The 288358-nt window shown below is 37.1% G+C and overlaps 2 protein-coding genes across 2 annotated transcripts; both read right to left on the reverse strand.

Moving 5' to 3' along the window:
* Window positions 1-25288: 25288 nt before the first annotated feature.
* Window positions 25289-242620, reverse strand: LOC149571718 (uncharacterized). Its single transcript, XM_089813128.1, has 10 exons — window positions 242341-242620; window positions 241782-241860; window positions 184482-184612; window positions 184313-184398; window positions 184083-184177; window positions 95336-95432; window positions 94983-95094; window positions 26402-26556; window positions 26171-26296; window positions 25289-26071 (listed from the first exon to the last, which is right to left on the reverse strand). Exons 1-10 carry the CDS (start codon window positions 242441-242443, stop codon window positions 25790-25792), a joined length of 1266 nt encoding a protein of 421 aa, XP_089669254.1. The 5' UTR covers window positions 242444-242620; the 3' UTR covers window positions 25289-25789.
* Window positions 120235-123535, reverse strand: LOC149571719 (uncharacterized). The gene is made up of 7 exons (XM_089813129.1): window positions 123151-123535; window positions 122314-122961; window positions 121959-122191; window positions 121695-121847; window positions 121209-121609; window positions 120699-121104; window positions 120235-120568 (listed from the first exon to the last, which is right to left on the reverse strand). The coding sequence occupies exons 3-7, from the start codon at window positions 122020-122022 to the stop codon at window positions 120360-120362; spliced, it is 1233 nt and encodes a 410-aa protein (XP_089669255.1). The 5' UTR covers window positions 122023-122191; window positions 122314-122961; window positions 123151-123535; the 3' UTR covers window positions 120235-120359.
* Window positions 242621-288358: the final 45738 nt, after the last annotated feature.

The raw sequence follows: 288358 nt of genomic DNA on the forward strand, positions 1-288358 counted from the left end.
CAGGAATAGTGAGCAACCACATCCCACAACAATGTGAAATCATCAATCACTTGATGGTTTCATGAGGTTTGCATAGTGATATTTTGAATGCATTTATGCTCTTGTTTATTTCATGTTGTTCATTTACATGTCTTCTTTCATATTTTGAGGTTTTGCATGATAATGTAGGAATGTACATTAGTTGCTTAGTGTTATTTCCTTTATTACATTTTTATGCAACACATTTTGGCACGCCCGGTGGGACCCACTTCATGGGTTCGAACTAACCATCTAATGTGGTTTTGAGTGTTTTATGAGTGTTCAAGCTTGTAGGTTGACGCATGCATTTGGAGGTCAAGTTTCATGAGGAGTGTCTAATCAAGCCATAAAGCCCATCATTGCATTTGGAGGACCTAAGGGAAGTTTTTTGACATAAAACACTTTATATTTTGCTTATTACTTTGTTTTCAAGTTTTATGATACATATGCATTAAATATTTGTTACTAGGAAAATTTAAAAGAAAAAAAAATACTCCCCTTTTGTTAATATATAAATTGTTAAAAAAAAAAAGAAAAAAGTGAGAGTTATTTTAATTTATTGTGGTTGTGCATTTTTTTTTTCAAAAAATCATTTAAAATCGTTGGTATTTAAAAAAAAGAGGGGCTTAGTCTTATTCATATATTTTTAATGCATTGTTAACAAAAAAAAAAAAAAACATATAAACAAAAAAAAAAATTCAAAAAATAATAATAATAAATCAAAAATTAAAAATCTTTTAAAAAAAAATAAACATTTTTAACAACTCTTTATTTTTATTTTTGCAGGAGGGCGGCACCACTCGCGGCGACGCTCGCGAGCGGCACAACCGCCATCATGGCCCTTGCTTCCCCCCTCTGTCTTGACTCGCAGCTTGGCGTCTGCCACCCTGCTACCGAAACCTACCATCATTCCCATTCAAACCCTGCAGCTCCCTGCAGCGTGGCCGAGCTACCTCCCCCATCTCTCACTACGCAAGACCCTGCGGCCGCTGCTTTCTATTTGTCCGCTGCTCGGCCGCGACTCGCAGCAACAGCCACCTCCTGCCACTTCTCTGCAACCCGCAATCTCCTGCCACCTGACATTGCCCACGCACAGTCTTCTCAACCCCACAACTCCCTGCATCACCACCCGCGGCCTTTTTCACCGCCATTCCCATTCAAACCCTACGGCTCCCTGCAGCCCGTGGCCGAGCCGCCTCCCCTACTATGATTTTGCCAGCATTTCCACTCATCCTCTAGCGGCCCTCTCCTCTTTCGCCTTCCCCTTCATCGCATCCACTGAAACTCCCACCTCAGGCTGATGCAACACCCCCTGCGCTGCTCGTCAGCCACTTCCCGCACCTGAACAGTTCTCCTCTCGATCTCAACCTAGCGCAATCTCCCAGCAACACCGCCGCTTCCTTCGTTTGTAGCGCCCACCACTCATTCCCTCCCCACGCTATCCCCTCTACCTTGCACTCACATTTCCCCCCTGCGCCCACTAAAACCTTGACGCTTCTGTGATCTCCACCACCCACTACCGTTGATACCAAACCCCTGCCCCTCCACCTCTGCTCGCGGCCTATTCCACTGCGTCGCCGTTACCTCCCCGCTTCCTCATTACACCACTATCACCTGCTACGTCGAAACCTGCAGCCAACACATATCCCGCTCTGCCACAATGCCACCTCTGTGCTCAGCCCCCTCTGCCCTAACTCCCTGCTCCTCCTCTGCCCAGCCTCTAAAACCCCTCCGGCCCCCTTCCATTTTATTTTTAATTTTTTAATTTTTTTATATTATTATTATTATTATCTTTAAAAATATACTTAGATTAAAATTTTAAGTAGTATTATTGTATGTTTTTATTAAAAACCTTTAATTTTCAAAAACATCAAAAAACAAAAAAAATTTGCTTGACGTTCTCTTAACCGTCACATTTTTGTTCGCAGGTTGCCGATGTTAGCACTGCATCAGCATTCCATGCCCCTCTAAGACCATAAGGAGCAGCCTTTGGTTTTTTGCTCATAACTTGAGCATACGAGCTTCGTTTTTGCAAAATGAAATATCGTCGAAAAGCTGATTCTGAGCTCGTTGCGTTGATGTTGGTTTTGTTAGATTTTGATCCTGTTTATGTCTCTATTTTTTCTGTCAAATTATGAACTTTGTGTTACCACTTTTCTTGCAAGGTTTTTGATGCACTAACTTGTGTTTTTGCGAGGATATTTTCTCACTAACCATCTTGCTTGAAGATTTTTGCTTTAATTTTTTTTTGGGAATGAACATGTATGCTTAAACACTTGTCTTTGAATGCATGGTTAAACACTAAAACAATCAAATTCAATCTTGAATGCCTTAAGAGAATGGACATGTATGCTTAAGCTAGCAAACATTTGGAATTGGTGCTTAAAATGAATTCACACAATCTCGAATGTCTTAAGGAAAATTGATTTCATTTTCAACATTTTGCTTATGCACATGCTTGATTTACTTTCTTGTTGACAAATCCGCATTTCATTTATGTTGGCGACATTTCAAATTGGAAAGAACATTGTATGTTATAAACACATGTGTCTTCAAGTAGATTACAAAACCTAAAGTTTCATTGGGAACGAACACGTGTCTTTTTTAACCCCGAGGCCACTTACGTATTCTCTCCCCTCGCACCTTCGGGTGATCTTGGGTGCACAAGAAATAAGTGGTCCTTTTTTTCTTTTTAGGAGGCCTGCTTGGAGATTTCATCACCCCTTGGGACAACCTCAACTCCAGCGTTCTGGTGGAGTATAAAAATTGGGAGGTGAATCGAAAGACACTTCTCTTGGAAGCAAAATATTGTCACTCTTGGCTAAGCCCCAAAGAACTTTATACCTTTGGGAAGTGAAGGAGGAGATTTGGGTTACCGTCTCCCCCCGGCTGTGTGGCAGTATTTTCTTTCATCTACAGATTTGGGCCTCACGTACCTTGCATATATCAAGGACACCCCCTAGTTGATCCTTGTACATCCTACTCAAACCTTATAGGATTGTTGGTGTGTTTGACGTTCTTGAGTGTTTGAAACACACTTTCCTTGTACATATTTCATTGTATATATTTTGCATCTTAAAATCTAAAAACCCAAAAACATCATAAAACATAAAAACCCATAAAAATCATAAAACTTCAAAAATCCAAAAAAATCAAAACAAATTTCAAAAACAACAAAAACACGTCTTGGTCTAGGTCTTCTTAGTCAAGTTGTCCATATCATTCCATGTCACTTCCTCTTTCTATCACAGTCATCACCCTCATATATTTCTTGTTTTCATCATTCAAACCATTCCTCCATGTCTTAATCATCTCCATTTGTCCAAATCATTTCCTCATCATTCAATCTACTTCCTAATATTCATCCTAGTCATGCTTCATCATCATCCAGCTTCAATTTCTTTTGCCAATCTCATAATGCATTCTTAATTCATTCCTTCACATCATCATTCTTCTACTCCAATCCCTTGTCAAATTCATTCATTTCTAATCAATTCTTAATTCAATCCATTTACATATTCCTCCATAATCCATCTTCCTAATTTCATTCGTCTTCCTCTAATTCAACTTTTCATCAAATTTTCTACTTTGGACATAGGAGCATTATCATTAACATTGGACTTTCATTCAAATCTCACATTCACTTGGTTAGGGTTTTTTTTATCAAATCAACTCAAACCCTTATCCATATCATATCAAATCAAATCAAATCAAATCAATATCAAGTCCAATCCATTTCAAATCAAATAAACACAAAGTCCAACATTTGCTCCTAGTCCTAAGTTTTTATCCCATCCATCATCAAATCTTTCATCACTCTTCTTCTAACATCTATGGATTTGAATTTGCTTAATCAAATGGTTGACAATCTTCAAAGACAATATGGAGTTATACCTCTCGTTCAACCAGCATATCAAATCCATCCTCACCACTTCATATCCAACTCTCATCCATCTCATGTCCATTATTCTTCTACCTTTGACAAGGGAAATACACCTCCTTATCCTTCACCTACATTTGATTCCATTCATAGCCCACACACTTCCTCCAACACAAATGACCTTGCCATGGAAATGGAACAATTGAAGAATTATCTTTTAGCAAGTCAACAGAAAGAGGCCGCCTTCCATGCTATGTGTCCTCTTCCCCCATGTTTCAAAGATCACAGTCCTCATGTCCCATCCAACCCCAACCCTCCATGCAATCTTCCACCCATAGTTACACCTTCCCATAATCCTCATCCTATTCCTCCAAAAACATCATCCCCACCTCGTAAGGGGTTTTTCTCATCATTATTGGCTAAGTGCAAAATACAAAATGAAGAGAGCCAATCACCCATAGTGATACCCCTGATTCCATCTCAAGACCTTCCTCCAAAGCATGACATTATAGATGCCTCTTCTCCTCTAGATCCGAGCATTTCTCCATCCCATCATTCCCCTATCCCTCAAGATCCATTTATCCCTCCTAGTCCATCTCACAATCCCCTTCCTAATCAAGATCAAGGTATTTCATGTACTGCACACATTACCAAGTCCATGCCATCTCAAGAGTTAGCCTCCATAGATCCTCCCCTTCATGTAGAAGTTCCTTCCACTCCATCCATTAATATTCCTCCATGTCAAGATCAAATCACCCTATCTCATGGCTCCATTCCCTCCTCTTCATCTCATGATCCTATTCCATCTCATGATCCATGCATTCCACTCCATGATCCTCTCCTAAGTCAAGATCAAAGCACCCCTTCATTTTCTTTTCATGATCCCACTCCATCTCACGATCCTATTAGCCCTCATAATCCCCTTCATGATCCTAATCTTCCACATGATCGTATCATGCCTATCCCATCCACTCATGAACCCCATATACCTGGACTCGCATCTTGCGTTAAAAATGATAACTATCCCATTGAAGAAATAATGGCTCAAGATGTTGGTACACCTTCCACAATTCCTCCTTCCAAACCTACAGCTTCCCATCATTCATCTTCCAAGTCCATTCTAGGTCCTTATCTTCCATCCATTCTAGGTCCCTATGTTCCAAAGCCAAACCCTTCATCCCTTCCATCCATTTTGGGTCCTTACATACATCCATCTACCATATCCATGTCTGCCATTTCATTCCCTCATGGTCCTAGTAAAGATCAACAAAGGCACACATCCTTGAATTCCTTCCAACGTTCACCATCCATAAGCTCTCCATCTCATGTACCTTCATCCATCCATACCATAGCCAATGGAAGCACATTGGATGCTAAAGAAAAAGCGAGTAAAGCCAAAAATCCACAAAAATACAAGGATCAACGTGTCCCTTCTAAACGACATGTTCAAGAAAAAAAAAATCTGATCCAAAGCAAAATAAAAAAGTCACAAAGGCTGAAAATCAAAAATGCAAAAATTTTGTGGATACCAAAGCTACTTAATGTAGCAATGAATCTCAAAGAAATATTCCAAATGACATCCAATTCTGCTAATCCAAAGGCTTCCACATCCATTTTGGGTCCTTATGCCCCAAAATCCACCATCCTAAATCCATTGTAACCTTCTTCCATTTTGGGTGCCTATATCCCAAAATCCAAACTTACATATCCTCCACAATTTCCTCCTTTCCATCACCCTTCAAGGTGTGTGTCGATGACGATCTTTTCGCCTCCTTCATCCACTCATTCACAAGCCTTCCAACCTAACATCCATCAACCATATCTTCCTCCCACCCACTCCAATCCTTTAATCCAAACCTTTTCATAAGTCCTTAGTCTCCATTCTCCACTCCACCTCATCCTTCTTTTCATTACCCTATCAACATCTATGAGAAAATAATCAAAATTCCTTGAAAATAACAAAGAAAAGAAAAAATAAATCAAGGGATACCATCCATGTAAATAGATGATTGAGTCCTCTCTTCATTTTCCTATCATGTGGCCATTGCCTTCCACTTCCACTTATCCATCCATTCACTTTTCCTCTTCCACTTGCACTCTACACTGGGGGCAAGCTCCATCCATACCAAACTTCCATACATACCTTCCATGCTTCCCTCTACCATTCATTATCCTTTTCCATCTTTGATCTTGACTTTCACTTTCCATTCATCCATCCATATGCACTTTCCATGTCCCTTTCTCGTTATCCATACATTTTCCTACATGCTTCCATCATCCTTTCATGCATTTGATCTTGACATCATATCCATATCTTCCCTTCCATAGTTCTTGACATGTTCATTTCATCCATTTTTCCATCCATACTCCTACATGCTTACATCCCCCTTTCATATGTCCTTGATCTTGGTTATTCCTACCGTTCCTCCATTTCATATCCCACATTTCATCCATACCCTTCATATCATTATCCCTTTTTCATACCCTCCCTCACATTTTCCTTATTCATTCCACTTTCATTTCCATGCTCGTGATCACTATTAGAGGCATAATACCATAAATGTTCATACATGCTTTGGAAGAACACATGCCTTCTCTTCCTCCATCCATTAGCCTTTACACTATCATTCCATTTTCACGCATCCTTTCCCACCATATTTTATTCCATTTTTCATATCCTTGGTATGGGGCATTTGGACTCCTTCGAAACATGCTCCTTGGCCCCACATTTTTTTTCCACCATATCATTTGGCCCCTCATATCCTTTCACTATTCCTTGTGTCCACCAACATCACATTGCTTTTCCTCCATTTACCATACCTTGACCCTCCCTTGTCATTGGTTCCATTCTATTCATTCTCTCTCACATTCATTCAATCCATTCATTTTATCCATTCTCTCAAACATTCATCTAATCAATTCGTTTCCATCCATTCTATTCGTTCATATCACATTCAATCTAATTCTTCCAACTCACTTCAATCAAATTCATTCATCCTCTAAGTCAATCAATTCTCAATTCTTCTAATTCTTTCACATTAATTTCTCTTCTACTCTCATCACTCTTCATCCTATCAATATCTATTCTTCCAATCTTATCCATGTTCATTCTTCTATCCACCATAAAATCAAAAAATCAAAAAAAACATATCACTTGTGCAACAATACTAATTCAATCAATCTAATCTTGTAATCTTGTACATCAATCCCTAATCAATTCATCACTTTGACCCAATCAGCTGATAATCCATTTAACCATATTTCATCATTATCATGGGATGAATCCTTCCCAATCCTTGGATGTGCATTACGCTTAGCATTAGCTTTTCCATCCTTAATCAATCATCATCAATCAGTCCATTCATGGGTTTTCAGCTTGACTAGGCGCAAAATGGTGGTTTTCTTTTGGTCTTTTGTGCATGGTTGCTTGATTACTTGTATGCATTAGCATTTTTTGCATGTATCATGGTCTTTGCATCCTATTGTCCCAAGAATCATGGTCTTCCATATCATGGTTTCATAAGGCATATGGTTGTATTAGATCCCTATTTTCACGTACTTAACACATTGTCATCTTGGTTCCTCATACCTTGGTGCATAGTGTTGAGTACAATATCAAACTTAGGTTGTTCACACCATTGCAGCATAACCCCCTTCCATGCTCTCATCCATTTTGAGAGAACATTCGCGTTCTCCTAACCCGCATGTCCTCTCGAGGGGGCATACCCTTCCACCCTCGTCATCCTTCCTCATCCTTTCATGACTGGGGCATCATGCTACTACTCTTATCCTCCTAGCCACTATATTTTATTCTTCTTTGATATAACATTACTAATGCTATATTAAAGAGGGGCAAAATGTAGACACCTAAATTTGTCCAAAACTCGTTCCTAGCCAATTAAATCAATATTCATTTAATTCCCCTACCTTAATTAAATAAATTTACATTTATTTAATTACATTTGCCTTACCTTGATTTAAATAAACTAAGGTTTATTTAAATCCTAACCAATTCCCACTTGCATCTAACCCCTTTCACTTTAATTAAGTACTTCATTTACTTAATTAATCCTTGCCTAATCCCACTAGGAATTAAATATTGCATTTAATCCTATTTGAGCACATGGCTCCTACTTTTAACCCTCACCTAACTTCACTAGCCTACCTAACCCATCATGCTAAACCTACCCACTTCCTTAATCATGCTTTCTTTTCCTAATCATCCTAGCTAATCAACTCTAATCCTAAGTGTGTTCTCACACATTTGTGAGGAATCCTCACACATGTGTGAGAGATGTTCACACTTTCCTCATCCCTCATATCTTGCATGTCTCTTGTACACTTGTCCTCTTGCATGAGAGTCAAGGTGTCTCTCACATGTGTGAGAAGCCATCCTTCTCACACCTCTTGCACACTTGTCGTCTTGCATGAGAATCAAGTTGTCTCACACATATGTGAGAAGCCATGCTTCTCACACCTCATTGATCATGTCACCATCAAAGGTTGCTCACACATGTGTGATCATATTGCCCCCTTTGAATGGTCAAAACCCTAATCCATGTGGAGTCTACTTATCTTCCACCTCATTGACATCTCATCAATCCTGAGAGATCTTAGCCCTCCATCTTTCATTCAATCTTAACCATCCATTGCATCCATTTTCCTATAAAAGGAGATCCCTCTCCTCATTTCCATGAAGCACTATCTACCTCATTGTTATGCTGCAAGAATAGTGAGCAACCACATCCCACAACAATGTGAAATCATCAATCACTTGATGGTTTCATGAGGTTTGCATAGTGATATTTTGAATGCTTTTATGCCCTTGTTTATTTCATGTTGTTCATTTACATGTCTTCTTTCATATTTTGAGGTTTTGCATGATAATGTAGGAATGTGCATTAGTTGTCTCACACATGTGTGAGAAGCCATGCTAATGTAGAATCAAGTTGTCTCACACATGTGTGAGAAGCCATGCTTCTCACACCTCATTGATCATGTCACCATCAAAGGTTGCTCACACATGTGTGATCATATTGCCCCCTTTGAATGGTCAAAACCCTAATCCATGTGGAGTCTACTTGTCTTCCACCTCATTGACATCTCAACAATCCTGAGAGATCTTAGCCCTCCATCTTTCATTCAATCTTAACCATCCATTGCATCCATTTTCCTATAAAAGGAGATCCCTCTCCTCATTTCTATGAAGCACTATCTACCTCATTGTTATGCTGCAAGAATAGTGAGCAACCACATCCCACAACAATGTGAAATCATCAATCACTTGATGGTTTCATGAGGTTTGCATAGTGATATTTTGAATGCTTTTATGCCCTTGTTTATTTCATGTTGTTCATTTACATGTCTTCTTTCATGTAGGAATGAGGTTTTGCATGATAATGTAGAATCAAGTTGTCTCACACATGTGTGAGAAGCCATGCTTCTCACACCTCATTGATCATGTCACCATCAAAGGTTGCTCACACATGTGTGATCATATTGCCCCCTTTGAATGGTCAAAACCCTAATCCATGTGGAGTCTACTTGTCTTCCACCTCATTGACATCTCATCAATCCTGAGAGATCTTAGCCCTCCATCTTTCATTCAATCTTAACCATCCATTGCATCCATTTTCCTATAAAAGGAGATCCCTCTCCTCATTTCCATGAAGCACTATCTACCTCATTGTTATGCTGCAAGAATAGTGAGCAACCACATCCCACAACAATGTGAAATCATCAATCACTTGATGGTTTCATGAGGTTTGCATAGTGATATTTTGAATGCTTTTATGCCCTTGTTTATTTCATGTTGTTCATTTACATGTCTTCTTTCATATTTTGAGGTTTTGCATGATAATGTAGGAATGTGCATTAGTTGCTTAGTGTTATTTCCTTTATTACATTTTTATGCAACACACTTATATTTCCAACAATTAGTATCAAAGAAAAACATAAACTTCACTAAAAATATTGTTACTCAAAAAACACATAGGCACTTGATGAATAATGACAATATGTTATAACTCGATAACCACTGAAATAACAATAGTAACACAACAAATGCTTAACATGAAAATCTTATGATATTATCTGTGATTAACCTTACTTAATTTAGTTGCATACACATGAAGTAACATCAAAATTTAACGTGGAAACCCAATTTGGGAAAAACCACCAATTGCAACTAATTACTAATTTTCACTCTTCTAAAGTGAGCCTTGTTAGGAGCCAACCCTATTAAAGATTACAAAACACATAGTTAGGTGTGACCCTATTACAGGATTTAATCACCCTATTAGAAGTGTCCTTCTTAGAGGCCTTAGACAGTACTTCAATAGAAATGCCACCTTGTTAGAGGATTTACAAATAGCTGCTAAGCCAACTTTGTTAAGAGATTTAGATCATTGCTACAATGGTTAGGGAGTAACAATGAGATGAACCGATTTATGATGCAACTAAATTGCTGATTACAGATCTCAATTTTTGCTTGTATACTCGATCCTTCCTAATTGAATGTATCTTTGCAGCTCCAAAAGGATATTTTGCTTATCCTTCTAATTCACTTCCTCTTAGCATCTTCTATTCTTCGATAAATTTTCACACATTCAATCCTCAAATTGACCTTATATCTTATACATTGTTAATTTGACTTGAGTATAGCTTAGAATAATTAATATTCATTTCCTCAGTCAGCTAGAATCAACAAATAAGTATATTGAACTCAATATGCCAAAATACGAAAATCGTTCATTAGCCGACCCTGCTTGGTAGACACTAAGTCTTAAATAATTGTCTTGTGTTGACCAAGTGAACTTAGTTAACACGATATCTTCACAAACTTTCTTTGGTAAGTGAGTGAGCTCAGTTAATACTGGTTCCATCCAAATTTTCTTCATTAACTGAGTGACCTCAATTAACACTCAACTTTTGCCAATTTCTCTTCCACGCCTGAGTGAACTTGGTGGTCACTATCTTTTGAACTTGGAAAACTTTGGAATGCTCGATAGACATATGAAACTGTCTTCATTACCTAAGTGAGCTCAACATACATTGACTAGCAAAGATATGACATTTTGTGTAACATCAAAGATAATACACAATTAACCAATTGTTTTCAATAGAAAGAACATTAGTATCAAATGTTGAAAAGAAGAAATATGATTAGATTATTGATAACGATTTGTTATTTTCTAAATATAGATTTAGTGTACTTATTTTAACTAAATATGAGTTGTCATTTATTTTTCAACTCACATTTGTCTATTAGTGTTTGTTGACTTTATATTTTAGCCTTTCAAATAGGATAAATTTACAAATTAGATTAGGAAAGTAATTTCATTCACTTTGTAATTTTCACAGTGATTTATTTTTACTCCCCATACAATTTCTAGAGACTTGTAGGTCTCTATAATCAATTTATTTGAATGAGGTGTTAATCTATTTTCAACTTGGAATTGAACATGTTCAATTAAGAAAATAATCATCATTTCAAAACTTTATTTCATTCTAATACAATTTACTTTGATATAATTTCATTAATGATTTCAAATCAACAAATATACCTTTCAATAAATTTCAAGCAACATGTTTTCTTCCATTTCATTTACAATCTCATATTTAACCATGATTTAGAGAAAATTCTTATACATTCCATTGTTCATTTGAAAATACATTGAAATCAAAATTTTGAAAATACATCATTTCTTTTCAATTATGTTTCTTCAATGGATTCATAGACTCCATTCACAATGAAGTTACATTTATATATTTTTTTTAAAAAAAATACATCACAAATGAATATTAGAGTACATCTTACCCTTTGCATACTTTTCTACATATAAATACAAGGATACATATCGACATGGAGATTTATCCATTACAATGAAATTGCACAATACATCATTTTCTCTTTTTTTCACAAATGCCAACATGGTGAATAATTTTAAATGATTTGTATTCAATAGAAAACCACAAATAAAAACCTACAAATAAGCAACAAGTACAACCATGAAGAGCTCACCTCCAAGCCTAGGTCTCATTCGAGACCATCTCAAGTGTGGAGAACCAAGACTAAATGAGTAACACACACACACAAACTTATAATGCAAAACATTCACAAGAACAACATTGAAATATGTTGAGTATTAGAATGGGTCACCCATGCAACTCACAAAAGAGGGCAAAGGTGTGCCAAACCCAAGAGGAGAATCCAAATACCATGAAGTGCATGCCTTCATCAAGGCTATCAAAAACATTCCTTCACAAGGTTCAAAATACATATACCATACTTCACACAGTTTCTCCTCGTATCACCCCTAAGTGTAGATTATAACATTGACACATGAAGCCCATACTTCAAGCTTTATACCTCTTCCTACTAGGGAAGAGACTCTACACTCAAGATATGGCCCAACTAACCCCTTCACTTAAAGCCCACCGCTTCCATCCCAAGGGTGAGTGATGATCTTTCACACCCTTAAACATCATAATATCAAAATCAATAGGAAAAGAAGGAAATAAAATCCAATCACACCCAACACCACAACATGAACATTTTTACAGAGCATATATGCAACAACTGCAAATTCATACTACATTCATAAAGAGAAATAAAACTATGCATAATTCTTTTCCATGGAAAAATCACCAATCTTCCTCCAAGGCTTTGGAAAATTAAACCTTGAGAAAAGCCCCTTTCCTCTCTTTCTTGTGCAAAATCCAAAATAAAAAAATTCTCTAAAATTAGAGAGGGTGAACAACCACCAAGTTTGAGAATATTCTCTAAAAATACCTTCAAACTCCTACTCCACTACTCATCATTAATGTAAGAAGCATGTTTCCTCCACCTAAGTATCTCTTCTTTACTGTCACTTCAACTAACTATGAATAATATGGGAAGTTGGTTATGACTTCTATTTTAATTTTCTCCACTCTTGGTAAATGGGTTACTTGGAGGGTCATAAAAGTGATTTAAACACTAGGGAGGTCAAAGTTAATGTCCTAACTCATAGTACTAACATATAGGTAAGTTATTTTCACTAAAAGAACACTCTAGGGATATTATTAAGCCCTCTAAAGTCACCCTAAAATATAAATTCTAATTTCATCTGATTGGAACTCTCACATAACAATACTATGACATTGGATTAAACTTAGGCATTCTAATTGGTTTAGATCAAGGTTAGGTGTCTCTTGCCAACATTATAATTTGGTATGTCACTATACACATAAACATTACAAGTATCAAGTGACACCATAAAATATATTACAAATTACAAGTGACATGTCAATTTTACAAAATGAATCTAACCTATCAACACACATTCACATTATGTTTATGAAATAAAATAAATGATAACAAGGTTCAAATATCTTCATTAGATCAAACCTTGGCATTCACAGTTTGCACATTCTCCAAAATTTTACCATGGTTATTTTCCTACACTCAACTGCATATAAGTAGTCCATATATAAAATAAAATTTACACTAAATAATTGAATTTCAACCTTTAATGTTTCTCATTCCAATTCACATAACCTTTCTATTTATAAATCAATATGCATAAACAATACTTACATAATTTAGAATCATCATGATACAACCATTTACATTATTTCTTAACTTCCAAATATAACTCGTCTAATATTTGCATCTGATCATAATTCCATATCTCTCAATAAAATCAACAACTGAATGCATGTATAAATAATCATCAAACATGATAAGTAGGTCCTAATAATCATAGCTAAAATCACCATAAAATAAATCTTCAAACAGTATTGAATTTAAATCATCACGTAGTATCAAATGGTATGAATCACTATCAAAATAAGTCTAAAGTGTAACAAAGTCTCAAAATATAAAGGATCCAAAATGCAAATAAACAACTATATCATGATGGGTTGGGTTGAGGCCTCACAATTACTGAGTGTACCTTGACACTGGTTAGGTTAAGCATACATTAAGGAAGTCTTAACAAGCCAACCTAATTTTATTTTTGTAAATTGTATAAAGATATGTAATTTTTCTTTTCTATGTAATGTATAGGATATAGATAATATAGCTGCAATCCTTGATATTGGATATCAAATAAAATATATAGACTGGTCAAATTCTTTGATACAGCTATGAGTGGAATCTATGATTATTCCTTAAGCACTTCATTGGAACTATAAAGGAAATTGAATTATCCTTTAGTCAATTTATCAAATGTGGACTTAACCTTTCACTCTTCAAAAAATGAGTCCTGATGAAGGTTTCTTTGACCTTCACCCTTTGAGCATTGTACTTAGGAAGTGATCCTTTTGTCCTCCATTAACTCCGAGCAGGGTTGTAAAACTTTTAAAACAGGTTATCTCCTTTAGCAAGTACATTTCCATTAACAAGGAGTGATGTAATAAATGATTTGTATAGACTCCTATCCATATAAGGTCTCCTAACATGGAAATTTTAATTTACTATATGATTGTGTGGGTATCATCCCCTCTAAATTATGTCATAGGGATTATTATTCCTAATAATAGGTATCAAAGCTTGTGATCCTCTTCGAGAAGAAAGATTAACAACTTGAGGAGATCTAGAAAGTGGAGTTACATGAAAGAAAATTCTAAATTTGATGGCATGAAGTATAACAAACATGAAAATAAGATGAGGAATCATTTGATCTGTTTAGGGATTAGATACTTATTGATTACAAAGAACAAACAAGACGTTAATATTGAAGATGAATTGGAATCTAATACTAAGTTAGATAGGAAGAAATTTAATTACAATATGGTTGCTAGAGAAGCCTTAATAAGTGATTTATTAGAGGTAGAGTTTACAAATGTCAAGGAACTTGATTTTACACATAAGATTTCGGAAAAGTTGGAAGCATTATATGAAGGAGACAAATACAAAAATAAATATAAGTTGCAAAGTTGGAAAATGAATGTGCAACTAGACCATATGCTTTGAGGACAAAAAATTCTTTTACTAGAATCAAGAATTGAGGAGGAGTAATAATTGAAGGAAAAATAAATGCAAAGATATTAAAACCCTTGCTACTATCATATGAGAACAAAACATTGAAAATTAAAGAGATCCTACCACTTACAAAGAATTTCAAAAAGGAAACTTTAATTGGTAAGTTATATGTATTTGAAACTTGTAGATGACATGATGATTTACCTAAAGTTGAATATGTATTTAAGGCTACTATTCATAAGGATAAAAGGGTACTAATAAAGAGTGTGATCATCAATATAATTAGTATTCATATATATCTTGGAGATTATGTTGAGGATCGGGAAAAGATAGAGGAATAAGAAAGGAAATTAGATGAATTTGAAGCATAAGTTACTAATTACAAAGAACAAAAAATGATATTTAGATTGAAGATGAATTGGAATCTAATACTAAGGTAGATATGAATAAATTTAATTATAATATGGTTTCAAGAGAAACCTTTAATATGTGATTTATTTGAGGCATAGTTTACAAAGGTCAGGGAAATTGATTATGCACATAAGATTTGTGAAAAATTAGAAGAAATATATGAAGGAGACAAATACACCAAGAAAGCTAAGTTGCAAAGCTGTAAAGTGAAGTTGCAAAACATGAAGATGTAAGAGAATGAGGCAACCATACCATTTGTTTAGAGGATAACAAAGTTTTTTTACTAGAAACAAGAATTCAAGAAAAGTAATCACTAAAGAAGAGATCAATGCAAATGTATTAAGACTCTTAACACCATCATATGAGAAAAAATTATTGGAAATTAAAGAGATCCTACTGCTCACAAAGAATTTAAAAAGTTAAAATTTAATTGGCAAGTTATATGCATTTGAAACTTCTAGATGACAAGATTATTTACCTAAAGTTGAATATGTATTTAAGACTACTATTCATAAGGATAAGAAGGGTACTAACAAAGATGCAAGCACTAGTATAATTAGTATTCTAACATATTTTATATTTTATTGAGGATTGGGAAAAGATAAAAGGAAGAAGAAAGGAAATTGGATGAAATTGAAGCATTAGTTGCTAAGAAATAACATAGAGAATGGAAATATGAAGGCAAGTCACCTTAGATATATTTTTTATCTAATAGGACATGTCAATTTGCTTCTATATTTTGCACTACATTTCCTAACTATGACACCAAGACATACAAGTGAAAATACCCTAAGGAATTTAATTATACCAATGAAGATGGATTTGATAATGAATCTGAGAAAAGTGAAGAATAAATTAGTTTTGCTGCTACTAAATATGAAAATCTTGTGAATGAAGAAAGAGATTTGGTTTCACATTTAAAATAGAAATTAGGATGGACTATATATAGTGGATGTTCTCATAATATTACATGCAACTAAGATAAGTTCCTACAACTTAATAAGTACAATGGTGGTGTTGACAAATTTGGGACAACACACCTTGTTTGATTAAAGGAAGAGGGTCCATAAATCTTGACGGTACAACTAATATTGATGATGTTTTGTTTGTTGATGGGATAAAGCATAACTTGTTGAGTATTGGGTAGTTTTTTGATAATGAATACCATCTTCAATTAAAAGATGACAAATGAAGAATCAAATACTCAATCCAAAAACATGATTGCACCATGTACAAAAACAAGATGTAATGTATTTCAGTTGAATCCATCAGAAGTGAGTTGTTTTATTGTGAATATAGATGAAATTGGTTATGACATAAGAGGTTTTTTCTTGTGAATTTTTATAACATGGTGAAGATTAATAATTCTAATGTAATCAAAGAATTACCTAAGATAATGAATCCTACTAACATGATGTGTAACAAATGTGTCATGGGAAAGAAGAAAAGGAATAGTTTTCAGAGAAAGACTTACCCTTCTAAAGGAGGGTTGGCTATGGTTAATACAAATATTTGTGCTCCAAAGAAAAATGTCATACTATTATAAGAAATACTTCACAATCTTTGTTTATGATTATTCTAGGATGATGTGGGTTGCATTTCTTAAAGAAAAGGTTGGGGCATTTAATAATTTCATGATCTACAAATAAAAAGTTGAGAATAAATCATGTTTGAAGATAAAATGTTTAAGATCAAATAGAGGAGGTGAATTTACATCAAATAGACTTAATGCATTTTGTAAAGAGCATGAGATTTATAGTCAAACTTTTTCACCTAGGACTTCACAACAAAAAAAGGTAGCAAAGTGAAGGAACATAATTATTTTTGATACTACAAGGACACTAATTCTAGAGGGAAAGGTTCCACATGTACATTAGAGAGAAGAAATAACTACAATAGTCTATACTTTGAATAGAGTTAAGATCAGGCATGACACTAGTAAGACTTGCTATGAATTATGGTTTGGTTATGTAACTTCTATCAAATATTTTAGGATATTTGGTCATAAATACTATATCATGAGAGATGATGAGATAGGAAAATTTTATCCTAGAAGTGCTGAAGGGATATTTCTTGGTTACTCTACTAAGAGTAACACATATAGATGTTATAATTTCAGATTGAGAAAGATAGTTGGAAGTGCTAATAAGAAGGTTGATGAGACATTCAGATATAGAAAATAGTTTATGTTTATAACTCATATAATGAAGGGAATCCGATATATACAAGTCAAAGTCAAAATTAGAATCGAGAATAAGAACCAAAATAATTCTTTGAGATTGATAATTGGATTTAACTATGTGTTAAACACCTAAGAGAAACTCCTAGAACTCCAAGGAATGCATCATTGAATAGTTCTAAATAACAAATTATTGGTGATGAAATAAAATGTGTGACTAGAAGGGCCAAGATGAAAAATGAATTATATTTTATTTCACAAGTAGAACCTAAGACTACTAATGAAGCATGAAAAGATGAATCTTGGATTTAGGACATGCACGAGGGTTGGATCAAATTGAGAAGAATACCACTTAGAAATTGGTTCCTAGGCCTAAGGACAAGAATGTTATAGGAACCAAATGGTTGTTCAAGAATAATATGAATGAGAAACATGAAGTTGTAAGGAATAAATAAAGATTATTTTGTAAAGGTTATTCGAAATAGGAAAGTATTGACTTTGAAGAAACATTTTCTCCTTTGGGTACACTTGAAATAGATAAAAAAAATTATGCTTACGCAACTCATAAAGACATTAAGATTTACCAAATGGACATGAAATCTACATTCTTGAATGGAGAGTTTGAAGAGGAGGTTTACATAGAACAACTAGATATTTTTCCATTAACTAATCAAGAAGATGTGGTATGTAAATTGTAGAAAAAATTGCATGGATCAAAATAAACACCAAGTGCATGGTATGCTAGATTGGATAGGTATCTTTTACATCTTGGTTTCAAGAAAGCTAGCACAAACAATAATTTGTACTTAAGGACTAATGGTATCTTGATTATTGAAGTTTTTATTGGTCATATCATATTTGGTTGCAATGATGAAATTAATAAAACAATTTCTAATGAAATGAAAGGTGGATTTGAAATGTCAATGATTAGGGAAATGAAATACATCCTACATTTGCAGACCACTCAAAATTAGAACCTAAAAATAAGTACCTTAAGGATTTGTTGAAAAAGTTTACCATGGAGAATTACAAGCTACTATGAACACCTGTGATTACAACATGGAAGTTATCTTCTATATATGGTCTTGTGCAAGTTAGACATTGTAATCTGCCAACCATTAACTTATACCTTGTCTAAAATATAGGGAGGTAGTCATCAATGGAAAATAATCTCCAACTTGTAATCATAGGTGTTCCTAGTAGCTTATAATTATCCATTGAATTCTTTTTCAAAAAATCCTTAAGGTACTTATTTTGGAGTATAAAAATTCCATGCTTATTTTGAGTGATCTGCAAACCTAGGAAATATTTCATTTCCATGATCATTGTGTTATGGGAAGTTCAGTAGGACAATACAAGCGGTGTATGATACTAGTGAGTATGAGAGCTTGGATGTATGTTGCAAAATGAATGAAGATATTTTATATGCAATCATATTGATTTATGTTCTGATCTGAGAGAGTTACAATTGATTTGGTGAAGACTAGTTGTAGACTAATGCAAGAAAATTATGCCTAAGGTAGTTACTTGTTTTGAGTATAAGTCATTGGAAAGAAGGAATCATTGTATGCAAGCATAAGGAATGGTAGAAGAATTGGTTTAGTGCATGCTTTAGGATTTGTGGTTCATTAAGTTCATGTTGTGTTGGTTTCTTTCATGTAGAATTTGGATAATTTATTATGGGAGCTTACTAAAAGGTTATTTATTGGTTACTATACTAAGAGCAAGGGATATAGATGTTATAATTTTAGATTGAGAAAGATAGTTGTATGTACAAATGAATGGGTTGATGAGAGATTCGGATACAAGAAATATTTTATGATTATGACTCATATAATGAAGGGAATCTGACATCTACAAGTCAAAGTCAAAATCAAAATTAGGAATAAGAACCAGAACAATTATTTGAGATTAATAACGGGATTTAGGTATGTGTTGAAGACCCAAGGGAAACTCCTAGAACTCAAAGGTATGCATCATTGAATAATTCTAAATAAAAAACTATTGGTGATGAAAGAAAATATGTGATGAAAGGGGCCAAGATAAACAATGAATTATATTTGATTTCACAAGTAGAACCTAAGACTACTAATGAAGCTTGCAAAGATGAATCTTGGATTCAGGAAATGCAGGAAGAATTGGATCAGATTGAGAAGAATAATGCTTAGACTTTGCTTCCTAGGCCTAAGAATAAGAATGTTATAGGAACCAAATGATTGTTCAAGAATAATATGAATGAGAAACATGAAGTTGTAAGGAATAAATAAATATTATTTTGTAAAGGTTATTTACAATAGGAAAGTATTGACTTTGATGAAACATTTTCTCCTTTGGATGCACTTGAAACAGATATATTGTTTAATGCTTATGTAGCTCATAAGGACTTAAGATTTATCAAATGGATGTGAAATATGCATTCTTGAATGGAGAGCTTGAAGAGGAGGTTTACATAGAACAGTTAGATGGTTCTCCATTAACTGATCAAGAAGACATGACATGAAAGTTATATACACAATTGTATGGATCAAAATAGACACCAAGGGCTTGGTATGCTAGATTAGATAGGTATCTTTTACGTCTTGGTTTCAAGAAAGCTAGCGCAGACAATAATTTGTACGTAGGGACCAACTCTAATGGTATCTTGATTATTGAAGTTTTTGTTGGTCATATCATATTTGACTGTAATGATGAAATTACTAACAAATTTTCTAATGGAATGAAAGGTGATTTTGAAATTTCAATGGTTAGGGAAATGAAATATTTCCTAGGTTCACAGCCCACTCAAAATTCAAACCTAAAAATAAGTATCTTAAGGATTTGTTGAGAAAGTTTACAATGGAGAATTATGAGCTACTATGAACACCTATGATATATGTAGGTAGCTTAGCTTATATTCTCTATTGTAAACTTTTTCAACAAATCCTTAAGGTGCTTATTTTGAGGTATAAAAATTCCATCGTTATTTTGAGTGATCTACAAATCTAGGAAATATTTCATTTCCCTAATCATTGACATTTTGAGTTCACCTTTCATTTCATTAGTAAAATTGTTAGTAATTTTGTCACATACATACATACATACATACATAGTTGTTGGAAGTGTTACAATAATTCAAGCAAAACCTAAAGAGACTCATTTAGCAGTCAAATAAATAATCTTTAGATATTTGAAAGGAATATTGGATTATGGTTTATGGTATGATAGATCTAATGATTTCACCTTGTTTTCTTTTACTAAAGTTGATTGGGAAAGAAGTGTAGATGACAAGAAAAATGCAAGTGGAGAAGCCTTATTTTGTGGAAGGAGATTGGTTTCTTGGTTATGCAAGAAGCGTGATTTCATATCTTAATCTATTGGTGAATCAAATTATGTTGTTGCAATTAATTATACTTAGTTGGGAAGGATGAAATAGATGTTGAATAATATTGTTATTATAATTGATGAATATACTTTTATTCATTGTAATAACACGAGTACTATTAACATGTCAAAGAATCTAGTGTTGCATTAAAAAACTAAGCATATATCAATCAAGTATCACTTTTGATGGAGAAAGTTGTAGAGAAATAAGTGAAGTTGGAATATTTAAGTGCACAAGAATAGAGAGAAAATATTTTCACTAAGCCTTTACCTAAAGAAACCTTTAAGTATCTTAGAGGTATGCTTGGGGTGATGACCCTGCCTTGTGACAACTAAATGATGCATAAATGCATCAATATAGAGGTTATCAGAGCATTATCATAAGTTTGGATGTGATGCTTGGATGTTGCTCCTCAAGGGGAGTAGTTGTTGTGGTGAGCACTAAGCTAACAAAGTTCTTTGGATTTATATAAGGGAAGAATTTGGTGATCAATGTGCTTGGTATATTTTATGGCACTTAATTTGTCTTTGATGCTTGGATTAGAGGAGTTGTCAAAAGGGGAGATTTCTTTAGAATTGACATCATATGACACCATTTCCTATTGATGTAAAAGGGGGAGATTATGTGAAAATTCTCCACTTGAGGAAGCTATTCCTAATGGGGCAGCACAATGTCTAAGGGAGACATTATTGAGGATATTCAATACTTTTTGATTGATGATTTTTCACACATATGTTGTCATCAACACCAAAGGGGGAGATTATTGGGTAATGAGGAGATTGTTGATAATAAAAGATATTGTTGAGTTAGAATTGTTGTTAAATGCATATTGACACACATGTTTTTTCATTGATGTCAACATATGTTCATATGTTGATGTAATGAGTTTGATAGACTATGATACTATGTGTTACATGCAATTGAGTAGGACAACACAAGCAATGTGTGAGACTAGTGAGTATGCAAGCTTGGATTTATGTTGCAAAATGAATGAAGACATTATATATGCAGTCATATTGGTTTATGTGTTGATATGAGAGAGTTACAATTGATTTGGTGAAGACTAGTTGCAGGGAAATACAAAAAAATTATGCCAAAGGTAGTTATTGTGTTTTGAGTATAAGTTATTATCAAGAAGGAATCATTGTATGCGAGCATAAGGCATGGTAGAAGACTTGGTTTAGTGCATGCCTTAGGATTTGTGGTTCATTTGGTTAATGTTGTGTTAGTTGTTTTCATGTAGCATTTGGATAATTTCTTATGGGAGTTGACTGAAAGGTGTAGTGTATATTATGGATTGGCAAGCATTATTCATGGACCTTGATGCATTTTGATATTTGTAAATATAATATACCTGGGTATTGTGTGTATGTTAGTAGTGGTTAGTGTAATTATTTGCACATTACGAAAGTCCCAATAGGCTAACTTAATTGCTTGTTAATGTGTATTATTGATTGGTGAGCATTATCTAGGATCTTGGTACATTTTTTGATATTTCTAATTATAATATACTTGTAATGGGTAATGTGTGTACATTAGCATTGGTTAGTGTAGTTATTGTGTATTGTAGAAGTTCTAATGGGCCGACCTAACTGCTTATTTATAACTTGTAGAAAGGTAACGAATTCTTTTGTTGTATGTCATGTATGGAATGTGGATAATATCGATGTGGCCCTTCATGCTGGATATCATGGTAGATCTAAAGGTTGGTTAGATGCTTTGATAGAGGTATGAGTGGAACCCATGATCATTTCTTAAGCACTTCATTATAAATGTGTAGGAAATTAAGTTGTCATTCAATCAGTTCATCAAAAGTGGATTTAACCTTTCATTATTCAGACAATGAATCCTCTTGAAGGCAGCTTTAACCTTCACCCTTGCAGTAGTGTGTTCAAACAATGAGCCTTTTTTCTCCATCAACTGCTAACAAGATTATGAACCTTTTAACATAGGTTCTATCCTTTAACAAGGACTTATGTAGTAAAAGCTTTGTATTGACTCCTAAGAGGGTCAAGTTTCCCAATAGGGACATCTTCATTTTAGTGCATGATCGTGTGGGTATCATCCATACCAAGGTTTTTCCCTTAATAGGGTTTTCTTTCAAAGCAAAAATCTTGTGTCGTATAGTGTTGCATTTTATATTGTTTATCTTACTATGCACTATTATATCTTTTATTGGTGAATTGGTTGAGAAGTACAAGAATTATAAATATAGCACATGACTAATTCACCCCTCCCCCTCCCTCACTCTTAGCTATGTTGTAGGGATCACTATTGCTAATAGACCCTCAACACACACACCCACAAATGTAATGACACATGCACACACATACACCCACACACACATGTACAAACACACCCACAAGCATGTACACAATAAAAAAGCATGGACGCACACACACGTGTACATATACACATGCACTCACACATTCCCAAGAAACAATCAAACAATTCTTAAAATGAGGGAGGCTGAAACCCTAAATTAGACATCAATAATGACTCACAATCTAAACTATAACAAATTAATGGATCTATCATTTAGTTCTTTATACAATTCATAAAACAATTTTCAAGTATTTATACATCACTTCAACATTGCAAAGTTGGGATTAAATCTTCCCTCCCTCACAACGAGTACTCTTCTTTATATCTCTCCATTTATCTCAACATAAAGCTCATGAAACAATCAAACAATTCTTAGAATGGGGGAGAATAAAACCTTGAATTAGGCGTAAACAATGTCTCACAATATAAACTTTGAAAAATTAATGAGTCTAGCATTCATCCCTTTATACAATTCATAATACAACTTGTAATTATCTACACATCATTCCAAAATTACAATGTTGAAGAGATTGAATATTTCCTCCTTCCCTAAAGTACTATTTTCCACATACCTCCCTCTATCTCAATTTAAAGCTCATGTTGACACTCAATGTTTGTTTCATGTAATTCCATTTTTCATCAAGTGGTTACAACTTTGAGGAGCAAAATTTCCATATCCCTCCCTCTTTTAAAGCGTTTATTCCACTCTTTTATATTATCATGCAAACACCAAGCAAAAATCTCTTATCTTTTGTCAAAATGCTCTTGAGTGCCTATTGCATTCTTCCCCTACTCGTGGTCTACTTTGGGTCCTTCACCTTCTCATGCATCTCTTATGTCCAAATTCTCCTATTAGATGTTTTGGCCATTCATGATTTCACCTTTCTATTTTTAAATTTTTTTAAACCCCTCCCTTTATGGTTGACACTTTTCCTTATTGTTTGCCCTCACTACTAAAGGAGATACACATGTTTCTAGAGCATTGTTTCTAGATCCCACTTAGCTCTATTATTATTACACTCCATCCTCAAAAACTCTTTACAAACACACAATCTTTCTAAGTAACACATTCTAGATTCTTCTCCTATGGTGTAAGGGTTCCAAAATAGTGTCAAAACCCTTTTCTATTTACCAAAATGGATGCATTAATTGATAAAAGTGATCTAGGTAGAATTGAAACTCATTTATGTTAGAACTTGTTATACTAGGTTTTGTTGGAACTAATAGTTGGTTGAATGATTGCTAAAACATGAAGCAAAATTAAAGATTGCAAGTTGTAGCAAAGAAGGGGTCATTGTCCCTACATCAATTGAACAAGAATTTTATTGTACTGTTCAACTAAAACAATGGTTTATAACTAACATATTTGTATAAAGTGTTTGCAAGACAATTATCCTCTTTTGACATCAAAGAAATTTTTATCACACTTTCTATATGAAGTATTTCACATGGTTAAAGGCTTTATCCTAGAACATGAAAAGTCAGATTTTTGTAACAATTTTTTAATCAACTTCCATAAAGACAAATCTCTTTCCCTTCTCCCTTTAATTTTATCAAGATGCTTGTTCTTTAAAGCAAGCTTTATTCAATCGTTATTTTTAAATATGAACAAAACTACTTATTGCATACATGATCTACTTAACATTTTCAAAAAGCACTAATTGCACGAAGAATTGAAGACTAATTTCAATACTCTACCTAGAACTATACCCTTTCAATGTAAAAAATAACCAATTTACATGTTGGCTATTTTTAAAAATCTGAAATGCATTCAGTTTACGTGCATATCAACATGGAGGCAAAATGCAATCATGAAAATATAACATCTTTTAAGTCAACAAGTATTCATGTGGCATATAATCAGTCATTCTGAAAGTTTATCATGATTTGTAAAAAAAATTATTAATCATGTAAATCAGATTTACATGCGTGAGTCTGATCCACACATTTTCATAGGTGCAAATCCAAACATTAAAACTTAAAATTCAAAATTCAAATTACATACTAGCATTACTCATCTTGTCAATACAACTTATGCACATTTATGCTGATTTATGTACCACATTGTATTTAAAAACATTCATTCATTTATTTGAAATTATTAAGAATGCTGTCATAATCAAAATGTATGAGGACAATCAAGAAAGCATTGAAGAGCATTTATGAGATTATCAAAGCAACGTTATCAAAATATAACATAAAAATCATTATATGTCCACGCAAGCTTGTATGATACCACAATGACTGTTCCGAAGGAAGTACATCAGTCCGAGTAGTCTAACTCAAAGAGACACGACCTTCAAAGGTATTTGGAAGCATTTAATCCTCACGTACATATAGATGTCACAAGAAGATCAAGGCTAGATAATTTCAACAATCAATCTGTGTCTACTCATCCCGCAACTTAAAAGTTGAAATTCACAAACGAGGTTCAAATTCCTCACATATATCAACCAAAGCAATGGTCGAACAATTCGGAAGTTTTGAGACATTCATCAAGTTGGAAGGTTAAAAAAAGCTACGTGACAATTTCAAGCGAAATCTATCTACAGCTTAAAGTAGAATTGTGCAATTTCAACTATTTGTTTAGACGGACACAGAAACTAAAAGCATCAAAACTTGATTTCTTTCCTTCATAGACCCATACTATATTGCCCCACCAAACTTCTTGTTGTACTTATGGAGCTTATCTGCGGCAGCCAGAAGAGTGCATTTGCTTTTACAATAGGCAAATCTGATATACCTGTTCCTATAGTTCTTCGTTGTGTGTAAGATTTCAGAGTTTTCAAAAGACTCTGGTCTTTGAATTGAACCTAAGGCCGATTGAGAAAGATCTTGCTTTTTAAACTGTCCTTTATCATGAAAGAAGCCGCATCCAGGCACAGCAGCTACACCTGCGACCTTGATCATTTCGGCAACATATTCTACCTGTCAAACAGAAACCAACTTTGTAACATAGAGATAATATACACCATTAAATGAACAAATGGCCAAAACAAATGTAAGTACAGGTAGAAAAAGAAATACATCGCTTATTGTACAGGTCTCAGGCAATTCTGCAAAAACAAAGACAGCTCCCTGAGGCTTAAAATGAACTTTAAACCCAACCTCAGCCAGCAAATCCACAATGAAGTCCCTCCGTTCCTTGTACTCCTACAAGGGCTTCAACAGTATAATGAGAAAACAAGCGTACAAGGTGCAAAAGGGAAATGTAGAGCCGTAGCAAAAATTTGAATTAGATCATTGTATTGCACTTACCGTTCTCAACTTTTTCAAGTATTCCGGACTACTTTTAAGAGCAATTAAAGCAGCCTCCTGAAATGGTGCTGGGGCTGAATCTGTCAGTTTTACATGAATATTCCGTATTGAAGATGCAATCTCAAAAGGTGCAACTGCCCAACCAACTCTCCAACCTGTATATGGATGTAGAAAGCTATTTAAAACACGGAAGTCCAACATCATGTCTGTTTTATTTTCCAGTTTGTAATATATGAGGAATTGAATATGCTTAAAAGAAGACTGACATAATTAATAGTACATTTATAACTATCTATGTAATGAATGCTGATTATCAAACCCAACGGTCTCTTTTTCCCTCCAATTATTCTGGCTGTTCAACTCCTTCGTTCTAAGACATATGGATATTGGAGTTTGTGTATAAACTAGTTGGATGCTGTAGTAGATGTTATTGTATAAAGAACGGTAATTAATGAGAGATTCCCCTGTTTTGAACGTAGATGTAGCTGTCGTGGTGAATCATTATAAAATTCTGTATTTGTGCCTCTGTTGCCTTTCATTTTAGGATTTCTGATTCTGCATATTAGTTTTATTTGCTCTTTGTTATTCATAAATGGGTATTAAAGCTCAATGGTGAAGCTGGTTGGAATCAGTGAAGAATTTCCAAAAAAAATGGAGGACATGGACAAATGGAAAATAGAGAAATTCTCCAGGTAGAACCTGTCTATGGAAGGTGCACGTTGAGTCACCATTGATTAAGAAAGATCTCTCACTCATGATAGAAGGGAAAGTGAAGACACCGGATTCGATGACAGATGAAGAGTGCTAGAAATTAAGATGAAAAGGCAAGAGCTACAGTTTTGCTTTTTCTGTGCAGAAAAGTTCTCTTCAATGTCTCAACCGAGAAGACATCAAAAGAATTATGCGACAAGCTTTTAGCCATGTATTAGATGATTTCAGCTTCCAGTAAAGCTTTCATCGTGAAGAAGCTATACCATTTTAAATTTGAGGGATCATGGTGAATCACCTCAACAAATTCAACATTCCAACTAATATCAGTAAGCATAAATTTAGAAGATGAAAACTAAAGCAATTTTGATAGTGTTCTTTGCTAGACAATTGGGATGTTGTTGTAATGGCGATCAGCACTTCAGTATCAAGCAAAGGAAAACTAACTTTTGATGATGTAGTTTTTACTCTTTGCAGCAAAAAGATATAGGAAGAATCAAGGGTTTTCATCAAGTGATGTCTTCTTTATAGGGTATAGGAAAAGGCCTCAAGAGAGAGGCAAAAACAATAATAGAAAAAGGTCCAAATCTGTAAGAAGATCAAAGTCAAGGGGCAGAAACAGAGATTGTTTGTTTTGTGGGAAAGCTGGTCACATAAAGAAAAATTGCTAGTCTTACGAGAAGGCACAAGAAAATTAAAGGACAAAAAATCCAACATCACATGATAAATATGGCATCCTATCTTGTCAACAAGTGATACTAGACCGGATTCATGTGTGTTGGATTTTGGTGCCTCTTTTCAATTGCTTTCTTATGAGGTGGCATTCAAAGACTATGAAGGTCATCTTGGGAGAGTTTAGCTTGGTGACGACAAAGCATGTGACATACTTGACAAATGGGACATGATGTTGCAATTCCAAAAGGAATAAGTGGCTCTTCAAAGATGTTCAACATGTTCCTTAGCTGAAAAGAAATTTAATATCCATAGGACAACTTTCTACTCAACATTATAACATCAATTCCTCTCAAAGAGATCAAATTTCCACAATCCATTACCATTATAGTTATTGGCTTTTGGATCGATTGTGTTAAAAAAAATTTACCATCAACGTTTCGAATCACACTATGTAATTCATTATCTGCAACTCATTTTGTTTCGCATCTCTAGCTCTCTTTCATTCTGATGATGGATGACGTAGTGTGATTCGAAACGTTGATGGTATGTTTTTCTTAACACAATCTAATCTAGAAGCCAATCAATATAATCAATTTCTCTTCCAATGCTTGGAAGGTGACCAAGAGAGCCATGGTGATTGAAAAAGGAAGTAAATTACACACAATCTATATATGTTAGAGAGCAATGGTAAAGTGGGAGCTGCATTGGCGATGGCGGACAGTGGGTCAGCTCCATGGTGATTGAAAAAGGAAGTAAATTACACGCAATCTATATATGTTAGAGAGCAATGGTGAAGTGGGAGCTGCATTGGTGATGGCAGACAGTGGGTCAGCTCTTTGGCATAAGAAACTTGGTCACGTGAGCAAAAAGGGCCTTGAAGTTATGCTCAACAAGGATCACCTTCTAGGCCTAAATATGTTGATTTGGAGCTGTGTGAGCATTACCTTTATAACATAAAAAGGTGGATCAGCTTCTTTAAGACCTGTTATGGCAAAAAGACAACACCATTGAGGTTTATTCACTCGAATCTCTTTGGTCCTATGGAATTAACATCCAATGGAGAAGCAAACTATTCAGTTACCTTTCTTGATGATTGTGTTTTATTGTGCAAGAAACAAGAATTAAGAAAAGATCTGATTTTGGTCGTAGATCACATGCAACTCCAAGTAAGAAACGATCGAAGATTAAAATAACTGAATGAAGACAAATCTAAAATGAGAGGAAAATAGAGACACAAAAAAGGATTTAAAGAGAATTCAATACTCTCAAGAAGCTATCGCTTAACTAGTGAAGGTATGAAAAACCCGCCTGGTTATAGCTTCAAATCTTCCTTTACTAATCCAAAATTTGGCATTTAATCAAATATTTGGAAAACAAACTCCCCCAGCAGTGTAATGCAAAAAGAATTTAATGTTTCTTTGATAAAGGCAAATGAATGTCCTGCTTGTATATTAATCTGTGTGGAATTTTGAAAATTAACAATGATAATGGAAATCTAGTCAATTTCAGTTCTGCCAACTTAGTTGATATAGAGAAAATACAATTCTATGATGAACTTGTTCCAAATTCAGATTGCATACAAGAACCTGTTCCAGAATTATTTTGCATGTTGTTCAGCTCCAGGATGAAATGTTCAGACTGTGAGCACCTTAAACTCCAGCTGCAATGCTCTTATTTGTGTTTGCCACCATCCTATAGTCCATGCTGATCTCTATGGTGCAAGGAACAAAGCCCAATAGTGCACTACAGACCCCCAACACTCAAACGCAAAGCAGGAGAGTAAATAGCAGGCCTGTAATAAATCACAGCTACCTAAATAAGAGTTGCAGACCCTAAAACGCACTCACCCAACCTCCAATTGTTGACATCTGGACCATGTATGGGTTGCAGAAGCCACTGGATATCCAAACTCAAGCTTTGGTATGTAATGTGCAGGTTAATTCCTTCCAATCGGTTTCTATAGAAAGCCACCACAATCAAGATAGAAATAAATAATGCTTTCCAACAACAGTAAGCATAGTAGGAAGACAAAACAAATTCTCAGAAATCCACAATACTTCAGCTATAGAAAAATGATCAACTTCAAACCCTTATACTTCAACAAGAGCACAAAATCACAGACTCAAAATTGTCACAGAAACAACAAGCAAAGAGATGAACAAATAATTGGATGCTTTTCTCATCAAATGTCTTCACGTTTAAAATCTCCAAATGGCACTAGTTTCCCAAAATAACTCCACTTAAGAAGCTTTCTCTACACAACATTAAAATATAATAGTGTCATTAGTATAATTGTTAGTGTAAATAATTAATTATTGTTACACTTTACTTAAGTTTACTTAAGAATATGCAGTCATATGAGTTGTCTTGTTGACAACACATGAGTTAGCAACTTACTTATGCACATGGTTTCTACAACATCTCTTTATGAGATACATCTATGTAAACTTATCCTCTCATCATCGCACAAACTTCTATGCTCAATGGAGGATAATCCACCTTTGGTGGACATGTGCTGAGTTGTAATTCTTATCTCTTGTGTGACTTCTAGACATATCGGTTCCCCTAATATACAGGCACCCTCTATGATGTATTAATTCAATTATCCAATTATTTGATATCCATTATCATTTTATCATCATTAGTCTCTCTTGTGCTATCTATAGAGCTTCTTGATCTTGGCATCATTTTGCCCTAAAGAAAATTCTTACATGGTATCAGAGCTATAGCAAATTCTTACATGATATCAGAGCCATATGAGATCTCTTTACATAGCCATTGGAGAGATTATTTTGTAGGTCAAGATTGGAGCTTTCTAGTGCAAATCAGATATTGGTATCACATTCAAAAGGTCAAAAAACCTCCAAATCGACTTTTGTTTTATCAAAATCGAACAGCTGAGGTGAAATTTAGAGCCATTTGATTTTTGAAGGTGCGATGTCGGCGATTCAGGAAAAATAATTACAGAGGTGATTTTCAAACAGCGATATCTCCCTTATACGGACTCCTTTTTTCGAGCAATTTTTTTTTTAGTTTTGGGGTAGAATTTCATGATCTACACATTAGTGCAGGTTGTTTGAGATCTCTATTCCTGAATTTTCTTGCAAATCACAAATCTCGATTTTTGCAACTTCAAAGGCTTAGTTTGGACTCATCTAGACACATATTCAGGTGTTATTTTTTTTGAGAGCATGATTTTTTGTCTACTTTCCAGATCTGGTATCAGTTTGGAGCAATTTTGGATAGACATAATACTTTCAAATTTTGGTCTCATTTTGGCCTATTGGCACTTGTAATTAATTACATCCTTGAGAGGTCTTGTGTCTTATCTTGTTGAGTCTAATATAGCTTCATATTTGTTGTTGTAACCCTCAAAATCAAAAGTCCACTTAGGCCCTAAATTGGTAAGTGGCCATTGTAATCGCACTAAATATAAAGTACCAAATCATACATTATGGGGGGTTCTTTGATTTTTTTTTGCATTTTGGGGGTGCATACATTATTTGATCTCATGGAGTCATGTCACAAGTGTCAATTTGGTTTAAGATTTAAATTGACAAAAAAGAACTAGAGTGCTTTGATGATTGATCATCTAAGAGAACATAAGGAAGTATTTCCTTATCTATGTTCCAAAGAACTGCCTTCTACTAATTAGACGGTTCTTGGAATGATTTTTCAAGCTATTTTTATAAATATTAGTATGGATTGTTTTGCTGTCCTTAGAAAGGCAAGTAATCCTTATGAACTTTGGATGTGTCTTTGGAAAGCATATGAAGATCCAAAAGTCCCTCCATTCCTAGAGAACATTCTCCCTCCAATCACACCAATTATGGTACCTACAACTCCAGTTGAGATCATACTCCCTGATACTCCTATTGCTTCTACTGATCCAGTTCCAACCACAGATGCTCCTGATTCAGTGCAGCAGGAAACACCATGTCTTCCTATTTCAGCTTCATGGGATGACTTCCTTCCAGACATTGCAGTGTTGTTTGTGGAGTCTTACATTGAAGATGTGGGAGACATTATTGATGACATCCATCTTCTCTTTGTTGAGGAGAGTTCTTCTTCACTTGTTGCGAGGGAGCACTCTGACCCTCAACCACTTGATCTTTCTTTTGAGATTGACATGATTGTGGACACTTCTTTTCAGCAGTTGGAGGAGGACTCTTTTATTTTAGAGGAGACATATCAGTCTTTGGAGATTGTATTCCAATTTCCTCAGACATCATATCTTTTGAGGATTCTTCCTACTAGTTGGGGAGCATTCTCTACTACACCTATGGTACCACTTCTTCCTACGAGGAGGAACATCATTCATTTTTCATGGTGCAACTCTTCAGTCATCATTGAGGGGAAGTTACATTGCTTCTCTTCCCATATCTTCCTATAAGGATGATTCCTTGTCTTTGGAGTTTGATTCACTTACATACATGGACATGTTATCTTGTTTGCCACCTTCTTTTGGGCATCCACCAGATTGGCTTGTGGTATCTACATTCATCAAGAACTTGTCAATATATGAGCAGACTTCAGAGGCAACATCCATAGCATACTACATATGGATTCCTCATCCATCTTCCTATCCACAATAGGAAGTATACTTACACCTATACTTGGTGTATCTTCTTCCTAAAGGGAGAAATGCCATTTGTAGGCATTGGATACTTTTTTGTCTTCATGACATCCTTGCAGGAGATTATTCAATATGGGGGGGATACCATCATGTATTTTTTCTTATGGGGGATATATGCTTGTACATGCATGATGTATGTCATACTAGGGGGGTCTTGATTACTCCATCCTTGCATGCATCTTGTCTTTCTTCATCTCTTTTTTTGGAGGAGGTTTTTCCCATGAGGTTTTCCCTCTTTCTTTGTTTTCAGAGATATTGCATTGCATTGGATTGCATCACATTGTATGTAGAGCAGTGCATTTGTACATGGGTACCTAAAATGTCCTAGTAGCCGGGACCCACATTGTATCTTGCATTTAGCTTTGTGAGCTTAAGTGCATTCCACTAAGTTGCACTTAAGGGGGAATATGCATAGTCATATGAGTTGTCTTGTTGACAACATAGGAGCTAGCAACTTATTTGAGCACATGGTGTCTAGAACATCTCTTTATGAGATACACCTATGTAAACCTATCTTCTCATCATCAAACAAAATTCTATGCTCAATGGAGGATAATCCACCTTTGGTGGACATGTGCTGAGTTGTAATCTTTATCTCTTGTGTGACTTCTAGACATATTGGTTGCCCTTGTATATAAGCACCCTCTATGATGTATTAATCCAATTATCCAATTATCCGATATCCATTATCATTTGATCATCATTAGTCTCTCTTATGCTATCTATTGAGCCTCTTGATCTTGGTGTTATTTTTCTCCAAGGCAAATTCTTACATGGTATCAGAGCTATAACAAATTCTTACAATAATTTATTAATTGCTTTTGGCTCCAAAAATGACCTTTTCCACTATAACTTAATATTATGACATGCAAGGCCACTATTTCTTGTTCCCACGATTTAAAACTTTTCGTCCTGATTCTAATGAGCTATGAAACTGAGGTGACCAACTAACAATCCCAACAAAAGTAGCAACCTCAGCGTATTTAGAAGAATAATAATAATAACAATTCACCCGTCTTGCAAAATAACCGAAGAAGCATCAAAATCAAAATCTAACAACACCAAAGTGATTCTGATGATGAAAGACGATGAATGAACCTGACGGGGTGAATTACTATAAATAGATGCTCCCTCTAAGATTCTTGGAGCCCAAACCGAAAGCTTGAAATAAAAATTGAGAGCATCACCCAACTCCTCTAAGTCAACAGAGCTCATCGAAACCAACAGTTTGACTTACTATAAATAGAAAGTCCCTCAATTAGAGCCAAAACACAACATAAGCTGTTGAAAAGCCTATAACCCCACAACTGAGACCCTCAAATCCCACTGTCAGCTCATGAGGGTCGCAATGGTGAACTAACCAAGCCAACTGCAAAAACTTGCTAAATATGGGGACATTACAGTTCTCCCCCCCTAAAATTGCTTCTCCCCAAGCAATCTTGGAGCAAAAAGAACATCACAGTCCACCTTGAACCCAAAGGTAGAACTATGTACTATCCCTGTCGTGTACAAGCAACTCCTCTAACACCAACACCTAAATAATGGGCATCAACATCAGAATCATTTGAAAACTAACCCTAGGCGCCGATAAAGGCAACAACTCATTGGAATTCAACCCAATTGAAATATCAACTTTGTGCACACCTGAGTTCCCATCAAATTGATACACCCAATTGCACTGTGGAGATGGTAACAACCATAGGTACCTAAATCGCTACCACCAACTCCAACCTCTGCCAAAATATCCTGGGTGTGTAGATACTGCAAGGGGTCTAACTTGCAGCTATCAATCCCATTTGCAAAAGATGGTGCTAACCCATCCCATAATGGATGGTATGAAACTAGAGCCAACCCACACCGACGTGAAACCAAATCCTCTACTTGTGGGTCAAAAGAAAAATGATGAGCACTCCTCATAATGTATTGCCAATAAAGACTCCCAATTTCTATCAAGGGCTCATCATCATCAAACTGGGAATCATAAGATGGCTGCAATATCTGACTCCAAACTATTGGTCGTGCAAGATCCTAGGCAACCCTCTCAGCAAACCCAACCTCAAAATCCCTATAGGGAAGCACAGTAGATAGAGTCTCTATAATCTTTCCCACCAACCTCTGAATAGCACGAGAGCCTCGGATGAGAGCACACTTAGACACTTTGTATGAATCCTCCCTCACATCCAAACTCTCCAATAGACACTTCATGAAGGACTCTGTGCAGCAAAAATTATACATGGAAGCATCAACTTGCTCCCCTGTGACCCAAAACTGATCCCCTTGAAAATGTAGCACTACCAACTATCCAATGGTACCAGCTATATGAAATGAAGAAATAGATTTGTTTCCAATAGAAGGAAGCAAATGAACATGAGAGCTTGCCTCAACTAATGCTCTCACCTCCTCTGTACCTACTGCACCCATATGCTGGACAGATGTGTCAGCCACATTATTACATCCATCATCCCCAACTGTAGAAACAAACTCACCACCAACCACAATATACAACTGAACTAGATTTGGGGCTGGTGTGGTTAAAAAATGCTCTAACTCCACGACCACCTCATCCAATTGTGACTGTGACTCCGGAAGAGCCAACTGAGTACACTAAAGAGAGTCCATAGTCACCTCAAGCTCTTGGGTGCGCTCAACCACCTCCTCCTCTTTCCCTAGCAACATCTCATAACAAGTGCTACCCCACTCCAAAAGGTAATCCCTATCAGCAACTAAGAGTAACTATGCTTCAAGATTTTGACAACCTCTTGAAGTGCATTAACCTCTGCCAGGGAAAGACTACTATCATTATGCTCATCTAACATAGGAGCACCCTAACTAGATGTAGCTAGCATCTGATGGATAGCATCATAATGCTCAAGAGCTGAAGAAATATCATTGGCATTCGCTTTCAGCTGATAAGTCACATGATGCCTCTGTAACTCCTAACTCCTATGCAAGCTCCCTGTCCCACTAACTGCACTGCGATAGGAAACTGAATCAAAACAACCCACCACAAGATCACTCACTGCATGTGTGTTCTCAACCTCGCAGCATTCGAGATACAACTACTATGTACCTCAATCAATTCCTCATCTAAAGAAATAGAAGCCCTCACAATAACAATATCACCACGTCTCAACTTCCACTTCAAAAGGTAGATCCTATAAACATTGATCCTAGGACCCATCCAAAACCTCCTCGAAGTCATCAACTGATACCTGATGCAACTCATAGCATCATCAAATGTATCATCAGATGTGTCCATACTATCTGCATCCACATCTCCTAATAAAACCTCAACTACTGACACCTAACACTGTACACATGATTCAACATCAAGTTGTGAATCAATAACGCTAGAGCATGAAACCACATCTACCGACTCCGCTATAACACAAATCACCAACATCACAACTGGGTGACTCCATACATGCATCGGTCCGGCTTGAGGAAGCAATTGCCTCTTATAGTGGAGCAACACTATGATAACTCACATATAAATCTCCAATAATTGTCCCTCCTCAAGAGACCTAGAGGTGTTAGTAATAACAACTGCATCAACTGTTTCTACACTAACTGCAATAACTCTGGAAGCCTCAACCTGTTGAAGCTCAATGCAACTATCCACCAAAGGTACTGACACATCTACTGATCTCTTTGAAATGAGTCCATCATCAACACTGCAACTAAGACTAGCAGGTGCCATACTAAATATAGGTACATCTGCATCATGGACTCCTGTCGGAGAAAACTAAAGCTTCCTTCCCTATAACCTTGATGCCAACCTTCTAAAGGCTAAAACCATATACCTTGTGTCATGTCCCCACTCTAGCTTAGTCTAATAGAGACATGTGAGTTAACTTATTATGGGGTCTTATAGGCTAACAGGGTTGGATAGAGACCCAGTATGGTTATTCAGTGTTTGGGACTTGGTTTTCTGGTGGGTATTGATCAGTTGGGTGACGTTCCTTGTTTTTAGGAGGCAGTTCCTACATTTATGGGGTTCATTCCTACTTTTTAGGAGGTATGATCATGCCCAGGTTGGGTTTCCATGAGATGACCCTTTGGCTTCAGTTTTAGAGGGATAGGGCTTGTTTCCTAAATTTTAGGAGCATCCCTAGATTTTAGGGATGAGACTGCCAGTGGATCCTTGATTTTCGACTTCAGTCACAGGCAGGTGATAGGATGATTTTATCGTTTGTGATGTCAGTTGGGCAGTTTATGGCTATTTGGGTTATATTTTTAATATTTCCTAAGTTAGCATTTAATATTTAAATAAGGCTAAGTTAATAGCCATTTTGGAGTAATAAGGGAATTTTGGCCTCATTTGGATGCGTATCCCATGTTATGATAGCTCGTTGGAAAGGTCTTGAAATTCTCTAAATCTTCCTCTTTGGTCTCAGGGCAATTTGGTGAGTGGATTTATTACTATGGTGGAAAAGGTCATTTTCTAGTGACATGGTCACTTTAAAATAAGATTTAATTCATTTTTATAGCCAATGCCAATTGGGGGTCACTTTAGGGTTTGAATTGCTTTGCAAGGGGTTATAAGGAGATGGGCGCCATTTCTCATGATTATTCATATTTTTCAAACACTTCTTTTCAGATTTGCTCTGCTTGAGCGATTTGCATTCTGGGACGCAAACCCCAGGGTAATTGCTGGCTGGGACGTAACCCTCAGCAGCATTGGGTATTGGTTTGTCAGTAGTTTCAACAATATTCAAGAGGAAGGTAGACGCCACTTCAACTTGGGCCTACAGTTTGTTTTGTTGGGCATGTTCTTTGGCGTATGGGAGGTGAATTCTAGCAGCCGTACACTGCCATTTCTTGCAGCCGTACTTTGTCATTTGCAGCACTTGGATACATAGAAAAATCGGTTACTCAGCAGCAGAATCTTGCATCTTATCAGCTCGTTTTCATCAGCCAGTTGTGGCGTCATTGTTAGAGGAAATGTACTGGATCTTTTATTTGGCTCTTTAATTCAGAGATTTGCCTGGTACGATTTGTATCAACTCTGACTTTACTGCATATTGTTATTTATTTTCAAACTCTTTTCTTGCCATTTGTTACTTCTCATTTCTATGTGGAATAATCATCAAAAACACAAAAAAAAACAAACTCTTTTGCATTTTCGTCTAGTTCTACAAGAAAACATTAATAAATAGGAAAAAACAAAAATAAAATAAATCTACAGCAGATAACAGCAGAGATCCATCAGGGATCTTTCACCTTGCTGCCCTGTCAACTATCTCTGGATTTGACAAGCTCTCTACCATCCTTTGTTGATGAAGCTTAAGTTTTTCTATACTCTCTCAAAGAATTTAATTTCCATCTTCCTCACTACTTCGCCAGCTCCTAGAACTACTAGGCCTCTTGAATTTGTCCATAGGTGGAAACAACAAGAGTGCCGACCACTCCAATCACAACAAAAGATCTGAAATAATTAATATTTTCCTACCCCACTGGATGGCAAGAAACCACTCTGATATCATAGTAAAACCCGTGCCTAGTTATAGCTTCAAATCTTCCTTTACTAATCCAAAATTTGGCATTTAATCGAACGTTTGGCAAATAAAATCCTCCAATAGTGTAATGCAAAACAAATTTAATGTTTCTTTGATAAAGGAAAATAAATGTCCTACTTGTATATTAATCTCTCTTTGCAATTTTGAAAATTAACAATGATAATGAAAATCTAATCAATTTCAATTCTGCCAATTTAGTCGATATAGAGAAAATACAATTTTATGATGAACTTATTCCAAATTCAGATTGCATACAAGAACCTATTCCAAAACTATTTTGCATATTGTTCAGCTCTAGGATGAAATGTTCTGATTGTGAGCACCTTAAACTCTAGTTGCAATGCTCTTGTTTGTGTTTGCCACCCTCTTATTGATGCAAGGAACAAAGCCCAATAGTGCACTATAGACCCCCAACAATCGAATGCAAAGTAGAAGAGTAAATCACAAGCCTATAATAAATCGCAACTCCCTAAATAAGAGTCGCAGACCCTAAAATGCATTCACCTAGCCTCCAATTGTTGACGTCTAGACCATGTATGAGTTGCAAAAACCACTAGATATCCAAACGCAAGCTTTGGTATGCAATGTGTAGGTTAATTCCTTCCAATCGATTTCTATAGAAAGCGACCAAAAAAACTCCTCAGCAACAAATTGCAACAATACTCAGAGTGATCCTCGAAACTTTACCAAAACGCTTTGCTAGACAATCAAGGTAGAATTTAATAATGCCTTCCAAGAACAATAAGCATAGTAAGAAGACAAAACAAATTCTCAGAAATCCACAATACTTCAGCTGTGGAAGAATGATCAACTTCAAACCCTTATACTTCAACAAAGACACAAAACCACAGACTCAGAATTGTCATGGAGACAACAAGCAAAGAGATAGACAAATAATCAGATGCTTTTCTCATCAAATGTCCTCACATTTATAATCTCCAAATGGCACCAGTTTCCCAAAAGAATTCCACTTAAGAAGCTTTCTCCACACAACATGAAGATATAATAAAGTGCCATTAATATAATTTATTAATTGCTTTTGGCTTCAATAATGACCTTTTCCTCTATAACTTAATATTCTGACATGCAAGACCATTGTTTCTTGTTCCCACAATTTAAAACTTTTTATTCTCATTCCAACGAGCTATGATATTGAGGTGACTGACCAACAATACCAACCTCAACGTATTTAGATGAATAATAATAATTCACTCATCTTGCGAAAACAACTTAAGTAGCATCAAAATTGAAATTTGACAACACCAAAGTGATTTTGATGATGAAAGATGATGATGAACCTGACGGGGTGACTTACTATAAATAGACGCTCCCTCCAAGATTCTTGGAGCCCAAATTAGAAGCTCGTAATAAAAATTGAGAGCATCACCCAACTCCTCTAACTCAACCGAGCTTATCAAAACCAATAGCTTGACTTATTATAAATAGTAAGTCCCTCAATTGGAGTCAAAACACAATAGAGGATGCTGAAAGGCCTATATCGCCACAATAGAGACCCTTAAATCCCACTGTCAGCTCTCGAGGGTTGCAATGGTGAGCTGACCAAGCCAACTATAGGAACCTGCTAAAAATGGGGACATTATAGAAGGTGAGTCTAAAGTTCTTATTATGTAGAAAAATAAATCCATCTACATCAAGAGATGTCTTTAATCTCATTGCCCATTACAAGTGGGAGGTTGGGAGGTTCTACCTACTTGGTAAACACCAAAACAGAGGGTGAGAGACCCAACTACTGCATAATCCACTTGGGAAATGAAAAAATAGTAGTTATGAAAGGTGGCACTCTTATCAACTGAAATTGCACCCTTGCCAAATTTAACAATAAGGTGGCACTCTTATCCACTGACATTTCAAGATAACAATGGAATCACTCCTAAGTTGTGGGTGACCTAAAAATGGAGTGAGTCTCCGGATAAGGCCGGCTCCTAATTGGCTCATAGTTAAACTACTAATATTTCCAGGAAAAAGGGAGAGAGAAAAACTTAACTGAGATACTAAAGACTGTGAATAACATCAAAAAACTTAAAACTTGAACTACACCTAAACTAGAGAGATATCAACCTTAACAAAGATGAACAATTATGAATGATATTTAATCTCAAATGCAAAGAGAAAAGAATATCACAACTTATTATGGACCCCAATGCATAAATATTTCGATAACTCGTCATGATATAAACACTAACAAGGAAAGATAACTTTCACGAATTAGTACTTGAACATTTGTATGACACAGCTAACAACCTGCACAAGAGAGCCACTTGCAGAAAGATGAAGAGATGTGAGACAGAGGCTACAAACCAAAATGTTCTATAAACACTTCATATTAGCTTGATCAATCATGTGACACATTGAACTGCAACAACAATTAGGATGGAAAACTTTGCAAATAAGATCAGAGCTGCAAAATATATTCAATCTTCTAATGAAAATGAGTTACAAATAAAAATGATGCCAAAAAGACCAAGGATAGATGATAACCACTAAGTCTCTCCAAATTACTAATCAGAACTGAATACAACCATGAGTGAAAACTCACTAAATACAGCCCAAAACCTCTTGGGTCGAATGCCGGAAAATAGCTTGAAGAAGAGTGCCTAGAAACTTCCAAAATAAAGTCTTACCCCTGAAAAAACTCCACTAAGTCATAAACGCCCCTATGACTCACTCAAAATTATCCATAAAATACTCAAAAATGTCATAAAGACCCCTCTAGCTGCTAAAGCCAAGTCAAATTTGACTAACGAGCTCCTATATTCTCTTCATATGGCTTCAACTGATTCAAGCACTTGGTCAAAGTCTAATAACTCAACCTTTACTCCTCGGACAAGTGTCAATTTTGACTTAACAATTATCCAAACTTGTAGGCATAAAGTTGAATATTTAAAATAAGGCTTGGAAGAAGTCTAAATATTTGCACTTAAATTAATAAGAATAGAAAATGGTTTTTAAAAAGACCATTTGATAATCCCTTTACAACATAAAATGCAAATACTTCAATATTAGCTAAAGCAAATGTTAAAATACCTAAAACATATGCCATACTTAACACCCATGAAACCTTTCAATATGGACTTGGTAAATGGATGAAAATCTTAAATCTTTGGATTTCAAAAGTCAATGAAATTCAGTATTGGGGCAATATAGATTGGCATTTTGTCTTGGAAACATTTCATTCTTATCGTGAGGGTTTTCTGGAAAATTCAAGAGCTGCTGCTAAGGTTTGAGGTAGCTGCCATGACTAAACTTTGGACATTTTCTCCTGTGTGTTCTGAAGCTCGACATCATAGATGGACATATTTGCGTTCGTTAATGCATTTTCCTCTGCCATTTGACTCAAAGGTGAAGTTTTGTTATGTTTTTTAAGCATGTTTTCATGATATTGAAGCTGCCATGAAGGTTTTTTTTGTGCATTTCCAAGGTAGATTATAGTTTGTCTTTAAGACAATGATTTTTTCCCTTAAATCTTCAAACCGTCTGTTTTCTGCTAATCTTATCAGCTATCTTCATGGCATTTATGGGTGGAGCTTTGCCATTTCTAGGTCAATCTGGACAATACTGCAATCGCTTGGATTCAGGCAGTCTTTTAAGAATCTTTGAGCCGCCATGAAGGTTTCGCATGTAGTTTGCTGCTCACCCTGAAGTCTGATGCCACGGTTAATAACTGATTTTCTTTTGCTGTGAGTTTTGGATGTGTTTACTTGATGCTTGGGTAGCCATATTTGCATCTCATGCATTAGCTTCTTTGCCGCTTTTACTGATCCTTATATTGTTCGAAAAACAAGCCATAACATCTGAGGTGGTGTTTGTCTTGCATTATCAAGTTTACTGAATGATTTTTTTCCACCATTCATGGCAACTTGCAGCGGTTTTATTTTATATGACTTTCATGCTTGCTGGAACTCTTGTTTGGAAGGTAAGATACTGTTTTTAATAGCATAGCGTTTCTTCTTTTATAATCCAACAATCTTTTCCCTGTGTTAAGCATCTTAAACTGGAGCTCGTTTGACGTTTTTCTCTCTAAATGTTTGTATAACACCAAATATGAGCACAACCCGTGGCTTCTCCTAGATGCAAACATTTTTATCTTTCTTCCCTACTGGTTCAATTTTCCCTTTCTGAGCATTTACATAGTTGAGAAATGGGAATAGATTACTTCAGTTTGAAGCAATCTATCCTGAATAACAATATTTCTGTATCTGCTTGTGAAATGGTGACATTTACGGGTTGTATACTTTATCTTTGTGCAATGATTAAGCTTGATGTAACAGATCCATCCAGATTTTGTTAGATTCCCACTATCTCATGGCCACGGCTGCAGTTTTGAGGGTTTTCTACTGTGATCTCCCTTTTGAGGCAGCCCGCACATCTTTCTAGAGCATGGGTGTTAGCAGAAACTTGTGTGTTTTCTACCAATAATGTCATTTTCCTTTCCCACGAACTCCATTTCGTACATGTTCGGCTGTAGTTTTATTTTCTCAGATTTGCACAATGTGTACTGCTACAGGATGATACTGTTATGACTCTTTTGAAGATAGGATACATCAGCATAGGAACATATGTCCTTGACACATTTCAAAGCTCGAATTTCTTTGATTCTTTTGAACATTACTACTGTGAAAACATTTATTTGGTAAATCTGAAACTTTTCTTCTGCTGGTTAGTTATTTCAAATGATAGCAAATTTATTTCTACTCACTTGCATTATTAGTCCAAGCTGCAATACCATGTTCATAATATTATTGTGCATTTCCACATTCATATTCCCAATATATAGTTCCATTACATGGTATTTCTTACATGAGTATGTCTCAATTCGGTCGCTTGTTTTAATGCTTTCATTCTCAGCACTACTTGATTAGAATGAATGCACTTCTATGTTTTCCTTGGTATGCTCTTCCATTCACTGAAATATATTTGAACTTAGAAAACTTTCAATTCATTTCTTAAAATGAATTTTAGTTGACATTTCTCCTACAACTCTTCCTGTAGCATTCCAAATTTTGCTTGTTGACCACTTTTAGAGACTAAATCTTCATAAATTCGCTCAGCCACCTGTAAGGTTCCAAGCTAATAATAGTTGTCCCTTAAACAATTATTTTCCTGATTTATCTTTCTTTGTCATCTGTTATGTGATAATAAAAGGTTTCATGTATAATAGACACGTCCCTTTGATATTAAGCTTTTCCTTTCCATAGCTGATATAAACCTGTTGATCAATGATACGTTGGGCTCAGCCTCAAACCCTTGTGGGAGCCACATATTACGTCCACGTGACATTGATCTTTTCCTGTACATGACAAAACCAGTTAGAAAAATAAATCATGGTTTAGGATTTTGGATGTAGATACATATGTATGGTAGGATGGTGAGTTTGTTGGCCTTTGCTTAGATGGTTTCGATCTAACTCAATTTTTTTTATAGTTGTAGGACTTGGAGCGGGAGCGTGGAAAGTGGGATAGGGAGGGCAAGCGCGTGGACAAGCAACAACAGGGCCAATCATTCCAGGGAATGGTTGGCACCCACGACCCTTCTTGCTTTTTCCTTTTGCATTTGTATTTATGTTTCAAAATCAAGCTTTGGTTTGTTTTTTCTTTTACTGGTCAATTTTGCCGCTTGTGTGGAACATTATGGACATTTGATGAATAAAATTACATTTTCTGAAAAATTATAACACTTGTTTTACTTTGAAAGATATTACTCTATTTTTCATCATAAAATGCAATTTATAGCCATAAATGATCAAGTGTTTGCATAATGTTATGCTTTGAGTATAAACACTTAGATAATCAATCATTTCAAGCAGTATAGATCTTTCTGTTTGAGCTGGTAGGTCAAATAGATAACAAGCACAATAGGCCAAAAGATGTTTGACTCAATAACCCATGTTTGGGAGTGAGTGACACATGTAGCTTAAGTATTTCACCAAGAGTTGTGTTTACTCTCATTCCCCATTACAACTAGGAGGTTTTACTTGGTAAACACCAAAACAGAGGGTGAGACACCCAACTACTGCATAGCCCTCTTGGGAAACAAAAACAAAGTAGTTAAGAGAGGTGGCACAATAAGCCAAAAGATGTTTGACTCAACAACCCATGTTTGGGAGTGAGTGACACTTGTAGCTTAAGTATTTCACCACATGTAATCACTTAATCAATCTCAGTATGTAATGTCCCTGCAAATGGTGTGGAAGTCTAACTGGCATTGAAAACAATCCTATGATGTAGAACGATTAAAATCCAAGGCCATACAACCAAACTAGTCAAAACTGATGACCGAGGTTATGGGCATACAATAAAGTGAGGGGAGTATGGTCAACGGAATGCTTGTATGCCATATAATAGACAGTGTGGGTTTATATGCCGTCCTATTGTGAGGATGAGCTAGCGTCATGCAATGGTAAGGGCCCATTGTGGGGGTTGGAGGATGAGATAGGGTCGTATGGTGGAAAGGGTCCATTGTGGGTATTGGAAGATGGAGGAGTTGTACGTAGGGAGAACAGGTTGTATGTAATGACCCTTACCAATAGGCCACTAATAACCACTATTACTGAACTGTGGAATTTCGTCAAACACTTGGCATGCAAACTAAATATACAACTGAAAATAAAATGCTGAATAAAGGAAATTAGTGTGTAATAAATCTACTCAAATAACTGATGTAAAATAGTGTCAATATATTCATTCAATGATATCCAAATGCTTTTACATATGTTATGCGATTTTCAACTCAAGGTATTACAACATGGCACATTACAAACAAACCCTTACTAGCTGAATACAACTGAGAATTTCTTGCAATACAAACTGAAATGAAAAAAAAAAACCTGGATTGAGCAAATGCTGGAGACGAAATGATAAAAATGCAACTCCAAACTGCCCTCCAATTTGCTAACTGTACGGCTTGCAAGTACAGCCGTACTTGTACGAACTAGTACGGCTCCTGGCAAAAATAAATGTTGGGCTGAAAGGTGCTGAAAATGATATAGAAATAATCACCAAGCTCCAAGGAAAATTTTCCGAGAGAATAAAAATCAAACTCCCAGCCAATAGTGAGATATGAGTAAAAATGTATGTCCAGGCTGAAAATCGAACCCTGCTGAAAATGCCCAAATAAGCTCAACTTGAAGTAGCTGAATACCACTTCCAAAGTACAACCCTTCAAAGGATATTTCACCTCCTCAGTTATGCAAATCCTTAGGAGATTCTGTTCCCAAAGATCAAATGACAATCTGCGGACCAAGATGGTGCCACAAATACTCAAAGAGAAATGTAGTGTATACTCAAAACTCAGGGATGTCCAAATGAGAGGCCAAGCACTCTATTCATGCACTTTTCTAAGAAGCCTCTAAGAACTTCAAGAAGTATCCATAAGATATTTTTTTATGAAATCCCTTTATAATGCACTTTTATATTAAAGTAACTTAATAAAATAAAAAGTGCAGCTCAATTCAAAATTATAACATTTTGGCCCCGCATAACACATAAAAATAAAAAAATGATAAACCCCATCTCTCCAAGAACAAATAAGACCATCCAATCCCCAAATAATCATTAGAATGACTCTCACAAAAACCATTTGCCTACGAGAGTAGGCAAATTCACTGAAAAATAACATGACATTGCACGCATGAGGAAGCCCAACGTTATTGCTTGTAAGGTGGAGGCTACAGGCATACACTAGAGGGAAGCTAAATTTATTGAAAGGGTGGCCTTCGATAGTGGTTACCATTCGGACATTTGTTACATCCCAAAATTTTGACCTAATTTTAAACTTGTTCATAACCGTTGGATTTAACGGATTATTCTTTCATGATCATGTGAAATAGGTAGTTATTTATATACATTGTATTAATTGTTAATGAAGATGGTTGATAACCATTAATTGTTATTAGATGATTAGTAGTTGCTTGATTTAAGATAATGATTATTATGTTTATATGAAATTATTATAGAATTATTATTATGGCGAAAGTGTTTTCATGGGTGATTGCAGGAGAAGATGAAAAGGGGAGAAGCATTGCTAAACGAGATCATCGGAACAGGATGTTCGCCTAGTTCAGTCATCAGAATTGGCAGGTATGACCTTAAACTTCTTTGGAAACGACACAATGACTTGATCACAGGATACATTTATGGGACCCGCATGAGCTATTAAGAAAATAATCTAAACATAAAATAATCAAATTAAAATATAAAACATGCCTCAAAGGTTTTTAGTTGATCTTTCATCATATTATTATTATTATTATATTTATAGACAAACATATAAATATGAAAATGAAATGGCACCATTATATTAAAATAACTTAATAAAATGATGTCACCCCATTGATATACTTACATGAACGTATGTAAATATATATATTATAATAATATTTGAAGTTATAATCTTTCCACCTCTTTCTTCCAACCTTATTATTATCCTTTCTCATACAGTCGATTTAAATATTTGGCAATTTCAATTGTCATATAATCTTGAAACTAGCGAAAGCCAAGCAGGCATGGCTTTTCTTTTAACTAGAGCCATGTATGAAGTCCAGTAGCCTTTTATATATATGTTCGTCTGCCTTGCCAGGGGACACAATCAACAATAGCATTCTGCACAACCGACTTCTTTCTTTATTTCTAAGTTTCCTTATTCACTCTGTCACCTTCAGCACTGATATCACACAATCCCGTGAGCTGAAGCCCCTCCTTCCAATCCAAACGTCCATTCAAGAAGCAACTCTGTCATATGAACCCGGCCTCTGAGAAATAAGTATACTACATAGTTATGTCTGCAACAACTAAAGGAGAGTAGATTGTCAATTCAGATTGCAGGGATTCAACATATTCAGTATATACATCAGGTCATGTGATTACCATTTCAATATGTCCATTTTCTATAGCAGTTGAACCTCTTTTCTTTGTCTATGATCATGTTATTTTTAACTTGCTGAATAATCACTCCAATTCATAATGAACTGTCTTTTTACTTTCAATGTAACCAAAATCATCATAAAAGGTTGATTTGTACCCCTTTAAGAAAAGTTCTTAAATGTATCAGGAACCTATATGATTGATACTAATCTCAAGAACAAGTTTTATAATGTTGAAATTCCTGATAAAAGATATCAAGAGTAGAATGCTCATCAACTACCAATACATCTGGGATTCACCGACAAAGAAACCATGGAATGGTGAAGAGGTGTAAAAAGAGCAGAATGCTCATAAACTTTTAATAAACCTAATACTAACCGGCAAGGTAGCCATGTATGGTGAAGAGGTGGAATAATCTGCAAGAAAGCAAAAGAGAAATCAGATATGATTAACTTAAATGATAATATACTTAATAGCTCATGCTCATCCCTGTAATGAAACTTGTTGTCAAGTCGAGCGGTGGTGATCGGGTCGTTGAACCCATCGGAAATCCTTGGCCAAGGTAGTTTATAGGCATGTTTGTCATCTAATGATCACTTGATGTCAGAAGCGCCAGTTATGTAGGCATGGCCATTTCATAACTGAGTGGACATTCAAAACACCAAGATGCTCGGGTGGTTGGACTAAAGAAGATCCCAAGCCCAATCCTGAGGTAGGGAGGGCCATCCTAATTTTAATAGAATGTGTGGGGATAAGTATGGTCCGAGGTTCGAAAGTTAAGCCTATGTCAATGCTTCTCCTCTAGCCAATGCCAAGGCTTGCACAACCAGCTAGAGATCCTCCGATGATACTCGCATGTTCTATTCCTTCTTTTCTTATTAAGCATTTACTTTACTTGTCTGTTTCGTTAATCAGTTGATCATGTATATAGTTATGCTAGTTAGTCGTTAATCTAGTTATTTTAGCTGATCATAAATATAGTTGTGAATAGTTAATCATTAATCTAGTTATTATAGTTGGTCATGAATGCAATAACGCTAGTTAATAGTTAATCTAGTTATTTCAGCTGATTATGAATACAATTGTGAATAGTTAATTGTAGATCTAGTTATTTCAATTCATCATGAATATAGTTATTTTCTGTTAATTGTTAAAAGCAGTTAATGTCATGCGAAAAGGATTTAGTTATCTATTTATGAATGTTAGGAGTTCTTAGTTTAAACTGTCTTTGTTTTAGATATGAAAATCCGTTTGTTACATATGGTATCAGAGCGTTTGATACACTACCTTCCATGTAAACCTAAAAAATTCATTGAATGGTTGTACAGGATGCAAGTATGTGAAACACCCCTCAAGAAGGCTCTACATCCCATCTTCTCTTAATTAAAAACATGCCTAAATTCGATTATACTTGCTGCTCCATGCCCCAAGATAACGAAGCTCTGAACTAGGCATTGCAACAAATGAAGAAAGAAAGAGTCAAGTGGACTCCTACTAGTAAAGCAACATATAGCAACAAATTAGTTCAAAACTGGAACGCTCGTCTAGGCAACTCTCTTCTACATTTCCACAAATCCTGGATGGTGAGGGATATGTACAGGTCTGTGTCAAAATTGAATGTTGAAAAGCAAGAGTAGATTTTATGATGTAAACATCCTCAATAGAGGAAATTTTTGTAAATAAGGCTGCCATGAATGTAGCAGCAAATTATGAAGTTAATTAAATAAATTGGGTTAATTTATGTGTTTCATGCCTATGCAAAACTCTTTTGTTATAGGTACACTTAAAAGAAATATAGATTCAATAAATTGACACAAATTTTGTAAATTCTTATCAAGTTAAAACAGTAAACAAACAAAATGAACAACAATGAGAATGTTGTAGAACATGGCATGGTCCGTGAAAACACTCAATCATCCAATGACTTGTTACTTCAGATTTTGCAAAAAACGCAACTAAAATTGGATAACATGGAAAGAATGGATGAGACGGTAGCCCAGATGGGGCATAACCATGAGGAAACACAATCATAACCTCCTCTTAGAACAAAGACAAAAGTCTCTGGATATAACAAGAGAACCTCTTCACCCATACAAACTGAAAAACAAGAGAAACAAGAAATAGTGGTTGATCTATCAGCAGATATTAAGAAAATCAAACCACCCAAGTTTGTCGGTTCTAAGTCCGGAGAGGAAGTAGAGGCTTAGCTAACTGAAATGGAATAGTATTTTGATATCAAGAACTTTTCAAAAACCTCAAAAGCAGTTTGGGGAATACACCACTTTACTGGAGAAGTTGCAACCTGGTGGGGAAACACCAAAGTTGAGCAAAACATTAAAACCACTGAGATTACTTAGGAAAAGTTTGTAACCATTTTTAGAAATCTTTGGCTGCCCCAAACCTTTTAGACCATAAACTTCTAGACTTTCAAAACTTGAAGCAAGGAGATATGACTGTACATAAGTATCGGGAGAAATTTACCCGACTATTGAAGTATGTACCACCATATCAGCATGATAAAAATCTGAAGGTGAGGAAATTCATTATGTGTCTAAATGACCGAATAGGAGGAGCAGTTGACGTTCTCACTCCTGGAACTATGGAGGAAGCTCTAGAGAAGGCTGTTCGGCAAGAATACAAAATCAAGAAGGATTACTCCATCTGAGATAATAAAAGGAAAACAAACTGGAATACGAAGGGTGTTGATTCTGGATCTCAGAAAAGATAGTTTAAGGATTTCAAGTACAGCAAGCCAAAAATCAAAAGGAAACAGAGTCAAGGATGTTAAAAGTAATTTTAGTACAAGTAAGAATTATAAGAGTAATGAAAGGAAGGGGCCACCTTCAGGATGCTTTACTTGTGGAGGAGATCATTATGCTAATAAATGCCCCATCAAACCCAACACCAATCAGCTGCAACAACCATCTGTTCTGCAGCAACAAGTTTATCAGCAAAGGATCTATGCAGCTTTGGACAATAGACAAGCAAAACAACAAATAGGCCTGATTGAAACTCCAAGTAAGATCTACGGGAACCTTGTCTCCATTTTAATTGATACTAAAGCTTTTGAATGTTTTATATCGCCTAAACTATTAAGCAGATTTTCAAAGAGATCTAGTTTTATAGCAAAACCGTGGACAGTCGAATATGCAAACTAGTCAAGGGCTAAGGTAGAGCAGCATCTATTTGAGGCTCATGTTGTTTTTTCAAATTTCTCAACAAAATTGAATTTGTATGTAGCACCTCTTGGGTCTTACAAGATTATCATAGGCATTAATTGGCTCAATGAGCATAAGGCCAAGGTGGATTGTCTTGCCAAAATTGTAAATTGTCTGGATGATCAAGTTAGGCCTACAAGCATTATAGGGATTAAACATGAAATTAAATCAAAATAGATATCTGCCATGCAACTTAAGAAATATTGAAGAAAAGGTTGTGAGATCTTTGCAATTAGAGTTGAGGACATGAGAGAACCTAAAAATATCACATATGGAGATGACTACATTTTTGAAGATGGGGAAATCAGAGAAAAGTTAAAGGAATCTTTCAAAGAAAAATATCCCTATGTAAAGAATTATCATGATGTGTTTCCAGAAGAACTTCTCGGTCTACCACCTTCCCAAGCTTTTGATTTTACCATAGATTTGATACCAGGAGTAGAACCCATTTCTCGAACACCATATCTAATAACTACCACAATATTAATGGAGTTGCAAATACAATTACAGGATATGTTAAATAAGAAACTGATCCATCCCAATGTTTCACCACGGGGAGCTCCAATGTTGTTTGTTAGGAAGAAGGACGAAACCATGAGATTATGCATAGATTACAGAATGCTCAATAAGGTTAACATCAAGAACTGGTATCCACTTCCTAGAATAGATGATCTTTTTGATCAAATGAAGGGTGCAACAATGTTTTCAAAAATTGATTTGAGGTCAGGATATCACCAACTTCATATTAAGGATGACGATATTCACAAAACTACATTGAGAACTAGATATGGACATTACGAATTTACAGTGTTGTCGTTTGGGCTAACCAATGCCCTAGCAACTTTTATGAACTTAATAAATAGCATATTTCAAGATTGCCTAGATAACTTTGTGTTGGTCTTTATAAATGATACTCTAATCTATTCAAAGAACGAGGAAGAACACCAAAAACATCTGAAAATAGTTTTGCAAAGGTTAAGAGAGCATAAATTATATGGAAAGTTGTCTAAATGCGCCTTCTATCAAAAGGAAATTCAGTATTTAGGGCATATTATATCAGCTCAGGGCATAGCCGTAGATTTGTCAAAAATTAAAGAAATTAAAGAATGGCCCATACCTAAAAACGTGACAAAAGTTAGAAGTTTTATGGGATTGGCAAGGTTTTATAGGAAATTTGTCAGAAACTTCTCCAAGATAGCTTATCTGATTACATAACTTCAGAGAAAAGGAAAGAAATTTGTTTAGACAAAAAAATGTCAATCAACCTTTGAATACTTGAAAGAAAAGCTAACTACAACACCCATACTAAAAGTACCCGATCCACAAAAGCAATTCATAGTTATAACAGATACATCAGGAGAAGGTTTAGGAGGTGTGCTAATGTAGGATGAAAAAGTAATTGCATATGAATCTAGGAAATTGAAAAATTATAAGCAGAATTACGCACCTCATGATCTGGAATTAGCAACTATTATACATGCTCTTTAGATGTGGAGACATTATTTGATTGGAAAACCTTTTGAACTTCAATCCGATCATCACGGTCTAAAATACATCTTTACTCAACCAAATCTAAATGCTAGACAAAGAAGATGGCTGGAATTTTTAGCAGATCATGAATTCGACATAATTTTTATTAAAGGCAAGGAAAACAAAGTGGCAGAGGCCCTAAGTAGGAGAAGACACATTTCTGCAATGGCTACTATAAACTTCAGATTAAAGGACCAGATTTTACAACATCTAGAACATGATGAATTTTATGCAGAAATCAGCTTAACTCTTATCAAGGACCCACATGATTCTAAGTATTCAGAATTTAGTTTAAAAGAGGATGGATTGTTAAAATATCATAACAGGATTTATGTACCCAACAACTCTGAATTCCGAAGAATGATTCTGGAGACACCCTAGGGTAACTAAAATGTTGTCTGATATAAAATATCTATATTTTTGGAAAGGAATGAAAAGGGAGATAACAAAATTTGTCGTAGGTTGTTTAGAATGTCAGAGTCAAGGCAAAACATTGATACCCATCAGGGCTTTTGCACCTTAATGAAGTACTAGAGTGGAAATGGCAGATAATTTCCATGGACTTTGTACAAGGATTACCTATGACAGGAAATCGACACAATACCATTCTGGTAGTAGTTGATAGACTGACAAAAGTTGTTCATTTTATACTAGGGAATCTAACTGATGGAGCACCATAAATTGCTCATAAATTCATAAAAGTAATTTTCAAATTGCATGGAATTCCAGATAAAATTATTTCAGATAGGGATGGTAGGATAACTTTCAGATTTTGGCAAACATTATTTTCAGCATTGGGTACTAAACCAAACATCAATTCAGCTTATCATCCTCAGACAGATCGTCAAACAGAAAGAGTAAACCAAGTATTAAAAGATCTTTTGGGAGTATACTGTATGGATCGGCAATACCAGTTGGAAACATATTTACGTTTGGTGGAATTTGCATATAACAATTCCTATCAATCCACCATTAAAATGGCTCTCTTTGAGGCTCTATATGGCCACAAATGTAGAAATCCTATGAGTTGAAATTGCTTGGAAGACAGAATCATTGTTGGACCTAAAATGCCCAAGGAAATGGAAGAACAAATAATTCAGATTTGTCAAAGATTGAAGGAAGCTAATGGCAGACAGAAAAGTTATGCAGATGGAAAAATAACACCTAGAGAATTTTCAATGGGAGAAAAAGTACTATTAAGGGTAAAACCTCAAAAGAGTACTATCAAGTTTGGTAAGAATGCGAAGTTAGCCCCAAGGTATGTGGTACCTTTTGAAATATTGGAATTTGTGAACCCAGTAGCTTACAGAATTGCTTTACCACTAGCCCTTGCCAGGATGCATGACATCTTCCATGTGTCATACCCTAAGAAATACATTACCCATCATGATCATATAATTGATTGGAAACTATTACAAGTGCGAGAACCAACGGTGGTAGAAATAGAATCACTCAGAATACTCGAGGTGCGTAAGCTACACTTACGAAATCGAGAGGTGACACAATGCAAAGTTGTTGTGAGGTTTTCACACATCGCCCCAAAATCTTGGGGACCCCCTTTTTAATCGCCTTTAGGGCCAGTGGAGAAGGTTAGATGTATTTTTCACCCGGTTTCAACTTGATTTTCCAGAGCTATCAGTTTTATCCTTAGGCCGAATAAGTTCAAAATTGATTTCAACTTGGCAGGATAAGATTGTGAATTTTGTACTTAGACGATTTCTTTTGAAAATTTGGATTTAATTGTAAATTTGAATGATTTTCAAATAAGGAAATTTTTCGTTAGACTTAGGTTCTTGGAAAATCTTATTTTTTTTTGGTGAAATAGAATTTAATTTTGTAAGATGAAGTTAAAATACAAAATCGATTTTACTCTAGAGGCAATTTTTTTTTTTTTTTTTGTCATAAAATTTTAATTATTTAGCAAAATCGATTTAAAGGAAAATTGCAAAAATTGGCTTTAATAGATTAAATTTGCCTTGAAAGCTTTTGGTATTTAATGAAATTGGTAAATTAATATTAAGAAATGGCTTTTGGGTTAGCCAAAATTCAACTTCAAGGATGTATTAATTAGCAAACCCTCATTAAATAGAAATTTTTAGCATCCCCAAGGCACCATTCAATTTCGTTTTGCAATTTGTGGTTAATTAGTAAATTAAAAGTGCAGTTTTCATTTTAGAAAATTAAAATTTTGGCAAAGTATTTAAAGTGGGCCACTAACTTAGCTTTAATTTTGGTTTTTTTTTCCTCTATAGGACCAAGTCGGCCAGCCTGGGAGGAAGGTGAAAGCTGCTATAAAGGGAGTCCCCTCCCATTTCATTTTCATCAATTCATTTGCTCCTCATGCTTGGGTGAATTTGAAGCAAGGGCAGATTTCCAGACTTGGCCGAAATTGGTGGAAGGCAGTTTTTTGGCGATTTTTGGGCAATTTCTCCATTGCCATTGTTGGGCGATTTGTCTAAGGGCCAGATTTTTTGCGTTTTTGGGGATTTTTGCTCCACTTTGTGGGCTGCGATTTGTGCCCTAGGTGGCAGATTTTACAGATTTTGCTCCTTCTTTGTTTGGGCGAATTTTGTGGAAGGGCAGATTTTTTTTCATGCTTAGCCGAATTTTGTGGGAGCCGAATTTTGTGGGGGGCGAAATTTGTGGAAGACAAAATTCTGATTTTCTAGAGGGGCTGCAATTTTTATATCAGATTTGGGCAATTTTGTTGGGAGAAGAGATACATAGGAAAGTTTGATTTTTGCATAGAAGGCAAGTGTTGGATAAGCTTAGAGGCTTTGTTTTCTAATTTGCAAAGGGATTTGTAATTCTTTGATGTCATATCCCGGGTTCCGAAAAGTTGTTGTAAGATTATTAGTTAAGGTGAAAGTCATCATCTAGAGTTGCAAGGAGTGCTTAAGCTGACCTCCATTCTTTCGCTCTTTTCTAAGAATTGCACTACTTGGTTCTTCTTGCCTTTTGGTCCACCACTCTACCATCCCGTAATAGGGCAACGAGCATGGAGGATGATAGTGCAAGTAAGAATCCCAAACGGGCAAACGCTAAGAAAGACAAAGAGGATATGACGCCCAAAACTTCCTTCTTCTCGAAAATGAAGAAAATAACCGATACTAATATCGCTACAGTGGACATGATACGGATGAGGGACAGACTAAAGGAAGGACAATCCCCCTTGGCAAAGAGGATATACAAGAGCGGAATTGTACATGCAGCAGCTTTTCCTCCTACTTTGCCTTGTCCGGAATTGATTATGGAGTGTGCATCTAGATTTGATCTAGACAGTAAATCCATCATTTTTGGCGAAGGGAAGAGAGTGTTGGCCAACATTGGCGAACAAGCAATTGAAGAGACATTTAATATTCTCCAGAGCAAGGGCATGATAGTTGTAATGGTGGATCAGGCGGCCAAATCATTTCAAGGTAACCAAGAGGCCTACTTCTCACATCTAAAGCGGAATTGGATACATGAAGGAAGGAAAGGAGTTAACAAATCAACAAGGCTTACAGTGGCAGATTTCAAGCCGGAATATGGCGATCTCATTGTTCTTCTCAGCCGGATCATGGGCCTAGCTCAAGCTATGCAATTCGAAAACTGGATGTACTTCTTCATTGATGAAATTGAAAAGGGAAAAGGAAAATTTGATTGGGCTAGGATCATAAGTGAAAATTTAGAGTTGCAACTTAGAACAGTTCAAAACCAAAGGCAATTCTACATGGTATCCTATCTGTTTTACTTAATTGCTAGATTGTATGAGAGTCAAAGGCCTTAGGAGAGATTGGTAATGGGCCGGGGCAATATTTGGTGCATGAATGCTATCCGCAGCTTCATTTGCACAATAACAAGGATTACAAGATGTTTTGCGATGCATTCGCCATGAAGACAGTAAGGGTATTACAAGGGGCGCCTGCTAAGAGACTTTCATCGGAAGCAGAAGCAAGGATTAAGAAGTTTGGAAGTTGGTTCATCCAATTCCCGCAATTCACATACATTAGAGTGGCAGGAAGTACAGTTTGTCCCAAGAGGCTTCCAAGATACCCGCCCGACAAGGTAGTTTTGATGGAATTGGCTAGGCAGCTTGAACACTATGATAGAGTAATGAGGAATGAGGGGAAAACAGGCGTTTCCTTCTCAATTATAATTGGCAATGATAGTTGCCCAAATCGGGCCGCCTTTGAGGCTGCGGAAAAGGAATTGGAGTGGTATCATCTAGGATGGTACAGAGCAAGGCAAGGATTCGACCCTGTTGGTCTTATCAAGGCATCTCATGAAAGCGAATTTAAGCATGTTCCCACTATAGAGGACTTTTGGGCCAATGCAAAGGATGATTTTCACGTGAGAAAGCTAGCTTTCTCGAGATTGTCGGTGAACATGATGAGCGACGTTGGGGTGGCGCTTGATTTTGAGGGTATTAGAGGGGAGGATGTCAGTGAGACAGGATTTGGATTGAGATTGGATGAGTTAGGAAAGGCTGCCGTCAAAAGGAAACATCTGAACACCTTTTCCTCACTCAATGCTTTTATTGGGTTTGCAAAGGAATATGAGAAGGATCACGAAAGGATACTACAAGCAGCAAACAGCGTGGCAAAGTCAGCAGAACTCCGAGCGAAGCACACACCTTGTCCTCCTATGGAAGAAGTTAACGAAAGGCTAGCTAAGTTCATTGCCTTAGCTAAAAGAACAAAAGAAAAAGGAAGAATTATATTAGAAGATCATCTTATGTAAGCCCAAGTGGCAACTTTCTCTTTCTTCTAGAATAGGACAAGTGTTTGTTTCTGATTGGCCACCATTTTGGTGCCTTCTCATTGGTTGCCACTTTTGCACTTTTTTCATTGGTCCATTGATGAGGTGGCATCTTCTCATTGGCCGATGGGGTGGCAACCCTAATTAGGGTTTTTGGATCCAATCTGGATCGTCGATCTTGTTTTGATCTCTACCGTCCATTGTATTTTGGACCTCTATATAAGGCCATTGGCTCTCATTTGTAAAAGGGAGGGTTGGAGAAATTGTTGCGAAAATAATACCAAAGTGCTCTCTTTTTCATTGCATGTTGACTAAGAACATTGGGTGTTATTGCATGTTTTCTACTTCCACATAGTTAAATTTTCTTTTCAAGTTGAAGCAATTTCATTTCAAGTTGTTAGAGTAAGAGTAAAATAAAATGGATAGTTGCATGGTAGCTTTGGTAGATGTTTGATAGGGGTCAACACTAGGCCACTAGCATCCTAGCGGCTGGTTGGGAGGCTTTGTGTGGTGATCTAGTTTACTTTCCTTTGAAGCGTTGCATCTATGGAGGTAGGGCCGCTGGTTAGCCTTCATTAGATTCGATCCCCGTCCATCTGCTAACCTTCCATTCTTAGGAGCAGGAGTAGTTGAGCAGCCAAATTTCATGCTTAGAAGAGGTTAGTTAGAGAAGTAAACCAAAACATCAGCATTCTCACCTTCCATCGCCATTCACCCTACATTGCCATCATCGCGCCATCAACATCATCTAGCATTCACACCGAACCACCATCTCCATTTTCTCACCAAGATCCAAATTTTTCTCAAACAAGAAAACGTAAGGCCGCCTACGTGATTACCAGCAAATCACATCGATAAAACTGAGCGAGTATCCAAGGGTGTAAGGAACATTGGAGTTATACTCATGTCCCATGAGAGAACTTTTCAAGAGAGGAATTGTGTATTTGATATTCTGTATCAAGCATCCAATTACTAATATGTTATGTAGTGACACAAAACTCGCATCAACAAAAGTCCAGTGGGATCAATATGCAGAGGATGATGCCAGTTGGGAGGATTATCATGAAATTCTCCAAAAATACCCTCATCTTTTCTCTATGGCTGGAAACTAAACATTTCTTTCTTTTCTTAAATTAACTGATTTAGTATTGTTTAAAGTTTTATCGTGATATTCATCAAGGACGATGAAAAATTTAAGGGGGAGGGTATGTTACATCCCAAAATTTTTACCTAATTTTAAACTTGTTCATAACCGTTGGATTTAACGGATTATTCTTTCATAATCATGTGAACTAGGTAGTTATTTATATACGTTGTATTAACTATTAATGAAGATGGTCGTTAACCATTAACTATTATTAGATGATTAGCAGTTGCTTGATTTAAAATAATGAATATTATATTTATATGAAATTATTATAGAATTATTATTATGGTGAAAGTGTTTTCATGGGTGATTGCAGAAGAAGATGAAGAGAGAAGCATTGCTAAATAGGATCATCGAAATAGAATGTTCACTTAGTTCATTCATTAGGATCGACAGGTATGACCTTAAACTTCTTTGGAAAGGACGCAACAACTTGATCACAGGATACATTAATGGGACCCGCATGAGCTATTAAGAAAATAATCTAAACATAAAATAATCAAATTAAAATATAAAACATACCTCAAAGGTTTTTAGTTGATCTTTCATCATATTATTATTATATATATTTAAATACGAACATATAAATATAAAAATGAAATGACACAATTATATTAAAACAACTTAATAAAATGATGTCACCCCATTGATATACTTACATGAACCTATGTAAATATATAGAAGATGGTCGTTAACCATTAGCTATTATTAGATGATTAGCAGTTGCTTGATTTAAAATAATGATTATTATGTTTCTATGAAATTATTATAGAATTATTATTATGGCGAACGTGTTTTCATGGGTGATTGCAGAAGAAGATGAAAAGGGGAGAAGCATTGCTAAACGGCATCATCGAATAGAATGTTCGCTTCGTTCATTCATCAAGATCGATAGGTATGACCTTAAACTTGTTTGGAAAGGACACAACAACTTGATCACAGGATATATTTATGGGACTCGCATGAGCTATTAAGAAAATAATCTAAACATAAAATAATCAAATTAAAATATAAAACATACCTCGAAGGTTTTTAGTTGATCTTTCATCATATTATTATTATTTTATTTAAATACGAACATATAAATATAAAAATGAAATGACAATTATATTAAAATAACTTAATAAAATGATGTCACCCCACTGATATACTTACATGAACCTATGTAAATATATATATTATAATAATATTTGAAATTATAATCTTTACAACTCTTTCTTCCAACCTTTTTATTTTATTTTCTCATACAATCGATTTAAATATTTGGCAATTTGAATTGTCATATAATCTTGAAACTAGCCGAAGCCAAGAAGGCACGTCTTTTCTTTTAACTGGAGCCGTGTATGAACTCCGCCACCCTTTTATATATATGTTCGTCTACCTTGCCGAGGGACACAATCAACAATAGCATTTCGCACACTCGACTTCTTTCTTTATTTCTACGTTTCCTTATTCACTCTATCACCTTCAACACTAATATGACACAATCTCGTGAGTCAAAGCCCCTCTTTCCAGTCTAGATGTCCATTCAAGGAGCAACTCTGTCGTATGAACTCAGCCTCTAAGAAATAAGTATACTGCATAGTTACGTCTGCAACATCTAAAGGAGAGTAGATTGTCAATTCGGATTGCAGGGATTCAACATATTCAGTATATAGATCAGGTCATGTGATTACCATTTCAATATGTTCATTTTCTATAGCAGCCAAACCTCTTTTCTTTGTCTATGATCATGTTATTTTTAACTTGCTGAATAATCACTGCAATTCATAATGTACTGTCTTTTTACTTTCAATGTAACCAAAATCATCATAAAAGAAGTTGATTTGTGCCCCTTTAAGAAAAGTTTTTAAATGTATCAAGAACCTGTATGATTGATACTAATCTCAAGAACAAGTTTTATAATGTTGAAATTCATGATAAAAGATATCAAGAGCAAAATGGCCATAAACTTTTAATACACCTGGACTCACCAGCAAGGTAGCCATGTATGGTGAAGAGGTGGAATAACCTGCAAGAAAGCAAAAGAGGAATCAAACATGACTAACTTAAATGATAATACACTTAATAGCTCATGCTCATCCCTATAATGAAACCTGTTGTCAAGTTAAGTGGTGGTGATCGAGTCGTTGGACCCATCGGAAATCCTTGGCCAAGGTAGTTTATAGGCATGTTTGTCATCTAATGATCACTTGATGTCAGTAGTGCCAGTTATGTAAGCATGTCCATTTCATAACTAAGCGAACGTTCAAAACACCAGGATGCTCAGGTGGCTAGATTGAAGAACATCCCAAGCCCGATCCCAAGGTAGGGAGGGCCATTCTAATTTAATAAAATGTGTAGGGATAATTATGGTCCGAGGTTGGGAGGTTAAGCCTATGTCAATGCTTCTCCTCTGACCAATGCTGAGGCTTGCACAACCAGCTAAAGATCCTCCGATGATACTTGTATATTCCATTCCTTCTTTTTTTATTAAGCATTTACTTTACTTGTCTGTTTCATTAATCAGTTGATCATGAATATAGTTATGCTAGTTAGTCATTAATCTAATTATTTCAGCTGATCATGGATATAGTTGTGAATAGTTAATCGTTAATCTAGTTATTATAGTTGATTATGAATACAGTTATGCTAGTTAATCATTAATCTAGTTATTTCAGCTGATCATGAATACAGTTGTGAATAGTTAATCGTAGATCTAGTTATTTCAATTGATCATGAATACAGTTATTTTCTGTTAATTGTTAAAAGCAGTTAATGTCATGTGAAAAGGATTCAGTTATCTATTTATGAATGTTGGGAGTTTTTAGTTTAAACTGTCTTTGTTTTAGATATGAAAATCCATTTTTTACAACAATCGTCCTTCGCTAGATGGTAAGATGATCCCAATTTCAAATGGATGATGTTGTGGTAATGAGGTATTTGCTAGATAAGCCTATGAAAGTGGCTAAGTCCTCTAGCTGCCCACTCTTAGAGTTTATACAAAAAAATCTAGCATAGGAATATGCAATAGGAAATTGGAATTAAGATTAATAAATTCAAATGCATACAATGGTGGCACTTCAGAATTCCCAGACTGAACGAGAAGCAGAGCAAAATCGGGTGAGGGATGAGTCCCACTAAAACTGAAATAAGCCAAATATGGAAGATTTTTCACTTTTGAAATGAAAACAGAGAAAAACTCCAACTAGAATTTGCAATACAATAAACAATTCAAGTTGCGTACCAAAAACGTCTTATACATCGGTTATAAATACCCCATCGGAGAAAAAATCTAGAGGTGCACAACAAGTGTTGACACAACAGCAAATGCCTATAACTGAAAAATAAAAGATGGGTCCGAGATATACATAAATCAACAGGGAAACCAAAATAAAAATTATTATTGTTAATCTTATTTAATGACAAGCACATTATAGTCCACAAGTCTCAAGCAATCACAAACTAGGGTGTTCTAACATTTGTTCGCCCTCCCAGGTGGCATCTTCTATTGATAGTTCCAACACACAAGAAGCTCCTTGACAATGTGTATCAACTTCTTCTCCCAGGTGTCAATGATCTTGGTCGGCTCCAAAACTAACTTTCCCTCTTCCTCAATGGGCAATAGATATTTTGACATAGTGACTTTCTGTCCCACAACTTTCTTTACGCAAGATACATGGAATACATTGTGGATTTGACTTTCTTTGGGTAGGTTTGATTCGTAGGCAGCTTCAGTCCCCTTCCAAACCATATGATAGGGCCTGTAGAACTGTGGCCTCAATTTTTCTTTCCCACATGCCTTTAGAAATCATTGTCTATAAGGCTAAAGTCATAGGTACACCAAATCACCAACTTCAAAACTTCTCTCGACTCAGTGCTTGTCATCATACATCTTATGTTAGTTTTAGGCCCTCTAAAGACTTTCCTTGAGAGATCTCAAAATATTGTAGGCAATCCTTGGCTTGTGGCACACAATTGTCACCCAATGTAATATCCATGAATGATGGAGATTCATAACTGTACAATACTTTAAATGATGTCATTCCGATTCACATGTGTTACATAGAATTATAACAGTGCTCATCCAAATGGAGTCACTTAACACACATATTCTGTTGTGTTGAGATGTAGTCCCGAAGTAACCTTCCAGCCACTTATTCACAATATTTGTTTTTCCATCAATTTGCAGATGATAACCGGTACTTGATGACAGCTCTGTTCATGTAAGCTAAAACAATTTTGTCCAAAACATGTTGAGGAAGTGGCTATCCCTCTCACTAACAATGTTTCGTGGGAGACCATAAAGACATAATACTTTACAAAAAGAATAAATTTGCCACTTACACGGCTTAATACCTAGCGGAAATAGTCCACAAAGACATAGTCCTTTCCTTGCACCTTGGAAGGCCTGAAAATGAAGTCCATCAAGATGCTATCCACTTTTTCTTAGAGATTGGCAACAGAGAAAGAAGCCCAATTGAACTCGTACATTCTTTAGCTTGTCAAACATTTGTTGTACCTCTTCATTCCACAGGAAAGATCCATTCTTTGTCAAATCTGTCAACAGTGCATTGAGTTGTGAGAATCCCTTTACGAAACTTCTATAGTAAAAGCATAACCCAAAGAATCCATGCAGATCCAACTGCTTTTAGAGATGGATAGTACAAAATAGCTAGTCTTTTGTTAATACCAGAAACTTTTGACTACTAACAATGTGTCCTAGATATAATATCTTCATCATTCCAAATCCACATTTAGATCTTTTTGCGAGCAACAATTGCAACTCCATAATTCTGAGTACTTCATCCAAAATGCCTCAAGTGCTCCTCCCATGTCTTACCATAGATGAATATGTCATCAAAAAATACAAATAGGAACTTGCACAATTGATTGTTGAAGATGTGGTTCATACAAGATTGGAATGTGATCAGAGAATTGGTCAACACAAATAGCATGACTAGGAACTTGTAATTTCCATACTGGCAGAAAAAGGTTGTTTTCTCTATTACTTGCTTCCTTGCGTAGATTTGGTGATATTTGGAATGGAGGTCTATCTTAGAAAAATAGATTGCGTCCAATAGCTCAAACATGGGAATCAAGTACCTGTTCTTGATGACCTTCTTATTCAACACACAGTAGTCCACACACATTCATAGGGTTCCATCATTCTTCAGCAACACTACGGATGATGTGAAATGGCTCGAACTGGGCCTGATCCATCCCTTGTCAAGAAGCTCCTGGATTATGTTTTCAATCTCATCCTTAAACTTCTTAGGATGGCAATATGTTGTGGTAAAACAGGCTTGGCACTAACCTCCAACTCTATAGTACGCTCAAACCTGTGGTATAGGGGTACACTAAGAGGTATGTTAACATAAACCAGGTGGTGCTTATCTGGAGCCGCTTAAAGTTCTTCATTATGGTTGCAAGATTGGTGTTCAGGTATAGGTCCTGATGAGATGAAGGAATGTGCGGCCCATACCATATCATGTCTGATAATTGCCTCCATTTGTTGTGTTGAGATCTCTCTCGGATAGTCATTTGACATACCCCGTAGGATGACCTTTTTGCCATTGACATTGAAAAACAATTCCATTCTTTTGAAACTTCGTGTGTATTCGTCGAGGGTCTCCACCCATTGAATTCCCAATATTACTTCCATGTCATCCAAATCCACCATGAAGTTGTCATTCTTTACCATGTGATTTCCCATGGTAATGCGTAGCTGCAGAACTAGATGGGTGCATGACAAAAAGTTTCCATTTTCCCCCATGAGCTAAAATCCTTCATGTGTCTCCATATAGAATCGACTATGGTTTACTAGAGATGAATTGATAAAATTAAGTGTGGCCCCATTGTCAAGCTTGACTACCATCTATTTTCCTATTGTCCCGAGCACCCAAAAAATCATACAACTTAGAGAGTTACTAAGTGCAGTAAGGGCACTTCCTCGTTGTACAAACGTAGCAATCCTCTCGGCATGGGGCTGGTTGTGACCTAATGAAATTTGTTGTCCATTGGGCTCAGTGCCTTTAGGTTTATCTTCGCCATTAGACATAACCTTAACGTAGTGTATCTCTCCCTTTCCTAAATATTTGTTTTCGAGTTCCCACAATCTCTTTGCAAATATAGCAGAGCCTCCTCCTCCTCAACTTCTGCATTGTAACTTATGGCTTCTTTAAAAGGAAATTTGTGATCTTTAATGATTTATTTAAAGGAAAGTTGGGATCTTTCTCTTTTAGAACTAGGTGTGGCTTGGAATGTGAAAAACTTTGAGATGAGGATGTGATCATGCCTGTACCTTCCTAATTGCCTCGGAGAGAGTGTTAGGGTTGAACCCTTTCACCCACCCCTTAAATGGCTCCATGAGACCTGTAAAATCTGCCATCTCTCCAAAATGTCTGTTACCAACACAAACAATCTTTGAAGCTCAATATTGTATTGCTTTAGTTATGCCAACTCTTCAAAATTAAGCTCTAAAGCCTCTCCGTTGAAACGATCTATAAGCCTTTTCATAAACTTAGTGTAAGAGGTTACTTGATCATGGCCAAGAGTAACCAAGCAGTGATGCCACCATTCATGAGTCACTCCTTCCAAGTGAATTGTAGCAAAGTTGATTGCTTCTTTAGGTATCAAATTGAGCTGGAAATATGTATCTACCTTTAGCATCCATGGTTGTACAAAGATTTATCCAGATCCATCAAATGAAAACAAATTGACCTGGCCTATCTTTCTTTTGAGGTCATCGTTAAAGAAGCCATGGTTGCCACCTTGGAGTACATCATTCTTAGATCAACACAATCTTTGTAAGATATATTCCCTTCCTTATTAGCATTCCTCCAATCTTCCTATAGTTTTTCTTGCATATCTTGAAAGGTAGCTTCCCATTCTTTGTGTGGGGTTTCAGTCCTTGGAGGTAAAGTTGGCATAGAATTGCATCTCACTTGGCATAGAAAGGAGGCTATTGGCGTACAGTGGAAGCGAGATGGAATGTTGGCAGATGAATAATAGGGAGGGTGGTCATTGTGGTGATTGTACAGATAGTTTTTCTTCTCTAGATAATGTACGATGATTCTAGTTTTGATGAATGACATTGTGGTAATGAGGTCTTCATTAGACAAGCCCATGAAAGTGGTTAAGTCCTCCAACTGCCTACCCTCAGAGTTCATACAGAATAATCCAAAATTGGAATATGCAATAGGAAATTGGGCTTATAATAACTTCAAATTTGTACAAGGATGGCATTTAAGACTTGTTAGATCTAAAGCAAAGCAGAATAGGGTGAGGGATGAGTCCCACCTAAACTGTAATTAGCCAAATAGGGAAGACCTTTCACTTTTAAAATGTTAATAGAGTCAAACTTCAACTAGAATTTGCAATACAACAAGCAATTCAAATTGCATACCAAAAACATTCTACATGATGGTCATAAATATCCCATTGGAGGAAAAATCCAGAGGTGCACAAGTCCCGACACGACAACAAACAACACTATCAAAAATAAAAGATGGGCCCAAGATATACATAAATCAATTGGTACCCCAAAATATAAATAATATCATTTATTTTATTCAATGACAAACAGATTAATAATATAATATCTCCTAACATAGGAAAATTGGGATCCTACACTAGCAGATTGTACTAGAAAACTATAAATCTATATGCTGAATAGAGAATTAGAGGTATTTAGAAAATTCAAATCTTTTAGAGCCAATGTTGAGAACCAAATTGGGCACAAAATAAAATGTTTAAAAATGGATAATGGAGGAGAGTTTTATTCTTCAAAATTTGATAGCTCTTGTGCAAACAATGGTATTCAAAGGATTAAAGTTGTTTCATTCACATCTTAGAAAAATGGTGCAGCCAAGAGGTTGAATTGAACAATTTTGGAAAGAGCTGCATGTATTCTTTCTAATGCCGGTTTGGGAAAATAATTTTGGGCAAAGGCGAGTAAGAAAACGACTTATTTGATTAATCAAGAATCTTCATCTCAATTAATTTTTTGACATTCCAAAGAAGAGATGGCTTGGGAAACAAATCCCTTACAATATACATGTGCTCGGATGTGAAGTGTTTGCTAATGTCCCCAAAGAAAAGTGATACACACTACATATTTATTGATTATGGTGAAGAACAATATTGTTTCAGAATTTGGGATCTAACTGCGAAGAAGATTATTCCAAGTAGGAATGTGGTCTTCAATGAGAACCCAATGTCATTTTCCTACCCCACATTGCAAAAATTGAAGGAGAAATTGATGAGTTCGATTTCCCAACAATTTGCTACCTTCCCTATTTTCTGAAGCTTCCTCACAATCTACAAACTTTGACCATATCTCTCAAGACAACAATGGTCTATTTTCTTCTCCTAAGCTAAAAGAGAGAATTATTAATGATCGATCTTCCTTAGCTCTAACACAAGCCTATCTACTACCAACATTCTCTTTGGAGACAACATTAACAATCCAGGAAGACTTCTTAGGTCCCTAGCACAACCACGAGATGTGGAAAGGAAGATTTGTGTTGTAATTATACACGCCCCATTGCAAATGGGAACCCCTTCTTTTTGGCTTATTTAGCTTAGTTTGACGTAGGTGTTTGTTACTTTTCCTTAGCTTTGGTATTTTGATCTCCTAAGAAATCGAGAAGGCTTTGGGGAATCTTAGGTAGTTGAAGTGGAATTTGATCATTTGTGAGAGAAGTACGATGTCCAAAAATTGTGAATATTTCACTAGGTGTAAAAGTTGCCAAAATCTTATGAAAATTATCAAAGTTTCAAAGCAATGTTCAAATATTGTCAGAATTAGTAATACCCAAGGTCTTCAGGATGTTAAGTTTTGGTAGGACAAGACAAGTTGTGAAGGTGGTGAATCAAGTCAAGATTATGAACAATATGGGAAAGTAACAAAAATTCTTAAGGTTGCAAGTCAAGTGGGCTAGAATGAAGATGAACTCAAAGGTAAAAAGTGCATGAGAATCCTAGATGAAATGGGAAAATCCTTAAGTGACTCTTGTGAAGTCAATTGGAAATCAAATAAAGCACTTCACACTTGCATTGCCTTAGACAAAAATGTGTTCATTTCCTACTCCTAGCGTGAAGTTCCAACCCCCTTCTCTTTTAACATCTTGATTGTGAAATTTTGACTGCTTTTGTTATGCATTTCCAGCTTCATAATGAGATTTTGCCCAAGATGGAAGTCACAAGTTTAAAGAGGTTTGCAATTAAAATGAAAGAATCTTTCCAATTGAGATGAAATTTTGGTTTATAGAATGAATTTCAAAGAGTGGAAAAGGAGATTTTTCATGCAAGTGAGGATGTTTTGAACAAGTGCAATAAGAGAATGTGAAAAAAATTGAGTAAACTTTCTTTCTCATTTCCAGCTCCTAGTTGGAAATCTAAGCTCCTTAAGGAGCATTTCTAGTTCCTTGTTAGAATCCCACCCTTGATAAAATAAAGACACTTGAGGTAAAATATTGCCAAGTCAAGTTGTAGTTTGATCCAAGAAGATAGAGGCTCCTCATAGTCCTCCATAAACAACCCATAGAGGGAACTAGTTTCATCTTTGGAATAATTTCCCAATTCCAATATCCCTTCGTCATTAGGTTCCATTCCCCCTCCTTCCACGTCAAATCTCCCGCCTTCTGACACTGAGTTTGAGGCTAGTTCTTGGCTGACTGCCTAGTTTTGTAAGTCAGTTATGTACTTCATTTTGTTACTCTCAATAAAGAGTGTATTCACCCTCTAGTCGTGGTTTGCCTTCGCTGATATCAACAAAATCCTTCCAAGGAGGGCATCATACACCATCTTCTTTAATGGGATAAATAAAAAGCTCAAGAAAATTTTTTGGGTACTAATGATCACCTTCTAGGCCATGAATGTTCTAATTGGCTTAATGTTGTGTTGGTCAACATCTACCAAATGGAGGGTCAGCAATCATACTATCATCTCGTTGAGGGCTTTCTATGTCTCCTTTGATAGTACATTTATGCTAGATCCTTTGTCCACGATAGTGTCAACTAGTCTTCATCTCATTATTTCTATTTCTACCATAGTCGATGTCCTTATGACACTAAATGCCAGCAACATCAAATCTATGGTGGGATCATCTCTTTATTTTTCCGTCAGCTTTCCACTGTCCTAGTCACTTGTTTTGTTACCAACTAGGTTGGTAATGGCCACCTCCGATTGTGGCATGGCCTCCAGAAGTTTGACACCCATAGAGGTATGGTAGCTTGCAATATCTAGCACATAATGTTCGACTCCAACCACAAGGGAGTGCTAGCAATGTCATTTGACATTCTTCATTCCTCCATTTCTTGTCTTATATCAATCTTTACCTCCTTTAGTTTTTCCTTCTCCGTACGAGGATCAATATATGTTGCTTTCTTGGCCTATAGCCTAGTGATTGCTAGCGCCTCCTCCTTTGGGTTTCATATGTCTAGCATGTTTGCCTCCTTTCTCTAGGATAAGTCGATGTCCGTGTGGTTGCTTGGACCATAGTATTTGCAAAAAAAACTTCCGCATCTTTCCTGCTCTGACAATCTCATGCCAAGTGGCCCTATTCATTACATCTCTAGCATTGGATCATGGGTCAATTCTTTGCATCATACTTAATCCAACTTCAAGGTATATTATTACTTTTACTAGTGTTGCTTTTGTTTCCTTGCTAGTTGTTATGATATCCACCTACTAAGGCATTAGAGTTTGTCGTTGACATGGGTGGGGTAGCTGGTGGGGTTACTTGCTCTCCTTAGATGAAGAGCACTAGTGTACTCCTGACTTTTAAATTGTACAGAAACTCTTTGATGGAGTGTTCTAGTCCTTGGTAGATGTTGCAAAAGGACTTCTTCAAGAAATTCACCTTTGTGCGTCCTTTGAACTCGCAATTAGTACAAAACAACTCCTTGGCATCCTTCATAGCTTATTTTTCTCAATTCACAACTCCATTATTCACATCATATCTCTCAAGCGCTTGTATGGTCTTGGGCTCTCAATCAATGCAATTGTCCATACTATTGTAATAGTTGATGGCCTTTTCTTCCCTTGGGCTGTCTTGCTCTCACATTTGATGTCCATTACTTGATTTATACCTCTTGTTTTAACCCATCAACTGGTTGGTTTTCCAGTTTACTAAGTAGTTTTCTCAGCCTAAGATTGTAGGCTCGTATAGTCTCATTCTTTCCTTGACTCATGTTATAGATTTATGCTACTATCCTGTTGACATATCGTAGTAGTTTAAATTCTTCTTTGAATGCCCTCTTCGATTCATTCCATGCTGTTCTATAGACCCTCTGTAAGTCTATGTGCCAGTCAATGGCAGCTACCCGTAAGGTGGCACAAAATGCCTTCAACCAATAGTCCTCATCATCCTTGTCATTGACCTCCCATATGGTCACACAAGTTTTACATTGGTGGTTAGGGTTCTCTAATCCATCCCTTAGGTCGTTCACCATCTTTCTAAATTAGTCAGCACCGGGCATGTTGTACCCACATGGAACTGCTTGCAATGCATTACCTGCCCCCAAAATTGGTTTTTGATGACTTCTGACTTTTGCAAGTAATTCTGATTTTTTTTTTGGAAATTTGAGTTTTGTTTTGTTTTTTGTGTATTTGTGATTTTATACTTTTGTGTTTTTTTAAAGATAACTTGCAAGGCAAAATAAACTAGAAAACTAAATACTGAAAAGAAATGCAATTACTACTTCTAAATGTCGACCTTGAAACTTGCCATAGTTTATTTTCAATTCCTTCAGGTCCATACATCAAGGAGCAATACCAGGGAAGTAAACTGAGGTTATGTGCTATCATTTGCAAATCAACTCTATATCACATCTCAGAATTTTTTGGTAAATGGAAGGTGTTGTAACTGCCAAACAGACTTTCTTTCACACTAATATATGGCTGACTGATCTCCTACATCAGGGCTGGGACTATACAGATCGGTGATATGTTGGAAACTTGCAAATTTCTCTGTTTCTTACCACCAAGTCTTCTCTAATGACCTGGTCAGCTGCAACTATTCAGGAGTAAGCAAAATCTGCTTGGAGGATCAGACTACACTCACGTCCAGCAGCAAAATTCACTTTCTAAGCTTCTAGATTAATGGTTCAGCTGCCAAAGGTCAATGGATCTGCAAGTCTAAAGCAATACTGATGTCTGCAACTGAATGCCAAAACCACGAATTCTGAAACCATATAATATCCTTGCTGTTTGCATATGGTTTCACATTCCAAAAACCCGTTTTGGGGGTTTTCACCATAAAAAACACATGTTTTTGAGCTCAAACATTTGAATCTATTTTCTCTCCCAATGACTTCTAGCCCTACCTCTCATGCAAAAGCTCCACACTTCAAGCTTAAATGCTCAAACAAACACAACAGATCCTCCTCTTGAAGATGTTCTTATGTTGCAGAGTTTTCATGTCGCAGTTGCTTTTGTGTACACACTTGTCATGATAGACGATGTCACTCCAAGCAGATGTAAAGAGAAATAAAAAATAAAGTACCATTATGATCAGTATCACAACTCAATGCCTCCTTCACAAGTCCCTTCGTATTGTGAAAACATCAAGGTTATTGATATCTCACACTTGATATAGAAGACTTTTTGAAGAAAGTGGATGTGGCTGCTACAACTGATGTATATAGATCAGAGTGGCATTCATCTGGTCTCTACTTTTCCTTTGTTCTTTGGTTTATGCAAGTCTTTTCATTTCAATTGTCAGATTTGCATAATGTTATGATGGTCTTCTATTTTTCGTATAAATTCTCCAAACTGCATGTGCAAATACTTCACCTTACTTGTATGCTTAGTTACTGATTCTCTGCTGAAAAGGCCGGATGCTGGTTCTATGTAATGTCCCCATTTTAGCAGTTGACCAAGTGTGTGTGCGTTAGCCTTGTTCTACATGGTCCCGAGGGCTAACGAAGGGTTTAATGGGATCTTGGAGTGTTTTGGCCTAGTCATTTCCAGTTTGGGCCAAAACGAAGTTGATTTACTCAGTTTCAGGCATACTTACTATTTTAGTAAGTCGGCAGGACACAGTGCAGGTCAATTTTGGTGATTGGATTCGATACTCCTTGGCGAGAGCTTTCCGATGAGCTATCACTCGCATTATTCGGAGTCCGATTGCTAATACATTTTAATGCCTGAAGTTTTATTAAAGTAACGTCTAATTTAATTGTAAAATATTAAAGTGTTACTTTAATATTTATTTTATGGTGATGTGTACTTAAGGGAGACATAAGGTGTATTTTAATATATGTTTTATATTACACATCTTTTATCCCACATTGCCCATATGAGTTGAGCGGACCCGTGGGAATAGAATAAAAGGAAGCATTTGTGGCTTCATTAGACAGGTTGAATATGAGAAGAAATTGGTGTGTGAGTTGCAGCTCTGTTCTTGGCATTTGAGGACATCTATCCTCTCTTGTAACATTCTAGACGTCATTTCCTTGGGGTTTGGCCTTTGGAATTCTTTCTTATTGGCTTCATTATCAGGCAGTTTAGTTGCATTTCTGGCTACAGGGGGATTTGATATTTTGCTCATATCTTCTTCACTACTTGTCCGACGCTTATGCCACTTGGAGGGAATGGTATTATGAAGGTAGTGGACTGATTGGAGGACAAAGTATTTTAGCAGCAAGTTCGTAAGCATGGGCTGGAGTATTATGACAATATTGCTGAAGTAATTAGTGAGTTGATAAATCTGCCATGTATTTGGTTTTATGAATTCTGAAAATAACATTTTATTAGCAGCAGTTCATTTCCACTTTGCATATTATTGTAGTTTCTTTCTTGTTTATGTTGTATGATACCAATTCCATGCACGAAACACAACAAACAAATAAACGTTTGATTTCCGGAGTTATAAGGGGTTTTAAGAAGTTGAATGCAAACTGTTTGACATAATTCCTTTCAGCAATTCGGTTTAGTTTTTATGGGACATCCAGGGGTGCCCATTACATTCTAATGCGTCCGGATGCTTGGGTGCATTAGGATGTTGCATGGACTCTCCCTGAAAGCATATCTTGGGACTGTGGGTTCTTGGTAGATGCACTGCAGCGCATCCAACAATAATCCACAAGTCCAGGATGTGATTCCTAGGAGAATCTAGGAAGCATCCAAGCCCATCTAGAAAGCACCCACAGCCCAAATGCCTTTTGGATGTCAATTTTAGCATGTATTTAACTGATGATGATGAAAATGTGGAATTTTTTGAGAATCCTTATGATTCTAAATGACTGAATTTGATTAGTGAATTTGAAGTTGAACTATCAATGGTGAAGCATCATGCTATGGAATGGTTTATTTTTGTATATTTCTTGCATTTCTTTGCATACATAAATTTTAGTACATATATATTATTATTATATATATTTATGGATGCACCCAAACGCATTCAAATCCCCCCAAAAAAAATCCGCGCATCAGCACCCCGCACTCGCATCAGCATTAGAAGCATCAGTAACTTAGCTTTTATGTGCAATCGGGATTAGAAAAACGTTCTTGAAAGGCATTTTCATAAAGTGGGCTCATTTTCCACATGTCTTTGCATCCAAAAATCTTTACATGTACTTCATTTTGTTAGTGTAAATTATTATTATTTACACTTTACTTAAGTTTACTTAGGATAAATGCATTATTTATTAGTTGTCACCTAGGAGTTAGCATACCTTTACATGTTGACTTATTGACAACACAAAAGCTTGTGTACATGTTGGCAACACCTTGTCATACTTATCCTCTCACCTTCTTGAAAGGTAATCCAATTTTCATGAACGTATGCTTAGCTGTCATACTTATCTCCTAGTGCTTTCTAGCTTATTCTAGAATCTTTCTAAAAGCCTTTATAAACAGGCTCTCCTAGTGTATTTGCATATCATATTGTATAGTAATTTCATTTTTCATTGTTGGAATATAATTTCTCTCACACCACTGAGATTCTCCAAGTCCTACCTTTCCTTCTTCGGTTTCTCTTAAGTAGGTTATTTGCATGCAGGTAATCTTGACAAACTGTGAACTTGGCTTTCACAACTTCTACATGGTATTAGAGCCTCCCTGCTGCTTCTTGGTTATTCGAAGACAAAAACCTTAGTTTGTTTGTGATTTTTTTCTTCAATCAGGAGGAAGTGCATTTTTTCGGACCACTTTTGGCTCTTGCGTCCAGCTCCTGCAATCGGCTTTGGCTTTTGCATCCGACTCCTACGATCAGCTTTGGCTTCTGCATCTAACTTCTGCGATCGACTTTGGCTTCTGCATTCAGCTCCCACATCTGGCTTCTACATCTGGCTTTCGCTCCCACGTACGGCTTTTGTGTCTGGCTTCGGCTCCTGCATTTGGCTCCGACTCGTGCATCCAGCTTCGGCTCCTGCATCCAACTTCCGAGTCACTCCACGGTTGTTGACATCATTTTCTGGTAGCCGGATTTTTTTCCAGCGACAAGCAGTTGACGACTGTACGGGCGTCAAATTTTTTGACATGATTGTAATTTTCCAGTGAGCTGGATTTTGGAGCAGTAGTTCATTTTTTGGCCCACTACCACATGGCAGTCTCTTTTTTGCTGCAACGGCCTCCAAGCCGTCAATTTTAGGACAGCAGCATGACATCAGCATTGCATCAGCCTTCCTGCAAGATCTTTAGGTCCTCTTTTGACCTACTCTTGGTTTTTTAGCCATAACTTGAGCTTACTGAAGTCTTTTTCCGATCCGAAAGAAGCACTAGAAAGCTGGTTCCGAGAAGGAGACATTAGTGCAGGTATTTTTTGGTTTCAATGTTGTTTTGTTGCCTGTTTTTGCAGTCAAAGTCGGATGTTTTGTTTTTCACTCCGGCGAGCATATCTTGTGCATCCTATCTCCGTTTTTTGAAAACGTTATATTTTTGGAAAGATGGTTCTATCATCTTTTTTAAAATGTTGTAATTTCCTTCAAATTCTTCCCCATGCTCTTTCTATCATGTTTTTTGCTTTTCTGCACTATGGTGGATATCTTGGGTGTCCTAGGTCCGAGGATCGTTTTCATGGCATGGTATCTTTTCTTTTAGGCTGTACAATCTGTTGTTTTAGCTTTTTTTCCCTTTCTAATCATTGTTGATATCATTTGTAAGAATCTTTATGCAAACGCACTGAGATAAAGTGCCACTTGCATTTCGGGATCCTAAACATTGTTTTGAGTCAGTTTTACTCTTCAATATATTATAAAGTGCCATGGGGGGTATAGTTGTATGCCATTTTGTGCCCTCTTCATTTGTCAAGTGAGTGTCCCTTCCACGACATTAGCCCCATGATGTGTCGGTGACACATGCCTTTATAGGTGTTTGTACCTCTTCCTCACTCTCATTGTTTCTTGGTTCTTTCTGCAAAGGTCTTTTGCCCCACTTTCTCAGTTGCCTGTCACCTCACCCTGTTTGCAATAAGGGGGGGTTCTTTTGTTGTTTCTAATGCTTCCTTGGTTCGATAGTTCGTTGGAGTGAGCTATGTATTCAATATTTGACCCTATATACTAGGCAATTGCAGTGGCTAGCTACCTATGCATTCCGGTGAGATGGATCATCTACCATATAGACATTTTTCTTGTTCATTCCTACTTTGGTTGCAGCCTTCTATTTCAGTGGAGGTTCTTCAGATCAGTAGTTTCTTTTTGACAGAGTTTGCGGCTTCTTCATGCTTCGGTGATGTTCTTCATGATCTTCTCTTTGTTCCTATTTTTTGGGACATTCCTCTAGTTGGAGGCTTCTTTAGTCCTTCACTAGGTTTTCTGCTATCTCTTTTTGGAGAAGAGTTTTTCCAACTAGGTTTTCTCCTTTGTCTCCGGTTTATAGAGATTGCATTGCATTTTATTGCATTTGTACATAGGTACCTAACATGGCCTCGTCGTCAAGACCCATTTTGCATTTCATCTTAGCTTTTTGTAAGCTTAAGTGCATTCCCCTAAGTTGCACTTAAGGGGGGGTGTTAGTGTAAATTATTATTATTTACACTTTACTTTAAGTTTACTTAGGATAAATGCATTATTTATTAGTTGTCACCTAGGAGTTAACATACCTTTATGTATTGACTTGTTGACAACATAGAAGTTTGTGTACGCATTGTCAACACCTTGTCATACTTATCCTCGCACCTTCTTGAAGGGTAATTCACTTTTCTTAGACATATGCTTAGTTGTCATACTTATCTCCTAGCGCTTTCTAGCTCATTCTAGAAGCTTCCTAGAGGCCTTTATAAACAGGCTTTCCTAGTGTATTTGCATATCATATTGTACAACAATTTCATTTTTCATTGTTGGAATATAATTTCTCTCACACCATTGAGATTCTCCAAGCCTTATCTTTCCTTGTTCGGTTTCTCTTCAGCAGGTTATTTGCATGCAAGTGATCTTAGCGAACTGTGAAGTCGGCTTTCACAACTTCTACACATTTTACTTTAGGTGCCGTTGTCAAATGACTTAAAAGCTCGTGAAGGTGGTCACTTACATGTCCTTGAATATTTACTTATGATGGAAACACAAAATCTTATTATAATTAGACATCTTTCCATCCATTTCCATGCATTTTCCATATTATATCCTTTCTGTCCATATTTGTTTAAGCATTCCAAACGCTTGCTTTGGGGTTTTTCACCATAAAAATTCATGTTTTTGAGCTCAAAACATTCACATCCATTTGATGTCCCAATAACTTCCAGCCTTACCTTTCATGCAAAAGCTCTATACTTCATGCTTGAACGCTCAAAAACACACAAGGAATCCTCCTTTTGAAGATGTAGTTATGTTGTGGAATTTTTATCTCACGGTTGCTTTGAAATAACCCCTACTATATGGATTAAAAATAATAATAATAATGAAATAGGAAAATTCATTAAACACTTGTCATGTAACCTTCAGTTTGTATTATTTCCAATAGGATTCACCAAGTAATGTAGATTCAACAAATATCATCGATATTCAAGGAAGAATTTTTTTTTTACAATTAAAATTTTTCAATGTCTAATCACAGACCTGGACTGGACAAGAACAATATCATAACCCGGTTGGTGAAGGAAAAACCGATGTAGCTAATTCATCACCACCCTCTGTTCAGACCTGAGCACGATTTCTTCAATATCGATGCCGATTCTGGCCGGTTCTGTATTCAGCCGGGTTCTGTAGTCATTCTTGCTTAATGTAAATCAAACTGTATGTTGGCTTTCCACCAAGTCTGATCAAAATCGTTTTGCAATGAACTATATTTCACCCGACGAATTAATACTTTGACCTACGATTTGTATGATTGGAACCCGTGATGGATTTCCGGACTGGTTTCCGACTGTGATTATTTTTAAAACAAATCGCGACTTGCAAAGGTGCCCGAACTGTTGGAAGTCGAGTCTGCTGGTTGCAAGGGAAATTGAAGCCGATATGAGAAACCAAAAGCACCTCCGCCCTCTGTAATCCTGATCCCGAAATTGGGTGACCCAGACAAATTCGCAATAAATCTAACCCTTGTACGATTACTGATTCCGTTAGCTCCTTCGGTCTGTCTCTCGAAATAATGCGTCCAATCTTTAATGCAAATCGTTGACCATATATACTCTTAACTGCTGTTTTCGGGCTGAAATGGGGGTTTTCCGTTCTCAATCCTGGCTATTGAAGAACGTAGGCAAATCCTATACTGCGGCAATCTCCTTATAGCGTCTTCTTTTTTTTGTAACTGGCCTTAGGCCCGAATTTTGCCCTGATGAAATGACTGTAATGTCACCTCCAGATTTGCAATAATTCAGGTGATATCTCACACCCTCAAAATTGCTTATCGATGGGGGTTTTCGTTCCCAAAGATAACTCGAGAATTTGCAGACCAAATGACTACAAATTGCTCCAACTATAATAGAAGTCGAATCCACAAAACTGCTTGTCTTCAATGGGTGCCCCTTGCCCTCTATTTATTTACTTTTTGAGAAACCACTGGAAATTTCCAGAACAACTTATTATAATGTATTTTATTATTAATTAACTTTATAAAATTAAATAAATAACTTTATAAAGTTAAAGTATAAGAATGTAATCATCTGTCAATAGAATGACTCTTTCCAAATCACTTGCCTACGAGAGTCAATGATAGGCAAATCCCCGGTAAAAATTATGTCACTAGAAAGGGGACATGACAGTCCGCCCTTCCTGAAATTGCTTGTCCTCAAGCAATCTCAAAGCTGGATGCTGCAAAACTGTTTCATTTTCCCAAGTGGCATCTTTAACTGGTAGATCTTTCCATTTAACCAAATATTCTCTGATTACCCTTCTGCGGAGCTGTTTTTCCCTACTTTCCAAAATGAATTCTGGCACTAAGATCAATTTCCCTTCATCATCCAAAGGAGGTAATACTGTAGAAGGTACCACATTCTGTCCCAGCGCCTTTTTGAGGCGCGACACATGGAACACATTATACACTTTGCTATCTGCTGGAAGCTCAAGCTAATAAGCTAATTCCCCTATTCGTCTAGTGATCCTGAAAGACCCATAATATCTAGGCTTAAGCTTTTCTGACCCACTCCGTTTAAGAGTAGATTGCTGAAAGGGCTGAAGCATGAGGTAAACCATGTCACCTACCTCAAAGCTTCTCTCAGTTCTCTTTTGATCTGCATATTGCTTATATTGATTCTATGCTCGAGCGATATTATCCCGAAGAGTTCTAATAATGTCTTTACTTTCTTGAATCAAATCCTCGGCACGTGGAACCCGGACATCCCCCATCAGCAAGTCAACAAAGCTCGGTGCATCATACCCATATAATGCTCGGAAAAGTGTCATCTGAATTGACATGTGAAAAGTGGTATTGTAACAATATTCACACAGATAAATCCATCTTACCCATGCCTTCTGCTGATCAGCCATGTAGTTCCTCAAGTAGCCTTCCACCCACTTGTTTACTATCTCCATCTGTCCATCAGTCTGTGGGTGATAACTAGTATTGGGTGTGAGCTCAGTGCCACATAATCGAAACACCTCCTTCCAGAAATGACTCAAGAATCTGCTATCCCTGTCACTGACAATACTACGGGGTATCCCATGTAACCTGAGAACTTCTCTGAAGAATACCTAAGCTACCTGTACTGTTGTATAAGTCGTGGTGATGGGAAAAAAGTGAGCATATTTCGTTAGTCTATCCACCACTACATAAATGTAATCGTGTCCCTGAGCCTTGGGCAATCCTGTAATGAAATCCATGGATATGCATTCCCACTTCTATCTCGGAATGGGAAGTGGCTGTAAGAGTCCTGCTGGGAAGGTGTGCTCCTGTTTATTCTGTTGACAAACAGAACACTCACGAACATACTGCAGTACATCCTTCTTGAGTCCTTTCCATGTAAACCGTTCCCGCACCTGTCTATATGTTTTAAAGTACCCGGGATGACCAGCTATGGGTGAATCATGAAGAGCCCTCATAATAGACCGTTTCACCTTCGATCCTGGGACTAAAAAGATCCTGCTCTTGTAAATGATCAAGTCATCTACAAGTGAATACCTAGTGTCAACAATTGTCCCATCAACTATCCCAGATGCCCAAGAGTCCCTAACATATTCTGCAATAATCAAGTGCTTCCAATCTTCAGAGATCTCAATCATCGTACTAAGATGCGGCCTTCGTGACAAGTCATCTGCTACCACATTTTGAGTGCCCTTAACATATGATATATCAAAGTCGTATGCCTGTAGCTTACTCACCCATTTCTACTGTCTATCATTGAGATCTCTTTGCCCAAGGAAATATCTCAAACTGTTGTGGTCAGTTTTTATACAAAACTTCCCACCTACTAAATATTGCCTGAACTTAGCTAATGCATGCATGATAGCTAACATCTCCTTGTCGTAAATGCTGAATGTTCTCTCTGGCCCACGGAGTTTCCTGCTTTCATATGCAATAGGGTGTTTGTCCTGCATCAAAATAGCCCCAATACCATCTCCTGAGGCATCACACTGAAGTTCAAATGGATTCGAGAAATCGGGCAATGCTAGTACCGGGCATGAAGTCATGATCTCCTTAAATCTGTCAAAACAAGCCTGTGCCTTTGTTGTCCAAACAAAAGCTCCCTTCTTAAGCAAGTCTGTCATAGGAGCTGCATGTCGTGAATATCCGCAAACAAATCTTCGATAGAAGCCACATAAACCAAGGAATCCTCTTAGCTGAGTTAGGTTCTCAGGAATAGGCCACTCCACAATAGCACGAATCTTATCAGGATCCATCCGTACTCCTCCTCTACTAATAATATGACCCAAGTATAACAACTCAGTCATGCCCAAATCACATTTGGACTCTTTGGCGTACAAGGATTCTGCCTGCAAGGTATTCAATACTGTCTCTAATTGCTCCATATGCTCATGCCATGTCCGACTGTAAACCAAGATATCATCAAAGAAAACCAACACAAATTTCCTCAGCTGATGATGGAAGACCTTATTCATGGTGGACTGGAAAGTAGCTGGTGCATTGGTCAACCCGATTGGCATCACTACAAACTCAAAGTGTCCACAATGACATCTGAATGTAGTCTTCTCTATGTCCTGTTCTCTGACTCTAATCTGGTGGTAACTGGATCTCAAGTCTATCTTACTGAAGTAGCATGCCCCATGTAGTTCATCTATCAGCTCATCAATCCGTGGAATAGGATATCTATTCTTAATGGTCTTCTTATTCAACATTCTGTAATCAATGCACATCCGTAGAGAACCATCTTTCTTTTTTACGAAAACTACTGAAGAAGCAAAAGGAGACTTACTAGGTCTAATGTGTCCCATTGCAAGAAGCTCCTTGATGGTTTTTTCTATTTCGTCTTTGAGCCTCTTTGGATGCCTATATGGAGTGATCATAACTGGTTTAGCTCCTTCTTCTAATTCGATGATGTGCTCAATCCCTCTATCAGGTGGTGTTCCAGGTGGAATATCGCTGAATACCTTACTATACTTTTCCCTCAATATCTGGATGTCTGGATGATATTCCGTCTTTTGTTGTTCCTCCTTTGTAGGCATGAGAGTACACACAGTTGCCCATTCAATATTGTTATGTCTCACCAACCTTTCCAATCTTCTGAGAGAAATAGTTCGGATATCACTATTCCTGATAGCTCTCAACACATGCTGCTTCCCATCTACCTCAAACTTGATCTCCATGTCCTTGAGACGGAAAGTGACTTCGCCCAATAAACGTAACCATGCCATACCCAAAACTATATCCAAGTCGCCCATATTGACCACATGGTAATCTGTTTTAAACTCATAATTATTCAGACGTAAAGGCATGTCTCTGACCATTCTATTGCACTTAAGAGTGTATCCATCGGCAACCTGTACTCGGAGACCCTCAAACTCCTCCGTCTTGATTCCACGACGCTCAACCAATCGTGCATCAATGAAATTGTGTGTGGCACCTGTATCAACCAATGTGATCACTTTCTGTCCTGCTAGAACACCACATAACCTAAAAGATCCCTCTTGCTGAATACTAGTCAAACGCCCCTGCTGTAGATGTAACTCAATTTCTTCCTTTTGTTCTAAATTTCCTGTTTCTCCTTCTGGTTCTGAACTACTGTGGTCATCCTCATTTGCTGCACTGTCGAAATCTAACCCTTCGTAATATGCCCACATAACTCTGTTGGCTTTTCCTTTAGGTCTTAGAGGGCAAACATGGTCCCTGTCATATGGGCCTTTGCAATAGAAGCATAGTTTCTTTCTGCGCAAATCGTTTAATGCTTCTGCATCCAAAGGTGATTTTCCTTTGGTTTCAATATTCTTCCCTTTACTCTTATCAAACTTCTTATTGTCTCTAAAAGAAGAAGTACTCTTGGGAGTGAACTTACTAGAAAATGTTGTTAGCTCCATACTCCGCGCTTTCCTCATGGCCTCCTGAAGTGTTGGTGGATCAAATGCCTTAATCCACCCCTTAAGCGGTTCAGACAATCCTTCTATGAATAGGATAACCAACCGTCTCTCAGACACATCCTGTATCATAACTGACAACCTCTGAAATTCACTAATATAAACCTCCAAATTGCCTGACTGTCTTATCTGAGCGAGGTCACGGAAATAAATCTCTGGATCCTTCTTATCAAAATGCTCAACCAATCTATCCACAAAGTCCTGGTAAGATGTTACTTGGTTGTGTTGTAACGTAACCATCCCGTGTGACCACCAATCATGAGCTGCTTCCTCCAAATGCAAAGTGGCATATCTGATGGCATCTAACTCTGACATTGGCCTCAATGCCAGGAATGTATCCAACTTATGAACCCAAGCCTGTGCTGTCATCTGACCACTGCCATCAAAAGTTGGTAAAGTAAGTTTGCTAACAACTCGCTGCAATTCACTATCATGACCTCCTCTTGACCTCCTATTCTGTCGGTTGCTCCTCATATGCTCTCTCCTTTGGTTCAGATAGCGATCAAAGTTCAATAGTTCACGCACATGCGGGGGTAATGCTTGCCATTCAGTAGTAGCAGCTCTGAGATCATCCTGAAAATCATCTGGCAATTCGTCTTCCCCTATCTCCTGAGCTTCCTCCCTTAGGAAAGTGGGCCGAGTAGGCCTATTTTTTGTCCATGATCTGCGCCTAGGAGCACCCTGTGAGCCTGCCACACTTCTATTATCATGATTAGGTGTACCTCTTCCTTGTTCCTGAAGCCTAGGCTGAACAACTCTCTCCATTATGGTAGTCAAAGCTTGTAGTGACTGAGCTATTTCCTGCTGTCCGGTAGTCATGATTCTGTAAAATTCTCTGGTTTCATCGTCATCAACTCTGGGAAATCTAGGTGGACTCTGTGACTGTCTTTCACCCATATCTCTGCCCCTAAGTAATTTTTCCCTGCGAATATAATATCTGGAATATGGTTGCATAAAAATATTCTACCCAACAGGATGGCAGGAACACTGCTCTGATACCACTGAAATAACCCCTACTATATGGATTAAAAAAAATAATAATGAACTAGGACAATTCATTAAACACTTGTCATGTAACCTTCAGTTTGTATTATTTCCAATAGGATTCACCAAGTAATGTAGATTCAACAAATATCATCGATATTCAAGGAAGAATTTTTTTTTTACAATTAAAATTTTTCAATGTCTAATCACAGACCTGGACTGGACAGGAACAATATCATAACCCGGTTGGTGAAGGAAAAACCGATGCCGCTAATTCATCACCACCCTCTGTTCAGACCTGAGCACGATTTCTTCAATTTCGGTGCCAATTCTGGCCGGTTCTATATTGAGCCGGGTTCTGTAGTCGTTCTTGCTTAATGTAAATCGAACTATATGTTGGCTTTCCACCAAGTCTGATCAAAATCATTTTGCAATGAACTATATTTCACCCGGCGAATTAATACTTTGACCTACGATTTGTATGATTGGAACCCGTGATGGATTTCCGGACTAGTTTCCGACTGTGATTATTTTTAAAACAAATCACGACTTGCAAAGGTGCCCGAACTGTTGGAATTCGAGTCTGCTAGTTGCAAGGGAAATTGAAGCTGATATGAGAAACCAAAAGCGCCTCCGCCCTCTGTAATCCTGATCCCGAAATCGGGTGACCCAGACAAATTCGCGATAAATCTAACCCTTGTGCGATTACTGATTCTGTTAGCTCCTTCGGTCTGTCTCTCGAAATAATGCGTCCAATCTTTAATGCAAATCGTTGACCATATATACTCTGAACTGCTGTTTTCGGGCTGAAATGGGAGTTTTCCGTTCTCAATCCTGGCTATTGAAGAACGCAGGCAAATCCTATACTACGGCAATCTCCTTATAGCGTCTTCTTTTTTTTGTAACTGGCCTTAGGCCCGAATTTTGCCCTGATGAAATGACTGTAATGTCACCTCCAGATTTGCAATAATTCGGGTGATATCTCACACCCTCAAAATTGCTTATTGATGGGAGTTTTCGTTCCCAAAGATAACTCGAGAATTTGCAAACCAAATGACTACAAATTGCTCCAACTGTAATAGAAGTCGAATCCACAAAACTGCTTGTCTTCAATGGGTGCCCCCTACCCTCTATTTATTTACTTTTTGAGAAACCGCTGGAAATTTCCAGAACAATTTATTATAATAACTTATTATAATGTATTTTATTATTAATTAACTTTATAAAATTAAATAAATAACTTTATAAAGTTAAAGTACAAGAATGTAATCATCTGTCAACAGAATGACTCTCTTTCCAAATCACTTGCCTACGAGAGTCAATGATAGGCAAATCCCTGGTAAAAATTATGTCACTAGAAAGGGGACATGACATGCTTGTATGTACACAATTGTAATGATAGAGGATATCACTCCAAGTAAAGTTAAAGAGAAACTAAAAATGAAGTACCAGTATGATCGGTATAACAACTCCATGCCTCCTTCACAAGTCACTTTGTATTATCAAAACATGAAAGATACCAATATCTCACACGTAGATATACAGGAGTTTCTGAAGAGTGTGGAAGTGGCTACTTAATGCAGCGAGAATCCGAGAGTACCCCTACTGGATGTAATTCGGATCCTTGCAAATAACCACACAGCAGAAACACAAGATACATAATACAAGATCTAATACCCAATGCAACTCCTTACTCATAAAACAATTGTTTACATGCAATGTGCCTGACTGTAAGGCCTTCCAGGTTAGGGCCAAATACAGAAAAAACAAATACAAAACAGTTCTGCAAGATTTCTCAAAATCCAACTCCACACTACACTTCTCAACTTGTGCTCACATGTCATATCCCCTTAATTAGCCAAAATGTAATTATAAATTCTTTAAACTCATTTAATATTGATACAAAATATATTGATCATTTTATCATTTAATATTGATACAAAAATATATTAATCATTTTTCTCTAATAATTATATTACAAATATTTTGCATTTAATAATTAACCCAAAATATAATTCAACTCACAAATAAATTACAAATACTTTTTCAATTAAATATAACTCTTATAAATTACATTACAAGTATCCTTACTATATACAAATCCAATATATATTTAACATACATAACTAATGCAATAAATAACACATTCAATAAAACAAATCGACAAAACATAAACCATGGCATAGGACACGTCCACTCCATCTCATTGTCAACAGTATTTATGAGGGTGAGAAAGGATTGTGAAGGACATTGCGGATTGGCACCAAAGCACAGAACGAAGAATCAACACCAAACATGTACAAGGATCTCTATTGGATTCCACGTCAGTATAGGAAGGTACGACCGCAGTGCACCAGTGACATAAGACGCCAACATTCATACACAAGGATTGAGGTTTCACATCGATAACCATAATAATAATAAAAAGACATTGACCAAATTACATGGACATAAAGGCATAAAGTTGGACATGGGAAGTGCGAAGTTGGGTGCATTAACATCCATTAACCTAGAAACCGTGGGATGTACTGAACGTGGCCCTAACATCGAAATTGGTAAAGGCAAGTAAGTGCAGTATTATGCCATCAAATACCGATGCTAAGGAAACCAAGCGAATTAATATAAGAAGTATATAACATTAATAATCAAAGGTCATTATTATAAGAGGATATTAATAAGTTGCAAGCTTAGTTTACTTAAGGTAGAAGGGGTATAAACCTATAATAAAGAGTAGTACAAACTAATATATAATTAGGAAAGATTCCTAATTATATATATTATATATGAAGTTATCATTCCCTATATGTGTATAGATCATCAAGAATTTGGAAACTCTTGAGAATAAATACTAATTCTACATATTCCCAAGTATAGAACACATACTTGAAGTTATTTATAAGATCTTCAATTGGAAACTAAGAGCGATTTGAAGTACATACAAAAAAGAGACATTACATCACAAGCCTACCAAGCAATCTCCTGGTTTACCAAGCCTCAGTTACTAGCCCTTCTCAAAATTCGCTCCTACACTTCATCCTCTTCTCCAAGCTGGATGACTCATGACTAAAGACTCCACAAGACTGCTTACTTATACCCAACTAAGCCACAGGTCGGCCTAGCCCATTACAAATTAAAATAAAGCCTTACATTAAATGTTTGCATAAGCCACAAGTTGGCTACAACACAAATTAAATACCCATACACAAATTAAATGCTAAGAGTCAACTCACAGACAATTCAGGCATTCCACCAGACCTAATTGAGTTCCTTCATTGACCCAGCACCAATATGTATCGAGTCCTCTAGAAGCAACCGAGCCCCTTCATTGACCGAGTTGACTCAAGAAACACTATTGTCGAGATGCCAATATCTTCCGAGTGCCCCAAGCTTCACCGAACGTCCTCATTAACCGAGTTACTCGGTTAACACAACAACCAAACCAACTCAGTATCGACCAAATCACACTTCATCCTTTGATCGAGTCCTCCAACTCCAAGGTCAAACCATACCATCATAAAAGATTGCTAGCCAACCAAGGATGCTCCTACATCAGACACCCCATGTTCAAAAAGATGTTCTTAGTAGCTAGAAGAACATCTTCTGGGATTCAACACATAAATCCCAAATTGATTCTTCACATACATATCCTCCAAGTCTTCAACTTGTACGCTCTTTCACTTGACCTTTTGCTTCTTCACATCCATCCTTGGTGTGCTACAAGTCTACTTTCCATGTTGATCTCCAACCACCTCAAAATCGTTCAATTCAACTTGCCTGTCAATACTCAGGTTCCTCCTACTGAGCTCTTCATTCTGCAAAGGAATTAGGGAATGCTTCCTTCCACCTTTCACAATTGAAAACACGTTCTTGACACAATCATGGACAACCCTGCAATCATACTGGCAAGGTCAACCAAGCAATATATGACAATTGTTCATGTCCACAATATCACAAAACACTTGATCCTTATACTACCCAATTTGGAAATCAACAAGGCATTGCTCCCTCACTTCCAAAGCATGCTTACCTTGCAACTAACCAATCCTATATGGATAACGATGTCTCATTCTCTTCAAACCAAGTTTCTGAACCATCTCCTTAATAACAATTTTATTAGTACTACCACCATCCACAATCACATCGCAGACTTTACCACCAGACTTACAACGAGTCTTGAACAAACTAGTCCTCTGACAAGAGTCCAATGTCCTCTGACCAACTAGTTTCGCCGAGCTAGCAAACTCTCTCCTTGCTCAGGTTGACTATCATGATCTTCAACCTCATTCACAACAGCAATTCTTCTATCACTAGCTTTAGGACATTCATAAAATCTATGGCTTACTTCTCCACATTTGTAGCAAGTACCCTTAAACTCACCTCTACTTGTTGTTCTCTTCTAGTCAATAGGTTTTGGTCCATCTTCATCACTTGGTTTAGCTTTTGCCGAGCTATCCTACTTCTCCTTCCCTCTAGCATTACCTTGACTTTTCCTCTTTAATTTAATCTTTGGCCTTCAGGGCATACTGATAAGCATCTTCAAGTGAATCAATCTTCCACAAACCAACCTCATCTTGGATAATGAATCTCAAACCATTAATGTACCGAGCTACCTTCTCCTTCAGACCGAATAGTCAACTTGTAGAACTTCTCTGTATAATCTTTCATTTGTCTTATCTTTCTGCTTCAGATTCTACAACCTCTTAAACAACTCAAGTTCATAATCAGTAGGAATGAACTTAGCCTTCAACTTAGTTACCATCAATCTCCACTTATTGATCTTCATTTCACCTTCCTCCTCTCTGTCTCTTTGCAATTCTTTCCACCAAAGAGCAACATGTCCTTTCAACTTAGTTTGTGCCAACCTTACTCTAAGTGGATCCTTAATATCCTCAAGCTCAAAGTAGTCTTCCAATTCACCAATCCAATCAATCAGGTCTTCATGACTTGAAGTACCTGAGAAATTAGAAACCTCCATCTTATGCTTTAACTTCAACAGAGATCCAAACCTAGCAAACTGACGAGCCCTATTTGCCATAGGTCTCTCCACACGATCAGTTCTGTCCTCACCACTCAATCCAGCAACTTCAAAGTCTTCAACAACCTCCTCATAACCATCTTCAGTACCCACAGGCCGAGGCACACTACCTATAGCACTCATAATTTTACCAATCACGTCACTCTTCATCAATGCAATCTCAGATCTAAATTCTGCTTTAATCTTTCTCTAAGATCCTTTCCTCCATAGCATCACTAAGATTATCAATTGCCTTAGGGTGCAACCTTCTTGAAGGCATCTTTCAAGATCCTTTGCAAACCCAAAGCAATAAATCCACAAATCTAGAAGATCAATCAGCTCCACAAGATCAACCTTCACCAAGTGCTAGTGCAAACTGCCTCAACTTTGGCACTCGGTCTACACACTCAGGAACAACTGTGCTCTGATAACAGCTAATGCAGCGAGAATCGGAGGGTACCCCTACTAGAGGTAATCCGGATCCATACAAATTACCACATAATGGAAACACAACACAAGATACACAAATACAAGATCTAATACCCAATGCAACTCTTTATTCATAAAACAACTATTTACATGCAAAGTGCCCAACTGTAAGGCCTTCCGGGATAGGGCCAAATACAAAAATCGACAGGTTTGACCTAAGACTACCTTGGCAAGGTTACTAGGATTTGACAACATGTTACATGGTGGAATCGCATGAGCTATAAAAGGAACATTATAATAAATAATATAAAATAAACATAATTCTTACCTTTAAAAGAATTATTAAAGAATTTATTATTTAATCATTATTATACACTCAAATACGAACATATGTATATAAAATTAAGGTGGCATCAATATATTATAAATTATAATCTAATGATGCCACCTTATCAATACATACACATGAACGTAGATAAGAATATATAATAATAATAAAATAATAATGAAAACTCTTTAACTTCTTATTTTTCTTCTTTTCTTCCCTCTTTTTTTTCTCTCTTTAATCAATTTGAATGGCTTTTGAATGGATTCTTGCAACTGAAGGAAGCCGTAGAGTCAAGCTCTTCTCTATATTATACAGTCTCATAATTGTATTACAAGACACTTTTTCATTCTTCCTCATTGCTGTTGGTGGCTCTCTAAGTAACTCAAATTTATTTCTGATTGAAATTACTGCACCTCTGTTTTCTTTTCTCTCTCACGTTCCTTGCCTGCGGAAATCAAAATCAACAGTGGAGTCTGCTTAATTGACCTCAGAGCATTCAAGGACATATCCATGGAGTCGAGTAAGAATACTGTCGAACCAAGTATTGCCATTTGTGTTTCCTTTAATGCTGAGTCTGTTGAATCGTATAATTCCATTGTGTATATTTTTCTTTAATGCTAAGTTTGTCGGGTTTCATGTAGAATACAAGAACCAAATGCATATACCACAAAAACATGTTTGCATTTTCTTTCCATATATCACACCAATCGTATCTTTTGTGTATTGATGCATAGAATCCATAATGATGAACTCTATTTATTTCAGACCGAGTTCAAAGTAATAACATTTAGATTATAACATATGGAATCTGATAATCATTGATGTTATTTTAGCATATCAATCCTGTGTAACAAATATCTTAGATTCAGAATTTAAAATATATATCCGTTTATATCACACAAAGATGGAAATGAAATCATGTAACCAAACACCGAGGAATTCACCAGCAATGATGCATTTTTAGGTGAAGAGGTGTAAAGCAAAAATTGTGGATATGAACTCGTGAGCACCTAGGAATCACCGACATGATGGCCCGAACAGTGAGGTGTAGAGAGTCTGCACAAATAAGAAAGGAATCATAACAAACAAATAATATGCTAAAAAAATACTATAATAGCTCATGCATGTTCCAATTATGTAAAAGTTGTCAAGTTGAGTGGTGGAGATCGGGTTTGTAGCCCCAATTTGAAATCCTTGGCCAGGGTAGAATTTAGGCAGATGTACCTAACATGTGATCTTTTTTTATTGTCCAAACGCTTCAGTTATTTTGGAGAATAACTGTTGGGACTTCAACCCACCTGATTACTCTGATGGTTGGGCTTATGAACATTCCAAGCCCGGTCCCAAGATAGGGAGGTTTGTTCTATTAATTTAGAATGTGTGGGGATAAGTAATGGTCCACAGTTGGAAGGTTAAGCCTATGTCAATGCTTCTCCTCTCACCAATGCTGAGGCTTGGACAATAGGTTAAAGAGATTCTTCTGTTTATACTATATGTTTTCTTTCACTTTTAATCTCTGAAAGAATAGATAGATTTTTTTTGGAGAAATCATTTACTATAAGTACTTTGCTTCAAATGATATGATTAGCCGTTATTTTATTTTTAGTTGAATATTTAGAATTAATCAAATTATAAGCAATAGATAAATATCTCTTTTTGTCTTTCGGAAATCCAGCTGAATATGTATGATAGATTGAAAAGAGTTTCTTTCAGTTATAATCAGTTGGTAAAAATCAATGTCATGTGAAATGAAATCTGTTATTTGTGAAATTAGTTTGATTTGAGATTAAAATTTGGTTAGAAAATTAGTATGTTACACCAAGACTGCAAATTGGATGCATATGGATGTGTGAAAATGATCGCTTTCGTATTTAAAAGTGTGACCTTTTACCATTATCGGGTTCTCTAGAGGTAATTATGTGGTAAAAATTGAATCATCTTTACTTGAGATAAACATGTAATCGGGTTCGGCAGACATAATTGCATGTGTTGGAGAATGGATGACGTATGGCTTGGCATGGAAGGTGAAAGCATGTATATGCACTCGCATTCCCAGGTAGGAATCCTCAACTTTCTTCCAAAAAAGAAATCAAAACAAGCAACAAAAAAACAAGAAAAACAAAGAACAAAACAAAAACATACCTCTTGCAATTGAATTAAACATGAAAAACTTCAAGATATCCCTTTACATGCAATTTTGTTTTTGGAGTTTGGAGGAGGTTTAACATTTGCAAATGAGAAGATTCCACACTTATTTAAAGACAAAATGCAAAGAAATGGGCTGGATTTGAACAAATGAACAAAAACGAGCCAAAGAATGCAATAATGTAGCAAAACAAGTAAGAAATACAAGCAAAGTTAAAACCTTCTACTTAGTTGGCGTTGAATGATCCAAAAATGGAGGAAAGAGAAGTTTAGATGAACAAGTCTTCTCCAAAATCAGGCTTTCCACATGCAAACGCATGCAGCAACTAAGTGCCTTTGACAAATTCAAAGTTGCAAATCATGATCCCCAAGGTCAAATGCATGAGAGTTTTTTAATGTAGATGCCAAAATGTGGTCTTCAATCCCCTTCAAATGCAAAACATTTTAAGTAAATACATATCCTTGGGTATTTTTAGAGAAAAACGTGCCCTACAAATGCATTTACATGAGCCATTTTTGGTTGAAATGGTGTCAAACGTGAATTTCAAATGTATATACATGCATTCAAATGCTAAAGCGTGCCCTCCAAATGCATATACATGGACGTTTTTGCTTGTCTTTGGGCATTTTTAGAGAAAGATCTGCCCTTTTGCTGCTATTACATGACATGTTCAGGCATGTAATGGGCAAAAACATGGATTTCAAATGCATTTACATGCATCTAAATGCCCAATCGCACTCTATTGGTGCCATTGCATGTAATTTTTCTTCCTCAAACTCGAACGTTTTGCTTGTGGGACGAAATCAGATGCTAAACATGCAAAGACATTTAAAATAAGCATGTATTTGAGTTGGAAGTGCACATTGCACCCTGAGGATCATTAGATGCAATGCCTAGCATGTATAACACACTTTCCATGCAAATCGGACTCTAAAAGAGTGATTGCATATTTAAAATGACTTGGAAATGTCATGTTTTAGTGCAAAATGCACTCTAGGAGGCCATTTACATGTGACGTCTAGGATGGAAATGTGTCTTTACATGCAAATCAGACTCTAGAAAGGTCATTGCATATGTTTTTAAAACTTAGCAATTACATGTTTGGAGTCTTTTGATGCAAATTGCACTCTACGAGTGCAATTACATGCAACGTTTTTTCACGTAAAAGGAAGTCTTCATGTAATTGGACTCTTGGAAGCCCTTTACATGTTTAAAATGACTTGCTTTTCCATTTGCCTTAGTCAATCTTTCCATTCAAGTGCACAACCCTACTCTATGTATTCAATTGCATGAAGCATTTTTGAAAAAAGACATGTAATTGAGTTGAGCAACTTAAACTTCCTATTTAGCATATCTAATTGTTTATTGACTAAAAATCACTTTAAATGGGTCAAAATAGAATATTTACACTTTATAGTTTACTAAAATTTAACATAAAGTGCACTATAGTCACCAAAATCATTTACAGACTCTTCCCTAAATCTTATATAGATGTTCAAGATTGAATTCAGGCTGAAAGCTTGTATTGAATTTGACAATCATTTCATTGTCCAAAAGATTAACAAATTGAGAAGTTGTGAGGGTTAGGACCTTTGAATATTGTAGAGTTGGAGTTCTCAAAGAGACAATCTATTGCTCCTTAGGGCTGGAGCCCTTAATGGTGTAATTGGACAAAAAGATTTGTGAGACTACATTAGGACAATAACTTCTAGCCTTCTAGTAGTCTTTGCATTGGTGGTCTTCTCCTGCATTGGGTTCCCACGTCACATCTTGTGCATTGTCTCTTGTACAATGTATTCTATTTATTTTTTAGGTTGGCTTTATATGAAGAGATGCTCATGAAAATAGATTGGTCAGCGAATTTAAATTGGTTCAAAGGTTATTATACACTCGTAATTCACCCACACCTTCTTAGTAGTGTAATTGTGTTCTGCAATTGGTATCAATGCAAGTTCTTGCCACAAGATGTAATCAGTCTAAGTAGATCCTATGATTAGAGCACATGGCCAATTTAGGAGCATCTTCCAATAAGGCACCCCTATTTGATGGGATTAACTATGTTTTTTGGAGTATCAGGATGGAGAGCTATATTGCCTCTATAAGTTACGATGCCGCGATGTCAGTTGAAAATGGTTATACTTTACCTAAAGCTCCCTTGAAAGATGCTGCAAAAGAGAAAGATTGTGAAAATAATGCTAAGGCTAGGAATGCTTTGTTATGTGGTTTGGCTAATAATGAATTCGCTAAAATTATGCACTATAAGACTGCAAAAGAAATATGGGTCAAATTGAAAGGTATTTATGAAGGAGATGACAAAGTCAAACATGCAAAACTACAAAAATATAAGGCTAGATTTGAAGAATTAAAAATGAAAGAGGAAGAATATATAGCAGAGTATCTCTTAAGAGAAGAAAGGAGAAATAATGTTGTTTATTGATTTTTGAAACGTTAACAAGGCATCAAAGAAATATAATTATCTACTGCGATCACTGGACAAACTGTTACACATAGTAAATGGATCACAAATGATGTCTTTAGTAGATGGATATTCAAGATACATCCAAGTAATAGTTGAAGAGGAAGATCAATTGAAAACAACTTTCACCACCAAGTAAGGAACATTTGCTTACTGGAAAATGGCATTCGGCTTTGTTGATGAGTTTTATACCACTACAACATCAAGATGAAACACTCAATGCTTTAAGATGAAACATCAAATATTGAAACCTCCCTTGAATAAAGATGCCATGAATGTTAAAGATTGCAAAGAAAGATCATCAAATTAACTCCAAGGTTCCTTCTAATAGGTTGCAAAGAAAGATCATCGAATTAACTCCAAGGTTCCTTATAATAGAAGACTTAATTGAAATTATGTCATATGCTAGTATCACAAAGGCACTTACGCTAGTTTACTAGACTTTATCAACTTGATTTACAATGATATAGAAATTGAGTGCAAATAATTGTTACGACTTTCAACTTGCAAAATCAAATGCATATGAAGTTGAAGTTGAACTTGGGGATCTAAACTATTTCTACTTCTACTCTAGGATTGTAAAGATCCAAAACTGGACAACAAGAGAAGGAACCAATCACACTTAACTTATTGTTAGAAGTGAAAGCAAACGGTGGATCATAGAATTCTTAATTCCCCTGCAACATGACCAAACAATAATGTAGTGAAGAAAATATTCAAGAGAAACTCATATGTTGCAATATGTTTTAAACACAATAAGTCAATCATTCAATTTCCACATTTCATTTTCCAGAATGGATTTTAACATTAGTATTAGGAATTGACTTATATTGGTCTGAATTCACAATCTGGAAATTTACATAAACAAATGCAATTCGATAACACTTGCACCTAGTTAATGCTGTACGTATCCTGTTTCATTCACGAGTGCATGATAATGGATGAGTTCTTCTTGCCCCTCCGATTAGTTAGACCTGTATGGCCTGAGTTTATGACCACTATGGTACCCGTCTCAACTGCTGAAAATGGTCTTGGGAGTTGGTATGTCTAACCCGCGGTCCCCTTGGTCCCTTGCGGTAGCTAAATCATACACACCTGCTGATTGATGGAGCTTGCGGCTTGCCATTCCATCACTAAGACATCATGCTAATCCCCAGCCTCTTTGCATTCAGATCTCCAGCCTGGGTGTGACTGTTGGTGAAAGCTATGAGTGCCACTCGACTGTATCTGTTATTGTCGTGCCTTTCACTACTATCACAGTTCATCGAAACTTGTTGTACACTCCATTGTCTACCACAGGGATGGCCCAACTGGGTCTGCCCTGCTCACGTATCAATATGTATTTTTTACCACTCTTGCTGCTGCACAACGTCTCACCCCTTCGTTTATAGCAGACCCTTGATCATACTGCCTTACCAACAATTATATAGAAATTATGCACAAATACTGCCAACCGACTGCTATAGAAATAATGCACCAATACTGTCAACCAATTACTATTGAATGTGGGAACTAATGGAGCACTATTATTCTTTTCTTTCCATACCTGAATCTGATGTACTCTGACAAGGCATATTGGGGCTACATCCAGCTTTCTAAACTTCTTAAGGGGTTTCGTCCTTAAGAAAGCACAGTCACATTTAAGCAACCTGTTTGTATTTTATCAATATCATATATCATGGCATGAATCCCAATGTAGCTCCTTGCTTTTAAAACCTCGATATGAGGAGAAATACGAACTAGGCAATGTGGGATAAAAGCCTATTTTGTGTTTTAGTCACTTAAGTTACTTTTGTCATAAAGTGACCAAGTCAAAGTGACTTTAAGTCATAAAGTAACTTTATAAAATAAAGTGACTTAACTACAGGAAGCTCCACACTTAAATATCTCCCCAACGAAACCCAACAGAATCCCGTGACTGGCTGGCATCCTAAAAATTAATGCCGTTAGCCTATCTAGATGGAAAGATAGACCAACAAGGCGCCATAAGGCCTAGCGTGGAGAAGGGGATATTACAAGGATGCAACGTATCATGGATATCCTTATGAGTCTACTAGGTTTTGTCTTGTTGCCAACTCCACAAAATTAGTGCAATCTTCTAAGGTAAACTTTAAGATGTTCAAACCACCAACATTACATCAATATAATCAATGAATGCATAGTAATGTGAAAGTAATCATTTAAGTTAAGTTCATAACTATGTCACTCAACCATGCAAGCCAAGACTTACAATCAGTAAGCATCTAGTGGTTTGGTCTATAAGAGAGTTTAATAATGAGACATCCACAGAAATTATCATGCAATCTAAACTAGTTGGAACACATTTAATCTAAGTATTGAAGAGCAGTCATCTCTTAGATGATGATTTCCATTATCAGATCATTGGGCAGACATTTGGATTACATTTTGCATGCTCTATGGGTTTGTTTTCCCAGATCATGAGACATGTCTTCAAACTTGTCTTCTGACCTCTCTAAAGACCCAATTTTTTCAAACTTGTCCTCAGAATTTCAAACTGTTGTATTTGGTTATAAACTTCATTTACAAGCTTAAAATGTTTGATTTTCTAATCTATAGAGATTCAACACAACAGTAAAATCAAGGACACAAAAGTCTGAAGCTAGTTCCTTAATAAGATTTATCATTTATCAATATAAAATGTTAATTTGTAGCTTTCAACATGATCATGGCTGCAAACAAGGGAGAAATAGCAAGGAAGGCACAATTTGAAGATGCTTATGGAGAGCTATTATCCTGAGTCTCAGATGTCGTCCATGTGGAAGACAGTTAGTGATACCAACCTTGAACACTTGAGCATAAGAAGATTGATGAAGATAATGTATGGAACCAAGGATCACCTACCTTATCCACTGGCAGTCAACATCATGAGAAGTGGTATTTGTCATGCAGCTGCATTCCCACCACCCATCCAGTACAATGAGATAATGGTAGAGTGTAGGAAACACTATAATCCACAGTCCAGGACAGTTAATAATTTTAAAGGAATGGTTGCATTAGTGGGAGAGGAAGCAATGATGGAAATTTTTGAAATTCCCTATTATCCAAGGATGCAAATATGTACCAAAGAGGAAGCACAGTCCATGTTTGAAAAAAAACCAGAAGCATATATGGACATCATCAACAAGACTTGGATCATGAGCCAACAAGACATTTCTGTAAACATTACATTTCACTTCTGGAACATCAACAACAGCATTATAGAACACTAAATTTTATCTTTTAATGAAAAATATAAATTATACCTGTTACACTAAATGTCTTAGACATTGAAGATGTAATAATGGTGCGCTCCAGCATGCCAGGTAGTGAAGCTAAACTTATGTGTTCTGAATCAAATGTTATATGTTCATATACCTATATGGTACAAATGAATTAGATGTTGTACAGGCTCTTAATAAAACCAAATTGACATATATAAATTATCCTGGACAAGTACAATTTATTTTTTTTCCATATTATAGCTTCTATAAATTGAATTCTAGAAAAATGGATGTGCAATTGTATCAACCGAATGTACTGAAAACAATAAATTGCAACTTGAGTGCACATCTAACTTACTAATAACAAAGATAATTTGACTACAGAAATTCCATACTTCATCAGTTATTGCAAGACAGTCCATTCTGCAGCACATTTCTGCAATAATCATAAGCTCGTTTTTGCTGAAAACCTTCCCTGTTGGATTGTGAGGACTATTGCAATCTGTGTTAGTCAAAATGATAGAACACATCTACTGTACTATTATTTCCAAAATATGGCATTCAAAAGAGATTTAATGTTAAATGGATTTACGATTTTGACTTGGAAGGCAGAATTTGAAGGCACTTTAAACTGTAAACCTAAAAAAGGGTCAAATGAGCCCCCCAATTTCATCACTATAATCTACCCTACTATGGTTTTCTTGTTTCTCATTTATGAGAGAAAAATATAAATTAAAATATAAAAGAATTGCACAGCTAAAGAATTCAGTATGTACTTCTAGAATACCAATTAATTTATGAAGGGATGTGTACATTGTAATGCCAAGACAGTTCCATGTTATGAATAAGTTTATATTATGGATACCATGAAATCCAGTTGCAGAATTGGGTTAGATTAACTTATTTGATAATACAAATTCACTTATATAATAGTTCTGAAGGTATGATTTGCAAAATGGCTTTAATAACCTGCTAGGATGAGGTAACTTATATCCTAAACCAGGTAGCTAATTTGTTAAATGTTCATTAGATAATTCATCACCCTAAACCAGGTGAATTATTCACATGACTTTTGTTGAACATGTGCTTTATAATTTAAATTGAGCAGAAAGATATGTATGATGTTACCCAGGGATGCGTCCCCAGTATATTTTCAGCCGCCCCCATCACGTAAACGTCTTGGAGACTTGAGGACAGCTAGGGGACTTTGAATCTCAAAGTAACACAAATTTGGCATATAAATTCTGCTGATTCTTATATTTTAAAGTTCTATTGTACATGCTTTATCCATGTTTTCATATAAATATTTTAAATTTCTCTATATATTTTTATTTTCCCTATTGTTATATAGCCATCCTCATTTTCCTTCCCCCCCCCCCCATCCCCAAAATCGGAAAAAAAATTGCCATCCCGAAAACCTGCCTCACTATCCCTAGTCGTCCCCGTCTAGGAAACTTAGGGGAATATAGATAAACTGTCTGCTTGTGCATATACAGCATAAAGAAGCAGTGCTATCACTCCAAATGGCAAAAAATGTTCTATTGAGACACCAAATAATCTATCTGCATATCTCTATGCTCTAAAACATGATCGACAATAAAATGGTAAACATCAAGTGGTCCTCTTATAAATTTGATGATAGATTGAAACACCACAATTTCAAGATTAAGCTATCAAGATTTCAAGATTTCCATGTATGTCAGAATAAGTCAAAGGGATCTAAACACTCCTTCAGATTTGACAAAGGCATGCTTCACACTTACTTAATTTTCTCCAGGTCTTCCCATAAATTCAAGGTTGGAATAGTCAAAAACTCCTTATATCACAATTATTGTCTGTGTGAAAAGTCTGTCAAACATTTTCTTGGACCTGACATTAATGAAAAATAAGCTTAGTTATGAGTTAGCAGTTTTCTTCCACAATCATTATACCCTCGTGGGGTAACAGAGATGTAATATCCCCATCATAAAATAGATAATTAATCAAATCTTTGTTAATGGGCCGATTGATTTAAAATATCTCAAACCCATTTTAGTTTTGTTTACATAGGTAAGTTTAGCTGTCGACTATCTTTATACACCCTCAGAAAGTTTTCCTAAAGGGTATTTAAACAAGCATGACTTGTAGGTAGTCGTAGGTATGCAATTTGGATCATTTCTTTGTATTGCGAATTCTTGTTGGAGTTCTCTATTGTTCGTCATTTCGGAAGTGAAAGACCTTCCCTATTTGGTCTGTAAAGTTTCGGTGGGATTCAACTCTTACCCTATTCCGTCGCCTATAACACTTTGCTCGGATCTGGCAAGCCAAAGCATCATCATATTGCGAATATTCATTGTGTTTAGTTTGATCTACTCTCTTGTCCTATGTATTTCCATTTATTGTTTGTTTGCTTTAAATCTCGCTATTTGTTCTCACTATCTTTTGGTCTACAATAACTCTTGGTGCATCATCCTACGAATTCCTGCCATCCATTTCTAGTCACCACTGTACATCGTACGGCCTCCCATTCCGGCAACACACTTCACATCATCCTATTCGGCACCCCTATATCGTATGTTCTTCCCAAGACCACTGTACGGCCACCTAGATTGAATGTACGGCCTCCTGCCACTCCCCATGGCTATCTATCTTCTATACGACAGATCCACCGTATGGCCCCTTCCTTCCACCCACCACCATTCAACCCCCCTCCAGTTGCACTTGTACGACCATCACTCTCCCATACGGACTCTTCCCTACCACTCCTGCCAACTCTTCCACCGTACAGCCTACTGAGTACACCTTCCAGTACCGTATGGATCCCACTCTGAGACCTACGAACGACAATTTGCTCCAATTGGGTTGTACGGCTATCAAATTTCTAGGACGGAACACTACATTGGTATCAGAGCTTCGATCCTACCAGCCTGTGGACAGTGAGTGAGAGTTTATAGTCGAAATAAAGAACCCATTCTGTTGATAGAATGGTTGTCGAACCAAAACCCACAGTTGTCAAACTCATGGCATTACTGAGGGAGCTTGCGAGGAATCAGGCACAGATCAATGATACTCAGCGACCCATGGAAGAGACTCTCAAGAAGTTGGCAAACAATAAAATATCTAGCGAACAAAATGGTCGCAACACAGACTTAGTGTCAGGTAAAGCAAACCCTCATCCAGCACACTCTCGACCTTCCATGTTGTCCTTTCCCCCACGAACGAAGGAACCACTCAAAGGGAAGCAACCAACCTTTGAAGAAATGCAAGAACAGTTGAGAGAAGATTGGAAAAATGCGAATTTGGAGGAAGATGTATCCTACAAAGATTATGCGGATTTGAGAATGAGATATTCGGGAGGCGGAAACAGAGGATACTTTAATGATGATCTTAAGAGGAAGTTGAGTAAAGTAAATCTGTCACCATTTGACGAATCTGGAACCATATCTGCGCGAGCATGGGTAATGAAGACAGATACTTACTTCAAGCTTAATCCCATGCCAGAAGAAGAAGCAATTAAATTTGCGGCCTTGCACTTAGACGGAGTTGTGCATGAATGGTGGCATCATGGCACCATCACACTAGGGCATGATCAAATAAATATCTATGCAGAATTCTCTAAGAGATTGATAGATCGATTTGACGACAAAGATCCGGAACTCAATTTCAAAGATTTGGCACAACTGAGGGAAACTGGAGGTTGACCAGTACATTGCAGAATTTTAGAAAAACTCTACTTTGGTCACGGACATTTCTGAAAGAAGACAGATAGTGCTCTTCATGGACGGACTAACAAAATCACTGAAGGGTTGGGTAAAAGGGTTCGATCCTGCCACCTTGTTAGAGGCCGCTAAGAAGGCAAGGAGTATGGCATCATCAACAATGTCATCCCACAAAATTACTCACATTCCAAACCGCTAGTGTTTTCGAAGGACAAAGATAACAAACGTCAACCGAGAAAGCCATTGTTGGATGACGCTACCAGACAGGAGCTCCGAAGGAAGGAGCTATGTTTCAACTGCAAAGGACCATGGAACCTAGGCACAGATGCCTCAGGAAAGGAAAAATTCACTACATTGAGCTCGTGTCCAATGATGAGGACGAACAGGAAGATATACCCTCTGAAGACAACCAACCCCAGGAGGACACCAAAATTGTTGGTTTGAACCGTACGGAAAGAATTGCAACATTGGTACGGTGGGGAGGAAATATCGCCCTAGCCAGTAGCCCGACATGCACAGTTTTTCGTGTACAAGGAACCCTTCAAGGACAAAGGGTTATGGTGATGCTTGATAGCAAACCCACCCTAAACTTCATACACTCATTTTTGGTGAAGCGAAGAGGTCTACCTATGGAGACACACGCATGATTCCAGGTCAAGGTTGCCGAAGGGAGTCTTCTGCCCTACACAGACCTTGTTCCTCAATTAAGTATCACAATGGCGAATCACTCGTTGACCAAGGATTTCTTCATAGTGGACCTTGATGACATAGAGCTTATTATGGGAATACAGTGAATGGAGACACTTGATGAATACACTCAAAGTTTCAAATGAATGGACTTCACTTTTGTTGTCGATAAAAAGAAGGTTGTTCTCTGCGGAATGGAAAATGAAGGTCCGAAGGAAGTTTCTGCACATCAGATGGAGGCAACTTTTCAGTGTGATGACGTTGCTTAGGTTGCACATTGTTTTGTCTCGCCAGACCCTATAAAAGGGCAATGTACACCTCCCCAGGATGATGATCTCCAAAATATTTTGAGTAATCATGATAGAGTTTTTATAGACATTCCCCCTAGTATACCGCCTCATTGAGCGTTTGAACGCACAATCATGTTGGAAGCAGGAGCCAAGCTAGTCATAACCACACCCTATCACCATCCCAAGAAATTCAAAGATGAGATAGAAATGACAATTCAGGAACTGCTAGAGAAAGGATGGATCTGTCCCAGTTCTAATCTTTTTGAATCAGCAGTGGTATTGGTCAAAAAGGATGGGACGATGCGTATGTGTGTGCTATCGTGAGTTGATCAAAAAACAATAAAAAATAGATATCCCATTCCAAGGATAGATAAGTTGCTAGATGAATTACATGGTGCAGTCTATTTTTCGAAAATAGATTTTCGTTTCAGATACCACCAAAACCACATGAGGGAAGAAGACGTAGAAAAGACAGCTTTTCGTTGTCACTACAGTCATTATGAGTTCTTGGTCATGCCATTCGCATTAACAAATGCACCTACTAGATTCCATTCATACATGAATCGCATCTTCAACAAAAAATTGCGTAAGTACTTACTAGTATTTTTTAATGATATTCTTATTTATAGCAGGACATGGGAAGAGCACTTGAAGCATTTGGATGAAGTTCTAAGGATCATGAAGGATCAGTCTTTGTTTTCCAAGCAATCCAAGTGTGAATTCGGTATGACAAAAATATTGTACCTGGGACATGTTGTCAATAAATATGGCATTCAAGTTCATCAGGAGAAGATTTAGGCTATCCTTGATTGGCCTCCCCCAAAATCACTCACGGAGTTGCAAGGATTTTTTCGACTGTACAGTTATTACCGGAGGTTTATAAAGGGGTTCTCTCAGCTCAGTGCACCACTAATAGATCTGACAAGAAAGGGATCCTCCGGTGGAATGAAAAGGCACAACTTACTTTTGATAAGCTGAAGGAAGTAATGAGCACTTGTCTCGTCCTTGCTTTACTTGATTTCATTCAACCGTTCATTATGGAGTGCGACGCATTCGGAGATGGCATTGGCACAGTACTGATGCAAGATAGACACCCCATAGCCTATGAGACCAGGAAGCTTACACAAATAGAGCGCATATATTCCATCTACAACAGAGATGTTGGCCATCGTACATGCACTAACCAAGTTCCAACAATATCTAGTGGGTGCCAAGTTTGTCGTTTGTACAGATCACAATAGTTTAAGATATATTCTAGAGCAACAGGACTTGAACGAGAGGCAACAAAAAAGTGTAAGCAAGGTTCAAGCTTTTGACTTTGACACTGAATATGTGAAAGGAAAGAACAATGTGGTTGCAGATGCTTTGTCCAAGAAACCCGCTATCTGCTTACTAACCTAGATTTCAGCAAACTAGAAAGAACATTTGTTGGTACAATATTCCAAAAACACATTTGTCTGTGAGCTAATGTATAGCAACAACCAAGATGATTGGTACAAAGCGGCAAATGACATCATTTACTATAAGAATTAAATATTTTTAGTGCCGGAATCCAAATTGAAGCAGAAAATCTTGAAGGAGGTACACGACTCACCCTTCGCAGGACACCCAAGTTTCCTCAAAATGTATAGACGTCTCAATGAGACATTTTCATGGAAAGGACTTAAGGAGACATATTGCAGTATGTAAGAGAGTGTGGTCTACCACTAGAAAAAATTTGAATATACTCTACCTGCCAGGTTACTACAACCTCTGACAATTCCAAAACATAAGTGGGAAAGTATCTCGATGAATTTCATAACTAGACTTCCCAAGGTGAACGAAAAGGATTATATCTTCAGGCCACACAAGTCGTCGATCTGTTTTTTAGAGAAGTCTTTCATCTACATGGGTTACCCCAAAACATTGTTAGTGATCAAGATGGGCAATTCATTAGTATCTTCTGGACAGAACTGTTTCGGTTGGCAGGGGCAAAATTGTCACCAAGTATGTCATGTCCCCTCTTTAGTATGACATGGCATTTTTTCGTGGATTTTCCTATTACAGACTCTCGTAGGCGAATGGGGTTGATGAGAGAGTCATTTTGGCATTTATGTGGTAATTGGACGACTCATTATGCTCTTGGAGACATCATATTTATTATATTTAATTATTACTTTTTATATGGGGCGAAAATGTTATATTTTTCAATTGAGATGCACTTTTATTTTATAAAGTTACTTTTTATCTAAAAAGTGCAATGGGATTTTATAAGAATATTTTGGATGTCTCTAGAAAGTTAAGTAGCTTCTAGAGGAGGATTCTAAAAAGTAAATAAATAGACCCTATGGGTCTCTCATTTGGCATCCAAGTTTATTTTCTCATTGAGCTTCTTGAGCATTTGTAGAGCTTGATGGCCTGCAGATATTCAACATAATCCTTGAGAATGATACCTCTCAAGTGATTGCATAACTGAGGAGGAGGTTAAAGATCCTCTGAAGGGTTGCTTGGAGGAATTGGTATTTAGCCAATTCATGTGTGCTTAAGTGGAGGGGTTTAATATTGTTCATTTTCAGCTTGTAGTTTTCAGAGTTTCATCATTTTGGCAAGGAGAGGAATCCATTTTCACAAGTGAGGGTTTGATAATTTTGGAGGATTCACTTTCAGGCATTTATTTGGCGTTGGCAGCCATTATTCGATTAAAATTTCGATTTTTAAATCCGCTGCTATAGTAATTCCGTACAACATGAACAATATGCATGAACAGTGGATCTGTACGGCATGAACAATGATTTATGTCTCAGTTTTTCCAAGCAAAGGGTTCGATTTTACCGAAGGATATTTAGCAAATCATTGGCGTCACCTTTGGAGGAGTTGGCAAGGTTTTGTGCAACAGTACCGTACTGTACCAAATTTACTGTATTGTACCTGCGATTGTACTTTCAATCATTTCGGCAGTTTCAAAAAAATCATTAAAAAATCCTTTAGGAATTGCAGAGATCCCAGTGGCTAGGCGTCAATATTCTGGGAATTTTCGTCAGCTTTCTAGTAGGGAAAAAAGGGTGTTTTGGAAGGTCTTTGTTTCTGGCTTGTACGGCTCAGTTTGGTGGCAGTACTTTTAGCAGATCTAGCACTGCCAGTTACAAGACTGCAACGCCCAGTTTGGAAGGGACATTTGGCCATTAGCATCATTAGGAAACTCCAACATTCTTCACTTCAGTTTGGACATTCACTATCATTTTTAACTTTAGCATTCCTAGGGTTTGTCATTGCAAATCAATTGGATTAAAGAGGATAGTTTTTGGTTTGAATTAAAAGTTGTAGGAAAGATTTTTTTTTTACATTGCCAAATCTAGCTTGCATCTAGATTTTTTATTATCTAATGTAATGAGGGTTGAAAAGAGTTAAACAATAAAATTCGAGTACTTAGTTTTTGGCAAAATTTGAGCTTGCTCCTACTTGCTTGCCAATTGTTTGATATATTGTCTCAGTTCAGTACATGATTGGCATCTTTTACATCAGCTTGTTGTTACACAGCAATATCTTAAGTTTAACATTAATCTCCAACCGTAGTACGCCAAGTGTTTGACGTAATTACATAGCTCAATATTAGTAGTTTTTAGTGACCTTTGAGTAAGGGTCATTTCAGTGGTATCAAAGCGGTTTCCTGCCAGCCTGACAGGGTGTATGCTATCACCATTTGCTATAGTCTACAGGAGCAGAAAGGCTTTGGGAGCCAGCACAACTGAGCCCATGGCTGATAGACGTTCACAGAGCCCACATAGAACCATTAGAGATGGTGAAGAAGAAGCCAGGGAGTTCTATAGAGGATTGCAGAGGGAACAGGTACAGGCAATGAGGGAGGCAATAAGGGAGGAAAATGCATTGAGTCGACAGATGCTACAGACAATGATAGATCATTTGACTCCACAAGATAGAAGATACTAGGGGAATGAGGAGAATAGGAGTGTGGCAGGTTCACAGGGTGTATAGAGGAATTGGTCATGGACGGTAGATAGGTCTACACGCCCTACCTTCCTTAGGGAAGAGGCACCAATGTTAGTGGATGCTAGTCTTCAGGAAGATTTCCCGGATGATTTTACGACTGCAATCGAAGAATGGCAGGCATTACCTCAACATGCCCGAGAGATAATTGATTTTGAGCGATACCTGATTCAGAGGAGGGAACATATGAGACTTCTCAGGCAGGAAAGGAGACAGAGAGGAGGACAGAATAGTGAGCTATAGCATAATACGGATAAGCTCACCTTACCTACTTTTGATGGCAGCGGGAAGATGACTGCACAATCTTGGATCCACAAGTTGGATACCTTCCTTGCTTTGGGACCTATGTCAGAAACAGATGCAATTAAGTTTGCTACCTTACACCTTGAGGGAGTTGCTCATGACTAGTGGTCACATGGGATGGTCACATTACAACACAATCAGGTAACGTCATTCCAGGACTTTGTGGATAGACTTGTTGAGTGTTTTGATAAAAAGGATCCAGAAGTCTTCTTTTGTGATCTAGCACAGCTAAAGCAAACAGGTAATTTGGAACAATTCATCAGTGAGTTCCAAAAACTATCAGTGAGAGTTCATGATGTTTCTGAGAGGAGGTTGGTTATATTATTTACCGAGGGGTTGACAGAACCACTCAAGGGGTGGGTAAAGGCTTTTGACCCTCCTACATTATAGGAAGCTATGAAGAAAACTTGGAGCATGGAGCTGGCAACCCCGGCTAATAGGTTTGGTTCTAAAGGCTCCTCATCATTCAGAGATAACAGGGGAGGATTTACCAAGGATAGAGAGAAGGTTAATGATATAAAGGGCAAGTCAACTACACCTTTGGATAAGGAGACACTTAATGACTTGCGTAAGAAGAAGCTGTGCTTCTTTTGCAAAGGTCCCTATGAGTATGGCCATGACGATCCTATGAGGCCTAAGGGAAAAGCAAACCGGGTGATGTGGGCTTATTACGAGGGCTCAGATTCAAATAGCTCAGAGCACCATGATGAGGATCCTGATGAAGCAGAGGGTGAGCAAGAGATAGACAGTGCAGAGCAAAAGGAGGAACTAGAACTGCATTTACAGGAGGCACATCTGTCTAGTATCTACAGAGAGGTATCTTTCAGACTTCGGGGAGTCTTGGCTGGGTAGAAGGTTATTACATTGTTGGGCACAGGTGCCACACATAATTTCATTGATGCACAATTTGTGGAGAGCCGTGGACTCATTACTGAGGAGTTCAAGGGATTGAGAGTCAAGGTAGCTGATGGATATACTCTTCATTGTGACAGGATGGTGCGTGATCTACCTTTACGCCTGAACAACTATGAGTTCAAGGCAAATTATCATGTGGTCAACATGGGTGACATGGACATAGTCCTTGGGATGCAGTGGCTACATTCATTGGAGGAGGTTACCCTGAGACTAAAGGATATGGAGATATGCTTTGAGGTGGATGGCAGGACACATGCTGAAGGCTATCCGTAATGGTGATGTCAGGACTATCTCATTTAGGCGGATGGAGAGATTAACCAGGCATAATGATATAGAGTGGGCAGCAGTTTGTACTTTAATGCCTACACAGGAGGAGCAGCATAAGGCTGAATATCATCCTGATATTCAGAAATTGAGGATTAAGTACGAGAAGGTATTCAGTGAGATTCCACCAGGTAGGCCACCAGATAGAGGCATTGAGCATATTATTGAGTTGGAGGAAGGTGCTAAGCCTGTCATGATCACACCATACCGGCACCCAAAGCGACTCAAGGATGAGATCGAGAGGACTATTAAGGAGTTGCTAGCTATGGGGCACATCCGACCAAGTAAGTCACCTTTTGCATCTTCTGTTGTTTTGGTTTAAAAGAAGGATGGTACTCTTCGGATGTGTATTGATTATAGGGTGTTGAATAAGAGAACCATTAAGAACAGGTATCCCATCCCTCACATTGATGAGTTGATAGATGAATTGCATGGGGCTTGTTATTTCACGAAAATTGATTTGAGATCAGGATATCACCAAATCAGAGTCCGTGAGCAGGACATTGAGAAAACTGCTTTCAAATGTCATTGTGGGCACTTCGAGTTTGTAGTCATGCCCTTTGGTTTGACCAATGCACCTACCACTTTCCAGTCCACTATGAACAGGGTTTTCCACCATCAGTTGAGGAAATTTGTGCTGGTGTTTTTTGATGATATTTTGATCTATAGCCGATCATGGCAGGAGCATCTAGAGCACTTGGAGACAGTGTTGAGCATTCTACAGAGGGAGTCCTTGTATGCCAAGTCCAAATGTGATTTAGGGATGACAGAGCTATTATATCTAGGACATATCATAAGTGCAGATGGAGTGCAGATGGATCCTGAAAAGATTTGCGCTATTGTTGATTGGCCTCCACCAGAGAACCTTACACAGTTGAGGCGGTTCCTTGGTTTATGTGGTTTCTATCGCAGGTTTGTCAGTGGCTACTTACGGCATGCAGACCCATGATAGATTTGCTGAAGAAAGGGGCATTTATGTGGACTCAGGAGGCACAAGACTATTTTATGAGATTCAAGGAGATAATGACTACATGCCCAGTACTAGCATTGCCTAATTTCACGAAGCCATTTAAGCTTCAATGTGATTCATCTAGAGAGGGAGTTGGTGTTGTACTCATGCAAGATAAGCACCCTATAGCTTATGAGAGCAGGAAGCTCAAAGGACTCTAGCGCTCATTCAGTATATATGATAAGGAGATGTTGGCCATCATGCATGCTTTGGCCAAATTCAGACTATATCTTGTGGGCAGCAAGTTTTGTATTAAAACTGATCATAACAGTTTAAGGCAGTTTTTGGGACAGCGGGACCTGAATGATCGCCAACAGAAGTGGGTGAGTAAGTTGCAAGTCTATGACTTTGACATTACATATGTCAAGGGAACGCAGAATGTTGTTGCAGATGCTCTCTCGCAGACCACACCTCACTTCTATGATTCAGATATCAGAAGATTGGCGACACTTGATTATAGCAGAGTATGCCAGAGACATATGGGCCTCTGATATAGTGGAGGGGACAGCGATTGATACTAGATACATACTTGTAGATGATTTGATCATTTACAAGAACAAGATTTACTTAATCCCAGGATTGAAAGTAAAGTAGCTGATTTTGAAAGCACTCCATGATTCACCTACAGCAAGGCATCCCAAGTACTTTAAGACTTACAGGTTAGTCCGGGAGCGATTCACTTGGAAAGGGCTTAAGGCTGATGTTTTGCAGTATGTTCGAGAGTGTCTTGTTTGCCAGCAGAACAAACGAGAACACACCTATCCAGCAGGGCTCCTCCAGCCACTTCCTATTCCTAACAAGAAGTGGGAGTGCATTTCCATGGATTTTATCACGGGCTTGCCTAAGGCCCAGGGACGTGATTGTATTTATGTGATGGTGGATTGGTTAACAAAATATGCTCATTTCTTCCCCATCACTACTGCATACTCAGCAGTTCAAGTGGCAGAGGTCTTCTTCCGGGGGGTTTTCAGGTTGCATGGTTTGCCTCGGAACATTGTGAGTGATAGGGACAGCTACTTCATGAGTCACTTCTGGCAGGAGGTATTCCAATTGTGTGGCACCGAGCTTACACCCAGCACCAGCTATCACCCACAGACCGATGGTCAAACAAAAATTGTGAACAAATGGGTGGAAGGGTATTTGAGGAATTATGTGGCAGCTCAGCAGCGAGCTTGGGTCAGGTGGATATATCTCTGCAAGTATTGCTACAATACTACATACCACATGACTACACAGATGACACCCTTTGTGGCACTTTACGGTTATGAGGCACCTAGTTTCTTGGATTTGTTGTTGGGTGACAGTCGGGTACCCAGTGCAGGTGAATTATTACACGAGAGCAAGGATATAGTTGGTACTCTCAGGGACAATATTGCTAGAGCCCAGAACCAGCAAAAGCAGTATGCAGACCAGAAGAGGACTGAGTGTAGTTTTGAGGTAGATGATATGATTTACCTCATGTTGCAGCCATACAGGCAGTCCACTCTCAAGAAGAGTGGTGCAGAGAAACTCAAGCCACGCTATTATGGACCATTCAGGATTATCAGGCGAGTTGGTGAGGTGGCTTATGAATTGGAGCTTCTCGCAGATAGGAGAGTGCACAATTTGTTTCATGTGTCACGCCTCAAAAAAGCATTGGGTCAAAATGTGGTGCCTTCTGCAATATTACCTCCCTTAGATGATGAGGGAAAATTGATCCTAGTGCTAGAATCCATTCTGGAGAGCAGAGAAAAGCAGCTTCGCAGAAGGGTGATCAGAGAATACTTGGTTAAGTGGAAAGATCTACCTGTTGAGGATGCTACTTGGGAGGGTGAAGCTATTCTGCAGCATCTGGCGTTGAGATTGCTTGGGGTCAAGCAATTTCAGGAGGGGCGGACTGTCATGTCCCCTCTTTAGTACGACACGGCATTTTTTCGTGGATTTGCCTATTACAGACTCTCGTAGGCAAATGGGGTTGATGAGAGTCATTTTGGCGTTTATGTGGTAATTGGATGGCTCATTATGCTCTTGGAGACATCATATTTATTATATTTAATTATTACTTTTTATATGGAGCCAAAATGTTATATTTTTCAGGTGAGATGCACTTTTATTTTATAAAGTTACTTTTTATCTAAAATGTGCAATGGGATTTTATAAGAATATTTTGGATGTCTCTAGAAAGTTAAGTGGCTTCTAGAGGATGATTCTAAAAAGTAAATAAATAGACCCTATGGGTCTCTCATTTGGCATCCAAGTTTATTTTCTCACTGAGCTTCTTGAGCATTTGTAGAGCCTGATGGCCTGCAGATATTCAGCATAATCCTTGAGAACGATACTTCTCAAGTGATTGCATAACTGAGGAGGTGAAAGATCCTCTGAAGGGTTGCTCGGAGGAATTGGTATTCAGCCAATTCATGTGCGCTTAAGTGCAAGGGTTTAATATTGTTCATTTTCAGCCTGTAGTTTTCAGAGTTTCATCATTTTGGCAAGGAGAGGAATCCATTTTCACAAGTGAGGGTTTGATAATTTTGGAGGATTCACTTTCAGGCATTTATTTGGCACTGGCAGCCATTATTCTATTAAAATTTTGATTTTTAAATTCGTTGCTACAATAATTTTGTAGGACTTGAACAGTACGCATGAACAGTGGATCCATACGGCATGAACAGTGATTTATGTCTCAGTTTTTGCCAGCAAAGGGTTCGATTTTACCCAGGGATATTTAGCAAATCATTGGCGTCACCTTTGGAGGAGTTGGCAAGGTTTTATGCAACAGATCTGTTGTACTGTACCTACGACTGTATTTTCAATCATTTTGGCAATTTCAAAAAAATCATAAAAAAATCCTTTGGGAATTGCAGAGATCCGGCTAGGCGTCAATATTCTGGGAATTTTCATCAGCCTTCTAGTAGGGAAAAAAGGGTGTTTTGGAAGGTTTTTGTTTCTGGCCTGTACAGCCCAGTTTGGTGGCAGCAGTTTCAGTAGATCTAGCACTGTCAGTTACAGGACTGCCTTGCCCAGTTTTGAAGGGACATTTGGCCATCAGCATCGTTAGGAAACTCCAGCATTCTTCACTTCAATTTGGACATTCACTCTCATTTTTTACTTCAGCATTCCCAGGTTTTGTCATTGCAAATCAATTGGATGAAAGAGGATAGTTTTTGGTTTGAATTAAAAGTTGTAGGAAAGATTTGTTTTTTACAGTGCCAAATCTAGCTTGTATCTTCCTTGCTGAGGTAATTCGAACTACATCTTTCATATATTGGCTGAAGGTATTATCTAATGTAATGAGGGTTGAAAAGAGTTAAACAATAAAATTTCAGTACTTAGTTTTTGGCAAAATTTGAGCTTGCTCCTACTTGCTTGCCAATTGTTTGATATATTGTCTCAGTTCAGTACATGATTGGCATCTTTTACATCAGCTTCAGCTTGTTGTTACACAACAATATCTTAAGTTTAACATTAACCTCCAGCCATAGTACGCCAAGTGTTTGACATAATTACATAGCTCAGTATTAGTAGTTTTTAGTGACCTTTGAGTAAGGGTCATTTCAAAGTACAAGTCCACCCTCAAACAGATGGACAAACAAAAATTGTGAAATAGTGGCTCGAAAGTTACCTTTGGAACTACGTTTTGACACAACGGATGTGGGTCAAATGGATACACCTAGGGGAATATTGTTACAATACCACATACCACATCTCCATTGGGATGACACCATTCAAAGCTCTATACAAGTAGGAACCTCTCTCCTTCATTGACATAGTTCTGGGAGATAGTCGTACACCAAGGGCGAGGGACTGGCTTCAGGAGAGATAGGATATTCTAAGATACCTGAAGGAAAACTTACAACAGGCACAAAATCAACAAAAGATATACGTCGAAAGACACCGAATAGAGAGGAGTTTCGAAGTAGGAGACTTGGTCTACCTCAGGCTCCAACCATACCGACAATCCTCATTGAAAGAAAAGGGGGAAAAAAAAAACTGAAGCCACGATTTTATGACCCATATCGTGTAGTTCGCCGCATCAATGAAGTCACCTACGAGCTAGAACTTTTGGAGGGGAGCTGTATTCATAACGTTTTTCATGTTTCCTGTCTGAAGGAAGTTGTGGGACAGAACATCACGGTACCTACAAACCTACCACCGCTCGATGAAGAAGGAAAGCACATATTGGAACCAACCAAGATTATTGAAGTACAAGAGAAGACCCTACAGAACTGAACAGTGAAGGAATATTTGGTAAGCTGGAAACACTTGCTGTTGGACGATGCAACTTGGGAAGGCGAGCAAATTCTTCAGCATTCGATGCTGCGTTTGCTTGAGGACAAGCAAAATTTGGGACGAGAGGATTGTAATATCCCCGTCATAAAATAGTTTATTAATCAAATATTTGTTAATGGGCCGATTGATTTAAAATATCTTGAACCCATACTAGTTTTGTTTCCCTAGGTAAGTTTAGCCGTCGACTATCTTTGTACACACTAGGAAAGTTTTCCCAAAGGGTATTTACACACGACTTGTAGGTAGTTGTAGGTATGCAATTTGGATCATTTCTTTGTATTGCGAATTCTTGTTAGAGTTCTCTGTCGTTCACCATTTCGGAAGCGAATGACCTTCCTTATTTGGTTTGTCCGGTTTCGATGGGATTCAACCCTCACCCTATTCCATTGCCTGTAACACTTCGCTTAGATCTGACAAGTTGAAGCATCATCATATTGCGAATATTCATTGTGTTTAGTTTGATCTACTCTCTTGTCCAATGTATTTCCATTTATTGTTTATTTGCATTAAATCTCGCTATTTGTTCACACTATCTTTTGGTCTGCAATAACTCTTGGTGCATCACCCTACGGATTCCTACCATCCATTTCTAGTCACCACCGTACAATGTACAGCCTCCCATTCTAGCAACACACTTCACATCATCCTATTCGGTACCCTTATACCTTACAGTCTTCCCAAGACCACTGTACGGCCACCTAGATTGATCGTACAACCTCCTGCCACTCCTAACGGCTATTTATCCTCTATACAGCAAATCCACCGCACGGCCCCTTCCTTCCACCCACCATCGTATGGCCCCCCTCCAATTGCAGTTGTACAACCATTACGTCTCCCGTACGAACTCTTCCGTACCACTCCTGCCAACTCTTTCATCGTATGGCCTACTGAGTACACCTTCCAACACCGTACGGATCCCACTCTAAGACCTATGAACGACAATTTGCTCCATTCGGGTTGTACAACTATCACATTTCTAGGACAAAACACTACAAGAGACTAATTGCATACAAAAAGAAAAGTACTCAACATGAAATGTAAAGAGAGATAATAATATTATATTCATTCATTGATCACAGTACATAAATGTATTTCATACCAACATGTCTCAATTGAAGGAAATGATGCATACATATAACGTTCAAGTGGTCACAAGGCGAGTCATCACAACCGTGTAACTCCCTCGGATGTGCCAACTGTCTAACTACCCAATAACCTAATAACATCATCCCCCTGAAAAGAAAGTCATCTCCTGATGACTTGCAACTTACAAAATAGGAGAGAAATATCTAAATACATCAAAACACAAAGACTAAGAGGGAGGTTGTGTCTTTGGAGTGTCCAGCAACTGACACAACTCGTACACCTATCCATATGGATGCGCAAATCCTTTTATGTCTTCGTGTTGACCTCCATAGCATCCTTCAATAAAAGTGTTGCCACTATGGCTTGTCCTTTTTGTGCACAAGCTACTTTAGCCTCCTCTAGCCCCTTTTCAGCCTTTGCCTTGTCCTGCTAAAGCGTTACTCGCTGTACTGCCCAAGCTCCCTGTTGGCTAGCCAAGTGAGTGGCTAGCTCCTCCCAAGCCTTCGCCTCTACCTCTCTGGACCTCTCAGCTACAACTTTGTCTGCCTCTGCACACTACTGAGCATAGTAGGCATCTTTATACGTTGCTACTATCTCATTTGCAAGCTTCTCCATGGTGTTGTTACTTAGTCCCAACTCAGATTTTGTAGCCCAGTCTTCCAACATCTCTGGCATCTCAATTGCTCGCCACCCTCTTGCCTGAAAGCAAAAGCAGAAACATTTGAGGCACGTTTGTCATATGTATGCTAGAATCAACTGCAATTCTCTTGTTTTAGTCAACGCATTATGTCCAAGTACCCGTCCTCTTTCCAGCACATCCTCCAGAGCCCTAATCTACGCCCTATATCTCTCTTCGTCCAACCCATAAGAAAACCTCTCCTCATCCTCCTGCCCAATCCGCTGGTCTAAATCAAACTCCATTCCTCCTGTGGTACCGACTTCCTCTTCCACTACAATCCCCTCATCTCCTACGCATCCTCGGACAGTGGAATCCCCTTCTCCTGTAGTGTTGTTGGTATTCTAGCCAAACCCTCTTCTTGTCTTAGGGACTGAATGGAGGGACCCACGTCGGCAGGAGTGAGTCAAAATTGTTATCGGACAAACATACAAGCACGGTCCATCACTTGAACATCCTCAACCTCTAGCAGCCTCTGACTATTCCGACTATCCCATGCTCATTGGTTCAGCCAAAAAGGTGGAAGTAATGTTGACTATGGCCTTCATACCAATTACCTCTGATCTGACTTGAGGCCGAGGTGATTTTCTCTCGGCCTCTGTCTCGTGGTGCATCTCCATCACACCTTCTGCTAGAACTACAGTCACTACATCATCTGGGCTAGTCGGATCCTCAGAAACTTCTGCTACCTAGGTCTCCGTAGGGGCGGCTTTCTAGGATGGCACCTCCACAACCTCTGTGTTCATCGCCTCAACCACTATTGCAGCGGTCTAAATCATAGATGGGGGTGGTGTCATAACAACTAGTGCTCTCATCTGGTCGAATGGTGGGATCGCAGGAGTGGAAGTGATTGGTACCAAGTGTGTTGATGCAGGTAATAGAGGAGATGCGAAGAGTGACCTAGGTGGGGACACTACATGTGTTGTGTCGTTCTTGTCCTCTACCAGAGAGTTGTCCACCTTCGAAGTCTCATCACTCTTTGTGGTATCTTCTCGGCCGCCATCCGTGTTACCGACACCCAACTCCTACATCACCCTCTTCTGGCCAACCATCGTGCTAGCTGTGTCTAAGTGTCACCAATAGAATACGGGGGCTCTCCCTGCGCCAGCTTGCCTTCCGGAATACCTCAAACACATCAATAGGAATTTATTGAAGTGCAGCCTCCAAAAATAATCCGATGGCATGGTGGGGCATGTAAAAAGTGCAGTGTTGCAAAGTCATAAACGCCTCCATTCAATTGGCCAAGAGGGATGCCCAATGATACACCACCCCATTCATGATTCCATTCATGAAAATAATCTACAGTAAAGCAATATCGGAAGTCCTACTTGCTCCTATTAGCCGACTTTTCATGACATCCATGATACAACACCAGGGCCCTTCCCTAACAAAGTCACGTCTCAACCCTCTACTAGTGCCTTTTATGACAAAATCAAATTCGTCAATTGTAAGTTCTTGACCCACTAGCTTAACCCAATATTTCTTCCATTTCTTTGGAAGTTTGTGAGTTTTTATTACCACCTTAAAGGCCCCTATCCTGGAATACCAAAAACTCTAGTAAAATCATGGGCTTTGAATGAAAAAGTAATAGGATGCTTTTTGTATTTGAATGAGCTCCTCTTGCTATATTTGGCATACAATTCAATCATGGTTCTCAATACCTACTCAAAAGGCCCAATAGAAAACACTTGCATTTGAATGGCGTAATGTACACGTGCACGCATCAATATCTGCTTGATGAGGTCTATCTCTAGCATCTATTGCCACCATCCCTGACATTCAATGTCGTTCAAGCCTTCAAACTGAACTGTTAGGTGGAAAATGTTCGCCTTGTGGAAAGTTTGTTGCATTTTCGGCACACCTTTTGATTCTTACTACTGGACGGGCTCTCGGTCCTACAACATGATCACTTAAGGCCATGACTCTTACATTTTTGTCCATATTGGAACTATCTCCTTTCAAATGATCCTTCCACTATTGCCTCTTGCCTGCCGACTACATACTTTTACCGTTTCTTGTTTTATCTTATTGTGACAAAAATAGTTAGGGTGTGAGATGATGATGACTACCACTCCACACTTCCTCTGTTGGTTACTGCTCTTTCTCGCAAAAATTCTTCTTTAGCAATATGTTTTTTAAAATGGTTGTCTTCCTTTAGCAATATTTTATTCTCGGTGGATTCGTGTGTATCTGCAGATACCCCTAGCCTTCCTCCAATGTCTTTTGTGGCTCTGTTATTTCCTCTGATGATATATCTAACATTTCTTATCAACAAGGATGTGCTAATGCGACATGTTCTTCTGACATCTTCACTAACTCGTATGTTCCTCAACCTTGTGGTCTTTGCAGAAGATCAAATGCCTAACCTCAACCTTTATATTTTCTCCCTCTGTATGGCTTGTCATTATCCACGTGAAGTGTGTGTCCATGGGGTGGTTGTTTCCCACATGACAACATGCACCTCCATTGATGGTCTTTTACTGGGGATATTCATATAGTTTGCGGGGTTTATTATGTGTCAGACTTGCTTGCAGGTTGTAATGTTCCCATTATAAAAAAAATTATAAATCAAAATATTGTTAATGGGCCAATTGATATAATATATCTCGGACCCATTTTTCTTTTGTTTCTGTAGTTTTGTGTAGTTGTCGGCTATCTTTGTACACTCTTAGAAAGTTTACCCCGACGGGTATTTAAGCACGGCTTGTAGGTAGTCGTTAGGGATACATTCTGGATTATTTTCTTTGTACTACGAATTCTCATTGGGATTCTCTATTCGCCATTTCAAAAATGAAAGACCTTCCCTATTTGGCTTTCTGATTTCAGTGGGAATCAACCCTCACCTATTCCGTCACTTGTAATACTTCACTTGCACTGGAAAATTGGAGCACCGTCTTTTGGCATATATTAATATTGAACGATTATCTGTGTTCGATCTTAATTATTGTCTGGGCTTTATCTGACGAGTTTCGAACTGCAAGTTTATGTTGGAGAGTCTAAAACCGCCTTCCATCCTTACTCCATTACTATCCGCAACTTGCAATACATCTTCCATGGCATAACCCATCTCTACGGCTCTCTATCTCCTTCCCTATGCTCCTGCTTCCCAAACCATACGGCTGGCCAGCAATTCCCATACTATACGACCAAACTGTCTACCATACACCACACCACTGTACGACATCTGTTGTCATCCATCCTCACCGTACAACCACTCCCTTGGCCTTGCACCCTCACTTGGTAACTGTATGGCATCTCACTCTAGTCGTATTGTCTCCCAGAATATTGTACGCCTTCCACAGTAGACCCAACAGATTGAATTTTATACCCACGGATAGGATAAAGATTATTTCCAGGGAAGGCTTGAAGAAAGGAACATCTCAGAAAACTTTTTGAGGGTTTACAAAGATAGTTGACGGCTACACAAAACTACGAAAACAAAACAAAAATGGGGCCGAAATATATAAATCAATCAGCCCGTTAACAATAGTTTGATTAATAATTTATTTTGTAACGAGAACATTACACGGGGATGATTATTGTGGGGTCCGCAGAACATACACGCAGGACATGTCCACAGGACTTTAATTTTATTTTTTTGGTGTGTTTTTTATTTTATTTTTTATTCTCGTAACTAATTTACCTTGTGGTTTCACCTAGCTCCCTTCATGTCGTTGGTGGTAAATTTTGAGTTTCAAGCCATTAACTAAATCTGCTATCTCATGTCCATCGAAAGTCTACAACTTAATGGATCCATTATCACCAACTTTTGTTGCCAGCTTCCTATACTTTGTAGGGTCCTAGCCATATCACCTTGAACTTCCCAGGTTTAATCTCATTACGGCCATTGTACTTTAACACCAACTGTCTAGGCTCAAACCTTGTCCTCTTCAAATGTTTATCGTGTCATGCTTTACGATGAGTTTGCGCTACCTCAATCACCTATTGCGCCAATAACCATTGTTTGTCCAGCTGGTTTAGCCTATACAATCTCTCCATAGGATATTTTGTATCATCGAGTCTATTGTCAATTGCTATCCAAAGTCTTGGGACCATAAATTCTACCGATACGACTGCTTCTTGCCTAAACATTAGTTGGAATGGCATTTGACCTGTTGTGACTTTGTACGTTGTGGTACATCCAAAATGTCGATGGTAGCTTCTCTTCCCAATCGGATTGCTCCACTCTGCATGACTTGTAGATGACCGACACTAGAATTTTATTCGTTGCCTCCGCCTAGCCGTTCGCTCTCGGATAGTATGGGCTCGACAGGGAGTGAATCTTTTTTGAACTCATTCATGAGTAGTCAGATCAAATGATAGACGAAGTAACCTCCCCTGTCACTGGTCAACTAGATAGGGATGCTATAACACATGATTATTTGTTCATAAGTGAACTTCGTTGTGCTTATGGTTAAGTTATCAGACAACACTCGTACCTCCACCAACTTCGTGAGATACTCCGTTACTACCACAATGTAGTGGCATATCTGAGCTTGACTTGGCTTCAGGGGTCCCACGAAATCTGAACCCCATCATTTGAGCAACTCTTGGGCATGTGACGGATTGAGTGACATGAAATCCCATTTCAAGGGTTTACCCACGTGTTGACAAGTGTCGCAATTGACGACCCACTCTCTGGCATCATTGTACAACATAGGCCACCATAGCCTTACTAGAAGTTCTTTCCTCGCAGTCATGTCCAATCTAATATGTCGTCCTGCTGAGCCTTTGTGGGCTTCTCGAAGGGTGCTTTGTACTTCCTCCTCCATGTCACATCTTCTCAATACTTGGTCTGGCCCTATTTTATACAACAGACCATTAATCAGTGAAAACATTTTGCTCCTTAATGCCAACTTCCATCATTCACTTGGTGGCATCTCCCTCGAGAAATATGAAGTGGGTAGATATTCATCGATGCTTTTGTACCACTCTGAAAGGATGGCTATACGAAATAAATGTGCACGTGGAAAGTCATCATTGACTCCTTCTAGAAGCTCTCCCGATCTAATCCAAGATAGTTGATCGACTATAATGTGGCTCTTCCCCAGTTGCACCACAATGGTGAATGTAAACATTTTGGAGTAGCAACCAACCCTCTGCTCACCCTCGCCTAAATGATGGAATTGTTTACTGGGTTTATCAACACCTGGTGGTCTATGTAGAACGTGAAGGGCATTGCCAACAAATACTGTATGAGCTTTTGTACAACATTCACCATTCTTAGAGCCTCTCGCTCCGTCTGTTGTAGTTCTTCTTCGCCTTTAACAACAATTTGCTAGCAAACTAGTCCAGATGGTCCAGACCATGATCACCCATTTGTACAAGTGTTGCGCGAAATGCAAAGTTAGACGCATCCATGTCACATGAAACTCTTTATCCCAATTCGAGTATGCCAAAATTGGTGCCCCTAGCAATCTCATTTTCAATTCCTTAAAGGAGTTTTCTTGCTCTGTACCACAAACATGGGGTTCCCCTTTTCTTGTCATCCTATCAATGGGGCATGAAACTTAAGAAAAGTTCTTTATGAATCCCCCGTAATATCCAATGTGCCCTCAGAATTATTTGACTCCATTGACGTTGGTTGGCGCTTCCATCTCTACAATCACACATATCTTGTCGTGATCAGTTTTGAGCGTTATCTTACATAAAATGTGCCCCAGTAGCTTACCCTAGGGTACCATGAATTTGCATTTCTTCGGGTGCCCCGAGTGCTACCAAATGCATGTCTTATCCACTAAAGATAGATTAATCATCCAAGAATGCATGAAAGTTCCCTACAGACATTTTATCAAAGATATGCAGATTTATTCCTTGGAAGGTTGCTGGTGTATTGCACAAACTGAAGGGCATCCAGTTATATGCATAGACGTCATCCTCTACCACAAAAGTGGTCTTCAACTTATCCTCATCCGCTATTGATATCTGGCTATAACCAGAGAACCCTTCCATAAATAAGTACATTTTGTGTTCAGCAACTTCGAGTATTGTATCCATGAATGGGATAAGGAAGGGGTCTTTTATAGTGACATCATTCAAGCATCAAAAATCGACACAAATCCTAATCTAGTTTGCCTCCCTTTGCAACGATATCACAATGGGAGAGACTCATTCACTTGTTTCAACTCAAAATATGATTCCTACCTCCAACATACATTGGATTTCTTCATCAACCCTAGCTGTGTAATACCGTTTCTTCTATATAGGTACGATGCCACACACTAGGGGTATACAGTGTACGCACCACTCTAGTGGTACACCCTTCAGGTCCTTGTAACTCCAAGCAAACACATCTTTGTACTCCATAAATATTTTGAATGTTGTCGCCTTCAACGCAAGATCCCAATCATCACCAACCAGTATGTTGTGTCGACTCTCTTCATCCCCGAGGTTCGTGACTCATACAAATGACTCTTCGTACTTGATTGGCTTTCCTACATCAAAGTCGTGAGCAGGAATGTCATTCACCTGAGCTTCTCCTTCTTTTTACTCTACGAACTCTGAAAAACCTCCATCTCTTTTCCATCCATTCCTTCCACTCCTAGCATATTGCAACTCAAAAATACTTGTAATCTTCCATTTGTAAATGGAAGAGTCCGTTCAAGGAATCCAAGACATCTTTTGAACAACTTTCGAGTTCCAACACACCTTCATCATTAGGCTCCATCCAATCTCCTCCCTTGTCCCTTCCACTAGACTTTTTGTTGGATTCAGATTCTGAAGCCATCTCCTCATTCACCATTTGTGTCTAAAGATCGATAACAAACTTCCTTCTGCTGCTCTCCAAGGAAAGCGTGTTTCTCTTCCAATTGTGGTTTGCCCTTGCTATTACTAGCCATCCCCTTCCGAGAATGACATCATACCCCTTCTTTCTCAATGGAATCATGACGAAATCTAGCACAAATGGTTGGATTCCAATGGTGACTAGCTGAGCCATCAATGTTCCCAAAGGTTTGGTTCCATGTTGGTCTACACCGAGTAAGGCGAGGGTGAGGGTCTACAGAGTTAGCTTCCCCAATTTCTTCCACGTCTCCTTCAGAAGAAAATTTACCCCCGACCCACTATCAAGTATGGTATCAATGAGGATTGTCCCGAGGATACCCATCTCAACTATCATGGGGTACCGTCCATTGTTCAACGTGAGTAGTATAGGGTCTACCACTGATCCTCCCGAAACGGTTGGCTATTCTGTGATGTTGGTACTTGGTTGTGCGGTGCAAGTGTTTAGTAATGTCATCTTCAACTGGGGTAAAGTGTGGAGGTGTTGTATTTTAATTGGAACCTCCATTTGTAATATTCGCCCTAGTATGTTATTCTCAGCCTCTGTTCGTACCATAGTAACGAGAATACGAATCGTATCGGAATCGGCACGGCCGAATCGAATCATGAATCGGGGGTTGAATCGGCAATGAATTGGCAAATTTGAGAAAACCCTTTAAATGTAGAGATTTTAACAATTTAAGACTTATTTCATGCACCCTTTATTGAATATAACTTAAACACACTATAACATCATCAAAGAGAAGTTAAAACTTAACATACATAAACCCATCACATACGTAACTATGTTATCATTATGTACTAAAATGTAAATTGTAGGCGAGCCGAAGTAAATAAAAATCAAATGATCATAATGATTCAAATCATAGAATGTATGTAAGATGAAATCATGAAGATCTATAAGACATCAAATCATAAATGTATGTATAAATCTAACATGAAGATACATGAAAGTTTGAAACGTATGTTTATCAATGATTCAGTATCACTATCAATATGTATACAATGTAAACAAAATATAAAAACAAGGCTCCAGCTCAAGCCTCATCATCCTCATCATCATCCTCTAGCCCTGCTGCAGCCTTTGAGTATCCAGTGTGCCTATGAGAAAGGCGTCTAAGGTAGGTCCTAGAGGACCGCCGAGCCGTCCCCTACATGGGCAATGGGCTCCCAAACGTCACTAGGGCCTGCGTCTGTGCGTGCGCATGTGCGTCTACCAATGCCTGAACGTGCTCTAGCTGCCTCCTTTGCCATGGCCACAGCCTCAGCCTCTACATCCACCTAGTCAACCCACGCGCGGTCTTCCTCAGTGAAGACTGGTTCCACGGTCTCTGTGATCCACTCTGATTCTGGATCAATCTCCTCCAGAATGATCGGAGAGGAGTCAGCACCCAAAATCTATCTGATCCTAAGATGAAGATTGTAATGAATGAAGACAAGATCATTCAACCTCTGCACTGTCAACATGTTTCTCCTCTTCGAGTGGATGTGCTCAAACATGGACCAATTGCGCTCAAATCCAAAAGCGCTGCTCAGCTGACTCAGAATACAGATGGCAATTTTTTGAAGGTTTGGGGTTGTGGCCCCAAACATTTGCCACCATCTATCTGAAATAAGGAATAACAAAAAAAATTAGTCTCTTTTACAAATTACAACTCTAAAATTAATGCATTATATAATCAACTTTAAGTTTAGAATCTAGATTCATGAACATTGAATATATTATTTAATTTTTACCTGGCTGTAGTGTTGTCTGACCATTTATGACCATCCTGCCAAAGAAAAGTGGCCCCTCTTTATTGTTGAACTGGTCTAGCTCAACAATCGCAGCAGCGCTATTTTCATCGCTACTCAACCTCTGAATCACTGTGTATAAGCTAGTGAGAACCTCCGCATCTGCCTTGAACTCAGGACGGAAACAAAATGCCGGATTCAGATAGTAAGCTGCTGCATGGATAGGTCGCTGGAGCTGATTCTGCCATCTCCTATCGATGATGTCCCAAATAGGGCCATACCTCTCCTGCACTCTTGCATATTGGGCTCTGATGGCCTCCTTGGCCCTATCCATAACCTCATAAATGTAGCCCATAGAGGCCTTCTCCCCATCAGCAATTCGTAGCAAAGCTTCAAGGGGCTCAATGACCTACATATAAAGTAAAACGAAAAATTTGAGTCAAAACCTAAATATAAAATAATATAACTTAAAGTAAAAGTAAAATACTAAATGTTAAATTGCAATAAATTTACCTTAAGGATTTCTCTAGCAGGTTTCCAAAAACCATCCTCATCAAATATGCAATCCGCCACATCTAACCCTACAGTGGTCGTAGCATAGGAAGAGCAAATCCACTCCTGCCCAACAAACATGCTCCTCAATCCATCCCTTGATGTCAACAAGGACTGCAAGGTGATGAAATTCAAGGCAAACCTCGTGATACCTAGGCGAACTAACTCCTTGCCTCTTGTGTACTTCCTCATTGTGCTAAGGACAAATGAATGATTATAAATGAACTTGCATATGTTTTTTGCCCTTTCCACACATGACTTGACAAACTCAAGTTTGTCAATTTCCTCCAACATGAGGTCAATGCAGTGTGCCGCACAAGAGGACCAAAATATGGTGGGGTGTCTCTCCATCAAAAGTTTACCTACAACAATTTTAAGTCAATTAGAAATTCAAATTTCAAAATTGAAATAAATTTATGTTCAAAACTTGAAAAGTTAAAAGTTTACCTGCAGCAACATAACTTGCTGCATTATCCGTCACCACCTGGATCACATTTTGTTCCCCCACCTTTGCTATGACTTCCTCAATAGCCTCACATAAGTATGTAGCATTTTTTACATGTGCGGAAGCATCAATGGATTTGATGAATATGGTATATCCTACAAGTAACAAAACAACGAATTATAATATTAAATGGATCATCAACAAATTAGCATTCAACAAATTAAAATTTACAATTATGTATGTAGGAAAGTAGAATGATCAATCACCTCCACAGGATACAAGAAAATTGAGGAGTGTTCTATTCCTCCTATCTGTCCAACCATCAGTCATGATGGTGCAACCTTTTGCAATTCACTCCTTTCGGTTCTCCTCGAGGTCAACCCTCATGTCATCTACCATCTCATCCAAGAGGTATCCGCTCAACTCAGCCTCAGTTGGGGCTTTAAACCCCAGACCACAAATAGCAACTAAATCTATCATATTCTGCCAATAAGGAGCCCTGTCACAAATAAAAACTTAGATATCAAAGACTCAAATTATAATACAAGTAAATATAATTAAAGTTTTACTTTTACTTTTAATTTTAACTTTAAAGAAAACAAAGAAAAAAGAATCAATTACCTGGCTGCAATAAATGGAATGTTGCAAAAGTACTAAAATTTGCATATCTCCTTTCTGGCAGCATCATGAATCTCCTTGTTCAAACCCATGCCCTCAAGCGTGGATTGGGAACCAGGAGTAGTGCAGGGCACAAAGTAACTATCCATTTTGTTTTTCTGCACTCTAGGCTACAATAGGTTGGTGTGGGACTCTGTCTCAGTATGTGACCGACTAGCACTAGCACTAGCACGAGCAGAAGAACTAGGATAAAAAAGAGGCCTAAAAGAACCCTCTCCAACACAACCTACGGATGCGGAAGCAGATGCAGATGCAGATGTGGATGCGGCTGCGGATGCGAGAACATGGGAGCCAATACCCCTTAACCCTTCAACTTGCATTTTCCTATTTGCTTTTTTTTTTCAATTTTTTCTAATGCCATGAAGCAAGTGTGTTTTGCCTCAGGAGTTTGGTGACTGCAAACTATAACATCGTGTCCAGGTACACCAGCAATGTGGAATTTCAATCTATAAATACCCCCGAAAGTTATTTTTTCTTTACAAAACATACATTTTGTTTGATATTTGGTTCTTCCAGGAAACTCTTCGTTATATTTCCAACATTCATCTTTTTTACCCATTGCGAATTTGCGAAAAATGAGAGAAAAGGCTGCTGCAATTAAAAAATTTATGTTAAATATCGAAGTTTGAAGCTAACAAAAACTACAAAACAACAAACCCTAGTTTGCAACCTAGTAAAAATAAAGAACATTCAAGATTTATACTAAAAATCTTGAAAACTATAGAAATTTAACAAAAAATGCATAATACACTAACATGCAAGAAAAAAAGGAGCACTTACCTCTTGCAAATGAGTTGAGTGTTGATATTGGCTCCTTAATGCTCCCAATGCAATTGATGGGCTCCTCAAATGGCCTACTGATCTCTTTGGTGCTCTTCCTTCTTGTCGGTTAGAAACCTATGGCTTTTCTTTTCTCTTCTTCTCTCTCACTTTTTCTCTCTTCTACTCATGCTTAACAAATAGAAGGCCCTTTAGGGTTACAACAAAGAGAATAGGTCAAAAAGAAAGTTAAAAAAAAAGAAGTTATTTTTTTAAAATTTTCAACTACATACTTTACATGCCGCGGCCGATTTCCTAGCGATTTTTTGAGCCAATTCATGTGATTTTTGCATGAATTGCCGATATCGGCAATTCATGCGATTCACCCAGAAAAAATCGGCTATTGTGATTTCCGATTTTAAAAAAATCGCCTAGGGTGAACTTGATCAGTGAATCACCGATTCACGCGATTTTTAGGCGATTCTCGTTACTATGGTTCGTATAGAGGTCCTTGTAGCCATAGGTGAATCCCCCTTCACTTTCATTGCCTTCTCTATTTCCTCTTTCACCTCCCATACTCTTTGCTTCTTTGTACAGGGATCAAGGTACACAATTTGTTTCACTTGATTACAAGTGACTGCTAGTACTTCTTCTTCAATGTTGAGTAAGTTCACCCTAGGCTTCGTGTAATTGAATTCTTCGTGATCTCCGGGACCACACGATCAACAGAATTTCTGCGGTGTGTCATTCTTCTCGCAGTCTTGGACAAAGTGGCCCCGCTGGCTTCTTGCCCAACACTGAATGATCGGCTGACCCTTCAAATCATATTGTATCTGGCTTCTGTTCTCATTACCTCTTCCTCCATGTCGATTATTTTGAAACCCACCAAATGATGCATTCTTTGTTTGCTGGTTGGTGGCCTCAAAGGTAGATGGTTGTTCCTAAGTGAAAAGCACTTGTGGCCCTCTCGTCTTTAAGTTGTACGAGTAGTCCTTACTGGAATGGACCATCACCTGGCAGATTACACATAATGACCTTTTAGGACACGCTCCTTTTGTGGGTCCACTTTCTTTGCACTTTGTGCAGCACATTTATCCTTCCTCATTTCACCCTAGCCTTCCTTTCATTGTTTCAATGTTTTGAACTACCGCATCATGTGTTCCATATCCTTTTGTAACACTCGTACCTTTTTTTAAGATTCATCATCATTGGTACTATCCTTGTTGAGGATTCGTCACTCTCGGATGATGACTTGTTTTTCTTGTTCTTCTTTAGGTTTTACTTTCACTTTCCAAATTCATCACTCTATCATACCCATCATTGTATGATATTGGCGATACAATCCTCATTTTTCTTCTCAGAGGTGTTTAATCTATCGATGAACCATCTCTTCTTTAATTCATCCGTCAGTTGGGTTTCCATCTTATCGAACTCTTGCTTTAACCTTCTATTGTATGTTCGGACAGTTTCCTTCTTTCCTTGCTTAGCACTGTAAATCACTGTGATGATCTCATTATCATCTTGAAGTAGTTTAAATTCTGCTTGGAATTCTTTCCTGAGATCGTCCCATGAATTTTATTTTCGTTTTGTCCATGTCCAAATACCACTCGATAGCAACACCCCATAGGGTTGCAGGAAACTGTTGAGCCCATTCATCTTTATTGGTAACACCATTTACCACCTAGATAGTTTCACAGGTGCGATAATGTCTGACAGAATCTTCCTTCCCGTCACCAGTAAACTTGGGTAGTTTCTGTTTTGACAATACTATAAGTGGTGGTTGCTGTGATTGTAACAATTGTTGTTACACGTGGATTTGTGCCCGTGTGTACTGAGGTGTGATAACTTCAGAGAAGAGGCATGGTTGACTATCGAATTGTACTCACTAGAATGACGATGTATCTAGGACAAAGTAATCACTGTGCGCTTGTCCTCCTTTGGCACCTTGAGCCACACTGGTTCCCTCTTTACTTCTATCCGAGTTCTCCACCTATGGTGTATAGAAACTCCTCCCTCATCTCCTCAACCAAATTCAACCTTTGTCGTGACTCTTTGAGTAAGTCCTCCGTACTTCTTGGTCGTAGACAGTTAGGCGAACCCTCCTCTCCGTTCAGTGCACCCCCTACGGCACTGAAATCACCCTCTATGACCCCACTATCATAACTGTAAGTGAATTGCCTGAGCCTTTGTCATCGCTCCACTTGTTGTGCAAGGATCAAAGCTCATTATGCAACATGAATATCATCGTTATTTTGTTCATTACTAGTTTTCTTTTTGCTCAACTGATTTAGCATAAATCCTCAAAAAACATCATAACTAGCAAGAACAATTTTATTTATATAAAGTCTCTGTATATCATCATGGTCTTTTAGGCGATCATTACAGAGGTTAGTGCTATTCTCCACTCACACTCTACTCACATTCCCATGGCCTAGGACTCATGGGTGAGGCCTTTGGTCGTTTTCATCACGCTCTTCCGCTTCGCGACGATTGTGTTCCCAAAAGTTCCAAAGGGTCTGTTGCCTTCGCTACTCCCACTCAATCTCCTCATGTTGTCGTCTCCATGCCAAAAAGGCTTGTGCAAACAGTTTGGGAAACTGATGCAATAGCCGGTCGATGGTGGGGCTCACGTTTAGTGAGTTCCAGATAGTGTTCTCTGCAACCTCTTCATGTACGACCTCTCTGCATACCAAGGTTTTAATACTCAAGCAAAACAAAATGTGGAAGTTCTTCAATTCGTGCTCCCCTTCGAACAACTTGGGTATTCTGTTTTCGTTAACTCTCACGTTCTCCTCCAGAAGTATTCCCATTTACTCTATTCATTTGGTGGCTTCCTTCTCTCACACCTTCCTCTGAAAATAGGGACCTTGATGCCAAATGTTGTTTTTCCCCTAAGTATCACCATACTTCAATATAATCACCAGACTTCTTTGCTCTTCAAAACAATTTGGTCAATTTGCAAGTGCAAATCAGAGATAGTTTGTAGGGTACCAAATCAATTAGCATTCTGCATTTGCTTGCTACAATGGGCAATAAAATTAATATTGCTCTCAATTTGTGAAAATACCAATGGCAAATGAGAATGTGTGCAGCCATGGGATTTGTTCCCACTAGTCTGCATCCAAGCACACCGATGCGTGGATCGACATCCAACAAAGAGGGTCCTAGGAAGCATCTAATAAAAAATAACTTCCTTCTGAAGATTTCATAAACAGGCATATGTTCAATGATTGCCAGTTTGGCAATACAAATATTCATCCTAATAATGGATTTTATAAGGTGATTTGAAATGCTGATGCGAAAAACCCATTACGTGGTGATATAAAATATCTTTCCTCATTACAATGGACTGTCAAAGAACGATGTCTATTAATGTGCACCTTGTGCCAAATAGACAATGGAGCTTTCAACATCTTGAGCATCCTATTGGGAAGTTGGCATCTTTCTCACAAACGATTAGTTGGTGATCAAGTAATTGAGATTCGAGCCGACAAATTTGCTTGATATGATCAAGAAATTTCTCAGCCTTACTAACTTCTCCCTAACATGAATGCAAGAGTCCATAAGTAGATGCAGTGAACCTTTTCAGACTCACCATTGAGTTTCTTCTCATCTCCACACAACTACAACTAGGTTAAGGTTTTTGATCCTCACTTCAACTTGATGCCTACCATTCAGCCTCGTATCGACAAGGAGTATGGTTCCTTGACCCTCCTTGAGAGACAGTGCTTCTAGAATCACTTCGAGAACACCTTGTACAAAATGACTCTTTTGGACACTCTCTTTTGTCCTATAGCTCTCTTTGGCACTATTGTTTGGGGGCCTTATCTTTTAGTGTTGAATTAGGTTTCTATCGAGTAGGTTCAGATTCTTTTCCTTTGGCGCATTGGTGCAAATAATCCACTTTTTGCAATGTCATTTGGGTTGAACTTGGTGCCCACCCCTTCAAACTTGAGGCCATCTTTGATCATATCTAGTTCCTACGATGCCGATGTGGTTTTGCTAATCGCAGTATGGGCACCACAAGTAGCTGTTGGACACAATTGTCTAATTGTGTGTTGTCTTTGATGTTACACAAATGTAATATCAGTTATCAGTTAGTGCTTACCAAGCTTAGTTGGTTAGCAAGGCAATTTTCTGTGTCTACCGAGCATTCTTGGAAATTACTTGGCAAAGATAGTGTCTACCGAGCTCATAAGAGCGTCAAAGAAAATTGTGGCAGAAAGCACTATTAACCAACCTCTCATGGTTAACAAAGGAGAGTTAGTATTTACCGAGTTCACTCAGTTGCCAAAGGATTTTTGCAAGTTTGCAGTGTTAACCAAGCTTCTGTTGGTCAACACAGAAAATCATTTCAGGAACAATGTTTACCGAGCAGGGTCGACCAATGAAGGATTTTGTTAATTTGAGAAATGAAGTTTAATTGTTTCAAGTAATGATTCTAGCCGACTGAGGTAATATTTATTGGTAATCGTAAGTTGTAATTGGGCTGACTTGATAATCTGAATGGTATATATGAAAGGTCAAGTTGGGATTCAAAAGTGTTTGAGCAAGTATGCAAGTGTATTGATTGTTTGAAGAGGAAAGAGTGAGCCAATTTGAAGGATGGTCAAATATCCTTGAGGAGCAACAAAGTTATATTTGATCAGGAAGGATCTAGTGTGAAGCAGAACAGAGATCTGTAATCAACAATTCAATTGCATCTCATTCAAGGCATTTCATTGTTACTTTCTTATCATTGTAGCAGTGATTCCAAAATCTCTTAGCAGAGTTGGTTTAACAACCAGTTGTAAATCCTCTAACAAGGTGACAATTCCATTGAATTGTTCTAAAGACCTCTTGCAAGGCCACTCCTTATAGGGTGATTAGATCCTCTAACAAGGTCACACCTAATAGTGTGTTTTGTAACCTTTAACTAGGTTGGCTCCTAACAAGGCTCACTTCAAAAGAGTGAAAATCAATAGCTAGTTATTTGGTGGTTTTTCCCATATTGGGTTTCCACTTTAAATCTGGTGTCTCATGTATTCATGTTATTTCTTTTATGCTTGCATGTTAATCACTATGAATGTTTAAGATTTGTTAAAGTTAACATACACTACATTTACTGAGTTATAGCATTTTAAGTATGTTTACCGAGTGACAACAGTAAATAATTTTATCAGACATCTAAGGGATCTATGGATTTGTTTTTGTGGTAACTGATTCAACCCCCCCCCCCCCCCTCAGTTAATCCATCTATATTTCCAACAGTAGCCTCACCTTTCTTACAACTCGTCGGAGTCGACTGCCTCTTATGTTGCACATTTTGGTCGAACACGCATTGGTTCGTTGGGGCCTCAACCCTTCTCGACTATATCAAGATTGAGATTGATCGCTTGCCCCCTTTCTAGTACTCTCTTAGTGTACCTCATCATCTCTTCCCTTCTAAACCAAGGAGGATTTTAACCAGTGTATTAGAACCAATGTTTACAAGTAGTTCATTCATACCACCTAAGTCAAACCCCACACGAGCCTTCGCCCTAAGATGGCATTCCAGGAAAACCACTTTCTTGAGATATAACATAGTCTTATTGTCTATCCTTAAATCTCTTGCCACTGGTCACATTCCCTCAAGATTCTTCTTGTTTCTTCTAGAGTTGGTTCTGATTAGCTTCGGGTTGAGACAAACAACCAATTAGACAAGGTTGATAGAGTTTTCCAACCTTGCAACCTTGGCAAGATTGAGTTGGAGGAGAACTTCATCTTTTGTTTCCCTGTTTACTATGAGATCACGGGGAGATTTTCTTGCTTTTTTAGAGGGATCCAATCTCTTTCTACCTTCTTCAAGTTGATGGATTATATATGCATCTCCCTACTATAGGAAGTTACTAGGCTTCAATACCATTTGCTTCAGTGCTACATGTGCCTTCAGCCTTACTAGCTCATTACAATCTTCTTTAGGACGCTTCTTGCGTGTTGCACCTAAAGGCAATTGGTTTCCTCTTTTAGTCATTCCAAATCTGTGAGACTCTTCAAGGACTATATTCATAGGACGACCTCTCCCAATCCAACTCAAAATGTTAAGTGGCATTATGCTACAACTTACCCCTTGGTCTTGACATTCTTCTTCGTTAACCTAGTCTCTTAGTGCTAACTTGGTGGTTCTATGACCTTTCCTCACATAGCTTCATTGCAAATGGGAACCCCCTACTTTTTTCTTACTTGGCCCTTTTTGGTTTTGGTTTTCTCGATGGTTCTGGTATCAATCTCTAAATTCCTTGTGATCTGATTAAGAATTGATGAGTAATCGATTGTTCCATAGCTTTCAAAATCTTTCCTAAATAAGAGTTGTAAAATGAGATGAAGTGTAATGTTGAAAGCCCTTCTAGAACTAGTGGGTGAAATTTTGGGTTGTTCAGTGAAGTTCCTACTTTTTAGGGTTTCTTAATTTTAGAGATTTCTATTTTTAGTAAATCTAAGGTTGCCTTAATTATGAGTTTTGAAGTGATTCCTAATTTTTAAGGTTTCCTTTTTCAAGGACGCTTATTTTTAGTAAGCTTCAAATTGCCCTAATTTTTCTTTTAAATGAACTTACTATTTTTGACAAGCTAGGTGAACATTGGCTAGGTATGAGAATATGGATATCTAGAAGCACAATCAAAAGCAGTCTGAAAGAGCATCAAAAGGCGAAAAAAAAAAGTTGAAAGCTAGCAAAATGGGATTGATGTGCTATGCATTGCTCATTTCTACAGAGGTCAGAGAACATGGCAAATAACTTATATAGGGAGCATGCTCAATCATTTAGTGAGCTCCAACACTGTGAGTGAATGCAATAAGTTGAATTGGGAAAGCGATGCAATGTGACAAGATGGTAAAGATATGCAATTTCTACACCAGGAAAGAAATACTAGGGGAGTCGAGACAAGAGCATGAAAACTGAGCTAATACGGCTAAGTGTTGAACAAACCCAACGCCAACAAGCATTAGAAACATGAAATTGGTTGGCTATGACTCATGCTTACCTACACAAATAGAAAAAAGGACTAAGTTTAAAAAATTTAAGAGCATCACATCTAACATGAAAAGTAAATTTTGGAAATGCCTCTTTCGTGTTGAAGAGTGTAAATTTTACAAAGATAGAAGTATGTTGAAAAAGGCTAAAAATGTGTGCCCGTGATCATTGTCAATAGTTCATCCATAGGTTCAAATTTACATTCAACAATAGGGTCAACAAATTTGAAGACAACGAATACCAAGAAAATTTTGTAAATGTAAAGACTTTTCGTCAAACTACAATATGATTGGAGTGCACACAAGAAAGAATTTTTTTTAAAGTTAAACAAATTCCAACCAAGTTAAACTCTTGTTTATATGCGCTTTTAAACATACATGTTGAAAGCAATTAAATGCCCTTGAAATGTGAGAATTCCTCTATCTACCCGTAATTGTGCTTAAGGCTACTTGTTTTTAAGGAACAAGAAATCAAGCCCAAGTAAAATAGTCCATCTTTGGTTTCAGTCTGTGTACAAAGGTATTGAATCATGATGCTCTAAGAATTAGTTCAAAATGCTCGAATCCACTTCACTATCTCCCATGCCATTGGAAACACTAATTTGTGCAAGTCAAGAAATGTTTTAAAAGATGAAAAAACTTCACTAGTGTTGGTTCTCATTCAAAACATGGACTTTGCACTAGCATGAAATTTTTCGGCAATGTTAATTCCTTCAACTCATAAAATTGTTTTTGGAACCCTAAAATTCTTCACCAAGGATGAGATGTACCAACAAACACTAAAGTGCTATTGGCAAGAAATTCTATTGTGCTAAGAGCACAAATTCTATTTAGGCAGGGATAATATTCAATAGATGGAAAATTCTGTCTTGTTTTCTATATGCGCTCAAGTAACAATCTAAAAGAGAGTCAAAGGAATGCAAGAAACGATTGTCTAAAGCGTGGAAATTGGTATAACAAAGAGTTCCACCCAACTTTAGAATATTCGTTGGAACACTTAATTTGTACTTATGAGTGCCACTTACAATAGGTCACTTATGAGAAGGCCAACCCACAAAAAGAACACCAAACGGTGTGTCCAGGGAAAGAGAATGAAACAGCTAAAGCAAAAAATAGAAACAAACAACCCACTAGAGGCTCTGAGTAGCCAAGAAAAATCCACAACCGACGGATATGCCATAGGGCAAGAAGGGACACCAAGCCATCTTTGGAGACCACTTGAAGAAAGATGTTAGAAATATTAAATTGTGAAACACTCACATTCCAACCCATTCCATTCAAACACCAACACATGGATGAAGCTTGTCAACGAAGCTCAATGCTCAAAATCGCATCTTTTAAAAACAAAACAAAATTGGAAACAAGTGGCAGCCTTTGTAAGAGAATCTCTCTCAATATGGTAATTTGGAAGAAAATTAAATGCACCTTCATAGAATTAACTCACTATCGATTTAGCAGCTTTAGGATTGAATATTTTATATAAGTGATGGACTTCTTGTTTCCCTCTCACATCGAAGTTGGAGAGCCAAAAGCAAGAGACAAAGATTTTGAAAATGCTGCAAAGAGGTACAAATTTTCAAGAAACCTACAAATTTTTCAAGAAGAGGATAGAGAAAAAATTTCAGAGAGAATGTCTCTTTCCAAAGAGGTGAAGTCACGAAGAGTTTAAAGCATCAAAGAAAGAAGTTGTGGATTTGAGAAGTAATTATGCAATAAGTTGGAAAATTTTGAGAAGAGACAATTTTCTACATAGAGAATCTTTTTTCTAGAGAGAAACTCAATAGTTAATTTTCAAATTTTCTTCTCCAAAGCCAGGATCTATTCCATGAATGAACAAATTTAATCTTCTTTTGATTCCTCGCATGTTCTCTTGTTTGTTATTTTGTTTTACAAGAGGGGGGATGGCAGAACCCATAGGATGGAACTTGTCCAAAACAGCAATGATAAAGAATGAGCAGAAAGAGTTCTTTCCGGAGTCTAAGATTGTGTTGAAATGGAAAGATGTAGGTGATACATACCTGGGAGGTGTTGGCATAGGTGAATTCAAGAGTAGAATGTTTGGATACAAGGACCATGATCCCAAATACTTAGCGAGTCAGATAGTCAAAAGCAAGATTGTGGTTGCAAACATATTTCTTCAAATTATCCACCATGCAGTGTTGATCTTAGAGTGTGCAAGGCATTACAATTCAGAAGACGAAACAATTAAAGATCTAGATGGAAAAGTGTTGGAATGCCTCTCTCCACTAGCAATTTCAGAAGCTTTTGGAATCCAAACATTAGATCAATAGTGTTGAATTCAAAGGAGCAGACACTCAAAGTCCACACTATCAGGGTTGACCATTGTAATGGGGTGATCAACCATAAATGGTTAGCAAAGAATAGGGCTCACTATTCCAAGTTACCTAGAAAATTTATCTAATTGGAGCTCCAATGAGAATATAGTGCATTTGTGATGATGCTGAGAAGGATATATGGGATCCTGCAATCCTATGCATTTGACCCATAAATGTGCTAATTTGTGAGCAAGTGATCGAAGGACTCAACTCTATAAATTGTGTTGGTTTAATCAATGACAATTTGGATGAGCAATAAATCTAGAACATTGAAGAAAATTGTACGAGTTCCTTTGTCATTCATATTAGCTCAGATGAAGAGTTACGGAAGATTAAGCTACAAAGGGGCCAAAGGAAGTGCTCCATACTATTTGAAAGTGCAAGAGTACTACCCTCAGTTGCAACTCTAAGCTAAGGATGAGTTTATGAAGCCAACAATACTTTTTCCATGCACATTATTAGGACTCTACAAGGTGAATTACATACGAGGTTGTCATCTGAGGCAATAAAGTTGGTAGAGAAGTATGCAGCATGGTTTATTCATTTCCCTACCTTCACATACATTAGGCAGTAGGGATTTTCTTCAGATCCATATAGAATCTTGAGGAAAACCACTAACAAGAAGGTATTGCTAGATGTCACTAGGAAATTGACGGCGTATGAAAAGATTTAGAAGAGGAAGAGGAAGTTGGAACTTGAATTCCCAATCGCCATAGGTGATAAAGATAAAATGTTTCCCTATCTACAAGCAATCAAAATATCAACAAATGAGTTACATTTCTACCCTCTAGCATTTTATCAAACAAGATTAGGTTCTGATCCCTATAAGAGATTCAGAGTGGCGGTTAGTATAAAGTACCAACACAATAATCACCTTGAAGACTGTTGGGCCAATGCTATAGGTCAGTACAAGGTCAAAAGGAGGATGTTTTCTAGATTGCCACTCAACATAATCAGGACATGCAGAATCATCCAATTGTCGGACCAAGTGGAAGAAGATACAAATGGGATCTAGTTCAGATATGAGGTGGAAAGGGAGAAGATCATCCAACCATATGATTGGTCCAAGAAGGAAATATTGGATCTCGATTCAATATCTAAATCAGTTGTGAAATTTACAAAATGGTCAATTGAGTGTCAAATCATCAACAAAAGGTTCTAGAAATCACATTAGAAGTCAGTGTGAAATTAGAAGAATCCAGAAATGGTAGTCCAACTTCTGAGAGGCCTAACTTGTGCTCTGGGACTCTGATTGACGAATGGTTTACATTTTCGAAAAGCTCTCCAAGTGCTCTATAGCCCTATGGACGAGCTTTGCTCAACCCCATTTTTCGGGCTCGTACGAGGCCATTTAGTGCCTCAAATCTGACTTTGAAGCACTCTTAGGAGGTCTCCAGGCAACTTAAAACTGCACTAACTTTCTAACCGTAAAGCCTTTTGACCTGATTCTTTTTCTGGAGTGCTTTAAATTACAAGTATAATCATGCCTCCAACTTACACCCTCTAACTCATCATAATTATGGCTCAATTACAAAATAACCCATTTTCTCCATTGGCACGTAGCCCAAGGTGCTCAAAAACTCTAATCCAAAAAACCAATGGTGGAATTATGAGAGTTGGATCCTTTATTTGACCCAAATGGGTATTCAGAAATGAAAACACATTAAACAAAAACTATCTCTAAGCATATTTTTGGGTGATACAAGATTGCCCTTACACCACTTGATGCTCCTATATCAGACACCCAGGGTAGATTGAAAAGTGACCCTGTCACTTTATAGATGGTAGAGGAAAACCCAAATGGGAAACCTCCATTGCTGATATCCAAGTTGAGTCTTCTATTGGTCGTCCTTTCCACTTCACCAGGTACTCTTCATACTGTCTATTTCTGGTACTCTGACCCACACGACTATCCAGAATTTCTTCAATCTCTTCCTTCGTAGAAGTAGGAATTGGACATGGTTCCAGCATCAACTCCTCATCTGCAACATCATCATGATATTCCATTAAGTCTGCAATATTGAAGATAGGAGAAATGTGAATCCCATCTAGCAACTCCACCTCATATGCATTTCTTGAGTCATGTTTCTTCAAAATTTTGTAGGGGCCAAATTTTTTCATCTTTAGCTTGTTGTAAGTACCCACTGGAAATCGTTCATTTCTTAAGTATACAATAATCAGATCGCCTACTTGGAACTCTTTATGTCTCTTCCATTAATCTGCCCTAGCTTTATACTGTTGGTTCATCTTGGTAATGTGTGCATGGACCTCCTCATGTAGGTTCTTGACATGTTCAGCAAATTCTTCTACCCCAGCACTTGTCCTCTCCCTTGCTCCATCTTCCTCAATTCTGGTGTAGTCCTTGGACTACTTCCATACACAATTTTGAATGGTGATCTACTAATACTCCTGTTTAGAGAATTATTGTAAGCAAATTCTGCTTGTGGTAGAATCAAATCCCATCCCTTGGGCTTATCTCCCACTAAACACCTCAGAAAATTGCCCAGACTTCTATTTACCACTTCTATTTGTCCGTCAGTCTACGGATGATGTGTAGAACTAAACTTCAAGTCCGTCCTCAACTTCTTCCACAAAGTCCTCCAGAAATACCCCACAAATTTAGTATCTCTATGAGAAACAATGCTCTTTGGGAGACCATGTAGTCTCACCACCTTTCTGAAAAACAAATCTGCAATATGTACTACATCATGAGTCTTGTGGCATGGAATGAAATATGCCATCTTGGAGAACCTATCAACCACCACAAATACTAAGTTATTACCCCTTTATGTCCTCGGCAATCCAAGAACAAAATCCATACTTATGTCCTCCCAAGGCTTCAATGGAACAAGCAATGGCTGATAGAGTCTACTATTGTGACTAAGTCCTTTGGCTGCTTGACATATTTGATAGCTCTGCACAAACTTCTTCACATCCTATGACAATTGAGGCCAAAATTAATGCTCTTTAATAACGGCAATGGTCTTGTCTTGACCAAAGTGTCCTGCCATCCGTCCACTATGTTTCTCCTTGATCAAGTTCTCCCTCGTAGAACTTCTTAGAATACACAATTGACTGCCCTTGAACAACATACCATCCTGAATCAAGTAATCTAGCCACCTAGTCCTGTCTAAAGTAACAGGTTCTTTACAAGCATTCCATGCTTCTACAAAATGAGGATCCTCAAGGTACAGATTCTTGAGTTCATCAAACCCAACTACTTCAACCTGCATTACTGTCAGCAACAACTGTCTCCTACTTAATGCATCTGCAACCTTATTAGACCTTCCACTTCTATGTTTCAACACAAATGTATATCTTTGCATGAACTCTACCAATTTCAAATGTCTCTGATTCAATTTACCTTAGTAATTTAGGTACTACAATCCCTGGTGATCAATATACAAGACAAATTCTTTTGGCAACAAATAATGGCTCCATTTCTTTAAGGCCTAAACTATTGCATAGAACTCTTGATCATAAACAGAATACTTTTTTGCATCATTCAATTTTTCACTAAAATAGGCAATAGGCTTGCCTTCTTGGCTCAATACAGCCCCAATAGCACTGCCACTAGCATCGCAATCCACCTGGAACGCCTTACTGAATTTAGGAAGTGCCAACACAAGTTGTTCTGTCACCTTCTTCAACAATTCAAAACTCCTTGCAACTCCTATAGTCCACTTGAACTCTTTTCTATCCCTCCTCATTGTTTCATCCAAGGGTGCACATATGCCATTGAAATTCCTAATGAACTCCTTGTAAAAACTAACTAGACCATGGAATGACCTTACCTCAATAGTAGACCTTGGAGTAGGCCATTCCAAGATGGCCTTTACCTTCTCTGAATCCATTTTGAGACCCTCAGCTGATACAACAAACCCTAAATAGACTAACTCCTTTTTGACAAAGCTACACTTCTTCAAATTAATCAACAATTTCTCTTCCCTCAACCATTCAAGGACAGTACGAATGTGCAATAAATGTTCATCCAAAGATTTGCTGAAAATTAAAATGTCATCTAGATAGACAATAACAAATTTTCCCAAGAATTTCTTTAGTACCTCATTCATAAGCCGCATCAAGGTGCTTGGCGCAATGGTCAGTCCAAAGGGCATGACTAACCACTCATATAAACCATCCTTAGTCTTGAATGCAGTCTTCCAATCATCTCCCTCTCGTATCCGTATCTGTGGATAGCCACTCTTAAGATCCATCTTTGTGAAGTACTGAGCTCCACTCAAACAGTTCATAAGATCATCCATTCTTAGCAAAGGGAAGCGATACTTGATGGTTATTCTATTTATAGCCCGAGAGTCTGTACACATTCTCCACTCTCCATCCTTCTTTGGTGCTAGCACTGCTGGTACTGCACATGGGCTCAAGCTCTCTCGAATCAAACCTTTCCTCAACAACTCCTCAACTTTTTTGTTTAGCTCCTTAGTTTCAGTAGGAGTCATCCTATGAGTAGCCTTGTTAGGAAAACTAGCTACAAGAATTAAATCTCTTTGATGACTGATTTGCCTTACTGGTGATAACCTTTCTGGAATATTATCAAAGATGGCATCTCCATGCTCACTTAATAGACCTGAAACTTCAAGTGGAATTTCATACTACCTTATCTTTTCTAGGAATCAAAGCATAACACATACGCTGATGTTTCATACCTTCCAGAAATTTTCTTCCATCAACAAGACATACCCTAGCACTACTGCATACCTTTTCACCTTCTTTTATCAAGGGCTTCAGTTTGTGGCGAACTTCGTCCTTTGTCAAAGAGTATGTATTTGCATGACCATCACGTACAGCATGCCTATCAAACTGCCACGGCCTTCCTAGCAATAAATGGCAGACATCCATTGGAATGATGTCACAGAGAACCTTGTCATGGTAGCTCCCAATCTTGAACTTTACCAAACATTGTTCACTAACCAGGACCTTATGATCATCCTTCACCCAAGTGATCAATAGGGTTGGGGGTGTTTTTCCCTCTTGAGCTTTAGCTTTGAGACCATCTCCTCTGACACCAAGTTGTCAGTGCTTATACCATCAACAATCACATCACAACATTTACCCTCACACTTGCACCTAGTACAAAACAAACTCATTTATCCAGGCTCAGCGTCACCACTTAGTAAGACCCTTTCATTAACCAGAACCTCTCCTCTTTCTACATCCTCTGAATGCGATGACTCTGCATCATCATCCACATGCGCAACCCTTGCTTGACCATCAACTCTTCTATCTGTCCTTCCTTGGCGTTGAGGGCATTCAAAGGCACGATGACCTTCTTCATTGCAATGAAAACAAGTACCATGGAAGCCTCCTCTTTCTGAACCTTGTCCATGTCCCCTACCTCTTCCTCTCTGATCTCCAAAGCTTTGATCATGAGAGCAGTTGAAACCCTTGTTCCTTTGGTTTTGACTAGTACCCACATCTTCATTTTTCTTCTGGTTCTCATTTCGGCCTCGAAATGACCTGCCATCGCCCCTTCCTCCTTGACCGCGCCCTTGTTGCCTTCCATCAAACCTTTTGTTTAGCTTCTCCTCAACTCTCAAGGCAAACTAGTATGCCTCTTCAATGCTAGTCATTCTAACCAAACTTAACTCCTAAATGCTAGGTCTTAACCCACTGAGGTAACAGGCAACCTTCTCCTTGTTTGCTTCTGCATGCCCTACCCTAATAAGAACTCGATAGAATTCCTCTGTATATTCCTAGACAAATTTTCCTTCTTGCTTTAACCCTTGCATTTTCTTGAACAAATCAAGCTCGTAATCAATAGGAATGAACTGCTTCTTTAGTTTGTCCACCATGCGATCCCATCTTGTGATTTTCTCCTTTCCTCTTCTATTTCTTTGCAGCTGAATCTCTTGCCACCAGATTTTGGCATAGCCTTCCATTTTGGCCTTCGCAAACTTAACCCAATTTGGGTCCCCGATACCTTCATTCTCAAAATACTCCTCTAGTTCATTGATCCAGTCGATCAACTCATCCAGGTTTAGATTTCTCGAAAACATGCCCACGTCAATTTTAGATCTTTTTCCAAGCTTAGCAATTGTCCTAGAAAGCCTCTCTTCTGCCTGGTTTAGGACTTCCCCATCACCTTCCCCTTCTTGTCCAATATTTTCTTCTTCATTTTCTTCCTCACTTTTGTCGCCTACGGCAACATTCATCCCTCTCTGAATCTCCTCCTACAAGGCTTGGACTTGTCTCTAGAGGGCTCTAACCTCAGCAATAACAACTCAAGCCCTTCCACCATGCTCCCTTCGTGGAGGTATCTTCTCACTATATCAAATCCACAACCACACAATCCTAGTGCAAATTGCCTCACAATCGGCACTCTGTCTACACACTCAGAAAAGCCTACTCTAATACCACTTGATGGGGACACAACCCAAGACCAAAATGAACACAATAGGAAAAGGGAAATACTATTATCAGAAGTGATCTGTTATTACAATCAGTACACTGAAAATAGAATCCAAGACATGCCCTATGGGCTTACAATGTTATCTAAATCTGGAGAAAATCTTCCTTCAGTACCTTCTCCCAAACTCCACAGAGAACTGCGTTTACGATTTCAGAAATGTTCTTAAATAAATCCCAATTAGGTTTAGGGTTAGGATTACATTCTAGAATATGCCATTTGGCTTCCACCACAAAAAAAAAAGGTTCTAGAAATCACGTTAGAAGTCGATGTAAAATTAGAAGAATCCAGAAACAGTAGTCCAACTTTTGAGAGGCATAACTTTTGATCTAAGAATACGATTGACGAACCGTTTACATTTCCGGAAAGCTCTTCAAGCGCTCTATGGCCCTATTGAAGAGCTCAGCTCGTCTCCTATTTTTCGGGCCCATACGAGGCTGTTTAGTGCCTCAAATCTGACTTTGAAGCGCTCTTAAGAGGTCTCCAGGCAACATAAAATTGCAATAACTTTCTAACCGTAAAGCCTTTTGACCTGATTCTTTTTCAAGAGTGCTTTAAATTACAAGTATAATCATCCCTCCAACTTACACCCTCTAACTCATCATAATTATGGCTCAATTACAAAATAACCCATTTTCTACATTGGCACGTAGCCCAAGGTGGTCAAAAACTCTAATCGAGAAAACCAATAGTGGAACTATGAGAGTTGGAACTTTTATTTGACCCAAATGGGTATTCAGAAATGAAAACACATTAAACAGAAACTATCTCTAAGCATATTTTTGGGTGATACAAGATTGCCCTTACACCACTGGATGCTCCTGCATCAGGTACTCACGTTGCAAATTTATCAATCTAGTGTTGTCTCAAACAACCTTCACCATATTGGGATCAAGAGAAGACTAGGGAGAATATCTCACCTCCAAACCTACAATCTCTCAATGACTTTCAAATAAGAATTATCAAGGCAAATAAATCATAAGTTGATTGATAATAATGTTGCTATGTCCAAGACAATATAAGTAAGAAGCAAGGTCATTCGAATTCATGCAAGTCGATGTGCAAGAAATAGCACAACCAATTAAAAAATTTATCAATCTAGTGTGGTCTCAACAAGACTTTGCCATATTGGGATCAGTAGAAGACTAGGGAGAATATCTCACCTCCAAACCTACAATCTCTCAATGAGGTTCAATTAAGAATTATCAAGGAAAATAAATCAAAAGTTGATTGATGATGTTGCTATGTCCAAGTCAATGTAAGTAAGATGCAAGGTCATTCTAATTCATGCAAGTCGGTATGCATGAAATAGCACCACCAAGTATGAATTTGAAATAAGTCCTTGCAAGGGAAGGTTGCGCCACCAAAAATGGGCCTCCTAGCAATATTTACTGGCTCATGTGACCATATGAGCTATAAGCGTAACTTATGAATAGGTCCCACCCAAGGAAGCAACATGGAAGTGTGCATTGATCAAGCTTGTTCAACCCAATTTTCTCATGCCTGTGTGCGTGTGTGTGTGTATACGTATATATATATGTGTGTGTGTGTGTGTGTACGTATGTATATATATAGATATGTATGTATGTATGTATATACATATATGTATATATTGTGAAGCGAATGAAGGTATTGAATACAAAAATTTCTTATGATGCCAATTTCAACTTATTTGTTTAGATGTTTTCGAGGGATGGCTTTGCCATCCTTTTGATGCATTACTAAGTTAGTCACAAGGATTTGTAACGTTATATCCAAATGTCTCTAAGAAAAGTTTTTCAATACATCAAATATGTTAATGTGATTATAGGGTCAATCGGATAATTAGTAAGTGCATATGTAAATGATATATAATAATAAAGAATAATCCTTTGTTATGTATATGTTATCAAAGAAGTTAATGATTATACAATAAATATATATATATATATATATATATATATATATATATATATATATATATATATATATATATATATATATATATATATATATATATATATATATTCAATTGTTTAATGCCAATGTTATCGAATGTCTAAATTATTATATAAACTGATTACACATTGGGTGTCTTAACCGACTATCGTTGTATGCAAACCGGATTTTAGCACCTTGGCCGCGAATACATTTAGACAACTTCAGTTGCACATATTGAAAGGGGGAGATATGTCAACGAATGGATGTGCCTCCCACGTAGGAGACATCCGTTCGTGGACGTGTCTCCCAAGTCTTCTAAATTCCTATATTTTGCATTCAAAGGGGGCAGTGCAAACAATATTCGAACATATAATTATTCAAGTCATACAAACATCACACATAATATAATATAAGATGCAGGCTGTTGTCTTCGAAAGTACAAGTCAAAGATGCAAATCACCAACGTCAAAAATTTCATACTATAGAATATAAAATTGTAGACCATTAATACGTAGCACTTGAGATTACAATCACTATCATAGCAGATTATATGTATAATATATATAAATATCAATTGAGTTAAAATATAAGGATTAAAACATCACATAAGTTTTAATCACAAATCTGATTGTTAGTAAAATAAGAACCCTTGCATAAAACTATCAATTAATTCGGAGAACTAAAAAAACAAATCTGATCTCAATATTTAACATGGTATCAAAGCAGGTTTGAAGAAACAATCCAAGATCAAATTTATTGGCAAATCGACAAACACCTAAGTGTTGAATCCTTGTATCTATCAAAAATGGTGAACGGCACGAGACTTTAAGGTTTTTCATACTTTGAAGCTTGAAAACTGCGAATGATGTTGATACTAGGAAAGCATGAGTTAAAAACAACTATAGGAAATCCTAAACCTAAAGAGAATGACGAAAAGAGTCTATGGGAAACAAACAAAAAGAAAGCAATGGAATTATTAGTAGATGGAGTAAAAGGCCACCTTCTACCTATCATCACAAAGTTAGACTCTACATATGATATGTTCAAAGCTCTAGAAAAGATGTTTGAGATCAACAACACTAGTAAGATTCTCACTCTTATCTCTAAGAATAAAATGAATAAAGGAGATACCATCACCTCATACTTTATGAGGATAATGGAATTAAGAAACCGACTTTCAACAATTGGTTACATCAATGAGAATGAAGAGTTAACTATGGTAACATTAAATGAACTCCCTATTTCATGGGAAAACTTTAGATAGGGAATATGTGCTCAAGCTGAGCTCCCCAAATTTGGTCGACTAAAAGTTGACTACATACAAGAAGAGTGTAATATAATAGCTAGAGGAATCAGTATGAAATCCATAAATGAAGACATTCAAATTCTCACCACTAACTTGAAAAGGAAAAAGGGCAAGTACTCTAATAATAAACAATCATTCAAGAAACTGAAAGATTATTCTAAAATGCAATGTTTTAGATATGACAACTATGGTCACATTGCAGCAAGATGTCCTAACAGACTCAAACAATATAGCTCAAAATTTTGTAAAATTCCAAATAAGGAGGGAGTTCATGATTCTCTACCATCTGCACCAAGCCTCTTGCAAAATGAAGGTGAAACACTTCTAACGTAAACTTGATATGTTGTAATTACTGAGAAGATTCAGAATATTTGATTAGTGTACTAATGAGTTGCTTATTAATGAATGTTATTTCATGTGGACCATGTGTACATCATAAGGAAGTGGCAATGTCCAAATGATTAGTACTTGCATTTTAAGAAATTATTGAAAGGTGCCAATCTTACAATAACTTAAATTTTCTATTATGATGAATGTCTTACGATGTCTAAGTACATCATGATAGATTATGTCTTGTATGGTGGATTAAGTTCCTTAAATAGACTACGAATGTTTATATGGTGAATATTATTCAGAATGTTTATCCATATATCTTATGATCATTTTGTAGTACTTGGTGAATGTTATGCAACATGATGCTCGGGAGGCCATTACTCAAAGTACTTGTTGAATATCATGCGACTTGATGTTAATGAGGTCATTACTCAGACAGTACTTGGTCAATGTCACGTGACTTGACATTCAGGAGGTTATTACTCATATTATCATGAGATGATATTTAAATTAGGGATATCTTCTAATCAAAGATATCCATAAAATTGTCATTCCTAATATCACCATTGGAGTAATACCTATTCATGTGTTTATCCTCCCTAACTAAGAGGGAGTGTTAATGTGATTATAGTGTTAGTCAAATAATCATTGTGTAAACGTAAATGATATATAATAATAAAGAATAATCCTTTGTTATGTATATGTTATCAAACAATTTAATAACAGTCAATTATTTAATTACCAACCTTATCGACTATCTATGATTATTAAATAAACTGATTACACATCGAGTGTCTTGACCGAATGTCATTGTATGCAAACAGGGTTGTAACAACTTGGTTGCAAGTGCATTTAAACAATGCCTTCAGTCACACATATTGAAAGAGGAAGACACATCAACGAATGGACATGCCTCCCACAGAAGGAGACACATCCATTCGTGGACATATCTGCCAAGTCTTTTAAATTCCTATATTCTGCAGTTGAAGGGGGTAGTGCAAACAATATTTGAACATACATTAATTCAAGTCATACAAACATTGCACAGAATATAACATACCCTGTAGATCATTATCTTGGAAAGTACGGGTCAAAGGTGTAGATCAACTATTGGGTGGATATATTGCAACTGACAATTTTGGGTAAAATCCAGTCGTAAAATAGGTAGATCAACCACAACATGTGTGATAGAGTCTCTCCTACCTTAAAGAGAAGGCTCCCCCTTCTCACCGTTCCTTGGATCAACTCAAGGTAAGAAAGAAGTTATGATACTTAGTTTCTAAATTAGATTGTGTAAAGATTTTTGCCATCAATGTTCCAAATCACACTACGCGATCCATCATCAGGATGAGAGAGCAAGTGATGTCTCTTGCTCTCTCATCCTGATGACTCTTGCTCTCTCATCTTGATGATGGATCACGTAGTGTGATTCAGAATGTTGATGGCAAAAATCTTTACACAATCTAATCCAGAAACTAAGTATCATAACTATTATGGATTGTGGAAATCTAATCACATTAAGAAACCAGTTGCTAAATTTGAAATGGTATTATCAATATTCTTTCCTCTTAGCTTTACAGAAAGAGTCCACTTACCTGCAGAGTGAGTAATGGACAAAATGAAATCTTGAACTACATTTCTATCTAGAGTTGTAAATGGTGATATCAATAAACTAACACTAACTCAAAGGCTAGCTGAAAATGTACCAGTTTGGCTCGAAGTCCAGTCCTAAACTACACTACAAGAAAAATCTTAACTATTGGGGAACAGAGACTTCCAAAAGTAAAGAATTCTAACTATTTTGTGAATTAAGAAAGAGATACAAGCTACAATCAAAGCTCCTAGTCTATATATCTCCACAATCGCTTCCAATCAAAGCTTTGGCTCTAATTGTTTCCCAACTCTTTTTACTCAATTATCAAGAATGCAAAAAACACATGAAACAAAGATAACAAATGCAAATCACAGTCAAAGCTTCTAATTTGCACAAGTAACAAGCGCACTCAATCAAAGTTCACTTTCAATTGATTCTTTGTAGTCACTTGTCTTTTGAAATAGGGCTACACAATCAAAGTTATGCTTGCACAATTTCTCCAAAGCACTCTTGCATACAAAAAAAGATGATTTTTACAATGAGAGAGCACTCATTTATATAGGCAAAGTAGCTGAGAAAAAGGAGGAAAAAATGGGAGCAACCTAACCAACTTTGACCTAGTCTAACTAACAAGAGAAATTATTGGATTACATGTCATAAGGACATGCAAATTGTATTACATGTAATTACACAATTTCATGCAATACATCCTCTTCATCTACAAACATGAAAAAGAAAACAAATAACAATCTTAAAGATTGTTTTTTAGTGCCTTGAATTTGATGATGACATCACGCACTGTAGGAAGATCTAAAAGCTCCATTGTCTTTGATATTTCTTCTATTCTCACTGCATCGGTATATGCTGATTTCACAACCTTGGAATGAGAGAATCCTGTAAGTGCTTTGCTAAGGATTTGTACAAAGCGAACTTGTTCATTGTATGAGAACCATAGTCTTCAAAATCCAAATCACCATTGACCTTAACTGTATATTCTAAAGTCATTTTTCCAATTGCAATCAAGTTACCATGTTCATCAAGAATTTGATATCCCTTTTGTTCCAAGTCACACATGATTCCAGTTTGTATTGCTTGACAATCTTCTAAGATTGCTTGCAACTTTGTTACAAGCTTTCTTAGTGTCTCTTCTTTATAACCCATGAGTCTATGACATCTGTAGAACATTTCACAAGATGGAACAACATTACATGTGACCTTTGTGTCCAGATTAAATTTGGCGATCTCATCCCAATCATTCAAAAAAAAATTTAGAGTATTAGCTTCCTGAATCAAAGATGCAATCAAATCATGTAGCATTTCTTCCATACCTCTGATACGTCCAAGGACCTTGACTATATCTACAATGGCCTGTATTCCTTCAGAAATGACTTCTCCGAGCCAAGACTTTGTAAGCTTCTACTATACTTTTTTCCCTAGGTGTCTAGGATGTAACAATTGCATGTTGTGAGACTGTTGTTGGATGAACTCATTTAAGCGAGCAACTTGTTGTTTGAGCTGATTTTTCTTCTCCCTTAATTCATGATTACTCTTTGATACATTGGCAAGTGCGTCTTGAGCATCTTGTAAACATCTCAATCATGACTTCTTTCCAATTTCTTCTTTAGTGAACTTGTAATCAGAAAGGTTAAGTTCTTCAACTAACTTGTCCAAGAATGGTTCAGCAACTTCTACAAACTTATACTTTTCAAAATTAACTATGATCCTAGAAACAATCTTATCTTTCAAAGATTTAGATTTAATTTTCTTAATAGGAAGGTTATTTGGAAATTGGGGGTACCACAACCTTTCTTCTTTTCATCATAATTTTGCTCAACCATGCAAGCAAATTGAAACTTTCATCCACAAAAACAAGTGCAGTGGTGACCATAGGCATTGATCCTCATTGTATCTTTGTTGGGCCTAAGCTTGACTTAGTTTGCATAGCTGAATTCGTGGGTACATGATAGGAATATTTTTTCATAAACAACTCAAAACCAGTCATGGAGGTATCAAGTTGGGAAACTTGACCTTCTGTGAGCGTTGGAAAATTGTCAAACACACTCTCAAATTTTCACATTGCTCAGCGGTTAAAATGGTAGGAGTTGCTGAAGATATAGGAAGCACCAATGTATTTACTTCTGAGGTTGGGATAGAAGGTGTAAAGATAGTGGAGAATGTATCCACATCATCATCTATTACACCCAAGAAAGGTGCTCCCTACATAGATGATCCTTGCATTTGTGTAGGTCATGGAGGAGATATGATCATGACTTCTCCTTCTTCTTCGTCTTCTTTATCAAGTTCTTCATCAACTTCTCTTTCTGATTCTTGAGCTTGTTCAAGTGTCTAAGATGATTTAAATCATTTTCCACCTTTCAATTTGAATTTGAGGAATTTCTTCATTTTGGAGGATGCACCATCTTTGCCTACAACCTCTAATTGTGACCTCCTTCCAAGTGGACCAAAACTTTCACATTCTACCCCCATCTTGGGATTCACCCTCTTGAGACCTTTAATCTTCAACCATTTATTGGTATTTGCAAAGATGGACTGAAATCGATCAATGATAGAAGCACCTTCTTTTTGCTCTAATTATATGGAAAAAGGTCATCATTTATCAAAACTAGCCTGATGATATTTTGGATCAAGAATATCATCATCATCTTCAATTTGAAGATCAGATGGAGTTTCAAGCATATTAAGATCAATAATCAGCCCATTTTCATAATATCCAACTCTGTCTACATATCAATCCAAATATCTTCTATACAATGGACACGAGTGAATGCTCTCTTAATTCTCGAATTCATCCCTTTGTAATAAAAATCATATCTATCCTTGAACTTCTTCAATGTAAATAACTGAAATACTGCTTCCATGGCCTTAGCTTCATATATAGAACTACGCATATAATGACCAATTGCCAAAAGTTTAGCAGAGGTTATACCAAAACCTGGCATATGCATAGAAGTTTGATCAAACTGTACCTCCACGACCTGTCTGGCCAACTCCATTAGAATGATTTTGTTGGTAGCATACCTAGGCAAGGTATATGGTTCTCCTTGGAAGTACCCAACTCTCAAATAGGTAAAGGTTGGAAACTGAATAAAGATGCAACCATATTGATTAACCTTATCCCAAGCCTCATCAACCACCCTTTTGATAGACAATTGTTTATCAAACAAGCACTAGAAATGTCCAAAACATGCATCTTGAACTCTACTATTTGTCGAGGTAATTTGATCATAATACTTTCATACTAGAGCTTGAAGATGATCTCCTTTGGTTGAAAGTCCAAAAAAAGACCTCATAGAAGCAATAATGTAAACAAGGTAGGAATTCATGTAGAATGGTGTTGAAGTCCCTACATTGAGCAGTTGCTCATTGTTCAGCCCATAGGTGAACAGGAAAGAAACATATGATCAATGCAAAATACTATTCATTATCCAATGCTTTCCGTACACAGCAATGATATTTCATACAATGATAATGATGCCCAAATACATAAGTGTTTACGACATTTATAATGTCCGAAACAATGCCAATGAAATGACACAACCATTTCCACACTGATAACTCTCTAACTACCCTTTTTGCTGGACAACATCATCCCCCCCCCCCCCCCAAATAAAACTAAAAAAAAAAAAAGTCGTCTCCTGGCGATTTCAAAAACTAACAAAATTATGAGACAACAGGCTAATAGTACAAAGTTGTGTCACCTTTCAGGTTGACTTATCAGAATGATTAAATTTGAGTATTTTTATCTAAAGATCAATTTCGTCCGAACATATGATCTAAATAAATTCATTCTAGCAAAGTTATGTATGGTCTCACACTTTTCCAATTGGAAATCTCTATTAAATGAATGTTTTATACTAGTTTGTATCCAATTACTAAAGAAATACAATTATTTCAGAAAAGTGGCATTTCAATAACTCTTACTATTTTGTATGATATATTTTTAATAACATATAAACACCATTTTATAAAGCTTAGGGTCAAGAATATTCTCATATAGAGTTTATAGTGTTTTAATTAGATATAGTATGTTATAATTAAAAAAATTTACAAGCACCCATTTTAACACTCGAAAAGATGTCAATTTTGAGAAAGAAAAAAATATGAAATCATATCCAAAAAATTTAAAAATTGTATGGCATTCTAGAGGAAAGAGTACTCTTTTAGAATGTATAATTTTTCTCCTAGCGAGAATAGATTTGTTTTGAAAAATGTGGTGGGAGATGAAAACTATCGATTTCATGTGAGTTGAAAATTGAATCATTATAAAAGAGAAAAATACAGGTCTAAAACTGATTTTTATTTTTTATTGTTCTAGCGATATATGTTATCTATAACATAGTCTGAGATTAAAGGGAAAATAAGTTTATTTACATCTAGTTTTGTGGTGGGAACTAGACCCCTAATTTCCAGCATTTTTCAATAGCTAAAAAATTATCTATAAAAATTACAAAAATATATCAATTCATATTCCAAATAATTGTTAAAAATTATAATCCTAAAGTTCATCCATTTCTACACATTTCATTACTTTACGTCATTTTCAAATTCAAAATGATAATACCAATTTTATGTCATTAAAGGTAAACTAATATACTTTTATTAGCCTTTTCCTTTACAAAAGGGTGACATAGGTTTGTATTTTTACCCAACAACATACAACATAGAAAGAATATAGACTAGGGAGGAGGTCGCATCCCTAAAGTGCTCTACTATCAACACAACTTGTACACTTGATCAGTGCAGATGCGTAAATCCTTTTGAATTCGCGTATTAACCTCCACTACCTCCTTCAGAAGAAGTGTTGTGTCCATGGCCTAGGCCTTAGCTGTTTGCAATTCTTGCTCGACCGCTTGTAGTCTTTGTTCAGCCGTCTCCTTATCTTGAAAAAGCATTGCGCGCTCGGCTAACCATGCTACCTATTGGCTAACCAATTCAGCAACTAACTTCTCCCTAGTTTCCCTCTCGACTGTCATAGACCTCTCAATTGCAATCCTCTCTGATGCCCTAGCCGCCTCTGTACGACTATGAGCATAGTAGACACCTTTATATAACGCCACTATCTCGTGTGCCAGCTTCTCCATCGGAGTGTTGCACAGTCCCAACTCAAGCTCTGTAGCTCAATCAACCAACATCTCGGATGTTTCCACTATTGGCCATCCCCTGGCCTCAAAGCAAGAGCGGAAACGCTCAGGACAAACCCTTCAAATATAAGCTCAAATCAAACGTAACTCCCTCCTACGAGTCAGCTTGGCATGCAATGATGCATCCTTTCTCCATCACAACTTGCATAGCTTTGAGGTATGCCTTGCATCTATCCTCATCCAACCCATAATCCTCTTTTCCCACATTGTCGATAGTCCACTCCCCATCGGTATCCATCTCTGCCTCTCTTGTGGTACCCACGTCCACATCCGGTGACACCTCCTCTCCGGGTGCATCCTCGGACTGTGGTATTCCCACCTCCTGTGGCTCCAATATGGCAGCTGCTCTTGGGGATACCTCTCCATGCCTTGGGATTGAATAGATGGACTAGTCTCTGCAAAAATGAGTCGAAACTGTTGCCGTAGAAATGTACTGACTCTGTCCATCACCTCCATCTTCTCGGGCTGTGCTACCTGTCTCAACTCAATGCTCTCATCTAGCTGTGCTGGTTGTACCGACGAAACTAGTTGTACTGGTTGGGCTAGCTATATAGGTGAAACTGGCTATACTGGATGGGCCTTGGTCAACAAAGAGGAAGATATGGTGACCATAGCGTCAAAGCCAATCACATCTGATCGAACTTGTGGCTTGGGCTCTGGCGTTGGCATCTCTACTATATCTGCTGCTGGGGCTACTGGTGCAACTAAATCTGGTCAAATACTCTGTGGAGTCATAACATCGGTCGTGGCCGTGGGTGGAGTCATAACATATGTTGTGGTTGTCAGTGGAATCATGATGACCAGCACATCTCTGGCCAAACGGAGGAATAAGCGAAGTAGTGGCTATCAAGTGTGCTGAAGTTGGCAACTAGGGAGGGGTGAAAAATGTGGATCCGCCGACCGTCGCATCGCTGCCAACTTCTGCCGAGGTACTCTCTTTCTTGGAATTGGCCCCACTGCTCTCTATGGTTTCCTCCCTTCCATTGTTCGTGTCCTCGTATGCCTCCAATCCCTACAATACTTTCTTCTGACTAGCCACAGTTCCACCCGTGTTTAAATGTCTCCAATAGAATACTGGGGGTTCTCCTAACGCCAACTTCCCCCTCAGTGGAACTTCAAAATCATCAATTGGAACTTCATGAAGGGTTGCCTCCAAAAATAAGTCGATGGCATGATGTGGCATGAAAAATGTCCAATGCTGGAGTGTAATAAACTCCTTGATCTTATCAGCGAAGACCATGGCCCAATCATACACAATACCATTCATGATGTCATTCATGAATGTAATCTGCGGCAAGGCTATATCTAAGGCCCGACTTGTCCCCATCAACCTGCTTTTAATTACATCCATAATACATCTCTAGTGGCCCTCCCGAATAAAATCTCTCCATAGTCACCACAAACTCCATTTCCTCTGGTGTGAGATCACGGCCCACTAATTTCACCCAATACTCCTTACATTCTTGTGACAACTTGCGATTCTTTGTCTCCACTTTTCGACCTCCTTGGTCAAGAATGCCAAAAACCCTACTGGTCGTGGTTTGAAAGAGACTGTCATACAGTGCTTCTTGTAAACAAATGTACACATTCTGTTGTTCTTGTTGTACAATTCTATCATAGTTCTTAAGATCGATTCAAACAGCTAAATGGAAATTACCGAAAGTTGTATTGCCCAATGTACTTGCACTCGTATCAAGATTTGTTTGATTACATCTGTATCTACAGTCTCTTGCCACCATTTCCGACACTCACTACCATTCAACCCTTCAAACTGAACTATGTGATAGGTCAGCCTTCACTTTTTGCTTCTTACTGCTAGATGTTGTTGGCCCTGCAACTCAGACTTCAAAAGCCAACACTCGCATTCTTTTCCATATTTGCCTTCAACTAATTTTTCCACTACTTTCTTTTCCTTGCGGGCTCCATAATAACAATTTCTTGCTTTGTCTTTTAATGTAACCAAAAGAAACGGTTAGGATTTCTCTCTTTTTGTCTTACATGGTAGTGCTTCTCCGGTGGCAATGGGTTCCACGTTGAATGCCTTCGTTGTCCTCTACTTCCCTACGGTTATTCTTTCCTTCCCACGGATGCTATGACTGCAATATGTTCCTTTCCCCTAGAACGTAGCTTCTTCCTTCTCTCCTTCAACACTTATTCTTCTTATGACTTCCTCCTACAGATGCTCTTCCTTTATACCGACACCAATATTGCTACCGCGAACTACCTTTCTCTCCTCGGCGTAAACTTCTTTGATCCTCTCGCAGTTGGCTTACTTGCACAAATTAACCTTGGCAATTAAGAAAAAACTCTCCGCAACATGTATTTAAGGTTGCACCCTCGGTAGCGTGTAGGTTTGTTATCCTACAGATTTTCTTTTTTTCGTTCTTCTCGTCTGGCTATGTAGCGATGAATTCCAAGTGTGGCTTATCTTGTGCTGCGATTTCTTTTTTCCACGCGGCTTATGTTCCCGCGGAAACACTTGTGTTCCCACGGAAACACTTGTTTTCCGCGGCCAAGTGTTCATGAGACACTTTGTGTCATCCACGACCAAGCGTCCGCAAGACACTTAGTGTCCAAGGCCACATGTCTGAGGGACACCCAGTGTCCACGGGACACTTTGTGTTGTCCACGGAAAAGCGTTTGCAAGACACTTCATTTTATTTTTATTTTTATTTTTTATTTTTTTTTAATCTTTTTTTTAACAAGTCCAATTTTGCAATGATCCCTTACTTCGCCCCCCTATTACTCCTAATAAATTTTTAACTTCGATCCATAGATGGCCTCTAGAATTTTGCGCGCATCCAAGGTCCATAGTTTTATGGATGCATTGTCGCTGACTTCTCTCACCTTATATGGTCCAAGCCATTTAACCTTGAATTTTCGTGGTTTTATCTCATTGCGGCCGTTGTACCGAAGCACGAGTTGGCTTGACTGGAACCTCATCTTTTTCAAATGTTTGTCATGCCACGCTTTTCGATGGGTCTGTGCCACTTTTGTTGCCCGTTGCGATCTTAATCTGCATTCATCTAGTTTGTTTAATTGGTCGTAAACTCTCCATATCTCCGAGCCTATTGTCAATTGTAATTCACAAACTTGAGACCATAAATTCGACTAGAACCACAGCTTCTTGGCCAAACATCAACTGGAACGGTATCTATCTCGTTGTGACTTTGAATGTGGTATGGTAGGCCCACAACACCGAAGGTAACTTCTCCTTCCAGTTTGCCTATTCGGCGCCACATGATTTGTATATGATGGCCACCGAAATTTTGTTTGTGGCCTCCGCCTAGCCATTGGCTCATGGATAGTAGGGACTTGACAATGAATGAAAATTTCTGAATTCTGTTGTCAATAATCTGATCATGTGGTTGACAAAGTGACCCTCTCTGTCACTTGTCAACTGAATAGGTATGCCATACTGTGTGATGATTTGTTCATACAAGAGCTTAGCCATATTGATTGCAAAATTATCAGGTAGTGCTCGTACCTCTACCCACTTTGTTAAATACTTAGTGGCTACCATTATGTATTAGCAGCACCGAGCCCTACTCGCCTTCAGTGGACCGAAGTCCCCAACATTCAAACAACTCTTGGGCATGGGACGGGTTTAATGGCATGAAGTCCCTCTTGACTGGTTTGTTGGCTCTCTGGCATGTATCACAGCTTAACACCCATTCCCATGCATCGTTATAAAGAGTGGACCACCATAACCTGGCATGCAAAACCTTCCCTGTCGTTGTGTCGGGTCCCATGTGGCCACCTGTCAAACCTTTATGTGCTTCCCTTAGAACACTTTGCAGTTCTTCCTCCATAACACGTCACCGAGGTACTTGAGCAAGACCCATCTTATAGAGAAGACCATTTATTAGTTGAAAAGTCCAGCTTCTTAAAACTAGCTTCCGACATTCGCCTAGCAGCATCTCTCTCGAAAATTGAGACGTTGATAGATACTTCCTGATAGACTTGTACCATTCTGGAATAATGGCGATTCTAAATAAGTGTACATCCGAAAAATCGTCATTGACCCCTTCCGACAGCTCTTTGGACTTGATTCGAGAGAGCTGGTCGGTAATGACATGACTCTTCTTGGGTCGCACAATGATGGTTAAGGTAAATTCCTGTAGTAGCAACAACCATTTGCTAATTCTACCTTGGATGATTGGTTTGTTCACCAAGTACATCAACACCTGATGATCCACGTAAAAGGTAAATGGTGTAGCCAACAGGTAATGTCTGAACTTTTGTACCGAGTACACCATCCCAAGAGCCTCCCTTTCAGTGGTCCTATAATTCCTCTCGGCTTTTGACAGTAGCCTACTTGCAAAATACACTGAGTGATCGAGACCATGATCACCAGTTTGTGCCAACATCACCTATGGTGAAGTTTGATGTGTCCATGTGGATGTAGAACTCCCTGTCCCAATTTGGATACGCTAATATGGGCGTTCCCAGAAAGCTATTCTTTAGTTCTACGAAGGCGGTCTCTTGCTCGGAAGTCCGGATGTATGGTTTTTTTTGTGTCAACTTGTCCAGGGGCAGAGCAATTCTGGCATAGTTCTTTATAAAGTGTCTATAATACCCAATATGCCCGAGAAAGGACTTGACTCCAAATACATCCGTCGGGGGTCCCATTTCTACTATCACCCTTACTTTATCAGGGTCAGTCTTTAGTCCTGTCTTGCAAACAATGTGCCCAAGTAGATTTCCCTGAGGAACCGTGAATCAACATTTCTTTGGATTCAATGCTAGCCTCGCCCATCGACGCCTCTCTATACATTCCTGAAGTGCCTTCAAGTGGTTGTCTTGTCTATTGAAAATGGACCAATCATCCAGAGATGCAAAGAAGTTGCCTACCAACATTTTGTCAAATATGTGCAAAATGATCCTCTGAAATGTGGCAGATGCGTTACACAATCCGAAGGGCATTTGGTTGTACACATACACGCCATCCTCCACCACAAAAGTAGTGTTCAATTTGTCTTCCTCAGCAATGGAGATCTAGTTATAGCTAGAAAATCCATCCATGAAGGAATACATCTCGTGTCCAACCAATTCTTCCAGAATTGTGTCGGTGAACGAAATTGGGAAGGAATCTTTTATTGTGATGCGTTGAGACACCGGAAGTCCACACATATCCGGATTTGGATCCCGTCCTTCATCGATATCACAATTGGTGACACCCACTCACTTGTTTGAACTTTGAACATTATGTCAGCCTTTAGCATTCATTGTATTTCCTCATCTACGCGGGCTGCAGAGTTTTTGTTCATTCTACACGGGCGCTTTTGCACAGTTATGGCTCCGAGTACCAAATGTATGTTGTGGACACACATCTCCGACAGGATTTCCTTTAAAGCCTTGTAAGTCCATGCAAATACATCTTTGTACTCCAGAAAGATTTTGAATGCCACGGCCTTCAGTACCGGGTCCCAGTGGTCTCCCACAAGTATGTTCCTTGGATTCTCTGTGTCTCCAAGATTAGTGACCTCTACGGACGGCTCTTCGTATCTTATCTCTTTTCCTTCAAAGCAATGGGCGGGACTCTTATTGATCTCCATGTTTCCTTCTCTGTATTCCACGAAGTGTGGTGGAAATATCTCTTCTTCAGGTTCCTCGACGCCACGCATGTACGTATGGAAAAGTTCATAGTCTTCCATTTGCCAATGAAAAAGTTCATTCGGTGAACTTGTCTAGTCTTCGCTGTTTGGATTCATTCTTCATCTCTCTGGTGCTCTCCATCTGACTCAGACTCCGACGACGAGGCCATTTCTTCACTGACCATTTGAGTTCGAAGATCAATCGCAAACTTTCGCCCTCCACTTTCCATTGGTAGGATATTCTTCTTTCAGTTATGATTTACTTTCGCGGCCACCATCCATCCCCTTCCAAGAATGGCATCATACCCCTTTTCCTTCAAGGGGATTACTACGAAATCCAACACAAATGGTTGCATCCCGACAGTTACTTGTTGAGCCACCAAGGTCCCCAGGGGATTTATCCCCTGTTGGTCGACGCCAAGTAGGTTGAATGTGGACAGCCACAAGGTAGGCTTTCCCAATTTCCTCCACATCTACTCGGGAAGGACATTCACCCTGGACCCACCATCCACGATGGTATCCGTCAAGATGGTTCTGAGGATTCCCATCCCGACCACCATTGGATGACGGTCATTGCTTACTGTCAACAACATGCGATCTATAGCAAACCCTCTTGGTACAGTTGGTTGTCCTTTCGTCTCCGACATGTTTGCATGGGTATTCAATAATGTCGTCCTTAGTTTCGGTAGTACTTGTAATAGGTCTTTAACTCTGACAGGCACCTCCATTTGCAAGATCTGATTGACCAAGTTGTTCTCTCCCTCCGATCGTCGAGGGATAGCATCTTTCATATCCTTCATAGCCTTCATTGCTTTTTCTACATCTTCCCATGCCTCTAGCAGCCTTTGTTTCTCTGTGCGAGGGTCAGGATAGGTGGCCTGCTTAGCCTAGTTGCGGGTGACGACCAGAACTTTTTCTTCGTCGATGTTAATGAGATTTACTTGTTTCAGGCAATTCACATCTTTGTGGTCTCCTGGACCACACCAACATAATTTTTTGGAGTGTCGTTCTTCGGACACTCTAGCAAAGTGGCCCCACTGATTACATGCCCGCCATTGGATTATGGGCCTTCCTTTGGAATCCTTGGCGATTGTTCTGGTAGCCATCGGATGTGGCATTATTGTTACCCTGGGTCTCATTGTTTGTGCCAGAAGTGGATGGTTGTTCCTATATGAACAACATTTGTTGGCTTCTAGTCTTCATGTTGAATAGACATTCCTTTGTAGAATGACCTAGAACCTAACAGATATCACACATTGCCTTTTTGGGGCATGCTCCCTCTGAATGACCCTTCTCTTTGCAATCCATGCACCAGATTTCTCCTTCTTCCATGTGGCCATTCATTCCCATCACAAATTTGAATTCCTTTCGCATCCGCTCTAAGTGTTTTTGGAGTGCTTGTACTATCTTGCTAAGCTCCTCCTCGCTGTCAGCACTGCTTCCCTCGTCGGAGGACTCATCGCTCTTGGAGAATGATGAAGATTTACTTCTCTTCTTCTTCTTTGTTGTTTTGCTTTCACTTTCTAGATTTAGGGCACGGTCATATGCATGGGTGTATAATGTGGGTGGAACTATCTTCATTTTTCTTCTTGATGCCCCGCGGAGGCCTTCTACAAACCAGCATTTCTTTAATTCATCCGCTTGTTGAGTACCCATCCGGCTAAGATCTTTAAGCCTTCGATTGTAGGCTCAAAGAATGCCCTTCCCCTTACAGTTGTAGATTTCTGCTACAACCTCATTATGATCCCGAAGCAGTCGAAATTTTGCTTGGGCTAATCGCCCAATTATTATTGGGGGGGGCCACCCACCCTTACTCTAGCAGGCATACATTAATAAGAGGAGACGAGGCTTACTCATCTTTCATCTAATCTAGTGCAGGTGAAAAGGAAGATCTAAGTGCAGTAGGACCACACCCAGGAGCATTATCATTATCAATCGCTATATAGGACAAGAGTGAATTCCATAATCAGAATAATCTGCCCACACCTAAAAATTTCAGATCATCCCATGTAGAGATCTTTGCCTTGTCCATGTCGGAGAACCAATCCACTGCCACTCCTCGTAGGCTGGCAAGAAATTGGTTCAACCATTCATCCACATCCGTGACCGAATTGGCGGTCCATATCGTTTCACACGTACGGCAATGCCACACAGGATCCTCCTTCTTGTCGCCTATGAACTTTGGGAGTTTTTTCTTTTGAGAAATTGTGCGTTTTTCCCTTTGATTACCACTAGATTGTGTCACTAAACTATTCGAAGTTGGTCTCGACAAGTTACTCTAACCATCATGTAATGCAGCTCTGGCACTTCCTTTTGCCCCGGTGTCTCCTATTGGCCTTGCCTCCTCTCCTACTTCTTCACAGGTTCCCTCTCTTAGTGGTGTACATGATGAATGTAAAAATTGCTCCTTTGTCTCCTCAAGCACTGCTAATCTATGACGAGTTTCCTCGAGCAACAAGGAGTTGCTCAGTTCCTCCCATTCTGACGAACTGTGGCACCCTTCATTGGTTCCTGTGAACCTCGCTACAACCACCACACTCGGTGATTCCTCCGACTGGCCCTCAATCTATTCCCTGGCGACTTGTCTTATTCTCCGTCGTCGTTCGGCTTCCCTACGCACAGTTTGTAATTCATCAATTTCTTCCCTCATTCCTATTCTTATTTAAAAGATTGAGCATCTCACATATACCATTATAAAACAAAACAAAGCACTCTTTTATTTATTTACTCTGTATACATAATGTATCGACTTATATGACAACAGTTACAAACTTTTGAGTGCCCTAGACACAACGGCACAATAGCTCATGGTTCAGTTTTCTAACGCTGTGCGGCTCTCTCTTCATAGAATTTCTTGAGGATCTCCTATTGGCGTTCCTCGCATTCTACTTCCTTCCGACGTCTCTTTTGTGCCACGTTGGCTTCTGCAATCAGACAGGAAAGTTTGTCTAGAAATTTACTTGTGGTTGGGCTCGTGTGCATATCATCCCACACATTATCTGTTGTAACCCCATTCTCTGCGACTTCTCTCTATACGAAAGTTTCCAGACCTATGCGATACAGAATGTGAAAGTTCTGCGCTACCTCATGCTCTCCTTCAAAAATTTCTATTTCGTCGTCATCATTTGTCTTCTGGATGTGTTGTATTGTTCTTCCCATTTATCTTTGTCCTTCCATACTACTCTGAATTCGAACTAGCAATGGCGCCATATCTTCAACCCTTAGGTGAACAAGAAAGAAACATATAATCAATGCAAAATACAATTCATTATCCAATGCTTTCCATACACAGCAATGATATTTCATACAATGATAATGATGCCCAAATAGATACGTGTTTACGACATTTATAATGTCTAAAATGGTGCCAATGAAACAACACAACCGTTTCCACACCGGTAACTATCTAACTACCCTTTTTGTCAGACAACACTCACAAAGTGCGGTGTTGATAAGCTCTCCACAAAAGATATGTTCTATATTATTAATGATTTGAAAAATGAACTTATACATCCATGGTTCAAAATCACTAGAATCCTTGAGACCGCATATTATGCTAAGGAGAATCAAGTCTTTGTATTCCGGTTTGAAACCAGACCTATAAATGGTTTTAGGCCATCCTAAGAAATTGCTTCTCTTGGAATCCAACTAATATAAATGAACATATTTCTAATAAGTTCCCTTATTTTCATTCCATATTTCCAAAGATGCTTCCTTTTTCAAGTCTACACATTCTACACTTTATGGTACTTTGAAAATTTGTTCAATAACCTTAGGGTCAAGGCTAATAATGATGTTACCATTTGCATCCTTGATTGTATTAGATTTTGGACTGAAATGCTTTGCATATCCTAAAACAAATTCTGATTCCAAGGTAGCCATAGGGAATGTAGAAACCAAATGAATGTTACTCCTTTTGATGCATTTCATCTCATGATTGGCAGGAGCTTCAATTCTTCACAAGAAATTTGCCATGTCCACATGCCTGATCTCTGTATCAAACACATTATCGAGAATAGGTGTAACTTGAGATGGAGTTTTATGAGACAACTCTTTGTCATATTGATATTTCATCTTTCCTTTTGATTTTGTGGATGAAGGCATTTCTTGTGCTTGTGCTGCAACATAAAAACTCCAAAATGTGAACACATCATCAAAGGATATTGCTTCCATAAAAATGTTGATTCTTGATCAGCAACAAAGGTTTAATAAAGGACAATATGCCCATAGTACGGATTAAATACTCAAAGATTCTTGTGTAATGATCTTGTAAAGGCTGAAATGTGACTTGAGAATGTGTGCAAATGAAAAAAATTGGCCTTTCAAGAGTGACCTTTAGTCAAAAACGGGTTCTCTAGATGCTATTACATGAAAAGGGATTTACATGTAATCATGACATGTGATTAGGTTCGAAGAATGAGATGCAATGTATGTGGGAACGAAAAAATGAGATTATATGTAAATCCATATGAAAGATGGAATTACCTGTAAATGTGAATAGAGAATGAGATGCAATGTACTATGACTATGTATGTGGAATGAAATGATGCACTTTTGTGAAATAGTGAAACGATGAAGTATAATGAAACGTGCTCAAGTTCTTAGGAAAGAATTTGCAACTTCTTCCAATAGAAGAAAAACAAGAAAGCAAGCAAGCAAAATTTGAGAACAAGCACAAAACAAATACATACCTTTGGTTTTAGACTCAAAAATGTCAAGAGGCAAGTTACTTTAAAGAGAAAATTTGAATTTGGTGTTTGGGAAATCTCCAAAAGTATGAAAATGAGAATTTTCATCATATTTAAAGAAAAAATGCACTTTTCACGGCATCTAAATCAACAAGTGTACAACATCAAGCTAAAACATGCATCAAAATAGCAAGATAAGCATAAATTGACGAGTGAAATGAAAAATGTCCACTTACTTGAAGATTAATGAACCAAAAATGGAGAAAGAAACTCCAACTTTGAAAATTTCTCAAAACAAACTTTGACCTCTTCGACCTTGCAATGATGAATTCAAAATGAGCAGTGAATAGCCATTTTTCATGGATATGCCAAAAAACATGGTCCCTTATCACCAATGAATGGATCATTTTTAGCAAAGTGCTCAAGAATTACCCGTTTTTGGCAAAAACATGGACTCAATCTTCCCTTGCATTCAACGTTTTTGCATTGGATGGTAAAAACATTACCTTCACTAATTGGATCATGTAGATAGAGGCAAAAACGACCTCTGTTTGAGCTAGAACGTAATCTCCAAATTCCAAATCTAGACGTTTTTGGGCAAAACATAAATCCAAATGAGCATGAAATAACACATTTTTTGCATAGATTTGGATGCCAAATGCATGAAAATGCATGAGGATGCAAAAAATCCTCTAGAGGAAGTGATTTCAAGACATTTCATGGAGAGATCTGGCCAAAATCACCAAAAACATGGTCTCAATGGGCAAGAGCATAAACATTTTTTTCTTCAATCTTCAAAAATCGGGTTCTATGACAGCATATACATGTATTAAAGGCAAATCGCACTCTTGAGTAGAGATTTCATGTTTTAAAAATATGTAATGGATTCTTCTCATGCAAATCACACTCTAGGATTGCATTTGCATATTTTAAAAACATGTAATTGGATCCCAAGTGCAAATCACACTCTAGGGAATGCATTACATATTTTAAAAACATGTTCAAAATGGCCTTTAGTGCAAAATCACTCTCTCCACGGGTCATTGCATGTTTTAAAAAAAAATTAAATATATAAGTCTCATTCTTAGAGTCTTTGAACATTCTTAAACATATTTACATGTTTTATGTATTCTAAAATTGCATTTTAGCTTAAATTCATGGTCTCTAGTGGCAATTACATATTTTCATGTAAATAGGTTTGAAAACATGCTATGTACAACAAGTGATGAATTAAGCACATGTTAATTTAATTTATGAAGAAAATATTACTTAAATGTGCCATAAATAATATTTACACTATATATTAATATATAATGTGCAAATATCATTCATAAAGTAATATTTACAAAGATGTTTTGAATTAATACTCAAAAATTAAATCAAACTATTCAATTAATATAGTCACTTAAGTGAAAAGCTGAAAAACAACTCAACTTAAAAATATAACATAAAGTGCCCTATAGGGGAGAGGACCCAGTTCCTAAGCATGTTCCAATGGTTGTGATAGGAGTTGTTAACTTAACACTCACACTTGTTGATTTAATATCCAACATTTTTACAAGATTTTATCAATAGTTGTGACTTTAAAGTTGTTCTTGCTAATGATGACTACCCATAATTGAATGAAATGTATCCCTTTTCTCAAAAAACAACAAATGGTGTGATGCCACATCAGCTGCACACGTATGGGGGTCTCTAATGCACTATGATTGGTCTCACTTTTTTGGGGGGCTGTTTTGGACACCTTGGCAAAAAGCATGATGATGTGGCATCATATTTAATGATGTGGCTTTGAAACCTTAGTTATAAGCAGGGGACTTGTCAAGTAAGCTATTGACAAAAAATTAGAGTGATTTGAAATTTCCACATAGGGTTTTGAGAAGCGCGAAATTAGGATGCTCAACTAATGGGTCCTCTCCCCTAGTTACTTTAAGTGAAAAATCAAAATGATAAAGTCACTTAAAAACATAACATAAAGCGAATTTTCAAAAAGTGAATGTCAACTTTAAAATATAACATGATATTTTGATTCGTATAGTTTCACTTGTAGAGTCCACTTTTTGAGCACTAAAATGGTCATATCTTTTGATTGCCAACTCCGATTAAGCCCTAAGATAGATTGAATTGAACGGAAAACCGAAAGCAATGACTTTAGCAAGAACAAAAACCAACAAACACACACTAAAAAATGAGAAAAAGGATGTTGGAGGCTTCAAAATCAAGCATAGGCTCAACAAATAGAAAAACTAAAAAGACTTAACGAAAGTCTTCAATAAAAGGATTCATCATATCAATTGGAGTCGATTGTGTTGTCTTATATTTTGTCACCACAAAATGTTGGTAACAACACGAAACTTTTTCAAGCTAGTTTCGCGTTTCTCTAAACTTGAATTTGATATTCAATTGCTTAATGTTGATTGATTGATCCATTTCAATTCAAATATCAAATTGTTTTACTAAAAGCCTTTGTCAAATCTTTTTCGTTTTGTTTTTTGTTGAGTCTTTGTTTGATTTTTGAAGCCTTCATAGTTCATTCTTTGCTTTTGAGTTTGTGTTTGCTTGTTTTTAGTCCTTTGAATTTGCTCATGTCATGCCTTTCGATTTCCCCTCCGATTCGGTCTAACCTAGACTCAATCGGAGTTGTCAATCAAAAGTTATGCCCGTTTTAGTGCCTCAAAAGTGGAGATTTTAGGTGCAACAACACAAATTAAAAATATGATGTTATACTTTCAATTTGACATTCACTTTTTCAAAAATATAACATTTTACTCACTTTTTGTTGTGTTTTTAAGTTACTTTTACTTTAAATTTATAACTTAAAGTGACTATAGTGCACTTTATGTTATAATTTTAAGTTGAGTTACTACTATTCCCTCTCTCTCCTGTACTACAAGTTATCCTCCTCCTAAAAAAAAGTCATCTGTGCCCAGTGAAAATTCCCAGTTTTTCCTCAAACCCTTGTTATCTACTGCACAATTACACCTAGCTACTACTAACCTTCCAGTTATCACTATGGCAGCTGGTCCATGGGGAGCAGCTTTGGATCGTTAAATCTTGCAGCACCATTGCATGCGTTACCTCAAGGTTCTCGTAAGAATTTTCCCAAATTCTACGGAGCTGGTAAGCAACATCCTAATGAACACATTAAAGCCTTTTACATTGTTGTAGGAGTCTTTGGTGTTGAACATGAAGATATATCTGTAAGGCTCTTTATTGAGACATTACAAGGTATAGCAATTGATTGGTTCTATAATCTAGAACCTAATTCCATCACTGATTCAGCATCTTTGCATGCTAAGTTCGTGGAAAGATTCAAGCTTGCAGAAGATGAGCATGCTCTCCTAGCACAGCTCACTCAAATGAAGGAGGCAAATGATGGAATGCAGGAATTTATTGCTGAGTTCAATAAATTAGCTGATAGAATTCCTACTACTTCTCATCCCACTGCTACGAATTTGAAGTGTTTCTTCATCAACACTCAACTTCCTGAAGTTAGCTTTTTACTTCGAAGGGTTGCCCTTGCAACATTGGCTCTCGCACAATCTTTGGCAACTGAGATTGAAGATGATCTGATCCTTGCGGGAAAGATTCACAAGGATGCTAGCCGATTTAAGAATAATTCCTCCTCGGAATCCTCTTCGTCGAGTACATCTGATCCACTAGTTCAAAAGCTAGCAAATGAACTTCTTGCTCTCAAAAAGAAAATATCTCAAGGTTCTTTTTGCAGCACCATATAAGGATATTCCAAACCGATCTTACCCTAATACTACAAACAATTATGCAGCTAAGAATCAGAATAAGCTTCCTCCTCCTCCAAAAAGGCTTGCGCTTGAAGCACCACCAAGTAACACAGCTATTAGTTACTTCGAAGCTGATCCACTAAATAACAATCAAAATGAATATCCTTCCAAGGATAATGCTGCTCTGTATCATGATGATTCTCAAGCAGTTGGCGACTCTACTATTGGTTATATGTAGTACAATGCTAAAGAAGATCATGAAATTGATTTTGCACAAGCTTATGCAATGATGACATGTTCACAAACTAAGTTGGCTCAACAATAAAAAGAGGCTGAAAAGAAATTGGATGTTCCTCAGATGCCTATTACTATTGCAAAGAGGGGGACACCATTGCCCAGTCTACCTAATGATCTAGCTAAAAATCAAGTAAGTGTTGATTAAACTATTCCTGCATCTACTATTTTGAAGCCTAGTATGCCTAAATCTCAGGCTGAAAATTTTAATTCTTCCTTAGCAAATTCCTTTCAAGCTTTTGATATCATAGATCATGTTAAGAAGACCAAGATTCAAATGTCTGAGGTAGAATACCTAAAAGCTTATCCAAATCAGATGGATAGACTTGCTAAATTTGTCAAAGAATCTCAGCCTACTCAAACTCATTTGGTCGCTCCTGAAGTCAAGAATATGCCAAATAACTTAGTAACCATTCCAAGGAAGATTGAGCCTTTCTATCTTTCTCTTTTGATCAATGGTTTTAAGTTAAGTAACTGTATCATAGATTCAGGTGCATCTGATAATGTCATGCCTGCCAAAGTTGTAGATGCACTAGGTCTAACCTTAACCAAGTCTTTTGGTAGCTGCCATTCTATGGAGAACAAACAAGTGCCTCTGAAAGGGCAAATCAAAGATGCTCAATTTGCTTTTGTGTCCTTCCCAAACAAAAAGATCAAAATGACGGTCTTAATTGCTGATGTACCAGCTTCTTATGGTATGTTACTTGGTCGCAATTTCTGTAAGGATGTAGGAGGAGAACTTAACATGGATATGACAGAAGCTAGAATACCTGTTAAAGGTGTTATGCAAAAATTGTATTCTGAAAGAGAAACGAAGTATGTGGTAGTCAAATCCAATGATCCACATGCTCAAATTCTTTTTGAATCAGCAGGGATGGGAAATTATTATCTATATGCTAATGAAATATCTAAATTTGCCAAATATTGGATGGATTCTGAAAGTTCTTCACTATTGTCAAACATTGAGAGATTTGGTGATGCCATAGAGGAAGATGTTATTCTTGATGAAAAAGCTATTCTTCAAAATGATCCTATGGATTGTTTTAAGGATGAAGAGATGCATTCTGAGAGTGATTCTATTGATTCTCTTGAAGGAAGAATTATTTTAAATGATTTTGGTGCTAGCACAATTAGCTCTACTATTGTTTGGGTTATGGAATTTGATGGCAATTGTGCTTCTATGGGATCCGGTGTTAGAATTGTTTTTGTTTCTCCTGATGGTGAATTCTTCCCTTTTTCATACAAGTTGTAGTTTCCTAACACCAATAACATGGCTGAATATGAGGCATTGATATTGGGATTGAGCATGGCAGAGGCTAGAGGAATTTAAAACTTGCATGTTAAAGGAGATGCTGAATTGGTAGTCTGTCAAATTAAGGGTCAATATCAAGCTAGAAATGACCGACTTAGACACTATCGTGATTTAGCCTGGGATTACATCAAGCTTTTTGATGCTTTCAATATTTCAGTAATTCTCAGAGAATTAAATGATAGAGCTGATGCGCTTTCTGTTTCAACTACTCTTCTACTTCCACATCAAGATTTTGAAGATAACATCTATGAAATACAGTTGGTCTATCGACCGAGTATTCCAGATAATTGTGAACATTGGCAAGTGTTCAATGATGATAATCGGATTATCAACTTTCTTGAAACAAAAGAAGGTTTTGATGAAATGTACTTTGAAGGAGGTGAGTATGATCCAAATGAAGTGCTTTCTGAAGTAGATCCAAAAACCGATCACGAAGTCATTCAACTTAAAGGGAACAAGATTACTAAAAGATTGGTTTCTTTGGAAAAGTTGTTTGATAAACATGATAGATATATCAAAGAACAACAAAAGACAAGAACCAGGTCTATGGAACATTATGAGAAACACAACATTGGAACGGATGAAGACCCAAAGCTGGTGAACATTGGAAATTGGTGCACAGAGGAAGAGAAAGAAAAGTTCATTACTCTTCTTTGTGACTATAAAGATGTCCTAGCTTATTCTTATGAAAATTTGAAATCTTTCCGTCCTAAAGAAGTACAATATGATATTCCTCTGAAATTTGGTGCAGCTCCTTTTCGCCAAAAGCAGAGGCAATATAATCCTAAGATTTCAAGTACTATTCTAGCTGAAATCCAGGAGATGCTTGAAGCAAGTATCATTTTTCCTATCCATCATTCATCTTGGGTAGCCAATATTGTCCCTGTAAGAAAGAAGAATGGCGAGATTCACATATGTGTGGATTTTCGCAATCTTAATCAAGCATCTCTTAAGAATAATTATCCATTGCTTGTCATGAACCAAGTGTTGCAAGTTGTTACTGGTTTTGAGATGTTGTCTATGCTTGATAGTTTTTCTGGATATAATCAAATTGAGGTCCGCAAGGATGATCAATATAAGACAGCATTCACTACCCCATGGGGTACTTTTACATATAGGTGGATGTCTTTTGGTCTTATTAATGCTGGGATGACTTTTTAAAGAGCAATGCATCTTGCCTTTGATGGTTTAATCAATGATAGTATTGTTGTGTACTTAGATGACTTGACTACTCATTCCAAGAAACGTCAAAGATCATTTCTTTCATCTACGACAAGTTTTGGAAAGATGTAGACAACATGGTGTGTCTTTGGATACCAAGAAGTCAGTTTTTGGTTTGATGGAGGGAAAACTCCTCGGACACATTGTTTCAAAGGAAGGTATTAAGATTGATCCTGAGAGGTTACTAGCAATTCAAAGCCTATCACTTCCATCAGGTAAGATGGCAGTTCATTCTTTCTTTGGAAAGGTGAATTTTCCCAGAAGATTTGTGCCAAATTTTGCTGAATTAGCTCGTCATATTATTTAGATGATGAAAGGCAAGACTGCTTTCCATTGGAATCATGTGTTCGTATGTCTTGATTATACTAAAAGTTTTATTATGTATAGTTATGCTCCAGAGCATACCCTTTCTGCCATCCTGATGCAAAAAAATAATAAAGGTATTGAATCACCTATTTCATTTATGAGCTGTCCTTTGAAAGCTCATGAATTGAAATACAGCCAAATGGAAAAACATGCTTATATTGTTGTCAAGGCAGTGAAGCATTTTAGATTTTATATTTTAAACCCCCCTATCATTGCTCTAGTTCCAGATACTACAGTCAAGACTATCCTGATTCAGCAGGATTTTGGTACAAAAAGAGGTAACTGGATTGCTAAGATTCAAGAGTATGATATGGAGATACGGCCTACCAAGTTAGTTCGTGGTAAGAGACTTTGTCAGCTTATGGCTGAAAATGAACCATTACAAGTAGAAGATGAGAACTCCTCCTCACTTCCTACTATATTGTTTGGTAGTACAACAAATGATTGGTTTTCTAACATGGTTTATTATTTAAGTTATGGCGAATGTCCTCCTCACTTAACATACAAAGAAAAAAGGACTCTCAAGTGAAAGCTTCTATTTTTGTTCTTGGGAAAATGGTCTCTTCAAGCGAACATTGGATGGAACATTTTTAAGGTGTGTTGATAAAAGTTAGCAAGTCTGACTTTTGAATTCTTTTCACAATCAAGTATGTGGTGGACATTTCTCGGCACCGGTCACTACTCATAAGATTTTGAGAGCACAATATTATTGGCCCATGCTTTTTCAAGATACATATTAGTGGGTAAGGAAATGTGAGTTATGTCAATAGTTTGTTGGTAAGCAGAAACTTGCTGCTCTTCCATTGAAGCCAGTAGTAATTGATGAGCCATTTCAACAATGGGGAGATTTCATTGGTACAATTAATCCACCTTCCAGCAAAGGTCATACTTACATATTAGCAGCAACAAACTACTTCACCAAATGGGTCGAAGCAATTCCGATGAAAGGCTCTACATCACAGATTATTTGTGACTTTCTAAAATAGAACATCATCTCACGTTTTGGTGTTCCAAATAAGATTGTTGCAGATAATGTAGTTGCTTTCTCTTTCAAGGAGGTTATTGAATTTTGTTTCAATCATAGAGTTACCTTGGCACATGCGTCTGATTATGTCCTCGAGATAATGGTCAAGCAGAATCAAGGAACAAAAATTTGGTGATTATCATGAAGAAGTTGATTGATTCAAATCAGCGAACCTAGCACAAGGCTTTGTTTGATGCTTTGTGGGCAAATCGGATCACTCCGAAGCAAGCAATTGCAATGTCACCCTTTCAATTGTTATATGGGGTCAATGCTGAGATTCCAATAACTTTAGAGCTTCCCGCTCTCAAGTTGGTGCGTGCTATTGAAGATGAAACTTATTCAGATGCACTGGATAAGAGAATTGCATTTCTTCAACAGTTGGAGGAATGAAGAAAGAAGTGGTTGATACGCTTGCTGCTCATCAGCAACAAGTGAAAGTTTTTTTTGATAAGAAGGCCAAATATCAAGAATTTCAAATTGGTGATCTTGTCCTACTCTAGGACACAAGGCGAGAACGAAAAGGAATGCATGAAAAATTTGATTCTCTTTGGCGAGGTCTTTTCACAATTCATCAGATTGCGGGCGAAAATAGTTTTTGGCTCGCATACCGTCATGGAACACCAATGCCACTGCCCTATAGTGGATAGCATCTGAAACATTACTTTCAGTAATTATCAGATAAGTACCTCTTGTACATAGTTTTGGTTTTTGAGTCTTTAGCTTAGTTTTTGTTTTCTTTTGTCGCCTGACTCTATTGCCCAATGGAGTGGATAAAGAGACTTAGAGAACTAGATTCTATGTCACTCTTTATTTCCAAGAACAAACGAGTTACATTCCCCAGACAAAGCTAGCTGTTGTCCTACATTTTGTCACCACAAACTGTTGGTAACAGCACGAAACTTTTTCAAGCTAGTTTCACATTTCTCCAAGCTTGAATTTGATATTCAATTGCTTAATGTTGATCGATTAATCCATTTCAATTCAAATATCAAATTGTTTTACTGAAGGCCTTCGTCAAGCCTTTTTCATTTTGTTTTCTGTTGAGTCTTTCCTTGGTTTTTGAAGCCTTCATAGTTCGTTCTTAGCTTTTGAGTTTGTGTTTGCTTGTTTTTAGTCCTTTGGATTTTCTCATGTCATGCCTATCGATTGCCTCTCTGATTCGGTCTAACCTAGAGGTCAATTGGAGTTGTCAATCAAAAGTTATGCCCGTTTTAGTGCCTCAAAAGTAGACATTTTAGGTGCAACAACACGAATTAAAAATATGATGTCATACTTTCAATTTGACATTCACTTTTTCAAAAATATAACATTTTACTCACTTTTTGTTATGTTTTTAAGTTACTTTTACTTTAAATTTATAACTTAAAGTGACTATAGTGCACATTATGTTATAATTTTGAGTTACTTTTTAATTTTTCACTTAAAGCAACTATATAACTATATAGTTACATTTTAAATTTTTGATTTTAAAACCAAATACTTATTTAAATGTCACTTTAAAATAATGTTTATGTATTATATTGAAAAATATGATAAATGAATATTATTTTTTACCCATTTTGATGACATTTTTATAATTTTAAGTGAAATACATGACTTAAGGGCCCATTTGGATCGTGGATTTGAGGTGGAATTAGAATTTCGTATTCTAAAAACTTTTCAATCCACTGTTTGGGTGTGCAAAAAACAAATTAGAATTTGATAAAAATGGGATTCTGTATCCTCATTTATACTCCATTTCGTGGATTTCGTCTTCCATCGAAATACTTGGAATTGACGATAAACCCGTTTTAATTCCAATTTTTATTAAAATGGGCATACGATATTTGTTGAAAGCGATAATTTTTTGCATCCACCAGGAGCTATTTCCTTTCCCGCTCGAAAGTATCTGTTGCCATTGCTCGGTTTGCTCAACCAAGTATGTGTTTGCATTTTTGCGCTGAGGCTTCTACTTCTCCATTTCTCCGTACGATTCGTCATTTTCTTCAGGTTGCAAAGGTTTATAGCAGAGGTGAGGACGCAAGTTAGTTTGGTTGCAATCTTCATCAGCAGGTAGGGCTTTCTCAACAGGTTCCATACCATTTCTTTGCAAACTTGAACCCTTCTTTTCTGAAAACGGTGAGAAATCTGGGTGAGCTGCCATGAATTTATCCTCCTTCCATAGTTGATTTGAATTTCAAATGTCTTTAAACGAAAAAGCGGTTCGATTTAATTGATCATTACTGTAATGACAATGTTTTCCAAAAGCTAGAACTGGGACTGGTTGCAAAGTACATTAGATGGGCTTTCTTATATATGATTTAAATTTCCTAAATCTTGTTGTGGGCGGAACTATAAAACACACAAAAACTTTCAACCCACGTGTACAATGAGGGGTATGAGACAGCTTTTAGAAACGTCCCAAATTTTCTAATACCCATTCCATACATTTTGTGAGGTTTATTGAGACATATACTTGCCAAGTTTTTAAGAAGCGTCAGTCTTCATTGTCGTCTAAATTGGCGAATCAAACGGGCCCAAATCAAATTCCCAAAACCGAAATCTGGATTTCAAGTTCTAGAATCCCAAATCAAGAATTTTGGATGCCAATTTTGAAATCATATTCCAACAACCAAACGGACCCTAAAGGCCTCAAAAGTGGACTTTTTATATGCATTTGCATGTAAAAACTATGAAAAGTGGAAACTATTCATGTTATTACATATAAAACTCACTTTTGAGGATACTTTTCATGCCATTATATCAAAAGCTTATGAAAGTGGACCTTTTTGATGCAATGACGTGAAAAGTAGAGTTTTTGTGCTTAAGCATCAAAAAGGTGAGACACATTTTAAAACATGTAAATGGCTTCAAAAGGTCTGATTTTGCCTATGAGCATGTTTTAAAACATGTAATGCACTCCAAGAAATGTGATTTTGCATAGAGACATTTTAAAACATGTAAGTGGCCTCAAAAGGTTCAATTTTGCATGAAGACATGTTTTAAAATATGCAATGACCATTAAAATGTCCAATTTTGAGAAGGAAATGTGTTCTTGCTCCCCAAGAATCCGATTTTGGCTATAACTAAAGATTTTCTTCATGGATTCGAACGAAATCTCTTGCATTCAAGGCGTTTTCGCTTGGTGATCATTTTGTTTCCATCAAAAATGAGTTTAATGAGCTGAAAAACATTTTTGAGAGTCCAAATCTAGGGCACGTTTTTGTTTAAAAAACTCCACAAATCTTCATTTTTACCAAACGTTTTTGCTTGGAGATGAATCGTTTTTCCCTTATTGGTTGATTGCATTGCATTTTGATTCCTATTTTGGTGTTTAAACACCAAAAAGTTTTACTTACAATCCATGGAGAAACAAGTTTTTTACAAAAACGTCTCAAGAGCATGAATTTTTGAAAACATTGGAAGTTGGAGAGGATTTAGGGCACATTTTGGCATCTTGCAACTTATTCTCCTTGTTCGCTGCCCTCTCTCATTTGAATTTGCAAGATTGGAAAAGGTCTCACCATTTTTGAAGAATTTTTCAAACAAAGAGCATCTTTTTCCTTCATATTTGGCACTTATTTTTCATGTAAGTGGACTTCTTCCTTCTTGTAATTTAATTCATGCTTATCTTTGCTGATTTTATGCATGAAATCGTTAGATGGTTGCCATTTGTGAAGATCTTTGCCATAGAAAGTGAATTTTTCCTTTAAATATGAAGTTTTCTTTCATTTTCATGTTTTTGGTTCTTCCCCAAGTCCCAATTTCAAATTTGAGCTTTGAAGTGCATTGCATTTTGGCATGTTTTGAGTTGTTTACAAAGGTACATTTTTTTCTCTTGTTTTTTTATTTTTGTGTTTGTTTGCCAATTTTCCTCCATTTGGAGAAGTTACAAGTTTTTTTGGGAAAAAACTTGCTTTTGCTTCATTTCATGCTAAAGCATCGTCATCTTTCACATTCCATTTCCATTTACATGTCATTACATTTCACACCTCATCCGACAAATGCAATTACATGTTTTCCATCTCATTTGCCATCCGCACATGCATGTAATTTTAATGTCCCCATTTTGGTTGACATCGTTTTGTGTGTCGGATCAATCTATCACGGACTCTCATAGACTGGTGGTTGTGATGAGAGTCATTCTGGCGTTTATTTGAGGATTGGATGGCTTATTATGCTCTTGGAGATATTATTTTATCATTACTTTTTATACGTGGTCTACATGTTATAATTTTAAGTTGAGATTGCACTTTTTATTTTATAAAATTATTTATTATAAAAGTGTATTATAATGGGATTTTATAATAGATGTTTCTAGAAGTTCTTAGTAACTTCTTAGAAAAGGATGTTTCTAAAAGTTCTTAGTAACTTCTTAGGAAAGTAGATAAATAGAGGGCTTGGGCTCCCATTTGGATAGACAAGATTTGGTAACTCAACTACATCTTCTATGAGCATTTGTGGAGCTTGATAGTCTGCAAATATTCAGCATAATCCTTGAGAACGATACCTCTCAAGAGATTGCATAACTAAGGAAGTGAAACACCTTCTGAAGAGTTGCACTTTGGAAGTGGTATTCAGCCATTTCAAGTTGAGCTTAATTTGTATATTCAGACTACCTGAGGGTTTAAGTCTAAGAAAAAGTCCAAAATTGCACTTTGAAAGTGGTATTCAGCCTTTGCAGATTGAGCTTAATTTGTATATTCAGACTACCTGAGGGCTTAAGTCTTTAAAAGCAGATCCGAAAAAACAGTCCAAAAAAGCAGGTCCGAAAAAAAAGTCCAAAAAAGCAGATCAAAAAAACAGAGCGAAAAAGCAGGTTTGAAAAAAGCAAGTGAAAAAGCAGATCAAAAAAGAAAACAAAGCAGAAAGGCAGCATTGGAGAAAATTATTATGGCCATCTACAACCAGGTTCCTTTGTTAGCATTGCATTTTAGGTGTTATAAGTTTCAGCTGTAGGTGTGTATTATACCAACATTATCATTTTTGTAATCCATGTAAATGCCAAAAGTCTTGGCCATATTTCATGAGCATTGTATTAGAAATTTCATTGCAATTAAGGAGATAATAGTTGCTGGTGTCATTTGAGCAATTTAATATCATTATTTATCAGCTAGTTAGTTTGCATACCAATTGTTTGTAAAAATGTCAGTTGGTTGTAGGTGTTCATTTCTCATGCTTTGATCATATATATGCATTGTATATTGCCAAAATTAGTTGCACATTCATGTTAGGTCATTGTTTAGTCAATTCAAAATCTTCTTGCAAGCATTCTTATTGATGCTAAATGAAGGAAAGAGCCATAAAAGCAAACTGAAATTTTATATCAGTCATATGACCCTTGTATGCAAAGCGTTTTCTTGAACCTTTATCAGCATTTTGGAATTAGCTTTGAGCAGGGTCATTACAGTGGTATCAGAGCGGTTTCCTGCTAGCCTAATTGGGTTATTTCAGATTGAATTCAATTATCAGTATGGCTTTAACAGGAGACAAGGATTTGGAAGAAAGAATGCACAATGTAAAGAAGAAATTAGATTGTCCATTTCAGTGAACAGAGGACCTTCTAAGAACTTTGTAGGAGTTGGAAACTTATTTAGGCAAGTTTGATCAGTCAAGACCCGATGCTATGCAAATAGCTTGATCTCCAGCATTTGGTTCATTGGTTAAGCCTCGATTATTGAGACATCATGATGAGGTAATAAGACTTACAGCTCTCTCTTGCATTAGTGAAATCATGAGGATAATAGCTGGCATTAACTCTTATGATGATTAGATTATGAGAGAGGTACTTCATGCCATGGTAAAAAGCTTTGAAAAGTTGGACAACCTCCGGGACCCTTATTTCACAAAAAGGGCAAGATTGCTTGAAGTATTTGCAAAGTGTAGATTTGAAAACATTATGCTGGCAATAGGTTGTATCAGTGACATTTGCAGGATGTTCAATACATTTTGGAATATTATGGACGAGTTTCATCCCAACAGAGTATAGGCATCGATGCACTTCATCATGTTCACAATCTTGTTTGAGGAGGAGGATGAAATTTCTAAACTTTTGGGAGAAGACTTATGGTATGTTTGGACAAAAGAGAGGAATTTGTCACCTATGGCATGTACGTGGTTAAAGAGCCTGATTGATAGCCGTACGGATCATACCTTCCCTATGATAGGCAGAAACTTGTATGAGGAGTTTAACAGACATGCGGATTCGATACAGGGAGACATTAGCACATCTTCAAGTAATGGCTTATCTGTATCATCTTCACAGGCAGAAGAGGTTACAAATGTTATGCAAGTTGAGCCAGTTGCATCAGAAGGTGATATCACAGGCACACCGGATTGCGTGATTGACACAGATAGTGATTCCAGTACAATTGGGCTGGATGAAGTTACAGTAGTTGAGGATACTGTCATGATTGAGGATAGTACAGTTGATCAGAAAGTGAGCATTCAAGACTTTGCAGAAAATGAGTATCGGGCACAGTTGGATGCTTCTTCACATGAGATAGAGGCTAGTAGCTCTTCACTTGGTTTGGCAAGCCAGCTGAAGACATGGGACAAGGATATTGTCGCGGCTTTATCTCATCATGACAGGATGCATGGATTGATTAAGAATCACATTTGGATGATTAAACTGCAGGAGAGATGGAAAGGAGTCACAACAGGATCTTCTTGTGACGACTTACAGCAGATCAAGGAAGGCATGGAGGCAATGAAGGTAAGTTACATACACCTACTTTCAAATTGCGATCATATCCTTAATCTTGCAGGGATCTATTTAGATGCATTGAAGAAGGAGGAGGAGGTTGATTGGCTTTCTCATGAGCTGGAGGATACTCGGAATTCCTTGGTGTGTACTCAGTTGGCTCTCCAGGATTCTAATAGACATGTGGACGGGATTTGTCTTGAGGTGAGCTCAGTTCAGGAGTTAGCACGTATAGCAAGGACTCAGTTTTCTTTTACAGTTGGGTCACATGTTGATGATGATATGAGTATGTCTAGCATTCACACTCTGGATTCAGAGATTGTAGACAGGTGTGTGAAGTCAGTTGGTATTGTTCACATTACTCAAGTAAGAAGTTTACTTGAATTGCCAGTTGGTTTCCGTTCATGGATTAGATGTTGGGATCCTTATCTTAGTACTTGGGATCATTTTGTCTGGAGATATCTATCATTCTTTAGTAGTAGTATCTGTTGCACCATCATGGACTTGATTAGTAGTTTGCCAAGTATAGTTCTCATCCATGCCAACAACTTGTTTGATGCTGGAATTAGTTTTTACACACCTATATTGGGCATTGTTCATGTCGACCATTCTTGTTGGAATGGGTTGATGATCTCTCAGATATGACAAAGTTTACAGAAGAGTCTCAGGATCTGATTATTACAGATGACACCCAGGGGGATATTCTAGATAGTTTTGAGGACTTAGTCTCCTCAGCAGTTTCTTTTGATACGGAGGTTTTTGATGTTAATGCTTCAGTCGCTTCGTTTGATGATACGAGTTCAGCAATTCGTTTGCAAAATTTGGATAGCAGTATTACAGATGATAGCTATTTTGAGGTTACTCCTTTGGACAGTGTACCAAGGATAGAGTATATGAGTTTGACCAATCAACACAATCATGTGTCTAGTCAACTGAGAGTTGGCGAGCAAGACATTTCTATCGCTTGTGAGCATTTCGATGTTGCTCCTCAGTTGTTAGCAGTTTATGGATGGGGTTCTCCTACTAGTGATGAGCAGGGAGGCAGTTATCTTTCCTTGATAGAGATCCACTCTTTATGAGAGACTATCCGAATTCTAAGACAGAATTATATGCAGTTGGTAGCCGACAGAAATTATCTTATGAAGTGGGGCAATACAGCATATGACGCATTATTGGTCAAGGAAGACGAGGTGAGTGAGCTTACTCAGCAGCTCGAGGTGACTTTTGAGTTTCTTGAGAGTACACAGTTGGCTTTCGAAGAGTCACAGTTTCACTTAGCTGAGGTGACCATGGAGTTAGAATGACTTTAGTCTTTACCAGATTCTGTACAATCACAGATCGTGGTGTCTAGTGATCCAAGGATGTCCATGGTCGAGGTTGATAGAGGCAGTGGAGATGAGCATATATCTGTCCACGACACTAGTATTGGCATATTTGGTTCGTCTCCATTGGAGGCAGGCTCAGCTGAGTTGGGCACTGCAGCTGAGCATTGTGGTATATTTGACTTGGAGGGCACAGCAACTAGTGATGTTGTTGATTCTGCGCCCTTGGCTATACCATCCTCTGACTTAGCTGATGATCAGTCACAGTTGGTCGTATCACGTCTGCAGGATGAGTCTTTGACTGGGATTGGTTACTTTTACCGGCATTATACTGCAGGACATGTTCATCAGTTTGCTTTTGATCCATGTGTTGAGGAGTTGATGGCAGAAAGGTTTGGTCTGGGCTCTCGTTTTTGCTATCTACTGTGTAATGACTATTCACCATCAGCAGTGCATGGGTGTTATGGTTATGAGACAATGGTCGGTGATCAGCAGAGTTGTTCTAACTGCAGTAGATGTACAGTGTGTGGATTCTCTGTATTTGGTGCAGTTTCATGTGGGAGTGGTCACCATTGTAGCAGAGTTGGAGTGTGCATTCCGCATAACACGGTGGGTTGTGTGGATGGTGTTTATTATGTTGATAGTTTGGGTGATTTACTCTACTTGGGGTCTGATATGTCGAGAGTGTGTGCCTCGTGGGTTCCTAACTGTGGCAATAGCGGATTTGGAGTTCAGTTGCACAATGATTCACGATTCATTCATGGATTCCTCTTGGTTACATTTCAGAGGTTGTTGCAAGAGCCTACGTTGACTGACAGCAGTATAGTTCATAACTACATTTGGGATCCAGGTGGAGCGACTGGTTTGTTGTTCGGCCATTGCTTGGGGACAAGCAATTTCAAGAAAGGCGGACTGTAATGTCCCCGTTTTGGTTGACATCGTTTTGCGTGCCAGATCAATCTATCACGAACTCTCGTAGACTGGTGGTTGTGATGAGAGAGTCATTCTAGCGTTTATTTGAGGATTGGATGGCTTATTATGCTCTTGGAGATATTATTTTATCATTACTTTTTATACGCAGCCTACATGTTATAATTTTAAGTTGAGATTGCACTTTTTATTTTATAAAATTATTTATTATAAAAGTGCATTATAATAGGATTTTATAATGGATGTTTCTAGAAGTTCTTAGTAACTTCTTAGAAAAGGATTTGTGGAGCTTGATAGTCTGCAAATATTCAGCATAATCCTTGAGAATGATACCTCTCAAGAGATTGCATAACTGAGGAAGTGAAAGACCTTCTGAAGGGTTGCACTTTGGAAGTGGTAAAAAGCAGATTAGGAAAAAGCAAAGCAAAAAGGCAGCATTGGAGAAAATTATTACAACCATCTACAACCAAGTTTTTTTTGTTAGCATTGCATTTTAGGTATTATAAGTTTCAGCTGTAGGTGTGCATTATACCAACATTATCATTTTTGTAATCCATGTAAATGCCAAAAGTCTTGGCCTTATTTCATGAGCATTGAATTAGAAATTTAATTACAATTAACGAGATAATAGTTGCCGGTGTCATTTGAGCAATTCAATATCATTATTTATCAACTAGTTAGTTTGCATACCAACTGTTTGTAAAAATGCCAGTTGGCTGTAGGTGTTCATTTATCATGCTTTGATCACATATACGCATTGAATATTGCCAAAATAAGTTGCACATTCATGTTAGGTCATTGTTTAGTTAATTCAGAGTCTTCTTGCAAGCATTCTTATTAATGCTAAGTGAAGGAAAGAGTCATAAAAGCAAACTGAAATTTTATATCAGTCATATGACCCTTGTATGCAAAGCGTTTTCTTGAACCTTTATCAGCATTTTGGAATCAGATTTGAGCAGGGTCATTACAATAATCCCATTTTCCATTTTCATTTTCACCTATCTCATTTTTCGCTTCTATTTGCACGACACGATTACACGAAATGTCTTTCGTGTAATTGCATCCAAAAGGTCCGATTTTGATCAAAAGTCACATTTTGGAAAAACAAAAAAATGTCATTTTTGCTTCCCGTGTACTTTGACTTCTCCTTTTCTCCAAAAGTGACTATAAAACTCATTATCTCACCTGCATTTTTCATTTCCATCTCCTCATACACAGTCGCACTTACATGAGTAAATACATGCTTCCACCTCATTCCATACTTTACATCTTAGCCTTCATTCGCATATACACATAAAGTGTATCTTTTGCTCGCACTTGCATCTCATTTCACCCTCCACCTTCTATTATATGTTGCATTTACATGAACTCATTTTTCACACAATAAAGCCTTGAAAATGTTAAGTCACTTTTGAAATCAGCAACTTTCACTTTGCACGTATTCCCATGTATTTCACATTCGCACATTTTCATTCAATTCTATTTCATTCCATTTTCTATTTTCACACTTCCATATCATTTCATTCCACATCCCATTCATTTCATTTCACTTTCCATTCCATTGCATATGCATATGCCTTCTCTTTGAAAGTCACTCTTATTTCGAATCTTCACTACTAATGCAGAATTCACTTGTATGGAGATTCCTTCTGATGATGCATTTATGTTTTGGGATTTTTGTGTTGCAGCACAAGCACAAGATATGTCCTCGCCATCTAAGTCCAAAGGCAAAATGAAATATCAATATGATAAAGAATTAGCTCATGCAGCTCCTTCAGTCACATATATTTTGGATAACGTGTTGGACACGAAGATTGGTCATGTAGATGTGGTTGATTTTCTACAAGGAGTTGAAGCCCCTGCTACTCATGAAATGAAACGCATTAGGAAAAGCAACATCCACTTGGTCTCTACGTTTCCTACGGCAGCTATAAAACCTGATTTTTTTTATGGATGTGCACGGCAATTTACTCCTAAGAAGAGGACTATCAAAGATGCTGACGGCAAGGTTATCATTAGCCTTGATCCTAAATTTATTGAGCAAATCTTCTAAGTTTCGCATAAATCAGAATGTGCTGATTTGACTAAAGAATCGCCATTGGCTTGTTGGAATGAGCAAAAGAGCACTTGTCAGAAGTATGTCAACCTTTATTGGTTAGATAATAAAAGAAGCAATTTTTCCAAATGGCCAAAGACTCTTTATCGGTCAAATTTTAAACAGGAGTACAAGGATCTCATCATCTTTCTCAGCAGGATTTGTGGTCTTAAAGATTCTTCTGATTTTGAGCCATGGATTTACAAGTTTATGTTTCAAATTATGGAAAATAAAGAACACATCTTTTGGGGGGAACGTATTAGTACTACACTCTGTCAGCAGCTATGCAATGTAGGAACATCAGTGCCTTTCTACATGAATTCTTGTCTAGTCTACACATTGCTGCCATGGGATCTTTTTCGAGTCTTTCTACCAAAGGAGATCGTCTTCAAATACCTATTTGGGATTACTCTGACCAAATTATTTTGGCTAATAGTAAATTCCATTACAGAAGAGTCCAAAATGCCTTTTTTGGACATTACAAGTGTTTGTTCGACAAGCAATTGTCTATCAAAAGAATATCTAATGCAGCATGGGAGAAGGTGAACCAGTACGGCTGCATTTTTCTTTAGTTTCTCACTTTCGCATACTTGAGAGTTGGATATTTCAAGGGAGAGCCATATACCTTACCTAAGTATGCTACAGATCGAATCATTCTGATGGAATTAGCAAGACAACTCATGGGCGTGTAGAGTGATCGGCATGCTTCACATAGGCTCGGATTTGGCATTACCTCAGTTAAACCTTTGTCTATTGGCAATTATTCAATTGTTTCTGTTTCTGTGCCTAAAGCAAAGAATATGGAAGCAGAATTGCAGTTGATTACATTGAAGAAGTTCAAGTAAATTTGATTTTGATTATCAAGAGATGAACTCTCGGATAAAAAGAGCCTACACTCATGTTCATCGCATTGAGGATATTTGGATTGATATGAGAACAAAAATTGACATCATGAAAATGGATTACTGCAAGTTAACATTGCAGCAAATAATTGATCTTAACATATTGGAAATCTCTCCAAATTTTCAAGTTGATAACGATGGAGACATCCTTGATCCGAAATTTCATCAAGTCAGTTTTGATAATATGTGCTCTTTCCCTATTCAATGGCAACAAAAGGAAGGTACATCTATCATGGACAGGTTTCAATCTATCCTAGTAAACACTAACAAATGGTTGAAAAGTAAAGGCCTTAAAAGAGTAAATCCTAAGATGGGTCTGAATTGTGGAATTTTTGGTCCTCCTGGCAGGAAATCACAACTTGAAATTACAAGGAAAGATGGTGCCTCATCTGCAAATGCCAAGAGTGCCCTCAAATTCAAATTTAAAGGCTGAAAAGGAACTAAATCATCTCAGGTTCTTGAGCCAATTCAAGAATCAGCAGTAGAATCGGAAGAAGAATTCGAAACAAAATCTGATAAAGAAGATTCAGATAAAGAAAGAAAAATTGTGGTCATATCTCCTCCAAAGCCTACACGAGCCTGCATGTCTTCTCTACATGAAGAAACCTTTTTTCAGGAGGTTGATGATGATGTAAATTCATTCTCTACTATTTTCACTCATTCCATTCTAGTCTCGGAGGTTAACACCATGGCTTTTCCTATTTCATCTACTGCTCCTCGTGTTCCTACACATAAACAATATGATAACTTAGCAAATGTGTTTGAAGATTTTCCAACTCTGACCAGTGGTCAAGTTTTCCAACTTGATACATCTTTGACAGGATTTGAACTCTTCATGATAGAGTCTTCTCAACATGTTTTTATGCCTTCAGCGGTACAGACTGAATCATGCTCAGTCACTACAGATATACAATTTAAATCAATGCCAATGGTCTCCACTATGCCTGCTTCTGTAGATGAAAGTTTCAACCTGCCTGCATGGTTGAGTAGAATAACAACAAAGAGAAGGAAAGTGGTTGTTCCTCCTGACAATCTACCTGTGAAGAAGACTAAATCCAAATCTTTGAAAAATAAGATTGTATTTAGAATTGTAGTTGATTCTGATAAAACCAAATTTGTTGAGATAGCTAAGCCTTTGGTAGATAAACCTGTTGAAGAACTTACTCGTTCTGACAACAAGTTTACTAAAGTTGAAATTGGAAAGCAATCTTGTTTGAGTTATTTGCAAGATGCATTGACGTATGTATCGAAAAGTAATCATGGACTTTGGGAAAAGAAGAATCAATTAAAACAAGAGATTTCTCGTTTAAATGAGGTAATCCAAAAACAATCTTTTCAGAGTGTTGTAATATCTCAAACATCTACAGAGAAAAGGTTAATTGAAGCTGCCAAGTCTTGGATACAAGAAATCATTTCTGAAGGAGTTTGAGCCATCACAGAGACATTTGCAGTTCTTAGACGTATCAAAGAGATGAATAAAATGGAACAAAACTTGATTTCTTCTTTGACCCTGGAAGCAGATAACCTGAAAGAAATCCTTGATGATTGGGACGAAATGATAAAATTTGGTCTGGATGCTATGGTCTCATGTGATATTCTTCCATCATGTGAGATGTTCTTCAGATTTCAAGGGCTCATTGGTTATAAGGAAGAGACGTTAAGAAAGCTGATTACAAAGTTGCAGGTGACCCTAGGAGATTGTCAAGCAGTTAAGACAAGTGTTACTTGTGATTTGAAACAAATGGGATGCCGTGTTATTGATATTTTGGTAATCTTTTGGCAGCAGAGAGAGTGACTTCCAAATATACAATCAAGATCAATGCTGATGTAGATTCTGAAGATTTTGGTTCGCACACAATGAACAAGTTTGTTTCGTACAAATCCTTAACAAAACACTTGTTAGATACTAACACAACAAATTCCAAAGTTGTGTAGTCAGCATACGAGAATGCAGTAAGAATTGAAGCCATATCAAAGACTATGAAGATTGATCTTCCCACAGTGTGTGACATCATTGTCAAATTCAAGACACTAAGAAACAATCTCTAAGATTGTTGTTTTGTTTCATGTTAGTAGTTGTAGAAGATGCATTACATGAAAAAGTATAATTACATGTAATGCGAGTTGCATGTGTAGTTGCATGTAACCCTTTATTTTCTATAGTTAAACTAGATCAAAGTTGGTTGAGTTGCTCCCACTTTTTCCTCCACCTTTTTCTCAACTCCTGTGCCTATATAAAGGAGTGCCCCCTCATTGTAAAATTATCATTATCTTTTATGTAAGAAAACTCTGGAGAAATTGTGCCAGCATAACTTTGTTTGTGTAAGCACTATTTTGAGAGAAAGTGAATACAAAGGAGCATTTGAGACTTAACTTTGATTAAGTGAGATTGTGATTTGAATGAATTATAAGCTTTGTCTTTGTTTCATCCAACTTGTCTTTGATTCATATTTTCTTGTGTTATTAGTAATTGTTCTATTAAATTGAATTGAAAAGAGTAAAGAAACAATTGAAGCAAGAGCTTTGACCAAGAGCAATTGTGAAAATATATAGCTAAAAGCTTTGTCTACAGCTTATACTTCTTTCTTAATTCGCAAAATAGTTAAATATTCTTACTTTTAGGAGTCTTTGTACCCTAATTGTAAAGCTTTTTCATATAGAAGTACGACCGGACTTAGAGCCAAACCGGTATATGTTCAGCTAGCCTTTGAGTTAGTGAAGGTTTATTGGTATCACTGTTTCCAACTCTTGATAGAAGTGTAGTTAGAGATTCACCCTGCCCATTACTCGCTCCACGAGTAAGTTGATTATTTCTTAAAAGTTAAAAAGAAAGGATATTGGTAACACCCTTTTTACAAAATCTCTCGACTTCTTGCTTACCTTGAGTTGATCCAAGTAACGGTGAGAAGAGGGAGCCTTCCTTTAAGGTAGGAAAGACTCTATTTCACACGCTATGGCTGGTCATCCTATTTTGCGACTGGATTTTTACCCAAAACTGTCGGTTGCAAAATATCCACCCAACAGATTGGTTGGTCAATTAGCCAATTAAATAATGAACTAACTCAGAGAAATGGGAAACTAAGTTGAAAAAGTTTTTTTTACTGTTACCTACATTTTGTGGAGACAAAATGCAGGACAACAATCACTAATGTCACAAAGTACTATATTATTGGAGGATATAAAATTGCACACCACTAGTACATGGTGCTGGAGATTACAGTTACTATCACAGCAGATTATATATATATATATATGGATTGAAAAATCACATAAGTTTTCATCGCAAATCTGATTCACTGATACATCTTTAAAATATACTTTCTTATAAATACTTCTACCATACATATAGGGATGCATTTGGACTATCAATGAGCTAGTCTTATGGATTATCTATGAGAGCTGATGTTTGACTCAATTGCCCATTTGATCACGGCACTGATATATTATTGAATGTCCTCCCACTGCCATTTAAATCATCATAACACGTCTCTCTCATTCCAGTTTAATGACCTCACCAATGTGCATGGTTTAGTTTACAATATCCTAGGCATGTTCATGTTTCATTCATACTCAGAGAGTTGTGCATAATTGAACTATATAGAATGTTACATTCATATACATTTAAATTGCATGAACAGAAAGTTAAGGTTATTTGTCCTAGTTGAAATAATTTCACTCCATTCTCTGGTTTAAAGGCAAGTTACTATTTTCCATCTGCTTAGTGAGAATTCTCTGTTAGTCAGGATACTGTTGCATGAACCTCAAACATTATCATATCTCTCTTAGTTGTTTTGTTTAATGACATCCACGAGTACACTCCAAGTTTTAGTCAAACCTAAAGAAGAAGAAAAGCACAGTTATTTATAAATTTCCAATTGTTGTACACTTCTTGCATCATAAGTATCAGACCACAATCCTATGTTTGCCCGCCCCAGGCTTAGATGATCTGCTCTTAAGGATCTGTGAAGCAACGGTCTTGATCGCCATCACAGCATAAATATATTTTCTAAACATGACTGTCTATTGTTTTTGCAGCACTAAGTGTCATGTTCTAGAGTTCTCGGATCCAAATTTGATGTATTTTACAATAAGACACATATGTCAGACATGGATATGAATCTCAGAGGAAAATTTGCAGCATGCCCACCTCTGAATATGATAAAGTTGTCCACAATGCTTTGTATATGACCTTCTATCGAAAACATAAGCAAAAGAAAAAGTAAGAGCAAATACATTATACTGTGTAGTAAATTGTTAAAGACCACATTAACCCATTCAGGCCGTTGCTCATTCTTTAAGAAACAAGGAAATTATTCATAAATTTTAAGGGAATTTTTTTTAAAGAATTAAACATAAATAAGAATGAAGCAGACAACCAAACAGGGCACAATTTAACTCTTGTTTAAAGTTATTGATCCATTGCATCACCCATCCATTCCATATTTATTGTGAGATTTTGATCAACTCGAAAAGATTGTGTAATGGATAAGACAGTGCATTCATATAAAAAAGCCCGTGTGCAGACCACCAATCCACAATAGTATGGCACACAACTTGAGGATATATTTATATATAGTCACATATTCAAAATTGGGGCCCATTCCCTGCAGAACTGATCTTATTTTGGTCAAGCTCAACTAAAAGACAAAAGGATTCAAAATCCTCATGGATACCTTTTATCTTGAAAGAAAAACATTAAGCATGAAACTAACCTGTTTAGCACAATTGCTTTTGTCCGACACGTAAATGCTTCCATGAGCTCCTCTATGTTTAAAGTCCAATTAGGGGGATTGAGAGAAACATAAACCTGTTTTATCAGATGTATCACTGGTTTCTCATGAATTAAACAAAAAGAAAATCAAATGCAGATTTATAATCTGTCAATTTTCAAATCAATATGTCAAACCCTAATTGATTTCTATTTGCAAATGTAAGGGCTTACTGGAGTCCCTCCAGCCATGGTAATGCAAGCTTCATAAGTCTCATATACTGGGTCAAGTAACAATACTTCATCCCCTTGATCTACAACTGTTCCAAAATGGTGTCAGGTCTAAAGCATAATTAAAATCGATTTAAGGCAATTCTTCAGAGCGGACAGAAGAAAACACAACCAGATAGTATTGCTGCAGCAAAAGCTTCCGATTGACCACAACAAATGGCGACATTTTTTACAGGGTCTACATCCAGACCCTGATTTATCTTCATAGTCCATGCTATCAAGTCACAGACGCCTTGAACATGTCTGTAAGAAATTATAGAGAAATTAATGGATTATTGATCCGAAGTCATCAAATTCATATGGAGTGCAGATAGTCGTATTATTTTGCAAAAGATTATGCCAATAGATTTCAATTATCTTCCCATCCAGGCTTGAAAATTACAGAATGTGTTCAGAGACCTATGCATCAGGAAAAAAATAGAAGCCTCCGGGTGCTACTGTAATCACATTTATGCTGAAATTTGCATTATCTGTCCTAACAAAACCTACCTTCCTGTTTCATAGTTTCTGTTGGTAATTGAGTAAGAACAACTAGGAGTTAAAGGTAGTGAAATTAGAAGATCAGCAGTGTGTCCAAAGAAAACAATATACTGAGGAACATGAACTTCTCAATACATCAAGCAGTTTGGAAAGCAATTAAAGTCTGAAATGCGTTCTTAAGTAAATGCCCATTCTTATTAATGATCATCACAATCACATTACAACCTTTCAGACTATAACTATGGAGTTGGAAGCAATATATTTTTTAACAACATGACAAAATATCAGAAAAGATGATGCACATAGCTAAAATTTCCTTACATCAAGATTATCAAGCATATCATATGTATTTTTGAGAATTCGATGACCTTCACAACATCGGCAAATATGATTTGAATTTTGAATAATAAAGCCATCTTCAACTGAAGCAAAAATAAAGAAAATCATGAATTAGAACTATTCCTGATATTGACCTTGAAAAATGTGCAATTTCGCAAAAAAAATTGTTGACTCCCATAGTTGACCCATTTCACTCACTTTTTCTGAGTCCAATTGCATTTAAATCACAGGTTTGACAAGTTTCAATGCAAATTTCAATGCTTCCTTGTTTGTAGGATTTATATGTGATAGACTCGTGCATTCAACACATTGCACTATTTTTGTGCGATGACAGGCAACAGCTTATTTGCCTTACCACAGCAGGCTGCCTATGCGTTGAAATGTGGCAATGGGAACGAGTGTTGCAATTAACCAGCCAAGATAAGTCATAAGAATATACATCAAAATGATTTGCTGATATTAAATTGTTCCTGTCAGATTGATTAATCAAAATCAAAAGAGATTAAGAAGATAAGAAGCTGAATAAAAACTAACTTTCACTGTTCTGCAGTAACTTAGGTGCACAACTGTCTTAAAAAGTCCTGGGATAAAGCTTATATCTAATATACATTTTTTTTTAAAGATCTTTGGAAGTTCTTAGCTGTTTTGCCATTTAAAAGAAAAGAAACTATACAATCCAAAACTAAGAAATATCCTGAACTCCAAAATTGAAGTCTACTCTCATTGAAAAATTGAAATATCAAGACTTCTACTTCACGGCATAGACAATTCTCAAGAAGGATTTAAACCTTATGGGGTATCTTGTGAAGTCCTGAGCCAATGTCCAAATCATGGAAATGCTTGTATGTGGTTCAAAATGTTTAACTGGTTTATAAAGGTAAAGTAATACAAAGAACTGGCACAATACAACAGTATAGCTGTACCACATAACACTGCTTTTGTCATTAAACTGAAGCTACAATAAAATAATTTGAATAAAGTTTAGATCAATCAGAGCTGTCACGGACAAATATTTTTAATATCAAAGAAATAAAATGTAATTTTGAAAGGAAAAAGATTCAATTTGTGCACAAGACAAAACGGCAAACCTCTTTTGAATAACATTTGACTTAATACAGGTCGTAGTCCATTTGTCCATAAGTGCACTTACATTTTTATCATTCATCAATGTCTATACAATCTTTAACCTATGCTTATGCTGATGCAATTATGAAATGAATCTACAAGAATTCCAAATGAGCATGCTAGGATATGAAATGCTCCTAGTGTCCTGTGGTTAATAGCACAACTTCCATGGCAAGATGGGAAATGGAAGTGGAGTGGGATGGTTGATTCTGCATTCCTGGTGCCTCTCGTCCCTTCCCTCTTTACTAACCTGTTTGTTTGTGCAAGTTTTAAATGGTTGAGTGGGCTTTGTTTTCTCGTGTCACTGGTATATACGGTCCATTTGTGGTGATAGAAAATAGTATTAGGGAGGTTGGCATCTCTGTTCTGGTCTTTTGTTTACTGCCAGAATAACAGTTTAGGTATTAAATCTGTCTGGCAGTATTGCTTATATGCCAGTTGTTGTAATGGGACTTGGATGCCAGGATGGCACTACAGCAAGGCACTATGTAAACAGTTCAGATCATATTAATATGTGTGAGCTGCCCTTTGCAGCCTTTAATACATCACCAAAACAAATCACAAAATTATACATGAAATTCAACCCAAGCAAATCTTAGGTGCAGCATCACGATACCTGTGGCATCAATATGCTAATGGAGTTTCTAAAATGCTTAATATTTGTCAACCTTGAAAGAAATATTTTACATAAGTCTAACCAGCACTAATCATAAATGATTCAGCCTTTATTCATCATAGGCCACCTATCATCCATCATCAGTTTTCAATTCAATGATGGATTTTTGCAGCACAGGCTGTGATTTCCCCATCTAATATAGGATTTACTAATAAATTAAAATAAATTAATAGAAATTTTAATAATATTAATATATCAATTTTTTTTTAAAAATAAATATATATATAATATAATACTAAATATTTGATATATTGTCATTTATTATTCACTATCATACATTATAACAATATTGGATCTTATATTATAATGTAAAGACAAATATTATATATTATCATAATATAAATACACAATCAGTATCACATATCTGAAATTTATAGTATTGAACATAATGCGTATCTGAATTTATTTATTTTGATGAATAGTCCCTTTCTATTAATTAAATAATAAGCTACATATAAAAAGGGTCAGGGGATATAAGGATCACTCTACGAGTGTTCATGCCGCCCAAGGCCGGAAACTTATCTACTCATAAAAAAATACATAACAGAAGCCCTCAGGCTGCAAGAGCAATGCCAGTCAAGGGAAGAGGATCGCGATCCTCTGAACCCCATACATCAATGGGGTTAGTGGGTGGCTCAGGAGGAGCCCACCCATTTGCAACATCATCAGTTTTTTCTTTTTCTTTTCCTCCCTCCGCCCAGGGAGGTGAAATCGCCAAGTCCAACCGCAAGAAAGACCACTTGGGATCCCTATTGGAGGGGGGCGAAACAATAGTAGGAGCAACAGGAGTAGCAACTGGGGACCAACCAGAACCATGCCTCGAGGGAGGAGTGGCCAAGTGCCAACAACCTCCAAAACCACCACTCGGAGAGCGACGATGAGGCTACAACCTAAGGGTGTGAGAGCAGCGAGTGGAAGAATTATGGCCCCACCAGCAGTCATGGGGCGTACAGTTTGCAAAAGCAAAATTAGACAGCACACTGGCTACTGTACACGATGCATTCCCCCAATGAGCCAAAAGCTCCTAAAGGTGGGCCACCTCAAGAGCTACCTTGTCAATTTGTACTTGAATCTGCAACATTACATTGTTACATATGCAAGTTTTAGTGTACATAGTGTTGATGTCAGTTTTGTACCACTACATAACATATTAGCAATTGAATATTTGATACAGAGTATCAAACACACAACTCCTCTCTTGAAAAGTTAATACTCATGAAGACATAAGAAAAACTCCAATGTTCCTTACACCTGTGGATACTAACTCAGTTATCGATGTGATTTGTTGGTAATCACGTAGGTGGCCCTATGCTACTTGTTTGAGGACAACTTGGACTTTTGGTGGGATGGTTATGGTTTGGTATGAGTTCCAAATGATGTTGATGCAGATGGTGATGGTGATGGGAAGATGAGTGTTCTAATGACTTTATGCCTTCCTAACCTTCGTCTTCGAAACTCCAAATACTATATTACTTGCTATTCTACTCCTACTCCTATGAATGGAAAGATTAGCAAATGGACGGGGATCAAATCTAATGAAAGCTGACCAACGGCTCTACCTCCATAAATGCAATGATCCAAGGGAAAATGACTAGTTTACCACACAAGGCTTCCTAACAAGCTGCTAGGATGTTAGTGGCCTAGTTTATAGATCCCTATCAAACATCCACTAATATCACCATGCAACTATCCATCTACTCTTACTCTTACTTAACAACTTCTTGAAATGAAATCTACTTTAACAACTTTAAAGAAAATCTAATTCTAACTATTAAAAGTAGAAACCATGCAATAACACCAAATGTTCTTAGTCACCATGCAAGTCACAACAATGAGAAAGAAAAGCGATTTTGGCATTATCTTAGCAACAATTTTCTCCGACCCTTTACAAATGAGAGCAAATAGCCTTATATAGAGGCCAAAATTTACAACCGACGATAGAGATAAAGAGGCAAAATCAATGATCCAGATTGGATCCTAGAAACCCTAATTAGGGTTACCACCCCATCGGCCAATGAGAAGATGCCACCTCGTCAATGGACCAATGAAAAAAGGAAAAGTGGTAACCAATGAGAAGGCACCAAAATGGTTGCCAATCAGAACTAGACACTTGTCCTATCCAAGAAGAAAGAGAAATTGCCACTTGGGCCTACATCAAATCATCTTCTAATATAAATCTCCCTTTTTCTTTCATCCTTTTAGCTAAGGCAATGAACTTGGCTTGCCTTTCGTTGACTTCCTTCATGGGAGGGCAAGGTGTATGCTTCATCTTGAGTTCAACTGAATTCATCATGTTGCTTTCTACTTGCAGTGTCTTCTCATGGTCCTTCTCATACTCTTTTGCATATCCAATAAAGGCATTGAGGGAGGCAAGGGTACCCAAATGTTTCTTTTTGATGGCAACCTTCCCTAACTCATCCAATCCTGATCCAAGTCGTCTCATTGATGTCCTCCTCTTTGATATCTTCAAAATCAAGTGACGCCCCAACGTCACTCATCATGGTTGAAATGGAAGCATCAACGCCTGGGCTATGTTGTGCAATCACATTCTATATTTCCTCCAGTGCTCTCAATCTGGTAGTCAAGTCAACAAACCAAGACTCAACTGTACTCAATCCTTCTTCATCAACCAACTTGGCCCTTTCCAAATATTTCTCTGGTAGCCCAATGAATGCCTGTAGCCTGGGAATGGCTACGTCCTTGACTGGAAGAAAATCCTTCCACTCTACTTCAAATATTCTAAATTTGTCTCTAATAGTCACTAATGACCGAAATGTCAAGATAAACGAAGGCAAGAAATTTTGCCCGTCTTGGATTGTATCATGGATCCAATTCCTGACTTGATGCAGCTAAGCTGATATCTCTTCTATGTTGCTCCCGTTGTCTTGAGGAAGGGCTGTCTGGTGCAACTATTGGATAGGTTGGCAATCTCTCCAATATTTGTTCTCGGCTTGCAACTTTATGATCCTTTCATTTGCCTTCCTCAACCTTTCCCTGATTGAAACCATGCCCTTCTCAATCTCCTCACATTCCATGTCATCTGTGTTTCTTCCCAAGTTATGCTCCACTCTCGTATTCCTGGGCTGCAATCTCATCCAATGCCTTGCTAACAGTTGGTATGGCAATTTGAACCTTTTAGTGACCATCACTGTCGCTCTTAATCACCTTTGCCACTGTTTTTCCCATTTGTTTCTGGTTCTCGCTATCACCCTTTTCCATTAATCCTTGGATGTCCTCAACTGTTCGGGCAGTTACTACCTCACTTCTTGGCATAAGCATTTGCCTTAACCATAGTGGTACAGTGCATCTCCCAAAATATGGATTCGATTCGACTAACAAAACATCACCAATGGCCTTGGGCGCCTGACTTATTTCCTCAATATCAATCAGCCCATCTTCTTCCTCACTAGTAACTACCATGTCATCTCCATGTTGGTTTTTTGAGAGAGGAGAGTATTTGGTGCTGTCACTGTAACCACTTAACTCTGAATCAGAGCTCACCTCTACCACGGCCCCTTGTTCACTTGTGTTATCTCCTTGGCCCTTAGCCTCAATTATGCTTTCCCTTGATGGTGTTGCATGTTGTCTCTTTGTTGGAGCTTCTGGATGTTCTTGACTTTTCTCAACCTCCAATGCTCTCTTCTTACTTCTAATTGTTTCTTATTGTCGACTACTTCCTTCACCCTTCTGTCTGACTGACTCCTCTGGACCTTCCTTTGGCTTCATCTTCTCATAAGTAAGGTGCATTCTATGACTTTGTAGTTTCCTTAACTTTCCATTGTACCACAACTCGGTGTGTAAATCAACTATCCTTGTAACTGCCTCCAAGGAAGGATCCTAATGATCATCCCAATCCACTGGATTCAACTCTGTTCTCTCCACTGTATCATAATCTTCTCTCATCACATCTCCATCATCCTCCAGTTGATCAGGAATATCAAGGCCTCTCCATCTGATATCTCTCATCATGTTCACCGAAAATCTTGAGAAAGCTAGCTTTCTCACATGAAAGTCATCATGGGCATTGGCCAAAAAATCTTCTATATTAGGAACATGTTTAAATGCATTTCCGTGAGATACCTTGATAAGACCATTAGGATCGAATCCTTGCCTTGCTCTGTACCATCCTAGATGATACCATTCCAATTCTTTCTCCGCAGCTGCAAAGGTGACAAGATTGGGGCAACTATCATTGCCAATTCCGAATGAGAAAGTAATCCCTATCTCACCCTTGAGTTTCATTATTCTGTCATAATGCTCAAGTTGCCTAGCCAATTCCATCAGAACTACCTTGTCGGGTGGGTACCTTGGAAGTCTCTTGGGACATATTATGCTTCCTGCTACTCTAATGTATGTGAATTGCGAAAATTGGATGAACCAACTCCCATATTTCTTAACCTTTGCTTTTGCTTCCGATGAGAGCCTCTTAGCAGGTGTCCCTTGTAATAACCTTATTGTCTTCATGGCAAAGGCATTACAAAACATTTTATAGTTTTTGTTGTTGTGCAAATGAAGTTGTGGATAGCATTCATGCACCAAATATTGCCCCAGCCCATTGCCAATTTCTCCTAAGGCCTTAAGTCCAAGATTTTCATACAACCTCACAATCAAATAGAACAGATAGGACCCCATATAGAATTGCTTTTGATTTTGTACGATTCTAAGTTGCAACTCTAGATTCTCACTTATGATCCTAGCCCAATCAAATCTTCTTTTTCCTTTTTCAATTTCATCAATAAAGAAGTACATCCAGCTTTCGAATTGCATACCTTGAGCTAGGCCCATGGTCCGGCTTAGAGGCACAATGAGATCGCCATATTCTAATTTGAAATCAGATATGGTGAGCCTTGATGATCTGGTAACTCCTTTCTTGCCTTCGTGTAGCCAATCCTGCTTTAAGTGGATGAAATAAGCCTCTTGGTTATCCTCAAATGACTTGGCCACCTGGTCCATCATTACTACTGTCATGCTTTTGTAGTGAGGGATGTTAAATGCTTCTTCGATCACTTGTCCGCCGATGTTGGCCAACACTCTCTTCCCTTCATCAAAAATGATGGATTTACTAACCAAATCAAACCTAGATGCACATTCCATGACTAATTATGGACAAGGCAAGGTGGGAGGGAAGGCCGCTACGTGTACAATTCCACTTTTGTAAATCCTCTTTGCCATGGGGGATTGTCCTTCCTCTAGTCTGTCCTTTAGCTATATCATGTTCACTGTTCTGATATTGGTATCGATTATTCGCCTCACTTTTGAGAAGAAGTTGGTCTTGAGCATCATGTCCTCTTTCTTTTTCTTAGTATTTGTTCCCTTAGGGTTCTTGCTTCCACAAACATCTACCATCCTAAACGCTTATTTCTGCTCCTTCGTTCTAAGTGATATGGACTACCCTTGTCAATCTCCAACCTTCTTTCTATCAATGGATTCTAACTTAGTTCTGCCTAGCCAAGTCCTATCGCTACACTTATCAATCTCCAATCTTCAACCTAGGGGTAGGGCTTCCACTTATTTCTACCTCTTCATTACGTTAAGATGGTCTACACTTATATCTCGTAACTTCATTCCTAGGGTGGTCTAGCTTATTTCTGCCTCACCAAATTTTCTATCATGAAATCTACACTTATCTCTCCAAACTTCAACCTATAGATGGAATGATGAAGTGGTGGATGATGAATGCAAGAACATAAGGGAAACAAAACCAACAAGAACAAGGAGTGAAATCCGCTTAAGAACCACCTTCAGCTCTAAAAATGATGAATTTACCTTTACCAATAGCGAAGTCTTCTTTGAAGTTTGGATCAGATTCTCAAAAAAATTCAAGCTTCCTTGCAAAATCAGAATTTTAACCCCTTTGAAACTATTCACACCTTGCCAAAAATTAGACTTTTGATCATGTTTCCTCTACCAAATAATAATGCCCAGATCTGGTATAAAATCGCAGTCCATTGCAAGAAAATCACACCTTTAAATATCGCCAAGTAAGAAGAAGTTTCAAATCTGCCTTGAATTGCCTAGGGCAGAAATCCTAGCCTCTTATGCAAGAAAATCGATGCCAAAATAATGACAAATCTGCTCCAAGGAAAAGAAATCGCCAAGTCTGAAATTGTCTTTCAAGAGAAAATAAAATCGCCAAGTGAGAGCTGCTCTTCCAAGGGAAAAAATTGCCAAACATGTGTGAAATCTGCCCCTTGCTAAGAAAATCGCCAAGCACACAAATCTGCTCAAAAAAATTGCCAAGTAGAAGGCTGCTTGCAAAATCGCCAAGTAGAGAAGAGGCTTGTGGTGGAATGAGAAATGAAAGAGGGGGGAAGCCCTCTTATAGAAAACTTCACACACTCCTCCAAGCTGGCCGACTAGCCCTATGAGAGAGAAAAAATTAAATTAGGCCACCATTCATGGTCCAAATTTAAATGACAAGCTAAAAATTAAATCTGCCTTAGTGAAATTTGTATTTTTTTATTGTTGGTTAAGACCAAAATTGCAAACTAAAATTAAAAAAGCCTTGGAGATGTTAAACATTTCATTTAATAATGTTTTAGGTAATTAAAATATCATTTAAAATTGGATTTAGCAAGCCAAAATCAATTTTTCAATTTTAATTTACCATCTCTTTAAATATTTTTAAAATCTTCAAAGCAATTTTAACCTATTTAATGCCAATTTTTGCAATTTAATCCATTTTCAATCTTGCAATGCAATTTTAAATTTTTTAATGAAATAAATTATTTCTCTAGCATCCAAAATCGATTTTTCCAATTGAATTTCACCATCACAAAATTAATTTTTTCACCAAAAATAAAAAATTACGAAACAATTAAATCTAAAGAATTTCATTTTGAAAATGCTAAAGATTATATAATTACATCCAATTTTCAAAATGAAATCCTCTAGTCCAAAATTAAAATTGTAAATTTTATCCCCCCAAATATTGTTCTAAGCATCAAAAATGTAGTCTTTGAAATTGGTTTGGCCTAACGATAAAATTTCATGCTCCGAAAAATCAAGTTAAGACCAGGTAAAAAAAAAAAAAAATCCAACCTCTTCCCTCTTGGCCTGAAGGCATTTAAGGCATAAAATTTTCTAAAATCAGAAATTTTTGGGCAACTTCAAAAAATTATTGCCAAGGCGATCGAGAAAAAAGGGGGTCCCCAAAATTTGGGGCGATGATGTGAAAACTTCACAACACATAGAAACATTTATATCAAGAAAGCTATGAGAAAACAAGACAACGTTTCTATCCTTCCAAAAAGTGAACAAAATCTCTGATCTTAACGCATGCCAAATCTAAGAGTTTTTAAAGGGGAGCCTGGGCAAATCCCCCAACAAAATCATATGCCAAGAGAAAGCTTCTGGGCAAAAAGGCTTGAAGAAATCATGAATCCAATGCCAATACTGTTGGGCATGTCTGCAAAACCAGAAAATATGCATAAAGGTTTCTGGTTGCCCAGGAAAAGGGCACGAGGAGTTTGCGATGCCCAAATGCTTGAGCTAAGGGCCCAAAGGCAACCTCTGAAAGAGAAAACACCAAGAAAAGTTTGCAATCTTTGGCTCAATGATAGCTTTCCAAACAATGGTGAATCTAATTCTCCAAGTCTTCTGAGAAGATTGCAAATGCCAACGTTGGTTGAGTATATCCACCATAGGCAGGTGAGGAACCAACCATAGATTACCTAGTTTGGGCTTGTAGCTTGTCATGGGAGTGGCAAGGTACCACTTCCAATTCTTCCACCAAAGCTTTACTAACTAAATACCAAGCTTGTGAAACATATATGGGGCACCGCAAAAACTAGAAGATTAAATGTTTGGTGATCTAGATGGGATAAGCAGAACTGCGCCTGCATATCTTGCCAAGAGCAAAGGCTCATAGTGACTCTAGAAAATAAATCTTTGGGAGTCTTGATGCCAAGTTTGAAAATTCAAAAAATGCAGTGCACTGGCTCCGTGAACTTTGGCCAGAGGGATTCCTTGAACAGTAAACAAGGGAGACCACCACATATTATGTTGGTTCATAGAGAGACCATCTTTGAACCCATCTTCAATCCAGCGAAGACAATGCTTAATGGCTTCCTAGGCCTTCCAAATGCATTTGGCAACGAAGGTGCCCTAGATTTGAACAAGCACTGGAGTGACCATGTTGTCCTACATTTTGTCACCACAAAATGTGGGTAACAGTACGGAAGTTTTTCAACTTAGTTTCACATTTCTCTAAGATTAGTTCATTATTTAATTGTTTAGTGTTGATCAATCAATCAACTTCAATTCATATAATGAACTCTTTTACTGAAGGCTTTCGCTTTTCTCTTTCTTAAGCCTATGTTTGATTTTTGAAGCCTCCAATGTATTTTTTTTCATTTTTGAGTGTGTTTGTTTGCTTTTGGTCTTTTGGTTTTGATCAATCCCTTGCTTTCGATTTTTCCTTCAATTTGGTATATCATAGAGCTTGATTGGACTTGGCAGTCGAAAGATATGACCATTTTAGTGCCCAAAAGGTGGACTCTCCAGATGCAATTGTATGATTTTAAAAATCATGTTATATTTCAATCTTGACATTCACTTTATGAAAAATATAACATAAATTCACTTTATGTTATGTTTTTAAGTTACTTTATCACTTAAATTTATCAATTAAGTGACTACAGAGCACTTTATGTTATATTTTTATGTTGAATTGTTTTTTAAAAATTTTCACTTAAGTGACTTTATTCACTATGTAGTTTGATTTATTTTTGAAATGATATTTGCAAATAATATATTAATTATATAGTGTAAATGTTACTTTTGAAGTTTTGACCCAATTAAGTGAAATTTCTTCAAAAATCAATTAGACATGTGCTTAATTGATCACTCAAGTTGTGCATATACATATTTTCCAACACATTTACATGTTTACATGTAAATGCCTCTAGAGAATGTGATTCAATTTGGAAAACTTAAACATGTAAACGCATACATGCCATAGGTCTCCTAGAATGTGATTTGCATCTAAAAGCTCAAAGACATGAAAATGCATTGTTTATAAAATATGCAATGACCCTTGGAGAGTGTGATTTTGGAGAGTGCAATTGTGCACTACATGCTTGGTTTTGACAAGTTTTAAAACATGTAATGCCCCTTCTAGATTGTGATTTGCATCTAGACTCTAAATGCAAGTAATTTAAAACATGCAAATGCACTCCAAGAGTGTGATTTGCGTTAGAGACCAATTCCCATGCATTTTAAAACATGTAATGAAGTTCCAAGAGTGTGATTTGCATTCTTTGTCACTTATATGCATTTTAAAACATGCAAAAGCACATGGAGAGTGTAATTTGCATTGGATAACCAAAAGACATGCATTTTAAAACATGCAAAGGGCCACCAAGAGTGTGATTGGCACTTCTTTCCATTTACATGCAAATGAGTTCATGTGTTCGGCCTCCAAGTGTGCGATTTATCTTCTAACTCTCCAAATGTATTGATTTTAAACATGTAAAGGATCCAGAAGAGTGTGATTTGGCATTTTAGAACATGTAAATGCTATTGGAACCACGATTTTGCATTCCGAAGCCAAAAACAGCTCAAATACATGCATTTTTAGGGCACATTTTAGTTTAAAACGCCCAAAAGATTTGGTTTTTCATCCACATTTTTGTATTTGGCAGCCACATTTTTGTTAAAAATGCCTAGCAAATTGAATTTCCCACTCATGGTTTTCATCAATGGAGAGTTGTTTTTCAGTTTGGATGTATATTGTTGCTATTGAAGGTCACATTTTGGCCATTCCTTGCTAAAATGTTTCATATTCTTGACTTGGGAGATCATGTTTTTGATAGAAAAACGTCCAAATGCATGGTGTTTTTTGATAACATTTACATACTTGGAAGTTATTGAGCACGTTTTTGGCATTCATATCCAAAAACATCCCATTGATGGCTCATTAATGTCCATCATTTGCAATTATTGACGAATTCCATATAGTTGGTTGTGGATTAGAAGAACATTCTTCAAACCTATTAATCTTCCACTTTTGGCTCCTTGATCACCAAGTAAGTTGAAGTTTTCCATTCTTTGTTATTTCCATGCATATTTTGGTTCATCCTTGTACATTTGTCCAAAGACATGCCATATATTTTGCAAATCCTCTTTAAATAAAATGTAATTTTCATTTTCATGTGCTTGAAATTTCCCCAAATTCCAATTTTGAAATTGCATGTAGGAGAGCAACTTGATGTTTTATCATGTTTGAGTTAAAAACCAAAGGTGTGTTTTTGTTTTGTTTTTTTTTCTTGTTGTTTTGGTTTCCTCTTTTGGAAGTGAGTTGATGGATTATTTCCCAAGAATACAAGTGCATATTACATCCTTTCACTTTCCACCAGCACATGCCAAAGCACATTGCATCCTTTTCAGTTTTTCCACTATACGCACGTACATTCATTTTCATTTACATGTAAATCCATCCTTCATTCGCATTTAGATGTAATCTCATTCTTCATCTGCATTTAAATGTAACTAACTCCATACCCACTTCCTTGTAATTCCATCCTCCAAACTTATTCACATGTTTACATCAAGTAACAATTACATGTAATTACCTCTAGAGAGCCCGATTTCGATAAAATATCACACTTTTAAACACCAAAGTCACCATTTGCGTGCATTTGTATGCATCCCAATTTGCATTCTTGGCCATACCCACAAAAGCCCATCTGTGCCCACATGCGATCCACCCTTGAGAGTCCAATTTTGGCCATTTTCATCCAAATACATATGCTTTTCGATTCATTTACAGCCATCATATATGTTCCACAAGTATCTAATCCATACTTCGAACACTCGTCCCTCATGGATTTGTCGTTGTACCTCAAATCCCAAAATTTTCATGGATCCAATCCCATTGGAAGATGCTTTCATCTTCATGTTGCAGCACACTCTTCAAAATATATCATAACTTCTTCAAAGAACAAAGACATCCTATCAAGAAGACGTGCTTCAAATCTAAGTAAGCAATAATTCATTTGGTCTCCACTTCCCAAGAGCCTGGCTTAGAGCCTGAGTTCATCTGGGAATGCGCCAAGCACTTTGCTTCGAAGAACAGAAGTTAAAGGTGTTGATGGAAAGTTATTCCGAGTTTACATCTAGACACCATCGAGAAGGTTTTCAAAGTGTCAAAGACTCCAGATTGTGCCAATCTACAAAGGAGAAATCACGACAACTTGAACAAGAAAAAGCTTGATCACATCAAGTTTTCAAATGACAACAGGCAATTCATCAAAGATAGTTAGAGGCCATCAAAAGACACAACACCATGGTTATCAAGGTGAATGCAATAGCACAAAATATAGGGACTCCCAATCTTGTGATCATCTAGGACCGCATCATCAAGTACAAGGCGTTTGCCAACAATCTACAGGATTGATTCATTCATAATCAATAGCCACAACATTTTATTCAAGTGTTTTCCATGTTTATAGTTGGAGAGAATGAATTGCATGAAATAATGTAATTACATGTAATTTGATTGCATATCCTTATGACATGTAATCTAATAACTTCTCTCACCTAGTTTCACCAGGTCAAAGTTGATTGAGTTGCTCCAACTTTTTCCTCCACATTTTTCTCAACTCCTTTGGCTATATAAAGGAGTGTCCTCTCAATTGTAAAAATCATCTTTTGTTGTATGCAAGAATGCTCTACCAAACTTGTGCAAGCATACTTTGATTGTGTAGTACCAATTTGGAAGAAAAGTGAATCAAAGAAGCAATTGAATTCCAAGCATTGGCTGAAAGCAATTGTGATAGCGCAAATTACAAGCTTTGACTGTAATTTGTGGCTATTGTCATTGATTCATGTTATTATTGTGTGTTTAATCATAGATCATAGTGAGTTAAGAAGCAATTAGAGCTGAAGCTTTGATTGGGAGCAGTTGTGGTAATCTATAGACTAGAAGCTTTTACTGTAGCTTGCATTGTTGCCTCAATTCACAAAAATAGTTAGAATTCCCTACTTCTAGAAGTCTTTGTGCCCGGTTAGTAGAGGTTATTCTTATATAATAGGTTAAAAAGGGAGTTAGAGCCAAATTGGGATGCTTTCAATCAGCCTTTGAGTTGGTGTTGGTTTATCAGTATCACCGTTTCTAAATATTAGATAAAGTGTAGTTAGAGATTTCATCTTGCCCATTACTCACTTTGCGAGTAAGTGGATTCTTTCCTGAAAAAAATGAGGAAAGATTATTAGTAAAACCCCTTGCAAAATCTCTCAACTTCTTGCTTACCTTAAGTTGATCCGAATGGTGAGAAGGGGGAACCTTCCCTTTAATGTAGGAGAGACTTTGTCTCATACGTTGTGGCTGGTCTACCTATTTTGTGACTAGATTTTCACAAAACTGTCGGTTACAAATATCCACCCAACTGACAAAAAGGGTTTGAAAACCAATCCCCTTTAGGCGGGTTGGTTGACTTGGAAACCTAAAGAAATACAATGCCACAAGAAAATTTTCCAAGGCTCATTACCAATGAGGGCATGAATGACACACTTAGCACAAAGGGAAATGCCCTGCTTTTGGGTAGAGAGCAGGCCTAGGCCACCTAACTCCTTAGGCAAGTATATCTAAAATATTCTATAATATATATTAAAAATATATATATTGTCATATATCCCAAACCCTTAATTATAAATATCAAACACTAATTCCCAATCATTAACTATAAATGCCAAACAAAACTCACTACTTATTGAATGGCTCAATCACCGCCAACTCGATACATATTAGGGTTGCAGCCATAGAGTCACTACCTCTTCCTACCCAGCACAGATGTAAAACATAGTTAACGAAAAAAGAGAGAAAGGAGCATGGGGATAAGATACCATAAACAGTGTGAGAAAACATACCTAAATTAGTGTGGAACATATACCAATCAGAGGAGATATCAAAAACAACCAAGCAACAAAATAAGGAATATATATCAGTAGTTAAAGGAAAGGGGAGGAAGCTTGGAATAAGAGCAGTCCTGCAAAGAAGAAAGTTATCTATTGTTTCTAAACAGTAACAAAAAATACTTTAATAACAAAGTTTAAGCCTCACAAATATCTATAGATGTTTCCAACAAGTCTTATAGTCCAAGACAGAGGAGTAAAGGGATTCCCGTAATAGAGAAAGGAGAAGCACAGAGAACAAAGAAATCTGTCATCAACTAATTCAATCATTTTTGTCCATACAAAGTTTAGATTGTTCTCTAAGCAAGTACTCATAGAGAAAATATGTAAGCTTTCTCAATGAATGGGAATCTCAATGTTCCATTTGGTACAAAATGAGTAACTATTTCTTTAGTCTTTTTTCAACAGTTGAAGGACACTATAAGTTAGATTGAGTAAATAGTTAGTGAAAAATATTTTAAGCTTATCATGAGTACCTATTGATGTGATTTTTGTTTCACTACAACATGCAGAATCAAATACTCAATGCTTCGAACTTAAACACCAAATACAAAATCCTCTCTTAAATAAGGATGCTCGTATGCTAAACAATGTTGTAAAACCCCTAGCCGGTTATAGTTCAACAATTAAGCCTTAACACATCAATTTCCTTAACTAATCAAAAGTTTGACATTTTGTCAAACAGTTGGCAAGCAAATTTTATCACAATTAAAAATACTGAAATTTACAAATAATAATACTGAATTTTGACTGAATAGACAATATCGAATCTCTTTTTTTTTTAAACAATTGCCAATCATATGCTAAGTTCTGATATATGAACCAACTTGCAATTTATTATTGCAACAAAACTAATTTTTAGATTAGGAGGAACCTGGAAAAGGTGTACAATTCTGAGAGTATGGCAATGCTACAAGCTGCCTAACAGTATCTCCACACCTTAAATGCACTTCAGCCCCAACTGGAAATCGGAATTGGTACTAAACTTCAATACTCCAAGCTGATAATGTTATACACGATCAAATCTTCAAACACCCAGCCCAATAGATGAAGCATGGGCACTATAATATTAGTCACGAGCTAGATATAAACATTTGCAGGACTTGCTATATGTATCTAGCTCTACAATTGTAATCGCAGCCACTACAATGTGAAACGCTGCCCAGAATTTCGAGACACAAATGCCCCAAATATGTTCCCAGAATTGCAGACTGAATAACAATCAGAATCCTCAATGCTATAAACCCAGACACTGGTGAAATGACGCCCAGATTTGCACTAATGAAATGCTCAATGATGCAGCAATTACTCTCCAATTAGAAGCCAATCTGTAAGCCCTTATTGTTTATGAATTTTTCCCTTAGAAAAGAGACGATAAAACATAAAACTTCAGATGATTGAAACGTTGTATACAAATCAACTATACACCCAAAATTCTTGGGAGAATCCACACCCAACTATAGGTATTATTAAGCGCACAAACAAATTTCTAGACCACCAAATTTACCAGCTACAACCTTCTTCTCAGTCACAGTAAGGAACAGTAGAGAAGATACAAAGTACCCCTCAAAAATTAATTAAATCACTATACTTCAGCAGTGATTGAAGACAATTCTAAGAAAATAATTCACAATACCTCAATTGTGAATTAAAAACCACTTCTCAACATCAAAACCCTTATATCTCAGCAAGGGCATCAAAATTCAAAACTCAAAAAAAGCCACAAAGGCAACAAAGGCAAATATATTTTCACATGTGTTTTTCTCAATGAAATGAGCTCATATTTATAATGCCTTTGTTGACAAAGGTTTCCAAAAGAACTCAACTTCTGAAATTGTGAATGTTTCCCAAAAGAACTCAACTCTTGAAATTTCCCAACTTAACTCTTTTGGCAACATTACAATGATAACTCAACCTTCAACTTAAGTGAAATTATAAAGTTAAATTATAAGTTTATAAATAGTCATTTAATAATTTAATAATAATTTGGCCACTAAAAATATAATAACTCCCAAAATAATCATTATTTAAATGTCGTCTAAAATAGGAGTCATGTCTACTATTTCTCCATGTGAGCAGATGCACTTTCCAAAAATAGAAAGGTCCATCTCGATCAACACCAACTTAGCATAAATAGTAAGTACACAAAACTAAGCCCAAACGAAGTCCAATGCCAAACAAAGACCAACCTATAGCTTACTAAAATGTAGAGAAGATAAGACGCTCCCAAGCCAAGCCACTGCCACAGAAGATCATCTATCTACAATAATTAGCCTACGAGGATCACAATAATAGGCTAACCCCTGAAACTCTGATGACGACAAAATTGGGGACATTATAGTCATCCCTCCCAAGATTGCTTGTCCTCAAGCAATCCGGCAACACAATGAACTCCAAACTCCACTTGGATCCCAAATGAAGAAGTGTGTGACATCCCTATCAACACTAAACCAACAGTGAACCAGCAGCATCAGGACCAACCACATGTCCTGCAGCATAGCACCCAAAACTTGTGTTGATGACATAGAAGTCAAAATGTCACCAAAAGGCAACTCCATATGTAACATCCAGATTTTTCCGGGTCTAAATTAACATTTAACATACTCAAAGAATACAGTTATAATTTCGATTTCATAGGAAGGCAGTTACATCATTCATGTTCATGTGAATATGATTTACCGTTAAAATCAGTTAGTCAAAATTTCTTAACTAGAAACTTGAAATACCATGAAATTACTTCAGAAAATGAAATCACATACCTCGGAAAAACTGTGATTGATAATCAACTAAGGATGCTTTTGCAACCACCCGGGTTAGTCCAAAAATACACTATAACAATTTCACAAGTCGACTATCATCTAAAAACCGCTATCTCAAAATCATATGATGATTACAACTAAATTCCACTATAATTAAAATTTAGGGCATCACAAACCACTGTATCAACTAGGGCATCAATTACCATCGGTTCATTTAGGGCTTCTGATACCGCTTTAGCTACCACAAATTCATTTTAGAGCTTTCGCGACAACAGATTTAATCTAGAGCTTCCGCGACGACGAAATCAATTTAGGGCTTCTGCGACAACGGATTCAAATAGGGCTTCTAATTTCTTTCCTTCCGATTGCCTAACTGTGACAGTATCTCAAAGTTAGAAATATACTTTATTTGATTTCCTTATAAACGAAAAACAATCCTCAATTCTATATCTTGCATTTAGGTGTACAATAATGGTAACAATAAACTAACTCAATTTAATCTTACCTTCTCATAAATAAAAATGATAATACCTGTTTTCCGATAATAGTTGAATGCATAGCTTCTCTCTATTTGACGCTTGTCCGACATCTTGAGAAAAGTGAAACATTGTTAGGGGCTTTACCATCCAACCTCAGACCACAACATATCCCCACATGATCTCTAACGAGAAAGGCCCTCCCTACTCGAAATTGTCAAAGGTCATCTTGCCATCCACTGAGCATACTGATATATAACTCACTAAACGACTTGGTAACAGGAAATCACAATAATAGGAATATGCATCAGCAATTAATTAATTCATATTAAAATGATAACATGGAAATGTCTTGACTGATTACTATTTCATGTTGTTACAGATTTCCTTTCTCTCACCTCGTCACCCATTTTCTTGGCTACACAGCCAGCTGAGCCCCAAGTGTTTGGAATCCTCAAAACAATTGGTTCTGTCAATTATACAAGAAGGTTATATGCATCCCACTTTTCACTCTCTGTGGTTACATGATTATGTTCTTTAAAGGCTTCAGGATTGATTGTTTGTTTCTATATCCAAAATTAAATATTCTCGTGGTTAATCAAATGTTAAAACAAGAACAAGATACTGGATTGTAAATAAAACCAATTGTGGTTGAGAGATATGATTCCGACTATAATTCTATCTTTTTAATTTTTTAGGTTCAAGATTCACACATTCCCTTGAACTAGAAATAAGGAGCAATCAAAATTCCAAAAACAATTCTGATCTCTTAGTAGTAATCGACAATTACTACCCACAAAAAGAATAGAAACATGGTCCTCAATACATCCTAATTATACAATGAACAGAATATTAATAAATAAGAATAAAAGCTTCACAATTACATGATTTCCTGATATATATATATATATATATATATATATATATATATATATATATATATATAAGTGACTGAACTTCTAAATATAAGAGAACGTACTTGACTTGGTAATCTCTAGATAAAATCACAGAGAATAAAACTGCAACTTCAACGAAGAATATCATAGGTGATAGAGAATGCTTCTTGTAACTCATCACCCAAGAATTAAAAATATAAAATCCAATAAAATATAAAACACAAATACATCAAAGGCGTCCTCTACAAGGTGAACGAACTCACCAAAACTAAAGCTCATTAAAAAAATATAAACTAACGTATCACTGAACAAGGACACGACATCCATCAAAACCTTATTAAATGAGAAGCCAGCTATGATGGAAAACCAAGAAATCAAAGAAACACAAGCCGTTATGCGTAAGATTCCAGGTTATCATGAATAGAACATAAAGAAACCAAACTCTTGGAACTGTCTTATATACAATTAAATACAATAAAATACTGTACCATCATATTCCTGATTTAATACAAAGCTAAATAATATTAATCATATATAGTTCTAAACATGCATCAAGCATGCATTCACAAAGCACTTGCACTCTCATAATCCTCATACTGATGTATATCGAAATAGAAGACAATTAGCTCTTAGAACTATTGCATGCATAATGCAGAGTGAAATACGAGATATATATATAGCCAAACATATAGTTATGAGGGAAGAACATATTAGCAAAATGCAAGGAAAGTGACCCGAATAAATTCGTGGACGGAGCTTCAGAATTCCAATAACGAACTCCAATATCAAATCATTGTCGGATTAGCAAACTCCAATATCAATTCCAAATTCTATATGCAAGGGACGTGATGAGAAGAGCGGAGGTGTAGTAGTTCTCAACCGAGGATAATTCTTAGTTACCAACAGTAATGAGGGAAAATGAAAGGTGAGAGCCAGAGCGGAAAGAATGCCAATAGCAAGGAAGAATGTCGAGAGCAAGGATCGATGTCCCTATATGTTTAAAGGTTTCAAATAAATATATTAAATGTTCTTACGACTTCATCAATTACAAGAAAACCCCTACAAAAACCAAGATAACAATTCGGATTCCAAATATTAAATTGACTAAAAAGAAAAGAATAAGAAGTTGGAAAGAATTGGAAAATTAAAATTTGAAGATTATAATAATACAATAATTATAATCCGAACATTATTATAAGATACAACTATTAAATTATTAAATGATAATGGTGCCAAATCATGATTATATTTAAATGAACATTTATAAACAATTATTAAAAAAAATACTACGACAAAAGATAATTTAAAATCCTTTAAAATACGTTTTATAAATAATTTAATTATTTTAATTAAATTATTTATTAAATAACTCAATTATTATAATTAAACTATTTATTAAGATAACTCATGCGATTCCATAGATGTATTCTGTTCCAAGTTGTTAGGTCCTCTATCTGTTTGTCCAGTGATGGTGACGCCCTGCCCAATTCTTCTCTGACAATGCTTCCACCCCTTCGGCATGCTCCCTACAAGGAATTTCTCCGTAATTAAATTATAAATTATATAATCATAAATAATCACAACAGTTAACCTTTCATCCTAATTCCATGAATTCGTGATTAATGATCAACTAACATGTCATCTGCACTTGAAATCATAACAACCAACTTACCGTTACGCCAGATTATATCAAATTAAACTGCCAACTGACTTCATGCGAACCTCAATGTCTATATTTCAAGCTAGGTCAAAAATTGAGATGTAACACCCTAGAAGATCTATCCATCCTCTTCTTCCCTATTTCCACCCACACAATAAATATTGGACTCGAATCTTGATCATCACCGACAATCGTTGAAAAAGATGTAGCTACAGGCGAACCATATGCCAACTGTATCAACAATAGGTGTAGCCACATCAAAATATGTCGATCCAGGAACATGTACTGTCCCCATTTTAGCAGTTGACCAAGTGTGTGTGCGTTAGCCTTGTTCTACATGGTCCCGAGGGCTAACGAAAGGTTTAATGGAATCCTGGAGTGTTTTGGCCTAGTGATTTCCAGTTTGGGCCAAAACAAAGTTGATTTACTCAGTTTCAGGCATATTATTTTTAGTAAGTTAGCAGGACACAGTGCAGGTCAATTTTGGTGATTGGATTTGATACTCCTCAGTGAGAGCTTTCCGATGAGCTATCACTCGCATTATTCGAAGTCTAATTGCTAATACATTTTAATGCCTGAAGTTTTATTAAAGTAACGTCTAATTTAATTGTAAGATATTAAAGTGTTACTTTAATATTTATTTTATGGGGTATTTTAATATATGTTTTATATACTACACATCTTTTATCCCACATTGCCCATATGAGTTGAGCGGACCCTTGGAAATAGAATAAAAGGAAGCATTTGTGGCTTCATTAGCCAGGTTGAATATGAAAAGAAATTGGTGTGTGAGTTGCAGCTCCGTTCTTGGCATTTGAGGACGTCTATCCTCTCTTGTAACATTCTAGACGTCATTCCCTTGGGGTTTGGCCTTTGAAATTCTTTGTTATTGGCTTCATTATCAGGCAATTTAGTTGCATTTCCAGCTACAGACAGATTTGGTATTTTGCTCATATCTTCTTCACTACTTTTCCAACGCTTATGCCCTTTGAGAGAATGATATTACGAAGGTAGTGGACTGATTGAAGGACAAAGCACTGTAGCAGCAAGTTCGAAAGCATGGGCTGGAATATTATGTCAATACTGTTGAAGTAATTAATGAGTTGATAAATCTGCCATGTATTTGGTTTTATGAATTCTGAAAATAACATTTTATTAGCGATAGTTCATTTCCACTTTGCATATTATTGTAGTTTCTTTCTTGTTTATGTTGTATTATACCAATTCCATGCACAAAACACAACAAACAAATAAACGTTTGATTTTCGGAGTTATAAGGGGTTTAAAACATTAAACGGAGAAATAAGAGGTTGAATGCAAACTGTTTGACAAAATTCCTTTCAGCAATTTGGTTCAGTTTTTTGGGACATTCAGGGGTGCCCATTACAGTGGTATCAGAGCTTGCTTGCAAAGTGTTTGACAAAATGTCAAACAACTAAAGTATAAAGATTTTTGGTGTTTGAAGAAGTTATAACCTATTGGGGTTAGTATAGAACATCACCAACTGCTACAAGAGAAAATTTAACCAAATCAGCAGATGGTGAAAACTCATAATCATCAACATGTGCACTATCAGCAAAACACACATCATCAACCGCATGCATGTCACTAAACTCCTCCATAGATGGCTTAACTGGCGCAGAAGTAGTTGCTGATAGGACTGTATCATTGCATGCTCCTACTCCCACTATCACTACATCACCATTAAATGCATGATCCTAGGAACTCATGTCATTATCTAAATCAATCCGACATGAATTCTCATCACACTCCACATCCACTGTGGTCAACTTGTGTGGTCTCATAAGAAATGTCCTACACATCTATAGCCGCAACTGTATCATCGCCTTTCGCTCTTCGAAAAAGTGATATCACGCTCTACTCAAATCTCAGATTTGAAATCACTTGGGTCATTTGTTTGTGATTTTGATTCAATTCATTTACTAGCACATCCAATTGTTTTTACAATACCCTGTATCTCAGATTCTAGGCAGAGAAGTACGTCCTCTACGAATATAATACCTACCTGGAGTGAATCTCCTATCACTATACAAATTACAAAATTAATTTGACAATCTCAGAACTAAGACTGACCAAAATAATAACCAAGCCCAATTCCTGCAAGCTGTAGGAAACCACTTTGATACCACTGTAAAAACCCCTAGCCAGTTATAGTTCAACAATTAAGCCTTAACACATCAATTTCTTTAACCAATCAGAAGTTTGACATTTTGTCAAACAATTGGCAAGCAAATTTTATCACAATTGAAAATACTGAAATTTAAAGATAATAATACTAAATTTTGACTTAATAGATAATATTGAATCTCTTTCTTTTTTTTTAAACAATTGCCACTCATATGCTAAGTTCTGATATATGAACCAACTTGCAATTTATTGCTGCAACAGAACTAATTTTTAGATTAAGAGGAACCTGGAAAGGTGTACAATTATGTGAGCATGGCGATGCTACAAGCTACCCAACAGTATCTCCACACCTTAAATGCACTTCAGCCCCAACTGGAGATCGGAATTGGCACTAAACTTCAAAGGCTAATAATGTTATATAGGATCAAATCTTCAAACGCCCAGCCCAGCAGATGAAGCGTCGGCACTATAATATTAGTCATGAGCTGGAAATAAACATTTGTAGGACTTGCTATATGTATCTAGCTCTACAATTGTGGTTGCAGCCACTATAATGTGAAACGCTGCACAGAATTTGAAGACATGAATCCCCCAAATATGCACCTAGAATTGTAGGCTGAATAACGATCAAAATCCTCAATCCTATAAACCCAAACACTGGTGAAATGACGCCCAGATTCGCACTAATGAAATGCTCAATGATGCAGCAATTACTCTCCAATTAGAAGCCAATCTGTAAGCCTTTATTATAGATGAATTTTTCCCTTACAACACAGATGGTAAAACACCAAACTTCAAATGATTGACATGTTGTATACAGATCAACTATACACCCAAATTCTAGAGAGAATCCAAACCCAATTGTAGGTATATTAGGCGCACAAACAAAATTCTAGACCACCAAATTTACCAACTACAACCTTCTTCTTAGTCACGGTAAGGAACAATGAAGAAGATACAAAGAAACCCTCAAAAATTAATTAAATCACTATACTTCAGCAGTGATTCAAGACAACTCTCAGAAACTAATTCACAATACCTCAATTGTGAATTGAAAACCACTTCTCAGCATCAAAACCTTTATACCCCAGCAAGGGCATCAAAATTGAGAACTTCGAAAAAGCCACAAAGGCAACAAAGGTAAATATATTTTCAAGCGTGCTTTTCTCAATGAAATGAGCTCATATTTATAATGCCTTTGTTGACAAAAGTTTCCAAAAGAACTCAACCTCAGCTTCTATGGGTCGTAGTCTAGTGCCACCAGAACCACCCGAACTACCAGCTGAACCAAACTCAATCTCTCCTCCAGGAGGAGAATTACGTCCTCTTCAGGTATAGTGCATACTCGGTACAAATCTTTTATCGTCAACCATGATAGAAAATAATGGATCACATACTGACCACTAACAACTGATTTGGAGCCCAATTCCTACAGGCTAGCAAGAAATTGCTCTGATACCACTATAAAAACCCCTAGCCGGCTATAGTTCAACAATTAATCCATGACACATCAATTTCCTTAACTAATCAGAAGTTTTGACATTTTGTCAAACAGTTGACAGACAACTGTTAACACTATTAATAATGTTATAAATCTTAGTCACCATATCAGAAGTTGCACAACCACTCACGATTTTAATTCATTTCAGCAACTTCAAGAAATTTAAAATGTTGATATATGGAAATAAAACTGTAACCACATTGCTCTTTATTTTCTTTAAACATAAACCAGATTTACATATTATTAATTAGCACCTGGATTGTGATAGAATTTGATTGGCCATCCCACAATCCTGACATTTTTATCAATCAGCATTAGCTCTTCTTTGTCAACCTACAACTGCTGATATTGATTGCTCTCCAATATGAAATCATACTCTTCCAATCACCAATTAGAAGCCCAAAGTTGGCCGCAAGTGAGGGTTCTCACTACTAACACGTGGCTCTTTGGATATGCTACCACACATGTCAATTTAGTTTCCAAGATGTAGAAGAATAAACATAAGACATAGTGGCAGTCGCCTACAGTCCTAGGATGAAACGTTGGCCTTAAAATAGCAACTATCAAAAATAAACCTACTATAAATAGTAAATCTACAGCTGGGACCCCCAAAACACCTTGTCAGCTCACGAGGGTCGCTATGATGAGCTAACTCCATCAACTGCATAGACCTGCCAAAAATGGGGACATTACAGTCCTCCCTCTCCAAGATTGCTTGTCCTCAAGCAATCCGGCATCATACAAAAACCTCCATCGGGATCCCATAAGAAGCAAGTGATGTCCCTGTCCTCGCTGAACCAACAAAATGCCAATACCATCAGCAAAACCAATGACATGACCTACAATATAACACCTAACACTTGTGCCCAAGTGTCACCTGTAGTCAGATCCGTAGAAGGTCCCAGTATGTCCTTTGCAATAACCCAATCATTTCGCCAATCATCAGACTTAGGTACAAACGAACTTTGCACATACGACTCATGCACAAATCTGAAGTAGTAAGGACTCCCTATAAAATGTACCACTCATGCACAAATCTGAAGTAGTAAGGACTCCCTATAAAATATACCTCACTAGAATCCTAATCATCTCTAGTAACCCTTGTAAAAGATGAAGCCATAGGAGAACTAGGTGCAATATGTGGTTCTATGTTGCTCTTAACAAATGCACTCACCTCCATTGTATCCACTACGCCCACTTCCACATCAAAATTGGCAAATATAGAAACACCACCAACTGCCACTATAGGAAACTGAATTGTATTTGTTGCCTAGCTCCACTTAGGTGAGTGATCATTGTCAACCTCAAAATCAATAACATGCGTACTATCAACAACACACACTTGAACATCTAAGGTACTTATGCCAAGTGCCTCACTAGATGACTCATTTATCACAGAAGTGGCTAGAGATATATCATCACACACACTTACCCCCATTACCACTGCATCCCTACGCAAAGTACACCCTCTGCATGTATAATATCTATCTGGAATGAATCTTCTATCACCATCCATAATGCCGATAACCAAATCAGAAAATCAATCTAAAAATCCTCAAAGTCAGCACCAATAATGACTGAGCTCAATTCCTGCAGACTAGCAGGAAACCGCTCTGATACCAAAAAAAAACGCTAGCCGGTTATAGTTCAACAATTAAACCATGACACATCAATTGCCTTAACTAATCGGAAGTTTTGGAATTTTTTCAAACAGTTGACAGACAATTGTTAACACTATTTATAATGTTATAAATCTTAGTTACCATATCAAAAGTTGCACAACCACTCACAATTTTAATTCATTTCAGCGACTTCAAGAAATTTAAAATGTTGATATATGGAAATCAAACTGTAACCACATTGCTCTTTATTTGCTTTAAACATAAACTAGATTTACAAATTATTAATTAGCACCTGGATTGTTATAGAATTTGACTGGCCATCCCGCACTCCTATCCTTTTTATCAATCAACGTTAGCTCTTCTTTGCCACCCTACAGCCGCTGATATTAGTTTCTCTCCAATATGAAATCGTGCTCCTTCCAGTCATCAATTAGAAGCTCAAAGTTTGGAAAGAACAGGTCGGCCGCAAGTGAGGGTTCTCACTACTAACACGTGGCTCTTTGAATATGCTGCCACACGTGCCAATTCAGCTTCCAAGATGTAGAAGAATAAACACAGGACATGGTGACAGTCCCAGGATGAAACGCTGGCATTAATATAGCACAATGCCCAAGCTCAAAACGCAAACCTCAAAAAATTAATAACGTCCCCCTGTTTCAAAATTTAGCAAGTTACCAAAAAACTCAGATCACCACAATATCAGATGCTCATAATTTGACTCTCCTTAGTCACAGAAATATAGTAGGAGACCAAGCAAATTGCTATAAAGCAGCAACAATTTTTCACAATACTCTGAGATGGATCCCAGAACTATAACGCCAATCTCCCAGACACAGATAATGACAGATACGAGATTTGACCAATGAAACCACTATAAATCAGCAGTGACTTCAAACATCAAAACTCGGAGACCCTTATAATTCAGCAAGGGCTCACAATTCAGAACTCAGGAAAAAGCCACAAAGGCAACAAAAGCAAATATAATTTCAAGCGTGCTTTTTCCAATGAAATGAGCTCTCATTTATAATCTTTCATTGGCCAAAGTTTCCTGAAAAACTCCACTTAAAAAATTGTGGAGTTTCCCAAAAGAACTCAACACAAGAAACTTTCCAACACACTTTTTAGAAATATCACTTAACACCATTATTATAATAATTTTATAATAATATAAACATTATTATAACAATGCAACTTAATAATTAATGAATAAATAAGAGCTCAGGCAATTATTAACTTTATTTACTGCAAGTGACAACCAACTGTCGAAGCCACCCACTACACTGCCAAAATAGCAACTGCGAAAAATAGACCCACTAAAAATAGTAAATCTACAATTGGGACCCCCAAAACACCCTGTCAGCTCATGAGGGTTGCTATGATGATCAGATACAATTTGATAGACAACCTCAAGGTCCTTATAATCATGGACTTTCACTCAGTTTTAATGATGTAATATGTTGTTTATCACAAAGGTGCTTACACCATTCATTCAATGGATATCAACTTCACCTTAACCTCTTCAAACACTTCCAACCAAATAATTTGCAAAGAAATAAAAGCTATCTAACTCTAAGAATATAAGACAGTGTTGATGATGGGTAGAGTCTGTACCTAATCCTTGCTTTGCCAATAGGAGGGTGAGGATACTATCTTCTATGGATGCAAGAATGATGTTCACACTAGCAATATTCATCCAAGTAACCTATGAAGGTGCAATCTAAATGAACATCTCCAATAGAAGTTAAGCAATTGCAATTTAGACCCAAAAAAACCTTACACCTTTACTTGCAATCAGCATGGAACAACAGGTAAGAACACCAGCTTCACCATTAATCACTATTCAACTATTTCTTCCATCCAATCTACTTCTACTTCTACTTAATATGAAATGAAATCTAAATGAGTGAATTTGAAAAACCATGCAACACTTCAAAACAACATTAAGCAATCCACCATGAAGGCCAACAATGAATCATCAATTACTTTGATAGCATTACAGCAACAACTTGATCAAGTCTCCTCCTACTCTACTCTACTACTAGTTAGATAACTTCTCTCTAGTTCCCTAATCTATTGAATCTAACCCTTAACTCCTTACAAATGAGAAGGCCTTGGCCTTTTATAGTCATTCAATTACAATGTAGTGTCGAGATTGATTCAAGATCAACGACCAAAATTAATCCCTACAAACCCCAATTAAGGTTTCCATAATTTCAACAAATTAGATGAAGACACCACCCCGTGGGCCATAACAAAATTACAAAAAAAAAAATTGAGAGCTAATGGGGAAATCATACACTTGGTATAATATGATTGGAACATGTGTAACTAGAATTTCTTGATTGGTAGAAGACAAGCAGGCACCACATCAGCATTTTATCTTGTAGACTTGATCAATTCTTTCATAAAGAGAAAAAACCTCCTGATACTCAATATGGCCAAGCCTTCAATTGTGATGGCAAATTCCCAAATTGCTTCATCTTCTCAAATTTTCTACATTTTCATTCCTAGAAATTTTCACATTGCTATGACTTGAACTTACTTGTACTTGTAAACTTGATCTCCCAAACTTTTTGAAGTTAAGTCCTTCGTCCACTTGGATCCTTCAAAAGAAAACTTGGATCTCCACAGGAAATTCAAGTTGATGAAAAATTCTTGGAGGTGACATTCTCCACGCTGTTGAAGATAGAATCTGGAGGATTCTTAGTGTTTTCATTAAAAAAAACACAGCTGGACTTTTTTGTGTCAGAATTTCTGATTTGAGAGGGTTCACATTTCACATTTGGCAAAGAAGGCCTAGCTTCTGCACTGTTTTCCTAGTTGGGTTGTACCATTGTTTGCTGGTCATATTTCAGGAGCTAATCATACCACCTCAAGAAGGGGCATGGGCAGTAAGAGCAGATTTCTGGCTGTTGGAAGCGATTTGTGCAGGAATTTGCAGGGTTTACAATGCATTGTGCATAATTTTCTTGATATCATTCGAGCTAGAAGCTATCATTCTAGGCAACTAGGGTTTTCTGCATTGGGTTTGCTGTTTATTACCTGCTGCAGTACTCTATTCTTCTTACCAGCAAATGGGTATGTTTTACTGATGTTATGTATTGAAAAATGCAACTATTTCAATGGTATTTGTTCTTCTAGTATTGTAGTTATTGCATTATAAATTTGTACTTTCTATTATGTCATGCCCCCACCATGATAGATAAAAAAAGATATTTGAGCTAGCTCAGAAAATTGTCCTATTAACGAAGACTTCACAATTTTCCATAGTATCCAACCAAAGGAATTAATTATTTCTCGTGATTGATACAGCCCATATAATATTCAATGTCTAATAGACTCAAAAATAAGTCAGTGCTCCTTATTACAGTCAGCAATCAAATAACAATGATAGGGATCAAATTAATAAACAACAAATAATTTAGTTAATGTGAAGAGGTGTGATCAAGGACTAGAAGCAAATTAGATAGTTAACAAGGATCACCTCAAGGATCGCCTCACTTTAGGGAAACAAAGCAATACAAACAGAGAAGACCTCGGAAGCAAGACAAGCAGATCGAACAAGGAAGACAGCATCAGGATTAGTAAGCAATATATCTGATAAGGAAGCAGTTTCAGAAAACACAAATATTAAATTGCAGCTTCTAGTCTTTAGCCAATTTGGTGGTATGATGTATATAGCATAATGAACAGTATGATAATCATTGGACTCGCATAGGATAGAAGATTGATATTCCACCTTGCTGCCACTATGCATATTATATGTTGCTAAATTATCTCTGCCTATTTATAATGTAACACATGAAGATTCCTTTAAGAAATCTCATCCAATGGGCCATCTCATTTGGAGTAGAGATAAGGTACATATAAAGGATGCAAGAAGCCAGGAAGACACACAGGTAAAGACACCCCAAGTAGGGCTGAGAGATCGGATGAAGATTGTCACTCCATGCTCCTGGGCTGGGTGGAACCGCTTGAGGCACATTGTACAATCTTCGAATTGATGCTTCATAATGACGATGGGTTTTTCTGTTAGAAGTTCAAAAGAATCCCATATTTACATTTTGAATATTATGATAGGGAATTTGAATTTTAGTTGTACAATATTGGCTTATATATTTATTTATCTTGTGATGCTAACCTGGTTGCAGGCTGTAAACCAGGGTATTAAGTTCAAAAGTGCATTTCCCAACATCATTCATATGTTATTTTGGAATTCCCGGTCAAACTATATTCCTATATTCTATGTATCTAACAAACTATGGTGTCCCCATCCTATCCCTACAAAATATAAACATAAGAAGCATTTGTTGGTCCAAGTGTGGCAGACCTAGGGCACCTACAAGTTCATAGCAAGAGTAGGAATATCAATCAATTGCCATTAAGTAGATGCAAAAATTTAGCCCTCGTATTATCTTGATGAAGGAAGATAGCATGCAAGGGATCAGCAACGAATATGAATGAATAAGATAGCCTTTCACAATTTTCTATTAGGCAACTTAACGAGACGTTGACTTGCAGGATGACAAAGTGATGAATCTAAGGTAATATCAAGACTTCAAATCAAGTACACTTCCATTAAATGGATTAAGTGATCTGACCCTTCAAGACAGTGAATGTAATATCCATAATAGCAAGTGCTTAATATCAAGCAATGCAATTTAGTATGAAGTAATGGCAATGTGCTTAACAACCATTAATAAATAGTATTATCATAATAGTCACCCAAAAAGGATGTATATTAGAAGCTGAAGTTAGTTAATCATTAGCATATGTCAGTTACTTCACATGAGGTGTGATCTGATATTGGCTTGCAACCTTTCACGTACATGTTTCTTCAAGACATATTAAACAAGTATCCACCACTCCTCAAAGGCATCATTCAAGATCATTTCATATATATTACAGACATAAGTGGAATCAATCTACCATTGACAAGATACAAAACACTGCATGTGCAAATAGCCTTAATTAGAGATAGAGACATAACAAGGACATCGCATGAGCAATAAGAATACATGTCAAAGAACAATAAAGAGCACCAGATCAACTGGTATAAAAACTTGTAGACACCTAAATCTGATCATTGATAAAGGGGTACCAATATATGGGCCAACAAAATGATTACAATATGTATCGGCTAATGAAAAGAAAGTTTAGGTAGAAGCTTGCAAAAAGCTTGTAGGTAGCTAAGATAAGATAAATTTATTAATATTCAATAAAATACTGCAAAGAGTCAAAGGTACTGCCAAGTACGACAAGAGGGGACCAACTTGCATCATAAACAACAAACAACACCCAAAGAAGAAAGAAACAATAGAAACAATAACAAAGAGAGGGAACCACAAAAAACCCCTCAAACCCAATTAAGGGTTCCAAACAATCGTAAAGAACTGTTAAACCGAAGGATAAGCTGTAGGCCCAAAGTTCAAACAAAGTCCTCGGCCACCTCAGAGTGCTCCTAGGAGAGGAATGTTGCTGCAAAAAGGAGCTCAACCTGGACCTTACAAATCTGGAAAAAGGAGTGGGACCAAGCATGTAATGAAACAAAACCCTATGAAGAAGAAAGTGATAAGATGACAAGGCGGGGGTGTCGTGGAGCATTGGGGTTGGAGTGTGTGGTCCTAAAGCCTAAGGGCTTCTTGAAGATAAAGGGCAAGGCGCCATTGGTTTGTATATTTGAAGGTGGGGAGCATTTGCATCTCTCTAAACAAGTAGTAGAGCTTCCTTCTAATCTCGTAGTATAGAGGCCAATGAAAGATGAAGTGTGCCTCAGACTCAACCTATCCAATGCTTCAAAGATGGCAAATACTACGCACTCTATCAATATGGTGTTTTGCCTCACAATGGAGTTGATGAGAACCCACTCTAAAGGAGCAAAAGGGGATCATGAGGGAATGAGACTAGTGGTAGGATAGATAGGAAGGACAAACAACGAGCCTATCCTTCAACTCCAAAAAGTGCTTCACGTAAACGACCATATTAGATGAAGAGTCCCTATGGGGGTTAACCCAAATAATGTGAATAACTGTATATAAATTCCATTCTTGATGCATCCATTCAACTCCTGGCAAGAAGGAAGAAGATGGGGGTGCATCAATAGAGTACAATAAGGGAAGGAGGTGGTCCATCTTGATCTCAATAGACCCGAGAAGGGTCAAGTCTTAGCAAACCAGACACGAGACTGACCAAAGGAGAATGCACAAGCAGCAACAAAATTTGAAGAACAATAGGCTAGGTGGGAATACCTCAAACGAATCAGCAATCCTCACAAGGGGTGAAGGTACCAAACAAGGTCAAAGATGGCCTCAAGCTTGAAAGGGTGCACCTCAAACTCAACTAGAACAATGATGTGCAGAATGGACTACTTGCACCTCATAATGCGTTGAAGGAGAAGCATTTGAGCCCACTTAGTTGTGGCCCAATCAAAATCCAATGAAAGGGCCTTACAAAATAGAACCATAGAGACAGTGCGTATGAGTGAATCCATAAGCATCATCTTGGTTATTGATTTGTGGTTGAAGGGCAAGCCTCATGGTAAGCGGGACATACGGAATTGACCCCCAACTATGTATATGAGCACAACATTTCCACCTCAAAACCTCTTAAGAAGATATTGAGGTGGGAGGTATTAAGAGCATTGAAAACCATGACCCTTGGTCTTCCCAAATTAAATGTCAAATGCCTCAACTTGCAAAGAGACACAAGAACATCTAGTTGTCTCTATAAACTCTTCAAATAGGAAGAAAGAAGAACATCATTCACAATTAGACTCTTGCGAAGAAGACAACCATCCCTAGGAAGTGCATGGTTTTGAAGATACCTATCCAACTCATCAATGCAGATACCAAAAAGAATAGGCGAAAGGTGTTGATGATGAAGTTTGAAATCCTAAAAGGGGTCTCGAAACGGCCCAAAACAATCTCGTAGGGTCTCATAATAGATGCTAGAAGAGTCTTTGAAATATCGATATCCTAGAGCCTTTAAAAAAGGGTTGTCCTATGGGCATAGTCAAAGGCCTTGTGCAAGTCCATAAAGAAACAATAAACCTTCAAGAAGTGATGGTGTACCACCTCAATAATGCCTCAAAGAGTAAAGATATGATCCTTAGTCTAATAATCTAGTCTAAAGTTGGCTGCCCATAGGCATGAATGCGGCAGTGAACCAACTCTCTTGACAAAAGAATATAAAGAGTCGTAGCATACAACTTGGAGAAGGTGTGCCCAACCATGATCTTCCTGTAATTATCAGGGTCTGAGGTAGGACCCACCTTGTAGATCAAATGTATAATGTATTATGACCAAGGAGGGAAACCAATAGAAACAAACTTACTAAAGAGATTGGCCAAATCGGACCCCAAAACAGTGATGTTGTGCTTAAAGAACTCAACCTGAAATCCCTCCTAATAACAACCCTGCTATAATTCATAGATCTAACAGTCTCCTTGATAGTGGTGTAGGAGAAGAGGTGGCGATGGGTGAGAGGAGTGACCTGGAAAGGATGCTAACTAGGGACATCATATAGCTCAAAAGTATGGGAAGCCAATAAACTGCAATCAAATCTAGGGGGGAGGGGGAAATCACGAGGGAAAAGGTTATGCCAGAAAAGCTTGCATGATTGGTTAAGGGAGGCAAGGAGGAACACTTGCGCTGGGAAATATGGAGACGCTACTTATGACGGAGGAGTTGGCAGTGGGAGAACTAATGGGAGGTGCGAGAGGGGTAGATCAAGAAGGTTGACTGCAAGGTCCAATAAGAGGCCTTACACTGCATCATACCATTTGTTCATAGGATAAGTGTTCTTAGGCCTTGGGGTGGACAGATGGGGATGGATAAATGAGGAAAGAGAGACAAGGAGGCCTACCAAATGGAAGTGGACAAACAAGAGAACTTGGTGTTGAAGCACCCCATACTAGAGAAGAGGAGAAAAGGTGGGAGAAGATGTTTGACGAGGGTAAACAAGTCAACGTCAACATTATCAAAGCCAACAACAGTGCAAGGAGGGGCCAAGGATGCAAGGGGACAAGGAGAAAGAGATGGCTAGGAAAGAGAGGGTGCAAAGAATGGGGAGACGAAGCAAGGTGTGGTCTACCAAAGGAAGGGGGGTAATGGAGAAGTGGCTAATGGATGGGATGAAGGAATGTCGAGAGAGAGCGTAATCCACCAACTAGCACCCCCACCATGTAATACATATGATCTAGGAAAACAGGATGACTCATTAAGAACCGCCAAATCCAAGGCCTTAGAGAACTATAGAAAATGTTTACCATTTTTCGTCAAGTGACCATCCACATCCTCATAAGACCTATGGAGCCCATTGTAAGTCGAATCCAAGTCCTCAATACATAAAGAGTTTTCTTGCCTGCTATGAAGTGGAGTTTGTGATATTTGAGTCCTAGCATTAAAGTACTCGAGGGGAAATTCCCCAAACCTAGAAAAGTGAGTAATGTTATCATAAGGTCAATGAAACTGACCAATGTTATCATAAAGGTCAACAAAGAGGTCCCAACCATGGACACGTGCAACAATACAACGTAACTGGTCCCACATAAATCTAGTTGAGGCGTTCAAGAGGACAACTAAAACCAAATCCTAAAGACGGTCCCAAACAAGGCAAGCAATCCTACCAATCAAGAGGGAAAGTGTCACGAATCACCTCCCTAAGGTTTTTAATCACAACCCACTTGTCATCCTGTCATGTTGTTGCTACGAGAGCTTTGGCTTGTTTTAAGCTTTGTGTCCAAGGGTTTGGTAAGATCCTAATCGAGAAATATCTCTAATGGTAGAGGGAAGAGTTTCCTATTGTTTTTCTTGGACCGATGCAAATGTACTAAGCATTTCCATTATATTTAGTATATGTGTTTCAAATGCAACATCCTTTTAAATTTATATATAGAGAATAGGCTATGAATAGACATGTACTTTGAAAAGGACATGTCTATTCATTAATCAAATAATTAATATAATAATAACAAATTTAATCATATATTAATTGATTTTTCTCATATAACAACCTTATATCTCAAATATAAAGAACACATATATAATAGGATTATCTAACTGAAGCTATCAAACATCAACACTCCCTCTTAGCTTTAAAGGATAACCATATAAGAATAAGCATTACTTTAATGTAATATTACAAAAACAATTAAGGATATCTTATTTGATATCTCAAAAATTTCCACCATTTGATATCACATTCGATATCATGAGTATTGGTTTTCCAAAATATTAACACATGATATTCACCAAGTACTCAAAAGGTTTTGATATCACATCTGATATCAAGAGTATTGGTTTCCCAAAATATTAATGATATTCACCAAGTACTCAAAATAAAGTTTGATATCACATCTACTATCAAGAGTATTGTCCTCCCAAAATATCAATGATATTCACCAAATACTCTGAGTGATAGCCTTCCAAAATGTTGAGATGCAAGACATTCACCATATACTCAATTTGTTTGACCTCATAATACAAGTTATTCTAAGATCATCACCTTACAATAACTTCTACAAATACAAGTGACATCATTTGGAAGTCGTCACTTCCTCATGATGTACACAAGGGGTAGGCCCATTAAAATCATAGTCACACATATGGACTTTCGAAGTCCCTCTAAATATCAATCAAGTGAGCTCCTCAACCAAAGCTTCCTTTGATGTGTTTAGTGGATATTTTGCAACTGACAATTTTGGGTAAAATCCAGGTGCATAATAGGATGACCAGCCATAGCATGTGAGATAGAGGATCTCCTACCTTAAAGGGAAGGCTCCCCCTTCTCACCATTCCTTAGATCAACTCAAGGTAAGCAAGAAGTTGAGAGATTTTGTAAGTGGTGTTACCAATATTCTTTCCTCTTAACTTTCAGAAAAGAATCCACTTACCCGCAGAGCAAGTAATGGGCAAGATGAAACCTTAAACTACACTTCTATCTCGGGTTGTAAATGGTGATACAGATAAACTAACACTAACTCAAAGGCTGATTGAAAGAGTACCGGTTTGGCTCTATGTCCTATTTGTTCATTTTAAAAGGAAAAACCACTACCATTGGGGCGCAAAGACTTCCAGAAGTAGGGAAATTCTAACTATCTCTCGTGAATTTGAGACAGCCATACAAGCTACAGTCAAAGCTTCTAGTCTGTGTATCACCACAATTGTTTCGAGTCAAAGCTTCGGTTCTGATTGCTTCTTAACTCACTATGCTCTATTATTAAACACACAATAGTAACATGAATCAAAGACAATAGGCACAAATTACAGTAAAAGCTTCTAATTTTCTCTATCACAATTGCTTCCAGTTAAAGCTTCAAATCCAATTGCTTCTTTTATTCACTTTCCTCCCAAATTCATTCTAAACAATCAAAGTTTGCTTACACAAGTCTAGCAGAGTTTTCTTGCATACAGCAAAAAGATTATTTTTACAATGAGTGGGGCACTCCTTGTATAGACAAAGGGGTTGAGAAAAAGATGGAGGAAAAAGTAGGAGCAACTCAACCAACTTTGACCCGCTCTAACTAATAAGAGAAATTATTGGATTACATGTCATTACACATGTAAGTCGTATTACATGTACTTACACATTTTCATGTAACACATCCTCTTCAACTACAAACATGAAAGAAGAAGAAGAAAAACAAAAGAGAATTGAAACAATCCTAGGGAATGTTCTAAAGGGCATTGTACTTGGCGATGCAATCCCGGATGATAACAAGATTGGGAGTTCCTATATTTTGTATCATTGCATTCACCTTAATAATCAAGGTGTTACGTCTTTTGATAGCCTCTGACTCTCTTTGATGAATTATCTATTGTCATTTGAAAACTTGATGTGATCAAAGTTTTTCTCATTCGAACTATCATGAATTCTCCTTTGTAGATTGGCACATTTTGGAATCTTTGACACTTTGAAAATCTTCTTGAAAGTGTCCGGATGTAAACTCGGAATAACTTTCTATCAACACCTTTAAACTTTCTTTTTTTTGAAGTAAAGTACATGGCACATTCCCACACAAATTTAGGTTCTCGAACAATCATTGGGAAAACGAAGATCAAATGAATTATTGCTTCTTGAAAATCAAAGCACGCCTTCTCTACTTGATGTCATCATTCTTTATAGAAATTTTGGCATATCTTGACTTGCTGCAACATGAAAGTTTCAATGGGATTGAATCCGTCATTAGAAGATGTGGATTCTGACTCCATGAGAATATTGGCAAATGGGTCTCTGAGGAACAGTATATTCAGAGTATTGATTAGATATTCATGGAACATATGCAATGAATTGGATGTGATATGGAAAGTTCATGTGGAAGGCTTAAAATGGGACTTATGAAGATGGATGACAAAGTGAGCTCTTATGGATATCTTTGAAGAATGAAAAAGTCTAAGCACATGAGAAGGCATGCAAATGACGTTTTTTGACCCTTAAAGAGTAACTTTTAGTCAAAAACGGGTTCTCAAGATGTGATTACATGTAAAGGATTTCACATGTAATTGTGATATGTGATTGGGTTCAGAGAATGAGATGCGTGTATATGGGAATGAAGAATGAGATTAGATGTAAATGTGGATGACAAATGGAAATAAATGTAATTGCATGTGAAGAGTGAGATGCGAAGTGCTATAACATGCAATGATGGACGTGGAATGAGATGTTGCATTTGCATGAGATGAAGTGAAGTGAAACACTCAAGCTCTTGGGAAAGGACTTGCAATCTCTTCAAAATGAAGAGAAACAAGAAAGAAAACAAAAATGCAAAGAAAACAAGCACAAAACAAACACGTACCTTCAATTTGATACTCAAACATGTCAAGAGACAAGTGGATTTATAATGCTATTTTGAATTTGGAGTTTGGGAAAAATCCAAAAGTGTGAAAATGAGAGCGAACATCATATTTAAAGAGAAAATACACTTTTCATGGCATCTCTATCAACAAGTGTAATACATCAACTTAAAATATGCAATAGAATAGCAAGATAAGTATGAATTAATGAACAAAATTGAAAATGTCCACTTGTTGTTAATGATCCAAGAATGAAGGAGGAAGAAGCTCTAACTTTGAAAAGTTCCAAAACAAAATTTGATTTCTTCCAACTTTCAATGAGGAATAATTAATGAGCCGCGAATGAGGCATTTTTCATGCCCATACCAAAAAACGAGGTCAACAATGATCAATGCATGCAGCAGTTTTGGTAAAATGCATATGCTAACCCATTTTTGATAAAACGTGGTTTCCCAAGGGCATTACATGCAGCGCTTTTGTCTTTGGAATGCAAAAACGTGGCCCTCAATGCATCTATTACACCAGGGAAAGCCAATACGACCCTCCTTTGAGCAAATAAATGGATTCAAATGCCCAAATCTGGGCATTTTCGTCCAAAAACGTGGCTTTCAATGCATAGAATGAAACGTTTTTTGCAAGAAGAATCAATGCCTAAAGCATGAGAATGCTTGGAGTTGCAAAAACTCCCCTAGAGGAGAAGATTTCAAGAGATATAATGGAGAAATCTGAGATCTCTATGCAAAAACGTATTCTTAGGAAGCACATACATAGGTCGGTTTTTCCCTTGGAAGCAAAAATGGGATCTTGGGATGCAATGACATATGTTGACAAGTTCAAACATACTTTAGAGATGCATATACATGTTTAAAAAAAATGTCTTAGGCTTTCCTTTACCCAAATGCACTCTAGAGGTGCATTGACATGTTTTAAAAACATGCATCTTGGTCAAAAACAGGTTTTCAAAATGCAAATGTACTTTTTAAAACATGTCTAAGTGTGAGGAGTGCTTCATTTCCACTAAAAATAACATCCAACTGAGGGGAGTGCTTCATAATCTGACTAATAGACAGAAGATTATGTTTCATGCTAGGAACATAACATACATTGAGGAACATGAGTCTTCTTCCTCCGGACTGAATCTAAACATTGCCCTTGCCAACAATATTGTATTCTTTGCTGCCTCCAAAGATTACTGAGTCAGAATAGGGAGTGAATTCAACAAACCAATCACGCCTGTGAGTGAAATGTCATGAGGCACCGGAATCTATGTACCAAGCAGAAGATTTCACATGATCTGTAGGTATGCTGGCCATAAAGGCATGGTAGACAGTTTCTTTTTGCTATGAGTGTTGGGCAACATCGGCTTGCTTTTTAATTGAATCCGACTTCTGATGCTCATAATATGTGAATATCTCAAATGGCACACACTTTGAGGTGTGAAAATGAAAGACCCAAAAAACAGAGAAGTACCCAAAAGGGAGCTCGAAAAACCCAGAAATAATATGTTGGCGAAATTTGGATACGTTGGCTCAAAAATCGAGGCACGAAAAAAAGACACCTACACAAAACTGATGAAGACCCATTTGAGATCTCGAAAAACCCACCAAGAATATGGGATTAGAAAAAATTGCCGAGGTCAAAAACTAGGGTTTTGAGCAAAATACCAATCGACAGCTTCAAAGGTCAAAGTTGCAAAAAAAAGGCGGATTGAAGGTATTTGATGCCTTGATGTTACTGCAAATTCCTGGACGTCGTAGATGAGGTCGTGCTTGTTTCTGGAAAACACGGCCGGACCAAGAAATGGTGGTTATAGCAAAACGCTAAGTCGTATGTAACTCTACCGCAAATCTCCCAAAAACAAATGCCACAACAGCGATTTGCAGACGTGAGTTAAAAAAACGTCAAACGACCATGAGTTGCAAAGTAAAACGACCACGGGTTGCAGAGATTTTGTAGACGTATTTCAAGATGCGATTTGTAAATACCAGTCGCAGAGCAAAGGTAAATACCCGTCAAATTTGCAGGCCGCTGATCAAAGGAAAACCTGTGAATTTCCACAAAAAAGCCGGCGATTTTCGATTTTTCTAGTACCGCGTTGCAGATTTGTGTCATCCAAACCCTAGCCTGAACTAGGTATAACGAAGAAAACTTATTTAGGAAAATATAATTTCGAAAATAAGGTTCAGATAATTTCAATAAGAAATTATTATTTAGAAAATATTCAACCTAGCTCTGATACCACGTTACAAACGTAAATTGCAGAATACTTGATTGATTAAATAGAGATCATAATGATCTATATATACAAAAAGGAGAGTCAAATAGAATAGAAACATTCTATTCTGCACTACACCTAAATATTAGAAACATTCTAATATTTACAAAGATACAATAGTGAGCATTAAAAAGAAACATAAAGATTATTCTAATAGTAATACCCTCCCTTAATGGTTAATCTATCTAACACACCAAGTTGTCCTCTAAATTTGACAAACTTATCAGGACCAAGAGGCTTGGTGAGAATGTCTGTAGTCTGATCTATGGTAGGAACATACTACAAATCTATAGTCTCGTCTTCAACTAGCTGTTGTATGTAATGATAGTGAACATCCACATGCTTGATTCATTCATGTAAGATTGGATTCCGTGCTAACTTGATAATGCCTTCGTTATCAACAAACAAAGTAATCGGTCCTGTTGGTGACATTTGCATATCCCCAAGGATCCGACGAAGCCAAACAACTTCACATCCTGCCTTAACAGTCCCTCTGTATTCAGCCTCTATAGAAGAGAGAGAAACTGCCTACTACTTCTTACTGGTCCATGTGACTGCAAGGGATCCCAAACTGAACACATTCAAATGTTGACTTTTTATCATCAACAGAGCCTATCTAATCTGAATCTGTGAACCCAATGAGTTTAGGATTCGAACTTCGAGAGTACAGAAGTCCATAATCTAAAGTGCCCTTCATATAACGAAGCACACACTTTGCTGCCATCCAATGATCAGCCTTAGGAGCTGTCATAAAGCGTGAAATATAGCTGACTACGAAGCTGATATCAAGCCTAGTAGCAAAGAGGTAGATGAGGCTGCCTACTAGATGCCTGTATGTAGTATCATCAATAGAAGGAGAATCAGACTTTGTTGATAACTTGAGACCTTTCTCCATAGGTGTAGATGCAGGTTTGCAATTTTGCATTTGGAATTTGTCTAACAAGGCCCTGGCATATTTGGACTGAGAGATGAATATACCAAAAGACTGTTGCCAAACTTCGAAACCTAGGAAATAATGCATGAGCTATCAAAAGACTGGCATAAATTCTGTTTGATTCCCTGAATCAAAGATGCCAAACTGCCAGTGATGATCAAATCATCCACATAAATAACCAGAAGGATGATGTCATTGTCAGTAGTCTTGATGTACAGATTTGAGTCTAAAGAACTTCTCGTGAAGCCTTGATCACTGAGGTACTTATCAATCTTGATGTACCATGCACGAGGAGCCTGCTTCAAGCCATAGAGAGCTTTTCCCAAATCATCTTTACTAGCAACCTTGAAACCAGGAAGCTGTGTCATGTAGACCTCTTCATGAAGATCACCATTCAAGAAAGCACTTTTCACGTCCATCTAATGGACCTTACAACCAAACTGTGCTACCAGGAATAGGACTAATCTAATGGTGCTCATCTTTGCAGTAGGAGCAAAGGTCTCCTCATAATCAATGCCCTAATGCTGAGAAAAGCCCTTAGCCACTAAACAAGCTTTGTACTTATCCAAAGAGCCATCTGATTTGTATTTGATTTTGTAAACCCATTTGCAGCCAATGGGTTTCTTCCTTGGTGGAAGATCAAAAAGGACCTAGGTGTTGTTCTTTAGCAAGCTCTGGTGTTCAGATGTCATGGATTGTTCCCACTCTAAAATTCTTTTAGCCTCGGAACATGTTTGAGATTCAAACACACTATGAATGTTGGCCATAAGAGCAAAGTTAACAGAATCTGTAGTTTTTCTCTTTTTCCGAGCAGTTCTCCAATCAATGAGCTCATCATCACAAGATCAGCAAGTGTCTTAGCCCACCACTTAAGCCGGATAGGAGAATGACCAACAGTAGTACTAGGAGATGCCTGATCAGCAGGATCCTCATCAGAAGAAGTTGGATCAAACTCAGGTGAAGCATCTACAAAGCGAGGTGATCCTACAGGAGAAGTCGAAGGTGTTTGTACAAGTATCACTGGTATAACTAGAGCTGCAAGAGCTACTGGAGCCCTCTCATCAGGTGGACCTAATGGAAGCCGAACTCCCAAATCATGAGCCATCATAGGCTGGTCTGCTAGATCAGGAATAGGAGAAACAGGCATGAATGATCCTCGCTACTCAAGACTACATCGTGACTGTAGATGAAATGAGATGTCTCAACATCAATCAGGCAATAGGCTTTGTAAAGACTGCTATATCCAGCAAGCATCAGTTTCTGACTCTTGGCATCCAACTTGGTGCGTGAAGCATCAGGGACCCAGACAAAAGCAAGAGAGCCAAAAACCTTCAAGTGACTGATTCTGGGCTTGCAACCTGAGCAGGCCTCTTCTGGAGTTTTACCTTTGACCGCCACTGTGGGTGACCGGTTCAACAGATAAACTATAGTGTTAACTACTTCAGTAACATGTCTGCATTTGAGCATGGAACAAGCCATCTCGATGATTGTCTTGTTCCGACTTTCAACTACACTATTTTGTTATGGTGTGTGGGGTGTGGTTAACTGGCGTTTGATGCCATGTGTATCCAAGAAGCTGGAGAAAGCATTAGAACAAAATTCCCCCCCTTTGTCTAATCTAAGAGTAATAATACATTTCCCCTATCAGCAGGATCCTCATCAGAAGAAGCTGGATCAAATTCAGGTGAAGCATCTACAAAGCGAGGTGATCCTACAGGAGAAGTCGGAGGTGTCTGTACAAGTATCACTGGTATAACTAGAGCTGCAAGAGCTACTGGAGCCCTCTCATCAAGTGGACCTAATGGAAGCCGAACTCCCAAATCATGAGCCATCATAGGCTGGTCTGCTAGATCAAGAATAGGAGAAACAGGCATGAATAGTACTCGCTACTCAAGACTACATCGTGACTGTAGATGAGATGAGATGTCTCAACATCAATCAGGCAATAGGCTTTGTGAAGACTGCTATATCCAGCAAGCATTAGTTTCTGACTCTTGGCATCCAACTTGGTGTGTGAAGCATCAGGGACCCAAACAAAAGCAAGAGAGCCAAAAACCTTCAAGTGACTGATTCTGGGCTTGCGACTTGAGCAGGCCTCTTCTGGAGTTTTACCTTTTACCGCCACTGTGGGTGACCGGTTCAACAGATAAACTACAGTGTTAACTACTTCGGAACATGTCTGCATTTGAGCATGGAACAAGCCATCTCGATGATTGTCTTGTTCCGACTTTCAACTACACTATTTTGTTATGGTGTGTGGGGTGTGGTTAACTGGCGTTTGATGCCATGTGTATCCAAGAAGCTGGAGAAAGCATTAGAACAAAATTCCCCCCCTTTGTCTAATCTAAGAGTAATAATACATTTCCCCTATCAGCAGGATCCTCATCAGAAGAAGCTGGATCAAATTCAGGTGAAGCATCTACAAAGCGAGGTGATCCTACAGGAGAAGTCGGAGGTGTCTGTACAAGTATCACTGGTATAACTAGAGCTGCAAGAGCTACTGGAGCCCTCTCATCAAGTGGACCTAATGGAAGCCGAACTCCCAAATCATGAGCCATCATAGGCTGGTCTGCTAGATCAAGAATAGGAGAAACAGGCATGAATAGTACTCGCTACTCAAGACTACATCGTGACTGTAGATGAGATGAGATGTCTCAACATCAATCAGGCAATAGGCTTTGTGAAGACTGCTATATCCAGCAAGCATTAGTTTCTGACTCTTGGCATCCAACTTGGTGTGTGAAGCATCAGGGACCCAAACAAAAGCAAGAGAGCCAAAAACCTTCAAGTGACTGATTCTGGGCTTGCGACTTGAGCAGGCCTCTTCTGGAGTTTTACCTTTTACCGCCACTGTGGGTGACCGGTTCAACAGATAAACTACAGTGTTAACTACTTCGGAACATGTCTGCATTTGAGCATGGAACAAGCCATCTCGATGATTGTCTTGTTCCGACTTTCAACTACACTATTTTGTTATGGTGTGTGGGGTGTGGTTAACTGGCGTTTGATGCCATGTGTATCCAAGAAGCTGGAGAAAGCATTAGAACAAAATTCCCCCCCATTGTCTGATCTAAGAGTAATAATACATTTCCCAAACTCTTTTTCAACTAAGGGTTTAAATTTCTAAAATACAATAAATGCATCTAATTTCTTTTTAAGAAAATACACCCACATTTTTCTACTAAAATCATCAACAAACAACAAAAAATACCTAGACCCAAGAACAGGAGTGGCCATAGGGTCGCAGATATCGGCATGAACAAGCTAAAGTACCTAAGAAGCTCGCCAAGAATCGCCACTTGTGAAAGGTGTGCGATGTTGCTTCCCAGCCTGGCATGTGTTACAATCTCCAAGTTGTTGAGTCTAAATCTCTGGCAATCCAAGAACAAGCTCATCTCAAGCAAGTTGTGAGAGATAATGCACATTTAAGTGCCCATATCGTTGATGCTAAAGTGTGCTGACAAAAGATCGCCGAGCAGCCATAGCTAAGTCCTAAGAATCACCAGAATCAAAAAGTTTGAAAAGACCATGATCCTCAAGACCCACTACAATAGTAGACTTAGTCTCCCGATCAGTGATGGTGCACTAATGTGAACTGAAGGTGATTGCCAAGTGTGGAGAATGTTGCAGCTGCTGATTGACTGAGAGTAGATTTAGTTCCATCCCTGGAACATAGTACACATCAAGGAATATGAGATTCCTCCCAACAGACTGAATCTGAATGTTGCCTTTACCAACAATCGTGTATTCTTCTCCGCCACCAAAAATAACAGAGTCTGAATAAGGCTGGTAGTCAGTAAACCAGTCTCTGCGGTGAGTGAAATGACGAGAGGCACCTGAATCAATGTACCAGGTAGACGACTTCACATGATCTGCAGGTCTTTCAGCCATGAAGGCATAAAAGCCAGATTCTGCCTGCTCAGTGTGCTTTGCACTATTCTCTTTGGGCTACGAACCGGATTGCTTAGACTAGGCAGCTAAGCATTTCCAACATTCAACCTTCATGTGACCAAACTTGTGGCAGTAGTTGCATTAAATGTTCTTCTTTCTGGAACCATCTAATGTTGGAGCAAAAGACTTAGGCTGAGATGGTTGTTGAAACTTGCCCTTATCCTTCTAAAAGGATTTCGCAACAAAGGCTTGCTCTGTGGAGGTGGAACTGGAGCTACTACCGAACTGTTGTTTCCACCAATCTTGCTGAAGTAGCAGGGTGCAAAGATCAATGAACTTCAAATCAACACCAAAAGATGTGATGTTGAGAGTCTCGATAGAATGCTCATAGGATTTTGGTAAACTCTGAAGAGTGATAACCACTATATCCTCTTCCTCCATCTTGCAACCGATGGCAAGTAACTAATCACGAATTTCCTGAATCTAATTCAGATGTGCCTAGAGCGAGGTGCGCTCATCCATGACAATAGAAAATAAATGTTTTTCAGAAAGAAGGCTCTGCTCTTGTCGGAAGTCTCATGAAGACCTTTAAGATGTGTCCAGATTTCGACAACTATCTTGCCGGATGGAATTTTAGAAAGCTGATCATCAGCCACGAATAATTTGAGAAGCATCACTCCCTCTCGATTATTCAGATCCCATGTATCTTGTTCAGGACCCAGAGAAGTTGGACACTTCGTAACACCCAGAACAAGTTGATCAATGTTCCGATATTCAAAAATTGCGATGATGCGCTGCTTCCAGGTGCCATAATTGCGACCATTGAATTTGGAGTTATGCTCGAGCAAAATATTTGTCAAAGATGCCATGGCACATTTTCCAATGAAAAATTGTAAAAATCTATAAAGGCACGTTCTTCGAGACAAAAATCCAGAAGACCCAGAAGAATTAGAGAGTGACCCAAAAGAGAGCTTGAAAAACCCAGAAGGAAAATGTTGTCATTTTATGGATCCGCTGGCTCAAAAATTGAGGCACAAAAATCAAGGTAACCAGAAAAATGGACGACAACCCAATTGAGCTCTCAAAAAACCCATCAAGAATCTACAATCAAAAAAAAAAATTGGACCAAAAAAATAGGGTTTCGGGCAAAAACCTAGCCGTCGGCTGGAAAGGTCGAAATCTGCAAAAAAAATGGTTTTGCAAACAGAGAACCACTAGTTTGTTTTCACAAAGAACTTCTTGTGAACTTAGACACATGTTGAGTTGTGAAGAACTCCCAATAAGGCACGGACAGGTAGGCTCGGAGCAAAAAAAAAAAACAAACAGACCCTTTTTTCTAAAAAACATCACCAAGAAATCACAATTTTGTGGACATCTTGTCTATGATCAGATCGCGTGGACTGGGCTTGATTTGTGGCCACAATTGGAAGCCTTTGAAGTCGTGATTGTTCCCAGAAATATGAGACACGAATTTGACAAGCTTTGCAGAAATCATTCCCAAAAATCGGATATGCAACAAATCGTGATAAGGAGTAAAAATCGTGCAGTAGAAGTCACGGTTATGGCACAGGTCCAAAATACCACGATTTTTCCCACGCCAAATACCACCAAAAACGTGATTAGAAACCCTATCCAAGTTGTTTGTGAAAGATCAGAAATAATTTCGAAAAACCTTAACAAATAATTCCAATAGAAATTATAAATTTTTCGAAAAAATTTGAAGTATTTGCTCTGATACCATATTATGAAGTAATTGGTAAAATACTTGATATTAGCAGAGACCGAAAGGTCAATATATACAAAAGAATGAAACGATGTTTCCTTGGGAAACGATCATAAAGAATAGAAAGAGAAAGCAAAAAACGAAAGCAAAATAAAGCTTAAAATATTTACAATAGATAACCATTAACTAATAATAGACAACTTATCTATTATTGTAATAAAGAAATATTGGCACTTATCAAAGATTATGTAAAAGAATAGAAATTGCTATGGTTGTTGGGGTGCCAAGGGAACAAATGGACAAAAATCTGCTCACGTTTAATTTTGTGGACTCCCTGGTACTGGTCGAGGTGCTATGGGTGGTCGAGCTGGAAGGGGCAATCACTGAAGGTGGTGGTGGTAGTGGTATGTGATTTGAGGTGGTACCATTTTCTGCATTTTGAATTTTGGATGGCCGATATGCAGTTTCAAGGTGCTCGTGCTCTAGGTGGATCAAGTGATTTTTGTTGAAATTTCCATTCTTTTTGTTTATATTTACATGAATTTTCTATGTATATGCATGTATTGAATCAAATTTCAATCATATTTTTTGTCTATAATAGAATCCATTGTATGCAAAGGCTTGATAGGCAATAGGGTTTAAAATGCAGATGCTAGATATCGATACTAGTGTATAGGCTGGTAGCATGGTTTGGGTAGTTTTTCAAACATTATCAGTCATATTTGTTGTGTAGAATAGAATCCCCTATACGCAGAGGGTCAATAGATAATAGGGTTTGAAATGCACATATAGGATAATGATACCAGTGTATAGACTAGTAGGATTGTTTGGGTAGTTTTTCAAACATTTTCATGTTGCTTACTATATTCTGGAATTTTACTATTATTAATAAAATAAAATAAAAACTTACTGACCAAAAACAAAAATTGATAGTTATTCAATCTTAAGACTAATCCAATTTAGAGAATTACAAAAACTTTATAGTACTTAATTTATCAAACAAAAAAATTTTGTGTTACTATTATAGACTTTGTTTTAATAATAAATGCAAAAACAAAGAAAACCTAAGGGTTAAGTGCAGGTCCCCATGTAGCTGCTTCACTTATTTTGGCTAACAAACATTGCTCAACTTTTTTAGCAACAATTTGTGGAGCTCATGGCCCCATGAAAAGCGGAGTTTGCAGCCTAATTTATAAGCACTTGTTTTGAATGGAGTTTTGAAGTGAAATTCATAATAATAGTTTTCACCAAAATAGTTGAGCAAAACTTGAAGATAAATAAAAGGGAAGGAAAGCATAGTGAAGTTGCTAGTCATTTATACAAAAAAAATAGTTGTTGCTTATTTCTAGCCCCTCTTTTTCCAAAGATCATTTTCAATTTTTAAGTACTAGTTGCTCCACTAAACTAAGGAAAAATTGAAATTTATCATTTTCCAACAATTAAAAATCTACATCGGAACTGTTTAGCTACTTAAGTTTACAAAGAAATTGTGTGTATACAGCCACATGGGTACATTTGTGTTAGTATAATGTATTGCATTTATTAGTAGATGTATTATATTGTTTAGGGTAAACAATTAGAGAGGAAGTTTTGCACAGCTAAACTATTTTACTTCTTTCCATCGTCTCCGCCACTTTATAAATACCTATCAAATGTAATACCAATATACATTGAAACAAATGAAATATTTATCTATTTTCATAACAATTGGTATCATAGCGGTCTTTGATCTTCTTGAGTGATTGTGAATATGCAATGAGTATTTGAAGTTGATCATAGATTTATATGACTATGAAAAATGGTGTGAGAGGACAATCTATGTGCCTGTGTTGATGTTGCGACTAATCAAGCAATCTTTGTGCATGTAAACTGATCATAGTTTTTCTTTTGTTTAAATCTGCAAGAGGAATTTAGGGCTTAGCAGCAAATATTCAATTATAGTGAAGTAATTACAGGAAATAAAAGGGATGTTTTATCATGGAGATTGTGTTTGATATATTAGATAAATATTATGGCTTTAATTTTCATACCTCGAAAATGAAAATGAAAATGAAAATGCCTGAATAAAACATTTTGGGGACTAGTTACTAGAAAAGAAAGCCCACCTACAGCTACAGTAAGTTATTAGATTAGAGCAGCAGAGATGATAAAACCAAGGATATTATTTGTCTTCCACTTTCTAATTCTCAGTTGCATAACATAGACTTGGACAAAAAATCAAGTGAGATTTGGGAGGATTTGAATAAGTTGTTTGGAACAAAAGTGCTTAATGCAAAATTTTCTTTTCAACTTCTGTTCGGACTAAAATGGAAGATGGAATCACAATAGAAAATCACATAAGTAATTTGAGGTCTCTTCTCAGACAACTTACCAAAGTCTAGGCTCCAGCAAATGATGATGATGCTAAAGCTATATTGTTAAACAATCTGCCTACAAAATATAATAATGTTATTTTTACACAAAGCCTTGAAATTAGAAGATATGATTTCAACTCTTTTAGCAGAAGAAACAAAAGCAAATGCAAATGATTCATAAGGTGTTTATGTTATCTCTAAAAGTTGCACCCTTGAATGAGTTCTAAAACCCAGTCACTTTGAGACACATAAAAATACTCCTGGGTCTGTGGGTTACCCTAAGATGGAGTAAATCTCTAGGTATAGCCTGGTTCCTATGAGATGCTTTCACCTTTTTGCTCTTCAAACATAACTTAAAAATTGGGACAGAAAGAAATAGAAGGATAACAGAATTAAAACTTAAGACTTAAGGCGATGCACCAAACTTGAAATGAGATTGATATTCTTAACACAATGAAACCTTCCTGAAATAGTTCAAATATGACACAATTCTGATAACAAATTACTCTTTTTGTAAATGCTAAAAACTGAAGGATTCTCATTTAGGACTCAAAATGAATCACGATAATGACAATAAATCAGTACCTTTCATACAATAAGATGAAACTAAGAAAAGGTCTTCAAACAACTATTCCATTCAAAGTTTCAAAGGGTGAGACAATAGCATTCCCATAATTGTTAAAAATCAATCCGTATGCAAACTATGAAGGATTCAAGAAGAAATCACAACAATAGCTCTCTTACAAAAAACTGGGAACCTTTACAAATGAGCCTCAAGCTTGTACTTATGCATTTTCACATCCAACTGCATCATAAATGCAAACAACCACTCCTTGGTTGAATTCAGCCATCAAGGCCAATTTTGAGCCTCTAAAAAGTCTTCAAAAAGTGTACAAGTTGCCCCAAAATATCATCATAAAGCCCCTTCATAAATGCAGTTATATCTCCAAAAAGGCTGCCAAAAGTCTTTGAAATGCAATAACTCTTCAACTAGTCTCCCATCCCATCACCTTGTCATTCTTGCCAAAAATATCTAAGTTTTGACTTTTAAAAGTAAAGTAAATATCTTAATTTTCCATCACAACTTCATTATAATTCATTTATCAAGGCAATATTAAAAACATTAATCAATAAATGAATTAGAGAAGCTTTTGATACTTATATCAAAATAACAATAATATTACGTAACTCATAATTCTTTAGTTTTATTATATTTTAATTGTATTTATAATATTTAGTAAATGATAATTTAAATCATTTAATAAATATCACTAATATAGTTGAAATATATTTAAAATAATAACAAATTATAGATCATGTAATAAATGTTAATATTTGATTGATAAGAAGATAATATTTAATATAATATATATTTTATAATATTATAATAAATATTAATTAGATTAATGATATTATTAAAGTGATTTGCAAACCACTTAAGAATACATCATTACTACTTAGTAATATATATTAAAAATATTAAACAATAAACATCATAATACATATATTTCAATGATGATCTAATATTTATTCTATCTTTTAAAAGCTACGTTCAGACATTCTAAGGTATTATGTTCCATCCTTTATAACCTTGGGCATTGAGATGATTAAAAACATAACCCCGTGAGTATGAAAGGGATGGAAAGATTGTCACAAAGGCAAAACAAATGCCCTTATATTTTGACGTGAAGATGGGACATAGGGTATTCAAATTTCAAACCCTAAGTATCTTATTTTGCTTCATTTGCCTAAGACTCTCATTCTGATTTCTCATTCTTCTTATGTCGATTGCCCCTGCCAAGAGAAAATATAGAGATTTGAAAGCCATATGTGGCTCGAAACTGGGCATTTTTGGTGTACTTTTCAGGGATAACTTTAAGAAACCTCCCTTTGGAATAAAGTACAAAATTTTGGCAAATCAAACATTAGTTTAGAGAAAAATAATTAATTTTCATTGGTGAATTTAGTTTTTTGAGTAGGAAAAAATTTAATTTTATTGGCGATTTTTTTTTCAATTGTATGAAAATTCTATAAAATCCTAGCAAATATTCTATTACTGATCAAAATCATGGGCAGAATTACATGTACCTAGAAACCAATTTATTATTATTATATAAATCCTAATTAATTACGAAATTTGAAAGTTAAATTTAGCCCACTTTTATTATTACAGTTTCCCTCCAAATCATTAAATGGTGGTTTGGAGGAAGTACCTCTATTATTTATAATTGTCCAATGATCCTAAATCAATGGCCTAAATACTATTTTGGGCTAAACTTTTAAAAGGATGCCAAGTTTTAAAGAAAGACCTAGAAATAAAGAAATGTGTCCCCAATCAAATCTATTTTGGGCCCAAATGAGAAAAGATAAAAAGTTTCATGGAAAGTTTCTAGAATAGAGATACATGTCGAGTCTATGTACTTAACCTGTAACCTAACTTAAATTTATACCAAATATTGACAAAGATGACCACCAATTAAAACAAGAATTGGAAATTATAGGCGAAAATATTTAATTTACCACTTGAAAAAATAGATTGCATTGGCGAAGTCATCACTAATATACAAATACTTCTATATTATTATTGGGGTTTGGCCTAAGCATGCGACCAAATTTTCGTTAAGTGCAATTGACATGGCCACCCCAAAAGTGCAAAACAATCAGCCAAATTTGGAGTCCCTGATAAGTGAGTTTAGCCAATTGGCGAATATTAGCCACTAAAGTTATCCTTGGTACTCTTTGGCTCAAATAGCAGATCTATTTCTGCATTTGTCTGGATTGGAACACCAGATTTATTTCTTCCTTTTGCTAAAGATTATATAGCACAATCATGGAAGCCTTTGCCAAAAGACTTTAAGCTTGAACTGGTAAAATCTGGGCATTTTTTGTGTGACTGTAACATCATGTTCTTCTCTTTTTCTTCACACTTGAAACCTTTACTCTTTGTTGACCTCCATGAGAGGATATACCAGGGGTTTGTTGACATTTTTGAAGCCATTTTGCGGCTCAAAACTAGAGTTTTTGCTTCATTTTTTGGCTTTTTCTCTACTAGCTGCCATGGGAAGAAGAAACAAGAAAGTTTGCTTTACATTTTCTTTGGATTCGAAGGTATTCTGGAAGCTTTTTTCCAATGATTTCATGAAGTTCGAACAGTGGCAATGTTCCTTTGGTCTTCTCTCTTGCAGACAGTCAAAATGGTACACTTTCATTTTCTTTTCTTTGATGCTGAAATCTTGAAGATTAAAAAAAGGAATGCTTTCTCTTTGATTTCCATATGAATACTGTATTCTTAGGCTTGATATCTGCAGCATGTTGCTCCTTCTGATGACATTATGCTGGTTGAAGATTTGAATGCATACTTCATTTACTATAGTAATTGCAAGCTGGAAAAATCTTTAGATTTTAAACTCACCCCATGAAAGCTTTGTATTTTCTGCTCTAATTTGTTGTTTACCTATTTCTCACATAGTATAAATATGTTGCCCTTCATTCTATAGCTGGAAACTCCACATGATCTCTTAAAAGTGCCACTTTTTTCTTCAGATTTGACTAAAAAAGCTATTCATTACAAACTGCTGTTCTATTTTCATTATGGCAATCTTTTTCCTTGATAGAATTGTTGTTACTATGTTACCATGTTGTGACCCTTTTTATGTTATTATACATAACATTTGCTCTTTGTTTTTATCCATTTTCTCATGGTCTATTGCTCTTATCTTGTAGCAGTTGTAAATGTGACTTTTAAAAATCTTTGCTTCAGGCAACATGACATTATTGCTTCATTGATGTTCTTGAGATGTGAATACCTTTAATGACACAGAATGTTATTTGCATCAGCACTATTAGAGCTTCTGTAGCACAATCCATATTTGTCATTTTTGAATATCCTTTACTACTTGTGCGTGATCATAAAAAACTTGATAAATTGCATATGCCTTCAAATGGATTTGGTTGCTGCATTTTCTATAAACTTTAATTAGTTATCAGATTTCAATGCCTTGGTCATTTCAGATTTGTATTGATTATGATGCTCTTTCCATCTAGCTTTGAACTTGTCAGCATTGGTGCTCTGGAAGCACGAATAGTTCATATTTGATCTCTCAAAAATTGTTATCAGACCATAGCCTTGGAAGGATTTCCCTCTCTGATGAATTTTGCACATGATCCTTACTTTCAGTTTGACTGTTAACCACATGCTAATCCAATTATCACTATTGATCTCATCCAATGTTATCCATATATGTTGTTGCCAAGACACCACTGAATACTACTGAATACTGATGCAACGCAAAGATGCTACTTGCTGATTTATATTGTCATATGTGATCATTTCAAAATGTATTTCTGTCTCTTGTTAACAAGTTGAGATATTTGTTACTACATATGAGACAAACTAGTTAGAGAGCAGATCAGGGTTTGGGTTTGGCAATGTGGATGTATGTGTGGGGTATAATGATGAGATAGGCGAGGCATTGCTTAGATCCATTGGATCTAACTCCATCTTTTCTTGTGATTGCAGAATTTGGCACTAGAATGCGGGAAAACAGGAGCAGCAAAGCATCCAAAGCATGCATGGTCAAAGCGAGCAGCAACATCGGTTGTCATTCAGGCAATGACTGGCCCCTATGACTCTTTATGCCCTTTTCTTTTTTCACATATGTATTCATGTTTTCAAATTCAAAATTTGAATTTGCTCTTTAGCTAGTTTCACAGCTTGTGTGAAACATTTGAACAAATATGATCAATAAAGAAATACATTTTCCGAAAAACCTTGTCAAAAAATCAGTTTTATGTGATTCTCTTTCTTCTCTGAAATGTAATGTTTCAGCTCTCTAGTTTATATGAAATCAAAGCTCTTGTACACAAAAATGCACCTTTGATTGTCATAACTATAGTTCTACCTAAATTTAGGTAACAGTTTCTCAAGTAGAAAATAAAATTTAGGTAACAGTTTCTCAAGTAGAAAATGTGTTATATGCTCAAAAGCATAACAAAAGATCAAGTATAAGAAATGAGGAAATCAAGTGTTATTATTGTAAGAAAAATGAGTTAACTTCTCACTTTGAAATTATGTTTAGCTTGAGAAGCGTTTTTGGCATTTTGGTTTCTTGTTATTGGTGACACCTAAGTCACAGGGTTCGCCGAATTTTAAACTTCAGATTCGGAATTCGACGAACCCATAAACAATGTTAAAAATTCGTTCATGTTCGTCATTAATTCGTACGGAATTGCTTTGTAGGGTTTTCTAGAAAAAATTTGTGAAACCATGCCGTTCGTCTGCTAAAAGTGCAACCGTTTGAAGCTTGGTTGGACAAAAACGATTGTATCTGCTACCGCAGCTACGACAAAACAATTGTTCTACATTTCCGACTGTGCCTGTGTCTCCATTTTGCTGCGTCAAGCGTGGTCGACAGTGGGGTTGCGTCTGCGTCTAGCGTGGTCGACAGTGGGTTTGCATTGGCTCCAGCAGGATTGAGGTCATCGGAACTCCATTTTCCATGTATCGGTTTAGGTTTGTAATAATTGATAACAATATTACTATTATAATAACAAAATATGATTTGTAAACGAAAGTATAAGAATAAATATAGTTTATATTATTTTAATAGTTAATGATAAGGTTATAATTATTTTTTTATTTTTTTATGATTTGTATAAACTAAATTATAAGGGGCTGAGTTGGTGATTCATATAATAATAGAGTTTATAATAAGATTATTTTTATTATTTTTTAAGCAAACGGAAATTTTAATAATAAATAACATTATAATAATAAATAAATTAGACATATAAAAATACTAATAAATAAATTCATAAATATATTATTATAATAATAATAATAACTAAACCCATAAACATGTAATTATTCTTTGCATGAAACTCATAAATATATAATAATAATAAATAGCTTATATATATATATATATATTTTAAAGTTCTATAAGGCGAATTTTATGTCGAATTTTTTTTTATTTTTTTAACTTGTCGAACTTCATAGTTGTCGAACTCGAACTCGAACTCGAACCTTGTGACTTAGGCTGACACATTTGAAGATACATGTATTGTAAAGTTTGACTTGTGTAGGCGGGTAAGGGGTTTTGTGTAGAGTTCAAGATGGATGATTGTCCAATAGCTTGCCAGGTTGTGATTAGGGAGTTATGGAGGAAGAACTGAGGGAATCTTAGACAAGGTCTACAGCTTCCCGAGGGCTACCAAACAACTTGATGGAACTCCACTTGATTCACAATTTGCTTCTTCAATGAAGATTTTCACAAAGATGTGGAACATCTTGATTTCAGCAAATTTTCAAGTGTAAACCTTAAGGGGGGGGGGGGGTTTCTTAAAAGATGAATTGTATATTTTGGAAATACACTTGTAAGAACAAGGGGGGATTGTTAGTATAATGTATTACACTGTTAATAAATGTATTGCATTGTTTAAAGTAAATAGTTAGAGAGGCAATTTTGCACAGTTAAACTATTTAACATCTTTCTGCCATCTCCACCACTTCATAAATACCTAGCAATATACATTGAAATAAATGAAATATTTTATCTATTTTCATTACAATTTGGTAGGTGGGCTTCAGCCCCAGTGACACTAGTTTAAAACAGCAACAGGATTTTTTGTGAAAGTGTTTTTTCCCTCACATAACTGGTTGAAAAACCAATAGGTTATTAACACCTCGCAAGCTATCAAATAACCTACAACTCTTTCGCAAGTTATCGAAAAAACTATCCACCATTGCCTATTTAGCCTGATGTATTCATTTAACCTCCACATTTTCAGTCCAGAATCAAACTATTTCAGAATTTGGGTGAATAAAGGAATATGCTAATCAAGGTTTTCAAAAGAATGTCATCATCAGCAAAACTGAGCACACATCCCTCATTCTTATTTCTCTTTTTGGTTTTTACCTTTTTTTAAACTAGGGCAACAATTATCAAATTCCAATTTTATGTCTCCTGATTGTTCCTCTTTTGAAGCGCTATTTTTGGCATTACTAATAGGAAAAGTTTTTTGTTTCCTATATTTTTAAAAATATTTTGGTTTTTTCTTAGTTTCAAATTGACCACAGTTTTGCAGCTTTTTCTCATTTAAAACCAGAATAATAAACTCCACTTACACTTTAAGTATGTCATAGTACTAAGATGCAAATGGAATGTTTCTACAGTTTCAGTAATCTTAATATTGCTCAGTCCTATTATTTTCATGGACTAACTAGGAGCTCCCATTAAACATGCTTGGGCAGTTTACCATGGGAGGGTAAAAGACCCATCTCAATTTAGAGTAGGGTCTATTCTTTCTAACATCTCCCTTCAAGCTACTCTTATTTGATTGGAGCCCCTAATCAGAATCCAATAACATGTTATTTTCTATGGACAGCCTAGGAATTCAACCTAGCAGCCCCCATTCTTATACCGAGATACTCTTCACTGGGCTACCAAACTGTTGGACGTTCAAGCTGTGGATTGTTCCTTCAAATATCATACCTAAGGCATGATTCTTTGCTTGAAGCTCCTATTGTGGTTCTGATGCTGTTATATTCTCCAAGTACCAACTACGATAGAACTAGGTTGTCACATTGGCATGTTGGGGTACTCAAGGTGTGAAATAGCAACTTCTTTGGGATTGCGAGTTCAGAGTTTTCTTTCTAACAGTGAAAAGGTATGTCATTGTTTGATTATACAATATACCAATTGTCAGTCTCTAAAAATTATAATAAAGAATCGAATAATGACTAAATTTAATAGTAACCTACACATAATATCATTGACGCCATAATTATAGTGCATCCAGTTCAAATCAAGTCAAAAAGAAAATTTGGCGTGGGATAATTTTCTGCCTGTATTGATTTAAATCGGCACATATGGCTGCTATTGCCACTTCTTTAAGTTCGATTGGAGCTGGAAAGTCAGGGAAACCTACAAAACAGCGATCAAATTATATAAATTTCACATCAAAAAATACAACTCAAAAATTAGTTGCATAAAGATGCTATTTAGTATTTAAAATAAAATGTTGCAACCATTGACAGTCCAAGGCCAAAGTTATAAGCTAAGAGAATCAGACAGTACTTATAATAAACTGAAAGTATCATATGAAGTTTCAATGTGTAAAGGCTTCGGTAGTCCATAACAATGGTGGAAAAATTCCTTCTAGAATTACCAATAAAATAAGAATGGCCAAATTTTGGATTGCACGGAGTGATTCAAAATCTCCACTGCATGCCTTTCGAAACCATTTCTTAAATTAAAGATTATGTTCTGAATCACGGCTAAGATGGACATCCCGTTTGATTATTTCCAATTCACATATTATACTAATTAGAATTTGCAAGCTCAAGTGTAAAGTTCTTCCATTTCAATTGCTTTAAAACATTGCTGGTAAGAAGTATGAATTACCTTCAGCGAGATTGATAGCATTGCAACGCTGGGCAAGATGAGATAACTCCTGAATTGGCGAGGGTTTCATCATTAATGCTCGCTTTGATAATTTCTTCTCCATTTTCCTCCTGCTTTTGATTGTTAGCTACTTCTCTCTTCCGCATATATAATTCTGCAAATCTGTCCGTTGTGTTTGCTCTTATCCGCATAGAAATATCATAACCAAAACGCTCTTCAAATTGTCGACCATTTACGGCATATGCTCAACGGGAGATTTTTGTTAAAAAGCATCTGATTTGAATCCATTTTAAATTCATAAAGGACCTTTCAAGAGTATCCCTCTTTTGATGAACTAATACTAGTATAGATAAATAAATCTATCTAAAAAATATCATTACAAAATAATTATAATTTAATTTATTATATTTAAAATTATTTATATTTCATTTGTTTTCATTTAATTTTAATTTTAATTTCTAAAAAATTAGATGATTTATATCGCCAAATATTATAATTTAAAGAAATATTTAATGTGGTATTTACTAAATTATTTGTAAAAATATATCCTATTTATAATAAGATTTAAACTTTTAACATGTAGATGGTTGTCAAATTTAACTTAGAAGAATAAAAGTTAACATTAACACGCTCACACCATCCAACTCCACCCATTCTGCCATTGTAGAATGCCTATCGGCATTAGAAAATATATAACCATCACAATCTTGTTATAAATATTTTATATTGGAGACAAAATTGTTATAAATTATAGTATTTATTATTATAATCTTGATGTTAGTCTTTTTGGTTAAGAAGTATCCATTTCACCAAATACGTCTAAGGTTCGATCGTAGCTTCGTCATTTTTTTTATGTTGGGACTATGCACTCAACAAGACTTGATTTCTAATAGGCTCTTTGTGAGCCATTCAACTTCATCAATAGACCAAGTGTCCTTTGACATTATAGTAATTTTTTTGAGAAATAGTAATGAAAAATTTTATTTGTGAATCATTTAAATTTTAAAATATAAAATATATTTCTAAGTAAAGAAACGATATATTGTATCTAAATCCTTTCAATTAGAAAAATTTATAACATGTTGTGTAGTTTAACAACATTGTAACAAAAATCTATAGCATATTGCTCAGTAAGTCACAATTCCTATTGAAAGAGTAGTCGTCAGTTCTTGTCCACCCATAGTTGAAAATAGTAAGAGTGGTGGCCAAGAATGGTTAGAGGTCAAATGACAGACATGTGTGCATGATATCGAATGTTGGCACAAATGTTATATATGGTGTTTCACTAGCAATTACTATTAGGCATAGTTGACAAAGGGTTGACACACATGCTTAAGCAGAGATATTGACATGATTAAAAATGCATGCATAGATATATGGAGAAATATTGGCTTAGCATGGAGGGAGTTTTTTGGGATGCATAAAATAAATATATGAAGAGATAAGGAATTGTAGATGATGAGTAGGGTAGATATAGGGAGATTCATTAATCTAAGGGCTCGTATGTTTGTGGGAATTGAATTGGAATAGGAATCAACAATTTCTAAAATGTCTAAGTCTCTATTTGGGTGCGCCAAATCAAAATAGGGAATTAGAATTTGTATTCCCATTTTAGAGTCAAAACGAGAATTTGGTATTCCTTCTAAATAAGAGGAATTGTAACTGACAATTCCAATTCCCATTTGCCTTTTTCACAATTGATAATATTTTTGGGTCCATGAAAAGAATATTGTTGCTCAAGTTTATGTGGATGGTCATTGCCATGAACCAAATGACCTTCTACGCATTGTTGAGATTGGAAATGGCTTTTAGCTACAAGATGGATGGTGTGCCTTGTGAAAACTTCTAATTCTTCTTGTATCTAAAATTCCCTTTATCTACACACAAAGCCCATGCCAATCTTCTATTGGGTAGTGACCCCTCTTATGTGTTCCAAACTTGTTGTTGTGTCAAGACTACAAACGACACCCAATATGAACATTGACCTCCATCTTTTAAAGGAACAACAACAAACATTAAAACAAAAATGAGTCCATGTTGATTATAATGGCAGGTCCCCATGTTGCTACTTAGCTTATTTCTACTAGCAGCAGTTGCTCAATGTTTTTAGGCATACTTTGAGGTGCTGGTAGCCCCATGCATAAAATATTTGCTACTTATTTTTAAATAATCTTATTAAATTTTTTTTTTAAGTATATTTTTAATTATATATTTTGAAAAAAAAAATCTAGGAGTTAAGTTGGAGGCAAATAAATCAGAGATTAAAAATTGGTGAAGACATGTGTACTTTCTTAAATAAGCAGCAGCTGCATATTTTCAGCCGCTCTCATTTTTTCAATGCTTATTTTGAATTTCTAATGAGCTTCTACTCCACAAAAATAGGGAAAGATTCTAAATTATCCTTTCCCTATAATTAAAAAATTACACGAGGATACTGCAACTGCTTAAAATTAAGTAGAATTTGTTTTTAAGTAGCTATATAGGGACATGGGGTAAGACACGAGTCACTCAGATCGTGTGCCCACTAAGTTTTGATCTGAAACATGAGTTACCCTATGATTATACATGCCCCCGATTGTGGGAACATTGGGTCACCCCTATTTATTAGTTATAATATCATTATCTATTATAATAATAATTATATAAGAAATGATGATGTTACATGAATTCATTAAAATAAGTTATTAGATTTTCTTATGTTTGATTTATATAATTGTAAATATTTGTTTAAGATATTAATATAAACTAGTAGTTTCATGTTTTTGTGTATGCAACAAGTGCGCCCATAGGAGATGAGATTTTTAAATAAATGTACAATGAGCATAAATAATGTAAGGAAATATGAATATTGAACATATGTGGTATAAGTCTTATTTCAATAGATCTATTCCAAATACCCCTATAAATCTAACCGTATAAATTGATTTCATAATTTGTTATAATCTTTAGTCAAGAATAAATATTAAATTTTATAGATTGAAAATAAAATAATAAAATTAGATACATCTTGAAATTGGTGAAATGAGTGTATATATATAAAATTCAAATTTTAATTTTCAAGTTAGAAAAAATATCTTGATTGAAAATAGTTTTTTTAAAGTATTATGCATATTATCATTTAGATATAAAATCTTTAAAGTTGATCAAAATAATATTATTATTGAAGTATATAATATAGTAACACTATATTTTTCAATTCCATATAGCATGATATTTGTATTAATTGATTTATAATGACAAAATATGTGTTAAATATTACTAGTTCAATGATAAATTTGGTTATGCAAATGTACTTGTTGTGGTCTCACAACACACGCCCCATTTCTCCTAGAAATGGAGACCCCCTGGTAAATTTTGTTGCCTATCAAGCTCCTAGTCCTGAGCCAGGGTCACTTTTAGACTCCCCCAAGAGTCTAGGTCAAGCCCTAGTAACTGACTAGGGAAATTTGGAGAATCAGAATCTAGAGAAAAGTGAGTTTTTATGCTTAAAAGTGCTTTAAGTGCACATGTGTACTCAGTGTTCATGTGCGCTCAGTGTGCAAGTGCGCACACATGCGCACATGTAAATTTGTGTGGACTCGCAGAGATGTGCATTGGGTCCAGGGTCTATATGAGACCTTGCACCCCCTTCTCCCTCTCAGTTGCTCTCTACTCCCTTTGTTGTCTGCACCTCTGCACCTTCTACAAGTGTGCTCTTCATTGCTTCCCAATCCACTCACTTCCTACATAACACGAAGGCATCAAAACACAAGGTTAGCTCCTTCCATGAAGGTTTGCACATGTGCACCTCCATGAGGTGTGCATGTGCATACCTCTGCTTAGATACAAAAGACCTAAAATATAACAATTAAAGCACAATGAAGGTGCCCTTTGCACCTCCACAAGGTTAGCATGTGCGCACCTTCCAAACATAACAAGACAAAAACAATGCAAAAACTCCAAAGGCGCTATGGAAGTGTGCATGTGCACACTTTTTCCCTCACAAAAAGACAATCTAAAGTATTTTCCTCCCTAAGTTGTAATGTGTAGTGCAGATGTGCATAGTTGCGCATGTGCACACCTTACCTAGGTGCGTAGGTGCGCAACTGTGCATAAATGACTATTCAAAGGCCAAATAGTGTGCCTATGCACTTGTAAGGGTGCGCTAGGTGTGCTAAACTACATATCATGGGATTTTGGGGGATTTGATTACTTTTTCTTGCAGTTTGACTGATTTTAACCAGTGTTGTAGTAAATTAGGCTTTTTAGGTCAAGTGTTAACTTTTTGACTAATGTGTGCTTCTCTTGTGCAGATAAGATGACATCTTCATCCTCTTCAATGGTAGAAAAGATAGCTCTGAAACTAGTAGCATTCAAGTACCCAGGGGCACCAAGAAAATCCAGGTTTCAAGATGGATATGTCGAGAACAAAGATATAGAATTCAAGCATATAGACTAGAATATGTTCCTCACAATTTGCAACAAGCCTAAAGAGAGGTCAGCTATGGTATCAACACTCATGTGCTCAAGCCTTGTGAATGCAGCATCCCACCCAACATCAATTCAATCCTCAGAATTGATAATGACCCTTACAGAACACTATGTATCCAAAGAAAAGGTTGTCAAGAGTGTCACAGGAGAGATAGTCCTCGACCTCCAATCCTAGAACATTGAGAAAGTGTTCCATCTACCAAGGGTAGATCAATATTTGAAGATTTCTTACGAAGGAGCCAAAAGATTGTACAAGGAAAATGAGAAAGAGGCCAAAGAAATGGTGCAATCCTCCTTCTCAATTGATAGAACACTAGTAGGTCATGAAGTCGGTAAAGTTGATATGAGAAGGAGGTATATGAAAGATGACATTGGATATGCAGTTGTGCTTTTGAGCAGAGCTGTAGGACTTCCTACTATAGGACACCATCAAACTTGGATGGTCCACTTTATAGAAACTATCAAAATGACAAGCATGCCAATTGATTGGGTTACCATCTTAAGTGATAACTTAGATGAGCAACTTATAGCCATCAAAGCCAATCCACGATTCTATATGACATAATACCTAGTGAACTTACTGGCAACTAGAACTACAAAATACCCAGGCTTTTACAATAAGGGGAGCATGCAAGATGCTAATTCTTGGCCCTATGTGGTATATCCACAATTGGTGAAGAAGAAGCTCCCACTCCAAAGTGTGGAATACAAGGTAGTGAATGATGAATTCATCTTTGCAATCATCAGGTTCATAGAGGGTGATTATGCAAAAAGAATATCAGTAGAAGCAGTGGCAAGGATCATAGAGATCGACGCATACCAGATTTAGTTCAAAACCTTCACCTATCTTAGGGTAGTTAGTACTCTATTGTGCCCAAAGAAGCTCCCAAGAAATCCATCGAATAGGCACATTCTTCTGGAGATTGCGAGCCAACTCACTTATGCATATGATAAAGTGAGGAGACAACACAAGAAGACATGGGTATGGCCCATCACAATTAGTGCTTTTGAGGTGAAGCAAAGCAAGAAATTGCCACCTTTGGTTCTGAGTGGAATCAATATCCCTTGGAAGAATACAAATCCCCTCGCCCATACTTTGATAATATTGTGACGGTACAACTCCTACCAGGGAAATAGTTTGTACATGAAGATGCATTAGAAGATCACTAGATAAGTATGATGTCCATATAAGAGACTATTGTAGGATGACTCTATATTTAGCAAAACATGTGTTGAAGATTAAGATCCCTCTAAAGGTTGTGGAAAAGGATACTAAAGATATTATGGATCCTTTATATAATAGGGACAAGATCTATGACTGACCCATAATGAATGTAGAAATAGGGATGGGTGAGAATATAGATATAAATTGTCAGGCTAGGCATATAGTCCAATTGACAAAGGAATGGATCAAGAAACCTTTTCAGACTTTATCCAGTTCCTTAGGCTATTCCCCTACAAGCCACAACATGGCCAATTAAGGGTAAAGGTATAAAAGTCACAATACTAACCGTCCTTGCTCAATCCTCGATAAGGCTAGAAATGGTACACCACCATGAGTAGGAGATTGAGTACTTTGAAGCTAAAAGGGGCATGAAAAGGAAGATAATACCTTCTAAGGCAAGGAAGTAGACAAGTCAAGCTCAGGAGTAGCAGGAATAGTTACAACCTAAACAAGTAGAGCCTTAAGTTGAACTTGAAGCACAAGAGCCCACCTAGGAACCATAAGCACCTCCACAAACAAAGGAAGAGAAAGTAGGGGAGCAGAGGGTACCACCAGTGGAAACACAAGATGAAGAAGCTTCCCCAATGACTCCCAAAAAATAAAGGCATGAATCAACTATGGTAGGTGATGGTCTAATTTTTCACAATGCAAAGAAATTTCAAAAATATGAGTGAAAAACCATATAATTACTGTGACCTGCAGATTAGGGTTTCTTTTTTATAATTTTTCAAAATTTTGTGTTAACCTAGTCATGCCTTGATCCTTATACTATTTGAATTTTATTTATTTCTCAAGGTTTGTCATCAACAAAATCATTAAAATGCCCTAAGTTTGTTAAAACCCTAGGTTATTTTCAAATTTTTGAAAGGGTTTGCAAAATTCTTAAGTCCACTCCTTTATGATGTTACAGTGTTAAGGTTTCTCATAGGTGCATTAGGCTCTCTTTCCTTTGTTTCCATGGTCACATTCCATTAAAAGGTGTAAAGGCATAAAGTTGATTTGATTTACGATCATATGGTTGTGTGACCCATAACAATGGAGTGATGGACTATGAAGCTTTTCAGGTACATGATTGATCCTCAGGCAAAGAAGCATAAAGCACTTTTCATACTTTGTAAGTTTTCACTTACGGTTCTATGGTGATGAGTTAAACCATATCAATGAAAGCAACTCCTTTAGATATTTTTGGTCATACGTTTTCCTTTTGAGTGTATGGGTGTAATATGTTTTTAAAAGTGACCATGTCTATTGTTCTACGGAGATACGAGTAATGAACTGAGCGAACAAGCAGAAGCGTGGATTGCTTTATTTCATGCACTTACATTTCATTGAATATCGTAAGAGCATAAAGGCCCATGATGGTGTAAAGGATATCTCATGAGAAGACATAAAGTGGTTTTATAGTTCTACGTTCAAGAGAAACCTGTAAGAATGAGGCACAGTTTCATTTCATCTATGAACCTTCTCTATTCTGGCTTGTGAGCAACCATAAAGTGAGGTCACACAGAGGGACATGTTGTGTGGGACCTGATGAAGTGCCACTTGGGCCCTGAGAAGAACAAATCAAATGACGATACATCGTAGATGATAGATAGGCCCAGTCTACATGGAGAATAACTTAAATCTTTCATTTTGCATGTGCTTAAATCGACGGTGATGTTTTTTTGAAACTTAATCTAGGTCATTGGTTTGCTGAAAGAAACATTTTCATTTACACTCTTATGTTTCTAAGCATACCATGAGGACAAAGAGTTGTTTCATCTCCTTCTTCGTAGATACGAGATTTGTTTGAACGTATGAGCATAAAAGGTAAATAGGTAATCAGATAAGTGAATTAAGATGCTAAAAAGAGGGATGAAATGTAAGAGCGAGAGGTAGGTTGCAAAGGCGTTTTCATGCTACGAGAATGAGGTAATCCATGTGGGTGTAAAGAGAAGTAAAGTAAAGGAAAAGTGTATTACAATGCTATGGGGAAAGCTTCAAGCATATGACCGAAGGATGGATTTGCAAAGTATTATGATGCTTCAAAAATTCATTCAGTGTAGGAGCGTAAAAGGTAAAAGGAAAGTGTAACAAATATTTTACGCTGGTATGAGATGTATTGAAACATAAGCACAGAAACCCATATTTCAAGGGCTTGAGATTTTTTCATAACAGGGGTCACGTAAGAACGTAAAAGGAACTGCAAGGTTATGCTTATAGAACCCTGACACATCACCAGACAGATGTAAAGGTTTGTTAGCTATATCTCCAGGATTATGAAGATTGAAGGGTTTTGACTCAGCCTAAAAGAGGAAGACCAAATTTGAAAAGAGAGTGGCTAAGGTGTCACGTGAGTTCAGAAGAAAGGAAAAATTCACCATGGCCAAGTAAAATAAAATAGAGAAGAGTACTCCATGGCCAAATTACACGGTTGATATTCTTTGTTGACTGCCTACAAGGGTGGTATTAAAGCTTGTGGAAGCATAATTTATTAAAGCTGTTAGATTGCATGATTAAAACATAAATATTTGATTGAACTTTTAGAGTATTTTCCATTCCAAAGAGCTCATGTATTCTATTTTGAGAATTTTAGGTCTCCCTAGCTTCTTGAGTTTCTATGTTATTGTTGCAGGAGTTTGAAATACATTTGTAGAAAGATGGCTGACATGGAGTTTGAAGAGGTTATGGCTAAAGAAGTAGAAGTTGAAGATGGAGGTGATGATGTAGTAGAAGTTATAGCCGAAGGAAAGAAAAAGAAGGGTGCTCCGAAAATAGTAAACAAGTAGAGGGTTCAAAAGCCAAAAAAAACATTCAGAGGATTGGCTAAAAATTCTTCCAAGGTCATCCAACGCAATTTTAGCGAATGACCATGCTTTCAAGGACCCTTACTTCTTGTGTAGGAATTCAAAATGCCCTAAGGTTGATGGTTTTAATTTTTTTTTTTATTTCTATTGAAATAGAACAAAAAAAGTGCTAGTGTGTAACCCGTGGAACAAAAATATAGCAAAATTGATATTCCCTAAGGTATTTGTCGACGTGGACCTTTTGAAGGCTTTGATAAATTCTTACAATCCAAATTCCAAATGCACAATGGAAGTATTTTGTGTACACTTTATAGGACTTCTTTCATAGAGGCTTTTGGTTTAGAGGGACAAATGGATGTGCCTATAGACATTGATGATTTATAGGGTAAATTTGGAAGGAATAAAACTTATTTTCTGAACCATGTGATGTTACCCCACATCCCTTACAATGTCAAGAAAACGGGGCAGATTTCAAAGAAAGTAGAGGATCACTTGCCATTGAGCAGATTCAAAAACTACTTTAAGAACATAGTGAATGGATTACACAAGGTGTTGGGAAGTGATAGGGAAGAGGATTGTGTATATGGTTCATTTTTTCTAATAGCATGTGACATACAAGACCCCTTCCACAAAAAAGAATATAATTACATGGGATTCATCATGGATAGCATGCACCATCAAATTATGAATGCTAATAAGGGAGAATTGAAGGACTTCAAATTCCACCATTATTCATTGCTCATGCACCTGATCCTGTACAAGAACATTAGCTACATCAATCAAGATTTCATTGATCAAACTTCAGATGAATTTGGTGAGTTGCCTATGCAATTATGGACATGCATTTGGGATATGAACTTTCATTATTCAAATGCAAATGTATTTTTCAATTTGTTTAGTTCTATTATCATGAGAATGGTAGATCATACCTTCTTTGGGCCTCCAATGTTTTGAAAACTTTACTTCCACCCTCCATTTTAGATGAGAAAATAAAATTAGACCACAATTGGGGTGATATATTTATGTTTAAGGAGTGTACATTGATGAGAGTCTATGCATGCCCACAACCACCCCATTTATTGCCTAAATATCTTCCTCCTAGATTGGCTATTGTAGGATTCTTTTGGAAATTTTTATTAATGAACAAAGAAATGATCCCTCCTTCTCTACAGAAACCTACATTTATTTGTAGAAGTTTTAAGGTAGGAGATTTTGTAATTGGGAAGAATGAATATGAAGAATTAAGTGAGTACCTAGGCTAGTATAAATTTGCTACTGGACCTTATAGAATGTATGACGCAGAAAACTATATAACAAATGAAGTAAAAGCCATTAGGGGTTATATTCTGCCTCCTAGAAAACCAATCCCTGTAGAAGACTTAATTGCTAATATAGTAGCAACAAGGGAGGTAGATGAGTTGCTAGGAAAATATTGTGAAATCTCGAAAGTGGAGGAAGCCTTGAAGAGGACTAACCCAGATTTCAAGGGTTTTTATATTGATATCCCTTATCCTGGAAATTTAAGAAAAATCACTGAAAATTTTGATCACATCATGGCTCAAATGCCAAATGAGCCAGAGGGAGGGGAGGCAACAGTGAACAACGAATCCCCTAAGCTAGATGTTCAATTATATATTGATGTTGAAGAGGAAGAACAACCATCATCTTCCACCTGGGTGGCCAAAGGGAACAAGAGATAGAAAATAATGCATATACCAGAGAAGGTGGTGAGCAGAGCTTTGCAGGTCAAGCGAGGAAATGACCAATATTTGTTTGATATCAGGCAAAATTATTTGTAGCAAAGGGCTATAGAGGCAGGAAGAGCCTCAAGTGACTTATAGATTTTAGCCTCCAAATTGGATGATAGACTCATCTAATCTAAGAAATTCATGGAGGATAATGATTTTATCAAGTCATCTAAATTTAAAAGCTTTTTATATATAATTAAGCAAAATGAGCTCACATTGAGCCTCATGCTAGGAGAGGATCCTAAAGAGAATAAGGAATTGGTTGATAAACTATTGGCATATGATCTAGATAGTGAAACAATGACCCCTGTAGAAGTCAGGGAGTTGGTTCAAAGGAGTGGCATGATTCTAGTGCCAGGGTGGGATATAGAGAAAGCCTTTGTGCTTGACCTAATAAGAAGGCAAGATAAGACTATTGGCTATGAAGCAAGCAGTGGTGATGGCTTGAAGAGAGGGTTAGGATTCAACATAGACACTAAGATCGTAGCTGTGTGGAGTGTTGCCCCTGACACCAAGAAGCCTAGAATGATGAAAGTCAAGGAGACTGCTTAGGGCAACATGATTGTTTGGACACTAGATAATACCATTGGCAAAGAGGTATTCAACCTAGTTAGACACTTTGTACTCATGAATGAGGCAAAGGTGGATTAGATTGAAGATAGGCTTGCTACAACATATAATGAGTGTTTAGATGTGAGAAGATTGTATGAGGAAGAGTTGAAGACCAGCTATGTGTAGAAACAAAAGATAGAAGAGTTGGAGGGAAAAATACAAAGCTTAGAAGTAGAAGTGGTATACCTAAAAGACCAACTCAAGACTGTCGTAGAGGTAGAGCATGCACAAAGAAATGTAGAAGAGGTAAGGCACACTGTGGAAATATTGGCCCAAACAAAAGACATACCCATAGGGGTGACAATGCCTATGCATATGGTGAGTATGGAAGTAGAGGTTTCCTAGTCTAATAATGTAGCAAAGAAGGGTGTGATGATTAATATGTTAAGTCAGAGGATAAGTATCTTGAAGAGAATATCTCAAGATGCATTAATGCATTCACCAACTTGCAAGTTGCAGAACAAATATGCAAAGAAGTAGTAGGTTGGCTTGATCCAATTTTCCAACAATGGGGACCTTACATGTAGTTTTTTTGATAGATTAATATCATTGCTAGCCAAGAAGCCAGACCTTCTTGATAAGGTCATTGCTGTTAAAGAGGGCATGGATAAAGTGAAGGATTTGTTACAGTTCTTTACAAGGAAATTGGAAACAATTCATAATAAGATGAAAGTGATGACCAATGGATTTTATTCCTTAATTCTTTTTGTTCATAATTCTAATAACCAAATAAAGGATTTGAATGAATGGTCTAATTCTTTTGACCATATTGTCAATTTGCAATAGGTGGGATCCATTTTTGAAGGTGTCACTGATGAGTTTGTTTTTATGAACTCATTGATACTTTGTTTAAAATTGAAACTAAAATGAATAGGTTCATGACAGAGGGAAAAGTGATCATAGATGCTAGGTGGCAAAAATTTGTTGGTGAATTGGAAACAATCAAGACATGCGAGTGGCCAACAAAAAGGGAAGTTATTGTGTGGGAAGAAATTGCAAAAATAAAGGCTTTACCAACAGGGGGCAGTTGAAGAAAAAGACAAAATTAAAAATTTGATGCTCCAGCTATCATCTGCAACTATTTTTTGTTGTTTCTTTTTGTATTAAGGTGTCAAGGATATTTTGAAAGTTTGTTGTATTCCTAGTTGTAAAAGGACACCTATCAATCACATTTTCCCTTTGCTTGTTGCAACTCATGCTTATATAAATGAGTTTTTCAAGACATTGTGATGGTCTGAATGGCTTGTAAATCTTTTTGTTTCTCTCAAGAATAGTAGAGTTGGTCCAGTAGTATGTAGTTGTTTGAGTTTACTTTCAATTGTGTACTTGCTGATACCATATAGAAATGATAGAATCAACAAGATATTCTAGGCTTTTCATTGAGTTTCTATTGGTCATTATGTTAGTCATCTAAAAGGATAATACAAAGTGGTATTTGCATTAGATTTGTGTCACCAATTTCTGTCTCCATTTTATGAGTTGATTTACTTTGAAGTCATTTGAATAAAGTTTAATTGATTGAATGTAGTCTGGATGGGTTATCTACTGGTTCTGTTGTTGGTTTTAATATAAAGAATTAAGTAAATGCTTCAGTAAATCAATAGAGTTTATAAGTTTATAAAATGGATAGTTCATAAGAATGAAAATGGGTAGTTACAATTGATAGATTCATTTACAAGTTATTTGAATTAGATCTCCAACCAATAGTCAATCTTTTGCGCAATGAAAAAGGCACTGGTCACATAAGTCAGAAGTGAGAGAGAGTAAATTCTACCATTGTATATAAAATCAATTATAACATAAAAAATCATTTTCATTCCATTTTGTTCAAAGTTATAAATGCAGGTCACCACTCATTTACATTTAGTTTTTTGAGTCTTAGGTAGCTGCTATTTCTAGAAGTATTTGTAAACCCTAGGAGAATTATGACTAGATTTTCTTATGAGGGATGTATATAAACCTAAAAATATTAAAGAATGGGATAAACTATATATTTGTTTGAAGATAGAAGATGAGAATCATAATGAAACTAAGATAATTTTCATAGATCAGTCAACACTTGAAATCATCCCTTAGGTATACCCACCTTGGTTTGTAGAGCCTAAAGAGTAGAAAACCATTATTGGTTTTGTTGCAGTTGGGTCCAAGTGGTTTGTACATGTAATTGTTAATAGGAAGTAGTTGATCCTTAGGTTATGTGAGCATTATCACTTAGATATTGAGCATTTTGTTGTTCACTAGTTTTAAACACCAATAGTAGGAACACAAAGTAGGAGATTAAAGAAGAAAAACACACCATCCCTACAATTTATTGAGATAATCCTTAAAGTGGAGGCAAAATTAGAATAAGGGGAGAAAATTGAATTTTTCCCCTTAAGCCAAAGAACTCGCTTCACTAGGGCAACAGAGGAAGAAAGGAGAAGAAGCTCCACTGTGACATGTCTATCTACTCATAGGCAGCCTATATAGGTATCAACCTTTGAAGATGAACAAAAAATATGGATAGATGTTATGGAGGGTCAAAAAATTGATAGCTTTAACCTCTCACATTTTGACTTTATGTCGGTGGGGATTGAGATGGTGGGAGAGAAAATAAGAGATACTCCCACGAGTGAACCCTTAGGAGAGGACTAGAATCAATTATCGCTTCTACCCCAAGGACCTCTTGGTATTCCACCACCAATATCCTAGGATTTGGCATTTTTGGATAAGGGATCAATGCCTCCACTTCCTCAAGCTACAGAACAAGAAGAATAAGAAACAAAAGAAGGGGAGCCCTAGTAACTGCTTGTTGATGAAGTATCTAAGGAAGGGAAAATACTTGAACAAACTCAACCAACTCCAAAATATACAAAGGTTAGGACCTTAGCCCCACTAGATATAAAGACTCCAACTATAGATATTTCTCGATTGGGAAAAGACTCTAGAGAGGACTAATAAGGGAAAGGATCTTGCAGTAGAAGCAACCTATTTAGAAAAGTACATATCTCCCATGTGCACCACACTAACATGGATAAAGAGGGAGCTCATGTTTTGCTAGAAAAGATAGTCAAACCTAATAATTGAGGAGGGAATGATAGAATTAGTGAAGAAATCAAGAAGCCTAAGCCACCTATGGGTGATGCATGAACATTGGCCTTCATAATGAAGAACCAAAATCAAGACTTACTTGCACATATAGGCATTCCTCCTGCACATGCTGACACCAAAGAACTAAGTCCTAAAGATTATCAAATCAAGGAGATGATATTGGGAAGGCCCACAATAGACACAACAAAAGTGATGATAACTACGGGCATGAAGGAGGTGTTTATGCATATGGATTGGGATGAGTCTGAGTTGATAGCACTATGGAAGCAAAATGAGATATTAAGAGGATATATGAATGAAATTGAGAGCCCCATAGACATGGAAAATCTAGAGATCACTCTTTCAGCAACATTAGAGAGGAAAGTCACAGGGACAATACAATTAGAACCATTTTTGAAAGCATGTCAACAATGATGTGACAATTTTGAAGAAAAATATGTGCAAATCATATGGGGAAATTTAGGTTTGTTATACCACATCCTATTGAGTACTGACAAGTTGGTGTCCATAGTGAACCAAGATTTTGGGTTAGTGGATGAGGTTTATACCTAGGAAAAAGACCTAGGGCTCTCAAATCAATAAAAGGCCAAAGGTATTGAATGTTAATGGAGGTATATACGACTAAGGAACTTGATAAGTTAGATGATTGGATAGAGAAAATATTGGCAGGAAATAAGGTTATGAAGGGATTGCACATAGAAATCCAATGGATTAAAGATAAGGCTCAAGAGAAGTTCTTTGAAGCAGAGAGATACTATAATACTGCAAGCCTTGAGAGTTTTGAGGATTACTCAAAGACCAATCTTTTTGTAGTGCAACCAGTTGTCAACAGTTCAAAGGTATATTTGAAGAAGCTTCATCAGAAAATGACATTAGATAAGACTTCAAAACCAAAGAAATTTTGTTAGAATTGGACACTAAGCATGAGGATTTTGTGGAAACATGGATTGAAGTGAGTAATTACCAACAAGTAGTGAAGAATAAGTATGAGGGTCTTGATTTACTAGAAGCCTCTCAAGTGGATGAGATAATAGGGAAATTTAAGAGCAAACATCTAGACATCATTTTTGTATAAAGGGGAACAAAGCCTAGATACTGGAAATTCGATTTTGACACGTAGAAATTTTTTGGGATATTTGGAGCTTGTCACTAAGGTTCGTAGGTGCACTTTTCACAAAGGTGCACCAACATTTTTGAAGAAGCAGTGTGTTGGCAGTCAACTTCTAATTCCTAATTTAGAGCCTTCCATGCATCGTAAACACATTTTGATGGTAGTTCAACTCGTAGAAACACTTAGAGAAGGCTGAGCTTCCATTTTTAGATCTCCTATAGACTTCTAGATCATCTTGCAGCTTCCCTCTTCTTATTATTTTATTCTTTTGTGTCATGCAAAGGCTCATGCACCCATTAATGGATATAAACAAGGATGGAGACCTACTTAGCACCATTTAGAGAGTTAGTTTGTATATAATTATATTTCTTTTATTAGTTTTCAGCATGAGTTACATTTTAAGAACTCTCTCTCTCTCTCAACACAAAAGGAGGAGGTGATTTATTATAAATACGTGGATGCAATATATACTCCAGGCCATTATTTTGGTGCAATAATATATGTTATTGGTGCTTTCATTCTAAGTGTAGTTAGTCTTATTGGAGTGTGTTATTTTTGTGAATGCATGTTCCTGAATAATAATGGAGAAAATGGTTTTATTGTGTTGTTATAATCTATGATATTTTAGTTTTGGAGTTTTCCACATGTTAATTTTTTTTTTTTTTTGTTGATGTAACGAATTAGAGAAAGGATCACCTATTAGTCTTGCATAGCGTTTTGTCTTACATGAGCAGACTTTCCATGGCCTTACAGTTTGATGAAATGTGAAACATCTTTCAGTTTATATTGAGTTCCCATTAATGACTGCATTAGTGGAATTGAGGAAGTGTTACTCCTATTTTCATTGGTTTCCTACGTGATTCTTTTTAACAATTTAATTTGTAGATGTGTTGTTACCGGGTTTATGTCTGTTAGGAATTTCCCTTTCAAGTTATTTGCTTTAATCTCTTGTTAGCCTATCTTAGTTATTTGCTTTTCTAACTCATGGTTAAAATAGGAATTCATATAGTTGCATTGATGAATTGCATTCATCGTAAAAGTAGAAAATACCAAAGAATATATCTCTTTTGTGGTTACTTTTTCAAATAGTAACAGGTCAAATAGATTATCCAATATTGGTTTGAACTAGCAAAGGCCTCCTCATGAACATATACATTTATCTTCAATTGAGCAGATTTCAGTAGGTTGCAAGATTGCTCAGAACCTTGGAGTTGATCCTATATGAGATTTTCAAGAGAGGAATTTGAAAGGATTACTATTGTTCAACATCATGTAAAATGACAGCTCAATAGAAGTGGTGCTAGGAGGGCCACAAACTATTTAGATTAAGAAAAACAACTTGTTGTTTGGAAATTCTACAATTTTCAAACGTTTAGAAAATTTTAAGTCTGTGAACTATCAAAAGGTGCGCATGTGCATAGGTACATTATTTTGAAAGAGTTTGCTTCTCTAGAGGTGGGCTTTTCTAGAATTGATGCAAACTAGAAGATCTTGATCCACCATCTTTGTTTTAGCAGGCTTTAAGATGTGCAAATGGTGGACAAGAGTTCTTAGAACTCAGTCATTTTTACAAGCCTTGCAGTGACAAAGGACTACCAAGAATTCTACCACTTCCATTCCAAATTTTATATTCTCCAAATCCACCTCCAAACCAACCTCCACCTATCATTCCACCAAATGCTCCACCGATGGCCTTCTTTGCTAATGTAATAGATTTACCAATTAATTTGCAAGGTGCGCTTAATGAGCTTCCTAAGAATCCTAAGAGATTTTTCCCTAGGTTCATCTACGGAGAAACATGAACAACTAACGATCATTTCAAAGTCTTGAAATAAATATGCAATTGAACATAGATTCAACAAGAGAATATGGTCCTCAATTTATTCCCATACCCATTGGGAGAAGTTGTCTTTAAGTGGTACATGAATTTTCCACTAGGATGCATCTAGGATTGGGCTATCTTTGAAAAATTGTTCTTAGAACAATTTAAAACACTCATCAACCTGACTATGATACATCATTAGTTCATGTCAATCAAAAGGGATCCCATAGAAACTATTTCACATTTAAATCATCTCTTTCACATGGCTTATTGCAAGTTGGAAACACCCTATACTATACCAGTTGAAGCTACAATCCATATTTATCTTAATGCTATGGACCATCTCACTGCTATCTTCCTATGAAGGCTACTTACTAAAAATATTGACACATTGGAGAAAGTCTTCAAAGAAGCAATTACCTTTACCAAAAAAGCCAATCCTAATGGAGGAGGATTGATGGTTCTAGCTAAAGGTACTGCAGTGATGCCACTATCCTGTTGGAGCACCAGTGATGCCTAGTGAATTCATTCCAATGAATCCAATTCCATTACAACATGCCCCAACTGTACTAGTCCCAACCATAACTTATCAAGGATATGAACCTCCAAAAGTTTCTTTCTTTGAGCGAAACGTTGTAGCATTCACTGAGGCAGAAAATAATGTTGCATCTAAGATTGGCCAAATGAAGAAGACCATGTCTCAAATTACCAATGAGCTAAAGAATTTGAGGTTGCCATGAGGGTTGAATAATAACTTTCAAAGAACAAATGCAAGTCCTTACAAAAACAACTATGGTTAGAACTACAACAAGAATTTTAGTGGAAATAATAATATAGGGAACAATTACAATCCTCCAGATCGCAACAATGGTTTCCAAAGACAATCGACAATAGAAACTTATCAAAAAAATGGAAGCATCCCTTTTGATAACAACAATAATGCTTAGTTTGTGGACATCAACCAGTATGACAATAATCAAAATGTATCTAGTGACGACAACTCATATTTAAATGGAAATCAAGAAGTGAACCAAAATTCACAAGGTAACCATAATGAGTCTCCTATGCAGTACAATACCATGTTGTTAGAATCTTAACATTCACCACAAAATCCTAAAATGGAACAACCAATTAATGAATAATTCACTTTTCCATTTAGTCAAGAATTAGATCCTCAACTGGAAGAGATGCTAGCTTTTTTAAATGACAATCAGAATACTTACAATTTATGAAACTGAAGGGAACCCATAATTGATGGGATTCCTCTTTCCTTGTAACCAACACCTCCTGATCCAAGAGAAAACAAAAATCCAGTACCTACAAAAGCACCCTACATTGGACAACAAAATCAAATTCAAGGGAATGTGCCTATGATCTTGAAGAATCCTACATGGACAACTGAAAAGTACAATGCAGTGGAAGATTTAAAGAGAACCAAGGCTAATATGTCCATGTTTGAATGGTACAAAATTGTCATAATTAAAGGGAAGCACTGCTAATGACTCTTAATCATACAAATGCAACATAGTCCCTCAAAAGAAAATATCTCAACAAGTTGACACTTTTGAAGCTATCCAACCATGTATAAAGACAAGGTTGAAGTGCCTCCTTTTTCACTCAGTCTTAGAATTTTTGGAAGAAACTTACATAGTTGTCTTATAGATTTAGGAGCTTCTTGTAATGGCATGCCACTTTCAATAGCTCAAAGGTTGGGAGTTATTCCTTAGCCCTCAAATAGGATAGTGATACAACTTGACAAAACAAAAGTAAAGGTTATCAAGGTATTGAAATATGTTCAAATGCAATTAATTGTAGACCTTCGAATTCAAGACATTATAGACATACATATAGTGGAAATTCTAGAAACTTATAGATTGTTTCTAAGTAGGGAATGGACAAGATGCTTGAGAGGATGGTTCTCAACTAATTCTACTTAACTTTGGTTACCTTGGAAAGGATTAAATAATTAGACCAAGATAGACGTTGAGCCAAAATTGAAGACAATGATTATAGAGTATAATGCACTGAATGAGGTAGCATTTTTTCAATCAGATTTAGGCTCTTACAAGGTGATGGCTCTTGACATAACTTTAGCCAAGAAACCAAATAATGTGGATAAGGAATCCATGATCCCTTCTCCAAAAGAAGAAGTCATGAAGGAATGCTTAGACAAAGAAGCGGACCCAATTTTTTTGCTACTCGAATTTTGTAGGTCACACAAAGTTAGTCATTTAGAATTTGGGTGCTCACATTTCCAAGAAGTAGTTGCTTAAGTACTGACTTAGATAATGCAATTAAAAAATAGCCAAACTCCAAATGAGATACAAAAGGAAAATTCAAGTCCCACATGCATATCTAAATTTGTGGGGATTAATGAAGAAGGAAAGGAAGATTATAATGTGTCATGTAGTGACACTTCTTCAGATGGTGGTGGTTTGTCTAATCCTCATCTAGGAATGATCAAAGTCCTTAGAAGGAGACGTTCTCTAAAAGGCCAAGGTTGGACCTTAGTGGTGGTTCATTCAAAACCAAAAATTGATAAAATTATAGAGTTGATTGGAGAAATTCAAGATCAGTAAGAGAAATAGACTACCCCTATATCAAAGATAAACAATGGCAACTCACCAAGTCCACCATGTGAAATATTTCAATGAATCCCAAGAAGCAATCTTTTAAAGTTCAAGTGAAGGAAAAGAATCTTACCAATAAATACAAATATAGAAAACCCAAGGAACAATTAATTTGGACACTTAGGTTTGATGGATCTAAATGTAAATCAAGAGCTAGGGTAGGCACTGAATTAATTAATCCTAAAGGTACATCTTTTTATGCTGCATATCATTTATAATTTAGATTTACTAAAAATGTTGTAGAATATGAAGCCTTGATTCATGGACTTCTCTTTTCATTAGAGAAGAATGTGAAAGCACTAATAATAGAAGGAGATTCTTAGTTGGTGTTTAGATAGGTTAAATCAATCAATTCTTGTAATGATAGAAGACTACTTGCATACCAGAAAAGAGTTTGGGATTTTATGGAAGATTTTAAGTTACTAAACATAAGATCCATCCCACGAAGAAGAAACATGGTATCAAATACTCTTGCAATTTCAACCAGTGCATTACAACCTATGGAAAGAACACAATTAAAAAGATTCTTAATAGAATTGGTTATTGTCCCATCTATTCTAGACAACGTCACTAACTTGCAAGTCTTCCAAGATGACCAACATATTCTTGAGTTCATTATGTGTAATGGACTTTTCAAAGGACAAGAGATTGATGATACTCTTGATGATAAACGTAAAGATGATGAGTTAGAAGATTAAGATGGGATTATAATTTTGAAAATTGATACCATTCCTAAGAGAATGACAGATTTGGAATGCATCTTTGGTCGAGATAAATTAGTACATAGCAAAAGCTTTGTTGAAGAGAAAGGGATCAAAGAGTGTGATTCATACAATTGAGGCACAAAAGAAGATCCCAAGATGGTAAGAATGGGAAAGGCCTATACTCCCAAGAGAGAGAAAGTATGCTTCAGTTGCTTATGAAATATAAAGATGTCATAGCATAGAGTTATGAAGAACTCAAAATCCATGGTCTTGAAATCATCACACATGACATTCCATTGAAGCTTGATGCCAAACTTTTTTGTCAACAATGGAGACTAGTGAATCCCATCATTGAGCCATTAATTATGAAATAGGTCCATAAATTGCCTGATGCTAAAATTATCTTCCCAATATGACATTCTACATGGGTAGCTAACTTAGTCCCAGTAAGGAAAAAGACCGGAGAAACTCACCTCTGCGTGGATTATACCAACCTCAACAAAGAATCCCAAAAGGATAACTACCCTCTTCCTTCACTTGATGAAGTATTATAAATTGTGAATGAATTCAAAATGATGTATTTTCTAGATGGATATTTAGGATACAACTAGGTGATGGTAGATGAGGAAGATGGGTTGAAAAATACATTCACAACAAAATAGAGGACCTTTGCATATAGAAGGATGCCTTTTTGATTGATCAATGCAAGGGTACCTTCCAAAGAGTGATGGACGAAGCATTCAAGGGGATGATAAAAAAATGTATAGTTATCTATATGGATGACCTAACTATCTTTTTAAAAGATAAGAGTACACATATTTCTGATTTGAAACAAGTTTTCAATCGATGCTAGGGATATTGCATATCGCTCAATCTTAACAAGTGTTCATTTGGGGTCACAAAAGGAAAGCTTCTAGGTCACATTATTTTTGAAGTAGGGATATTCACTGATCATGAGAGAGTAGAAGCAATTCTCAAGTTATCACCTCCTCATAGTCACAAAGAACTCAAATCCTTCTTTGGGAAGATTGATTTTGTGTGCAAGTTTATTAGCTAGTTTGTTGAGATAGTATGCCCCCTCAACGAATTGCTAAAAAAGGGAGCGAAAATTGAATGGTTTTCAAAAATAAAGAAGTCTTTCAAAGACATCAAAGTAGCTATCTCCATGGCACTAGTACTTGTGAGTCTAGATTACAATTTACCATTCAAAAACTACTCTTTTGCTTCAGAACACTCATGTGCCAGAATTCTCACTTAGAAAAAGGACAAGGAAGATGAGAGACCCATCACATTCATGAGTTGTCGATTGAAGAATTTTGAATTGAACTACTCCAATCTTGACAAGCAATATCTTTCCCTAATAAAAGTTGTCAAGAAATTTCTTCATTACATACTTAGGAGTAAGGTATATGCTATTATGCCTGACCCTATAGTTAAAACACTGCTAATGCAAAATGAATTAGGCATAAGATGAGGAAAATGGATGGCTATATTACAAGAGTTTTATTTGGAGAATCAACCAATGAAGCTAATGGGAGGGCAAGGAATGGCTAAGATGATAGCTAATAATGAGATAAGTACTAATGATGAAATTAGTATTGATAATCAATAAAAGATCATAGTGTCTCAAGTGGATATTGATCAAGGAATAATCACATATTTTTGGTATCAAGATATTGTCTACTGTCTTTTATAGAACTAATACCCTAACTGGATGAATAGTTCCCAAAACAAAGAACTCAAGATGAAATGTGAATCCTATATGATTCAAGATAGGAAACTAAGAAACAATGAGGAAATTTATTTGAAGTGTTTATGATTTGAAGAAGTAAAAGAGGTTTGGGAAAAATCTTATGATAGGTATGGCATAGGACATGGATCAATAGAGGCTACGACCCATATGGTTTTGAGATCGAGTTACTTTTGGCCTATAATATTCAAGGATATGTTTGAACATGTATGTTTTTGCCACATTTGTCGGACAAGTGCCAATAGAGAGAGACATTCGACTATGCCTCTACAACCAGTGTTTGAGGTACACCATTTTGCTAAGATGGGGTTGGACTTTATTGGTCCAATAAATCCACCATCATCAATTAGACATATGTATTTCCTCACAACTATAGATTACTATACTCGTTGGATGGAATATGAAACTTTTTAAAATTGCACAACAAAAGTGGTTACTTATTTCTTGGAAGAGCATCTTGTTGCTAGGTTTAGGATGCCATTCTTTCTTGTATATGATAATGGGTCATCTTTTGTGTCAATCTTCCTTACTCAGTGGGCATTATACAATTAGGTTATAATCAATTTCTCATCTAATTACTATCCCCAAGGGAATGATGTGGCTATGTCCACCAATAAGAACTTGATTATAGTGATAAATAAATTGTTAAAGGAGAACCCAAAGAATTGGTACACTCATATGAAATATGCATTATGGAGGGATAGAGTTAGGATTAAAAATTATTTAGGGAAATCTCTATATTTTCTCATCTACGGACAAGAACCAGTGTTCCCACTCAATCTCAAAATTCCAGTGTTGAAATTTATGAAGGGATATGTTGAGGACGTTGATAGAGTTCATATCAGATCAATGAAACTCTTGAAATTGGATGATAAATAAACAACAACTTTAGAGCATATGGCGAAACATCAAGTTGTCATCAGAAGGTGGTTCAACAAGTGGGCCACAATCAAATATTTTAGAATATCTGACCTTTTTCTCCTATGGGACAAGGAAAAAGAAAATCTAGGAAGTCACACTAAGTTTCAACACTTGTGGATTGGCCCATATCAAATTGTGGAGATTTTGGGAGATAATACTTTTAGGTTGAGTTCTCTACAAGGGGAATTGGTCCCACTTTCAGTCAATGGCCAATTTTTGAAACATTATTTTGAGGCCTGAAAGCGAAAAATAATGGTTTAAAAAAAACTTTATGCAAGCGTGTTTACTTTCTACAAGTGTGTTTTCTTTCAGTTGTGTGTTTTCTTTCAGTTGTGTGTTTACTTTCAGTTGTGTGTTTACTTTTAGTTGTATATTTTCTTTACAAGTTGTGTTAGTTCGAGGTTAGGTACAATCAAGACTCTTTCTTAACGCATCCCTCATATCACTCTTTTTGTTTTTGACTTTAGGAAAGATATTTCTTTGTCAAAGCATTCAAATGATTTTGTTTCTTGTACCAACTAAAAAAAAATGTGACCTGTAGTTGTAAAGGACTTTCAATCTTAAAATTAGAGTTGTTGATCAATAGCTCTCAATACTTTATGAACTTTAATGATTGACTATATTCATTATATTTGAATCTAGGTTGACAGTAGCAAGGGATTATCCCAACTTTCTAATTCATAAGAATGATCCCTTCAATGAATTGTTGAGATCATTGTTTGGCATGATATTTTCTCAAAAGTTCAATAAAAGAGGAACTAAAGGGTTATCAAATTGAAGAAAAAATCTAGGAGATGACACCAATGCTTTAGCCACACAGTCTAAACATGGTCAAGGTACAAAAGAAAAAAAGGAATTACAAGATTGTGTTAAACAAAGATTTCAAGATATTCTAAAAGGTAATCAAACAAAAAGGATATGCACTCCAAAATATCTATCCACCAAATATACAAAGCTTCAAGGAAGAAATAAATGTAAATGGCGAGCTCCACAAAGAAAATCAAAAGAAATTACCAATGACTCAAATGAAACAATTGATAACTCATCAAGAGCCCTTAGAACATATTCTCTCATCTTGTTAGACAATGATTGATAAAAAGGTTTTACAAGGATTTTTGATGAATGGACCGGTGGAGTAAAAGGTTGTCTTTGGGTTACTGGAAGCTCATGATAGACTACACCTCAAGACATCAAAGGAAATAAATACACTAAGCACATATTGAGCTTGAAGATTCAAGATTTTGAAGTTTTGACTATCAAGGAACTTGAAAGTTACTTGAAGTGTTCATATTTCATTTGTCATTTGATACATTTTGGAAGAATGCTTGTTTATGAATAAATGCCTTTGTCATTTCTTCCCTTTTTTGGGGGGCTATTTGTTGTGGTCTAACAACACATGCCCTATTTCTCCTAGAAATGGGGACTCCCTAGTAATTTTTTCTCCTACTAGTCTCCTAGTCTGGAGAATCATATTCTAGAGAAAAGTGAGTTTTTATGCTTAAAAGTGCTTTAAGTGTGCACATGCGTACCTAAGCACATGCACACCTATGCACATGCGCACTTGCACAAGTGCACACATACGAAGGGTGCACACTTACAGAGATGTGCACTGGGCCCTGGGTCTATATAAGACCCTGAACCCCCTTCTCCTTCTCACTTTCTCTTTGCTCCCTTTGTTGCTTGCACCTCCACACCTTCTACAAGTGTGTTCTCCAATGTTCTCCAATCTACTCACTTCTTGCTTAACACCAAGGCATCAAAAAATAATTCTCAACTCCTTCCATGAAGATGCACACATGGACACCTCCGCTCAGATACAAAAGACCCAAAACCTTAAAACTTAATGATTAAAGCATGATGAAGGTGTGCACATGTGGACATCCACAAGGTACACATGTGTGCACCTTCCAAACATAACAAGAAAAAAACAATACAAAAACTCTAGAGGCAATATTGAAGTGCACACATGCACACCACACCTTCACTAGATGCGCATGTGTGCACTTTTGTCCTCACAAAAAATAATGTAATGCCTTTTCCTCCCTAAATTTTAATGCACAGTGCACATGTGTGCACCTTATGTAGGTGTGCACATGCGCAAATATGTCTAAATGGCTATTCAAAGGCCAAATAGTACACCTATAAGGGTGTACTAAACTACATATCAGGAGATTCTAGGGGATTTGATTGATTTTTCTTGCATTTTGACTGATTTTAACCAATGTTAGAGTAAATTAGGGTCTATTTTAGGTCAAGTTTTAACTATACAACTAATATGTGCTTCTTTTGTGCAGATAAGATGACATCTTCATCCTCTTCAATGGTAGAAAAGTTAGCTCCAAAACTAGTTGCATTCAAGTACCAAGGGGCACCAAAAAAATCCAAGTTTCAAGATGGACATGCTGAGATCAAAGATATAAAACCTGGGCATATAGATTGGAATGCATTCCTCATAATTTGCAACAAACCTAAAGAGAGGTGTGCTATGGTATCAACACTCATGCGCTTAGACCTTCTGAATGTAGCATCCCACCCAACATCAGTTCAATACTCAAAACTGATAATGACCCTTATGGAACACTATGTATCCAAAGAAAAGGTTGTCAAGAGTGTCATAGGAGAGATAATCCTCAACCTCCAATGTCAAAACATTGAGAAAGTGTTCCATCTACCAACGACATATCAATATTTGCAAATTTCTTATGAAGGAGCCAAAAGATGGTATAAGGAAAGTAGGAAACAGGCCAAATAAATAGTGCAATCCTCCTTAATTGATAGAACACTAATAGACCATAGAGTTGGTAAAGTTGATATGATAAGGGGGTATATGAAGGGCAACATGAGATATGCAATTGTGCTTTTGAGTAGAGCTATGGGACTTATTGCAATAGGATACCTTCAAATTTGCATGGTCCACTTTATAGAAATCATCAGAATGAAAAGGATGCCAATTTATTGGGCTACCATCCTAAGTGATAACTTGGATGAGCAACTTGTATCCATAAAAGGTGATCCATGATTCTATATGACATCATTTCTAGTCTACTTACTAGTGGCTAGAACTACATGCTATCTAGGCCTTTACAAGAAGGGGAGCATGTAGGATGATAATGCTTGGCCCTATGTGGTATATCCATAATTGTTGAAGAAGAAGCTCCCATTGCAAAGTGTGTAATACAAGGTAGTGAATGATGATTTCATCTTTGCAATCATTAGGTTCATAGAGGTTGATTATACCAAAAGAATATCAGTATAAGCAATGCTTAGTATCATAGAGATTGACACATACTACATTTAGTCAAAATCTTCACCTATCTTAGGGTAGTTGGTACTCTACTATGCCCAAAGAAGCTCCCAAGATATCCATTAGATAGGCTCATTCTTTTGGCACTACATACAATAGAGTGAGGAGATAACACAAGAAGACATGGGTATGGCCCGTCATAATTGGCACTTTCGAGATGAAGAAAAAGAGAGACATTACAACTTTTTATTCTGAGTGGAATCAATATCCCTTAGAAGATTACAACTCCCCTTGCCCATATTTTGACAATATTAGGATTGTACGATGCTTGGTAGGGAAAAAGTTCATATGTGAAGATGGATTAGAAGATTACTCAATGAATGTAGTAGATGACTAAGATGTCTGTATAAGGGACTATTTTAGGATGACTCTATATTTGGTAGAACATGTGCTGAAGATTAAGATCCCTCTAAAAGATATGGAAAAGGATACTAAAGATATTATGAACCCTTTATATAACATGGACAAGATCTTTGACTGACCCATAATGAATGCAGAAATAGGGAGGGATGAGAATGCAATTATAAATCATCAAGCCAGGCATATAGTCCAATTGATAAAGGAATGTATCAAGAAATTTTTTTAACTTGATCTAGTTCCTGAGGCTATTGCCTTACAAGATACACCACAACCAATTAAGGGGAAATGTGTAAAAGTCACATTACCAACCTTCCTCGCTCAATCCCCAGTAAGGTCAAAAATGGTACGTAAGCATGAGTGGGAGATTGAGTACTTTGAAGCTTACAAGGGCATGGGAAGGAAGAGAATGCCTTCTTAGGCAAGGAAGTAGATAAGTCAAGCTCAAGAGTAGCAAGAATTGGTGCAACCTAAACAAGTTGAGCCTCAAGATGAGTCTGAAGCACAAGAGCTCACATAAGAACCATAAGCACCTCCACATCTAGAATAGCTAGAGGAAGAGCAAGTATAGGAGTAGAGGGTACCACCAGTGGCAATACAAGAGGTAGAAGCCTCCCCCTCGGCTCCCAAAAAAGAAAGGGTTGAATCAACTATAGCAGGAACATAGAGGAGGAGATTAAAGAAGAAAAACACTCCATGCCCACAAGTGTCTAAGACATTCCTAGAAGTGGAGGCAGAATAAGAAGAAGGGGAGAAAATTGAATTTTTCCCCTTAAGCCAAGAACCTGCTTGGCTAGGGAAATAGAGGAAGAAAGGAGAAGAAGCTCCACCATGACACCCCTATCTACTCTAAGGGAGCCTATCTAGGTCTTAACCTTAGAAGATGAACAACAAAGATGGATAGATGATATGGAGGATCAAGAAACTAGTGTCTTCGACCTCTCAAATTTTGGCTTTATGCTAGTGAGGAATGAGATGGTAGGAAAGAAAATAGTAGATGCTCCCACAAGTGAACCCTTAGGAGAGGAATAGAATAAATTACCACCTCTACCTAAGGGAACTTTGGGAATTCCACCACTACATCCTAGGATTTTTTATTTTTGGATAAGGCATTAGTGACTCCACTTCCTCATTCTATCTAAAAACAAGTGACAGAGGAAGGGCAGGCCTAGCAAATGCATGTTGATGAAGTATCTAAGGAAGGGAAAACATTTGAACAACCTCAACCAACTCCTCAAGATATAGAGGATAAGACCTTAGCCCCACTAGATATAGAGAATCCAACTGTATATCTTTCTCAACGAGAAAATAATCTAGAGAGGGCTGATTAGGGAAAGGAGCCTAAAGTAGAAATAACCTCTTCAACAAAGTACTTGTTGGCCATGGGCACCACACTGATATGGCTAAAGAGGTAGATCATGTTTTGCCAGAAAAGATAGATGGACATGATAGCTAAGGAGGGAATGAAGGAATTAGTAAAAGCAATCAAGAAGCTTTAGCCACCCATAGATGATGGATGAATATTGGCCTTCATAATGAAGAACCAAAATTTTGACTTACTTGCACATATAGCCATTCCTCCTCCACACACTGACACCAAAGAACTAACTCCTAAACATTACCAAATTAGGGAGATCATGTTTGGAAGGTCCACGATAGACACAAAAAAGTGATGATCACTACAGGCATGAAGGAGGTGTTGAGGCATATAGACCAAGATGAGTATGAGTTGATAGCACTGTGGAAGAAAAATGAGATATTAAGAGTCTATCTATATGAAATTGTGGGCCTTATAGACCTGGAAAATATAGAGATCACTCTTGTGGCAACATGAGAGAGGAAAGACACAGGGACAATACAATTAGAGCCATTTTTGGAAGCATGTTAGCAATGACATGACAATTTTGAAGAAAAAGGTGTGTAGATCATACATGGAAATTTAGATCTATTATACCACATTCAATCAAGTGCTAACAAGTTGGTGTCCATAGTGAACCAAGATTTTGGATTAATGGATGAAGTTCATACCTAGGAAAAAGACCTACAGGCTCTCAAATCAATAAAAGGCCAAAGGTATTGAACATTAATGGAGGTATATGCTATTGAGGAACTTGATAAGTTATATGATTGGATAGAGAAAATATCAACATGCAGTAAGGTTATGGAGGGATTGTACATAGAAATCTAGCAGATTAAAGATAAGGCTCAAGAGTAGTTTTTGGAAGTGAAGAGGCACTATAATGCCGCTAGCCTTGAGATTTTTGAGGATAAGTCAAAGACCAAGGTTTATGTAGTGCAATCAGTTGTTCACAAAAATTTAGAGGTACATTTGAGGAAGCTACATTGAAAGATGACATCAGATAAGCCTTCAAAACTGAAGAAGCACTAATAGAACTGGACACTAAGCTTGAGGATTTTTTGAAAACAAGGATTGAAGTGAGTAATTACAAGCAAGTAGTGAAGAATAAGTATGAGGGTTTTACTGGAAGTTTCTCAAGTGGCTGAGATAATAGGGAAATTCAAGAGAAAATATCCAAACATCATTTTGGTATAAAGGGGAACAAAACCTAGATGTTGGAAATTTAGTTTTGACATTTGGGAAAATTTTGGGATTTTTGGAACCTATCATTAAGATGCATAGGTGGGATTTTCATAGAAATGCACTGACAATTTTGAAGAAGAAGCAGTGCACCTATAGTCATCTGTTAGTTCCTAATTTAGAGCCTTCCATGCACTAAAAACACATTTTGACAACATTTCAACTCCCAAAAATGCCTAGAGAAGGCCAAGCTTCCATTTTTAGAGCTCCTACAAACTTCCAGATCATCTTGCAGCTTCCCTCTTCTTATGTTCTCATTCTTTTATTCTTTTCTATCATGTAAATACTTATGCACCCATTAATGGATATAAACAAGGGTGGAGACCTACTTAGCAACATTTAGAGAGTTATTTTGTATATAATTAGATTTCCTTTATTAGTTTTTAGCATGAGTTGCATTTTAAGAACTCTCTCTCTCTCAACAAAAAATGATAGCCCAATAGTACTATAGGCAATCAAATTCCTTTGCATGTCTTTTCTTTTTGAACTATTTTAGATTAGTTACTCTTCAAAAAAAATATAATAATATAACATGCAAAGAACATTTTTTCTCTATAATTACAAAAAAATACATGAAATATAACTACTCCCTCCAAAAGAAAACAAAAAAAAACATTAAAACCCACCAAATAATTAAACAAAACAATCTTTTTTGGTTGAAACCAATAATACAACCAACCTCAAATACTCTCTTGATTGAGTCTTTAATGTATCTAGATCTGTCAAGAAATCTGGTAAAAGAGGATTAAATCGGCTGCATAAAACAAAATCAACTAAATAGTAGTAATAAAAACCTCTTGAGATAAAAAAATGGGAAGTGAGAGCGATGGGAGTGGAGGGAGCGAGAGCTTTCAAATTTTGAATTCCTACAAGGGCGAGATCTCCTCAAATGGCTGGTTTCGGATCCCTGGTCTGGAACATGGACAACAAGATGGAGGCAGACTGGTAGATCTTAGCACAGGGGATTGGTCGAAAAGCGTGGAGGGGGGCCTAGCTGTCCATCCCAAGGAAGCAGCTAAGATTCCTTTTGTTCCCACAACAAACAAGCTACGAACTACAAAATGGTCTTCGTTATTCAGGGTAAAACCTTAAGGTAAGTCCTCTTTCCTGCCTGTTAAAACTATCCAAGATTGTGTGAAAGGTTCTTGCGCAATTGCTATTCCAGATGAGATAGTGGATCACAACATATGGGCTATGGCTTCTACTTTGGTAGGGAGATTTTTGGGACCTAGACCAAACATTGATGACGTCAGGTTGTTCATCAAACAAAAATGGGTTCTCAAAGGTCAGGTCTCAGTCATGTCTATGGCGAAAGGCTTCATGTCTTTCAAATTTACATGCTCGGAAGACCTTGCCAACATTCTATGTGAAGGGCAATGGGCCTTTGGCCGCTCTACCCTTGTGCTTTAGAAGTGGTCATCCAGTATGAGCTTGAATGATTCTTTCTTTGTTCAAGCTCCTATGTGGGTCAGACTGCCATAATTGCCATTAGAATACTGGAATGAGGACGTCTTTGTGGGGATCACAAGGACCTTCAAAGAAATCCTTTCAATAGATTTGATCTCTGCCTCTAAACGTCATCTCAATTATGCTTGCATATGCATTGGGGTGAGTGAAGGAATAGACATGCCTGAGTTTGTTGCTCTTCACTCTAAACTAGGGGTGCACAACCAAAAAATTATTTATGAAACTATCCCCTTTGCATGCTTCCTTTTTTTGAAGGCTGGTCATAAGGCCTACCAGTGCCCTAGTGCGGCAAAGAAGATGCCTACAGAACCAGCCATCTCTGACCAAGCCAAGAAGCAATCATCTCGCCCTTCTGATAAGGGTAAGATGAAGTTTCTCTAGAGGTGCAAACTTTCTGTGGTGCAGGGGAGGAAGGTTGTCAGTCAGAAGGATAAAGCCTTGAAGGATATCCCTAAGAAGGACATTCCCAAGGAGCAGGCAAGTGCTACCCCCCTTGAGAAGGCTCTTGCCTTGGAGATGCCAGTCTCAGCCTCGATGGAGGATCCAAAGATGTAGGCAAGTACCCACTCGCAAGCCATGGGACCTGCAGAGGAGCAAGCTCCACCTTTGGATGCAACAAAGTAGCTTAGTTCCGCAGTGGAGCAAGCTCCACTTTTGGAAGCAACTGAGCAGCTTAGTTTGGGGCAAGAAGCCCTGGCCTGAATTATTCTAGAAGCAAAGGAGAGCCAGGATAAGATTCTTTCCCAAAAGCTCATTGATGCCCAAACCCCTTTTGGGTCGAAGGGGGGAGAACCTTCTATTCCCAAAAGGCTGGAGGCCAAGCTCCATATTCTCATTAAAAACATGGATCCAGACCCAATCGCCCAGTGGGAAGGTCGGTTAGAAAGCAGTGTGACAGTAAGCCTAGATGACTGGTGCATGGTAAAGAAGAAAAAAAGGAACCAGAAGAACTAGAACAAAGTCCTCCCTCCTTTATCTCTAGCATCTACCAGAAGTAGGGTTAAAGCTAACGTTGGGATAACCCCCAAGGGAGCAGGAAGAAAGAGCTCTAATCAGCTTCTACAAGAAGAAACAAAAAGGAACTTGGTAGATGGGAGCCAGAGAACCATCAAGGATTTCTCAGGAAGTAAGAAATGAAAGTCATTTCTTGGAATATAAGGGGCCTCAATGGGGCTCATAAATAGGATCTAGTCAAAATATGATTAGAGACCATAGACCCAATTTTTTGATGATATAGGAGACTAAGATGAAAAGGGACCTAGTTAAGAGGATATCCTTCAATAAAGCTTTTAGCTAAGAAGCCTCAGATTCAGAAGGTGCTTCTGGAGGAGCACTAATCCTATATAACTCTAGGGCCTTCAAGTTATCTACTCTTTTCAGCACTCACAATGCTCTTATGTGTGAGGTTTCTCACATCCATAGTACTGATTCCTGGCTTATCCTAAACCTGTATGCCCCCAACACCAAGAAGGAAAGAAATTATTTTTGGGTCAAGCTCCTTGATATCCTTTCCAATTACAATGTTAACAAAGGGATTATCATGGGGGACTTCAACTTGTCTCTCTTTGATGTTGACAAATGGGGGGTCTTGCCCCGGATCAGGACAATAAGCGTGACCTTGCATTGTTCATTCAGAATCTTGCCTTCTTGGATATGGACCTTCAAGGGGGAATTTTCACTTGGTCTAACAGGAGAGTTGGGGGAGATAGCATTTAGGTTCACCTCGACAGAGCCCTCATATCTCTTGAGTGGCTTCTTTCCCATTCTTGCAGATTATTCCTCCTCCCTAGGGTGGGTTCCGATCACTCCTCGATTTCTCTCTTTTTTTCCCCCCTATCTAGCAAAAGGGCCTTCCCTTTTCACTTTGAGAAAATGTGGCTTTCCCATCCAATGCTGGAAGGAAAAATCTCCTCTTGGTGGAACTTTGAGGTTGATGGTACTGCTATGTACAGAGTTGCCTAGAAGCTGAAAAATGTGAAAACGAACATTAAATCTTGGAACAAAACTGACTTTGGCCATATTTTCTAAGAGAAAGATGAGAAAACTGATCAACTCAATTCTATCCAGGAAGAAATCTAGCTCTCTAAATATAATGCTCACAACAAGCAGGAGGAAAAGGTAATCCTCTCGAATTTGCATAACACCATATCTAAGGAAGAGCTTTATTGGAAACAAAGATCTAGAGTCAACTGGTTGAAAGAAAGAGATTGTAACACCAGATTTTTTTCACCTGACCACCCTTAAGCATCAGGCTAACAATAGGATATCTAATATCAAAAAGGGCTAGAATCTGGTTTCTAAGGAAGAAGAGATAGTGAAGGAAGCTATTTGCTACTTCTCCTCTCTCCTTATAGATGATCCCTCCCTCTCTGCATCTAATCAAGAGGATATCTTGGCAGCCATCCCCCCCCTACTGCAAGATCATCACAATTCCTTGCTAAAAGCTATCCCCACCCTGGAAGAAATTCACTAAGCCCTCTTTTCCCTCCTGGGGGATAAAGCTCCTGGCCTGGATGGTTTCCCTACCTTCTTCTTTCAAACTTATTGGAATTTTGTTAAGAAGGATGTGGTAAAGGCGATTCAAGAATTCTTTGGGGCTAGGAATCTGCTCAAAGAACTTAATGGTACTTTTCTAGTCCTCATCCCCAAGATTTTGGGAGCTAACTATTTGGAAAAATTCAAGCCCATTAGCCTCTGCAACTCATTCTATAAGATCATATCCAAGGTTCTCACTTCCAGACTCCTCAGCATTCTTCTCCTGATCATCTCACCCCAGCAAACTAGCTTTGTCCCAGGCAGGTAGATCTTTGATTCCATCATATCAGTTCATGAAGTCATCCGCTCTCTTCAGGCGAGCAATAAGGAAAGTTTCCTTCTCAAACTGGACATGTCTAAAGCTTACGATAGGGTTGACTGGAAGTTCCTCTTTGCTGTCCTTTGGGCCTTTGGTCTCGATGCTCAAGTATGCAAGCTCATCTCTTAGCTTGTGTCTTCTCCCTCTTTATCTATTCTAGTTAATGGTCTCCCCACTCCTTTCTTCTCCCCCTCAAGGGGTTTAAGGTAGGGTGATCCCATATCTCGTATCCTTTTTGTCATCTTGGTGAAATGCCTGGGCAGAATCATCTAGATGAAGATCCAAGATAGGAGTTTGAAAGGTCTAAGGCCTTCTTTGGGACCCTCTACTTTCATCCACCAACAATTTGTGGATGACACTATCTTGGGGGGTGAAGCCTTTGTCCGGGAGGCCAAGACTTTCAAAAGCATTCTGAGCTCCTACACCAAGGGCTCAGGACAGGCTATCAATTTGGATAAGAGTTCAATTTTCTTCTTCAAGACCCCTTTGGAGAGGCAGAGGAAAATTGCTCGCATCCTGGGATGTGGCATCGGGTCCCTGCCAGTGACTTATCTTGGGCTACCTCTTGGAACAAAACCTCCGAATTCCTTTTGGATTAGCATTATAGACAATTTCAACAAGAAACTTGTAGGTTGGAAAGAGGCCACCCTCAGTCAAGCTGGCAAATGCTCTTTGGTTAACTCTATTCTCCAAAACCTCCCTACCTATGCCCTCAGTCTTTTTAGGATTTTGGTTAAGTTTGCGGAAAGAATGGAGAGGATTCAAAGGGATTTTCTCTAGACTGGGACTGATGACCACAAGAGATACCACCTAGTTGCATGGGACCTAGTCTGCCAGCCCAAAAGCTAGGGTGGTCTTGGTATTAGAAAAATTTCTCACCTCAATCAATCCCTTTTAGCAAAACATCCTTGGCAAATCTTCCAAAGCACAGGTGTTTGGAGGGATATTCTGGCTGAGAAATATCTAGGAAGACTGTCTCTTAACTCCATATTTCAAGGGGCTGAGCTGCCAACAGGATCCCATATCTGGAATGGGATCTTGAAGGCCCTCCCCCTTGCTAAATGGAGAGCTAAATGGAAAGTTGGAATGGGAGACAAAATACTTTTTTGGTAGGATAGCTAGCTATGTCAAGAACCCCTCATTAATCACCCCATATTTGGTAGGTGGGCCGATTAGTGTATTGGTAGATACGATTTGATGGTAAGGAACTACATAAATGGTAATGAATGGCACAATCTGGTTAAACTTTTGTAGGACCTCAAGCCTTTAATGTCCTCTTTGAATGTCATCTTCATCAACTAGAATGGAAACTCTTTAGTTTGGGGAGATTCTTTAGGGGCCTTTCCTCTGTGGCCACTGACTATCTATTCCTTGTGAGTAAAGAGAAGAAACCTATCTAGGCCAAAGCCTGGATCTTGGGTTTACGCCTAAGATACACATTTTCTTCTGGCTCCTCCTTCAAGATAAAATCCTTACCTAGGATAATTTAGCCAAGAGAGGCCAAATCTTACCTAATAGATGCTGCCTCTATAAGAAAGATTTGGAAATGGTTAATCATCTGTTCATCCACTACCCCTTCTCCTCTAGGGTGTCAAGCCATCTAACTACTAACCTAGACTTCAACTGGTGCCCTCTAGCTTGCATCCAAGATTTCTCTAGTCAGTGGAGAAGCCACCACCAAGGTTTGAATTCTCAGTTATTGAGCTCCTAGATCCTCCCACACTTTTGTTGGGGAATTTAGAAGGAGTGCAACAATAGGATTTTCAAAGATAGAGAAGCCCCTAAGGTTATAATAGCTAAGAAAACTAAAAACCTTATGATAGAGAACTATGCCATAACCAGAGAAGGAGACATAAAGGTTGGAGGGAACAGTAAAGCTAGGAAAGAAGATAGGAGGCTACTTGGTCTTTTCCTCCTAAGAACTGGCATAAAGCCAACTTTGATGGGGCGTCCAAGGGGAATCCAGGTCTAGCTGGATGTGGAGGTATCATAAGAAATAGTTCAGGAGGTGGCATTGCTTCTATCTCTTCCCCTATTGGCCACCAAACCAATCATCTAGTTGAAGCCAGTGCTACTAGGTTCACTATTAAGTTGGCCTTGGCCTCGGAGATTGAGTAGCTGTGGCTTTAAGGTGACTCCTTAAATATAATAAACTACATTTTAGGAGTCACAAAACCCTCCTGAACCATTGAAAGCATTATTGAGGACCTAAAATTGGACTTAAGGAAATTTAAAAACTACCGCGTTAGCCATGTTTAGTGTGAAGCAAACACAGTTGCTGACTGGTTCACCAACGAAGAGGTTTCTAGGAACTCGATGATGATGTGGGGAAGCAACAATGACTTTCCACCAGTGGCAACTAAGCTAATTCAAAAGGAGCAAATCCACAGCACCAACGTAATGTCCTTTTAATAATGTTAGGATTTGCAAAATTCTACTTGAAAAAGGAAATTATTTGGAGTTATGCGGAACCCCCTCCACTCCATAATCATGTGTATGGAAGACATGAGCTAAAGGAAGCCATAAATATACCCATAAACATGCACAGAATTATTTTCGCTCTCAGTGCCTTTTGATACTCTAAACTCGGCAATACTGGTAGTGGTTTAGGGTTAGTTGAGCCAAAAACTGCAATGGTGGGGGAAAGGATTAGAAGAGAGCCATGGGGCAAATTGGAGAGATGGAAAGAGAAGAAGAAAGCCTGGAGAAAGCTCCAGAAGGGAGGTATAACCAAATTCATAGAGAAGCTTCATGGATTTGATGCAGAGGTTACTAAAACCATGGTTGATTCCTAGCAAAATGGCAGGGTCAAAATTGATGGTGTTTCCCATGAAATCATTGAGGGTCTTATTGCGGAGGTGATTGGCTTTTCTTAGGATGGCTTGAACTTCTACTAGGACAAGAAGATGTTCGCCAACGCTATCAATGACTTTGTCAAGGATGATAAGGAGAAAAGTAAATTGGTCAAGATTGACACCTACTATGACATTGACTCCATCAAAAAATTTTGGAGGTATGTTCTCGGGATTATCATTGAATATGTCACTCTTGACCCCGGGTTTGATAGAATCAGGACCCATCATTTTGTTCTGTTAAATCATTTTAGACACAAAGTGAAAATTTCTTTTCCTTTTTATATTTTCACCTCCATGGCCAAGAATATAGAGGGTTTCAAGAAATGCCCTGTCAAAAATCCTGCCCTCCATGAGGGTCTCCTGCTTCTAATTTATGAGTTCTTGAAAACCCAAACTAGAGGTAAAACCATTGGGGATTTGGGTAGTGCCTCAGAGGACACTACCAGTTCTAAATCTAGGGATGAGCTTGTAGTGAAATCAGAGAAAATTGACACCCTGAGCAAAGCTATCCCTGTTACCCGTGATCCTTGCATCCCTAGCAAGAAGAGCCCTAGATGTCTTCCCCCTATCCCCCCCTCTCCTCATCCTAAGGAGGTGAAAGAGGCCAGTGATGATGATGTGGAGTTTGATATTAAGTCTGAGGAGGAGGACTCAAAGACAGAGAAGGAAAGTGAGATGGAAGAAGATAAGGGGAGAGAAAATGACAAGGAGGTGGTGACCCCTATGGACCCCAAGGTTAACCCCAAGAAAAGAAAAGTGAACCAGGTCCTACCCAAAGATCATCCCAGTGACCCTATTGATGTGCCCCCCAGCCCCACCCTACCCAATTCACCTCAGGAGGTTCCCATTTTACCCCCGAAGGAGATGATTGAAATCATGGTTGAAAAAGTGGGGTAGGTAATTAGAAAGAACAAGAGGAGGGCCTGGAGGAACTTCTATGGGGACAAGGTCAGTTTGGGTATTGTTAGAGAACCTGCTAAAACCTAGGTGCTGGAGGACCTTGACAAAAGTACCCACTACAATGACCTCATTGACCCAGCTCTTTTGGTCATCTTTGACAATGTGTGAGAAATCGGCTTCAACTTCCTGAACAATGCAAAGAACAGCCTGATTGACAACTTTTGTGCCATCAAGTGACTTTTTCAAGAAATTGAGGCTCTTAAGGACAGGAGCAACCAACCCAACAACCAGGATTCTAACAAGGACCAGGAAGCCAGAGGAAGCAAAGACTAGGTGGGTAGCAAGGAGAAAGATAGAGGCCAGGTCTCTAGTGACCATAAGGATGACAAACTCACCTAGCTTGAGCAGAAGGTCCAAAGGTTGGATTCTGTCCACCAAATTATCAAAAAATAGATAGTGGACACCCTTCACACCTTGAATTAGAATATTGTCAATATGGGGGACTATCTAACTACAACTGGCCTTGAAATGGATGCGGAGCAGAACACAGAGCAAGGATTCAACTAGGTTGAATTTCAGAAAGAGGCCAGTGACCAGGTGAATTAGGGGAACCAGATGAACACTCCTACTAGGATTCAGGAGGGCGTGGCCAATCAAAAGGACAATGATGCTATAGAAACATTGCAAGCCATGGACATGGATGGAAACTAGCCTATTTGCCTGGCTTTTCTTTTCTATCTCTGGCCTTTGTACTTTGGCTTCAAGCCTTCTTTTTTCTCTGACCTTTTGTGGTAGTTTTTTGTTTGTTTAGTCTATTTCATCTCGCTCTTTTTGCTATAAAACTTTGGGTTTCAGGATCCCTGTAAAACTTGTTTTACCTAATCAAAAACTAAATAGTAGTAATGATCTATAAAAGAGGACCACACTTTCCAAATCTTTTCATGCTAGAGAAAAAAGCATCATAAGACAATCTTTGGAGCAGTTAAACTCATGATGTTGAACCTTAACCTTAATATCCAAATTTTCAATGAATTTTTAACTTCACCATTTTTTTTTCAAATTACATGTACGTGTGAGAGAATGGAGCAGATGATTATTTCATTAATATGTATAAATCATATTACACTTTTATTTATTAGTTATAATACCATTATCTATTATAATAATAATTATATAATAAATAATGATCTTAAATGAATTCATTAAAATAAGTTATTAATTTATCTTATGCTTGGTATATAATATATAAATAAATAAATAATGAAGAGAAAGTGACAAAAATGGAAAGAAAATTAATTTTTAAAAAAATAGAAAAAGAGGGAAAAAAGGCATTTCATTTACCTAGGTGCATCAGTGGTATAAAAAGAAAATTAATTAAAAATAGTTGACATTTCATTTATCGAGGTGTGTAGGTGGCATTTTAGAAGTTTGTGGAAAGTTCCTTAAATCATGCATTTAGTATTGTGGTGATACATAAAGGAATTTTTTTTTTTTTTATGTTGGTCCATATGGTGGTGCTTATTTGTATTTGGGTGGGAATTTAATATAAGGTAGTTGCATTTACCTTTTATCCCACATTGGTTGTGTTTGTAATATCTTGGATGGTAAGTGCCTATTTAAGCAAGGCATATGAGAATTTTTAATGAAGCTCTCATGGTGTAAGCTCTTGTAAGAAAGGTTGGAGGTGAAAGATCTTAGTGTGTGAGATCTTGAGAGGAAGTTTCTTCTTGGTGAAGCTATTCTTTGTGGTAGTTCACTTGGTGGAAGCTAGTTGGAAGCTCTTGGTTTGGAAGCTTTCTTTTTGGAAGCTCTCTTATTGTAATAAGTTGGAGTTCTCTCATGTTGAAGAACTTGTAAGGGTTTTCAAGAATAATAAAAGCATTCTTTGTGAAGGATTTTGTCTTCTCTTTGTCTCCATATTATTATGTTTGTGATTATGAATGTGTAAGCATGGTGTGGCCCTTCATCAAGTGGTATCAGAGTTGGAGTTCTCGAGTGTGTGGACAGATCACAAATTGTGAGGTAGTTCACACCAGGACCATAGTTTGGACTGAGCTTGTAGATAGATAATTGACTATGAGGTAGTTTGTATGAGGAGCATGATTTCAACTAAGTGTGTAGATAGATCATTGATTGTGAGGTAGTTTTCATGAGGTGTGTGTATTGCATGGAGTTTGTTGTATGAAGACTTGATTATGGAGAAGAGAAAGAAGAAGACAACTATTGTGATTGGATAGATTATAGTGATTCCTAGACTTGAGAAAATTAGAGTAAGAAATCAAGAGGTGTTACGAGTTGCATTGATTTGCAGAAGAAAGTGAATGATTAAGAAGCAGAGTTGCAGAAGGGAAGAGTGTATCACTAGAAAAGAGATGTTGATAATTCTTTGGATGTAGAAAAGAAAGAAGATCCAGTGGAGTATCACACATGCAATACAAAAGAAGAGAAAGAGGATGAAGAGGAAAATATTTGTGAACCTAAAGTTGAAGCAGGGGAAGAACATCAAGATGACAAGATTTGTGACCCCAAAGTTGATCAAGATGATTTGAAGACTGCAATAATAGAGGAAAAGTACAATGCCTTGGTTGGAGATCAAACAAGTGAAGCAATTATATGCCTTGTTGAGGACATGAAAGAAGTGAGCGAAGATAAATATGTGAAAGAGGCAAATTTATATGAATTATGGGATGATAAACTTGAGATGAATTTGAAAAATAATGATGATGGTTTACATGAGGATCTTTTAGTAATGCGTGGTATACCAAGGAAGATTGGTATGGTGTTGTTGAGTTTATTATAGATGTTTTAAATCCTACAAGATTGGAGGAGGATGAGAGTTACACTTGGACAAAGTTCATTGTGGAGGAGTATTTTCAGTAGCATACACTTGTTCCAGTTAGATTTTGGAAAAGAAGAAAGAAGGAAATATATCGGCAATGGATACTTGTTCCAACCAGGTGTTGGAAGAGAAGAAAAAAATGTTAGTAGCAGCTACTTCATTTTGTGAATCTATATTCACAAAAAATTTTCTACCATGGGTGTTTGAGATGTATGAGCATCTTGCATCATGAAATAAAAGTGGGTGTGATAATTATATATAATTTTTAAAAAAATGGAGGAGAGAGAAAGTGACAAAAAATGGAAAGAAAAATAATTTTAAAATAGAAAATAGAAAAGAGGGTAAAATGCATTTCATTTACTTAGGTGCATGGGTGGCATAAAATGAAAATTAAGAAAAATAGTTGGCATTTCATTTATCGAGGTGTTTAGGTGGCATTTTAAAAGTTTTTGGAAAGTTCCTTAAATCATGCATTTAATATTGTGGTGATCCACAAAGGAAATGTAATTTTCTAATTGGTCCACATGGTGGTGCTTAGTTGTATTTGGGTGAGAATTTAATATAAGGTAGTTGCATTTACCTTTTCTCCCACATTGGTTGTGTTTGTAATCTCTTGCATGGTAAGTGTCTATTTAAGCAAGTCTCATGAGAATTTTTAATCAAACTCTCATAGTGTAATCTCTTGTAAGCAAGCTTGGAGGCGAAAGATCTTAGTGTGTAAGATCTTGAGAGGAAGTTTCTTCTTGGTGAAGCTCTTCTTTGTGGAAGTTCTCTTGGTGGAAGCTAGTTGGAAGCTCTCGATTTGGAAGATTTCTTTTTGGAAGCTCTCTTGTTGTAATAAGTTGGAGCTCTCTCATGTTGAAGAACACGTAAGGATTTTCAAGTATAATAAAAGCATGCTTTGTGAAGCATTTTGTCTTCTCTTTGTCTCCATATATTGTTATATTTTTGGTTATGAATGTGTAAGGGTGGTGGGTCCCTTCATCATATATAATTATAAATATTTGTTAAATTATTGTCATACACTACTAGTAGCATGCTTTTATGCATGCAACGAGTGTGCTCATAGAAAATTAGATTTTTAAAGAAATGTAAAATGAGCAGTAATAATGTATGGAAATATGAATATTGAACATATGTGGTATAAGTATTGTTTCAATATATCTATTCCAAAAATCCCTAGAAAACCAACTCTATAAATTGATTTCATAATTTTTTCTAACCTTTAATCAAGAATAAATATTAAATTTTATAGATTGAAAATTAAAATAATAAAACTAAATACATCTTCAAATTGGTGAAGTGAATATTTATATATATAATTCAAATTTTAAAATGTTAAAAAAAATATAATAACAAAAATATTTTACAACTTTCTACTCGTAGCTCAAAATCATGAACCATCTAAATTTTTGGAAAGATCTTCTAGAGCTCTAAATTTAGTGGTTGAAGTCTTAAGTGTAGCTATAATGTTTTGGCCTTTTCAAAGCCCATAAATTTCATAGAGGCGTCCGAAAATGCAAAATACTAGAACATAGAAAATACCAAAAAATTATATTTCTGATTTTTCCCATTTTTGCTTATGAAAACATCCTTAAAATCTTCTTGGACTATGTTTTGATCACATGGCACAATATGGTCAAGGCTTATTTCTGAAAGGAAACTCAGGTGCAGAAACAACTTCCTACACTAATCTCTCAAGGGAAGTATGGTGCAAATCCTATTAAATTCTTTTACACTTACAGATTCAATATCATGTAAATAACAATATTTCAGCCAACCAAGCATAAAGAAAATATATAGAGAAAGAAACACATAACACAAAGATTTTTTGATGGGGAAAAACCTTTCGGTAAAACAACCCCACCCCTCTAGAACTTGCACAATGTATTATCTTCAACACAAGGTTACAATACACTTGCAATGCAAGTTCAACAGCGACAATAGAAGACTCCAGTAGCAACTCACAATACCAACAATACACTTTTTTGCATCTCTCCTCTTTGCAACCCTAAAAATGCTTATAACATGCGCTTCACTTTAGGACTACTCCCAAAGGTAACCGTATTAGGGTTTTACCATTCTCTAAGAAAATAGGAACCCTAAAAAAAATTACCCCACTATTGGGGTAGAGTGTACAACACCCAAATTTATCAGTTTCCACGTCTTCTCCTATCATTGAATCTTCCTAACATAGCTCTTACGTGTCATAGGAATCCTTAATAACCGTTCTAGCCATGATCTCCTTTTACACAATTGAAGATGTTGACACATCAACATTATTTGCAAGAAATACATTTTACAAAATAAATAATAAGAATAGGAATTATCCAAGATTGAGACACCTTATTCCTGACAATTTCTTGGACCTAGGGCCATCAAGAGGATGCTCCATAAGGCATCTAACTTTGCAACAACGCAAGTTTCCCTTGGTCATGCTCATCATAGAGCATGAGGGTGAAAATAATAAGGAAGAGAAAGTATGTTTTGCTCAAAATGACAATGCTCCAACGTTGGAGAGCTTCATTGATTTTAGCATTGGGAAGAAGGAAGTCTATGTAGCAACATGTTTGTTATGCTTGTTATTGTTTCAGCTACCCATGTGCATGGAAGAAAAAAATCAGCTTGTAAGGAAGGGTAGCTACTTCAACAAGCTAGTCAATGGCTTTGTTTGATTATTATTCTTGTAATATTTGTACATATAAGAGTAGGTGTTTTTATCTTTCTAGTAAATGTGTGTGCACAACTTTTTGGAGCTTCTCATGGTTTTTTGGAGCTCCCTGGAGCTTTTTTCTTTTTGTTGGTTGCAGGATTTTGTGAAGTTACAAGTGGAATAATGTGTCATTCTCTATTAGTGACTCTATGCCCAATGTATTTCTTAAGGCCACTAATCTATACTTAGCATGAAAGCATCCCCTCTGAGTTTCCAAGAATGTTGGCTATTTTCCCCCTCATTTAGCCCATCATTGATAACTGATCTGAGAAATCTTCAATGGGTTAACATGCCAAAGTTGGTAGTTAACTTTTTGTGTTGGCTCGATTCCTTCTTTTGTCAAGTGACAGGTTTGTTTTGGTGCTGACTAGTTCGGTTCATTCCTTGACTAAGTAGCTTGGTCTATTATTTTGTTGAGTTTCTTCGTCTCTTCTTTGATTGGGTAGGCTTAGTTTCTTCTTTTTCCAAGTTGTGTGTTATTCATGTTTTTCATTTTTACATTACTACCTTTTACCTCTTGCAAAAATGTGGTAGCCATTGGATTTAAAGCTATCTTCATCAACGATTGTGTTTTGATCATTTATTAGGATCTCTTTGCTAAATCTCAATCATCTATTTGAAATGAAAGGATCTACACCAACGATTCATCTTTTTGGGGGCAGATCAAACCTTTGTCGAACTGGTCAACTCTATATTTTTACACATGAGGGTTAACACTATGGGTTATCTCTTCCCACATTTTGTGATAGTGATATGATTTGATCTCTTGCAACCATAACACAGTGTAGGGACCTGCTCATTTATTGGAAGCTACATTTTAGGCCTTGTTTACATGATACTAATGTATCCCCATGCCTATTCATTACTTGTAATAATCAAATCTTTTGGGATTCAATCTTTTGCAGCTAGGTGCAATTTTTTTTGTTGTGCTTGTCACTTCCAGCAATAAGTTGCATACATGATTAGATTTGTCTATGATATTTAGTTATTGTTCTTCTCTACAACCCAACTCCAGTGGTTGGGGTTCAAACTCCATGATATCATGTGAGTTATGCTTGAACTCTTTAAAAAACAAAGTTGTAAATATTTTCAAGGTTCTTCTTTGGTTCATTGCAACACCATTATGCTTTGCATTTGTAATCTATTTTCCCCTGATTAATGAAATCTCTATCTCTTATATCTTCTTACCATTCAATAGTATGTGCATGTTTATTGCCTCACTTTGAATGTTTCTTTTCCATTTTTTCGTATTTGCATGTTGTGTTAATTTAATGGTAAGTGTTGTGTTGTGATTTTTTTTCCTTTCAGCATTCATTCAATTCCAAACCTACATGTGATTGATGGAAGATATATTGGAGTTAATTTTAGTGTATTTTTGTTGTTTCATTGATGTGTAGTGTAGCTATAGGCATATTTGTAACCAAAGTTTCAATCTGGCGCATCACCCCTTTTCCCTTTCAACAATGTATTTTATGTATTCCTTCTCCCTTTTCCCTCAAAGTGTTAGTGCAAGTGCATCCTGGTTGTAAGGAAGTCAACCTTCTCTAGAGATTAAATCTTAGAGTGCAAGTTTCACACTTGGAGGTTGTTTCCATGGTACATAAGGTCGCTTGAGGGTCATACCTCAAGAAAGGGTGCATACTTTTGTGTCAACAATTACTTATGGTAGTTATACTCACCTCAAAGATATAGAAATGAGAACTGATGATCTACAAATTTGTATTATGATAGTCTTGACTCTTTCTCAAGAAAAAAATGATTAAAAAGTTTTGCACAAAGGGGTTATTTTGGAGTTTTTTTCACACAATTATTAGCTAGGCACCATCTTATGGAAATATTATTTGAATGTAGATCGATGATAAGTGATCAATTCTAAGGAAATATTATTTTCATAGGTATAAAAGAATAAAATTTTACATATATAATATATGGGAGGCCTTGAGTATGTGTCCCTCCTTATGATAGAAACTTAGGATGCATTATAATGAAGAGAATAAAAGATACCTCCTTTTTACAACAAGATGATCTATACTTAAAGCAACAATGTATCCCACTAACTCATTTAAGAAGGTTGGCTCATGGGATTAGAAAATAAATAATAATGAAAGAGTATTCTAGTTGTAAGAAGATTATGTTAAAATGAATGTTGAACCTAAAGGCAGAATTCATTGATCATCACAATGACTAAGCCACCATACAAGTGAAGCTATGATATGAAGAAGTGTATATATTCAACATGTGTCAAGTGTTATAATGTTTAGAATAAATGAAAGGGGTGGTAAATTAATTATCCAAGGTCCAGATGTACCAATCGAATAAACAAACACTTAAACTACTTCACATCTATTAGCTTAGCCTCTATAGAAATTTTTTAGTAACACAAAACTACTTCACATCTATTAGCTTAGCCTCTATAGAAATTTTTTAGTAACATAAACTAGAAATCCATTGTGCTAATAATAAGAAACTTGTAGAATGTAAAACTTTAATGGTAAATCATCACAAATAACATCCATACAAGTTTGACACTAGGATTTAGCATGGAAACCCAATTTGAGAAAAACCACCAATAACATGTCACCAATCTTTTCACTCTTCTAAAGTAAACCCTATTAGGTGTCAATGCCATTGAAGGTTACAAAACACATTGTTAAATGTATCCTTGTTAAAGGATTTTATCACTATCACCCCTATTAGTAGTGTCCTTGTTAGAGGACTTTAGAACATTCCATTAGAATGCAACCTTGATTAAAGGATTTACATATGACTGTTAGGTCAACCTTGCTTAAATAATTATAATACTGATACAATGGTTAGAAAGTAACAACATGTTTTGATCTAACAAATACAACTCACTTTGGAAATATAGACTATAGTTCAGCTCACATGTTGATCCATCGATAGACCTCCATTGTCATCTCTATCTTTGATCTACTTGGAAACCCTTCAATCAATCACTCTTCACTTCTTTACAACTCTTCACATGCTTAGGTTTAAATTTTCTAATCAATAACATCAATAACTACTCCACCTTTACTAGGTCTTCACCAAATTTTCTAACCTTGAATTCTTCTAAAGTTATCCCTTGTACCTCCTTAAATAGGTATTTGTGGTCTTTTTCCACTTAAACTTGATCATAGATCTTAGAGTTATGAACAAATTCAACACATACAGCGAATCTATCCATCTTCTTATTCATCTTCTTCTTTTCTATAAACTTCTCTTTAAATCCATGCCTTTGATCACTCACCTAACCCTTGC

The sequence above is a fragment of the Cupressus sempervirens genome, chromosome 2, assembly GCF_028749045.1.
Source record: "Cupressus sempervirens isolate cs-2001-9-10 chromosome 2, ASM2874904v1, whole genome shotgun sequence".
Taxonomy (NCBI): domain Eukaryota; kingdom Viridiplantae; phylum Streptophyta; class Pinopsida; order Cupressales; family Cupressaceae; genus Cupressus; species Cupressus sempervirens.

Coding starts and splice junctions, on each gene's coding strand:
- LOC149571719 (XM_089813129.1), bottom strand. CDS start 122,022: ATGACTGATGGTTGGACAGATAGGAGGAATAGAACACTCCTCAATTTT. Junction 121,610..121,694: donor AGCAAGTTATGTTGCTGCAG/GTAAACTTTTAA, acceptor AAATTGTTGTAG/GTAAACTTTTGATGGAGAGA. Junction 121,105..121,208: donor CTGCTAGAGAAATCCTTAAG/GTAAATTTATTG, acceptor CTTTATATGTAG/GTCATTGAGCCCCTTGAAGC.
- LOC149571718 (XM_089813128.1), bottom strand. CDS start 242,443: ATGGAGAAGAAATTATCAAAGCGAGCATTAATGATGAAACCCTCGCCA. Junction 95,433..184,082: donor AAAGCAATTGTGCTAAACAG/GTTAGTTTCATG, acceptor AGATTGCAATAG/TCCTCACAATCCAACAGGGA. Junction 26,297..26,401: donor ACTTGAAAAAGTTGAGAACG/GTAAGTGCAATA, acceptor AAGCCCTTGTAG/GAGTACAAGGAACGGAGGGA.